Source organism: Salvelinus namaycush, chromosome 11, assembly GCF_016432855.1.
Source record: "Salvelinus namaycush isolate Seneca chromosome 11, SaNama_1.0, whole genome shotgun sequence".
Classification (NCBI taxonomy): domain Eukaryota; kingdom Metazoa; phylum Chordata; class Actinopteri; order Salmoniformes; family Salmonidae; genus Salvelinus; species Salvelinus namaycush.
In genome coordinates, this window is record NC_052317.1 from 27,317,792 (window position 1) to 27,584,240 (window position 266,449).

Here is a 266,449-nt window from a genome sequence, read left to right on the forward strand (position 1 = left end):
ATGATCTTGAGTTGGTGGAGCTTTGTTGAGTCTCTAATATGTTCAACCATGTTTCATCAGTTATTTCAATGTTAAGTTCCTCCTCCCATTTCTGTTTAACATAGTTTGTAGAATGTTTCTTTGAGGATTGAATACCCAAGTAGAGATTTGAAATAGTTTTTTTGTTACTCCAAGTTGTATGCGTTAGTGAATACTTGGATTAATTTTGGAGGTGCTTGAAGGTCAGTCACTTATATCTCCCTTAAGAAATAGTGTCGAACTTGTAGGTATCTGTAAAAATCCTGTTTATCCAAGCCATGTTTTTTTACTTAGGTCCTGGAAGTTATCTAGGTCCCCATTCCTTATAATTGTACTGAATGATGTGATGCCTTTCTGCGTCCATTGTTTAAATCTGCTGTCCTGAGTTGCAGGGATGAAGCTGGGGTCGTATGCGGGCCAACTCAGCAGTTTGATCTCTGTAAATTATTTTGCTTAACTACCCTAAACCATGTCTTCAGAGAGAAATTAATCCACAGATTTTGTCTATTGTATATTTCTATGACCATGTCCTTATTTCCCAAAACTGACTGTATGGGTATCTCTGTATGGGTGTCTCTGTCAAAGTAGTATCGATGTCTTTCCATTTGGATTCGTATTCTGAATTGCACCAACACACCAGAGGTCTCATTGGGCTGACACATAATAATATTTTAGGTTTGGTAAGGCCATACCCCCCCCTGTTGTTTGGTAATTGTAATGTTGTATATGTAATTCTTGGTCTCTTACTGTTCCAGATAAACCTTGATATCCGTTTATCTCTAAACTGTTTAGGTGGGATTTCTATGGGCAGTGATTGGAACAAATACAGTAACCTTGGCAGGATGTACATTTTGATTGTTTAAATTCTACTACTAAGATCTAAGGGAAGTGAATTCTACCTGTCTAGGTCATCATATATTTTCTTGTTGATGTGATCGTAATTCATGCAATAAAGTTTGGGTGTATCTTTTGGTAGATATACTCCAAGATATTTAATGGATGAAGAGGTTCAGTGGAAGTTATACCTACTCTTCAGCTCTTCCTGTGGGGTATAATTATATACTAGGGCTTGGGTCTTGTGTACGGTTTGCCATTCTGGAATTCGACCGCTTTGCCTCCCCGGAGCTGGCGATGAGGTTCTCCGTGTTCAGCTTAGTATGGACCCCAGCAAAGCTGGAGAGTTTCGGCTAGCACTGAGGCATAGTAGCGGAAGCGGCCGTAGTGTGGTAAGACATACTGCACTGTAACGTCTAGCTACCTAGCTAGGTATCTTGACACATGTAATGCCATGCAAACAATTGTATGCGTTGACATAATAAATTTCACACACAACATTGTTCTGTTGGTTTGAGCAATGTCAGTTTAGAGACATTTTTTTGGACATAGCTACTGAATTGGAATCTTGTTTAATCAAATGACACAGTAATTCCATTGCTGGGAAACGATGTCGTGTGATTTTTTTTTACAATCATCTGTCCTGTGTCTATCTGAACAAGGGAAGAACCGTACTAAATAGGAGACAGTATGTTCTCTCTCCCTCTCTCTATAGTCAAAAGTTTGGACACACCTATTCATTCCAGGGTTTTTGTTTATTTATATTATTTTCTAAATTATAGAATAAGTGAATACATCAAAACTATGAAATAACACATATGGAATCATGTAGTAACCCAAAAAGTTTTCAAAAAATTAAATATTTTATATTTGAGATTCTTCAAAGTACCCACCCTTTGCACACTCTCAACCAGCTTTGAGGTAGTCACCTGGAATGCATTTCAATTAACAGCTGCGCCTTGTTAAAAGTTAATTTGTGGAATTTCTTTCCTTCTTAATGCATTTGAGCCAATCAGTTGTGTTGTGACAAGATATGGGTGATATACAAAAGATTGCTCTATTTGGTAAAAGACCAAGTCCATAATATGGCAAGAACAGCTCAAACAAGCAAAGAGAAATGACAGTCCATCATTACTTCAAGACCTGAAGGTCAGTCAATCCGCAAGAACTTTGAAAGTTTCTTCAAGTGCAGTCGCAAAAACCATCAAGCGCTGTAATGAAACTGGCTCTCATGAGGACCGCCACAGGAAAGGAAGAGCCAGGATTACCTCTGCTACAGAGGATAAGTTCATTAGAGTTACCAGCCTCAGAAATTGCAGCCCAAATAAATGCTTCAAGTAATAGACACATTTCAACATCAACTGTTCAGAGGAGTCTGCGTGAATCAGGCCTTCATGGTCCAATTGCTGCAAAGAAACCACTACTAAAGAACACCAATAATAAGAAGAGACTTGCTTGGGCCAAGAAACATGAGCAATGGACATTAGACCATGGAAATCTGTCCTTTGGTCTGATGAGTCCAAATTTGAGATTTTTGGTTGTAACCGCTGTGTATTTGTGAGACGCAGAGTAGGTGAACGGGTGATCTCTTCATACGTGGTTCCCACCGTGATGCATGGAGGAGGTGGTGTGATGACGTGGGGGTGCTTTGCTCATGACACTGTCAGTGATTTATTTAGAATTCAAGGTATACTTAACCAGCATGGCTACCACAGCATTCTGCAGCAATACGCCATCCCATCAGGTTTGTGCTTAGTGGGACTATCATTTGTTTTCCAACAGGACAATGACCCAACACACCTCCAGGCTATGTACGGGCTATTTGACCAAGAAGGAGAGTGGATGATGTGCTGCATCAGATGACCTGGCCTCCACAATCACCCTACCTCAACAGAGTGAAGGGAAAGCAGCTAACAAGTGCTCATCATACAGTTGAAGTCTGAAGTTTACATACACCTTAGCGAAATACATTTAAACTCAGTTTCACAATTCCTGACATTTAATCCTAGTAAAAATTCCCTGTCTTAGGTCAGTTAGGAACACCACTTCATTTTAATAATGTGAAATGTCAGAATAATAGTAGAGAGAATTATTTATTTCAGCTTTTATTGATTTCATCACATTTCCAGTGGGTCAGAAGTTTACATACACTCAATTAGTATTTGGTAGCATTGCCTTGAAGTTGTTTAACTTGGGTCAAACGTTTTGGGTAGCCTTCCACAAGCTTCCCACAATAAGTTAGGTGAATTTTGGCCCATTCCTCCTGACAGAGCTGGTGTAACTGAGTCAGGTTTGTAGGCGTCCTTGCTCGCACACGCTTTTTCAGTTCTGCCCACACATTTTCTATAGGATTGAGGTCAGGGCTTTGTAATGGACACTAATACCTTGACTTTGTTGTTCTTAAGCCATTTTGCCACAACTTTGGAAGTATGCTTGGGGTCATTGTCCATTTGGAAGACCCATTTGCTTCCAAGCTTTAACTTCCTGACTGATGTCTTGAGATGTTGCTTCAATATATCCACATAATTTTCCTACCTCAAGATGCCATCTATTTTGTGAAGTGCACCAGTCCCTCCTGCAGCAAAGCACCCCCACAACTTGATGCTGCCACCCCCGTGCTTCACAGTTGGGATGGTGTTTTCCGGCTTGCAAGTCTCCCCCTTTTTCCTCCAAACATAACAATGGTCATTATGGCCAAACAGTTCCATTTTTGTTTCATCAGACCAGAGGACATTTCTCCAAAAAGTACAATCTTTGTCCCCGTGTGCAGTTGCAAACCATAGTCTGGCTTTATGGCGGTTTTTGAGCAGTGGCTTCTTCCTTGTTGAGCGGCCTTTCAGGTTATGTCGATATAGGACTCGTTTTACAGTGGATAAAGATACTTTTGTACCCGTTTCCTCCAGCATCTTCACAAGGTCCTTTGCTGTTGTTCTGGGATTGTTTTGCACTTTTCGCACCAAAGTACGCTCATCTCTAGGAGGCAGAACGCGTCTTCTTCCTGAGCTGTATGACGGCTGCGTGGTCCCATGGTGTTTATACTTGCGTACTATTGTTTGTACAGATGAACATGGTATTTTCAGGCATTTGGAAATTGCTCCCAAGGATGAACTAGACTTGTGGAGGTCTACATTTTTTTCTGAGGTCTTGGGTTGATTTCATTTGATTTTCCCATGATGTCAAGCAAAGAGGCACTGAGTTTGAAGGTAGGCCTTGAAATACATCCACAGGTACACCTCCAATTGACTAAAATTATGTCAATTTGCCCATCAGAAGCTTCTAAAGCCATGACATAATTTTCTGGAATTTTCCAAGCTATTTAAAGGCACAGTCAACTTAGTGTATGTAAACTTCTGACCCACTGGATTTGTGATACAGTGAAATAATCTGTCTGTAAACAATTTTTGGAAAAATTACTTGTCATGCACAAAGTAGATGTCCTAACCGACTTGCCAAAACTATAGTTTATTAACAAGAAATTTGTGGAGTGGTTGAAAAACTAGTTTTAATCACTCCAACCTAAGCGTATGTAAACTTCCGACTTCAACTGTATGTGGGAACTCCTTCAAGACTGTTGGAAAAGCATTCCATGCTACTTTGAAGAATCAAAAATCAAAAATATATTTTGATTTGTTTAACACTTTTTAGATTACTTCATGATTCCATATGTGTTATTTCATAGTTTGTTTTCACTATTATTCTACAATGTAGAAAATAGTCTAATTAAAGAAAACCCCTTGAATGAGTAGGTGTGTCCAAACTATTTTTTTTTTTCACAGTTCATTGCAGAGTTTGACTTGCGCTCTGTGCAGTATGAGGTGAAGTCTCCACGCCTTCACGAGATTCATTTGGCAACGCCCCCTCACGACTGCATCCGCTTCAACTTCTGCTGCGATCTGGAGGCTGAGCAGTGGGCCACAGTGTTGATGTCATCCCTAAGAGAGGCACACAGAGGTCAGCGGGCATGGCAGTCTTTCTCTATTCTAGTTTGCTTGTTTAGCTGCATTCCTGTCTTGTTGTGTCTTAGAAGTCTCCTCCTAGAACCCCATACTGTGGCTAATACAATAGAATGCTCTCTCACAATTGACCGTTCTTTCTCTTTCACTGTAGTTGCTGCAAATAGTTCCCCACATCCTCTGGATGACCGACAGAAGCACACCGCTGCAGTAGCTCTAGAACAGCGCAGCACAGCCTCCTTACCACTCACTGGTAAGTGCACTCATGCTTCCTCCACTCTCTCTTTTTCTACCATACTTGCATGGCAACATACAGTACATTTATGCATTTTTGTATAGTATTAGTAATTTAACCTGTTCTCTCTCTGAAGAGGAGCTGCGCCTGGAGCTTGCCCGGGCAATCGAAGCAGGCGACAGCCAGGCTGCTGCTCAGCATGCGTCTGCTCTGGCTCACCAGAAGGCGGTGCTCACCATCCAACTGTCTGAGAAGAGTTACGCAGAAGGAGAGATACGGTGAGAAGAAGTAACAGGCAGTTTAGGGGGGAATTAAGATAAGTTGTCCAACAGAACAAGGAGCATTTGTGTTAACGGTGCCATGTCTGTATTGCAGTTTGTCTGTGGCAGTGGAGGACATTTCCTCTTCCTGTTGCGTCACAGTGAAAGTTTTCCCACACATGACCGTCGCAGCACTCAAGCAGCAGGTCAGAAAAACTTCTGTGGTCTTCTGTTTGCTTGAGTACTTGGGCTATATTGGCAAATGTAAATGTTCACAAATCTCTCTTCTCTGTCTGTGCATTTCTATCAGGTGTTTCTGGAGTATGGCTTCCACCCTCACGTGCAGCGCTGGGTGATAGGGCAGTGTTTGTGCACAGAGCCCAGGTCCCTGGCCTCGTATGGGGTCCAGAGGGATGGGGACATGGCCTACCTCTACCTGATCTCAGCCCGCCATGCCCACCTCAACCGTCAGCTGTTCCAGCAGGACCAGGAGGGCGCCCTCCTCACCCCACCGCCTACCAGCAACGGCTCTACGTCCCAGGACTGGAGGGGCTACAGCACCCTGCCCTCCAGGCTAAGCCACAACTCCCAGGGTAAGTTTGTGCACACACCCACAGAGACAGACGCACCCACACACACAGCAGTGCACATACTAATAGCCGCGAGAAGTAAATTGAAATAATTTTGCCAAAATTAGGCTATAAAAATGATATTACTCGTCTGAACAGACATAAATAAAATAATAATAAATACTACACCAGAGAGCATAATTTAGCTACAGAGGATAAATGGCTTAAAAAAAATAGCAGTGGATTAAGTTTTATTACACGTACTTACTCGGGAAGGCCACAATTTGGGCAGCACACGCACCAAATATAGAACAGCTTGTTGCATTGTGGCCATAGATATGATCCATAGAAGGATTTTGGAACCTCTTACCCTGGCACTTTGACTGTTAAACTCATGGGTACACTAGCAATGGCTGCCAGTCCTGATTTTAAATGGCAACTGGCATCTATGGATTATATTTATATGGTTGGTTGCGGTTTCTGTTAGGAAATATTTACAATTCAGACATTGGAGAAATGTGCCTGTCATCCCATATGCAATGGGTGAGTAACCTATTAAGGCTACTACCATTCCAGTGTTTAATTGCTATATTGTAATTACTTCGCCAGCATGGCCTATTTATTGCCTCTTATCCTACCTCATTTGCACATGCTGTTTATAGATTTTTCTACTGTATTATTGATTGTATGTTTGTTTATTCCATGTGTAACTGTGTTGTTGTATGTGTCGAACTGCTTTGCTTCATCTTGGCCAGGTCGCAGTTGCAAATGAGAACTTGTTCTCAACTAGCCTACCTGGTTAAATAAAATAAATAAAAAGGCATCCACCCATGCAGCCAGCGTACATCAATAAATTAGTGATATTGGCCAAATGAGCCACATTTAATGTCCTTAAAAGCAGCCTATAACAAATGACAAAAACACTATTCCTTATGTTTCGAATTGTAGCATATGCAACATTTTATATCCAATTTTTTTTTTTTTATTGGTTTTTACATTCCTAAAACAATAATTGTGTACCTTATGTTTCATCTGTCAGAGATTTGAGCACCAAATGCATCAGGGCATTTTATGCATAGACTACTGGATTATACAAAAATAAAATAAAAATACACTTCATGACCAAAAGTACAGTGCATTTGGAAAGTATTCAGACCTTGACTTTTTACACATTTTGTTACATTACAGCCTTACTGTAAAATTTCTTTTTCTTTTTTTCTTAATCAACACACAATACCCCATAATGACAAAGCAAAAAGAGGTTTAGAATTTCTTTCACATTTATTGTGGACCACTCAAGGACATTCAGAGACTTGTCCCGAAGCGTCTTGCGTTGTCTTGGCTGTGTGCTTGGGGTCGTTGTCCTAATGGAAGGTGAACCTTCGCCCCAGTCTGAGGCCCTGGAGCAGATTTTCATCAAGGATCTCTCTGTGCTTTGCTCCATTCATCTTTCCCTCGATCCTGACTAGTCTCCCAGTCCCTGCCACTGAAAAACATCCCCACAGCATGATGCTGCCACCACCCTGCTTCACCGTAGAGATGGTTCCAGGTTTCCTCCTGACGTGACGCTTGGCATGCAAGCCAAAGAGTTCAATCTTGGTTTCATCAGACCAGAGAATCTTGTTTCTCATGGTCTGAGAGTTTTGGCAGTGTCCTTTTGGCAAACTCCAAGTAGGCTGTCATGTGCCTTTTACTGAGGCGTGGCTTCCGTCTGGCCACTCCACCATCAAGGCCTGATTGGTGCAGTGCTGCTGGAAAGTTATCCCATCTTCACAGAGGCACTCTGGAGCTCTGTCAGAGTGACCATCGGGTTCTTGGTCACCTCCCTGACCAAGGCCCTTCTCCCCCGATTGCTCAGTTTGACTGGGCGGCCAGCTGTAGGAAGAGTCTTGGTGGTCTTGTGCGGTTGCCGTACCAGGTGATGATACAGCCCGACAGGATGCTCTCAATTGTGCATCTGTAAAAGTTTGTGGGTCTTAGGGGCCAAGTCGAATTTCTTCAGCCTCCTGATGTAGAAGAGACGCTGTTGCGCCTTCTTCACCACACTGTCTGGACCATTTCAGATTGATTGGACATGATTTGGAAAGGCACACACCTGTCTTTATAAGGTTCCACAGTTGACAGTGCATGTCAGAGCAAAAACCAACTCATGAGGTTGAAGGAATTGCCTGTAGAGCTCTGAGACAGGATTGTGGAAGGGAACCAAAACATTTCTGCAGCATTAAGGTCCCCAAGAACACAATGGCCTCCATCATTCTCAAATGGAAGAAGTTTGGAACGACCAAAAATCTTTCTAGAGCTGGCCGCCCGGCCAAACTGACCAATCGGGGGAGATGGTCCTTCTGACAGAGCGCCAGAGTTTGTCTGTGGAGATGGGAGAACCTTCCAGAAGGACAACCATCTCTGCAGCACTCCACCAATCAGGCCTTTATGGTGGCGTGACCAGACGGAAGCCACTCAGTAAAAGGCACCACACAGCCCGCTTGGAGTTTGCTAAAAACAACCTAAAGGACTCTCAGACCATGAGAAAAAAGATTGAACTCTTTGGCCTGAATACCAAGTGTCACACCTGGAGGAAACCTGGCACCATCCCTACGGTGAAGCATAGTCGTGGCAGCATCATTCTTTGACGATGTTTTTCAGCGCCAAGGGACTGGAAGACTAGTCAGGATCGAGGGAAAGATGAACGGAGCAAAGTACAGAGAGATCCTTGATGAAAACCTGCTCCAGAGCGCTCAGGACCTCAGACTGGAGCGAAGGTTCACCTTCCAACAGGACAACGGCCCTAAACACACAGCAAACACAACGCAAGAGTGGCTTTCGGACAAGTCTCTGAATGTCCTTGAGTGGCCCGGCCAGAGCCCGGACTTGAACTCGATCGAACATCTCTGGGGAGACCTGAAAATACATTGGCTTGCGAAAGTATTCACCCCCCTTGGCATGTTTCCTATTTTGTTGCCTTACAACCTGGAATTAAAATTGAGTTTTGGGGGGGGTATGTATGATTTGATTTACACAACATGCCTACCACTTTGAAGATGCAAAATATTATTTGTGAAACAAACAAGACGACAAAAAAACATAACTTGAGCGTGCATAACTATTCACCCCCAAAAGTCAATACTTTGTAGAGCCACCTTTTGCAGCAATTACAGCTGCATGTCTGTTGGGGTGTGTCTCTATAAGCTTGGCACATCTAGCCACTGGGATTTTTGCACATTCTTCAAGGCAAAACTGCTCCAGCTCCTTCAAGTTGGATGGGTTCCGCTGGTGTACAGCAATCTTTAAGTCATACCACAGATTCTCAATTGGATTGAGGTCTGGGCTTTGACTAGGCCATTACAAGACATTGGAATCCTAAATGTTTCCCCTTAAACCACTCGAGTGTTGCTTTAGCAGTATGCTTAGGGTCATTGTCCTGCTGGAAGGTGAACCTCCGTCCCAGTCTCAAATCTCTGGAAGATCTCATTCCTTCAATTCTGACCAGTTTCCCAGTCCCTGCCGATGGAAAAACATCCCCACAGCATGATGCTGCCACCACCATGCTTCACTGTGGGGATGGTGTTCTCGGGGTGAGGTGCTGGGTTTGCGCCAGACATAGCGGTTTCCTTGATGGCCAAAAAGCTCCATTTGTCTCATCTGACCAGAGTACCTTCTTCTATATGTTTGGGGAGTCTCCCACATGCCTTTTGGCGAACACCAAACGCGGTTGCTTATCTTTTTCTTTAAGCTTTTTTTTTGGCCACTCTTCCGTAAAGCCCAGCTCTGTGGAGAGTACGGCTTAAAGTGGTCCTATGGACAGATACTCCAATCTCCGCTGTGGAGCTTTGCAGCTCCTTCAGGGTTATCTTTGGTCTCTTTGTTGCCTCTTTGATTAATGCCCTCCTTGCCTGGTCCGTGAGTTTTGGTGGGCGGCCCTCTCTTGGCAGGTTTGTCGTGGTGCCATATTCTTTCCATTTTTTAAATAATGGATTTAAATGGTGCTCCGTGGGATGTTCAAAGTTTCAGATTTTTTTTATAACCCAACCCTGATCTGTACTTCTCCACAACTTTGTCCCTGACCTGTTTGGATGTCTTCATGGTGCCGCTAGCTTGGTGGTACCCCTTGCTTAGTGGTGTTGCAGACTCTGGGGCCTTTCAGAACAGGTGTATATATATACACTGAGATCATATGACAGATCTTGTGACATTTAGATTGCACACAGGTGGACTTTATTTAACTAATTATGTGACTTCTGAAGGTAATTGGTTGCACCAGATCTTATTTAGGGGCTTCATCATAGCAAAGGGGGTGAATACAAACACCACTTTACGTTTTTTCAATTTTTTTTTAGACATTTTTGAAATATTTTTTTTCTTCATATCACCACCAATTTGGACTATTTTTGTGTATGTCGATTTACATGAAATCTATTTAAGTTACAGGTTGTAACGCAACAAAATAGGAAAAACACCAAGGAGGATGAATACTTTTGCAAGGCACTGTAGCGACGCTCCCCATCCAACCTGACAGAGCTTGAGAGGATCTGCAGAGAAAAATTGGAGAAACTCCCCAAATACTGGTGTGCCAAGCTTGTAGCGTCATACCCAAGAAGACTCAAGGCTTTAACATTTTGCTTCATCTTGGCCAGGTCGCAGTTGTAAATGAGAACTTGTTCTTAACTGGCCTACCTGGTTAAATAAAGGTGAAATAAAAAATGTATTCAAAAGTGCCAAAAAAAGAGGTTAAATACTTGTCCAATAAAAATGATAGTTTCCTGATCTTAGATCTCTCAGATATAGGGCAGACACTTCAAAACAAACTTCCTTTTAGATTTTCTTTGGAACTGTTTTTCCATGTATGAATATGTTATTCAATGTATTTCTATGGGCTTATAGCAGTAAGGCCAAATTCAGTGTTTCATTAAATCATTTAAAAATATATTTCATACCTAAAGGGGTCCTAAAATTCTAAATCAAATATCTAAATTATCCTTGGTATGACCATCTTAAAACAATTCCATATGTTGGCTTAGTAGAACCCTCCTTTAGACTCTAGATCAGGGCTGTAGGCTTAGTTCATTTTTATTTTCTCCAACCCTAATCTAGCGCACCTGATTCTAATAATTAGCTGGTTGATAAGCTGAATCAGGTCAGTTACAACTGGGGTTGAAAAGAGAGCCTACAGGAGGGTAGCTCCCTAGAGGGTTAAAGAACTGGTTTAGATTAATAAATAACACTGATATACAATAATAATAAAACAAATTATAAATACGAAAGTATATATAAAGTTCCAAAATTGCATCCTACCAGAATAGCGAGTTGCACAGTAGGCGGCATTAGGCTATTTGTGTGGTATTTATTAAAAAATATTATGCTAATGTCTATCATGTAAAGGACATAGAATTGCATGAAATGTGTTTATAAAAGGCCCATTTATTTTTTCAGACCCTTGCATGTGTGGAAATCCTAAAAACGTGTCTGCTCAACTGTATGCCAGTATGCAAATATAGTTGCATGCGATGCTTTATTATAAAAGGGGACTGATCACTCATTTACCATTGTTGTGATTGACTGTAGGGAGCACCGGACGTACGGCTGACAGGCTGGGTATGAGCGAGATCAGAGAGGCCCTCAACTTGGGAGACTCTGCAGATCAACAATAAACCTGATCAACCCTGCAAAGCCAGTAAAACACAGGTACAAACCCAATGTTTTCATATTTTTGTGATCGGCTGTTGGCTTCAAACACCATTTCATTGTTTTACGCAAGATGATAGTTGAGGACATACTTTCTCTTTCCCTGATAGAAACCTAATATTCCATATAGCTAGTATACTGAACGTCACTGCTCTATACGTCTGACACGCAGACAGAATGGGTTTGTCCCTCCTGCACCTTTATCAACAATCCTTCCCGACCAGGCTGTGAGATCTGCAGTACAGCCAGACCTGACTCAGAGGAGCACCGCCTCATACAACAGGTACTGTATCTATGGCATAGAGTAGACAGAACACATCACCTGCATTCTAAACTACAATATTGTCTTTATTCCCTGTCTGTATTAAAGGAGAAAGGAAGAAGAGTGGAGCAGGGGGAGATTGGTGCATTGATCAGTTGACTGCCTCGCAACCTATACCATACAACTGACACCAACTTACTGATTCTTAGGTAAAAACCCACTACTGACAAACACTAGAGGTATATGGACGCTGTAGCACAGACATGGAGCTCCACTTGCAGTGGCTCACAAAAGGAACTACCTGTATAGTCAATGGGAGCTGGCTTTTGACTCTCCTCTGGACATGATGGCAGTCAGCAACCTTTGCCTTGTGGCAGACTATTTATTTAGTTTACATTTACACATTCCAGAGGGGTGGGTGGTGCTTCCCTTATCTCTCTACCTGATATCTCAGATGAGAGAATGTGGTATATTTTGAAGTTGGCCAACTGGGATACGTTTGAGTATTGAAAGTGCAGTTTAAAACCAGGGCCTGTATTCCAACTCAGAGTAGGTGTGCTGGTCTAGGATCAGATGTATTTTAGATCATAATTATATAGACATGGAGGACCTGATCCTAGATCAGTACTCCTGTTCTGAGATGCATTGTGAATACAGGCCCAGGTCTTGCTGGTCATTGGTTGGTGCCATTTGGTTTGATGGGATGAGAGGAATTAGTTGCTATGAGGCAAGTCTGTGGGAGTGACAGGGTTTTAAAGTGATTTTATTTTTATAAGAATGTTTGGTGATATTAATGTCGATGTGTTTCACCTATTTGTCATAAGTTTCTCTGTCTGAACTGTGTTAGTGACGGAATGTTATGTTTTGTCAAACATAACTGTATAAAATGGTGTTAGCTGAATAAACATACGTTGATCAAGTTTGAGTTAAGTTTTTATTTGAGCATTTATAAATGAGTGTCTGTACACATGGTTCAAATAAAGTATATAAAAATGTTTTATTTAAAGACAATTCTTAGTTCATATAGTAGATTATGGACATTTTCTGGAGGGCTTCAGTTGCCAAGAGGTTGGCTTAAGGATACTGCTTCTTTAACATTTTCTTTTGTTCAGTTTCATCCCTTAAAATATTCACTCAGGCCCAATAATATAACCAAAAAACAGTGCATTATTTATTCTTTCAGGTACCATAAACCAATCCCATGCACACAAGCCCTGAACCCAATACAACCTTTTAGTTGTAATTCCGCCAGACAAGCCCAACCCAATACACTTAACCACTCCCCCCGCCAACTTCCTATTCCTTCCAGGCAAGTCAGTCGGCCTACTCCTTGGGGAAACACCTTTATTCCATAAAGGCAGGTTTAGGAGCAGTTTCACCTCTCAGGATAGATAGTTCCCATATAAAGGCAGGTCTGGGACCAGTCTTCCCCCAGTTACCTGTTGTTTACTTCCAGAAGAGAATGTTCCAGAGCAGCAACCAACAGGGGTAGATCAGCAGAGCCAGGAGCGGATAGACCAATGAGCCGTAGAGGGCGTGGTCCAGGATGCCCTGGGAGATGACGGACAGGAAGAGCATCCAACCATCTTGCAGGGAGACGGGGGTCTCCTGCAGCTCCTGGAAGAGGAAGACGCAGTAGAGCAGAGTGCAGCCGGGGCTCAGGAGCACCATGATGGCTGCAGATAGAGCCCTGGGGAGAGAGGGTAAAGTCGTTATTACCGAGCCCTGGAAGAAGAAACATTAATACAGCACTCAAGACAGTGGACAAGAGGTTGAGGGAACCATTACACACACTATCCTCACACACAGGCTCACACACAGGGACAATGGAACTAACACTGCACTGTGCGCTCAGACATTAAACTAGAGAGTGCAACATCACATTGAGAATTATTACTTCTATAATAAATCACCCAACACCGGGAGAAAGTTGTGGGTGGGTGAGAGTGTTGAGAGTATTACTTGGGTGTATGTGGTGTGATGAAGGCAGCGATGGGCACCAGGGATAGAGCCAAGATGAAGCCCAGGGAGAAGTTGATAAGGGCAGTGCAGCCCAGTAACACAGCCAGGTAGAGGAGAGCCACCAGCTTCAGCACTCTCCAGCCCTCCTCTGTACCCTCTCCTTGCAGAAGCCTGGGGGAGAAAGAGAGATAAAAGCCCCATTTATTCCTGATGCTAACATGTGCCCTTTGTCCTGATCTTGTTCACATTTTGTGACCACATTTTCAGACAGGTGTAAACGATTAAAAGACATTTGATTGTGATCAGATCTTCCTGAGCACCTCCATCGGTTGTCAGGCATGCATTGTGTCTGGATATCATTGAAGTGTAAACATCTGGATGGTCAAGCCATTTAAAATTCATATCAACCTCTAAAATCATTGACAGGTATCACAATTTCATTTATAATAAATGTATTAATATTATTTTGAAAGAATATCTAAAATAAATTTGCATACAGGGAGGCACTAGATAATCTGGTCACAATGTGGACGGATAAGAGACATTTTACACAGACCTTTGTTACAAGGAGCATGTGAGCACACAGACATTTAGGAGCACAATTACAAATATTTGAGGTACCAAGCCGTTTTTCTTTGCTGAAATGGTGCAAGCATGACAGTCATGAATCTGCGCTCAGGGGCTGTTTTACAGTAAAGTAATCATTAATCAGCACTTGTGCGCCTAAATTACAATTCCAGGTCGCACACAGCAAAATATTTAGGCGCATATGCATGTAAAATGCTAGCACTGTAGAGCCCTGCCTTGATTAGATGATATTGATCAGATCATGAAACGCACGTTAGCGCAAGGCGTAAACAACACTAGTTACAGAGGGGGACATGGTGAAATAAAATAATTTACTGCAGCCACAGTATCGTCAAGGTGTGTGTGTGATCACGGGGCAAACCTGGCATATTGTATGCATATTTAGTGTGTGAGAACCTGCATCAGCCATCTTATGTTTTCTTTGAGTGTGTGTATATGTGAGAAAGATAAGAGGGTGTGTGTACCTGTGTGTGTTGTGTGGCAGGGCCAGCCCTGCGGTGTAGATAGCTATAGCAGTGAGGACCACAGCTTCCGTCTCAGACACAGGGAAGTGTTGCACAGCCATCTCCTGAGAGAGGATAGGGAGGGTGTACAGAGCCACCCCTGTCATGTGACTGATCACTACTGGAGTCAGGATAGACAGGACCCCTGGGCTGGAGGGCTGATGGAGGACAGAGGGAGACAGGAGGAAAAAGTCAATTATACTGACATAGACCAATAGGTTGTTGACCTCTAGAGATGTAAAAAGGTAGATACTATAGTTACACATTACATACCAGAGGTGCACACACACACACACACACACACATACACATAGCTTGTTTACTACTCCATGACTGACCTGCACTCCCCCAGCCACCCCATCCTCTGTTCCTGGTGGAGAAGCACCTAGCTGTACCCACAGGTCTAAGGCCTGTTACTGCCATTAAGGACAATACTGATATGCACCAGTGTATTAAACCATCATCGAGATATACACAGCCTCATTCAGAGCAATCTCATCACGACTTAAAGCTGGAATCCTTAACGGTGAAACTGCCACGTCCGTTTGCCCCATGGACATCATTGCACGTGCGCTAGAACAGCAGAATGTACTGCCATTTTTTTTTACCACATTGTGCAACACTCCTCACCCACGCTTCGTCAAAAAAAACGAAATCGATAACGGCATTAGGGCGGATAGTGGCACTGTTTCCCCTACTGCGGATTCCATCTTTAATGAAGTTGAACATTCAGCTTAACTACGCAAACATATCATTAACCCCCATTAGGCCTTTTGACTAACCTAATTCATTTACTAATATAGAATGGACCAAAATGAATATCCTTTCTGTCCATTTACAGTTGAAGTCGGAAGTTTACATACACCTTAGCCAAATACATTTAAACTCAGTTGACATCTCCTGACATTTAATCCTAGTAAAAATTCCCTGTTTTAGGTCAGTTAGGATCACCACTTTATTTTAAGAATGTGAAATGTCAGAATAATAGTAGAGAGAATTATTTATTTTTGGCCAAACAGTTCTACTTTTGTTTCATCAGACCAGAGAACATTTCTCCAAAAAGTATGATCTTTGTCCCTATGTGCAGTTGCAAACCATAGTCTGGCTTTTGTTCTGGGATTGATTTATTTTGATTTTCCCATGATGTCAAGCAAAGAGGCACGGAGTTTGAAGGTAGGCCTTGAAATACATCCACAGGTACACCTCCAATTGACTCAAATGATGTCAATTAGCCCATCAGAAGCTTCTAAAGCCATGACATTTTCTGGAATTTTCCAAGCTGTTTAAAGGCACAGTCAACTTAGTGTATGCTAACTTCTGACCCACTGGAATTGTGATACAGTGAGTTATAAGTGAAATAATCTGTCTGTAAACAATTGTTGGAAAAATTACTTGTGTCATGCACAAAGTAGATGTCCTAACCAACTTGCCAAAACTATAGTTTGTTAACAAGAAATTTGTGGAGTGGTTGAAAAACGAGTTTTAATGACTCCAACCTAAATGTATGTAAACTTCCGACTTCAACTGTAATTCCCACACAAGTGCATCTCAACCCTCCAGCTCTCTTGGACAGGTCTCCCTTGGGAAAAAGGTATTCTGACCTTAATGGGACTACCTGGTTAAAAAACGGTTAAATAAAAATAGAATCCCCTATTGTCCCAGAGGTGGAAGGATACGCGCAACAGCAGAATGACAGCCAACAGGCCGAAGGCGGGCATGTAGTAACCAATGGAGACGAAGCGAGAGAGCGAGGGCATGAGGTAGAAGAAGTAGGACTGGTGCAGACGCTCCAGGAGGTTGTTCAGCTTCCGGTACATCCCCTCCAGGAGCCTGAGGGACACACACAGGTTAATTTCCATGTAATTTTCACTGTGAAAATGTCTCCATAGAAACGACAAGAGTTGCATTTGAAGGCTTTCTGATCATCTAAATTGTAGCTTGAACATCAGCAGCTGACCTGCCGATGGTGGTGGTGTCTGTCTTGTACTGTCTGAAGCTGTTGATGCCCCTGATGGAGGCGGCCTCTATGTGGTATCTGAGGAACAGGCCGTGATCCCCCCAGGGTCGCCCACTGGCCTGCTTCAGCACCATCAACATCATGGTCTGGGCCGCGTGGCTGTAGCCCGATGTAGTGTCCCAGTCGTTCCTCTGGAGCTGGATGGAGAGAGGACAGTCAGCATGACAATCAGGCAATTAAACATGTTATTACATCATGTCATTACTGGCTTCTCCTTACCTGGCATAGAGGAATGCACATGACAAAACATCTATGGTGTTCTATTATTAGACCTCTCTGAAAGCATTACAAATTTACAGTATGTACTTTCTGCAACTACATCAAATAACTTCACCGCACGCGGAGGCTAAAACAGACTTTCCTCCGTCGAGACGTCCCTCTAAGGCCCTTCTGCTAGCTTGCTAGCCCCGGCCTGCTAGCTGTCTGAATCGCCGTGTCTCCAGCCAGCCCAACCACTCACTGGACCCCTATGATCACATGGCTATGCATGACTCTCCCTAATATCAATATGCCTTGTCCATTACTGTCCTGGTTAGTGAGTATTGTCTTATTTCACTGTAGAGCCTCTAGCCCTGCTCAATATGCTTTAACCAACCATTTAGTTCCACCTCCCACATATGCGGTGACATCACCTGGTTTAAACGTCTCTAGAGACAATATCTCTTTCACCATTACTCAATGCCTAGGTTTACCTCCAATGTACTCACATCCTACCATACCTTTGTCTGTACATTATGCCTTGAATCTATTCTATCGCACCCAGAAACCTGCTCCTTTTACTCTCTGTTCCGAACATACTAGACGACCAGTTCTGATAGCCTTTAGCTGTACCCTTATCCTACTCCTCCTCTGTTCCTCTGGTGAAGTAGAGGTTAATCCAGGTCCTGCAGTGCCTAGCTCCACCCCTACTCCCCAGGTGCTCTCATTTGTTGACTTCTGTAACCGTAAAAGCCTTGGTTTCATGCATGTTAACATTAGAAGCCTCCTCCCTAAGTTTATTTTATTCACTGCTTTAGCACACTCTGCCAACCCGGATGTCCTAGCCGTGTCTGAATCCTGGTTTAGGAAGACCACCAAAAACCCTGACATTTCCATCCCTAACTATAACATTTTCCGACAAGATAGAACTGCCAAAGGGGGCGGTGTTGCAATCTACTGCAGAGATAGCCTGCAGAGTTCTGTCTTACTATCCAGGTCTGTACCAAAACAATTCGAGCTTGTACTTTTAAAAATCCACCTTTCCAGAAACAAGTCTCTCACCGTTGCCGCTTGCTATAGACCACCCTCTGCCCCCAGCTGTGCCCTGGACACCATATGTGAATTGATTGCAACCCATCTATCTTCCGAGCTTGTGCTGCTAGGTGACCTAAACTGGGACATGCTTAACACTCCGGCCATCCTACAATCTAAGCTTGATGACCTCAATCGCACACAAATTATCAATGAACCAACTAGGTACAACCCCAAATCCGTAAACACGGGCATCCTCATAGACATCATCCTAACCAACTTGCCCTCCAAATACACCTCTGCTGTTTTCAACCAAGATCTCAGCGATCACTGCCTGTATCCGTAATGGGTCTGCGGTCAAACGACCACCCCTCATCACTGTCAAACGCTCCCTTCAACACTTCAGCGAGCAGGCCTTTCTAATCGACCTGGCCTGGGTATCCTGGAAGGATATTGACCTCATCCCGTCAGTAGAGGATGCCTGGTTATTCTTTAAAAGTGCTTTCCTCACCATCTTAAATAAGCATGCCCCATTCAATTTTTTTTTAACCAGGAACAGGAATAGCCCTTGGTTCTCTCCAGACCGGACTGCCCTTGACCAGCACAAAAACATCCTGTGGCGTTCTGCATTAGCATCGAACAGCCCCCGTGATATGCAACTTTTCAGGGAAGTTAGGAACCAATATACACAGGCAGTTAGGAAAGCTAAGGCTAGCTTTTTCAAGCAGAAATTTGCATCCAGTAGCACAAACTCAAAAAAGTTCTGGGACACTAAAGTCCATGGAGAAAAAGAGCACCTCCTCCCAGCTGCCCACTGCACTGAGGCTAGGAAACACTGTCACCACCGATAAATCAACTATAATTGAGAATTTCAATAAGCATTTTTCTACGGCTGGCCATGCTTTCCACCTGGCTACCCCTACCAACAGCCCTCCACAGCAACTCGCCCAAGCCTCCCCATTTCTCCTTCACCCAAATCCAGATAGCTGATGTTCTGAAAGAGCTGCAAAATCTGGACCCCTACAAATCAGCCGGGCTAAACAATCTGGACCCTCTCTTTCTAAAATTATCCGCCGCAATTGTTGCAACCCCTATTACTAGCCTGTTCAACCTCTCTTTCGTATCATCTGAAATTCCCAAAGATTGGAAAGATGCCGCGGTCATCCCCCTCTTCAAAGGGGGAGACACTCTAGACCCAAACTGCTACAGACCTATATCTATCCTACCCTGCCTTTCTAAGGTCTTTGAAAGCCAAGTTAACAAACAGATTACCGACCATTTCGAATCCCACCGTACCTTCTCCACTATGCATTCTGGTTTCAGAGCTGGTCATGGGTGCACCTCAGCCACGCTCAAAGTCCTAAACAATATCATAACCGCCATCAATAAGAGACATTACTGTGCAGCCGTATTCATCGACCTGGCCAAGGCTTTCGACTGTCAATCACCACATTCTTATCGGCAGACTCAACAGCCTTGGTTTCTCAAATGACTGCCTCGCCTGGTTTACCAACTTCTTCTCTGCTAGAGTTCATTGTGTCAAATCTCTATGGAGGTGCCACAGGGTTCAATTCTCGGGCCGACTCTCTTCTCTGTATACATCAATGATGTGGCTCTTGCTGCTGGTGATTCTCTGATCCACCTCTACACAGACGACACCATTCTGTATGCCTCTGGCCCTTCTTTGGACACTGTGTTAACTAACCTCCAGACGAGCTTCAATGCCATACAACTCTCCATCCGTGGCATCCAACTGCTCTTAAATGCAAGTAAAACTAAATGCATGCTCTTCAACCGATCGCTGCCCGCACCTGCCCGCCTGTCCAGCATCACTACTCTGGACGGTTCTGACTTGTGGACAACTACAAATACCTAGGTGTCTGGTTACACTGTAAACTCTCCTTCCAGACTCACATTAAGCATCGCCAATCCAAAAGCAAATCTAGAATCGTCTTCCTACTTCGCAAAAAAAGCATTCTTCACTCATGCTGCCAAACATTCTCTCGTAAAACTGACCATCCTACCGATCCTCAACGATGTCATTTACAAAATAGCCTCCAACACTCTACTCAACAAATTGGATGCAGTCTATCACAGTGCCATCCGTTTCGTCACCAAAGCCCCATATACTACGCACCACTGTGACCTGTACGCTCTCGTTGGCTGGCCCTCGCTTCGTACTCGTCGCCAAACCCACTGGCTCCAGGTCATCTACAAGTCTCTGCTAGGTAAAGCCCCGCCTTAGCTCACTGGTCACCATAGCAGCACCCACCCGTAGCATGCGCTCCAGCAGGTATATCTCACTGGTCATCCCCCAAAGCCAATTCTTCCTTTGGCCGCCTTTCCTTCCAGTTCACTGCTGCCAACGACTGGAACGAACTGCAAAAAACACTGAGGCTGGAAACTCATATCTCCCTCACTAGCTTTAAGCACCAGCTGTCGGAGTGATCTGTGAGCTGCTCTACCTGTAAATAGCCTATCCAACTACCTCGTCCCCATACTGTATTTATTCATCTTGCTCCTTTGCACCCCAGTATCTCTACTCGCACATTAATTTTCTGCACGTCTACCATTCCAGTGTTTAATTGCTATATTGTAATTACTTCGCCACCATGGCCTATTTATTGCCTTACCTCCCTTATCCTACCTCATTTTCACATACTGTAAATATACTTTTTCTACTGTATTATTGACTGTATGTTTGTTTATTCCATGTGTAACTGTGTTGTTGTATGTGTCGAACTGCTTTGCTTTATCTTGGCCAGGTCGCAGTTGCAAATGAGAACTTGTTCTCAACTAGACTACCTGGTTAAATAAAGGTGAAAATTTAAAAAAAAAATAATAATAATAATTACTTACTCAAGTAAGTGTTGGCATTTGGACTTCTTCCCTACCTTGCCCTGGATGGTACACAGGACCCCTATCTTCTGGCAGAAGGCGTAGAAGAGGTTGGCCAGGTCCAGGTTTGGCAGCTGTCCGTTGAGCCCCTCCAGAACCAGGTCCAGACTGGTGATGACATCACTGCTCAGCTCCAAAGACAGAGCTGCCTGGATGGAGCCACCTCTTCCCTGCAGTGGAGACCAGTCACCACCTGGGGGATCCAGCAGGAGGCACAGTGGTGGCAGGGTTGATGGTATAGAACAGGGCTTTCAAACCCTGTTCCTGGACAGCTGTAACTAACCTGATTCAGTTTATCAACCAGCTAATTATTAGAATCCGGTGTGCTAGATTAGAAATGGAGGGAAAACCTACAGGACAGTAGCTCTCCAGGAACAGGATTAAAGAGCCCTGGTATAGAGACATTGATAATACATACAGTCTATAATGGTGTCTCTAAAACTGGTGCATTAAAGGGTTACATTATTACAGAGATGCAGGTAAGGAGTACTGACCAGTGGTGTTGGTGTGGTGGTATCCCTCCAGCCAGGCCTGCATGCCGATCAGGTCATGTTCATTCACCAGGAAGATAATGTCCTTAGCCCAGTGGATCTGACCTAAGAAGAGACCAATCATTGACAGATGAATTTAACCTTTGGAAATGGTCTGTGTGTGAATGTTAGTAATAGTAGTATGCTTACTCCTGAAGTACTGGGCGAGGCCCAGCAGAAGGCCCACTGCCTGGTTGTTATTGTTTCCCTCACTACAGGGGGCACTCAGCACCAGGGCTTCAGTACGAGGGGCTCTGGGGGCCCGCAGGATCCCATACACGTTAGTGCCCCGCACCATCTGACCGAGACAAACCGTGATAAGGATCAGTGAGAGAAAGAGAAGAAATTAAAGCCTGTGTCAAGATACAGAGGAGGAATGTGTCTGAGAGTGTGTGTGCGCACCAAGATTAAATAGGAGCTTATGTTTAATATGTAGACATCTTTGTCTCAGCCCACACGCACATATCTCTCTTTGTTTTCATCTGGGAAGGGAAGCTTGCGGGTGAAGCTCTGAGTGAACACTTCCAGCCCTCGAGACTGCATGGTCTTCACCAGCCAATCCACCGGCATCCCACTACAGAGAGAAGTGAGGAAGGGAGAAGAAAAGAAGTGAAACACAGAAGGAATATTGTGGGAGTGGTTATCATTATTATAGCTGGATTTGTGATACGTAGGATAAGCACTGAATCCCAAAGTAGGGGTTAGTGATAGCTAGGGGCAAGTTTTTTTCCTGGTCACATGAACAAGAGAAGCTCCTGACACTAGTGATGGCTATAGGGGGAAGGCTTATTAGTTTGACTCACCCTACTTTCTTCTTGTGAGCAGCAAACTCCCTACCGGTGGCCAGAGCCCTCTCACCTGCTGGGAAGCGTTCCTCCACCATGGTGGAGCCCATGGCGTTCTCTGACATGTAGGTGCGCAGGGTGAACGGCTCAAAGGCCAAGCCCATGAACCATGCCACACCCGCCAGGTAGCACATAACACTGGGGAGACATCTTTATATCATTTTAAAGCATTTGGCTCATACACAGTTAGGAGGTAGGATGGGGAGGCAGGTAGCCTAGTGGTTAGAGCGTTGGACTATTAACTGGAAGGTTGCTAGGTCAAATCCCCGAGGTGACATGGTAAAAATCTGTTGTTCTGCCCCTGAACAAGGCAGTTAACCCACTGTTCCTAGGCTGTCATTGAAATAAGAATTTGTTCTTAACGGACTTGCCTAGTCAAATAAAAGGGTACAAGTAGTACAAGGTGCATCCCTGTCCCATTCCACTTCCCCAGCAAATTCTTCAATATTCTACCATTGATATTCTGCCAGGAAGGACTCACCAGATTGGTGCATTGAGACGGGTGAGAAGTTTGGTCAGGGCTCGCCTTCGGTTTGGGTCAGACAGCAGTCCCATGTTGTTGTTGCGTTGTTACCTCTCAGACTGGCTCAGCTGGACCATTGCAAACAAAGCCCCAGTCAATAATATTCAATATGAATGTAGCTTTTAGTCATCCCCTCGCGCCATTGTAGGCATCTATAGTGTTAATCTAGCTAGCTAACTGCTAACCTTTATAATAAATAAAAAAAACAGTGCTAAAGAATATGGTCCATTATTATCGATTAGCAGATGTTAGCTAGCTAGTTAGCTAGCTAACTAACGTTAGTTGCCTAACTAAGCAGCAGAGAACCAGCAACGTTGCACGCGCAAATATCCGCAACTGTTATTTTAAACTAACCAATGTATTTATCCAATACCTTTACAAAATGTGTAGTTAAAAAGAGCCTACCTTTCGGGCACAAGGGAAAGGCCCAAGATTTTACAGGTGTAGCTAGCCTGTACTTTACTGCTATAGATTTTCCACCGGTCTTTTTTCCTTGATTCTTATCGGACTATTGTGCGACGGACCAACTTCCGCTTTAGCCAAGAAATAATAAAAACAGAGATTACCTCATTGGATTTGTGACTGGCTCTCCCTGTTGGTTTGGAAAATGAATTACCTAAATACATTCAGAGAACTAATTCAGGGGTGTATTTATTAGTCAGATCCTGTTGGCAGACGTTTTGCACCAGAATTCGACTAATGAATACACCCCCATGTGACGCGACACTCAAACGGTTTTATTTTTGCTGATTGATTGATTTATCCAATCCCAGATTCCGATGTAGACATACATCTATAGCTCCCTCTGTCCACAAATCATCTCGGATTACTCAAGACACATCAATGGGTTTAAATGTCATTGTTTATAAGGCATTTCATACAAAAGCAGAGCACAAGTGTACAATAAAAAAAGACAACATTAATCCTCTATCTACTCCTCCCTCCACCTCCCCTGGCCATTCACTATAGGCCAATCTACCACAAAGTCCAAGCTACACCACATCACTCTCCGGTCAGTGCAGACACCTCTTGAAGATGCCATCTCACCACCTCATCCAACACTGCTGGCGCCCTTACAAGCCGTCATGGCCGCCTCCATCAGTGTCTCTAGGTGGTCCTGGTGGAGTCAGGCGTCCATCTGTAGCAGGGCGATGTGCTCACCACGGGGCAGCAATGCCAAGGCCAGTGATGTGCCCCTCCACTCTCGTCAGCATGGCACAGGTCTGCTAACGCCGTCTCGTCCACAAAGCCTGCAGTGCAGGCGCACACGTAGTCACGCATGGGGATACCCGCGTCGATCAGTGCCAGCGTTCACACACGCACTGTAGTTCCCACCGTCTGACTAAGATCTGAGAAGGAAGAGAGTGAAGTGTTTCAATTCAAGTCAGGTTGACTTTAAGCCCCATGTCTAAGTGTTCAATTTGACGAAGAAACCTCTACACCATTCATTAGTCGGATTCCGTTGCAAAAGTGAGTGTTTCTATTGGACACATTTAGGTTGGTCCCTTCCCGTTTTGTTCAGTTTGGTGTTAGTTTCCGTTGCAAAACATTTCGCAACAGAAGAAAAACTCCGAACTACTAATGAATACTCCCCTGAGAACATGAAACTGAGTAAAACTTAAAATTGGTTCCAAATCCCAAAGACTGGATATACAACCACTTTCATTCCCCATTTTAAGAATAGTGCAGATTCCACCACAACCCATTTCATAATTAATTCAGATCTGAAATAGCTGATACCTTGACATAAATGTCTATTTGAGAGCGTAGGTACAGATTAGTCAACACCGCTGCCTCAAACGTCTGCTTGAGGTGAAGGCTCATCTCTGTGGATTTGCGGTCCCCGTGGGGTCTCCTCTTCCTCTCAGCTGTGCTGAAGGTGGCCATACTGTACTGGCAGTTGATGACAGCGCGGTCATGGAGATATTATTTGTTATCTAACTAACGTTAGCTAGATATCTATCCATCTTGCTAGTTTAGCAATAAACTTACTTCATGAGGGCCATACACAACTGCCAGCGCTTTGGTATTTCCCTGTTCTATGTATGCAGACCCGTCAGCTTGGGAAAATAAACCGATACGAGCGTGTACTTTGCGCAGCTCAGTAGCTTTTCTTCCATCTAGACGATATCCTTGGTCGGACAATAATTCCAGGCCTGCCATCTTTGAATGTTTGAACTGGAGTACGACAACTACGCACGTGTGTTATAGACGACATTACCCACACGCCCATGAGTAGATATGGTGGTTTTAGGGATTCAAAACCAAAGACGATTTGGCGACCTCGCCAAGAGATTTAGGATTTAGGATGTATTCATTGCGCCGATTCTGTTGCAGAATGTTTTACAACGTTTAATCCAAACGGAAAACGAGAGTTTCTTTTGGACAAATTCGAGTTCGTTCATTTTGCTCTGTTTGCTTCAGTTTGACTCTTAAACAGTAAACGCTTCCGTTGCAAGAGGTAACGGAATAAACCGTTGGTATAATCTGTGTTGGAACTACAGTCACCGGGACTAGGGTTTGAGTCTGTCAGGGCACCCCCTAATTAACTACACTGGTGTCAGGAGTTGGATAGCACCATTGAAAGCATGTTCCAGCCTAGTTTTAGGCATATTTCATTGTTCATAGAATGCAGTTCAGACCCACCATACATACAGTACTATTCTTACTACTTCAGCTTCTATTCAGTTTGAATTCTACATGTAATACATCTCCTACTTCCATACAAATGCTTAGACAGCTGAAGCAAGCACACATTTTATTCAGGAAATGTAAACATTTGTGAATTGTAAACAGTAAAACAAAAGATTGACAGAATTTCCTTTGAATTACTTCCATTTATAGCCAAACTCTTTGAAATGATTGCTATTGTTATGCCAAATCTAATATTGCTGGAAAATTACAGTATGAAGTTATTAACTAAGTGGGCATATGCGTAAATGATCCAATACAGCTAGAATACTTCATATTTGGTAAATGTAGTAGTAATGAAAAAATACATGAACATTTCAGTCATGATGTGTGATGTAGCCTCTTGGATGTTGTCCTGATTTTTAAAGTTTGACAGAAATAAGACCCACATATGAGCACTCCTAGAGCAGTATGCCGTTATGTACACCACAAGATTACAAAAAACATTCCAAACTTTTGACACTTTTAAAAATAAAATTTATTAGCATCTCTAATGTGTATAAATAAAAACATATGAAACAATGCATATACTGTACGTATAATGTAATGAGCTGAACAATGACTGGATTATGTGATACAAAGGAGCAGTCTTGTTTTTAGTTTTTTTTTTGCCAGTATGTCTGTGAGAAAAAACATGTACCTTGAAATCAAGCATTTTAAACAATATGCATACCTATAAGTTGCAACTCTACATTCTGTCATAAGAATGAAACAAACAAGGAAAGGAGAGAGGTCAAGAACAGCAATAGGGGGAAAACATGGAAAACAAATTGTTTTGCGATCCCTTCTGAGAAGCTTTTAAAAACGTTTTAGCATCAATATATTGTTATGAAGTGTGTACTGGTTCCACTAACAATGTTGAGGCAAAAGCCACAACACTATACACACTGAACTGATCAATTTAAAGAGTACACCATATTTCACTAATGCATTTGGAGCTCCACAAATTAATTTTTAAAAGGGTCCTTTTTTATTAGCGGATCTTACATTTTAGGGACCAAAAAGCCTTCAGTTTTAATCCATTAATTAAAATATGGTAAATTAAAAGGAGAGATTATAAATTCAACAAATTCTAGAATTTCTCTGGCACAAACAGAAACAACAATCACTGTTTTGTTAATTTCTGTTTGTAATTGGGTTCGCCATTCTCTGTAATGACTTCCCTGTTACAGGGCCAGAATACCAATGGGCCAGAGAATGGGCACTTTGTGGGGTGTTGGAATTGGCTCTCTAAGGCAAAAGGCAAAGAAAGGAAGGGACCTCTCTTCCTCGGTCACCCAATTAGTTGTATTTTGGTCATGCTCTTAACACTCAAGGGTGTTTAAAATGTCTTAAGAGTGACAAACATTATACACAAAGGAAAAATACTATTTCTGAAAGATGGCCAAAACATTGTCCTAGTCCAAGGTGAGAATATGTTTTTCTTGAAAACCATCCCAGACTTGTAACAGACCAAGAATATAAACTTTTGACAACTAGAGGCAATGCCCTACAAAACCACACAATCATGTGCGATACTGCCACAGGCAAAATCGGTTTGAAGTTACACTGCGTGGACTTATAATATTCAATTGGCCTTTGTCTCATATAGTAACTCTGTTTCTGGTTTTCCTCCTAAATTGAAAAATATCACAGCTGTAAAGGGGAGCACAACATCCATGACAACAACAACTGCTACAAAGTTCAAAAACAGAGTGGGTAGAGTTTTTTTTTTTTTTTTTTTTTAAGGTGACGTGTCTGCTTTAATATGCAAGTGTGTGTGACAGTGAAGGTGTTATCATCGGCACCCAAGGATCATGGCGACCTCATTCAGCCTCGTGGAATGAAGGAACTACTTAGTAATAGTTGAACAATGGTCTCTGCTCCAACCCCAAGTCTTTAGAAGAGTGCAAAGATCCCCTTATTTTTCATGTGTGTTTTAGCCCTGATATATCCACGTTCACACGAGCTAAAACTCGGAAAACTCCTTTGCGCATTTTTCCGTTACGGAGACGCGGATCTCCTCCTCCTCGTAGTCGTCGAAGTTGCTTGTGTCTCCAGCGCCTCGACACTTTGGTATGAACGGGGCTTCCACCTAAATACACAGAGCAGCACAACCAGGAGAAGAGTGAGGGAGTTTGCCTTAGAGGAAACAAAGCCAGTACTTGATATTCTAGAGATGCCTAGGTAACACCTCCTTTCAGCAAACTACTTTATGAAGGTATTCTAGTGAGTCAAATAGAAAACATTATTATTACTCCATATAAAGACTATTGTTATTTCAAATTGTTACAAAAGCCACAAACAATCTCATTAAATCATTATTCAAAAATAGTGTTAGGCCTACTACTTTATCTAGTCTAGGCTACAGATTGAGTTTCAAATCTGTAGGGCTTGTTTCTCTTATCCATAAAAATACTCATCAGTTATATTAGCACATTTACGGCATTTTTTCTTCCATAAGGATCCTTCCGACCGTTTGTCTGTTTAAAAAAGTGACGGGATTTCACTTAGTAACTATAGCATAGCCTGCATTAAGCTAAATCAGAAAAAAACTATGGCTGATTTGGTGGGGGGACAAAGCACATCTTTGCCTGTTTGGCAGTTGTTCGGTTTCAAGGCGAATAATAAAGGTAAACCAGCAGACCGAAGTCACTTGCAGAATATGCAAAAAGATTATCAGGGCAAAGGATGTACAGAGTACAAACCTCAGTCAACATTTACAAGTCCATCATCCTGCTGAGTTTGCTACTCTGGTGCAGAAAAGGTGAACATGCAATCGTAAAAATCGCCCAACCCTACAATGCTCAAGAAAGTTCTACTGGACATCAATAAAATAGTGTTTCATAAAAGTTAGGTGCTATAAAGAGAAATTCAACTTTGCATTGTTCGTCCTCATCTTCCAGCATAGCCTTGAACGTACCTTCCTCTCGTATATGGCGATCCAGTCCGTTGTGGCGAACCACTTGTGTCCCTTGATGTCGTTTACACCGTTCTTCAGGTTGCCGTAGCGTTTGGTCAGGTCCACCTGCAGCAGGTTCCTCAGCAGGTCCTTCAGGTCAGAGCTGAAGTGGGATGGGAAGCGGACCTACAGGGGGACACATGTTGAGGTTTGTCTAAATGGTAATGTATTGAGAAACGTACATTTGCTCCTCGTTAGCCCTCTAAAGCAAGTGACTGATTTAAGACAGAAGAGGCTTTCACAACAAACATAAGCCAAAAGCCAGACAAGCCTTCATTTAACAGTTAACTCCCACTGAGTTTAGCTTACTTAATGAGAACAAGACAGGTGTTCAAAATGTGTTAAACTGCAGGTGAAATAGGTTGGCCAGGTTGTAAAATGGACTTGTCCTTACCTTTCCAGACACAATCTTCTCATAGATCTGAATGGGCTGGTCAGCGAAGAAGGGAGGGTATCCAGCAGCCATCTCATATATAAGGACCCCCAGGGCCCACCAATCCACTGCTTTGTTGTAGCCCTACACACAGCAAAATGACAATGTAGTTTACATTCACATATCTAATCCAGGGCAACAAACTGTTGCATCTCTTCAAATGGAGTCATTTCATGTACTGTGTGTCTGTCACGACTCCCACCTTGCTGAGGATGATCTCGGGCGCCAGGTACTCTGGAGTTCCACACAACGTCCAGGTTCTGCCTTTTACCCTCTTGGCGAATCCAAAGTCAGTCACCTGACCACCAAGAACACGTACAGTCAGTAAAGCAACATAGCAGAGAAAACACAACCCACCACTACAGTACAGTCCATAGGAAGTGATGTGTCCCGCAGTGCTCTAGTTGGGTCTGTGCTCACCGGTACACAGTACTGGCACCTCAAATGTTCTACTGCTCGAATACCAGCATCTCTGGTGAAATATTGGCTCTAAAATATGAACGGTGGTGCTGTAAAACGAAAATGATCCACTTCAAGCACTTCACATATACCTGGATGTAGCCGTGGTGATCGATTAGAAGGTTCTCAGGCTTCAGATCTCTGTAGATAAGGTCAAGTGAATGAAGGTACTCAAACGTCAGTACTATCTGGGCTGCGTAAAACCGTGCGTGCGGTTCACTGTGAAGGAAGAAAAGACAGAAGAATCCGTTAAACTGATGATATAAGGGCAGAAAATTAAACAGTTGTAATTAACTACATAAGCACTGAAATAAACAAAGTATAAGTTACAAAATTATCCAAAACAAATGTTCTATCAACAAATGGAAAATCTATAAACTATCTGTAATCAACCTTCTTTTGTGTTGAGGCGCAGAAAGTTCAGCAGACAGACACTCACCTGAACCTTCCGATTCGTCTTAGATGTGAGAACATCTCTCCCCCTGGAACGTACTCCATCACCATGTACAAATTGGAGTTGTCCTGTGGAGGGACACAAATCCATACAGATACTGAGATGACAATAATTGAATAGCCTAATAAATAGGCCAGATTGAAAAACACAATATTACTTTTTTAGTTTTGTGAACTGTACCTTGAAGGCATAGTCAAGTCTGACGAGGAAGGGAAAAGACACAGCCTGCAATATTCTCTTCTCGTTTAGCGTGTGTTCTATTTGCTTGAGTTTCACCACCTAATAGACAAAGAAGTGATCATCAGCCAACTGTATTGACCGACAAATCACATTTTTATTTACTGTTAGTGATGGCATGACAAAACAGTACAGAGGTTGTGGGAGGGGTCCGTTTTTAAATTGCATTCCATTTCAGTAATGAAAATGATATAATAATAATCCAGACACTCACAGGTCAGATCATATCTGTGCTAGTGATTGGAGGGGCCAGGCAGACATTACTGCCGCCCGTCCTAACACTACACAATGATACAGTACTTATGTTATGCTACAATCTAACAACTACAGTGTTTAATATCATTGTTGCCCCACCCCCCCCTTTCTTCTTCTTCTTAAAAAAAAAAAAAAAGGGGAGTGGAGGTGATAAATTGCCAAGTCTACTCAAATGTACATCAGTTACCCATCCTGCAATGTGTTACTAAAGGCCAGCTATTTTCCACTGGGCACCCACCTTTTGCTTGTCCAGTATTTTCATGGCGAAGAACTGCTCTGTTCCTTTATGTTTGACCAGCATGACTCTTCCGAACGAGCCTGTACCCAGGGTCTTTAGCCTGTCAAAGTCATCTAGGCCCGTCGTGCTCTGGAATGGGTAACACAAAACATAGAAAGTGTATTAGGCATACCTAATACAGCAGTCCAAGTCTTTTACTCAGTTAAACTTAGATATTCTTCACATCCACTCTCCTCGTCTCCTTTTCAAAACACATTGGTGAAGTACCTTGGACCTTCTCCCCCAATACGGTTGAGAAGGCCAAGAGATAGAATGTGAGGAATAGCAGAAAAAGTAAATGAGAAATAATCCCCAAACCCTGGATTTGTAGCTCCAGGCAAGGCCTCGGAGCATTGAAAACATCTCACCTGTGGTGGACATTCCCATTTCCGTAAGAAGTCTTCTTTGGCTTTGGCTAGAAACTCTTTCACTGTATGGAAGGTAGAAACACAGGCACATTTAGCCCAAAGGAAGGAATTGTCGGTCAACGCATAATGATTGATTCCTATTCAATGACTTTCGATTGCATGGAGCGGGCAACAAAGTACAAAGGAAATCTTAAAATGGAACCTTATGTGGGATTTCTAGAAAGGTGCTGGGGATCAATAGTGACAAAATCAGTATGAAGTGGAACTTAATGGAGACAAAGACAGGTAAGGTGTAACTAACCAAACGCCCATCTGCATTGAACATCCACAAAATACATGTACGGAGTAAAGGGAAACAAAACAGTTCTGTTTCTAATGATACAAAACACACCAACCAAGACAGGCAGTCTAAGTAAGAAGTGATGCCAAGAGCCCTATGTCATGTTTGTCTTTTTTAAATGGAGAGGGGGGTGTAAGAATTCACTAAGACAGGAGGAGAGACTGGTCCCTCATGAAGCATGAAGAGCTCTAAAGCATCACTTTCTTTCTGCACTGACTGTGCATTAGAGCCTAATACTGTTGAGGGAAAGGCTACGACACTCACAGCATTGTTTTTGACGAGCAAGGACAAACCAACATACATGGAAAAACATAGCAGACAGCAGATATCCAGAATGACAGAATGCAGATGACAAAAACAGAGGTTTAGGTAATGGTTTTGGCAGAATATAGATTGAAGCATATAGTGAACCTCTACTACAAGCCAAGCTTGGGTTCATTTACAATAGAATCTTCTGTCATTTTGGGCATCTAGTGGAAGAATGGGCATACCAAAAGTCTCTATAGATCACCCAAGGATTTGCAGGAACAATCACCCACATGGATGGGATGATGTGGAAGAAAGAGACAGAGATAGATTTATGTACTAACAACAAGTATATCAGATCAACAAACATGGACAATATGCAGTGAAGAACAACAGAAGTTGACAGCGAAGGAAAGAAACAGTAAGAGAGAGAGTAAGTTGTCATTCTAATCCTGTGATTTAGTTTGACACAGAAAAACACAAGACTGTAATAAGAAAGGTTATTAAACGGACTCATGTGAGTATGAAAAAGTCACAACATGCATGACAGAATTACGTGACTAGGATCGTATGAAATGCTGTACAAATACAAAGATCTACTGTAGTAAACCGAATGCTTCAATCAATGTGCAGTTCTTTTTTTATATAGGCTACTCTGTATGTTGAACCCCTAAATATCCTACATTACCCTGGACTGACAAGTAGACTACTGTATTGTAGGGCCTGAACAATACCAGTATCGCAATATTTTTTTACATGGCAAAAATAAAAACACAAAGCAGACCAAACTCTTTGGTACAAACCTGCTGTATGTAAAATATTGTGTGCTACAGCTTGGGAAAATAAATACATGTGATTCTGGATGACAACACAATGATGTATGTTTCCAACATTAGGGTTGTTTCCCTAAAGAAGTAAATATGCTTCATGTTTTGTTTCCTTGCCACGATGCTAAGGAGTATCGTCCCTGCTCTACTGTATGACATTCAAGAAGGCAATATATACGACCACATAGCTAATGTAAATGTTTACATTTTTGACAAGGCACCAGAGCTGGTCATGGTTTACTGTACTGAATGTGAATCGAACCTAGGCTAATGTAACAGGGTTAGTTATGTTTACACTTACAACTGCAGAAATGTGTAATGTTTATGTATTATAATTGGTTGGTTCAAGTCAGATGTCAATAAGGTGTAATGTCATTGGCTAGGCTTGCAGATAGGAGATCGCGAACGTAAATTCTTCCCAGTCTGATAATTCATGGAAGAGGTAAGTCACGTTGTGAAATAATGTATTCTATTTACAATGTGTGCAAGTTAGTTCACTATGTACATTTCCTGATGTATTTATACACACACGTGTACAGAACCCATTAGATATTGGGGGCTTCCAGTGATGTGCTTTTGTATGCATGTTATTGCTGTACGAGTGATTTAGCTAGTATGTCCTAAAATGTAATGGTAGCATTAGCTCCCTGCTAATACACTCATGCTAAAATCTGCAGCCATCAACATCAAGCTAAGCACATCTGATGTGCTGTCCTTTGTCTATCATCACAGGAATAAACAACAATCAACTGGGATCTGTCTAGAAATTCTTTATTACACAACGCAAGAATTAGGAAGTACGATCAGATCTGTTACACCAAGTGTCCAGTATTGTATAGTAGAATGTACACCTGAGTAGAGTAGTACAAAACAGTTTTTAGAGATGAGCACCACTAAGCTAATATTTCTAGAACATGGTTGGCTAATGTAATGTAATGGTTTTCCATTGAAACTGTGAGGCTAACATGTTTATAAACATGGAAGGCTGTGACATTGCCTCAGAATTCAGTGTCAGAATTAGTCTATTAAGCATGATTTAGTTATTGTGTCCACTCCCTCCCTCCCTCCCTGCCAAACTGGGAGTGTTTTGACATCTCCCAAGAGCCAAGACAATGAGTCAAAGGTGCTGAGGAGGTTAGCAGGCTAGCGCAACACACACATGGGCTATTATCAGGAACCAGGTTGCTGGCTCTGAACAGCAACAGGCCACACAAATCTGTAGCAGCAGCAGCTCAGGGAACTGTATCAGCTTAGACAGGTTTAACACTAGAAGCTTGGGAGACTGGGGCTCATGTCAAAACTAGCAGGAAAACAGTGCAGGCTTTTGGTTGCACTGATCAGATCAAAGAACATTGCTTGCTTCCTGAAGCACAGGAAGATACCGGAGGCTGGCCAGGTTCCTGTGCCTCTGCCTGGTCTCTTCCAACACTTCAATAAATCTCATATGAACAGATTAGCAGCATCATAAAGTAACAAAGCTTTTAAACAACCCAGATGCATTTAAGTACTACCTACCATAAATATGTTTCATGTTAAGATATGACCATACATTTTAGTCTACAAAAAGTGAAGTGGATGGAACAGCATATGCAAACTCACAAGTCAGTGGCATTTCCTGGACTCACTTGCGTGAGATTACTTTGCTGCATGCAGTTCACACAAATGTAGATCTGGGCACAAACCAATGTCTCCATGGCTGTATAGGCCTTCATGGGGAAACATTTTAAGTTTTATCACAGCATGCTGTGCATTGATTATCAGCATACGTACGTCAAAGTGTACCATTGCCAATTAATACAACCCCAGTGCTAGTTGCGTCAAAGCTTGTAATACCGCTTATCCTCTGACGAAGGTCTGATGACAAGCCCTTCCAGTCAATGACAAACTGTGCTGTGTGTATCTGTGTCTGAGTGGACCTTCACATCACTAAGATTAAACAAAGACTCTAAACAAAAAAGACTTGTGAGATAAGTCACTTGGGGAGGTTGTATTACGGGCCTGGTTTTATGAATGAGAAGAGGGCATTTGTCATTTCTTCACCATATTTGGTCACTGTTTAGCAGTGCGCAAGGTGGTAGAGGGAAAGCTGTATATATGCAGCATCTCAAGATGTGGAGGTAAAGGCAGAGTCTGATAATAGAAAACAACTATTCAAACTACTTATCCTTAGTGTGGTTAACCTAACATGTCATTTAAAAATATATATCTACAGTTTATATTTGCAGCATTGGAGTGGAGTGAACTTCTGTTTTTTAACAAATAATCTATTTACTTTAGCTAATAAGATTACAAGTTAGCTAAAACATATCTCTGGAACCTACAAATGAAATATCAAAGCAGGCCTTCATAACTACTCAATAAGACCACCACACGTCAGATGGTCAAGACTTTAGCTGACTGGCTATAAAGCTAACGTTACTGCTAGTAGCTGGCACTGCACATTACTCTGGCTTGGTGATGTCTCACGGGCCTGGTGATGGCTAACGTTAGCTAACGCTGACATAAAACTAGCTCTCATTGACGTTACCTAGGTAGCTACTGACAGCAAAATGGCATTCAATACAACTCGATAGCTAGCTAGCTATCTACCTAGCATCCTATTCGGTCTGGATACGATAACAAGAGAGGCCCTTTCCCCAGCTAATCCCCCCGGTATCGTTAGGTAGGTACAGTAACGTAAACCGTTAGGTTAACGAATATCTTGCTTGAGAATTGCGTTTTGGTTGCCCGATAATAACTATATAGAAACATTGTTGTTACATAGTTCACATTACCAATCTCTAGCTAACGTTAGAGAACTAGTTGGTTGCTAACTAAAAGTAGCCATCCAAGTGAGTCCCAGCCCCGAATAAGGTTGCCAATGACAACAACAGTGAACGGGCTAAAAACGTCCCACACTAGCTAACTTAATAACTAACGTTAGCTATAATATTAGCAGCTAGATAGGCATCTGGATCAGGTTGTAACAATTTAGCCACATAGTTACAAAACCATCTTTGATTATGCTACATATTCATTTGTCGCTAACTAGCTACCTAGGATTAATTCACAAACCATTTACTATACCCTGCCTCGCAACATGTTTATGGTGAGTGTGTCATTAATGTAAATGTGCACAACATCAGGGATAAGGGAGCTTGAGCACACTCCCGATTGTCAAAAAACTGTTGTCCATAAAATGCTTCAAATGTCAACATTACATTAGCAAATGTTAGCATGCTAACTGGCTAGCTAACGTTAGCAGTATAGATAATGCTCAGCGAGCATCCCAACTCACCGCTCTCAAGCTCGTTGCCTTTCTTGGCGGTAGCAGTGTTTCCCATCGTATGGAAGACACAGTGATCGCTTAGACTGCGGGAGATGGTGGTAACGCTAGCTAGCTACAATGCTGTTGAGTGGTGTTCCCCTCGTATTCGTCGTAGCTAGCTACAATCGTTATTTTGGATCTATATAGCAAGATATGTTACAGCCAAATATGAAAAGAGCCCAAATCCCCGTTCACTACCCCCCTTTAGATATTACCCTTCCTATCTCTATCTCGCTGACATGCAGCTAGCGGTCACTGATATCACTTCTCCCCAAAGCATTCGTTGTTGATGGCTTGGTCAAAGACGTTCTGTGTGAAGAGATATCGCACCAACCTTCTTCTTCTTCGGTGAGGTATAAAGGCGGTTGGAATACAATATTAATGGTGCATTACTGCCACCAACTGGACTGGAGTATAAATCCGTTAACCGGTGTTATACAAAAAAAAATACAAAAAAATGACTCTGCCAACTAAACCTAAACCCACCACCTCATTCCACTATTTAGACCCTATCTGATCCTACACCAGGCCAAAGGCCTTGGAGGACGGAACACTACAATTCAACACACCCTGTAACTTTTCTGCAGTAAAATCTCGTAAACCTAAGTACTTCTATGCAGCTCCCACCACAACACCTATTTTCTGTGATTTGCGTTCCATTCCTGTGATACAGTTGATAACCATGGAAATGAATGCTAAAAAGCCAACCTTACTGAAGCACATTTAATTCGTAGGCCTATTACTATGTACTTGCAAAATTCTACTACTCATTAGTAGCCTCATAGGATCAAATCAAATCACATTTTATGAGTCACATGCATCGAATACAACAGACCTTACCGTGAAATGCTTACTTACAAGTCCTTAACCAAAAATGCTGTTCAAGAAAGTTAAGAAAATATTTACTAAATAAACGAAAGTAAAAAATAATAAAAAGTAACAATAACGAAGCAATATACAGGGGGTACCGATAACGAGTCAATGTGCAGGGGTACAGGCTAGTCGAGGTCATTTGTACATGTAGGTATGCGTAAAGTGACCATGCATAGATAATAGACAGCGCATAGCAGCAGTGTAAAAACAAATGGCGGGGGGGGGGGGGGGGGGGGGGGGGGGGGGTCAATGTAAATAGTCCGGGTGGCCATTTGATTAATTGTTCAGCAGTCTTATGGCTTGGGGGTAGAAGCTCTTAAGAAGCCTTTTAGTCCTAGACTTGGCACTCTGGTACCTCTTGCCGTGCGGAAGCAGAGAGAACAGTCTATAACTTGGGTAACAATTTTTTGTGTCTTCCTCTGACACCGACTAGTGAAAAGGTCCTGGATGGCAGGAAGCTTGCCCCCAGTGATGTACTGGGCTGTACGCACTACCCTCTGTAGCGCCTTACGGTCAGATGCCGAGCCATTAGGGTTGCACATTTTGGGGAAAATTCAGAGGTGGAAACTTTCCGGGGGAATTAACAGGAATATATGGGAATTAACGGGAATATCTGCAAATTATATTAATATCATTTAAATGTAAATGTTTTTTTGCATTGGATATATTTACCATATCATATGGAGACAGAAACATAAACCTTTTACCATATCATAAGTAGATATATTGCAAATGATTCAATCCTTCCAATATACATTTTAAAAAACTATTTAGTTATGAATTAAACTTTAATTAAATGAGTTGACTCTTCACATGGGATGATTTCACTGAACAACAAAAGAAAGGGAATATTGAATGATCCCCAATAATGCATCGCATCTCCCAAAAACGTTAACAACATACATCTGTAAAATGATAGTCTAGGAACTAAAGCTTTGGTTGTCTTCCTCTCAGGCTTCCATGTCTTCTTCCTGGACCTCCTCAAAATCCACCTCTTGAACATCAGACTCTGAGGCCTCATCTTCACTGTCACTTTCTGACTTTGTTGAGGATGGTTCGTAGTCAGGCTCAAAAAGCCTCAAATTTGCCCGGATGGCCACCAATTTTTCAACCCTTGTATTGGTCAGCCTGTTGCATGCTTGGATGTGTGTGTGTTCCCAAACAAGGACAAGTTGCGCTCTGAGGCAGCTGATGTTGGTGGGATTCGGAGGATGACAGAGACAACAGGGGAAAGAGCCTCAAATCCACAAAGTCCCTTCAACCAGGTGGCTGATGAGATACTTTGTGGGCTATACTTGGCCTTGTCTCAGGATGGTAAGTTGGTGGTTGAAGATATCCCTCTAGTGGTGTGGGGGCTGTGCTTTGGCAAAGTGGGTGGGGTTATATCCTTCCTGTTTGTCCCTGTCCTTGGGTATCATCGGATGGGGCCACAGTGTCTCCTGACCCCTCCTGTCTCAGCCTCCAGTATTTATGCTGCAGTAGTTTATGTGTCGGGGGGCTAGGGTCAGTTTGTTATATCTGGAGTACTTCTCCTGTCTTATCCGGTGTCCTGTGTGAATTTAAGTATGCTCTCTCTAATTCACTCTCTCTCTTTCTTTCTCTCTCTCGGAGGACCTGAGCCCTAGGACCATGCCTCAGGACTACCTGGCATGATGACTCCTTGCTGTCCCCAGTCCACCTGGCCGTGCTGCTGCTCCAGTTTCAACTGTTCTGCCTGAGGCTATGGAACCCTGACCTGTTCACCGGACGTGCTACCTGTCCCAGACCTGCTGTTTTCAACTCTCTAGAGACAGCAGGAGCGGTAGAGATACTCTTAATGATCGGCTATGAAAAGCCAACTGACATTTACTCCTGAGGTGCTGACTTGCTGCACCCTCGACAACTACTGTGATTATTATTATTTGACCATGCTGGTCATTTATGAACATTTGAACATCTTGGCCATGTTCTGTTATAATCTCCACCCGGCACAGCCAGAAGAGGACTGGCCACCTCTCATAGCCTGGTTCCTCTCTAGGTTTCTTCCTAGGTTTTGGCCTTTCTAGGGAGTTTTCCCTAGCCACCGTGCTTCTACACCTGCATTGCTTGCTGTTTGGGGTTTTAGGCTGGGTTTCTGTACAGCACTTTGAGATATCAGCTGATGTAAGAAGGGCTATATAAATAAATTTGATTTGATTTTATACAGTGGCTTGTGAAAGTATTCACCCCCCCTTGGCATTTTTCCTATTTTGTTGCCTTACAACCTGGATTAAAATTGAGTTTTGGGGGGTTTGTATCATTTGATTTACACAACATGCCTACCACTTTGAAAATGCAAAATATTTTTTTGTGTGAAACAAACAAGAAATAAGACAAAAAAACAGTGTGCATAACTATTCACCCTCCCAAAGTCAATGGATGGGTTCCGCTGGTGTACAGCAATCTTTAAGTCATACCACAGATACTCAATTGGATTGAGGTCTGGGCTTTGACTAAGCCATTCCAAGACATTTAAATGTTTCCCCTTAAACCACCCGAGTGTTGCTTTAGCAGTATGCTTAGGGTCATTGTCCTGCTGGAAGGTGAACCTCCGTCCCAGTCTAAAATCTCTGGAAGACTGAAACAGGTTTCCCTCAAGAATTTCCCTGTATTTAGCAACATCCATAAATCCTTCAATTCTGACCAGTTTCCCAGTCCCTGCCGATGGAAAAACATTCCAACAGCATGATGCTGCCACCATGCCGCCATCACTGCGGGGATGGTGTTCACGGGGTGATGAGAGGTGTTGGGTTTGCGCCAGACATAGAGGTTTCCTTGATTGCCAAAAAGCTCAATTTTAGTCTCATCTGACCAGAATACCTTCTTCCATACGTTTGGGGAGTCTCCCACATGCATTTTCTTTCTTTCTTTAACCTTTCTGAACCACCCATCCCGGATCCGGGATAATTGTCATCAGCAACCCTGAATAGCATAGCGTAGCATAGCGCCACAGGTAAATAATATTACTAGAAAATATTCATATTCATGAAATCCCAAGTGCAATATTGCAAAACACAGCTTAGCCTTTTGTTAATCCACCTGTCGTCTCAGATTTTGAAATTATGCTTTACAGCGAAAGCAATACAAGCGTCTGTGTAAGTTTATCGATCGCTCGACAAAACAATAAGTACACTTAGCATCAGGTAACTTGGTCACAAAAATCAGAAAAGCAATCAAATGAATCGTTTACCTTTGATGATCTTCGGATGTTTTCACTCACGAGACTCCCAGTTAGACAACAAATGTTCCTTTTGTTCCATAAAGATATTTTTTATATCCAAATACCTCCGTTAGTTTGGTGCATTATGCCCAGGAATCCACCGGAAAGAGCGGACACGACAACGCAGACAAAAATTCCAAATTATATCCATAATGTCCACAGAAACATGTCAAACGTTTTTTATAATCCATCCTCAGGGTGTTTTTCAAATATCTATTCGATAATATATCAACCGGGACAGTTGGCTTTTCACTAGGACCGGGAGTAACAATGGCTGCCTTTCTCTTTTGTGCACAACTCACTCTGAGAGCCCCCACCTATCCACTTACGCAATGTGGTCGTTCACGCTCATTCTTCAAAATAAAAGCCTGAAACTATGTCTAAAGGCTGTTGACACCTTAGGGAAGCCATAGAAAAAGGAGTCTGGTTGATATCCCTTTAAATGGGCAATAGGGATGCATAGGAACAGAGAGGTTTCAAAAACAGGGGCACTTCCTGATTGGATTTTCCTCAGGTTTTAGCCTGCAATATCAGTTCTGTTTAACTCACAGACAAAATGTTGACAGTTTTGGAAACTTCAGAGTGTTTTCTATCATAATCTGACAATTATATGCATATTCTAGTTTTGGGGGCTGAGAAATAGGCAGTTTCAAATGGGTATGTTTTTTTGCCAAAAACGAAAATACTGCCCCCTAGCCTTAAGAAGTTTTAAGCAATGGCTTTTTTCTGGCCACTCTTCCGTAAAGCCCAGCTCTGTGGAGTATACGGCTTAAAGTGGTCCAATGGACAGATACTCCAATCTCCGCTGTGGAGCTTTGCAGCTCCTTCAGGGTTATCTTTGGTCTCTTTGTTGCCTCTCTGATTAATGCCCTCCTTGCCTGGTCCGTGAGGTTTGGTGGGCGGCCCTCTCTTGGCAGGTGTCTTGTGGTGCCATATTCTTTCCATTTTTTTAATAATGGATTTAATGGTGCTCCGTGGGATGTTCAAAGTTTCAGATATTTTTTTATAACCCAACCCTGATCTGTACTTCCCCACAACTTTGTCCCTGACCTGTTTGGAGAGCTCCTTGGTCTTCATGGTGCCGATTGCTTGGTGGTGCCCCTTGCTGAGTGGTGTTGCAGACTCTGGGGTCTTTCAGAACAGGTGTATATATACTGAGATCATGTGACAGATCATGTGACACTTAGATTGCATATAGGTAGACTTTATTTAACTAATTATGTGACTTCTGAAGGTAATTGGTTGCACCAGATCTTATTTAGGGGCTTAATAGCAAAGGGGGTGAATATATATGCACGCACCACTTTACCATCCCCCCCCCCCCCCACAGAATTTTTTAAAAATAAGTCTTTCTTTTTTTATTCCACTACACCAGTTTGGACTATTTTGTGTATGTCCATTACATGAAATCCAAATAAAAATATATTTAAATTACAGGTTGTAATGCAACAAAATAGGAAAAACGCCAAGGGGGATGAATACTTTTGCAAGGCACTGTATGTTGGCATGACTGACATATTGCATCTCCATCCCAAAGCCCTTGCTTGGAAGTGTACTTCGCCAGACTGCCAAGAACCTTGCCCTCATCCAGGCCAAGGTGGCGAGACACGGTAGTGATGACACCATAGGCCTTGTTGATCTCTGCACCAGACAGGATGCTCTTGCCAGCATACTCGGGGTCCAACATGTACGCTGCGGCATGTATGGGCTTGAGGCAGAAGTCTTCACGCTTTTTGATGTATTTCAGAACTGCAGTTTCCTCTGCTTGGAGGAACAGTGAAGTGGGCAGGGCTGTACGGATTTCTTCTCTATGATTTGCTTGACCTACACTTGAACTCTGTTGAACTCTGCATTCAGCAAATGAGTCGATAAAGCATGTCTGGCTGGAGGGGTGTATGCTGGGCGAAGATCATTCAAAAATCTCTTCCAATACACATTGCCTGTGAGCATCAGAGGTGAACCAGTTGCATACACAGCTCAAGCAAGACATTCATCCACATTTCTCTGACTACGTTCCTCCATTGAGTCAAAACTTCTGATTCCAGGAGGACCATGAGCTGTTGCTATCGATAAGGTGTCTGATTCATCATTTTCACCTTGAATAGAAGTAGAGGGACTTTTGTCAGAGGTTGCTTGTTGTGAGTGCTGAGAGAACTTTATGCACTTGTCCAGATGATGCTGCATCTTTGTTGCATTCTTCACATATTTGGCACAGTATTTGCAAATGTACACAGCTTTTCATTCTACATTAGCTGCAGTGAAATGTTTCCACACATCAGATAGTGCCAGTGGTATTTTCCTGCAAAGATTTTTTTTAAATGAGTAAAAAAATAATATATACAATTCCATATAGTTAAATAGTTAAGCAGTTAGATTAAACAACTCCTTTGTAAGATAAATGTTTTAAAATGAAACATGTATGGAAACAGGTGAATTAACACTCCTCAGTTAGCAGGCTCAAGCACGGTAGAAAAAACTAACTAGCAGAAATTGTTAACAAGTTAGAAATTATTTAAACACACTTTGTTGTAGGCTACTATTTACTAGTTAACAAAAAATAATGTATGTAATATAAAATATATTCACCCCACCCAGTATTATAATAAAAACCTACCAGAAAGCATATAGTCCTTGGCTCAGACAGTGTAGTAGTGTTGGCTCAATAGCATCTCATTAGTGTGCAAGATCTTGAGAATCAGTTGTACATGTGATGTAAGAGTGCACTGCACATGTGATGGAAGAATGCACTGTGCATGCAGAGGGTTACAATTCCATTAAATGGGGATAGTTTAACCAAAATATGCAGAGGGAGGTGTTTAGTCCCAGGGTCCTTAGCTTAGTGATGAGCTTTGTGGGCACTATGGTGTTGAACGCTGAGCTGTAGTCAATGAACAGCATTCTCACATAGGTGTTCCTTTTGTCCAGGTGGGAAAGAGCAGTGTGGAGTGCGATTGAGACTGTGTCGTCTGTGGATCTGTTGGGGCGGTATGCGAATTGGAGTGGGTCTAGGGTTTCCGGGATGATGGTGCTGATGTGAGCCATGACCAGCCTTTCAAAGCACTTCATGGCTACCGACATGAGTGCTACAGGGCAGTAATCATTTAGGCAGGTTACCTTCGCTTCCTTGGGCACAGGGACTATGGTGGTCTGCTTGAAACATGTAGGTATTACCGACTCGGTCAGACACTTGCCAGTTGGTCCGCGCATGCTTTGAATACACGTCCTGGTAATCCGTCTGGACTGCGGCCTTGTGAATGTTGACCTGTTTAAAGGTCTAGCTCACATCGGCTATGGAGAGCGTGAAAACACAGTCGTCCGGAACAGCTGGTGCTCTCATGCATGCTTCAGTGTTGCTTACCTCAAAGCAAGCATAAAAGGAATTTAGCTCGTCTGGTAGGCTAGCGTCAATGAGGAGCTCGCACCTGGGTTTCCCTTTGCAGTCAGTAATAGTTTTCAAGCCCTGGCACATCTAACGAGTGTCAGAGCCGGTGTAGTAGGATTCAATCTTAATCCTGTATTGACGCTATGCCTGTTTGATGGTTCGTCTTGAGGGCACAGCAGAATTTCTTATAAGAGTCCGGATTGGTGTCAGTGTCCTTGAAGGCGGCAGCTCTAGCCTTTAGCTCGATGCGGATGTTGCCTGTAATCCATAGCTTCTGGTTGGGATATTTATGTACGGTCACCGTGGGGACGACATCGTTGATGCACTTATTGATGAAGCCGGTGACTGAGGTGGTATACTACTCAATGCCATTGGATGAATCCCGGAACATATTCCATTCTGTGCTAGCAAAACAGTCCTGTAGCATAGCATCCGCGTCATCTGACCACTTCTGTATTGAGCGAGTCACTGGTACTTCCTGCTTTAGTTTTTGCTTATAAGCATGTATCAGGAGGATATAATTATGGTCAGATTTGCCAAATGGAGGACGAGGGAGAGCTTTGTATGAGTCTCTGTGTGTGGAGTAAAGGTGGTCTAGAGTTTTTTTCTTCTGGTTGCACATGTGACATGCTGGTAGAAATGAGGTAAAACAGATGTAGGTTTGCCTGCATTACATTCCCCGGACACTACTGGCGTCGCTTCTGGATTAGCATTTTCGTGTTTGCTTATGGCCATATACACCTCATTGAGTGCGGTCTTAGTGCCAGCATTGGTTTGTGGGGGTAAATAGACAGCTATGAATAATATAGATGAGAGCTCTCTTGGTAGATAGTGTGGTCTACAGCTTATCATGAGGTACTCTACCTCAGGCGAGCAATACCTCGAGACTTAATATTAGACATTGCGCATCAGCTGTTATTGACGAATAGACACACCCCCCCGCCCCTTGTCTTACCAGACGTAGCTTCTCTGTTCTGGCAATGCACAGTAAACCCAGTCAGCTCTATATTATCTGTGTAGTCGTTCAGCCACGACTCGGTGAAACATCATATATTACAGTTTTTAAAGTCCCTTTGTTAGAATAGTCTTAATCGTAGATCATCCATTTTATTTTCCAATTTTCCAATGCACTTTGGCCAATAGAACAAATGGTAGTGGAGGTTTACTTACTCGCCTACGAATTCTATCTCTTGATCTATCTTCCTCTACTTTATTCATTGTCTCTGCATACGACACCTTCTGTACAGCTCTGACCCTGGCAACTTCAACCTGCCTCTCTCGCACCAGACACTTCTGATCCCCAGCACCATGGGCACCCATACCCCCCAACACATACCGCGTCTTTCACCGATACTACACATTCCTTTCTCCCATGCCCTCCTGCACACTTTTCACATCTCCCTCCTACACAGCATGGCCATCAGGCTCCCTCTTGAGTCATGTGTGTCGTAATTATTTCAGCGCTTAAAGCATCAGACAAGCTCAGTGCATATAGTTGATTTTATTCAAACACATAGGGTGTATGGAAGAATGGGCGTTTTAAAATGTAGACCAATTGATTGGCCGAAAGAACAGACGACTCTCGGTCGACCAAGATTTATTTAAGTCGGCGACAACCCTAATTAGACTATAGTAGTAGTAGTAGTAGTAGTAGTAGTTGTAGTAGTAGTAGTAAAGCACAAAACAATTTAGGCAACAGGGATCTTGATCCAGGAGGGGATTGAATGTCTCTGCTGTAACCAAGAAGCTTGATCTTGACATCTAGCCACTTAGCAAGCAAATTAGCAAACCAAATGCATAGCTTGAGCCATGAGCTGGATATAATTTATTGTACACATCTTAGATTTCTAATATTTATACTTAACTTAGCTATAAGCAGTGGAAGGGGTGCCCCCGTTGAATTACATTTTTTACTGAAAATCATACAATCTCTATTTCGAAATAGCTTGGTATACGGTATAAAACCGCCCAAGCCTACTCAGTATGACAGAACGGTGTTCAACGTTTAATTCAAATGAAATGGTACTGTAATGAATGACCAGTTGAAGAATGGCGTGATTATGGTGGCACAGAGGGCAATTGTGTGTATGGTGTGCTGCACAAATTTTTTGATTTTATATGGTAGATCACTGCACCTGTACGTAGCCCATCTGTAATTAGCCCATCCAACTACCTCATCCCCATACTGTTATCTATTTTATTTATTTTGCTACTTTGCACCCCAGTATCTCTACTTGTACACTCATCTTCTGCACATCTATCACTCCAGTGTTTAATTTCTATATTGTAATTATTTCGCCACTTTGGCCTATTTATTGCCTTACCTCCGTTATCCTACCTCATCTGCACACTGTATATAGACTTTTTCTATTGTATTATTGACTGTATGTTTGTTTATTCCATGTGTAACTCTGTGTTGTTGTTTGTGTTGCACTGCTTTGCTTTATCTTGGCCAGGTCGCCGTTGTAAATGAGAACTTGTTCTCAACTAGCCTACCTGGTTAAAAAAAGGTGAAAAAAAGAAAATGGTCACACCCATATTCATCAGGCCACACCTAGTCACACCCATCGAACGGGAGCCAACATACCTCAAATGCTGTTGAAGAACGGTGCAGACCATTTTGGGGAAACATGTTGTTCAATACAACTCGTCACGCAACATAACAAACATTGAATCAAACTGAACGCACCCATTCAGGAGTGTAGGCCTATCAAACCTGGGTCCCTACCAACTGTCAGTCCAACATGTTATTACATCAAGAGTCTCAAACATTTTGACAATGTTGGTAGCTAGCTATGTGTTGTACTAAAATCGTTACATCATGCTTAGCCTCAGAGGTTGTTTTAGAGTTCAGATATCTGCATTTTCAAATCGCACACCATATAAAAATCTGCATTTTAAACCATATTACCTGTGTTTTATATTAAAAGTCAACAGTGTTTTTTTGCTTCAATAGAGTGATCAGGGGCATGCAACTATAGTTTTGCTACACAGAAAATACATTAGTGCAACACATTCGGCAGAAAATAGCTTCATTTTCATCCGATGACAACAGAAGTGCAACGCTATTTGGCTAGTAGCCACACAAGTAAATGAAATTACAATGAAAAAGCAAGATCTTTCTTGAAACAATGATGCATGGCCATCATATTTCTAATGTTAATCATAGAAAGAATGTAGCAAGCTACATGTCCTACTGTTTTGTTTGAAGTTCATCTTTCTTGCATTTTACAGAAAAAAGTACAGAGAAAGGTACCAGAGATACGTAGCTACACATCAGTCCGAGCGCTGTCTGCTGATAGAATGTCCATTCCTAAATTCTCATCTGAGTGGAGAGGTGCAACTGAATTACAAAATGTGTCTTATGCAGAGCAGAAATTACAATAAGAAGCATTTTAGATCTGCGTTTACAAAATGCAGCAAGATATTTCTTCTGTGTTTTATATTTTTTTCTGCGCAGAAGTCAAGACAGTACCAGCAAACATCTTCAAGGCAGTAAGTTACCTATGTTACAGGACTGCATTCCGGTGGCTTCAGTCGCCATCCCACTTCTGACACCTGTGTAGCGAATGGCAGGGCAGGGAAGCAAACCTGGGTTGCTGGCATGAAAAGCAAACACCCTATGCATCCTGCCAAAAGGGCTAACCAACTTAATGGTAATTGTAACATGAGTATTGTCAAAAATAGCTAGCTAACGTTATTTATCTTCGGTATGATGCTCCTGGGACATCAGCTAACGTTAGCTAGGATTCAAGGTATATGCCAGGACAACATAGCTAGGTAAAATTCCCCTGTATAAAACAATCAAGATAGTTGGCTATCTACATCCCATGTATAAACATTTTAATTTCACTCCCTATCCCATGTTACAGTAGCTGAAGTAAGGTTGGATAGCCACAGCTGGCTCTTAGCTATAATGACCGTTAGCTACATGTAGCTAGCTAACAAAACCTAGCAAGCTAATCACTAACGTTAGCCCTAGCAACATTTTGAATGAAATAGCTAACGTTACATATCTGTTTCCTTGCTACTTGATATTTCTCAGTCAAGATGTTAATCAATAAGCACATCCCTACCGTTCATAATGAGAGATGCTTGCCTCCTGCTTTTGCTACTAGCTAGCTAGCTAGCTAGCCGCAAGAAGAAAGTTCTGTGTTGTTGTTCGGATCGTTCGTCTGCTGCATACACAGTCATTGGTCTGCTGTTTGGCGCCGAATGGCTCGTGTCTTTTGGCTAGTAGTAGAACACATCCATGCGGCTCAGTTAGGAACGACAGCCAGCTCTCCACAGCGTCAGGGTGACACAATCCACAGATGACCATACTCAAAGGGATGTTAAGTGTTTTGGAAGTCTGTTCTAACCTACGGTGATCTGTGCCTGTCTAAAATGTATCCAATTTAGGAGCCTTACAGAGACCGGGGAAGTTATAGTTTTGCAAACAGGTGGACCCCATTCAATGAATTCTGTGATTTTTAAAAATTGAAATACAGCCTACCAGGAAACAGTGGGTTAACTGCCTTGTTCAGGGGCAGAACAACAGATGTGTACCTTGTCAGCTCTGGGATTATTTACTGGCCCAACAGTTTTACCACTAGGCTACCTGCTGCCCCTAAAGACAGTACAGTATGGTTTAGAAGATCTGTGATAATACAGTCCTCAAAGCCCACAAGGTACTGATGGACCCCATTGCTTGAGTTGATACGTTTTCATACCCCTTGCTGTGGCACATTTAAACAAGTTCAGGAGAAAATACCCGTATTTCAATTTTTAAAAATCACAGAATTCATTGAATGGGGTCCACCTGTTTGCAAAACTATAACTTCCCCGGTCTCTGTAAGGCTAGGTACACATCTGTTGTTCTGCCCCTGAACAAGGCAGTTAACCCACTGTTTCCTGGTAGGCTGTCATTGTAAATAAGAATGTGTTATTAGCTGACTTGCCATTGGCATTTCCATAGGACTAATTAAGACACTTTCAATGAATGACTTGTAAAACAATGACCATAAAACATGATCAACATGAAGACTTTCATTAGGTACTATTAAGCAGTTGTTGGGTTGGCTTTCTTCTCAATTTGGTTCAGGACAGTGTTCTCTAACAAATAATCACAGAGGCTGTCGTCTGCCTCATCTTGATGGCCAACTCCCCCTGCTGCCAATTCTGCATCTGGAGTTGTTCACCGTGCAGCTCTTGATGCTGAATGAGACCAACAGGATACATTAGGTCCAGCTGTGTGTGCGTGCATGGTGCGTGCTTCCGTGCATGCTTACACGTGTGCGTACCTGCATGTGTGTGTGCGTATGTGTGGCAATTATGGACAATGACTACAAAGTTGTAAAAAGCATACCAGAATGCGGTCCAACTTGTCCATCTTTATCCGCTTGAGGCTGATTGTGAAAATCTGGCCAAACTTCAAAGCTGAGTTTGCACTTGTAGGTGTGATGTCTGACCTCTGGCTTCTCCCATGGCAGCCTCTTAACTTTTCCTTCTGGGAAGATGTTATTCAGGATCTCCCAGCTGAGGTCAAAAACAGCCTTTAGGATAATTAGAGACATAGGAAGGTCACTCAAAACCACACAAACAATGAGCAATACCACTTAGATTACAATAATCTTGTAAAAAATAATATGTTCGGGATCAGGAATTCCATTCCCTTGCCTTGCCGAAAAACCACATGAATTTCACATGTAAACACATGATCTTATGTGAAGTTAATGTGATAACATGAAACTACATGTGAAAAAGTGATCATATGTGAAATGTTCCTAAACACGTTTTCACATGAGAAATCATGTTTTTTTTCTGTAAGGGTTATGTTCCATATCACCATGTTAACTAATTCACGCTACTGAGTGGCATAGCTGATTGTGTGAATCAATGAGTGAATAGTGTGAATCCATGCTTTTAAACAAAGGCTTACCATCCTGTAGCTACATTTGTTGCGGGTCTCCAGATCATCTCCTATGCACCACCATGTTTTACCGTAGGTATGAGGTACTTTTCTGCATATGCTTCCGTTTTTCAATGCCAAACTCACCACTGGTGTGTGCAGCCAAAGAGCTTTATTTTCATTTTCCATTAACCATAGCACCGGTTCCAATCTAAGTGCCAATGACGTTCATCAAGAAAAAGTAACTCATATCTACGATAAAATATGGTGGTAGATCTTTAATGTCATGGGGCTATTTTGCTTCCAATGGTCCTGGGCCCTTTGTTAAAGTCAATGGCAACATGAACTTTACCAAGTACCAAGACATCTGCCAGGACACTTGGCTGCAAGTGGATCTTCCAGCAAGACAATAACACCAAGCACTTGTTAATTGACCACAAAATCAACATTTTGAAATAGCCATCCTCCCTGATGAAGGCCATGCAGCCGAAACGCGTCGGATTATTAAAACTTTGTTTCTATTGAACATGCCATACTAATAAAGGCATTTTAATTAATTATATGAAGAGTGCCTTGGTCCTCCTTTCTTTTTGATAGCCATCTCAGTCACTGGATTTGAACCCCATTGAAAACCTGTGATTTGAATTGAAGAGGGCAGTCCAGACGAAGGATATCAAGGATCTGGAAAGATTCTATATGCAGGAATGATCTAAGATCCCTCCCAACATGTTCTCCAATCTCATTAAAACATTTTAGAAAAAGGCTCAGTGTCAGTATCCTCGCAAGGGGAGGGTGCTAGAGTATTGAAAACAGGGTTGTCATTAATTTTGAACACTATTTTTTAAGATGTTTTTTTATTACTTGTTAAACAAAATCTCTTGTTCTGAGCAATTGTATTAGTATAATTAGTAGTATAATTTTTTTGGAGCATACAATATAGTTCAGTATTTTTTAAATATTTTTTGCTCATCTTTATCAAGGGTACCAATAATTATGGACCTCACTGTAAATCCATATCTGATGACAAAGTGACAGAACACATAGGATGAAGAATTACATTTGTAAATTCTAGAGCAGGCAACATGGTACAATGTGTGATGGAATATGTTTTTCATCCATGAAATCCTTGAATTGAAGTTGATATTTCTCACTCGTATATCACTTTTTGTGATCAGCTATCACCATCTCATATTTCAATATTCCGAGTTCCTGTCCTTGTGACCCTTGACAACTTGATTTCAACATAAACATTGATGCCGTTCATCAGCCCATCTCCGACAGTCATGTTTTGTGATAAATGTAAGACTAGGACACTATCTAGTGGAAATGTGTGGTATACTGTATATTTATTTCACCGCCATAGTTTCAAATACAATCTCTTTCAAAAATTGCATTGATATTTAGTGTGTGTAATGTTCTTACTCAATTCCTTGCACCAGTTTTGACGCATTCTAACTGTCAAAGTTCATGTAATGAAATGATGTATACTTGGCCGAATAAATCATTTATTTCCAATTCTGTGATCATGTAAACATTGGCTATATCTCACTTTTTAAAAGCACAAAGTATTTGAGGCTGGTAAAAGGGTATTTCTCCCAGATTGTTTCAAGCACATAATGGTTTCAAATTGACATGACAGTACATACAATATGCAGCAGGGGGAAGCATTACTCTGTGAAGGAAATTGTTGATTCAACTTCAGAAGATGAAGCCTTTTTGTATACTAACTTGTGAGTCTGCGCTTAAGGACCCCATTTACAAGCCTCAAATATGCAGGAAAAGATTTAAGGGAGAGACTCTAGCTTTTAAGGACTCATTTTACTAGCATCAAATATGCAGGAAACTATTTAAGGGAGAGACTCCAGCTTGTTCTAGTGAGAAGTAGATGGTCACTGTAGCACGAGATGTGTGTACAGCTAGATCCTTCTGATAACAAGAGAATGCATTTAAAGGTCAGGCTGACTCAGTCTTAAACTCATGAAAATGTGTGCAAAGACTGTGAAGAGAAATTGATATTAAATGAGAGAGTCTGTTTTCACTCTTTCATTCACTCGTCCCTCCTTTCTTTCCCCATTCCTCTCATAAACAAACAGCATGTCATGTTCATCCCAAATAACCAGCTGCTCTCCATATTGCCTTTGTTTCTTTCTTTCTTTCTTTTCTTCGTATGTTCCTTGCAAAGCAGGATCGGCCCTTGCTTCAAAGGGAATGATGATTGATGTTCTCAAATGATTGAATGAAAGGCCACATATTTCCCCGGTTGCTGTTATGACAAATGTGCAGTAACCCTGTCGCATACTTTTGCATTATTTATCTTGTACATGTTCACTGACCTCCAAAAATAATTGAGTTGGAGAGACTTCCCTTCCATGGGATATCAATTCCCTGCCTGCCTATCGTTTCATTGTCGTGGTTGTACGCAGGCAGCTCATGTACTGTAGGCTAAGGCCAAACACCTACAGTATGTTTGTGCTTCACCAATGTGTAGTGACTGTGCTCAACTCATGTAAAAAAAAATAATAATAATCCTCTCGTGTTTTTTTATCATGGGAAAGTTAACACTATTCTGTGAGTTAATACGCCCAACTTTCTGGTGCAGGGTACAAAAAGTAACATTATGAAACAAATAATGAGACAGAGTGAGACTGAGGCAACAATTTGCCCGTGTGGGGACTGATTCACCTTCTCACAGTCTGTTATCACTCCCAGTCCCCCCTCCTGCTTTTCTTTCAGGCCCTAAAAGAGTCTCATCAGAGGCTGAAACAGCTGGAGCAATGGCAACAGCCTGCAAAGAGAAACCATGTTGGGAGACTGTTGCTAAAAAAAGATTGTGGGACTTCATAAAAGAAAAACACAAAGAGACAAGTATTAGCAAATACCTGCACTAATCCAAGGTTATGAGACAGTTAGGTATAGAAGATGAGAGAAGAGATAGGGCGGAGGACAGAGGAGAGAGAGAGAGGGAGAGTTGATCTGGCAATCTCTTTATTATCAATCACCAGTTCCTATTAGGATGTTGCATGTGGTTCCAGGACATTACCCATTTCCTCCCCTGTATATCAAAGCATGCATCCCCCATCCTCTCCTCCCTCCCTCCTCCACCCTAATTCACTCCAGATGAGCACAATGGGACATTTGATTTAGTGTGCAAAGACACATGTATACAGCTGTGTCTGCCTGTTTAAAACAGCTGGTGCCGAGTCTGAAATACAACGGCAAGCAAGCCCCAATCACGCATTTGTTTATGTAATTAAGACAGAGAAAATCTGAGCCAAAGAAAGATCTTTCTCTTTTTCTCTCTCTCTCTCTGTTCTCATCAGTTGAGGACTGATCTGATATTTCAATGTGGTATAGTTCTTGGCTTTGTTAGCAACCTATAAAGCGAGCGCTGGCAGGTAGAGTATCACGGTCTAATGCTATGCAGGTGATATAAGCCATGTGCTGCCATCAGAAGACAAACCGATAGCAACAGTGCAGTCATGAGCACTGACCCCTTCGTTCTGCTGAATATGTACTCTGGTCCCTGACAAGCTCAAATAACCTGTATACACTACCGTTTAAAAGTTTGTGGTCACTTAGAAATGTCCTTGTTTTTGTCCATTAAAATAACATAAAATTGATTAGAAATACAGTGTAGACATTATTAATGTTGTAAATGACTATTGTAGCTGGAAACGGCTGCTTTTTAATAGATATGTGTACAGACGCCCATTATCAGCAACCATCACTCCGTGTTCCAATGGCACATTGTGTTAGCTAATCCAAGTTTATTATTTTAAAAGGTTAATTGATCATTAGAAAACCCCTTTGCAATCATGTTAGCACAGCTGAAAACTGTTGTTCTGATTAAAAAAGCAATAAAGCTGGCCTTCTTTAGACTTGTTGAATATCTGGAGCATCAGCATTTGTGGGTTCGATTACAGGCTCAAAATGGCCAGAAACAAAGAACTTTCTTCTGAAACTCGTCAGTCTATTCTTGCTCTGAGAAATGAAGGCTATTCCATGCAAGAAATTGCCGAGAAACTGAAGATCTCATACAACGCTGTGTACTACTCCCTTCACAGAACAGCGCAGACTAGCTCTAACCAGAATACAAAGAGGAGTGGGAGGCCCCGGTGCACAACTTGTCGTACATTAGAGTGTCTAGTTTGAGAAACAGACACCTCACAAGTCCTCAACTGGCAGCTTCATTAAATAGTACCCGCAAACACCAGTCTCAACGTCAACAGTGAAGAGGCAACTCCGGGATGCTGGCCTTCTAGGCAGTTTTCCTCTGTCCAGTGTCTGTGTTCATTTGTCTGACTTAATCATTTATTTTTATTGGCCAGTCTGAGATATGTATTTTTCTTTGCATCTCTGCCTAGAAGGCCAGCATCCCAGAGTCGCCTCTTCACTGTTCACTTTTGTGGTATGTGCATTGTTGTTTGGTAGCCAAATTGATAAAAGTTTTACCCAGAGAGGAGAAAATTACTTGGGAGTAAATGAAATCATATTTTCCTCTTAACAACCGAATCTAAATATACTGAACAACAATAGAAACGCAATATAAAGTGTTGGTCCCATGTTTCATGAGCTGAAATAAAAGATCCCAGAAATGTTTCCATATGCACAAAAAGCTTATTTCGCTCAAATTTTGTGCACAAATTTGTTTACATCCCTGTTAGTGAGCATTTCTCCTTTGCCAAGATAATCCATCCACCTGACAGGTGTAGCATATCAAGAAGCTGATCGAACAGCATGATCATTACACAGGTGCATCTTGTGCTGGGGACAATAAAATGCCACTCTACAATTTGCAGTTTTGTCACACAACACAATAACACAAATGTCTCAAGTTTTGAGGGAGCGTGCAATTGGCATGCTGACAGCAGGAATGTCCACCAGAGCTGTTGCCAGAGAATTTAATGTTAATTTCTCCATCATAAGCTGCCTCCAACATAATTTTAGAGAATTTGGCAGTACATCCAACCGGCCTCACAACCGAAGACCACATGTAACCACGCCAGCCCAGGACCTCCACATCCGGCTTCTTCACCTGCTGGATCATCTGAGACAAGCCACCCGGAGAGCTGATGAAACTGAGGAGTGTTTGTCTGTAATAAAGCCCTTTTGTGGGGAAAAACTCATTCTGATTGGCTGGGCCTGGCTCCCCAGTAGGTGGGCCTATGCCCACCCAAGCTCACCCATGGCTGTGCCCCTGCCCAATCATGTGAAATCCATTAGTTAGCGCCTAATGAATTTATTTAAATTGACCGATTTTTTAAAATGAACTGTATCTCAATAAAATTGTTGCATGTTGCGTTCGTATTTGTGTTCAGTATAGTTACTGTTTACTGGAGGACATTCAAGCTTGACATTAGTGCTGAATGAACTGAATGTGGAAATGCAGAGAGACCCAGTCTCATCTATATAGGCTAGTAGGCTAGTGCCGCATTTTGAAGACAGAGCAAAGATTATGGGAGGATAACACTGCACGCATACAACTTGGCTGTCTGATCCAGATCAAAGTGGAGACAAATAAAGCCAGAATGAGAGCTCCAGCCCCAGTAAGTTCCTTTAAATGTCTGCCTCCCCTACCCCAACCATACTGATTGTTACATCACTCTCTTCAACTGTTTCCATACCCAAATGTACCACTTCTTGGAGAGAGGCTCACACACTCTTGGAGGCCCCGTTTGTATGAAGACTGGATATTGGACAGTGAGTGGCTCGGACGTAAATCCTTCAAAGGAATGCAAACACCCCAGTAAATGGTCTGTAGTTAATATTAAACCCAAACGCCTGTGTCATAAAGCCTACGTAATGCTATTATATATATGACATGACACCGGTCATAACCATTTATGATGGGATATATATTATGACAAATGGCTTGTCATTACTCATGCAGAGGGTTGCGATAAAAACTAAGCGAGGAAGTCGGCTCACGGGGCGGCTCTGACAAGAAGTTCAGCAGAAGAAGTGTTACCCTGAGACCCATCAGAAGCTGGCAAATGACTCACTCACCTCCTGTTGTCCATTGACTCATCCATAATTCTATTCTCTAGTTTTAGGCCAAGTGGTGTCAATGTAATCTAGCAGAAGGGGCCATCTGAGGCCAAATTAAGGCAAATATCTTACACATCTGTGTAGATATAGGCTCATAGTGAAGCAATTTATTTTCCTAAACAACATTGACTGCCAATCGCCTGTTATGTGAATTATTTCCCTCCAAACATATGTTTCCTACTAAACTAAGGCTGGTGTTGAGATGTGTTGTGTGGGCGAGATTGGATCAGATTGTGGGCCTGAGGCTGTTATGACTAACAGGCCAAATGTTCGACACCACTGTGTCAGGTTTTTCACCTCATTGACCATAATGTGAAGGGCAGGTACAGTAGCATAACTAGTCCCTAGGTGTGGTCACAACCTCCTCCTTCTTCCTGAGAGGACCAGATCAAAGCAGGACTGTCCATGACACAGTCACTGTGTTGCCTCCCTGCCTGGACCTTTGGACATACTGCAGCAGAACAAATCTGTGTGTTTTCTCTTGGCGAGGGAGTCAGTAACGCTAATGATTGGGATCAAACCCTCCGTGACCCGTCAGTGCTTGTCACTTCCCCCCTACAGACAGCCACTCTCCGAGCACTTATGTCTGTGGAGAGAGTGAAGATGAGCTTCCTCAGGGAAGGAATCCTCACTTTGATGATTCTACATTTCATCAAACCTTTTGAAGCTTTTTTCTCTCTCTCGATCCCCCCTCCTTTCTCTTTCGGAGTGGGATCTTGCTTGGTTTGCTAAAGCAGCGGTTTTGGTATGAGTCATAGCAGTTATATTAGGTCCTCAGTAGTCCCTATGGATGATTACACACATGAATATAAACCAGCGCCTTCTTATGAAGCAACTGTACAGTCCTCTCTATCTATGCTTACTTGCTTGCCTTGCCTTGCTCGTGAGCAAGCATTTCACGGTAAAGTCTACACCCGTTGTATTGATTTTGGATTAGAAGATGTATGGTTTGTTGCTGGTTTTATAATTTAGCATTTATATACGAAGCTGGTGTGAAAAGGGTGGTCTTTGTGCACTACATACAGTAAATGCTTCACAAATAATTGCTAAACAAAGTCATACCACTACTACTACTACTGTGCTAAGGCGAGAGGAAATGGCAGCTAGGATATGATGTCCTTGAGCAATGTGGGCTCAGCGCCGGTTCCAGGCATAAGCGACATAAGTGGTCGCTTAGGGGCCTCGACCATTGATTTTGTTAGTCACTCTTACTCAGATATATTAACATGGCAAAAGTCATTATAAGACGTGTAGAATAGCAGGAAATTAGCTTTAAAACTGCAAAAATGTCTATCCACCCCATTGCAAAATGAGTAGAACTGCATGACATTTTTATAAAATTGAAACGTTTTCTCTCCGCCCTATGACAAAATGTGTAGAAATGCAGAAAACGTGCTTCAACGGTCCAATGCAGTCGTTTTTACCTCAATATCAAATAATTTCTGGGTAACAATTAAGTACCTTACTATGATTTTTTAAAATTTGATTTTATTGTCAAAAAGAAACCAAAATAGCTTTTTAGCAAAGAGAAATCTTTAAAGCAAGAATCCAGCTAGGACTGTCTGGGAGGGGTCTGAGTGGGGAGACTAAAACTGAAAATTAGAGGTTTGGACCTCTTTCTTATTGGTCTATCACTCCAGTGTTAATGCTAAATTGTAATTATTTCACCTCTATAGCCTATTTATTGCCTTACCTACCTACTATTCTACATTTGCACACACTGTACATATATTTTTCTATTGTGTTATTGACTGTACGTTTGTTTATGTGTAACTCTGTGTTGTTGTTTTTGTCGCACTGCTTTGCTTTATCTTGGCCAGGTCGCAGTTGTAAATGAGAACTTGTTCTCAACTGGAAAACCTAGTTAAATAAAGGTGAAATAAAAAAACTTTACTGTATGGTGATGTCAACATGGAAGGCCAAAATAGGCAGAATTTTCACACGGTCTTGTCAAACTTTTCAATCATCATGTTCACAATTTCACAGTATTATTCCAACCTCAGTGTGGAAATATAAAAAACACAGGAAAATCAAGTTGACTGCACTGGCCGTTAAAACTGCAACATGTTCTCTACTCCCCATGGCAAAATGTGTAGAATTGCAGGAATTGAACTTTACATTTCTCTCCAACGTCAACAGGGGGACCACTAAAATGTTTTGCCGTGAGTTGGGGGTCCCCCCAACTAAATCTTGCTTAGGGCCCCAAAAGGCTAGAGCCGGCCCTGCGTGGGCTTACCTTTAACAGCTGTCAACATGAATTGGAATGCTTTTGCTTTCACTTTCTCTCTCTCTGGGTTATTTTTTCCTCCAATCTGTCAATGCCATTGTTCCAATCATGGTCACCTCACATGTAGTTAGTCACTTCATAATCTTTTACAGCTGTAATTGTCATTTGACCGTACTGCTGTTCCACTGTTCGTGTCTCCTCAGCATATCTAGATCTCTGCTAACATACTACATTGGCGCCAGTGCTGCTGAGTGTGTTGGTGTACTCGAAGCAAACAAAACGAGCACTGCCCCCGGCTCTACTCTTAATATCTGTCCATTGTGATCATCTCACATTCCCCTGCCTAATGTCTCACTAAACAAGATGTGACTGTGGACTGAACATTCAAGCCACTCATATGATCAGTTTTAAACGGTTAGAATGTTTTACTGTGTACATTCATTTAAAAAATCCCAAGTTTTGTCGAGATCACAAAATAGTTATTGTGATCATATGATAAAAGTTGCCGAGATCAACTCTATGAAGAGGAGGATGTATTGATAATAGATTGACAGTATGGCTGAGGCGGCAGAGCCCATGGTTGATCAGCGCATCTGTTTTTATTTTGATTAGGGATTGACCTAGGCAGAAATGGCATTGTCTGTCACACCCTGATCTGTTTCACCTGTCCTTGTGCTAGTCTCCACCCCCTCCAGGTGTCACCCATCTTCCCCATTATCCCCTGGGTATTTCTACCTGTGTTTTCTGTCTGTCTGTCTGTGCCAGTTGGTCTAGTTTTGTTAAGTCAACCAGCGTGTTACGCCGTGCGCCTGCTTTCCCTTTTCTCTGTTTTTGCTAGTCCATCCGGTTTTGACCCTTGCCTGCCTTGACTCTGAACCCACCTGCCTGACCATACTGCCTGCCCTGACCTCGAGCCTGCCTGCCACTCGGTACCTCCTGAACTCTGACCTTGTTATGATCTTTTTGCCTGTCCACGACCATTCTCCTGCCTGCCCCTTGGATACTAAAAAATATCAGAGACTCAAACAATCTGCCTCCCGTGTCTGCATCTGGGTCTCGCACTGTGCCCTTATAATTGTCTGTCAGTTATAGATGGCTTCCAGTTTTGGCTCCAATCCAATTTTAAAGACATGTAAAAGTGTGGTTGCACTACTATTTTAAGTGGATTGAATGAGGAACGTTCTGTGCAAGAAAAGTTAACATTGAGGTCTGTGGTTGCAGACTACCAATAAAAGTTTATTTTAAATCTCTTTAATAGTTAAGAGAGTTTGGCCTGTTAATAGCAGCAAAAACAGTCAAACAATTAAGTAGTACAGAAAAACAGGTGAAGTGAATCATATCTTGTGGGTTTCTAAATACTCCAACAGTTCATGAAGGCTACAGTCTATTTGTCATTTCAGCCACAAATGGTTGGCAAAATGTTTTGGTGGTGAAGGACCAATCAGCCATTCATCCAGTGATAAAAATTGTCTCACTGACTAGACCTACTGTAACATGTACAGTTTGTTTGGAATTCCTCAGTTAGCCCTTGTTTGCCCTTTATTGATGGGGCTTTGGTAAGAAGGCCCAGGCCTGTATGTCAAAAACTACAGTTCTTTCAATCCCAATAACACAGGCAGGAGGCAGACAGTCTCCACAGATCTTTACGGCTCTCTTTTCTTAGTAAACAAAAAGTAATAAAAGGGTTTACAGGATAAAAGCAACACAGAACAAAACACAAGTACAGGCCCGAGCACACACTCATACACTCTAGAGTCCATAGCATGGAGCGTTCGTCGCTTAGGCGTTGGCATCATGGGGTTCCAATGCGGTAGACGTGGCCTCGGCCATCTCGTCATAGCAGGCCACATCTGGAGAGGGAGGAGAAAGCGGCATCAGTAATATCATCATTGGTACGCACTCACACGTCATTCGGCTCTTCAGCGCAAGCAGGGTCACACTCATCCGGTCTTCTATCCCCAGACGCTGTACTGTGGTGTGTGTGTGGCCGAGGACAGCCTGTGGCACTTGTCCTCTCCCATTGCTGACTTGAATGTCTTGAATAATGTCTGAGAGCTGTCTTCTTGTTCTTCTTCTTCTATAGTATATTGGTGGTCACATAGTTTAATGTGCATCCCGCCACCTACTATGCAGGATGGAAACAGGATTCCCCCCAAAAAACTGAACTACCAAAAAACAACGCAAGTTTTGTTTTGTTTTCATAAAGTAAATCAAACAACTTTCCAGTAAAAAAAAAAAGTATATATATACAATACCAATCAAAAGTTTGGACACACCTACTCATACAAGGGTTTTTCTTATTTTTACTATTTTCTACATTGTAGAATAATGGTGAAGACATCAAAACTATGAAATAACACATTTGGAATCATGTAGTAACCAAAAAAGTGTTAAACAAATCAAAATATATTCAATGAGATTCTTCAAAGTAGCCACCCTTTGCCTTGACAGTTTTGCACACTCTTGGCATTCTCTCAACCAGCTTCATGAGGTAGTCACCTGGAATGCATTTCAATTAATAGGTATGCCTTGTTAAAAGTTAATTTGTGGAATTTCTTTCCTTCTTAATGTGTTTGAGCCAATCAGTTGTGTTGTGACAAGGTAGGGATGGTATACAAAAGATAGCCCTATTTGGTAAAAGACCAAGTCCATATTATGGCAAGAACAGCTCAAATAAGCAAAGAGAAATGACAGTCCATCATTACTTCAAGACATGAAGTTCAGTCAATCCGCAAAAACTTTGAAAGTTTCTTCAAGTGCAGCCGCAAAAACCATCAAGCGCTGTGATGAAACTGGCTCTCATGAGGACTGCCACAGGAAAGGAAGACCCAGAGTTACCTCTGCTGCAGAGGATAAGTTCATTAGAGTTATCAGCCTCAGAAATTGCAGCCCAAATAAATGCTTCAAGTAACAGACATATCACAACATCAACTGTTCAGAGGAGACTGTGTGAATCAGGCCTTCATGGTCCAATTGATGCAAAGAAACCACTACTAAAGGACACCAACAAGAAGAAGAGACTGATGAGTCCCAATTTGATATTCTTGGTTCCAACCGCTGTGTCTTTGTGAGAGTAGGTGAACGGATGATCTCCGCATGTGTGGTTCCCACCATGAAGCAGGAGGTGTGATAGTGTGGGTGTGCTTTGACGGTGACACTGTAGCGGTATTAATTAGAGAAAGGTAAAGAAGATTTTGTTCGGGCGCCAGGCAGGTATTAACCCTGCCGAAAGGAAAATAGTAGAACCGCGAGAGTACCACTACCAGACCCACACACATCAACAGAAGAGACTGCCTAGAGTGTAGCCTGTTGACCAGATAGCCAGCGAAGAGAAAAAAAGAATACACACCCTATAGATCCCACATCACATCAGTCCTTCCACAATTCTTGGTAACCCCACCAAACATACCTCATATAACAATAATGGCAGAGCAAATAAACAGCAACTTCATACAATAATGAATGAACCCAGTCATCCCACAGAGGATTTGCAATAGTTTGTATTTTCTTCCTGGGAAGGAGTGCAGAGGGTATGAATGTGTGGTGTTCATATACACACTAGTCCAGCTCCAATGAAACTTCAATGTACTTAGGAAATAGAGTCGGTTGCAGTGTAAAGCACTGGAACATAGCGTGAAGAGAAAGAGAGAAAGAGAACAAGAGAGGGCTTAGCTGTGGTCTTGAGGGTGCAGGTATCCGGTGGTGACTGTCCGATGGTATGTTGGGTTGTAGTTGAATGCTTCGCAACAATGTTGCTACTAATCCATTTGATCCATAACCGTCGCGGTCCCAAATGAGAACAACCACGTCGTCGAGCGATCACACCGAGGATTGTTCCAAACACTGCACAACCACATACGGGGAAGACAAACAAAAAAAACCTCTGCAGCATAGCACACACAAACCAAACTGTCGTGCCAACAAGAGCTCTCCCCAATAGAGCTTAACGAGCTCTTTTATCTCCTCCTTCCTACTGCTCATGCGCTCTTAAAGTGGCAGCGCACTTAAGTGCAGGATTTCGCCACAACACCGTCTGTGATTTATTTAGAATTCAAGGCACACTTAACCAGCATGGCTACCACAGCATTCTGCAGCGATACGCTATCCATTTGCGCTTAGTGGGACTATAATTTGTTTTTCAACAGGACAATGACCCAACACAACTCCAGGCTGTGTAAGGGCTATTTGACCAAGAAGGAGAGTGATGGAGTGCTACATCAGATGACCTGGCCTCCACAATCACCCAACCTCAACCCAATTGAGATGGTTTGGGATGAGTTGGACCGCAGAGTGAAGGAAAAGCAGCCAACAAGTGCTCAGCATATGTGGGAACTCCTTCAAGACTGTTGGAAAAGCATTCCAAGTGAAGCTGGTTGAGAGAATGCCAAGAGTGTGCAAAGGTGTCATCAAGGCAAAGGGTGGCTACTTGAAAATCTTAAATATAAAATATATTTAGATTTGTTTAACACTTTCTTGGTTGCTATATGATTCCATGTGTTATTTCATCGTTTTGATGTCTTCACTATTATTGTCTTCACTGAAATGACTGCTTTGATGGGTTCAAAACACAAAACTTCTGTTGTCCAGATTCTTTTGAGGTCCACTGCAATCTTCCTCTGCTCTTCAGAAATACAATGAATCAAAATAAGACCACTCCTGGTCACTCTGACACTTTTCCAAGTGCATACTTCACCATTTTCGACACCTCAAACGGGTTTCCCACATATGCATTCTTACTCAATCACATCCCAGCAAGATACATTCTCATTTACACACATCTCCTCCACTCCAATTTTAGACAATTTTATTTTTGTTCCAGTTTTCAACTGTTGACTGTTGTCCAGTCAGAACATTTGTCTTCACCAAATTTTCTTGATGCGCTGCTAAATTTGAACTCAGCATCCACGTCCGGCAACCTGAGAGCTGTCTTTGTGCAGGGACAGCTTGTTAGCCCAATGCTCCGCAGGTGTGTGTGTGTGTGTGGGGGGGGGGGCCTCAGGTCCCTGATTAACACACTCATTCCCACAACGAGACAATGGTCGTGTTTGAGTTGTAAGGCTCAAGCAACCGACTGTAGAAGAAAGTCAAGGATTGAGGTCGAGGGGTTAAGCAAAAAAAGCAGTGCATCAAGCAAATCTGTGACAGCCAAAAGACAGACACTAATGTGGTTGGCAGTGTTGCCATTTTTTTATAAAAGTTTTTATTTATAATATCAAAATAAACATATCACACACTCACAAACTGAAATCCTATATGTTCACTGTCAATCAATTTGTGAGAATGAGCATCAAATATCATATTCATTTGTATATATCCACTGTATATGAATCAGGTTTCAGTCATGTCTTTGGTCCCGTTTGCGTGGGTCAAACAAAAATACCTTAATGATTAGTTGAAAATTAGCGTCCCACATTGCAGACGATGGCTGCAGGATGAAGCAGAAACTTGCACCTGACTGCAGTCAAAATTCCTTACCTTCAATCACATGACTTTTGTAAAGTTCATGCAGTCGAGATGTAGGCGCAAGTCGGAAATGTTTTATCCCCATAATTTCTTATTCACACTTTGAAAGGACCAACGAAGGTCACCGACTTGATAAAAGGGATCCACTCAAACGTGCCCAAACACTCAAAAGGAGGCTAACCAAGTTAAAGTAAAGCCACTCAAATAAGTAAATAAGAAATAAACCAAACACAACACATGATATGATAAAATGTAAAGCACTTCTAGATTAATACATTTGAGGGAATAAAGAAAAATGACTATCAGTGTTTCCCAAAGGGATGCACGTTTTGGTTGTGCCCTAGCACTACACAGCTGATTCAAATAATCAAAGCTTGATGATGAGTTCACTATTTTAATCAGCTGTGTAGTGCTAGGGCAACAACCAAAACGTGCACCCCTTGAACCGAGTTTGGGAAACACTGGACTAAATAGAGCCATAGGCACAAGTGACAAATACACTACCAAGGCTCTCCAACCCTGTTCCTGGAGAGCTACCATCCTGTAGGTTTTCATTTCAACCCCAGTTGTAACTAACCTGATTCAGTTTATCAACCGGCTAATTATTAGAATCAAGTGTGCTAGATTAGGGTTGGAGAGAAAACCTACAGGATGATAGCTCTCCAGGAATAGGGTTGGAGAGTCCTGTACTAGACTAGCACATAGCTACTTACAACAGATGTGCTCAGTATAATCAAAGGTCTTAGATCAGTGTTTCCCAATATTGGTCCTGGGGACCCCAAGGGGTGAACATTTTGATTGTTGCTCTAGCACTACACAGCTGATTCAAATAAACAAAGCTTGATGATGAGTTCATTATTTGAATCAACTGTGTAGTGCTAGAGCAACAACCAAAATGAGTTTGGGAAACGCTGTCTTAGATCTTTTTAGAGTCTTACTGCCTTTGGTCCAATATGACACTGCTGTCAATTTATCATCAATATGTCCACTCCTATTTATAGAGTTGATCTCAACAAAACTTTTGTTGCTGGGATCACTTGAAAATGATCTTGCGATCTCAACAAAGCAACTTTTGTTATGATGTGATCAATAGATAAATAAGTTATGATCTCGACATAATATTCTATTTTTTATTGATATGTCCTCTTTGGACTTTGGAACAAAACTTTATTTGTGTAGCTGTGTTTGACAGAGAAAACACTGGTGACATGATAGTGTATGCAAAAGTTTACATAATGGCTGACTGGCTGTCTCCCTTGTACATTCATTATTTTAGTCTCAGCACATTCCAGGAGTGTTTTCAATCCCTCTCTTTCTCTCTGAAAAGTCTTAAGATCCGTCTCCAATGGACACCAGAGACCATGACAGTGAGTGCCGACTGTCTCCGGCTTTTTGTTTTATTGAACCTCTGCCTCCTGTGTCCCAATTTATCTTTTTTTGTCCACATGGCTCTGCCTTTACCCATTGTAATTAAGAGAAAGTATTCAGAGACAAGAATCAGATGAAAGAGCCAGAACGACGGCACCGCTGAGACCAGCCGAGGCAGAGCTCAGTTACACCCTTAATTCATATTCCTTTTGTTCCCTTTCAGGCACACTGAGGGGTTTTAAGTAGCCTCGAGGAATGATGGGCCTAATGACAACCGAATAGGTATCAGAAATGATTATTACCAACTGGTTATACAGAGCTAACTTCAAAGACCCCAACCAAGGTTTTTATGTGAAATGAAACAGGTATCATTCTATAGAGGTTATATCATATCTCCTCCTGTTCCGATTGTGCCTTGAATAAGTAATGCTTGGTTTCAGTAGTGCCTTGGGTTATGAAAGACAGAACAAAATAGCATCCCACTGCTCCCTATAGAGCATCCCCATTAGCTTGGCCCACAGAACCACCTGTGGCCTTAAAAGAACAGATGAACCGATATTATACTGTGCTGCATTAAATAATAGTGTACAGGTTATGTGTGAAGTTGTAAAGACCAACTGTAGGGATTGATAGTGATGGAAGAAGCGAATTTTAATGGGAATACTGTATCTACAGTATATTCAGCAGTTGATATTTGTCCTTCCTTCCTTTTCCCCAGTGCCCTGGAGTTGAATTGGTAATCCAGGCAATGACACTAGTACGAAACCCTGTGTTGGAACTTTCTACTCTCTCACTCAGGTTGTGTTGTGTTGGTCTTTTTAAATCTCTGTTTTAGCAGTAAATTAGAAGTAGGTGTAATCCTAGAATAAACCATGTGGTGGCGCTCGTTACACTCTCGCAATGACACATTACCCTTTGCGATCTAGTTACCCTATCACTTGTTAGCTCATTAAAATGAGTGATGATAATAAGTCCCAAAGAGCCCATGATCGTGCAATGAAGTCGTATCGAGTTACAGATGCACATGCATCAGCTGCATATACATCCTATCAAACCGCATAGGCCTTATCTCTCCTCTGAAACGACTGCACTCGATGTAGTTACGTATTCGCATGTGCTCACGCACACACACCCGCATGCATGCACGCACAGTCACATGGGCAAACATATACACACACACACACACACACACACACTCTCATCAGAACTGACATATCAATATTTTCTAAGCCGTATTTTACTGTTCTTTTTTATACCTCTCATGTGAACCACCATATCGTTGGCCTATTTCCATTTTATTTTATTCATAGGTATGTGAATTTGATTAATTTATTACGGTTTTCAAATAATGATAAATTGCTTAGTCATTTAAAAACCTTGTTTTTACAGTCCAGCACCCTTACTGTATGTGCTCAGTAGATACACACTGTACACCCCACACGGCAGACAATAAGAAAAGCATGTTTAATTAACGAAGGTTAGAACATAGAACTCTACCCTCCCCATACACTGATAGGTCACACTCCTTCCCATATTTGAGCCCACCGCTCTCTTTATTAATGTTTTTGTTTAGTCTGATGTTTTGTTTTACTCCTTTTTTTTCTACAATTCTAAAGCGACTTTTGGTCACTGAAAATCGCTATATAAGTCCCATGTATTATTATTATTATTAGGCTATTGAAATAGACGGGTTACAGAGCGTTGCCTTGTTATGTTGTTCGAGTAGGCTTAGCGACACTCCTATGTATTCTCCTCGGATGGTTTGTATTAGTAGGATCAGGCAGATATGGGGCTTTTTCCCCTAGAATTAAAACCCAGATGTCATGCTAACGGACACACATCCCCTCACAGCTATAAAATATTATTTATGATTCCGCAGTCAGCATGACTAATGCTTCACGCGCAGTACTGCACTCGGTCCCATGAACAATGCAAAAAATATATTTATTTTGGAATTTGATGTCAGTAATCAATTCCACCATATAGCCTACCAATCGAACTCTCCACCACCAGCCCGAATCTAGTGCTATGCATGTATAGATTTATAGCAGAAGGCCCCATCTTGTTGAACTCATGTCTTGTATGTGGGAGGCCACTGAAGTGTGCTAAAGTATGCATTGTGATAATTATTTAAATGTCTAGATGTAGTCTAATGTAGGCGAATCAATATGTTGTCTAATAAAAACCCATGCCAAGACTTGCTGCTCAACACAGATACTTTTATGTAACATGCCACCTTCAGAATTAGTTTAACAGATTCAAAAAATAATGTTTAGGCCTGACATTTTTTCCAGTGTAAACTGACAGGCTTTTCTATTTGTAAATGTTGGAAGCAGATGTGGAAAATGTCACAAATGTGCTTAATACAATTTAGAAAAAAGAAGAATGCTCTGATATCTATTCACAGACATATTCATAAGAGTGAGTGCAAATACAATATCAAGTGCACTCAACACAAATACTGTGATTGCTTACACGTGTAGGATCTGAATTTGACCAGTTTCGTCACAGGAGTAAAATAATCATGCAGCAGAAGGATTTGATTATAAAAAATAAAGAAGTTACAATTTCTAAAGGGAAATTAGTTTTTATAGGCTAAATTAGGCTATAGTTTATGGCTGCATTTCGGATACACTTGTACTGTATATCGTAGTGGAGACCAATATCTATCTTGTGTTATTTAGCTACATTAAACTATGGTTGTTGATATGTATGGCTGCATTTTAGATACATTTTGCACACTTGAATGTTGCAGTTGTAGGACTAAGAGTACTAGGGCATTTATTCTGTCTGGTGCTTTAGCGTTTGAGGGAGAAAGAGAACTGTGGGTTTTCAGTGAATATATGTAAATCATGGAGCTCATTTGAATTTCCTGTGGCGCAGGAAAATTCTCAGACACTACAGCTGTAATGCAGCATGGTTGATTCTCAGGAATCTAATTTGACAAAATAGTATGAAATGACAGGAAATGTAAACATGCCACGTACAGATGTAGTATCTTAATTTGATCAGTCTTTTGTTGCTGAGAATTTTCATGTGCTGCAGGAAATGTAGATGAGCTTTGTGATTTACATAAATTCACTGAAAACCCACAGAGTTATATGACCAGTTTTACACTTTTCATGTAGCCAACTTTTGGCCAGCTAATAGCCTAACCAACAATCACACAACATTATGGACTAAATGTTCATATCCTGCTATTGCAGGATTATTTTCATGTGACAATATAGGTCAAATTAAGATCTTCAATCTGTAACAAAGAAAAATCTTCAACTCCCCTCCCTTGTCATTACATATCTAAGCTATGTTACTGGGAGAAGACAATATTCTTAAAAATAGATGTTTCTATATTACCACTATTAGCATTTTTTGAAAAGCAAGTTTACCACACAGTAAAGATGGAATAATAATGTATACTTAATTGAAACACAGTATGTAAATATAATGAAATCAACATATTTCAATTTCATCACACTATGAAACACATTTTTACATTGCGCTTTATCAAGATGTATTGAGGCAATAAAAAATAAATATTTACACACGTTCCCTTGGCGTAGAGACCTTCATAATAGCCATGTGTTAAAATGAATGTATGCACAACCTCATAGAGAATGCACTGTATATTTGTTGATGCATTGACAACATGAATTCTCCATGCAGTGCAGGCTAGGGGCATATTACCTGTATCTATCCTGAAGTGCCAATTGACAGTTGGATATGTAGGTGCTACGAAGAGAGGGACATTGCTGTTTTACATAGAGAACAAAAAGCTTTTCATGTCCCCCAATTAATTATGCCGCACAATAACAGTGCCTCAACAGAGGTGATAACATTACACATGGCAAGAATACATAACAGCTATATGACGTTTGTATTTCAAACATAAATGTTTAATAATGCTAATAAGACAAACAAAGAAGGAGGCCTGTAGAGGAAGCCAGGAAGCAACAATAAAGCATAGTCCATGTCTTTGTGGTGGCACAGTTCTTCTGGAGACAAAAGATTGGTAACCATGAAAACATGGCAACAGAAATATATATTCTACTCTTGAACAAGGTGATGAAATTGCAAAGCTGGGTTTACAGAGCCTTGTGATAATGTCAACAAATATCAGACCTGGGTTCAAATAGTATTTGTTTTCTTTTCAAATACTTAAGGTGTGCTTGATTGAGCTTGTCTGGTGCAATGGGACCAATTAAATTGTCCCAAAAATTCAAACCCTCCCATCTGGCACTCCAGGCAGGCTCAATCAAATGCCCAAAGTGTATGGAAAAATAATAATATTTGAACCTAGGTCTGACTAATACTGACAACATTTTAACTGGAACTTGTATAGGTTGAAATAGTGGGATCATTGTATATCCTCACAGGCTACAGTATAAGAAGGCATGACCCACCCAGTTATAGTCTCCAGCACATGGACACCCTTGTTGACAGTGTTTGTCATGGCACAGTTTTTGCCAAAAACACACAATGTTTCTGAGAACTAGCTAAGGGAAATCTCTTTTTTTCACCTTTCCTTATTATTACATCCCTGGTGCTGTCTGTCTTTATGATTACTCACAGCGGGAAAGCATTCTGACTCCATGCCAGCCCACTATACTTAGAACGGAAGACAGAGTTAAATGGAGACATACCTGAAGTGACATAAACTTGGCAGGGCTGAAATAGTTTCCAGATAGTTAATTAACCTTAGTGACTGGCACAGCAGTCCAGGTCGGCCCAGTCAGTCGCAATGAGCAGCGGGATAAATACTACCATTCATGTTGACATGTCACAGCCCATACATGTCATCTGTGTACTGGCCCCGTTAGTTTGCACTTTGTTTAGAGGTGAACTCACAGGGTATTTTCATCAAGATAAAAAACTAGTACTATGTAGGTGAAATTGGTGTGTTGCCATAATGTTACGCAAACATACCAAAAGCCATTTGTATAATTAGCTAGGTAAAAAAATTGCTGTATTGTATGGCATAAGTTTTCTCAACAATATTCGAGCAGGATGTTGATGGTATGCCATAAATGTGTTTGTGACATATTATATTATTTAATCTATTTGAAAGCGCTACAATGTAATGCCATGTATTCACTCTTAAACACTCATCTCATTCTTTTCTATTGAAAAGTTTAACTAGTGTTGTCTTTTGTACTGTAAATTCTTCATAGGGATTATCAGTTCAGTTATGTTGGCATGGAGACTTGTAGAGAAGGAGGAGGCAGAGGTGAGGGAGGAAGAGAAGGAGTTGGGATACACAGCACATACTATTACTAATGTTTTCTTTTGAACACTAAATCAAGACCCAGGAGGTGGAAGAAAATGCCACCCATGTTGGTGTATTACAGTGGCTTGTAATCTGGTTACAGTACAAAACAGTTGCAGTTCTAGCTATAGTTACAGATGTAGAAGCAGCCATATTGTAGCAAGACTGAAAGGCAGTAAGGCAGTGACAACTCTGGTAGTCAGCCTCCCTAGCGCCACTTTAACATTTATGTGGAACGTTTTCCTGGCTCTGAACACTTCCACATTTCCCCCAACATCATTTTACATTGTTACACTCTGACAAGATCATTAGAAGCTACATCTCAAAATCTCATAACCAAAACGGCGATGTGAAAGGAGTGAAACATCTGGTGGATAACACCTCATAGCTCCTCCTGGGGAAAAAAGTAATCACGTTGGAAAGAAAGAGATTGCATGTGTCAGAAAATTGGATTTAAGGAATGGTGGAATTGAGCCCAAACTGAAAACAGGGTGGAATGATGACACTTGGAGGGGTGTGATTACACAAATAAATAGAAAACAGGTGGAGTCATCTTGCCACTGGGAGACGATACATGTCAGCAACATTAATTCCTTACGGGCATTTTCATAGCCATCTTACAGTACAGCAAATAAAGTTTCATTTTGGGATTGGCAAAGAAAAGAATCCGTCTTAGCTGGAATTTACATTCACCTTCTCAGCCAACAACTTTCTACACTGGGTTCCCAGCTAGTTGTGGTCTGTGGCAGTGGTCCATGCAGGCACGACCATAGAACCCATGCTGCGAAGCATTAAACCCTATTTATCAAGTCTACTGGCTAGGGTCCAGTATGTGTGACAGTGAAGAATCGAGGTGGAAAGTTCAACACCACAGCACTGTCCAAACCCATAAATGGAAGTCTGAGGATTTTGCTAAAAGACAAACAAAACGACTACGATATTTTGTTAACAATTTGTTAGGAAAACTCAGACAGTTTGGAAAGTTATATTAACATGACACTCGATGCCAAAGCCAATCAAAGCTTGACTGGTTAGTCCCCACCCTCCTGTGGACGTCATCCTACAAGCCCATTGTCTGCCTTGTACCCGTCAGAACAGACTCTGATATTTTGTTTTAACGGTGCTGAGGTGATTTAAGGAACCCTAACAGAAAAAGACATGCGGTTCGTATTCTCATGGCTGTCTCGGCTTAAACGCATCCAGATTTTACAGGGGGTGATTCGCTGACGTTATTTACATGGGGAAAGTTTTGTAGCCTCCCTGTCGGCCAGCACATCAGGATTCAGGATTTTTTTTGGCAGTGACCTCCATCTGGATTTGTGTGCTGTGCTAGCGGGTGCCCCACCCCCCACCCCCTCGTGAAAGGAGACCCATACAGAGCCTAAGTCTGAAACTCTTTCAGAAGCAGCACTCTTGCTCAGTCAGTAACACCAACACCCCCAACCCACAATATTCTAAATGTATCCCCTTTTGCTATCAGGTCTATCTTTGGAGGAGTACTCTGCAGACGCTTCCTGTATCCCATATTAGAAGAGTGTGCAACGGTGAAGAGCCGGCCGCCCAACAGATTGGGTTCTCTCTCCAGAAGCCATATGGAACCACAGAGAGCTCAGTCTGGTTTTCATCTTCAGGGAAGTCAGTCAGCTGCCCCACCCTGGCCCTATACACAATGGATTGGGAGCAGGCCTGTGACTTTGACTTTTAACTCAGTCTGCAGATTCCAGGCTCTGCCGCCAGTCTGGCCCAATATGCTACGCAGAACCTCCCTTGATGTGTCAGCCAAAGCAGCTTTGAATCCAATCATAAGGTCATAGGTTCCCCCGTAATAGTCCATCCATGTTCCTGGAGAGGGGACACCAGGGAATTGTGCTTATGGTCAGCAATGTGGGAAAATACATAGATTTTTTTGCCACAAATGTCAGATCCTTCAGTGATGTATTTCAGCAAAACAGATAAATAGTCCAGTAAATATATACCGTAGTTAATCTGGGGAGATAACAATTTACTCCTTTTAATTGAACACTATGGCTGACGGTCATTTATCAAAACCTCTGTGAATTTTTCTTATCAGTTGAAAAGCACAGAATCTAATTTGGTGATGGAATAATACCATTATCATCTATTCTGGCCAAGTATACAGTATATCTTCCAGTTGAACACTCAAGCTCATGCTACTTGTAATACTGCCAGTCATAGGAAAGAAGAGGGTCCATTTTGTGCATTTTCTTATCAGTTAAAAAGCACTAAATCTAACGTGGTGATTGAATAACTATTGCTGTAAAATAGAGCCAAGTATACACTGAATCTTCAAGAATTCACCATCAAACTCATTCTACTTCTCACACTACTTCCCCAGACAGTTAGACCCATAGGGAATCAAGAGATTCCATGCAAACTTTATTATCAAAAAGCAATGGATCTAACATGATGATAGAATGATGCCAAACCATGTTTTGTTGTATAGTAATGCCAACTGTTTTCCAGAATCAAACTCATGTTACTACTCAAGCTACTGAACAGGCTGTTATAACTAAGGAATTGAGATAGTCCATGTTGTGCTCCTCGTTGGGAATATGAATGAACAAGTTAATGAAAGAAAATCTGAACTGAATTGAATGAGTCTGTCTGTCTGCCTGTCCAGCAGGTTGTCAGTCTGTCAAGGTTTTCAAACACCATTCAGCAGGCTGAGGGTCTCAGAGATCTGTTTTGAGTGGTTTCCCCCAGCCGTTGTATCCGTCACGCAAACAGAGGCAGGCCCCAGGTCTAGTCTATCCTTCATCCCCCTCTCCCATATTGGGCTCGGAGCGAAGGAGAGAGAGGGCTTTCAGGCTATAATTAAATTTCAATCCCAGCTCTCAGTTCTCCACTGGCCGTCCCCGGCTCTCTCGGTGGGAGGTTGAGATGTTGGGTTGCCGCCTGTTGTGGTTTGTTTGAAAGCTCGAGAGTTCTCTGCCATAACGTTGGAATACATGGTGCAGCAGCAGTGGGCCCCTCTGTGCTTAGTCAGTACAGGCAGAATCATAGATTCATAGAATAGAATCATGTCTGGTGTAGCCTGTCCTGCTTATTCTAGTGGGCCAAGTCAAGATTCTCACTGCTTATTGTTTGTGACTCATGTACCCCTGTCTCTCTCTGAGAAGAATGGGGTTTGTGTACACCGTCACGTCATCTGTCATCGTCTGTTATGAAAAGCTGTGATAAGCTCCATATGATATCACGGTTCTGAAAGCTTGCAGTCACATACGCATTATGACATATACCTCGAGTGCCGCATCAGTTTGAGGTCCACTTTCCTCCATTCTCCACTCACTTCCACTTTTTTTTCCTACTACTGCAGTGCACTCTCTGCTCACTGCCACACTGCCACAGACAATGCCAGATCATTGGCATCGATCCATGGGTAGGCCTACAAACTGGACTCAGCTGCGGCAGCAGGGAGTCAGGCATTTCCTCCTGACAGTGATATGAGTCCGGTCGGGGAGGCAGGGACCAGCGCTGTGGGAGAGACAGGCTGAGTTCTGCACCACTGATCCACAATGACAGTGATGGACAGGTTCTGAGAGGAGAGCTGATGGCCAGGCTTTTTCGCCGCTCTGGACAGTGTTTTTTTTAAAGGATGGACAAGACGGTCACAAGGCTTCAATGTCAGTGGGGCGTTGTGTCTGTGTGTGTGTGTGTGTGTGTGTGTGTGTGTGTGTGTGTGTGTGTGTGTGTGTGTGTGTGTGTGTAATGCCAAACGGTCAAGCAGAGCAATACATGTGGAGAGGAGAAACACTTGAATTATTGATTTTGTTGAATTTGTACCCTGTTACAAGTGTCCATACAAGACATAGACGATTCCATTAGCCTAATGATACTATGATGATTTGGTGACAAAACATCCTTAACATGATGAATGAATACTAGCTTCACACTTTTACATTTTAAGTTTACACGTCAACATTTAAAATTTAAGTTTAAACAGTCAGGAACAAGTCCTATCATGCTATGAGCATGAGTTATATGTCACAGAAGATGTTCCTCTCCTCCACCCAGCTTATGAAGTGTTGAGGTTCTCTGCTAACTCATTAATTCAAGAACAAACGTCGCCAAGCGCAGCAATTATTGCTAAACTTATTAGACACTATGTTGCCCCTGGGACCACACTCTAATCTGGACGTTAGGCCCTGGGTTGTGCCACTTACCAAGCTGTCAGCTTTGATGACTCGCACGCACGCACGCACGCACGCACGCACGCACGCACGCACGCACGCACGCACGCACGCACGCACGCACGCACGCACGCACGCACGCACGCACGCACGCACGCACGCACGCACGCACGCACGCACGCACGCACACACACACACACACACACACACACACACACACACACACACACACACAGTGTTAGTTCTGTGTGTCCGTGCATTTGTGTTGTTTACTGAGCGTGTGTGGGGGAGAGGAAGGATGAGAAGGATGTACATGTGTCTAGTATGTAGTATTTACAGAATGTGTGTGTGTGTGTGTGTGTGTCTGTCTATCTCAACGACAAGTAGGACAACCTCCTCACCAGACACAAATTTTACAGACAGGCACATCTGTGGAGAGCAGACTGGGAAAGGATAGCTGTATGTCCTCTTTATGACCAAATTAATCTCCTCAGACTACATATGACTACTCCTTTAAAATTTGCTCATTCTGTGGAATATATTTAGGCCTATGCCCAAAATGTGTAGGACAATGTGAAGTAAAAATTTTTTGTGTCTTCATCTGCCAGCTCTCAGTCTCACGTCAAAATTAGACCTTCATCCATGTTTCTAAAACGTCAAATGTTGGTTTAATTTTAAGTTAGGCATTAGCTCGACATTTTGAAGGTTAGGGTTAAGTTTAGACATTAACTCAGAATTTCTCAAGGGTAGGCATTAACTCCGAATGGTTAAGGTTATGGTTTGGGATACGCTTACAACAAAATATATCAGAAAAATCTTCCTATCGCTGGAATCGAACGTGCAACCGTTGCAATCAGTAGCAGATGCAGATGCTTATGGGCTCCCGAGTGGCGCAGTGGTCTAAGGCACTGCATCTCAGTGCAAAAGGTGTCACTGCAGTCCCTGGTTCAAATCCAGGCTGTATCACATCCAGCTGTGATTGGGAGTCCCATAGGGTGGCCCACAATTGGCCCAGCCTCGTCCAGGTTAAGCCGGGGTAGGCCGTCATTGTAAATAAGAGTTTGTTCTTAACTGACTTGCCTAGTTAAATAAAGGTGAAATGCCCTAGCTCACTGTTGCCCCTAGTGGCCAGTTTCCATGTCACCTCCTGATGTTCTCAGACATGGATGGACATCGAATTCTGACTTGTGACCTGCCTTGTCATCATTGGAAATACTGTAGAAAGGGCCACATCCTGGCCTACCCATTTCTGTCCATAACTACTGGACACTTCTGGCTGGTGCTACTTTTCACTGAGTAGTCCCCTGACTCAAGCCCTTCTGTTATGATCTAATTTTAGTTTTTAGATGTTCCCTCGATCAATAATTAATCAGACACGATAAATGAAGAATAAACGACTAGCCTTCTGGTAAGCACTGCCTGTGAGAATAGGATAGATGTACAGTAATAAGAATATTCAGGGGGTTGAGAAGGATGGAGTCCCCTCGACTTCTTCCAGCACTATGTTTGATAGACATACTGTACTGACCTGGGGATCTTCAGGGGGTTAGGAATAAGGATGTGTGTGTGTGTGTGCGTGCGTGCGTGCGTGCGTGCGTGCGTGCGTGCGTGCATGCGGTGGCCAGAGACTCAGAGACAGACCTAGCTTTAGGGGCTTTTGTGAGGTTGTTAAACATGTTCCTGTTCACTTTTCCAGCTGCGCCTCCTAAATGGTGCATTAAACTCTGGTAAACCCCAAAAGTCACCTGGGAAAACATGAAATGCTCTGAGCATCAAGTGGGTTCAAGGACAATCCTCTTGCTCTATTCTCTTCTTTCATGTGTGTCATTTTTAGGGATACAAAGACAATAGACTCTTATAGATCACCAATAGCCATATATCACTTAAAAAGCATTTTTAAATAGCTTTTTAAACAAAGGGTGTGAATGGTTCGCGCTCAAAATGATGTTGCATAAAGCTTACTTATTTTTTAAAGATTTTTTAGATTATTTTCACTGCATCAGGGATAGCATACACAGACTTTTCGGCTTTGCAGCCCTCTTCAGTGTGTACTGTAGGTACAATTAAAAAAAAATTCAAAACAGCATTTGTAGGGAACACAGGTGAGTGACCGATGAGCAGCAGGTGCTTCTAACCTGGGTTGTCACTCATCTGCCAATCAGGGATGTGGCTTCTCTGGTCTACCTTTAATCCACTTACGCAAAATAGTTATAGAATAGAACAAATTGGTCCTATAATTAAGGAAATGTTGGCCATAAAGCCCCATTTTACAATTTTACGTATCACTAATAGCATATTGCACAATGTTAAATGCTGAATTACAGTACATAATAAATTGATTTTTCTAAACATATGTACTATAATTTTCCCTGGCCCAGAAAGATTACCCACTGTGAACTAGATGGATAAAGATAACCCAGCAATGGTTTTAGTGCTAATGTTACATCTGGTCACACTGTGTTTGGTAGCCTATAATGACAGGTACAGGACAGATAAAGCCTATTCCTCTGAGAGCACATGAACCCAGCTAGTCTACATTTGCACTATCAAGTCCACAGTATCACAGCTTGCTATTAAATTGATTAAGAACCCTGACTACTTATTGAATGTAGGCTACAGCTTGGAATGATGCACTTAAAGATGCAGCTATGCATTTAAAATAAGAATGAACAACATAAGGGGCTATTCAGACATGTTTTTCAATACATAATGCAAAGTTAATACCACGCACAGCCTTGAATCAAGACCCTTCTGCCCTATAGAAGACATTGACTAACACCAAGAACACGGAAGAGCAAGATGTGAAAACACGCATTGTGGGGATAATAATGTAACATTGAAAGAGGACACTTATTCTGTAAGGTGAAGGTGACTGTATTATGGAAAAAGCGCACTCAAATGCATTTAACATTCCTAACGCAAAGTGTGAGGCAGTCAAAGGTGACAATCCACTGGGCACACACTTCAATTCTATTCCATGTTGGTTCAACGTAATTTCATTGAAACGATATGGAAACAACGTTATTTCAACCAGTGTGTGCCCAGTGGGAAACCGTTTTATCAAAGCATAGTCTGGTTGTTTGGTGATAAAGAGATATAGGTTGAGGAAAGATTGTAGATTGTACAGTGGGAAGAACAGAGTGATAACTGTTTCTTTGTAGATGACGAGTTCACACGGACTGTATGAGACTAGACAGCAGAATCTGTTAAAACATACATTATCACATAATGCATCCTTCTTATTGGTTGCTGTAACCATCTTAATTGGCAGGACCTCATTGGATGATGGCCCGTGGTATATCTCTGCTACCCTTTGAGCAGACGCAGATGGAGTGATCTATGTAGCCATGTCGTCTCCTCTGTCATGCAAATAAACCGTCTTTATCCTGTTCACTGTTGTGCTCCTTATTCAAGAGCAAAAGAACCCTGCTCCCAGGGATGCAACACGGACTCTCCTCTTAAAGAGAAGGTCACGTCTTTTCACCTACCCTGCTGTTCACTGCCTCTGTTTTTTCTTCCCTTCTTTTTTTTTCATGGCAGGAGGTAGTTGCCACGGAAATATGACTTTGACCGATACCCTGCACAAAGGCAGTGAGACATCAATGCTTCACGATGCAAAATTCAAGATGTTTTTCTCTCTGTTCTGTGCATTAGACATGGGACATTGTCATGGTAACAGCTGCCATTTTAAATGTTAAGGATTTCTTCACATTATGCTAGGTATGAATTGCACATAAATATTTCCCATAAGGGAAAAAAATATAGATGTTCAATCAAACACTTGGTTTCATAAAGTTTCATTAAATTGATGAGGTTTTGAAGTGCCAAAACACTGTAATTGATGTTATTTTTTTCACTAAAGCTCTCTGCATTGGTGCTATTCTAAATTTAACAGTTGAAATCATCTCAAATATGCTTACATTTCTATCACTAAACACGGAGTCTAAAAACACTACATCATTGGCTGCTGTAGAGCTTTCTAAACTATGATTGTTACCAGGGCTACAGCAATATTTTCACAGCCTATTATTTTAACAATAACCACCTAAAGGCCAGTGAGAACTATTTCTCTCTAACAGAGTCTGGTAAATAAAACTTGAATTGACTATTGGCCTTGACGACAGCCTTACACTGACTGACTCTATGCCATGACTGTTAATCTGCCATCACCTGTTGCCAGGTAACGTAACAACGAATGAACGAACACAGTGCCATCACCATCCATTCTTTATGAAGAGATGAGCAATCTGTTTCTCCCTCCTCTCTCCCTTGCTCTCTGGCTCATGGGGGAGTTTTCACTCAAGGTCAGAGACAAACCTCTTAGCTATCCAGCAGCTATATTCAAAACAAAGTGTATTGTGTAGGCTGACATGCACATGTTCCATGTCTATATGTGGATGTACATCAATGTACTGTATCTGTTAGTGTATAGAACAGATATAGCAGCATGTAAAACATACTGTACCATACAAAAGCTATTCCTCATAAGTGCATATCATGAATGTTTGTTGTTGTGCTACAGCAAAGTATAATACAGTCCAGTTGTTACAGTAAGTGGCACCCATTTGGATTTAAAATGACACCATAGCACACTATGGAGCAACAGAGCTCAACAAATTATAGTGGCAAATCCTACTACCTTAACAGTGATTGCCCTTGTTGCCTGTCACTGTGATTTCGAAAACCCCTGTGATTCAATAAGGGAACATGGTTTGGATTCGACCTAGGCTTGGAATGCAATAGTACCTCACAATAACATTTATTTCCCAAGCTTGGCGATTATCTCCACATGGTTCTGTCTGTACCATACTGTCATTTCAAAAAGTTGCAGAGCACAATCTCAGTAAGTTGCTGAAACTATTAGCTGAATTAGCTGTGAATAAGACCCTCTGAAAAGTGGAGCATGAGTCAAAGGTATCCCGCTGCCATGGGGCTGTGAACTCTTTTCAGAGTCAAAGAAAATAAATGACAATGCACAAGACGTCTGCCAAATATCTACTGGAAAACATGTAATTTCATATCACATTTTAAACAATTTATTTAGATTTTATTAGATAGGATAATTTTGCAAAAGTTATTGTTGATTACAAAAGATAAACAGAATGAATGTGCGCCTTTTGATATGCTTATTAAATTAATGGAAACAAGCGGAACCAGGTGTGTGGAATGGCCACACACACACACACACACACACACACACACACACACACACACACACACACACACAACACTTTATTTCTGAGCTCCGTAACATGAGGGATCATGTTTGTTTTGATAAACTTTTACAGCTACAAAGCCAGACATTATTGTGAGATTCCTCTTCTGATCCACTCATTTCCCTAGGAATGCAAACCCTGAAAAATTCAGTCAGGTTGGTAAAATTCATGTCAGCTTATATTCAGAAATGGAGCCATACAGGCCATAAAATCTAAGACTATTTGATACAAAAAGAGAGAATATACTATACAACAGAATCACAAGTTGCCTCAAAATCAATCCTAACCTTAAACAATTACTGCATCATAAATATGAACTAATCCATTTTAATTGGCTTAAATTTAAAACCTATGAAACTTGGTGGACATGGCAGGTACTATAAGCTGAAATTGAAAAATGCCTACCTTGTATATTAAATAACATTTTACTCCTCTGTGATATGTTTTACAACCACATCTTCAGAGATGTCTTTTACTAAAAACAGGTGTTTTGACGTGAGAATAAAATGTGTCATATTTTATCTTCAAATGTATTTTTCATATACAGTATGTCACTCCACGTCTTCAAATTTAAAAATAATCTGCAATTTTTCAGGTATGAAAGCAGCATATTTTTGCCAGTGTTTGCAAAAATGGAGTTCACTATATTTTTTACAACATTTGATAATATGATAGCAGTAATACAAAAATGTTGTAAATATTTCGTTCTCCATTTCAAACTAAAATAAAAACATTTTTCTCAATTTTCACAGTTGCATAAAATACCTGTATACTTGCATAAAATACCTGGCCAATTTCTCACATTTCAGAAACCAAATATCTCACAGTTGACCTTGTCTGTAGCAGGGCTGCTGGTGTTGCTGTATTAGCTTTGGTCTAATAGGTGTAATGTGCTGTCACGTCTTTGGCTCAGGGGGAATGCATTCCCTTTATCACACAGCATGGAAAAAGCCCAACACGCAGGCACACGCACACAGGCGCACGCACGCACGCACGCACGCACGCACGCACGCACGCACGCACGCACGCACGCACGCACACACACACACACACACACATACACACCAAGGGGAGAGCCCAACAAAAACCCCAGTGCAGTGGTTTACAGAGTAATGCGTGTGACAGGTAACTGTAGACCTGTTTCTAAGTCAGTGGAAGTGTTTCATATGAGAACTGACAGTTTTCCAATTGTATTGTGCTCAAACTGGGATGGTTTTTGACAGATGACACAATGGACAAACAGGCTCACGCATACACATAGGCCTATGCACATGTACACACACACACACACACACACACACACACACACACACACACACACACACACACACACACACACACACACACACACACACACACACACAGCTTCAATGGTCCTTGGCATAGATTCTACAAGTGTCTGGAACTCTATGGGAGGGATGCGACACCATTCCTCCATGAGAAATTCCATAATTTGGTGTTTTGTTGATGGTGGTGGAAAATGCTGTCTCAGGAATCGCTCCAGAATCTCCCATAAAAGTTAAATTGGGTTGAGACCTGGTAACAGACGGCCGTGGCATATTATTTACATCGTTTTCATGCTCATCAAAGCGTTCAGTGACCACTCGTGCCCTGTGGATGGGGGAATTGTCATCCTATGGAGGCATAACCACGTTACTCAAAATAATGGCCTGCTCAGCATTTTTATACATGACCCTAAGCATGATGGGATGTTAATTGCTTAATTAACTCAAGAACCACACCTGTGTGGAAGCACCTGCTTTCAATATACCTAGCATTCCTCATTTACTCAAATGTTTCCATTATTTTGGCAGTTACACACTCACTCAAAATGATATCACGCCTTTTCAGATGTGGATTTGATGAGGCCTCTTGTGTACTTTGTCCTAAACCATAACAGCCATAATCTCCTATAATAGGCTTCAGTGTAGAAGTCTAAGATCCTGTTCTGTCTACCCTCTCCCTCTCCTTCTCTCTCACTCTCTCTGTATCCCTCTCTTTCTCTCACTCTCAAGTTTCTCTCTCTCTCCCTCTCTCTCGGTCTCATGTTTCTCTCTCTGAATCTTTCTCCCTGTCTCTCTGTCTCTCTGTCTCTCTGTCTGTCTGTCTCTCTCTCTCTCTCTCTCTCTGTTTCTCTCTCTCTCTTTCTCCCTGTCTCACATGTTTCTCTCTATTAGAGGGTCTCTAGCCTTGGTCACAGTATTGTTGAAGCAGCAATATACAATTCCAATGAACAAAAGCTACTTCATAAAAGCTGTGCATGAGCGGAGGATGAAATAACACCAAGACACATAACATTCACATAACTCAACAGTGTTCTTAGGTTCCCGGGCATAGAAACAGAATGGGTATGATTCAATAAGGTTATAATTACTTAATGATGTTTACTTTAATCAGTAGGACAGAGCGTGGGAGCTGGATTTTGTCCAGACCATGGATTTTTTTTGTTCAATCAGATAAAAAATAATAATGCAATAGCCCCAATACCACCAATCCAATCCAATCCAATAGCCCCAATCCAATCCAATAGCCCCAATCCAATCCAATACCCCCAATACAATCCAATAGCCCCAATACAATCCAATACCCCCAATCCAATCCAATACCCCCAATCCAATCCAATACCCCCAATCCAATCCAATAGCCCCAATCCAATCCAATACCCCCAATACAATCCAATACCCCCAATACAATCCAATACCCCCAATACAATCCAATACCCCCAATACAATCCAATAGCCCCAATCCAATCCAATACCACCAATCCAATCCAATACCCCCAATACAATCCAATAGCCCCAATCCAATCCAATACCCCAATCCAATCCAATACCCCCAATCCAATCCAATACCCCCAATACAATCCAATAGCCCCAATACAATCCAATACCACCAATACAATCCAATACCCCCAATCGAATCCAATCCAATACCCCCAATCGAATCCAATACCCCCAGTACAATCCAATACCCCCAATACAATCCAATACCCCCAATCCAATCCAATACCCCCAATACAATCCAATACCCCCAGTACAATCCAATACCCCCAGTACAATCCAATACCCCCAATACAATACAATAGCCCCAATCCAATCCAATACCCCCAATCCAATCCAATACCCCCAATCCAATCCAATCCAATACCCCCAATACAATCCAATAGCCCCAATACAATCCAATAGCCCCAATCCAATCCAATACCCCCAATCCAATCCAATACCCCCAATCCAATCCAATACCCCCAATACAATCCAATACCCCCAATACAATCCAATAGCCCCAATACAATCCAATAGCCGCAATACAATCCAATAGCCCCAATACAATCCAATACCCCCAGTACAATCCAATAGCCCCAATACAATCCAATACCCCCAATCGAATCCAATACAATCCAATACCCCCAATCGAATCCAATACCCCCAATACAATCCAATAGCCCCAATACAATCCAATACCCCCAATCAAATCCAATACCCCCAATCGAATCCAATACCCCCAGTACATATGCAAGTTTTATAAATGCAGAATACGCCACAAGCAGATGCAGAATGCCGTGGCAGTGTGGTGGCAGGGTGGGAATGATGCACAGCCACATTCAGATGCTCTTTATCTTTCTGCTGCAGAGTGAAATGTAGAGGAATATAAGCTGTGCATTTACAGGGGCCCTGAGGAAATATAATACTCCTGCTTTGTGCATGTACTAATGTAATTATGCATAGTTCCCGCTTTGGTTAAAGATTGCTATCCCCCACTAACATAAACATTTGTCCGCAAGAACACCTTTTCATTCTAATGACCGTTTTATCTGTGTGTCCCCCCAGTAAAACCAGGGTGAAATGGTAAAATCAGACCACATTTTGGAATACAGGGTCTGTGATCTGAGTTTCAATGAAACATCTTGTTTGATGTATTTGGAAGATGGACATGAAATAATGTCCAAATCACCAGTGGGTGCAAAATCAAACAGAAACAAATGAAAACACTGTAATGTCTGCTCGGACTCTGGCTTGTTGTGCCTTCATTTGCGACCGGGCCCTGTGGACACAGCTACATTATAGATTAAAGATGGGTTGATGAGTCAAGTTCTTTCATCTCTACCAAACTTCGACAACTTCTCATTTGCTACACGAATAGTGTCATCATTGACATGCTGTATCATAGTCTAACCCAAAGTAATGCCCAGTTGGAAAGCTTGATGGCTAGGAAGGTGCATGGTTACATTGAGGGTGCGTGTTCTTTTATCAATAGCATGTGACTGTGTTCCAATAGGGAATGGAGCTGCTCCCTAACCCCTCCCCCTCCTCAGAGTATATTACAGGATCATCCCGCCTCCCACTCATCATGGGGAAAGAACATGATCCCCAGTGTATTGGACGGTATTACAATGCACTTCTCTTGAAGATGATAAGGCAAGAAAGCTAATATAACAGACAGATTACTTAGCGATAATGAACCAATATATATGCATCATGCAACAACAACAAAAAAACTAAAGTCTTGGGAGAGAAGGGAGGCCCATATTTTTCATTCATCATTATTTTTGCCTGAGCTACAAACACATATAGAGGATTCTGACACAAATTTGACACCGTCACATCTTGTAGCCTGTCGTGTTGTTACTGGTGTTAGAAAGGGGGATTTGATTGTGTGCCACTGATTTAACAGTTTATGATAAAGCTACCTCTTAAAGGGATACTTCAGGATTTTGGCAATGAAGCCCTTTATCTACTTCCCCAGAGTCAGATGAACTTATGGATACCATTTCTGGTTTTGTAAATAGTATGAAGGAAGTTTGAGGCAGTTTCGCAAGCCAACTAGCTAGCATTAGCACAATGACTGGACGTCTATGGGTATCTGCTAGCATGTTAGCAGATACCCATAGACTTTCAGTCATTGCTCTAACGGTAGTTACCAATTGCGCTAGTAAGCAACTTCAAACTGCACGCAGAGAAATAAAAATGGTATCCACGAGTTCATCTGACTCTGGGGAAGAACATAAAGGGCTTCATTGCCAAAATCCTGAAGTATTCCTTTAAGAGGTAGCTTTATCGTAAACAGTTAAACCAGTGGCACACAATCAAATCCCCCTTTCTAACACCAGTAACAACACGACAGGCTACAAGATGTGACGGTGTCAATTTTGTGTCAAAATTGTCTATCAATGTTTTCGTAGCTCAGGCAAAAATAATGATGAATGAAAAATATGGGCCTCCCTTCTCTCCCAAGACTTTAGGGGTTGTTTTTTGCGAAATCCTGAAGTATCCTTTTAAGACAACAAGAAAAGGTCCACTCTTTTCCAAATTAACTGCGAGTCCGAGAAAGCCTGCTTGTACTGTATGCATGGTCCTGGTCCCTGGTCATCAGCTTTGCATTTAATCTGATTTTCATTACATCTGAAGTGAACGCAAAGCCAAGTTTCCAAATAATGTAACAGACCGGTTCAGTGTCTCCCGGCCGGGGCCTGTTGGATCTGGATAGCTCTGTGTAAATGGAGAGGCTGACATTCAAACACCGCGGCAGGGAGCCATGGTGGACTTAGCAGCTCTGCTCCTCTGCCCTGCCTTGGCCACGGCCCCCGCTCCTCTCTCTCACTCCAACGTCTGACAGAGAATTGGCATCTCACATGGTCTAATGAAGTGTATGTCACAGTTAAATGCAGAACTGAGCAGACGTACGTTGTCTACTAAGAACAGCTGGGTGGTCAGCTTGAAGCAGGACCTACGGGCTGGAAGACCTTACTAGGCAATAATATTTGAATGAAAGTTATTGAGCAGGATCAATCAGATAACTCTCCCTTTGCCATTTCTTTCCATGACTACAGGTCTAAACAGAAGCTTAGCTCTCATCTTGCTCCATATCTGGACATGAAAGAAAAGTAACAGTGAGCCATTGCAAACAAGAAAAAATCTCACATTTATTTGATATCAAACAAGAGTTGAATTTTTATATCAGCTGACAATGGGCCCTTACAAAATAAATGAACTTAATCTAAACCGTGCTGAAAGTCACACTACCCAACCTTTTTTATTTTTAAGATTTTCAATAATTCTGTTAATAAATTAATGTCAAAGGCAGAAATATGCTCGTAATATGCTTGAAATATCGCATTGACACAAATGTTTTTATTTTCTTTCAAGTAAAATAAATTACACAATGATCCAATTCACTCCAAATCTGTGCATGGCATGGTGTTAACAACAAATATTACTGCCAAAACTCTTAATTCATGAAAGCAAAAAGCACTTCACAAGTGGAGATGTGAGTATTGTTTCTTATGAGATTTTCAAAAAAGTATATATATTTTATGTTCAAACATACTACAACGTGTCAAGTGAGAGGAAAAAAGACATTTGCACCGTTTGAGCAACCTGTTTTGAGGACAATCTCCTCAACATTGAAAGGTTGTATAATTGGTTGCCACAACATTTGTATTCTTCTTTTTTTTTTTTACACTGTGGTACAGCAAAATATATTTTATTTAGCTGTTACTCTGACAACAGTTAAATGTGCAATAGAGAAAATATAATGCCTGAGTCTGAATTAGTGGTTCTTCATTTGACATTCCTCAATGTGGAGTGAAATGACTCTAGGTTCTGGAGTGGAATGACTCAACAGATCCTTATTCTGGAAACCCCTCCAGGAAAACTTCACCAGTGTTCCTAAAGTTCTAAACCTGGAGTTTGAAACCATATTTTTTTTCTTCTTCAATATAATACAAATGCAAGCTGGACAGGGACAGCGCCAGACAGACTACTCTCTGACACATTGAGTGGTCTGTGCATTTCCTTCTCTGTAGTCCCACAGCAGAGCAGAGCAGGTCAAGTCCAAAGGACATTTGTATGTGACCGAGTGTATGTGTGAATAAGACATCCATCTCCTGCCTACCACCCACAAACATTTCACTTCCTGCTCTGATGGGTCATTGGGAGTGCAGAGGAGGACCAGGAGGAGGACCGGTGAGGGCTGGCAATAGTCTTGACATCAACCAAAGCCCACACACATACATATGTTCAAACCTGTGCAAAAACATCAGAGAGATGCTTCCTCTCCTTCCTCCATCCACCTGCTCAGAGGCTGGTAATGAGCTGCATCTGTCCATCCTGGGGGCCCTCTCCCTCAGGTTCACAGTCCTCAGCGCTGGGGGGCACAATGCACCCATCGCTGGTGCCCCGGTGTATGTGGTAGTAAGACAGGGGCTGGGGCCCATCGACCAGCTCAGGCATGCTCTTATGGTACAGGTCCTCCCCCTCACTCCTGGGGGAAGAGGACAGGTCATCGGCTTCATCGGGGGGGTAGGGTGAGGCCGAGGGGGAGTCTCTCAGGTTGGGCATGCTGGTGTACAGGGAGTCCCTGTTATTGTTGGGTGACTGGGAGTCCCCGTCCTCCATTGCCCCCACTGTCTTTGAGCCGTGGCCCCCAGGCCCCTCAACAGCCCTCCTGGGGGCCTTGTGGGCGCTGTAGAGCAGGGAGTGAGTCCTCTGGGGCAGGAGGGGGGCCTCTAACGCCTCCTTGTGGTGGGGGTGCAGCAGCAACTCCAGGGTAGGGTGACCTCCTCCAATTACCCCGACAATACTACCTCTCTGGGGGGACGAAGCCTCAGCATGGTCCGCCACTATGGCATCATCCTCGCTGCCGCTTCCACCCCCACAATCCCTATCCCTGTCCCCAGTCACCCTGGTCTGGGGAGGGGCCCGGTTCCTGTCCCTCTCCCTGCTATCACGGTGGGGGTTGTGGCCCTTAGGGGGCCCGCGGGGCCTCAGGTTGTTGTGAACCAGCTCAGAGATGATCATCTTCTCGAAGGCAGCGTCGTCCAGGCTGAGGCCCCCCAGGTCCCCTGGGCCGCAGACCACACCCCCGACCACACCCCCACCCACAACGTCCTCATAGTCATCGTCATGGTCACGCAGGGAGTAGCAGTTGTTAAAGTTTCCGTTGAGGGGGAGGGTGTCCATGGCACTGATGTCCCTGCTGTGGGTCAGAGAGTGCTGCCCTGCAACGAGAGGTACGACACCTGGATTAGATACCACTGGCTGTTAATAAATCAATATTGAATTACAAATCAATACAATACAGTTTGATACTGCTCAGGACACTTCACTGTTAAGTGTTTGCAGTAGTTGCTAACTCGATTTTTATGTTTAAATGTTCATATTTATACATAATATACAGTTCAAGAGGTTCAAATTTGAAATAATTTTCTATCATGTCTGTTTCCATTTTGCATCATCATGTCTGACATTATCATAGCCAATACTGAAGTTATCCTGAACAATATTCAACAAATGAGAAAGGAAAAAAAAGAAACATTACACATCCAGCAACAACACACTGATAATGTAGCTAGCCAGGTAGCAACAACACACTGATAATGTAGCTAGCCAGGTTGCAACAACATAGCAAGATCAACATATCATAGCACAGGTTATGTGAGAAAAAAATACTGTGGGGGAGGTGGAGGTAGAAAAGAGACAATGAATAAAACATTCATTCCAGTCTTTAAAAAAAGAAAAAAGAAAGAAGGAGTAATGTGGAACACAGACGCAGGGCCACCTTGTTCACCCACTGGGGCCACACAAGCACAGCCCCCCCCCCCCCCCCCCACACACACACACACGACACAGGCACGGTGCAATGACTCACTTTGCCACCACTCACATCAAGTGTGTCTGCTCAGGCTATCTGGCCTAAGAACTGCTGATATGCAACAAAACAAAAAGTAAAACATATGCTTTTTATTGCGGCATAAAAAACAGGAAAATCACTGAAATAAGACAAAAGAGGAAGGAGGCCTGGATTCAGTCGGCCCCGCTCAGATTTGGGTCCCCTTAAAAAGTTAACGTTTTAACTCGTATTTACAGATTCATCTGATTTTTAAAAAAAAACATTTGAGAAAGCTCTAGAGAAATAATCCTGAGAACAACTGAATCCAGGACTTGGCAGGTGGAGGGGTTTCAGCAGCAAGCAATCACAGCCTCTTACAGTCTAACATGGCAAGTACACTATCATATCATTACTCTCTCTCTCTGCTTAGAATGTGATTGAGGGATGATTTGATTTAACAGGTTTCTATCTATCTACTTCTCCCAGATGGGAAGGAAATACTTTGTACACAATAGATCACATTGATAACCTCTTGTGAAGCTCAAAGATTGGCTAGAAGAATGTCGGCAGAAGATGAAGAAGATGGGGAATAGGAGGATCAGTCTAAATGAGTAAGGGAAGAGGATGAAAAAAAGAGCCGTATTTTGGCAGTTAGTGACTGCCTCGCTTCAAGCTCCGCGAAAGGGGGGAGATTGAAGTTTTAGATTTCAGTTAAATGAGTCTGAATAGACCTGACTGTGAGATGGAGAAATAAAATTGGAGCTGGGCTGTGACACACACTGCCGTGGAGATAAGGACCGTCTCTTTCTCTCTTTGGTAGGGAGAAAAGAGTGTAAAAACAGACATCAAAGATTTTTTTAAAGAGTGAAAGGAGGGAACAGGGAGGGAGGGATGGGGGAGGAGTGTGAGGGCAAAGAAAGGGGTTTAGAAAAAAAGACAGAAATAGCGTGAAAACAGCCCCACTGCAGGATTTGCATTTGTTTATGCATGGGCAGTCATTTTAACGCAGACAGATATTGTCTACAGGGAGGGGGGTAAGTGATGTGAACAGAATTTAACTGGACACCGCCAGAGCCAGACATCTGCATTCTGGGAAAGATTCCAACGGAGATTCGCCCAAGACGTTCTCTTTACCGTTACTGCATCAAATTAACATCTGCACTGTATTACCTTTGTATTAATACACTTCAAAGAAGCCATGTTGATCCTTCAGGATGGGGAGGATCATCTATAACGACTACAGCAGAAGACAATAGAAATAAGCTAACATTTTCAACTTGAGCCTCTTCAATACTTGACACTTTTTTATTTCACCTTTATTTAACCAGGTAGACCAGTTGAGAACAAGTTCTCATTTACAACTGCGACCTGGCCAAGATAAAGCAAAGCAGTGCGACAAAAACAACACAGAGTTACACATGGAATAAACAAACGTACAGTCAATAACACAATAGAAATATCTGTATACTGTGTGTGCAAATGAAGTAAGGAGGTAAGGCAATAAATAGGCCATAGTGGCAAAGTAATTACAATGTAGCAATTAACACTGGCGTGATAGATGTGCAGATGAGGATGTGCAAGTAGAAATGCTGGTAGAAATGCTGGTGTGCAAAAGAGCAGAAAAACCTTCACCCAAATCCAGACAGCTGATGTTCTGATAGAGCTGCAAAATCTGGACCTCTACAAATCAGCCGGGCTAGACAATCTGGACCCTCTCTTCCTAAAATTATCTGCCGCTATTGTTGCAACCCCTATTACTAGCCTGTTCAACCTCTCTTTCGTATCGTCTGAGATTCCTAAAGATTGGAAAACCGCTGCGGTCATCCCCCTCTTCAAAGGGGGAGACACTCTAGACCCAAACTGTTACAGACCTATATCTATCCTACCCTGCCTTTCTAAGGTCTTCGAAAGCCAAGTTAACAAACAGATCACCGACCATTTCGAATCCCACCGTACCTTCTTCGCTATGCAATCCGGTTTCCGAGCTGGTCACAGGTGCACCTCAGAAACGCTCAAGGTCCTAAACGATATCATAACAGCCATCAATAAAAGACAGTACTGTGCAGCCGTCTTCATCGACCTGGCCAAGTCTTTCGACTCGGTCAATCACCGCATTCTTATCGGCAGACTTAACAGCCTTGGTTTCTCTAATGACTGCCTCGCCTGGTTCACTAACTACTTCTCAGATAGAGTTCAGTGTGTCAAATCGGAGGGCCTGTTGTCCGGACCTCTGGCAGTCTATGGGGGTGCCACAGGGTTCAATTCTCGGGCCGACTCTTTTCTCTGTATATATCAATGATGTCGCTCTTGCTGCTGGTGATTCTTTGATCCACCCCTACGCAGACGACACCATTCTGTATACCTCTGGCCCTTCTTTGGACACTGTGTTATCTAACCTCCAGACAAGCTTCAATGCCATACAACACTCCTTCTGTGGCCTCCAACTGTTCTTAAATGCTAGTAAAACTAAATGCATGCTCTTCAACCGATTGCCGCCCGCCTAGCATCACTACTCTGGACGGTTCTGACCTAGAATATGTGGACAACTATAAAAACCTAGGTGTCTGGCTAGACTAAACTCTCCTTCCAGACTCATATTAAGCATCTCCAATCCAAAATTAAATCTAGAATCGGCTTCCTATTTCGCAACAAAGCATCCTTCACTCATGCTGCCAAACATACCCTTGTAAAACTGACTATCCTACCGATCCTTGACTTCAGCAATGTAATTTTCAAAAAAGGCTCCAACACTCTACTCAGCAAATTGGATGCAGTCTATCACAGTGCCATCCGTTTTGTCACCAAAGCCCCATATACTACCCACCACTGCGACCTGTATGCTCTCGTTGGCTGGCCCTCGCTACATATTCGTCGCCAAACCCACTGGCTCCAGGTCATCTATAAGTCTTTGCTAGGTAAAGCTCCGCCTTATCTCAGCTCACTGGTCACCATAGCAACACCCACCCGTAGCACGAGCTCCAGCAGGTATATTTCACTGGTCATCCCCAAAGCCAACACCTACTTTGGCCGCCTTTCCTTCCAGTTCCCTGCTGCCAATGACTGGAACGAATAGCAAAAATCACTGAAGTTGGAGACTTATATCTCCCTCTCTAACTTTAAGCGTCAGCTGTCAGAGCAGCTTACCGATCGCTGGGTGATTCATCATTATATACCTAGGCCAGGGACTTCACGTTACGATATTATCACGATACTTACGATACGATATATATTGCGATTCTATATGTATTGCAATTTCATACTGCGATTTCATTGCGAATCGATATTCCAAACATATTCCTCCCCATATGTCTGCTGCAGAGGGACAAGAGAGAGCCATGAGAAAACACGTTCTGATCAGTTCTGCTGCAGGTACAGCCAAGTAGCACAAAAATAATACTGCGATATCGTCAAAAATAATATCATAATACATTTCCCCCCCATCACCACATATAACACTACTTGACATCTGTATGTTAGGAAGTTACACCCAAACCAGTCAAAATCTATTTAGGTAAATTCCTAAGTGTTTCATGTCTTTCAACTGTTAGTCATTAATAATGTTTGAGTGCTTTCATTTTCTTTAACTGTGAGTCATTAATGATAGTATCTGTAGTGTTTGAGGATGCAGGTATGTGGACTATTTCCCTTATGATTGTCTGTGTCTTTCATGTATTTCCATGATTCATCTGCCTGTAGAGAGGACTGGCTGATGATGTGCTTTGGCAGGTCATGGGATGATCACACTGACGCATACAATAACCTGTTAATTAGACTCCGTCACTGTTCATTTATTACTACCGCTCAACTAGAATAAGTTATCTTATACTGTAATTACCTATGATGACTCTGCATTTTAATGTCTCAAAAGCATTGTTTGCTTGTACGTGGCGTGGGGGTATTTGTAGATTCTAGATACATTTGTGGTGTTTTGATAATGGTCATTGGTATATTGATTGTAATGAAATAGCAGCGATATCATGAAATGTCTGATTTCTGTGACAATCTGTTCATGTTAGGTTCCGAACTCTTTCCAACCTCCAGAAAAAAAGGCAGATGATTTGCCTTAAGTGTTCTCAGTGTGAAGCGAGCGAAATTGGAGACCTGCCAAATCCGAGCGAACAACTACAGTTTCTGTATGTTCTCCTGTATCCTTCTCTTCCCTTCTCCCCCCCTTCCCTCCCTCCACACATTCATCCTGGCGCTGCTTCCTTTCCTTCCATCCTCTCCTCTTTCATCATCAAATGCCTCTGCATATCTGAGGGGTATAATTCTGCCTGCACTGCGTCTTGTACTCCTGTGTTTTTTATTCCTCTATTCGGCTTCCTCCTTTAGTCTGATTAGAGAGCGTATCTGGTTCACGCTACAGAGACACTGACAAAATTAAAATCAAACTGGGATCCGGGTTTGTAGTCAAGACTTTTTTTTTTATAATGCCATTGAACCTGCTGTAAATGTAGCATCAACAGGTGTAGGAGGAGAATGGTAAATAATAAGATATAATATATAAACGGAATAAATGACTGTTGGAGTAGTCTTGATAAGATAGCACTGACCTTTCTCAACCGCCTCTGGTTGGGTGTTACAAAGCACAGCTTGTATACTAGATAACAATGAAATAAAGATCCGTGGTAATGAGAGGAGAGAGGAGAGAAAGGGCAACCCTACAATCGACAGCAAGACTTCTCAACACATGCTGTGTAGGGGCCACAACCCCACAAACAACTGCTATTACAATTCGTTTCAAACACACACTAAAACAAAACAAAGTGTGTCCACAAGGCACCCTATTCCCTATATAGTGCACTCATTTTGACTAGAGTCAAACTTATCAAGGTAACACAACACATAGGGAATATGGTTCCATTCCAGACACAGAGGAAGACAGATCAACATAGGGAGAAAGGTTAGAGGTCACCATGCACCTGGTGGGTGAAATGCCGGAGGGGAGGGGGCGTTGCACACCACCGTCTCAGCCAGCAGGTTGTTATAGGGGTTGTTAGGGTCGTGGGCTCGGAGCAGAGGGTTAGTTAGGAGGTAGTTGCCAGTCATTCCTGTAAGAAGGAAGGAAAGAGTGAGGGAGGGAGGAAAGAAAGACAAGGCAGGATAGTGAGAAAGAGAGGAGAAAAGGGGAGAGAGGGTATGTTAAGAGGTAGTTGTCAGTCAACCCTGTAAGAACGGCAGGAGAGAAAGAGAAACAGAGTGAGAGAGGGAGACAGTGAGAGAGAGAGAGAGAGAGAGTGACAGAGGGAGACAGTGAGTGACAGAGGGAGACAGTGAGTGACAGAGGGAGACAGTGAGTGACAGAGGGAGACAGTGAGTGACAGAGGGAGACAGTGAGTGACAGAGGGAGACAGAGGGAGACAGTGAGTGACAGAGGGAGACAGTGAGTGACAGAGGGAGACAGTGAGTGACAGAGGGAGACAGTGAGTGACAGAGGGAGACAGTGAGTGACAGAGGGAGACAGTGAGTGACAGAGGGAGACAGAGTGAGAGTGAGAGACAGAGTGAGAGTGAGAGACAGAGTGAGAGTGAGAGACAGAGTGAGAGTGAGAGACAGAGTGAGAGCGGGAGACAGAGTGAGAGCGGGAGAGAGGATGCGAGTGAGGGAGTAGAAACACTAGTATCTGATTATATTTTATTATATTAAAAAGACAAGGCAGGAGAGTAAATAAGGGAAGAGAAGATGAAGAGAAAGAGGCCAGAGGAAAAAGTACCATCAGTATAGGTTTGCAGCAGTGTGCTTCTTCAGTAAATACAACAGGCTGGGTAGTTGATGTTTAAATCATGTCTACACATCGTATTCTCCAGATTTCATTTCACAGAACAGCAAGCAATATTGTCCGCAACAAGTGAGTCGCTATAAACAAAGCCACATTCTGTACCACCAGAAAGTACCAAGCAAACATGTACTAACAACATTGTCAAGTACTTTCTCTGTTAAACAAATATTTGACTAATAAATAAATACTACTGTAGGGACTACATTCTAAAGTGGGAGTCAAAATATTCAGTATGATTACAGTAATGATAAGAGGCCATCTGCACTCTTTGAATATCTTTACTACTGAATAGTGTCTGTTCCAGGTGCCTAGGAATCAAAAGAAGTATACTGGAATAGATTATTTTCTGTTTTTATAAACATATATATTTTGCATTCAAGCCTCAGTTTTGGATTATTCCTTCTTTGTTTTGTTTTTCACAGTGTGCGGGTCTCCATCTCTTCCGGTATGATTACAGTAGTCATATAAAACAAGTCATTGTAAGCAGCCACTTTACAGTCTAGAGTCAGTGGACTGTATAGACTATACAATCAAACTGATAATGTGGGGACTACACACCGGTATCTATTGACATCACTGTGCTCCCTCATAATGGAAGTGTACATAATGCATCTATAAGTATAATGTATAATAGCAATATCCAGTCATTGAAAACAATATCTCATTTCTTATCAGTGGTGATTAAGAGAGCTGAATGCTGACACTGATAATGGGGATAGAAGTTAAAATCTATTTTACAGTGCAAGTCTGAGCTGTATCATGTTAAATCTCTGTGACCTCTCCCTCACTCTCTTCCTCTGTCCTCTGTCTCTCTTTCCCCTCTCTCTCTACCTCTCCTCCTTCTTATTCTCTGTCAGTCTCTCTCCATCTCCCCCCTCTGTCTGTTTGTCTTTCTCTCTCAAGTCTCTGTCTGTCTCTCTCTCGCTCTCTCTCTCGCGCTCTCTCGCGCGCTCTCTCTCTCTCTCTCTCGCGCTCTCTCTCTCTCGCTCTCTCTCTCTCTCTCGCGCTCTCTCTCTCTCTCGCGCTCTCTCTCTCTCGCGCTCTCTCTCTCGCGCTCTCTCTCTCTCTCTTGCTCTCTCTCTCTCTCTTGCTCTCTCTCTCTCTCTTGCTCTCTCTCTCTCTCTTGCTCTCTCTCTCTCTCTCTCGCTCTCCGTCTCATGGCTGAAAATCATCAGGAGACCAGGCCAGGGTGAGGATGAGTCAGTGCACAGCCAGCAAAGCCCCTGTAGCCAGCCAGTCAGGGTCGCCCAGAGTTGAACACACACACGACACCAGCTTCTCATCACTACCACTTGAAGCCAGACTAAGTAGCTATGTAACACTTCTCTCATCCAACAAGTAGCAGCTGTGCAGATCGACCACCAAAAGACACATTGACGTGAACTTTGAGTCGTCGTAAAACATTTGTTTAGCGTGTATTTGTTAACTTGCTGCTGAATAACATGTATTTTATTTGTTGTTTATGGTTTTTTGTAATAAGGACAGACACTAGCAATATTGAGTAAACATTTATCATTTTACCAAAAAGCTGCCTCCTTGAATGAAGAGCATCATCATTGACTTGTTAAATAAAAGGTTAAATAGATAAAAATAAAATCTGCATCTGCCATATTTATTCAGGCACTTGTTGTCTATTCAAGGGCCCATAACAGAGAGAACATAACATGTGTAGATAGAGACAAAGGGGCCATAGTCTTACCCTGGTGGTTGAGGGTGGAGGTGCTGTTGATGTCTCCGGAGATGAAGGAGGATTCTGACTGCTTCCTCACTGTGTCGTTCCACATCCTCCTGATACGACTCTGTCGAAGGTAAACAACAACACACATATTAGAATAACCTTAAACACTGATGTCACTTCCCTTTACATGCTATCATGCAACAGAAAAAGACCACAAGAAAAATGCTCTGTGAAGGCAGCAAGCAAACACAATGGATTACAAGAACTACCTCCAAAACAAAATGGATGCATGCCAAATGACACCCTATTCCCTATATAGTACACTACTTTTGACCAGGGCCCATAGAACTCTGGTCAAAAGTAGTACACAAAATAGGGAATAGGGTGCCATTTCGGACGCAACTTCAATATTCAACGCTGGTATCCTTCCCTGTTCCCTCTACATGCTAGCATGCAGCAGGAGAACAAGGCGTAGGCTCTCCCTTTCACCCTCAGTGGAAAGAGAGAAGGCAATTTCACACAAGAGGATCAGAACGACCACCTTTAACTCAATAGTGACTCTTCCCTCTATGTGTTAGCATGCAACAGGAGAGAAAGACCACAACTGGCCTTTCCCTCCTATGCCGCAAAACAATTTCTCTCTGGGCAAATACAGTTACTGAAGTGTACTACAGTACTGCTCTCAATGAAAAAGGGTTGAGAGAAGGTATATTCAAGTGTTCATGCTGGTCCTTGGCGTGCTAGCATGCAACAGGAGAAAGACTAGAAAAAGAAACCTCGTTTCCCTCTCCATAGAAAGAAAGGATAGAAAAAAAGGTATATATAATCCAACTTCCCGCTGCTGTACCGTACCTAGTATGTACTGTACCTGTGTGGCGGAGGAGTAGCGTGCGGTGGATCGAGATGTGGCTGTCTTGGCCGAGCTATGGGACCCTTCAGAAGGCAGACCTCCGCAGCACTGGGCATGACGGAAGCATTTGCTGTACTCTTTACGGACCTGCAGCGGGCACAAGATCAGGGCAGAGCGACAGAGACACAGTGAGCTCAGAGACACCACAACAGTGACAGTCTACTCCAGAGAGAGATAGAGAGAGGAAAGCTTTCCTACAAAGCCACAAAATCCATATCTTTATCAAATGCCACCAAGCCGACAGCAGCAGTTGAAATGGCGTGTCTCTGGAGATAGGCCTATCGCGTCCGCCATGATGACACATTCAAATCTCATACAGAGGGGGATTTTTCAGGGGGGCAAATATGACATAGAAGCGTTGCTAATATCAGAGATAGTCTTAAATGTCAAGAGACAGCAGACATTGAAATGAAAAGCATATATTTTGCCTTGGACTTAAGTACACATAGATACATTCAGTTATCTTATTTCTTTGGGAAACTAGTCATTAAAAAGGTTATTTCCCACGTCTGGTAAGGAAAGCTTGTCTTATATTCAAACTTTGACGTACAAAATGCAGTGCTTATTAGAGTCTGCAGCATTATCTTTATATAGGCCATATGTATTAAATCCTTACCTTCTTCTGGAGGAGGCAGTGGAAGATCAAGATGAACATCCCTTGCAGAGTGTTGAAGATGGTGAAGAGGTACGCCATGACAACGGAGGACTCGTTGAGGAAGAACAGACCAAAGGACCAGGTCAGGCCCAGGAGAAAGAGCAGGGCGAAAGCTCCAAGCACCCAGGATCTGAAACACACAAACAATATTGATCACAATCATTAATAATAACTGAAGCAACTGCCTTGATTTCATCTTTCATTCATTTGAAGTTGCTCTCTGTTCGGTTCCTAAGGATTTGTTCTGTGGGGAGAGAAGGAGGCCGTGTTAGTATTCCTCCTTCTGGACATGTTTATACACTGAACAAAAATATAAACGCAACATGCAACAATTTCAAACATTTTACTGAGTTACAGTTCACATAAGGAAATCAGTCAATTTAAATAAATAAATTAGGCCCTAATCTATTGATTTCACATGAATGGGAATACAGATATGCATCTGTTGGTCACAGATTTAAAAAAAAAAATCTTTAAGTAGGGGCGTGGATCAGAAAACCGACCACTATTTGCTTTATGCAGCGCGACACATCTCCTTCGCATAGAGTTCTTCAGGTTGTTGATTTTGGCCTGTGGAATGTTGTCCCACTCCTCTTCAATGGCTGTGTGAAGTTGCTGTATATTGGTGGGAACTGGAACAGGCTGTTGTACACGTCGATCCAGAGTATCCCAAACATGCTCAATATGTGACATGTCTGGTGAGTATGCAGGCCATGGAAGAACTGGGACATTTTCAGCTTCCAGGAATTGTGTACAGATCCTTGTGACATCGGGCCATGCATTATCATGCTGAAACATGATGTGATGGCGGCTGATGATTGACACCACAATGGGCCTCAGGATCTTGTCACGGTATCTCTGTGCATTCAAATTGCCATCGATAAAATGCAATTGTGTTCCTTGTCTGTAGCTTATACCTGCCCATACCATAACTCCACCATGGGGCACTCTGTTCACAACATTGACATCAGCAAACCGCTCGCCCACACGTCGCTATATACAAGTGGTCTGCGGTTGTGAGGCCGGGCGGATGTACTGCCCAATTCTCTAAAACGATGTTGGAGGCGGCTTCTGGTAGAGAAATTAACATTCAATTCTCTGGCAACAGCTCTGGTGGATATTCCTGCAGTCAGCATGCCAATTGCACACTTCCTCAAAACTTGAGACATCTCTGGCGTTGTGTTGTGTGACAAAACGGCACATTTTCGAGTTGGCTTTTATTGTCCCCAGCACAAGGTGCACCTGTTTAATGATCATGCTGTTTAATCATCTTCTTGATATGCCACACCTGTCAGGTGGATGGATTATCTTGGCAAAGGAGAAATGCTCACTATCAGGGATGTAAACAAATTTGTGCACAACATTTTAGAGAAATAAGCTTTTTGTGCGTATGGAACAATTCGGGGATCTTTTATTTCAGCTCATGAAACCAACACTTTACATGTTGCGTTCATATTTTTGTTCAGTGTACATAGAGTACAACCCATAAATGCTGATACGTAGATTTGGAATGAACCGAGGTCCTCTGACACAGTCTAACTATGTTTCCCTGTTTCTTCTCAGGGTTGGTTGGCTAAACAGAAACAGCAAACACAGCATGTTTCTCACATGAGGTTCCAGGAAAGCCCAAAGAGAATCAGATAGCCAACGGTAAGTTCCAATGGCGACGGCTGGCAAAGGGAGCCATCGATACACAGCAGAAAAGGACTGAGCTACCATGGGAGAGAGAAAAAGAGAGAAAAGGAAACTAGTGAAAACCAGACACCACGTCTTTGACTTTCAGAGAGACAAAAGACAATACAAACCCGAAATAGAGAGAGATGCTACAGATTAGTTGCGCTTTTGTGTCACTGTGTACATTGTTCATTATTTGATGGTATTTTGGGCGTGGGTATGCTGGCTCTTTATGCTTTTCAAAACTCAAATGACTTATTATTTCAAAGTGGAAAGTTACAAATCTAACTTTGCAGGAGTAAATAATTGGTCGATTAGAGGTGGACTCCAATTAATGACAGTTTAATGAGTTTTGCATCCTTTGAATGATTTGTTTGAATGAGCCTGCTATCTTTGAAAGCAGACCCTCTTTAAACTACATTCTTAACCAGGACAGCTTGATAGAGGTCAATTCAACGATTTCTCTGCTTTTAAAAGCTTAGACTCTTCTTTTATCCAATTCCCTGGAATGACAGGCTGTTTGAATAAAGATGTGGGTACAACTCCAGTTCAGTTCCTCCACCCCACCCATTAATCTAAGAGCCACATGTTTAAGCCAGTGTTCCAGGGGAACCTGTAAACGACCACAGGAGCAACTGATACAAGAGTTCAGGGATGCAGTTATGAAGAAATGAAAGAGGCAATGTAACCCCCGCATAGCGCAAACACTGCCCTCATAAACACTAGCCCCCAAAAAATAACACCTGAGGATAGAAATACAATCTGAAAGGAAAATATTTGTCCACTCCAGTTATGGGTTATTGAGATGTAATTCTAAGGTCAAATACACCAAATAAACCATTCAATATCACACAAGCAAGGCCATGGCTGGGAACAGGACAGCACGCAACACATTGGTTTCTCACTTAAAACTGAGCTGACACAAAACTAGTAGTATCAGCCTTCACATCATCTCCAGAGTGACCTCAGAACCCCCTCTCACCTGATACCGCCCAGCCGGGTCGAGTCGGGTTTCATAGAAGTGGAGTGCTTCACCATCTTGTACATGGTCACCACCAGGAAGATGAGATTGAGCTGTCAAAACAGAGGCACAGCGAGGTTAACACACCACACTGGAGCACGGCATTCATTTCCTGGTATGAGCAGCAATGCACGTCGTCTACATTTCATGGTAACTTAGACCAAACCAGGGTGGTTCGTACACAAATAGGCAAATAAATGTAACTTCTTTATGATAGGGGGCAGCATTTTCACTTTTGGATGAATTGCGTGCCCATAGTGAACTGCCTCCTACTCTGTCCCAGATGCTAATATATGCATATTATTATTGGATATAAAACACTCTGAAGTTTCTAAAACTGTTTGAATGATGTCTGTGAGTATAACAGAACTCATATGGCAGGCAAAAACCTGAGAAAAAATCCAAACAGGAAGTGAGAATTCTGAGACTGGTCAATGTTCAACTCATCGCTGATTAAATTCCCTGTAAGATATGGATCTGTTTGCACTTCCTACACCTTCCACTAGATGTCAACAGTCTGTAGAACGTGGAATGAAGCCTCTAGTGTGATGTGGGGCCGGATGGGAGGTGTTTCAGTCATTGGTCTGGCAGAATGCCAGTTCCTGGTCACGCGCGTTCCTCATGATATCGCCTTGCGTTCCATAACTTCTACAGACATGAAGGAATGCTCCGGTTGGAACGTTATTGGATATATATGATAACAACATCCTGAAGATTGATTCTCTACTTAGTTTGACCAGTTTATTCGACCTGTTATATAACTTTTTGAAGTTTTCGTCTGAGTTTGCCTGCATCTGCGCGAGCGTTTGGACATGTGCACTAAACATGCTAGCAAAAGTAGCTACTTAGACATAAGTAATGGACATTATCAAACAAAACAACGATTTATTGTGGAACTAGGATTCTTGGGAGTGCATTCTGATGAAGATGATCAAAGTGAATATTTATGATGTAATTTCGTATTTCTGTTGACTCCAACATGGCGGAGAAATTTTGTTTTTATCTGAGCGCCGTCTCAGATTATTGCATGGTGTGCTTTTTACGTAAAGTTTTTTTGAAATCTGACACAGCGGTTGCATTAAGAACAAGTGTATCTTTAATTATATGTAAAACATGTATCTTTCATCAAAGTTTATGATGAGTATTTCTGTTATTTGACGTGGCTCTCTGCAATTTCTCCGGATATTTTGGAGGCATTTCTGAACATGGCGCCAATGTAAACCGAGATTTGTGGATATAAATATGCACATTATCGAACAAAACATAAATGTATTGTGTAACATGATGTCCTATGAGTGTCGTCTGATGAAGATCAAAGGTTAGTGATTAATTTTATCTCTATTTCTGCTTTTTGTGACTACTATCTTTTGCTGGGAAAATGGCTGTGTTTTTCTGTGGCTATGTACTGAGCTAACATAATTGTTTGGTGTGCTTTCCCCGTAAATCCTTTTTGAAATCAGACATGTTGGCTGGATTCACAACATGTGTAGCTTTAATTTGGTGTCTTTCATGTGTGATTTCATGAAAGATTGATTTTTATAGTAATATATTTGAATTTGGCGCGCTACATTTTTTCTGGCTTTTGGCCAAGTGGGACGCTACCGTCCCACATATCCCAGAGGAGTTAACAAGCAGCATGTCGCCTACATGTTTAGTGACTCACTGAGATCATAAAATAATAACACATCAACATTATTGTGTTATACCAAGAGGGATATGAAACTTTCAATCTTTAAAACAGACTCCCAAAAGTGAGAATAGAGAGGTTGTAGCTTAGCTTTGGTCTCCAGCTCCACTAACACTGGCCATGATAAAGTGCCTCGAATGCCCCTTCCCACTCCTATGGCTGACATAACGCACAACACCTCAGGCCTTGGCCAAGCAGACTGGTGCCAAACACGTGTTATTACTCATCACAGCACGGGAATGTTAATCTAATACAGCCTAAACAGAACAGAGAACGAGAGAGAGAGACCAGAACGCCATATTTTAGAAACAAAGGTCTGGAGCCAGGAAAAACAGCTCCATATTCTAAGCTATACATTCAGAAAGGTTTCCATGACTTCAGGATGTTTGTCTGTAAGCACAGGGAGGCCCACCGCCACCAGGGGAAGGGAGGGGATATGGGACATTAAAACCTCACTGAAAACAATTGTTCAGTAAATATTCTATCTTTTTATACTTCTATATATTTAGCATTTTCAGTTATTACAACATTCTCTATGAAAGAAAATGTTCAATGAAAGAAAATAAATGACAAAAACTGCCTGGGTTGGAAGGAACACAAAGCAATTCTGATCTATCAGAGATACTGTCCCAAGATGATCAAATACAATATACTTGTGGGCTGAATTTTATGAAAGCTGTTCAGTATATAATCTCACTCTAAAACATGAATACACCAGACCAATATAGCTATATACATCCTTTTCAAATAGAAACCAATAACGTGGGTGAAAGAGGGAGAGGGCAGAGTTAGAGAGAGGGATAGAGGGAGAGACATAGAGAGGGAGAGAGGGATAGAGGGAGAGACAGAGAGAGCGGGATAGAGACAGAGAGAGCGGGATAGAGACAGAGAGAGCGAGAGAGAGGGCAGAGACAGAGAGAGGGATAGAGGGAGAGACAGAGAGAGGGATAGAGGGTGAGACAGAGAGAGGGATAGAGGGTGAGACAGAGAGAGGGATAGAGGGTGAGACAGAAAGAGGGAGCGACAGAGAGAGGGAGAGAGAGGGATAGAGGGCAGAAACAGATAGAGGCATAGAGGGAGAGAGAGAGAGGGATAGAGGGAGAGACAGAGAGAGGGATAGAGGTAGAGAGAGAGAGGGATCGAGGGAGAGAGAGCGAGAGAGAGGGCAGAGACAGAGAAAGGGATAGAGGGAGAGACAGAGAGAGGGATAGAGGTAGAGACAGAGAGAGGGATAGAGGTAGAGACAGAGAGAGGGATAGAGGTAGAGACAGAGAGAGGGATAGAGGTAGAGAGAGAGAGGGATAGAGGGAGAGACAGAGAGAGGGATAGAGGTAGAGAGAGAGAGAGGGATAGAGGGAGAGACAGAGAGAGATAGAGGTAGAGAGAGATAGAGGTAGAGACAGAGAGAGAGATAGAGGTAGAGACAGAGAGAGAGGTAGACAGAGAAAGGGAGAGATGGAGAGAGGGATAGAGGTAGAGACAGAGAGAGGGATAGAGGTAGAGACAGAGAGAGAGATAGAGGTAGAGACAGAGAGAGAGATAGAGGTAGAGACAGAGAGAGGGATAGAGGGAGAGACAGAGAGAGGGATAGAGGTAGAGAGAGATAGAGGTAGAGACAGAGAGAGAGACAGAGAGAGAGGTAGACAGAGAAAGGGAGAGATGGAGAGAGGGATAGAGGTAGAGACAGAGAGAGGGATAGAGGTAGAGACAGAGAGAGAGATAGAGGTAGAGACAGAGAGAGAGATAGAGGTAGAGACAGAGAGAGGGATAGAGGGAGAGACAGAGAGAGAGATAGAGGTAGAAGTAGAGACAGAGAGAGGGATAGAGGGAGAGAGAGAGGGATAGAGGTAGAGAGAGAGAGAGGGATAGAGGGAGAGAGAGAGAGAGAGAGAGAGACAGAGAGAGAGATAGAGGTAGAGAGAGAGAGAGGGATAGAGGTAGAGAGAGAGAGAGGGATAGAGGTAGAGCGAGAGAGAGATAGAGGTAGAGAGAGGGATAGAGGTAGAGAGAGAGAGAGGGATAGAGGTAGAGAGAGAGAGAGGGATAGAGGTAGAGAGAGAGAGAGGGATAGAGGGAGAGAGAGAGAGAGAGATAGAGGTAGAGAGAGAGAGGGATAGAGGGAGAGAGAGAGAGAGGGATAGAGGGAGAGACAGAGAGAGGGAGAGATGGAGAGAGATAGAGGTAGACAGAGAGAGGGAGAGATGGAGAGAGGGATAGAGGTAGAGAGAGAGAGGGAGAGATGGAGAGAGATATAGGTAGACAGAGAGAGGGAGAGAGGGATAGAGGTAGAGAGACAGAGAGAGAGAGATAGAGGTAGAGAGACAGAGAGAGAGAGATAGAGGTAGACAGAGATGGAGAGACAGAGAGAGAGAGATAGAGGTAGACAGAGAGAGGGAGAGATGGAGAGACAGAGAGAGAGAGAGAGATAGAGGTAGAGACGGAGAGAGAGATAGAGACAGAGACAGAGAGAGAGAGATAGAGGTAGAGAGAGAGAGAGGTAGACAGAGAGAGGGAGAGATGGAGAGAGGGATAGAGGTAGAGAGACAGAGAGAGAGAGATAGAGGTAGACAGAGAGAGGGAGAGATGGAGAGACAGAGAGAGGGAGATAGAGGTAGACAGAGAGAGGGAGAGATGGAGAGACAGAGGGAGAGAGGGATTTTAGATCAAAGTGATGTTTTGTCTCCTAGCCACCAGGGCTGATTTAGGTCTGCATGAGTCTAGTGGTTGGAGATGCATTTAACACAGCCGCCAGTGATGACACAGATCTGATGAGACAGGCAGTCAGGCAGAGAAGCAGGCAGAGGCAGCTTAGGGCTGGGCTCAACTACCGTATAACCGACTGTTATGGATGAAGAGCGTCAGGAAAATAATAACTGTCATAATCGTTTAAAAAATATATATTTTTACATGGCATTTTTTGTAATGTCAGTTGAGTTGAATCAACAAATCACAGCACACATTTTAGCATATAATTTACTAGCTGCCAGTCCACCCATTACTCCATCATTGACTTGAAAGGGGACGCCCATTCTATTCATTCAATTTCTATGGCAGCAAATGCAATCAGGAGCAGAGAGCAGAAAATGTGCGTTAAAAAAATTATAAACGGTTATTGAGGTCACCACGGTCATTTGGCTGGCCAATTACCGTCAAATAAAGTTCCATGACCGCCACAGCCCTAAGGCAGGCAGGCAGAGAGGCAGGCAGAGAGGCAGGCAGAGAGGCAGGCAGAGAGGCAGGCAGAGAGGCAGGCAGAGAGGCAGGCAGAGAGGCAGGCAGAGAGGCAGGCAGAGAGGCAGGCAGAGAGGCAGGCAGAGAGGCAGGCAGAGAGGCAGGCAGAGAGGCAGGCAGAGAGGCAGGCAGGCACTGAACTGTACATGTCCTTGCTTCTCCCCGCACCCCACCCTCTACGGACTCTCTGCTCTGCACTACCCATTACCTCCTCACAAAACACACCACCAAAACCACAACACCCTTTCCCTTATGTATCTATGCACAGTATGTGAGTGTGTATGTGCTGTATAAACACAGTATGTACACATGTTTTCTGTGTGAATAATACAAATGTACGGTACCAGTCAAAAGTTTGGACACACCTACTGATTCCAGGGTTTTTCTTTATTTTCACCATTTACTACATTGTAGAATAATAGTGAAGACATCAAAACAATGAAATAACACATATGGAATTATGTAGTAACCAAAAAAGCGTTAAACAAATCAAAATATATTGTATATTTGAGATTCTTCCAAGCAGCTTTGCACACTCTTGGCATTCTCTCAACCAGCTTCATGAGGTGGTCACCTGGAATGCATTCTAATTAACAGCCTTGTTAAAAGTTAATTTGTGGAATTTCCATCCTTCTCAATGCGTTTGAGCCAATCAGTTGTGTTGTGACAAGATAGGGGTGATATACAGAATATAGCCCTATTTGGTAAAAGACCAAGTCCATAATATGGCAAGAACAGCTTAAATAGGCAAAGAGAAACGACAGCACATCATTACTTTAAGACATGAAGGTCAGTCAATCTGGAAAATGTAAAGAACTTTCTTCAAGTGCAGTCGCAAAAACCATCAAGCGTTATGATGAAACTGGCTCTCATGAGGACCGTCACAGGAAAGGAAGACCCAGAGTTACCTCTGCTGCAGAGGATAAGTTCATTAGAGTTACCAGCTTCAGAAATTGCAGCCCAAATAAATGCTTCACAGAGTTCAGGTAACAGACACATCTCAACATCAACTGTTCAGAGGAGACTGCGTGAATCAGGACTTCAAGGTCGAATTGCTGCAAAGAAACCACTACTAAAGTACACCAATAAGAAGAAGAGACTTGCTTGGGACAAGAAACACCAGCAATGGACATTAGACCAGTAGAAATCTGTTGTTTGGTCTGATGAGTCCAAATTTGACATTTTTGGTTCCAACCCCTGTGTCTATGTGAGATGCAAAGTAGGTGAATGGATGATCTCTGGATGTGTGGTTCCCACGTGAAGCATGGAGGAGGAGGTGTGATGGAGTGGGGGTGCTTTGCTGGTGACACTGTCAGTGATTTATTTAGAATTTAAGGCACACTTAACCAGCATGGCTACCACAGATTCTGCAGCAATACACCATCCTATCTGGTTTGCTCTTAGTGGGACTATAAGTAGTTTTTCTACAGGACAACGACCCAACACATCTTCAGACTGTTTATGGGCAATTTGACCAAGAAGGAGAGTGATGGAGTGCTGTATCAGATGACCTGGCCTCCACAATAACCCAACCTCAACCCAATTGAGATGGTTTGGGATGTGTTGGACCGCAGAGTGAAGGAAAAGCAGCCAACAAGTGCTCAGCATATGTGGGAACTCCTTCAAGACTGTTGGAAAAGCATTTCAGGTGAAGCTGGTTAAGAGAATGCCAAGAGTGTTCAAATCTGTCATAATGGCAAAGGGTGGCTACTTTGAAGAATCTAAAATACATTTTGATTTGTTTAACACTTTTTTGGTTACTACACGATTCCATGTGTGTTATTTCATAGTTATGATGTCTTCACTATTATTCTACAATGTAGAAAATAGTAAAAATAAAGAAAAACGCCTGAATGAGTAGGTGTCCAAACTTTTGACTGGTACTGTATGTGCATGCATGGGTGTGTGTACACGTGTGTGAACTCCATGCAGCCTGCATACATTTTTTAGAGGTGAGGATGGAGATGTCCATACGACGGGATTGGCTGGGGACGTGTCATGATCCTCGGGAGGGCCAGGGGGTTATGGGTAATGGCTGTCTGGCCCACCCACTCATTATTTCCATGTTCAACCCTGAGCAAATGACCTTCATGCCTGAGATTGTCTCTCCTCCTCCTCAGACAACTGACAGTGTATGAAGGCGAGAACCTCAACTATTTCCACCAAACAAACAGCTAAGCTGATGAATGCTGCTGCTCACTAGACTAGACACATTTCATAGGATTTTACAGCTGAATGACTGCTGATGTCCTCATGTCAGCTATAATGGACCACTTTCCTTTCAAGCAACTTGATCAGCAAAAGCAATAGCTAAGTGACCAGGCGAGACAGAAAAACAAAAAAATCCATTAACTTTTCCCCCATTCACATTACTTTGTGGAAAACACAAATAAATGTAACAGACTATACCAACATAGTAACAGACGTAGGCAGAGACACAGACACAGATACCAACATAGTAACAGACGTAGGCAGAGACACAGACACCAACATAGTAACAGACGTAGGCAGAGACACAGACACCAACATAGTAACAGACGTAGGCAGAGACACAGACACCAACATAGTAACAGACGTAGGCAGAGACACAGACACCAACATAGTAACAGACGTAGGCAGAGACACAGACACAGATACCAACATAGTAACAGACGTAGGCAGAGACACAGACACAGATACCAACATAGTAACAGACGTAGGCAGAGACACACAGACAGATACCAACATAGTAACAGACGTAGGCAGAGACACAGACACAGATACCAACATAGTAACAGACGCAGGCAGAGACACAGACACCAACATAGTAACAGACGTAGGCAGAGACACAGACACCAACATAGTAACAGACGTAGGCAGTGACAGACACAGACACCAACATAGTAACAGACGTAGGCAGAGAGACAGACACAGACACCAACATAGTAACAGACGTAGGCAGAGACACAGACACAGACACCAACATAGTAACAGACGTAGGCAGAGACACAGACACAGACACCAACATAGTAACAGATGTAGGCAGACACACACACACACAGATACCAACATAGTAACAGACATAGGCAGAGACACAGTCACAGATACCAACATAGTAACAGACATAGGCAGAGACACAGACACAGACACCAACATAGTAACAGACGTAGGCAGACACACACACACAGATACCAACATAGTAACAGACCTAGGCAGAGACACAGTCCCAGATACCAACATAGTAACAGACATAGGCAGAGACACAGTCACAGATACCAACATAGTAACAGACTTAGTCAGAGACACAGACACTCAAGCCCATACTGTATGGATAATGCACATATACCTGATTTTCATGCCATCATAGCCACACACACATCCCATAAAGTATAATGTTGCTTACCATGATAATGAAGGTGACAGGTCCTATGAAGCTCCAAATGAAGTTGTTATCCACCCTCAGCCAGCAGCTGCAATGGAACACATCATGTGATCAGGTGATCGACATCCCTCAAGAGCAAATTATCTATTCTGTCTCCCCCACTGTGACTGTAACATCTCTGCATTTTCTACACTCTAAAAACACAGCAGCATTTGTCACAATGTATCCTACTGATCAGTAGCCAGCCTGGCTTCTAGACTAGATAGATGACATGATGATATAGTTACTACAGCAATAGAATAGTGATTGTCCTTCTGGACCACAGAGAGAACCTGACCTTGAACACATTCTGGCTGTGAGCCATACAACAGCACTGGTATTGCATTCATGACTTCAGAGTCTGCCAATGTCTACAATTGAGAGAGCAGTCTGGCTATACTTTTGACTCTAAACACAGTCAAAACGTACGCACAAATAGTTCCAACAAGATTTGTGCTGAAGCTACTGTATGTATTATCAGATAATATGTTCATTCAAATGCAGGGAGCGCTGCACTACAGCCCCAAATGTAAAAAGAATACCCAATTTACATAACTCCCTCTGGAAAAAGAAAAGCCCACGACAAATCATATGGCTTGTTTCTTGGATAAAGGCCACTGGAGAAGAAAAGTTTAAAGAATTAAGGTCAAGAGAGAAAAAATAGCTAATGTGCACACAGAGAACACACCAGAGCAGAGCAACCAACCAACCAGCCAGACAACTCATTAATGTAGTGGTTTTGCTCACAGCTTTCCTCTATGACAGGGTGTACATTTGCCAGGAGGCAGAGGGAGAGGCAGTGGGAGACTGGGGTCTGTGATGTAGCTCTCATTAGCAATATATCTATCTATGTGCGAAGAAAGGGAGTCTTGATCTGGAGCTGGCTGGCCTGGGAGACCTGATGCTCTCTGCACCAAGAAAGGAAGATGGATACTGTTGAATGATCCCGCAGTTTTATTGTGCAACGTTTCCACCCCAAGGTCAACATCTGAAGAGGGTATCTATCCTTATTTCTATCTTTCTTGACATTACTTTTCGTACCCTGCACCTGACGGTTACTGGACGCACGGACACTACTTCTTAACTACTGCATTTTGCACCAAGAACACAAAGAAAAGGTCTACAGATGAGATAAGATGTTACTTACGCTCTCGGTGTCCCGTAGCTGCGGTAGTCGATGGCGGCCGAGATTCCCACCACCACGGCGGGAAAGAGGTATCCTGAGGCGTAATAGTACTTCCTGCGGGAGAACTCACTCTCAAACACCTCAACCAGCATGAGGTAGAGCTGCACGCCCTCCAGGCACATCCAGGCAAACGCCGCGAGGAAGAAGAAATGAAGAACGACCGCAATGATGGAACACACCAGCTGGGATGGGGACACATTTAAAGGTTACACATACAGCGGTAAAGGGACAGTGGCATTGAAGCTGCATTGAGACAAGGGAAGTTAAAGTAGGCATAGATAACTGGAACATATTCCCTGGGAACACAATGATAGTTAGCCAAAATAACTGTGCATCGAAGCCCACTCCGATCCATGTGTACACTCTGGGGGCATCCGCACTCCTTACCTTGGGTTCAGTCATATTGATGCCCACAAGAAAGACCAGCTCAGCAATGAAAAGGTTGAGGCAGAGGTTCTTGTGGATGGTGTTGCGGTCGCTCTGAAGGCCCCTGAAGAAGCAGAAGGTGAAGAGGCTGATGGCCAGACACACCAGCGACACAGCGATTCCCATCCGGGTTATCACCGTCAGCAGCAGCTCATGGACACTCCCCTCTGCCTGGAGGACAAAACAGAGAGACACAAACCGCCGGAGTTAGAACCAATAACTTGGCGGATCTAAGACCTAACATGACATTGGGATTAGAACCAACAACCTGCCGGATGTACCTAAACACAAGGGGTGGTTAGACCTAATAAGCTTTTGTGTTGTTGTGAAGACTTTTTTATCTTATTCAAATGTTTAGGGAAGTGGCCTGAGTAGGAAGACAGAGACAACGCTATCTAATACAGTACCACCGCCACCTTCCTTTCTCAGACCACTTTAAACAAATGCCGTTCCCAACATTTATCAGTATATGCTATATTTTTTTATTTATTTTACCTTTATTTAACTAGGCAAGTCAGTTAAGAACAAATTCTTATTTTCAATGTCGGCCTAGGAACAGTGGGTTAACTGCCTTGTTCAGGGGCAGAACGACAGATATGTACCTTGTCAGCTCGGGGATTCGATCTTGCAACCTTTCGGTTACTAGTCCAACGCTCTAACCACTAGGCTACGCTTCCGCCCCATATAATCTTAAGTAAACCCAATAACCTGGTAAAATGTACCATGACATAATGTACCATGTAAGATCATGGAGCTAATATGATTTCATGACATATACAGATATTTATAAAAGGATTTAACTCAACATCTAGCTGAACCAATCAGAAACACGAGGGAACACAGGAGAGAGGGTTTAGACCCAATAGCCTGCCGGAAAACATAAAACATGACAGACTTCATGTCCCCATCAATGAACCTTGACATAATATGAATGTCCTGGCTCACTGAGGGTTTGAAAACTCAACATCTACTGTAGGAAACAGATGACATGCCCTGCCAATGTAAAGTCCTTAGTAAGCGGTCACAAAGGCGCGACATGTTATAACATATATTGGGGGATCGCTCTGTGAAGGGATGATTAAAGTGTGTGTCACAACCCATGAAAATGAACACATTACAACGTAGTCTACAACCATATGCAAAAAAATAGAAGGCTTCACCATACAGAATATCACTCAGGGACAGTGGTCTGAACATGAGGTAATGCGTTCCGTGATATGAGTCATTTTATTGAGGGCAGGCCAGGAGGAGTTGTAGTTGAGGTGTAGGGCTGGTGTGACGGGAAGACCTAGCTCAGGGACTCTGGTTTCTCCTTGTGGTGAAGGGTTGTAAGGTTGGGGGTTTGCGAAGGGAAGAGTTCATGAGTCGGGACATGTTATTATATAAACCACAAACTTATGTTCCACGTTTATTACTGGGTAGATGCTTGCAGCACATTATATTTATCATAAATTGGATTGTAATTGCATTTTGCATGCAAATGGATCTCACCTACTTCATGTCGTTGAGTGGAAATGCAAATGAAAGAAGCTTGATGCAGGGCCGCCGTGTACGTTTCCCTGTGTATGATTCCAGCAGAAGTGCATGTGCGTGAAGGCTATTAGTCACGGACCATAGGTAAAATGTGATTTATTTCCAATAATGTTTCAGCTAGCTCTCACTACAGTATCTTATGCCTGCGATCTCTTGCTTTTTTGCTCACGGCAAAGTAAGTGACAGCCTCCTTCCATTTCTCTCCACATACATTAACTAACCACATTCCTCACCTCAACTCCCATCCCTCCAACAACCCCCCCCCCACATACATACTGTACAGTACATACAATGAGGGGGATGGGGCAGATTCACTAGTGTCCTTAAATCCCAAATCAACCCCTAGCCCCTACCCCCTAGAGAAGGGATGGGCTCCTTTGATGGGGGTGGGGGCCATAAAAAATCAACTCATCATGAGGGGCCACAGTGGCTCTCGGGTCTGGGTACCCACATCCATACCCACACTTGCAGTCAGAGGCGGTCCTAGCCTTTTGGGGGCCTTAAGAAACATTTTGCTGGCAATTCTACACATTTTGTCATTTGGCGGATAAGGGTTTGCAATTTTATAACAAATTTCCTGCAATTCTACTCATTTTGCCATGGGGCGGAGACAAAAATGTGCAGTTTTACAGCTAATTTCCTGCATTTCTACACACTTTGCCATAGGGTTGAGAGAAATGTTTGCAGCTCTTAATATAGAAAAAGAAAAACTTAGACGCGCTACCAAATTACAAAATCGCACCTGTATTCTACTATTCTAACTCTCAACAGTAATTTGAGACCCCGACTGAATTAAATAGTTTTTTGTATTGACTGGCGGGCCTACAATGGTCGTCAGTTGCCCATCCCTGCCCTAGAGACTTATGTATTTCTAATAGGATTGGATGGGTATCCACAATATGGTTACAATTCCACAGAGGACCAGAATGGTGGACATTCCACCATATTTGTTACACATACAGTTTCAGTCAAAAGTTTAGACACACCTACTCATTCAATGGTTTTCTTTCTTTTTACAATTTTCTACATTGTAGAATAATAGTGAAGACATCAAAACTATTAAATAACACATATGGAATCATGTAGTAACCAAAAAAGTGTTCAAACAAATCAAAATATATTTTATATTTAGATTATTCAAAGTGGCCACGCTTTGCCATAATGACAGCTTTGCACACTCTTGGTATTCTCTCAACCAGCTTCATGAGGTAGTCACCTGGAATGCATTTCAATTAACAGGTGTGCCTTGTTTAAAGTTAATTTGTGGAATTTCTTTCCTTCTTTATGTGTTTGAGCCAATCAGTTGTGTTGTGACAAGGTAGTGGTGGTGAGAGAACGTCAAGACTGTGCAAAACTGTCATCAAGGCAAAGGGTGGCTACTTTGAAGAATATAAAATGTATATTGATTTGCTTAACACTTTTTTGGTTACTACATGATTCCATATGTGTTATTTCATAGTGTTGATGTCTTCACTATTATTCTACAATGTAGAAAATCATACAAATAAAGAAAAACCCTTGAATGTGTCGGTGTGTCTAAACTTTTGACGAACTGTATACAATCCTCTCTGATCTACACAAGTGTCTAGGGGGTTAGTGGCTAGCTAGGGGATGGTTTGAACCAGCCCCTCACCATGTTCCCTAGATGGGAACATGCATACATATTACATCCATCAGTGGAGTCCAACCCCGGAATGATAGAACCCATTGAGGGCCACTCACCACGTTCCCTCTATGGGCCATTAGGATGGCGAAGTTGGTCAGGTGACTACAGGAACAGGTGGTGTGGCTCTTGTTGGTGTCCAGGAGCTTACAGCCCTGAGTGGACCAGTAGCCTATCATACTCCTCTCAGAGTAGTTCCAGAACGAGCAGTTGGGGTTGTAGTAGTGCTCCTTCTACAGAGCAGGACATTAAGAAATAAGAACATTGTTTCAAACAACTAGTTAACAGTTGGGGTTGTAGAAGTTCTCAATAAGCAACACATGAGGAAACCTTTTAAATACCACAAACAACAACATTCTAAGCATTGTTTAAAACAAACTAACACATTACTTTAGAGTACATATGCTTCCTACCTATATATAGATACTGTCATTTTCCATCAAAAGGCAATTAACAGCAGGCTAAAGAGGAACTGTAACTCAGAAAAATCTTTGGAATTGTTGCATGTTGCGTTTAGATTTGAGTTCAGTATATATATATATATATATAGTCTAGTGAGTGTGTGTAGGAACAGTGCAGATCTACTAATCTGGGTAAGAGACAAATAAAACTTGATTTGATTTTGATTTATTTGTCCGTCATGCCAAGTGCAATTATAAACAATTTCAGTATATTATAAACAATTGCAGAATACCATGGCATAAACATGGTAGCATTTTCTATGTAAACTAACAAACGTATAACCGTGGGTGTTCCAGATGTACACAAGTATTGATATTTTACAGCCGTGCTCACAGTGCAGCTGGATCTTATGACATTGGCTTTGATCCTCCAACTACTAAAGACCACACTGCCCTTTCCTTTCCCACTATTTCCCCCTGCACTGAACAACACCGCAGAATGACACTAGTGCTCCAGAGCTTTCTCAGGGGAAGGGGAACTCACGTCGAGGTGCTCCAGGGTGAAGATGACGGGGTCAGACACGAACACACGGCTGGACTCCTTGGTGATGGAGGCGGCCAGGATGTGCGAGTTGACAGTCAGGTCTGAGAGGTTACGTCCTCCTCCTCGGAGCGTGGCGTTCTCTGTACTGAGGAACTGGCCCAGGTGCTTGTAGAGGACAAACACCAGCTTGGCCACACCTGGGAAAAAAACAGAATAAGATTTACGGTGGCATTGTAAACGTATAAAATTGCTACTCATTTCTATCCTTCAGCCACTTTCTCAGTGAAGGACAATTCTCCTTCAGCATGATCACATTCATTCATTCATTCCCCCCTAGTTACCGTTTTTACTGTTGACTTTGACTGTGTTTGCAGACAGCTGAATGGAGGCTCCACCCTTGCTGGTCTGGGGGAACCTGAAGTCCTGCACCTGGCCGTCTGTACTGAGCACATACACATCCAGCACTGGAGAAGGACAAGAAGAGGGGGAGGTAGAGGGGGAGGAGGGAAAAGGATTCGGGAATGTTGGTGGTATACATTACTAAAAGATCACGTTTCAATCAGTGATTTATAGATACACTAGATGACTGATAGGGGGCGCTGTGTTGAAGCCACCGTACCTCCATCTTGGCACTCCCCACCATTGTAAAAAATATTTTGGAAGCTATAGAAATGCATTCATTAATGTCTACATTCGTTTTTTGCCATGCTTATTCTTTTACAGACATCTTAATGCATACTTTTAATTACATAAAAATACACAGTACCAGTCAAAAGTTGCGACACACCTACTCATTCCAGAGTTTTTCTTTATTTTTTTACTATTTTCTACATTGTAGAATAATAGTGATGACATCAAAACTATGAAATAACACATATGGAATCAAGTAATAACCAAAAAAGTGTTAAACAAATCAAAATATAGTTTACATTTGAGATTCTTCAAAGTAGCCACCATTTGCCTTAGTGACAGCTTTGCACACTCCTGGCATTCTCTCAACCAGCTTCATGAGGTAGTCCCCTGGAATTCATCTCAGTTAACAGGTGTGCCTTGTTAAAAGTTAATTTGTGGAATTTCTTTCTCTCTTAATGTGTTTGAGCCAATCAGCTGTGTTGTGACAAGGTAAGGGTGGTATACAGAAAAAAGCCCTATTTGGTAAAAGACCAAGTCCATATTATGTCAAGAACAGCAAAAAAAAACAAAGAAAAAATGACAGTGCATCATTACTTTAAGACATGCGGGTCAGTCAATACCGAGAATGTCAAGAACTTTGAAAGTCTCTTCAAGTGCAGTCGCTAAAACCATCAAGCGTTATGATGAAACTGGCTCTCATGAGGACCGCCACAGGAAAGGAAGACCCAGAGTTCCCTCTGATGCAGAGGATAAGTTCATTAGAGTTACCAGCCTCAGAAATTGCAGCCCAAATAAATGCTTCACAGAGTTCAAGTAACAGACACCAACATCAACTGTTCAGAGGAGACTGCGTGAAATCAGGCCTTCAAGGTCAAATTGCTGCAAAGAAACCGCTACCAAAGGACACCAATAATAAGAAGAGACTTGCTTGGGCCAAGAATCATCAGCAATGGACATTAGACTGGTGGAAATCTGTCCTTTGGTCTGATAAGTCCACTGTGTCTTTGTGAGATGCAGATTAGGTGAACGGATGTGGTTCCCACCGTGAAGTATGGAGGAGTAGGTGTGATGGTGCTTTGCTGGTGACAATGTCTGTGATTTATTTAGAATTCCCACTTAAACAGCATGACTACCACAGCATTCTGCAGTGATACGCCATCCCATCTGGAAAAGCAGACAACAAGTGCTTAGCATATGTGGGAACTCCTTCAAGACTGTAGGAAAAGCATTCCAGGTGAAGCTGGTTGAGAGAATGCCAAGTGTGCAAAGCTGTCACCAAGGCAAATGGTGGCTACTTTGAAGAATCTCAAATATAAAATATATTTTGATTTGTTTAACACTTTTTTGGTTACTACATGATTCCATATGTGTTATTTCAGTTTTGTTGTCTTCACTATTATTCTACAATGTAGAAAATAGTAAAAATAAAGAGAAACCCTTGAATGAGTAGGTGTGTCCAAACTTTTGACTGGTACTGTATATACATAAAAAAAATCTTAAAGTATATATATTTTTTTACATTACTAATGTTAATGTCCCCACTACAACAACAAAAATACTTAAATACATGTAATTTTGTCCTTGAAACATTTAATTTAAATATTGTAGAATTCCATTCATTCCTATGGCGACCGGTGGCTTTAAAGCATCTCAATAGCCAATACATAGAATCAGCAATTAAGTGTTTATATACATCATTGGTTTCAATAGCAACACACAGTGTTTAATAGAGCTCTGATATAAAGGTTGGGAAGGGTGAAACAAGAGAGCAGCCATGTCCAGTGTTCCTGCTACAGAATCCAATCAATATCCCATCCAGCGCTATTTACTATAAAACAAAAAATGCACTAAGCTGCTCCCTGTAACCCCGGTCTACAGAGCTCCTCAGGGAGAAAGAGAGAGATCACACCACCATACAACCTGCTGCAGATAAAATGTTTTACCATTTCTTTCCCCTTTGGTCTCACACACACACACACACACACACACACACACACACACACACACACACACACACACACACAGGCGCTTGGAGAAATCTGTTGAGGCCTTGTGTGCTAAAAGCACATAAACTATGCAAGTATCCATGGTGGGTATAGACAAAAATGATAATTTTGCATTAGCATGGTGCAGTGTATAAGCTTTTCCTTATCTGCTTCTATTTACCATTTACTGAGAAAGGGTTAAGGCAGGGTTAGAGGATATAGCTACCATATAGAATATGAAATTATTCAATTGATTTCTTAGATTTTCCATGAGGAGACTGGACAGCTCATCTTGCAAGGCGAGCGGGGAACTCATAACCATGGAACAAAGAGGCTTGTGTGGGAAAATGACAGTTCACTGCACAAAGCTGACTTAAATGAATGAGATCACATTGCTAATAAACTGCCTGTGAGAACATATTAGCTTGCCTGGCGCTGAGCGAGACATCAAACCTCCTACTGTGACTTCAACTAAATGTGGTCTTTTTAAAAACCACTTTGCCTTTCTCCTGGAGGAATAGCTGTCCAGGTTCTTTTTCTGTCTAGAATGAGAAGCCCACGGAAACTAACATCAGTATCTTTCTACAGAATGGTTGTGAATGTTAACTTCCACTTCCTTGGACATAACAAACTGTTGTAAAAAAGCACATTTTACTACTGAGGTCAAAGTCATTTTCTTCCAAGACAGAGCCACAGTTCAATTAAAATAATAATTAAACTGTGGATTGTAACTGGCAGACGTGTCTGTCTCGTTTTTCCTTTTTATGAGTGACGGGCAGGGAGGGTAGAGAGAAGAAAATAAACATACTGATATTGTCTGCAGGCACTTTGACTACAGCGGGTTCAATCAGGTTGTCGGCAAGGACGAAGGCTCCTTCCTCCAGGGTATCCAGTAACATGGTGGCGGCGTGCGTTTGCTCCGTGGAATTCATGTCTTCCCAGGACTTCAGGGCTTCCGGCCTCAGGAGGTTGTCAACCGTATCCACAATGGCCTGTATCCGTGGAAACAAATGTCAGAGTTTGTTGCTTTTTTATACCTCATAAATTCTACAACTGTCTGCAGCAGAAAGGGGGCAAGGAAGGCATATTATGCAGATGGAAAGCAAGGACAAGCAAATCAACATCAACAACTAAACAATTTAATAAATAAGGTCACTGGCATTATAGGATGATATGAAGATACATTTAAATTAAAACATCACTTAAAGATGGCATGGCGGTCACAGAATATAAACTAAAGGAAGTTGTCTCCCCACTTTCCTGGTTTAGACCCATATATTTTCTTTTGAATAACAAAACTGTGCCAGAGGGGAAGTTGGAACACAAACCAAATGTTTTTCAAATGAATGGAGCAGTTCTTTCTCAATACTGCTCTCTTAGTTCCTGTTCTAAAACATCTTACTTTTCCCAAAGAACAATTATCTTCCTCTTCCCTAACAATGAATATATTCCATAACAGGATCTGATGATAATGGCCTTGAAATGTGCAGTTTTCCCTTCCTTGAGGCGAAAATGGTATCAAAAAACGGAATGCATTTGTTTCTTGGGTAGCAGTCGAAGTAAAGAAGGGGATAATTCTGCTTGTTTTCAATGGCAATCTTTTCATTTCCTGCTTGGCTGATAAGCAGTAAGTAAGCAAAACATTCCAAACCTTCTAGAAAAAGTATCATATTTTGATCAAACTGGAGGTCCCTGTGACCCTGTGCAGGAGAGTTCATGACTCCCATGTAGTTTAGCATATCTATATCCACACAGCAGCACTAACGCTAGCCCCACTGATGACTCCCATGTAGTTTAGCATATCTATATCCACACAGCAGCACTAACGCAAGCCCCACTGATGACTCCCATGTAGTTTAGCATATCTATATCCACACAGCAGCACTAACGCTAGCCCCACTGATGACTCCCATGTAGTTTAGCATATCTATATCCACACAGCATCGCTAACGCTAGCCCCACTGATGACTCCCATGTAGTTTAGTATATCTATATCCACACATCATCGCTAACGCAAGCCCCAATGACGACTCCCATGTAGTTTAGCATATCTATATCCACACAGCAGCACTAACGCTAGCCCCACTGATGACTCCCATGTAGTTTAGCATATCTATATCCACACAGCAGCACTAACGCTAGCCCCAATGACGACTCTTATGTAGCTTAGCATATCCATAGCCACACAGAAACGCTTGGCTAACCCCACAGATAAACATAGCCATTGGCATAATTACCCCACAAATCCATATCAACCCATGGCCCAATAAACCAGAGACAATTTAACCACAGGTGCCATTAACCACAGCAGAGGTCCAGGCTACACTATAGTGGTAATTAGGAAATAAAAAAGTCACTCACTGTACCAATTAGTGCAAAGCTGTGATTATCATCCACACACACACACACACACACACACACACACACACACACACACACACACACACACACACACACACACATACATACACACACACTAATTGACCATAGGCACAATTACACTGTTGCCTGGATTAACCATTGGGGGGATTAAACACAATGATTTATACATACACTAGATGACTGATGCGGGCGCTGTGTTGAAGCCCCGTGCCTCCATCTTACCACTCCCCCAGCATTGTAAAAAAATATATTGGAAGCTATAGAAATGCATTTACTAATATCTATATTTGTTTTTGCCACATTTATTTTATTACAGACACCTTAATGCATACTTCTAAATTGTTTTATGTGAGCTAAACATTTTTTTTTAAGTATAATTTTTTTCATTACTAATGTTGCTGTCCCCAGTATAACAACAAAAAATACTTAAATACATGTAATTTTGTCCTTGAAACATTTAATTGAAATATCGTAGAATTCCATTCATTCCTATGGAGGACTGCTCCTACTGGGGAGTACCAATACATTGCATCAGCAATCCAGGGTTTATATACATCATTGATTAAACCCTGTAGTCCCTCGCTATCAAACCAGACTGATGATTAACCAATGACCACAACATGTAAACAGACCACACAGCATGGCTACCATTATTACCTAGAGCTATGATAAGCTTACAGTCCAGCTCTGAATCGGATACCTATAGTGTCTGTCTGTGTCTCTCTATGGGGGAGTGCTGACCCTTCAGATGGGATAGATAGAGCCTCTGTTAAGGACCACACACACAACATCTAACGTTGATCTGCCGTTCGTTCGGGTGCGCTGTGCTTTAGGGACCACCCGCTGCTGGATGTCTGACTGCGCAAATTACGGCAGGCACTGTTCAGAGGTGATAATTACTCTCGGCTGGCAAACGCTATTGGTGTGTCCTTTATTGGACTGTGATGGGGGAGTCAGAGAGGGGATAGGGAGGATAGGAGAGAGGAGAGAGGAAGAGAGTCAAGAGAGGAGAGGGGTGTCAGAGAGAGGAGAGGGTAGCGTCAGAGTAGCAGTAGTGATTACAGGCCTAGGACCATTACACCCAGACAAACAGAGAAACACTCAACGGTCCTCCCTCCTGGCGAGAACCCCCCTTCCCTTGTAGGCGTGAAGGAGGAACAAAAAATGAAACAAATTCATGTCTTTAATTTGTGACAGTGTTAAAATAAAATAAAAACTGTTCTGATTGAGTCCTCTTTTATTCTCGCCTGGGTGGAGGTCGCACAACGCAACAATCACAAGGGTGTTACCCAAGATGCCCCACAGCGAACAGGACATTCTTGGGTGGTGGTGGTGCTGCTGACTTCACTAACATTGTCTATTGATGGATGGTGATGCATAAAGAAGACAGCCTTAAATCAAGTTGACAGAGACATATCCCAATTTTTCACAGTAAAAGAAACCTCAGTAAAAACAGCCCTAACTCATCATGGTGAAGATTGCGCCGACCAGTCAAACAGAGACTGATGCGAGAGACATAAGAGATCTGAGAAGGCTGGTTTGTGCCATGTAAGACAGGCCCACTTTGTGTTTACGCCAGAGCCGCTTCTTTCAACAGGACCTGCTCTCACATTATAAACTCGGAGCAAAGGAAAATGACATGGAGAGAGAAAGGAATTAAAAGACCCAACATCCGATATGAACATAAACACATTAATGGGACTGAACATGAATCCATCAGACAAACACAAAAATGTCAGCGAGAGGAAGAACATGGAGACGCTGAGAATGGTAAAGTGTAAGCAAGTGAAAAACTGGGTACACTGCCACTTTGATCACACTTACGGGTGACAGGGAGGTACAATTACGGCCGTGGGAAGGCAATTACTCATACAACGCACAAGGAGCAGACAGGAGATGGAGGGAGGGATGGAGAGAGGGATTGAGAGAGAGGGGGATGGAGAGAGAGATAAGTGATAGAAGGAGAGATATTAAAGATAAGGCAAGACATATTGACTGACAGACAGGCAGGCAGGCAGATAGACAAACAGACAGGTGAGTTGAGAGGTAGAGAGATGGATGGGTATACCGACAGGCTAATAGACACACAGGCAGATAGACAGGCTGGCAGATGGACAAGCAGAGAGACAGGTGGACACGTTGTGCATACAGACAAGCCAACAGATCATCACAGACGGACAGACAGCCATAGGCATAGCAACACCAATGCTACTGAGCATATTGTGGATACTTTAAGAGGTAAAGGTGTCTATGTGGAACCAGCAGGTATACAGTACCTTCATATATGCCCTGCAAGTCCTCTCTCTCTTTTGAAGCTTTTTAACACAAAGAGAAGATCAAGAACAAGAGAAACACCATTAGGAAGCAAAAAGCTTAGGGGAAAGAAAGAGGATAGTCTGTGTCTTCAGAAAACACATATCCTAAAATACACCACTTACCCAACTCGAATCAGGAAGGAAATTATAATATATAAACCTTATGTTAGGTAGATGAAATAAGAAGCTCACAATATATTATGTAGCACATTGTAAATGTGTTTCGGAAGCTGTATCTGAATATGCATCTAGCTTACATAACTACAAGGTCTTGGCTGGCAGAGACAAAGCTGCACAGCATAGCGTTGTAGAGGGGGAATTGCTGAGATTAAATTCCTATGCTTTGCATTAACGATGCTTTATAAAGCATTGAGACAATAAACAAAGCCAGAGGGGGTCATTTGGATTCCATGGCACTGAGGTTATAACAGTCTGCCAGCTCTGGGTTTTATTTAGAGCCTTTGTCGGTCTGTCTCGGTCTCAGTCAAAAGAGACGGATTCATTATTCCCACAGCTAGCTAAGTCGTTGCTGAAGGAGTGTAGCATTGTGCTGTTGTAAGACAGTACAGTCAGAACATAGACAGAAAGGTTCAGTCTATGACTAGCTACAAAGGTAACAAAAGAAAACACTACGCATGTGCATTTTGGTCCAAATCCACTTTGCTTTCACCTTTGCGTTCTGAATAGCACTGTAAAACTGTCATTCATTTCTATGACTGTGGCAGTTAGGCCTTAAGATTCCTGCTTGGGCCTTTCACTCAGAGAGACATGGTAAGTGCTCTGGAGGAGGGAAGGCAGCTCTGTTCTTGCCTGTCTGGTGGTAGAGAGGAGAGTTATTCTTTGTGTTGGCTAGCAGGGGGCTGCTATCCATTAGCTCTTAGAGCTGCCAGGTGAGAAAGCTGCATTTCAGAACCCAGTAATTTCTAGGAAAAGGTGGGGCTAGGGCTGGAAGAATATGCTCCCTCCCTACCCTCAGCCACAGCTCCCCCTAAGGGCTGGGGCTGCCTTTCCTCACTGCCTCCTCCACCTTTTGTTACGTTACAGCCTTATTCTAAAATGGATTAAATAAAATAAAATCTCATCAATCTACAAACAATACCCTATAATGACAAAGCCAAAATTCAGACCCTTTGCTATGAGACTTGAAATTGAGCTCAGGTGCATCCTGTTCAATTGATCACCCTTGAGATGTTTCTACAATTTGATTGGAGTCCATCTGTGGTAGATTCATTTGATCTTATATCTATCCTACTTTGCCTTTCTAAGGTCTTCGAAAGCCAAGTTAAATAGATCACTGACCATTTCGAATCCCACCGTACCATCTCCGCTATGCAATCTGGTTTCAGAGCTGGTCATGGGTGCACCTCAGCCACGCTCAAGGTCCTAAACGATATCATAACCGCCATCGATAAGAGACATTACTGTGCAGCCGTATTCATCGACATGGCCAAGGCTTTTGACACTGTCAATCACCACATTCTTAACGGCAGACTCAACAGCCTTGGTTTCTTAAATGATTGCCTCGCCTGGTTCACCAACTACCTCTCTGATAGAGTTCAGTGTGTCAAATCGGAGGGACCTCTGGCAGTCTCTATGGGGGTACCACAGGGTTCAATTCTCAGGCCGACTCTTTTCTCTGTATATATCAATGATGTCACTCTTGCTGCTGGGGATTCTCTGATCCACCCCTACGCAGACGACACCATTCTGTATACCTCTGGCCCTTCTTTGGACACTGTGTTAACTAACCTCCAGACGAGCTTCAATGCCATACAACACTTCTTCCATGGCCTCCAACTGCTCTTAAATGCAAGTAAAACTAAATGCATGCTCTTTAACCGATCGCTGCCCGTCCGTCCAGCATCACTACTGACTTAGAATATGTGGACAACTACAAATACCTAGGTGTCTGGTTAGACTGTAAACTCTCCTTCCAGACTCACATTAAGCATCTCTAATCCAAAATTAAATCTAGAATCGGCTTCCTACTTCGCGAAAAAAAGCATCCTTCACTCATGCTGCCAAACATACCCTCGTAAAACTGACTATCCTACCGATCCTTGACTTCGGCGATGTCATTTACAAAATAGCCTCCAACACCCTACTCAACAAATTGGATGCAGTCTATCACAGTGCCATCCGTTTTGTCACCAAACCCCATATACTACCCACCACTGCGACCTGTACGCTCTCGTTGGCTGGCCCTCGCTTCATACTCGTCGCCAAACCCACTGGCTCCAGGTCATCTACAAGTCTCTGCTAGGTAAAGCCCCACCTTATCTCAGCTCACTGGTCACCATAGCAGCACCCACCCGTAGCATGCGCTCCAGCAGGTATATCTCACTGGTCACCCCCAAAGCAAATTTCCTTCCAGTTCTCTGCTGCCAATGACTGGAAAGAACTGCAAAAATCACAAGAAGCTGGAGACTCATATCTCCCTCACTAGCTTTAAGCACCAGCTGTCAGAGCAGCTCACAGATCAGTGCATCTGTAAATAGCCCATCCAACTACCTCATCCCCATACTGTATTTATTTATTTATCTTGCTCCTTTGCACCCCAGTATCTCTACTTGCACATTCACCTTCTGCACATCTACCATTCCAGTGTTTAATTGCTATATTGTAATTACTTCGCCACCATGGCCTGTTTATTGCCTTACCTCCCTTATCCTACCTCATTTGCACATGCTGTATATAGATTTTTCTACTGTATTATTGACTGTATGTTTGTTTATTCCATGTGTAACTCTTTGTTGTTGTATGTGTTGAACTGCTTTGCTTTATCTTGGCCAGGTCGCAGTTGCAAATGAGAACTTGTTCTCAACTAGCCTACCCGATTAAATTTAGTTTTAATCGGGGGGGGGGGGGGGGGGGCCTTGGGTCAGGGGGATGACCAAGAACCCGATGGTCACTATAACATAGCTCCAGAGTTCCTCTGTGGAGAATCTTCCAGAAGGACAACCATCTCTGCAGCACTCCACCAATCAGGCCTTTATGGTAGAGTGGCCAGACGCAAGCCACTCCTAAGTAAAAGGCACATGACAGCCCACTTGGAGTTGGCCAAAACGCACCTAAAGGACACTCAGACCAGACAACAAGATTGCCTGGTCTGATGAAACCAAGATTGAACTGATGAAACCAAGATTGGCCTAATTGACAAGCGTCACGTCTGGAGGAAACCTGGCACCATCCCTACAGTGAAGCATGGTGGTGGCAGCATCATGCTGTGGGGATGTTTTCAGTGGCACTTACAGGGAGACTAGTCAGGATCAAGGGAATGATGAACAGAGCAAAGTACAGAGAGATCCTTGATGAAAACACCTTCTCCAGAGCGCTCAGGACCTCAGATTGGGGCGAAGGTTCACCTTCAAACAGGACAACGACCCTAAGCACACAGCCAAGACAACGCAGGTGTGGCTTCGGGACAAGAATGTCGGAGACCTGAATAGCTGTGCAGTGACGCTCCCCATCCAACCTAACAGAGCTTGAGAGGATATGCATAGAAGAATGGGAGAAACTCCCCAAATACAGATGTGCCAAGCTTGTAGCATCATATCCAAGAAGACTCGATGCTGTAATTGCTGGCAAAGGTGCTTCAACAAAGTACTGAGTAAAGGGCCTGAATACTTATGTAAATGTATATTGAAGTTTTTTTTTGTATAAATAACATTTCAAAAACTGTGTATGGAGTATTGTGTGTAGATTGATGGGGGGAAAACAATTTAATACATTTTAGAATAAGGCTGTAACATAACAAAATGTGGAAAAAGTCAAGGGGTCTGAATACTTTCCGAAGACACTGTATTGTTTTATATTACCTTGTTGAAGCTCCGCCCAGCCGAGTCCTTTTCGCTAGGCCGTAGCTCCTGGAGCTGAGCATCCAGGATGTCAACTAGCTGCTCCATGAGACGCACTGATGAGCTGACGTCACCGGCGAACACCGGGCCCTGAGTGTGGTGGGCCAGCTCATTGGCTAGGTTAGCCGCGTTCTCCCCACTACGGATCTAGAGTTGGAGAAAAAACGTAAATATTAATGGACTGTTTAAGCTTTTAATTACTTGTTTCTTACTAAATACAGATGTAAGATCTGGATTTGATCACTCTTTTGTTGCTGCAGCTTTTCCTGCGCCGGAGGAAATGCAGATGAGCTTCTTGACTGCATAAATTCACTGAAAACCCGCACTAACACATAGTTATATTAACAGTATTACACTTTCCATGTAGCCTCATTTTGACCAGATAATAGCCTAACCACCAATCATGCAACACTTTGGACTAAACGTTAAAATCCTGTTTCTGCAGGATTATTTAGCTGCGACAATACAGGTCAAATGAAGATCCTACATCTGTACCTGGAATGTGGTATGTTAACTATGTGATAACAATGGATACTGCTGATTTAATGTGGAGAAAGGAAGAAAACAGCACAGCAGGAAAAGGCTCAGGGTCATTGGTGCAACGTCTCTGGATGATAGGCATCACAGTGTCAGACCAGTATACAAGTAATGTATCACATACTGATTAAAACTCAAATCAATATTAAATGCTGCAAGCTATAGGCTACAGAGAGCAATTCAAAGTGGCAGAGAATTTTTTTACAGAGAAAAGTGCATTGAATGTGTATTTTTGTTCACATCTAGAAGTCATTCAGCGGAATACAGAATGTATGGGCAAACCACGTCTTTAGTGTTGCAACCAACAAGATGCTAATACAAATAGACTTTTCCCTTTCAGATAAAGAAGTAGAGAAACGTTGGTGTTTTGTTCCTTCCTCGCTGCCACCCAGGAGCCATGGGAGGACACTGCTGACCAACCTTTTGTGCCACTTGAGCGACCCAGTGGGAGGTACAGTTGCTGAGGTCGGGTCCCTTTGGGTTCCAGGTTCCCCCTGCTACCGTGCAGAGGTAGGAGGCGATGCCTGGAGAAACACACAACAAACAACAGTTACACAACCCTCTATTGTCTGTTTGTATTGTGTATTGAACAGTATGTGTGCATTTATTTGCGTAACTTTTTGTGATGTTGCTGAACACTGCCATCTTGAATACACGGTTATATCCCCTGCAAATGAGATTGTATGACAACGAGAAAAGCCTGTTTAAATAAAGGTTAAATAGAAATAAATGAAACAGAGTCAGGACATCTCTTTGTCCTGCTACTGCTCCTGTCCTCTTACTTACCTGGCAAACAAATGACTGAGGAAAGCCATGGTAAAAAAAAAAAAAGGTATGATGTGAAACATGGTTGACCAGTAGGAACTAGGAAGATTGCCAGCTTTGTAATGTCTAACTGAGTGGACACTACACAGTGAGAGATTCTCATACATTTCAGCTGTATTCTGTAGGAATCACTGTCTGTGTCCTTATAGTCTAACTGCGGGTTGTCAATTAATAAAATGCTATATATATATATATATATATATATACATATATACACTGCTCAAAAAAATAAAGGGAACACTTAAACAACACAATGTAACTCCAAGTCAATCACACTTCTGTGAAATCAAACTGTCCACTTTGGAAGCAACACTGATTGACAATAAATTTCACATGCTGTTGTGCAAATGGAATAGACAAAAGGTGGAAATTATAGGCAATTAGCAAGACACCCCCAATAAAGGAGTGATTCTGCAGGTGGTGACCACAGACCACTTCTCAGTTCCTATGCTTCCTGGCTGATGTTTTGGTCACTTTTGAATGCTGGCGGTGCTTTCACTCTAGTGGTAGCATGAGACGGAGTCTACAACCCACACAAGTGGCTCAGGTAGTGCAGTTCATCCAGGATGGCACATCAATGCGAGCTGTGGCAAAAAGGTTTGCTGTGTCTGTCAGCGTAGTGTCCAGAGCATGGAGGCGCTACCAGGAGACAGGCCAGTACATCAGGAGACGGGGAGGAGGCCGTAGGAGGGCAACAACCCAGCAGCAGGACCGCTACCTCCGCCTTTGTGCAAGGAGGTGCACTGCCAGAGCCCTGCAAAATGACCTCCAGCAGGCCACAAATGTGCATGTGTCAGCATATGGTCTCACAAGGGGTCTGAGGATCTCATCTCGGTACCTAATGGCAGTCAGGCTACCTCTGGCGAGCACATGGAGGGCTGTGCGGCGCTACAAAGAAATGCCACCCCACACCATGACTGACCCACCGCCAAACCGGTCATGCTGGAGGATGTTGCAGGCAGCAGAACGTTCTCCACGGCGTCTCCAGACTCTGTCACGTCTGTCACATGTGCTCATGTGCTCAGTGTGAACCTGCTTTCATCTGTGAAGAGCACAGGGCGCCAGTGGCGAATTTGCCAATCTTGGTGTTCTCTGGCAAATGCCAAACGTCCTGCACGGTGTTGGGCTGTAAGCACAACCCCCACCTGTGGACGTCGGGCCCTCATACCACCCTCATGGAGTCTGTTTCTGACCGTTTGAGCAGACACATGCACATTTGTGGCCTGCTGGAGGTCATTTTGCAGGGCTCTGGCAGTGCTCCACCTGCTCCTCCTTGCACAAAGGCGGAGGTAGCGGTCCTGCTGCTGGGTTGTTGCCCTCCTACGGCCTCCTCCACGTCTCCTGATGTACTGGCCTGTCTCCTGGTAGCGCCTCCATGCTCTGGACACTACGCTGACAGACACAGCAAACCTTTTTGCCACAGCTCGCATTGATGTGCCATCCTGGATGAACTGCACTACCTGAGCCACTTGTGTGGGTTGTAGACTCCGTCTCATGCTACCACTAGAGTGAAAGCACCGCCAGCATTCAAAAGTGACCAAAACATCAGCCAGGAAGCATAGGAACTGAGAAGTGGTCTGTGGTCACCACCTGCAGAACCATTCCTTTATAGGGGGTGTCTTGCTAATTGCCTATAATTTCCACCTGTTGTCTATTCCATTTGCACAACAGCATGTGAAATTTATTGTCAATCAGTGTTGCTTCCTAAGTGGACAGTTTGATTTCACAGAAGTGTGATTGACTTGGAGTTACATTGTGTTGTTTAAGTGTTCCCTTTATTTTTTTGAGCAGTGTATATTACTGCATTCTTGTCAACAATGAACAGTGTTGCCATAGTCTTACTACCTATTGGTACGCCTTCATGTCCGACATGTCTGCATTCCATACATTCCATTTCCATATTATTGAAATAACAATGATAACTCATCCCCCTCAGGCCACCTACTGTTTTTTTATCTTCCTATATTGTCTGTTTTGACAGTTCATTCATGGAATTATTTACTATTTGGCACTATTAGCATATTGTAGGTAATGAACATTACATCTTGGCACCTGTCTAATGTATGGAAAGCTATATGAAAGACAATGTGTAAACATACTAACATGTTCATACAGAGGAACACACACACTCCCTCCCTCCCTCCCTCCCTCCCTCCCTCCCTCCCTCCCTCCCGGTTCCTGATAGTACCTCTGGTTCCTTTGGGGCAGGGTCTTTCCACTGTGGCTCCAGTGTGTGTCTGGGGCCAGGAGATACCCCTCCTCATCGCTCCCTCACAGAAGCGCCTGGGGGTGGGAGGGATCTCTGGGGTGGTGGGGTCAGCTGTACCATGGGGGTCCTCCGCTGGTTTACCCGCCTCTCTCTCTCTCCCATCCCTGGGGTCTGCTGGAACTGTGGTGTTAACTGGGACCTTGACTATGACCATGGTGGTGGTGATGATAGTGGTTGTCTCAGGCAGGGCCGAGGAGAGGGAGACTTCTTCTATAGTTGGCACTAGGAGAAGAAGAGAGCAAAGAGAAAGTGGAGGTTATAGCTTTAATAAAACCCAGCCTTACCTTGAACTCCCTTTATACCTTTCAGACATACATCAGATATAACAGTCAGCAGGGAAAGTTCAAGGTAGTTTCAGTGTTTTAGTTCCACACCGCTTGGAGGGATGGCTGCTCTATGCTCTACTGAGTCACGTCTACTGGAGAGTCTACAGCAGCACTCAGGTATTACTCCACACTACTCCTCCTCTCTGTTCTGTTCTGTTAGGAGGAAACCTGTAAACACTACCTCAGCTATTTTCACCTTTACCCAATCTTGAAAATAACAGGAGGACAGGTAGTGTAGCAGCATCTGCCTGGCCTGGCTCTGCTTGGCAGTGATGTCCTTCTTGAGGGAGAGTCAGTAGGCTGATTAATATCAACAAGGAAGACAAAGCCTGCCTGCATTTGACTATTTTCTCCTCCCTTTCATCTCTCCCCTTGATAAAGCCGACGTAAGAAAACTAAACTGGAATGCTCTGGGCAAAAACCATACATCAGCTATAATGCTCAGCTGCTGTATTCAATGCACAGCTATAAAGAACATCTCTGTGTGTGTGCGTGTGTGTGTGTGTGTGTGTGTGTGTGTGTGCTGTGGTCACCAAGAAGGTGTGGTCTCTAGGCCTTTTCTACAGTGTCTACCCATTTGTGTGGTCACAGCACTGTGAATGTACAGTAGAATGAATGAAAGAAAATAAGAAAATAGATCAATAAAAACAGTATATGCGTACAGCCTGCGTATGAGCATGATGACTACACTGGCTGCCTCTTGCCTGACTGATTATATATCACAGCCACACGATTGCTAGCGCTGATAAGAGGTGGCTTCCCACAAGGAGGTCTGCTACTCTGAGAGTCCTGCAGTGCTGTCTTCAGAGGCCTAGGGAACTGGCAATATCTTGCTATCTGACGCTCCATCATCAGACACATATCTCCATTTCCTCCCCACCTGAATGGTGACAATGCCCACATTTAGCATCTGGGCTCTGGAGAGACTCGTCGTCTTTGTTTAGTGTTTCTGTTTCAGTGGAATATTGAAGTTCATAACAATGTCCTGTCTGTGGCTGTCTGTGTTAAGGAAAAAAGAGCTGAAAGTGCATAACCAACAATACATTAAATCTAGCATGACGTGGTTCTCAGAAAAAGAGGGTAAAAAAGGGTCCCAGGCAGCGACACATTTCTATTTAGAAATGTCAGGCAGGATCAGTCAGCCGTGTTGCAGTGTTGTTGTGTTATGACATTTCACTCAATGACCTTTTCTCCCATGGCAGAAGCAGTGTTTAATTGGCCCGTACTCATTCCTTCATTGTGCGTCCGTCTGTCTGTCAGCCACACACTCAATTGCTCGTTCACACATTTCTGAGCACTAAGTAACTATGCAAATGGAACTGACATATGTCCAGTTTATTGTTGTGAGAACAGATGTTGAGAGGATCTTATAATCTGAACAAAAATATATAGGCAAGTGGCAACAATTTCATCGATTTTACTGAGTTACAGTTGATATGAGGAAATCAGTCACTTAAAATAAATTAATTAGGCCCTAATCTATGGATTTCACATAACTAGGCAGAGGTGCAGCTAAGGGTGGGCCTCAGAAGGCATAGGCCCATCCACTTGGCATCAGGCCCACCCACTGGGGAGCCGGGCTAAGCCAATCAGAATTAGTTTCCCCCCAAAAAAGGGCTTTATTAAAGACAGAAATACTGGGCTGGCATGGTTATACGTTGTCTGCGGTTGTGAGGCCGGTTGGACGTACTGTCAAATTCTCTAAAACTACGTTGAAGGCAGCTTATGGTAGAGAAATTAACATTAAATTATTTGGCAACAGCTCTGGCGGACATTCCTGCAATCAGCATGCCAATTGCATGCTCCCTCAAAACTGTGGCATTGTGTTGTGTTACAAAACTGCACATTTTTAAGTGGCCTTTTATTGTCCCCAGCACAAGCTGCACCTGTGTAATGATCATGCTGTTTAACTTCTTTGGGCTGCAGGGGCAGTATTGAGTAGCTTGGATGAAAGGTGCCCATTTCAAACGGCCTCGTACTCAATTCTTGCTCGTACAATATGCATATTATTATTACTATTGGATAGAAAACACTCTCTAGTTTCTAAAACCGTTTGAATTATATCTGTGAGTAAAACAGAACTCATTTTGCAGCAAACTTCCTGACAAGAAGTGGAAAATCTGAAATCGATGCTCTGTTCCAGGGCATCCCTATTAATTTGCTTGATATGTATTAGTATACATGCACTTCATACGCCTTCCACTAGATGTCAATAGGCAGTGAGAGAAGAAATGGAGTGTATATCTTGATCTGAGGTCGAATAAGAGCTCTTGGCATGACGTAACACCAATTTCCTGTTTTCTGGAAGGAGCGAGAAGGAACCGGGTATTGCCTTCTGAAAAGTTGTCGTTATAGACGGCTACTATCTCCGGCTTTGATTTTATTTGATAAATGTAACAATATCATCGTAAAGTATGTTTTTTCAATATAGTTTAATCAGATTATTGAAATTTTTTCGGGAGTTTTGGCGTGTTCCGTTCTCTGAGTTTGTTGACGATGGAGAGCTTCGCGCCACTTCGCTAGTGTGCTTGCTAATTCAAGAGGGAAAAATGCCATTCTAAAACCAAACAACGATTGTTCCCGACAAAGGACCCCTTGTACAACATTCTGATGGAAGATCATCAAAAGTAGGACCCATTTATGATGTTATTTCATATATCTGTCGAACATGTGTACTATTAGTTTGCGCCCAGATTTTGGGCGCTCTCTCGCCATAACGTAAGCTGCATGTCGTAATGAAGTTATTTTTAGAATTCTAACATGGCGATTGCATTAAGAACTATCTTTAATTTGCTTTAATTTGCTTTAATTTGCTGTCCAACATGTATTTTTTAGTAAAGTCTATGAATAGTTATTTGATTAGAATAGGTGAGTGTCAGAAATATATCCGGACATTCTGGGAAAAAGATGCTAAGTTTTCCCAATGTATAACCACGATTTGTGCCGCTAAATATGCACATTTTCGAACAACCATATATGTATTGTGTAATATGATGTTATAGGACTGTCATCTGATGAATTTTGAGAAGGTTAGTGAAAGAATTAATATCTTTTGCTGGTTTATTCGTTATCGCTATTGTTGGCTTGAATCAATGCTGTTGTGTGGTTGGCTATTGTAGTAAGCTAATATAATGCTATATTGTGTTTTCGCTGTAAAACACTTAAAGAATCGGAAATATTGGCTGGATTCACAAGATGTTTGTCTTTAATTTGCTGTACACCATGTATTTTTCATAAATGTTTTATGATGATGAGTATTTAGGTATTTCAATTTGGTCTCTGTAATTGTTCTAGCTGCTTCGGTGCTATTTCCGATTGTAGCTGCAATGTAAAACTATGATTTATACCTCAAATATGCACATTTTTTGAACAAAACATAGATTTATTGTATAACTTGTTATAAGACTGTCATCTGATGAAGTTGTTTCTTGGTTAGTTTGGTTGGTTCTTGGTTAGTTAGGTTGGTTTTGTGCAAGCTACCTGTGCTGTGAAAAATGTCTGTGCTTTTTTGTATTTGGTGGTGAGCTAACATAAATATACGTGGTGTTTTCACTGTAAAACATTTTAAAAATCGGACATGTTGGCTGGATTCACAAGATGTGTATCTTTCATTTGCTGTATTGGACTTGTTAATGTGTGAAAGTTAAATATTTCTAAAAAATATATTTTGAATTTCGCGCCCTGCACTTGGATGGGCTGTTGTCATAAGTGTACCGGCACCGCCCTGCAGCCATAAGAAGTTAATCAACTTCTTGATATGTTACACCTGTCAGGTGGAGGGATTATTTTAGCAAAGGAGAAATGCTCACTAACAGGGATGTAAAACTAATTTGTGCACAAAATTTGAGAGGAATACGTTTTTTTGTGTGTATGGAACATTTTGGAGATTTTTTATTTCCGCTTATGACACATGGGACCAACACTTTACATGTTGCGTTTATAATTTTGTTCAGTGTAACTTCCGGTCTCTCTGTCGGTGTCCCTCTCTCTCTCTACCACTCTTTCGGTCCCTATCCCAAGTGGCTGTGAGAAACTAAATGCTTACGGAAACTGCAAAATACCAGCATACTGAGAAAAACACTCCCACCGCAGTGTCACTATTCTCTGTGCACCAGTCTAATGTCCGCTCTAGAGACTATTATAGCTATTGATGTGCACTGGAATTCTGGTTTAGTTGTAATTTGGAAGTGCCTGAGTGTGAACCCCTGACTACCTCCTTTCTACAGCGATAGACAGATGAAGGGATTTTTTTTATAGAAAAAAAACAACAACTAAAGAAATAGAATCTAAACCACTTGTCAAAGAGGCCCATTTTCCTGTTACATTTCTCTTGATGTCTCCATCCACCGCCCGGCCACACACTACAATTTTCTTTTGATTATGATGAGCCATTTCACCAATGGCGGTTGAAAGCCGTGTGTCCTCTGCTAGCACTCAGCCCAAAGAGGGGCCATCTCAATTAGCTGTCATTTCACTCAAAAGCCTAAAGGTTCAATGCAGCTCTTTTTATCTCAATATCAAATAATTTCTGGGTAACAATTAAGTACCTTACTGTGATTATTTTTGACCGTTTTAATTCAAAACAAACAAAAATATCTTCTTAGCAAATAGCAATATCTCAAGCAAGAATTTAGCTAGGAGTGTCTGGGAGTGGTCTGAGTGGGGAGGGGAAAACTGAAAACTAGCTGTTACTGGAAGAGAACTGGTTTGGAACTCCTTATATTAACTAATTTACCGCCTGCTGATGTCAACAGGCAGGCCAAAACTCCCTCCCAAACAGCTCTTACACTAAAAGGGCATTATCATAATTTTCACAATTTCACAGTATAATTCCAACCTCATAAGCCCAATTCATATGGGATTCATTTTACTGGGGGAGATAGAGTTATGTAATTATGTGCACAAGCACAAATCACCAGATCAGTATTTTTTAAGTCAAGTTCTTCCACACGATCTCAACAAACCATTTCTGTATGGAGCTTGCTTTGTGCACGGGGGCATTGTTATGCTGAAACAGGAAAGGGCCTTCTCCAAACTGTTGCCACAACAGTTCTTGTGCTGACGTTGTTTCCAGAGGCAGTTTGGAACTCGATAGTGAGTGTTGCAACCAAGGAAAGACCATTTTTACGATCTACGCGCTTCAGCACTCGGTGGTCTGAGCTTGTTTGGCCTTCCACTTTGCGGCTGAGCCGTTGTTGCTCCGATACATTTCCAGTTCACAATAACAGCATTTACGGGGCAGCTCTAGCAGGGCAGAAATTTGACAAACTGACTTGTTGGAAAGGTGGCATCCTATGACAGTGACACGTTGAAAGTCACTGAGGTCTTCAGTAAGGCCATTCTACTGACAATGTTTGTCTATGGAGACTGCATGGCTGTGTCATCGATTTTATACACCCGTCAACAACGGGTGCAGGTGAAATAGCCGAATCCACTAATTTGAAGGTGTGTCCACAAATGTTTGTATATATAGTGTATGAAGGGGATACATGTTTTAACTTTCACAGTGAATGCTTTCGTTTCTAAGTTTTGTGCCAATGAATTGAACATGCGGCAGTAAAAAACATTGAGCCTATTTAATGTAACCCTTGCGGTTAATAGATTGTTAAGCAGCATTTACAACTGAGCTTCATTTGGGGAAATTACAAGTTCACTTTCTCATCCATAGCCTAAAAACACATCTCAAGTACAAGTGCGCTGTTTAGTTCACATCTGCAGGCTGGGGGAATTAAGGACGTCTTCTACCGCGGATCGCAAAAATATGATCACATTTCTTCAATTCAAATATTATGGCGACAGTATACCAAAGATGATTTGGTATGGTTTAGAAACTTGGGAGCCAAGCTGGAGTTATCAGTGTATCCTGTTATCACCTAGACACGTTGAAATATCTCCAGGCCTAGAATAAAAACCTCCAGGCTTCTGTAATAACTGTCAATTTATTTTTAAAAACTGTCAGTTTGTAAAGAATTTATCCCATCCGAATCGTCCTCTGAAATAACAGACATTCTGGGGTAATAATGACATAAAAGTTCTCTAGTAATACCATAGAGATAGAGGACTAATCGTTGTATCTGTGCCATTATAGCGTCAGCGCCACTGAGGCAATCTCCATTTTGAAGTAGTACAATTTGTTCTTCACGATTGGCTTATCCCTCCTGATAACACGCTTGGACATGCCTCCAAACAGTGTCACCAGGAGGGATCAACCAATGAATTTGGAAGTCCCACCCAGTTGACTACATTAAAATGGTGGAAGCCCTCAATGGAGCCTCCTTGCTAATATGGCCTTTTGGCCACTAGAGGCCTCGATCATTCTCTATGACTAATACTAGTCCCGTGCGAATAGGGCTATAGTGTGAAAAATATAAAAACACAGGAAATCACATTTTTGACTGCACTGGGCCTTTAAAGTCTATCTTGGTGGGAGGCAGAAGCCTAGGACACTCTGGGTGGCATATGTTTAATCTGTTATAAATAACACGAGGTGCTCAGAGGCTGAGCAGCACTAGATTTTTTTTTAGGAAGTTCTGAAAACTGAATAGAAGTAACTAGATAGAATGGAATCGAGTGCAGGACACTGGGAAAGCAAAGGAAATACTGTCCACTGAAAAACGTGTCAAAACTAGATACAACTAAATAGAATGAACTAGACAGAATACATCGCAAATAGAAAGGACCTTTGAGGATGGAGGAAAGGGTTAATTAAGCATAAGCAATACTCTTCACTAAAATTCAAGATTATAAATGTAGATAAAGTTCCATATTTTAACATCTTTCGAAAAATGAAATAATAATGAAATAAACCATGATAAGATGAGCATAGCTATGCTGTTTGTCTAAGATAGCTATTTCTGTTAAAGGCCTAGTCCCCCCCCCTCATAAAAGCCAGATTTCCCATGGCTCTGGAGTCTGGACATGTTTGCCATTATCTCTGAAGAATTGGGAAAACGCCGTGAAGGTTATCTAAGAAAGTTTGACAGGGAAACAACATAATAATGGGCTATCACCATCAGTGTGTCTGTGGTCTGCAAGAATCAGACATCTTCTGACTTCTGCAGAAACAAGTTATTCCAGTCTTTACCACAATTTAAGGTTTGTTTTGAAATCAATGATTGGTGAAATGAAAGGGTTGATTAAATAGTCAACCGACTGATTGAAAATGTAAAATACTGGAGTGCCACTATATCAGCGTAACAATATTTCCAAATAATTAAGCTAAGTCTCAGTGAACTTCCAAAACTCAGAATCCTCCTAACTTCAAACTTGAGGGCGTTATGACATTATCTTAATTCACACAGTATTTGTCTAAGTGTGAATGTGGCCACCTACGTGGACTGCAATAAGAAGACAAAACAGCCTGTACCAAACTGTTGGACGTCACGCCAACGCACCACCATCCTACACTGCAACCCCATGAATAAGGAATGGTGTGAGGGTGAGTGTGTCTGAATATCTTAAACTTAAAGGAAGTAAACAGCAGTACTTGTGAGCCACAGTTTTGGTGTTGCTTTTTTGAAGATCCCTACGCCAGTAGCTAATGATAGAGAAACAACACCCAGAAGACATGAATATTACATTAGTTTGTTTTTAGGCAGTCTCACCCTGCTCTGCTCGAGCCTATGTGAGGCGCTTATGTGAACATCAGTCCTGTGTAGCTAGTAGCTTCGGTAATGGGTCTAAGTGAACCACCTGGTCACATACTGTAGCCCTTTTATACTGCCCTGGGAAGACAGGTTTTTCCAGACTTTGCCTTTAGTACAATTTGTAATAAATGATGGGTCTTCCTGGCAGAAATGACTGCCATCACACAGTGGATGAAGTAAATAAGTGAAAGGTGTTGGTTGTTTTCTTCCTAGTGTGTGCTCATTACCTGTATTTATTGGACTAGAGCAAATACCACGTCCAGCATTGGAGTTGCATTGCTGTGTGCGTTCTTGACACTTGTTCTTAAAGATCAAGAGACAGAAAAAGCCCTGCCACTGCCAACCAGACAGGTTCTGGAGCTATGTGTTCGGATTTACAAGAGTTGAAAATGAATGACACCTCATACCTCCGGCAGGGACACCAGCCCATGGACCCACTTTGAGATAGAAAAAAGGAGGTGGCTAGCGGCACAAGCAAAAAACATACTGTATTATTTCATGTTCACTTCAGCTATCAACAGCATCTCTTCCAGTTCTTTAAATGTCCACTTGAACAAGTAAAAATATTACAATCCACTAATCATGAAGTCAGACTCATGAAGACTTGTGCCATGTCAACAAGAGGAACAAATGGAGTTGTTCCAACCATACGCTTGGCACCTTGATCCAGGACACACACACACACAAACACCTTGACCCTGGTCAGCATGAATCTCCTTGCTGATGTGTTAATTCCTCCTGATCCACCAAGTGGCATGGACCAACCCATGAGATCTGCGTAAATATTCCCTTTGTTTCTGGGCTTCTAAGAGTATAAAGCTCAATCCCCAAAGCCTCACTGTGTGTCTGTCACACTACAATGTATTAATGAGCCCAGCAAGTGCTTCATCATGCCACACTTCAATGTTTAAAAAACATCAAAATCAATATGCATAACTGAGTTTTATAAGCAGCCATATAGAATGAGCCGAATGTCGATTTGATATTAGCAAGCTTTGTAAGGCAGAATAAGATTTAAGCCATTAGAATCTCACTTACTAGCTTTTTCCAAGTCCATGTACAGATGTAGGATCTTCATTTGATTACCATGTTGCAGGAGAACTTTCCTGCAATGCAGGAAATGTAAAACTAGTGTACTTGAGGTTTAAAAAGGCTTCTGAACCCCTACAAAAATGTAAATCAATTATAATCCACATAATAAACATTTCCTGTTGCTGCAGGATTATTTTCCAGCTGTAGAAAACTGGCTCAAATTAAGATCCTACATCTGTATGCAGCGGCATGGCCTTCCTTCTGCCTGTGTTGTCGGATCTCTCCATGTGGCTTAACCCTACATTTCTCCAGCGGCACTGCTCCTTTCATTGAAGCCATGCATTTAACGCTCAAATTTAATGCTTCTCAGATCAATGCTACCTCAAAAGCAAATGAATGTTCTCCCTTCGTTACTTTGAAATGCTCCTGGCAATTATAGTCTCCCCTGATTAGTCTTTTGAATTCACTGGACCGAGACCCAAGTCGATGTCTTTGAGGCATCTCAGACAATACCTTCTAAGTGTCAATACAAATGTTGTAATGGGCGACACTAAGGGATGCATTCTATTGGCACGTCGGAGCAAAACAATCTCTTAAATAGTGAGTCTTCTTCTTAGGAGTTGGAACCATCAAAATATTGATCACTGGTGTGGTGTCTGTGTGTTGAGAACCTTAGTGTTTTAACACTCAGAACCCTGTAGTGAATTCAAATGAATCCTTGGCGTTTTCAATATATCTTTGAGGAATTAGACAGGTATCAAATACATAACATGTTTTTTTTTTTTTTTTTTTTTACATAGTAATACAAAAAAAGTATCAAAACTATATATAAAAATACTACATAAACATTTTTAAACATTATACAATTATACACACACACACACACACACACACACACACACACACACACACACACACACACACACACACACAGTTGAAGTCGAAAGTTTACATACACCTTAGCCAAGTACATTTAAAACTCAGTATTTCACAATTCCTGACATTTAATTCTCATAAAAATTACCTGTCTTATGTCAGTTAGGATCACCACTTTATTTTAAGAATGTGAAATGTCAGAATAATAGTAGAGAGAATGATTTATTTCAGCTTTTATTTCTTTCATCACATTCACAGTGGGTCAGAAGTTTACATACACTCAATTAGTATTTGGTAGCATTGCCTTTAAATTGTTTAACTTTGGTCAAACGTTTTGGGTAGCCTTCCACAAGCTCCCCACAATAAGTTGGTTGAATTTCAGACCATTCCTCCTGACAGAGCTGGTGTAACTGAGTCAGGTTTGTAGGCCTCCTTGCGCACACATGCTTTTTCAGTTCTGCCCACAAATGTTCTATGGGATTGAGGTCAGGGCTTTGTGATGGCCACTCCAATACCTTGACTTTGTTGTCCTTAAGCCATTTGCCACGAATTTGGAAGTATGCTTGGGGTCATTGTCCATTTGGAAGACCCATTTGCGACCAAGCTTTAACTTCCTGACTGATGTCTTGAGAAGTTGCTTCAATATATCCACATAATTGTCCTCCTCATGATGCCATCTATTTTGTGAAGTGCACCAGTCCCTCCTGTAGAAAAGCACCCCCACAACATGATGCTGCCACCCCCGTGCTTCACGGTTGGGATGGTGTCGGCTTGCAAGCCTCCCCGTTTTCCTCCAAACATAACGATGGTCATTATGGCCAAACAGTTCTATTTTTGTTTCATCAGACCAGAGACATTTCTCCAAAAAGTACAATCTTTGTCCCCATGTGCAGTTGCAAACCGTAGTCAGGCTTTTTTATGGCGGTTTTGGAGCAGTGGCTTCTTCTTTGCTGAGCAGCCTTTCAGGTTATGTCGATATATGACTCGTTTCACTGTGGATATAGATACTTCTGTACCAGTTTCCTCCAGCATCTTCACAAGGTCCATTGCTGTTGTTCTGGGATTGATTTGCACTTTTTGCACCAAAGTACATTCATCTCTAGGAGACAGAACACGTCTCCTTCCTGAGCGGTATGACAGCTGCGTGGTCCCATGGTGTTAATACTTGCATACTATTGTTTGTACATATGAACATGGTACCTTCAGGCATTTGGAAATTGCTCCCAAGGATGAACCAGACTTGTGGAGATCTACAATTTTTTTCTCTGAGGTCTTGGCTGATTTCTTTTGATTTTCCCATGATGTCAAGCAAAGAGGCACTGAGTTTGAAGGTAGGCCTTGAAATGTATCCACAGGCACACCTCCAATTGACTCAAATTATGTCAATTAGCCTATCAGAAGCTTCTAAAGCTATGACATAATTTTCTGGAATTTTCCAAGGCTGTTTAAAGGCAGTGTCAACTTAGTGTATGTAAACTTCTGACCAACTGGATTTGTGATACAGTGAATTATAAGTGAAATAATCTGTCTGTAAACAATTGTTGTACTAATTACTTGTGTCATGCACAAAGTAGACGTCCTAAACGACTTGCCAAAACTATAGTTTGTTAACAATTAATTTGTGGAGTGGTTGAAAAACGAGATTTAATGACTCCAACCTAAGTGTATGTAAACTTCCGACTTCAACTGTATGTATGTATGTATGTATGTATGTATGTATGTATGTATGCATGTATACATACACACACACACATACAGTGCCAATCAAAAGTTGACACACCTACTCAATCAAGGGTTTTTCTATATTTTTCGACATTGTAGAATAATGAACATCGAAATCAAATCAAATTTTATTTGTCACATACACAGATGTTAATGCGAAATGCTTGTGCTTCTAGTTCCGACCATGCAGTAATATCTAACAAGTAATCTAACAACAACAACTACCTTATACACACACGTGTAAAGGAATGAATAAGAATATGTACATACAAATATATGGATGACCGATGGCCGAACGGCATAGGCAAGATGCAGTAGATGGTATAGAGTACAGTATATACATATGAGATGAGTAATGTAGGGTAAACATATAACGTAAACATTATATAAAGTGGCATTGTTTAAAGTGACTAGTGATACATTTATTACATCCAATTTTTAATTATTAAAGTGGCTATAGATTTGAGTCAGTATGTTGGCAGCAGCCACTCAATGTTAGTGGTGGCTGTTTAACAGTCTGATGGCCTTGAGATAGAAGCTGTTTTTCAGTCTCTCGTCCCCAGCTTTGATGCACCTGTACTGACCTCGCCTTCTGGATGATAGCGGGATGAACAGGGAGTGGCTCGGGTGGTTGTTGTCCTTGATGATCTTTTTGGCCTTCCTGTGACATTGGGGGGTGTAGGTGTCCTGGAGGGCAGGTAGTTTGCCCCCGGTGATGCGTTGTGCAGAACTCACTACCCTCTGGAAAGCCTTACGGTTGTGGGCGGAGCAGGTGCCGTACCAGGCGGTGATACAGCCCGACAGGATGCTCTCGATTGTGCATCTGTAAAAGTTTGTGAGTGTTTTTGGTGACAAGCCGAATTTCTTCAGCCTCCTGAGGTTGAAGTGTCGCTGCTGCGCCTTCTTCACCACGCTGTCTGTGTGGGTGGACCAATTCAGTTTGTCCGTGATGTGTACGCCGAGGAACTTGAAACTTTCCACCTTCTCCACTACTGTCCCGTCGATATGGATAGGGGGGTTCTCCCTCTGCTGTTTCCTGAAGTCCACGATCATCTCCTTTGTTTTGTTGACGTTGAGTGTGAGGTTATTTTCCTGACACCACACTTCGAGGGCCCTCACCTCCTCCCTGTAGGCCGCCTCGTCGTAGTTGGTAATCAAGCCTACCACTGTAGTGTCATCTGCAAACTTGATGATTGAGTTGGAGGCGTGCATGGCCACGCAGTCATGGGTGAACAGGGAGTACAGGAGAGGGCTGAGAACGCACCCTTGTGGGGCCCCAGTGTTGAGGATCAGCGGGGTGGAGATGTTTCCTACCCTCACCACCTGGGGGCGGCCCGTCAGGAAGTCCAGGACCCAGTTGCACAGGGCGGGGTTGAGACCCAGGGTCTTGGAGCTTAATGACGAGTTTGGAGGGTACTATGGTGTTAAATGCTGAGCTGTAGTCGATGAACAGTATTCTCACATAGGTATTCCTCTTGTCCAGATGGTTAGGTCAGTGTGATTGCGATTGCTTCGTCTGTGGACCGATTGGGGTGGTAAGCAAATTGGAGTGGGTCTAGGGTGTCAGGTAGGGTGGAGGTGATATGGTCCTTGACTAGTCTATCAAAGCACATGATGATGACGGAAGTGAGTGCTACGGGGCGATAGTCATTTAGCTCAGTTACCTTAGCGAAGTGAAGACATCAACACTATGAAATAACACATATGGAATCATGTACTAACCAAAAAAAGTGTTAAACAAATCAAATATATTTTATATTTGATATAATTCCAAGAAGCCACCCTTTGCCTTGATGACAGCTTCGAACACTCTTGGCATTCTCTCACCCATCTTCATGAGGTTTGTCACCTGGAATGCATTTCAATTAACAGGTGTGCCTTGTTAAAAGCTAATTTGTGGAATTTCTTTCCTTCTTAATACGTTTGAGCCAATCAGTTGTGTTGTGACAAGGTAGGGGTGGAAGACGGTCTTTTACCAATAAGGCTAATTCCATATTATGGCAAGAACAGCTCAAATAAGCATAGAAAACACTCTCAAGTTTCTAAAACTGTTAAAATTATGTCTGTGAGTATAACAGAACTGATATGGTAGGCAAAACCCCAAGGACAAACCACCCCCCTCCAAAATAATTCAGCCTACCACTATTTTCAATGGCTATCACTTTTATTATAAGGCGAAGTCCTCCCAGATTGCAGTTCCTAAGGCTTCCACTAGATGTCATCAGCCTTTAGAAAGAGTTTCAGGCTGGTTTTTGGAAAAATTAGCCAGAAACTGTCGTTTTTCTAGGTGGCTCCCATTTTGGCTGTAGTGTTTCCAAGCGCGTGGAAGAGAGCGCGTTCGTTGGTATTTTTCTCTCTCGGTAAAGACAATAACGATTCTCCGTCTTAAATTTTATCGTTTATTTACGTATTAGGGTACCTAAGGTTTGATTATAACAAGTTGTTTGACTTGTTTGGAAAAGTTTATTAGTAACGTTTGGGATTCATTTTGTATGCATTTTGATGGAGGGAAACTGGGTGGATTATTGACTGAAGCGCGCCAGCTAAACTGAGTTTTATGGATATAAAGACGGACAGTATCGAACAAAAGGACCATTTGTGATGTAACTGGGACCTTTTGTAATTCCAACAGAAGAAGATCAAAGATAAGGCATTTATTATATCGCTATTTCTGACTTCCGTGTCGCACCTGCCTGGTTGAAATACGTTTTTCATGTGTTTGTATGCGGGGCACTGTCCTCAGATAATCTCATGGTTTTCTTTCGCCGTAAAGCCTTTTGAAATCTGACACAGCGGTAGGATTAACAAGAAGTTAAGCTTTATTTTAATGTATTACACTTGTGATTTTATGAAAGGTAAATATTTATAATGCTGTAGTTTGAATTTCACGCTCTGCAATTTCACCGAATTTCAGCGACACGCCTTTCACAAAGAGGTTAACATTTTTTTGGTTACTATATGATTCCATATGTGTTATTTCATAGTTGTGATGTCTTCATTATTATTCTACAATGTAGAAAATAGTAAAAATAAAGAAAAACCCTTGAATGAGTAGATGTGTCCAAACTTTTGACTGGTATTGTATATATACTTTTTTCTGACTGCACTGCACTGCACACACACACACACACACACACACACGTTTGGGGTCACTTAGAAATGTCCTTGTTTTTGAAAGAAAAGCAAACTTATTTGTGGCAGCTTCATTAAATAGTATCCACAAAACACCAGTCTCAACGTCAACAGTGAAGAGACGACTGCGGGATGCTGGCCTTCTAGGCAGAGTCGCAGGGAAAAAGCAGAATCTCAGACTGGCCAATAAAAATAAAAGATTAAGATGATCAAAATAACACACACTGGACAGAGGAACTCTGCCTAGAAAGCCAGCATCCCGGAGTTGCCTCTTCACTGTTGACGTTGAGACTGGTGTTTTGCGGGTACAATTTAATAAGCTGCCAGTTGAGGATTTGTGGGGCGTCTGTTTCTCAAACAAGACACTAATGTACTTGTCCTCTTGCTCAGTTGTACACCGGGGCCTCCCACTCCTCTTTCTATTCTGGTTAGAGCCAGTTTGCGCTGTTCTGTGAAGGGAGTAGTACACAGCTTTGTACAAGATTAGATGTCGACCGATTATGATTTTTCAACGCCGATACCGATACCGATTATTGGAGGACCAAAAATAGCAGATACCGATTAATCGGTCATTTTTTTTTAAATGTATTTGTAATAATGACAATTACAACAATACTGAATTAACACTTATTTTAACTTAATATAATACATCAAAATCAATTTAGCCTCAAATAAATAATGAAACATGTTCAATTTGGTTTAAATAATGCAAAAACAAAGTGTTGGAGAAGAAAGTAAAAGTGCAATATGTGCCATGTAAGAAAGCTAACGTTTAAGTTCCTTGCTCAGAACATGAGAACATATGAAAGCTGGTGGTTCCTTTTAACATGAGTCTTCAATATTCCCAGTTAAGAAGTTTTAGGTTGTAGTTCTTATAGGAATTATATTACTATTTCTCTCTATACCATTTGTATTTCATATACCTTTGACTATTGGATGTTCTTATAGGCACTTTAGTATTGCCAGTGTAACAGTATAGCTTCCATCCCTCTCCTCGCTCCTACCTGGGCTCGAACCAGGAACACATCGACAACAGCCACCCTCGAAGCAGCATTAACCATGCAGAGCAAGGGGAACAACTACTCCAAGTCTCAGAGCGAGTGACGTTTGAAACGCTATTAGCGCACACCCCGCCAACTAGCTAGCCATTTCACATCGGTTACACCAGTCTAATCTCGGGAGATGATAGGCTTGAAGTCATAAACAGCACAATGCTTGAAGCATTGCGAAGAGCTGCTGGCAAAACGCACTAAAGTTCTGTTTGAATGAATGCTTACGAGCCTGCTGGTGCCTACCATCGCTCAGTCAGACTGCTCTATCAAATCATAGACTTAATTATAACATAATAACACACAGAAATACGAGCCGTAGGTCATTAATATGGTCGAATCCGGAAACTATCATCTCGAAAACAAAACGTTTATTCTTTCAGTGAAATACGGAACCGTTCCGTATTTTATCTAACGGGTGGCATCCATAAGTCTAAATATTCCTGTTACATTGCACAACCTTCAATGTTATGTCATAATTACGTAAAATTCTGGCAAATTAGTTCGCAATGAGCCAGGCGGCCCAAACTGTTGCATATACCCTGACTCTGTTGCAAGAGAAGTGACACCATTTCACCTGGTTAATATTGCCTGCTAACCTGGATTTCTTTTAGCTAAATATGCAGGTTTAAAAATATATACTTCTGTGTATTGATTTTAAGAAAGGCATTGATGTTTATGGTTAGGTACAGTCGTGCAACGATTGGCAATTTTTCGCAAATGCGCTTTTGTTAAATCATCCCCCGTTTGGCGAAGTTGGCTGTCTTTGTTAGGAAGAAATAATCTTCACACAGTTTGCAATGAGCTAGGCAGCCCAAACTGCTGCATATACCCTGACTCTGTTGCAAGAGAAGTGACACCATTTTTCCTAGTTAAAAGAAATTCATGTTAGCAGGCAATATTAACTAAATATGCAGGTTTAAAAATATATACTTGTGTATTGATTTTAAGAAAGGCATTGATGTTTATGGCTAGGTACACATTGGAGCAACAACAGTCCTTTCTCGCGAATGCCACCGCATCGATTATATGCAACGCAGGACACACTAGATAAACTAGTAATATCATCAACCATGTGTAGTTAACTAGTGATTATGATTGATTGTTTTTTATAAGATAAGTTTAATGCTAGCTAGCAACTTACCTTGGCTTCTTACTGCATTCGCGTAACAGGCAGGCTCCTCGTGGAGTGCAATGTAATCAGGTGGTTAGAGCGTTGGACTAGTTAACCTTAAGGTTGCAAGATTGAATCCCTGAGCTGACAAGGTAAAAATCTGTCGTTCTGCCCCTGAACAAGGCAGTTAACCCACCATTCCTAGGCCGTCATTGAAAATAAGAATCTGACTTGCCTATTTAAATAAAGGTGGTAAAAAAAAAAAAAATACAGATTTCCGATTGTTATGAAAACTTGAAATCGGCCCAAATTAATCGTCCATTCCGATTAATCGGTCGACCTCTATACAAGATCTTCAGTGTCATGGCAATTTCTCGCATGGAATAGCCTTCATTTCTCAGAACAAGAATAGACAATGAGTTTCAGAAGAAAGTTCTTTGTTTCTGGCCATTTTGAGCCTGTAATCGAACTGCTGATGCTGATGCTCCAGATACTCAACCAGTCTAAAGAATGCCAGTTTTATTGCTTCTATAACCAGAACAACAGTTTTCAGCTGTGCTAACATAATTGCAAAAGGGTTTTCTAATGATCAATTAGCCTTTTAAAATGACCAATTGGATTAGCTAACACAACGTGCCACTGGAACACAGGAGTGATGGTTGCTGATAATGGGCCTCTGTACGCCTATGTAGATATTCCATCTTTTTTTTTTTAAATAAGCTGTTTCCAGCTACAATAGTCATTTACAACATTAACAATGTCTACACCGTAATTCTGATAAATGGTATGTTATTTTAATGTACAAAAAATAAGTTAATTTCTAAATGACCCCAAACTTTTGAACGGTAGTGTACACAGTGCCTTCAGAAAGTGTATTTAGACTTTTCCCACATTTTGTTGTGTTACAGCCTGAATTTAAAATGGATGAAATGTAGATTTTGCATCACTGATCTACACAGAATACCCCATAATGTCAAAGTGGAATTATGTTTTCAGAAATCTTTACTAATAAATAAAAAAATGTAAAGCTGAAATGTCTTGAGTCAAGAAGTATTCAACCCCTTTGTTAGGCAAGCTTAAATAACTTCAGGAGAAGAAATGTGTCTAACAAATCAGAAAATAAGTTGCATAAACTCACTCGGTGTATAATAATGGTGTTTAACATGATTTATTTAATGACTACCTCATCTCTGTACCCCACACATGCAATTTTCTGTAAGGTCCCTCAGTCGAGCAGGGAATTTTAAGCAAAGATTCAACGACAAAGACCAGGGAGGTTTTCCAATGCCTTGCAAAGAAGAGCACATACTGGTAGATGGTATAAAAAATAAAGACATTGAATATCCCTTTGAGCATGGTGAAGTTATTAATTACACTTTGGATGGTTTATCAATAAACCCAGCAACTACAAAGATACAGGCGTCCTTCCTAACTCAGTTGCCGGAGAGGAAGAAAACCCCTCAGGGATTTCACCATGGGGCCAATGGTGACTTTAAAACAGTTACAGAGTGTAATGGCTGAGATAGGAGACAACTGAGAATGGATCAACAACATTGTTGTTATTCCACAATACTAACCTAAATGACAGAGTGAAAAGAAGGAAGCCTGTACAGAATAAAACGTATTCCAAAACCTGTTTGCAATAAGGCACTCAAGTAATACTGCAAAAAAAAAAAGTGGCAAATAAATACAGCGTTATGTTTGGGGCAAATCCAACACAACAGAGTACCAATCGTCATATTTTCCAGCATAGTGGTGGCTGCATCATGTTATGAGTATACTTGTCACCGGCAAGGACTAGGGAGTTTTTTATAAAAAGAAAAGGAATAGAGCTAAGCATAGTCCTAGAGAAAAACCTGGTTCAGTCTGCTTTCCACCAGACACTGGGAGACAAATCCACCTTCCAGCAGGACAATAATCTAAAACGCAACACCAAATATATACTGTTACTTACCAAGACAACATTGAATGTTTCTGAGTGGCCTAGTCACAGTTTTGACTTAAATCAGCTTGAAAATCTAATGCAAGACTTGAAAATGGCTAACAACCAACTTGATATAGCTTGAAGAATTTAAATTGAATAATGGGCAAATATTGTACAAACCAGGTTTGCAAAGCTCTTAGAGACATACCTAGAAAGACCCCCAGCTGTAATCACTGCCAAAGGTGATTCTAACATGTTGAATACTTATCTTATCAAAATTAATTAGTGGTTTATTTTCCATTAATAAAAAAAAAAATGGTTTTCTTCCACTTTGACATTAGAGTATTTTGTGTAGATCATTGACAAAAAAAATACAATTAAAACCATTTGAATTCCACTGATTAACACAACAAAATGTAGAACAAGTCCAGGGGTATGAGTACTTTCTGAAGGCCCTGTAGGCTGTTGGCATAGTAGGAGAAGACACATAGGTGGTATTGTACTGATTACTGTTCTCTGTAAAAAGCAGAGAATTGTAGCAATTCGGTTCTTCAAGGAACTTTAACTGTGGGGCCCCATGAATCTTAATGGACTAAATTAATTTTCTCTCTGCGCCTCAAGTGCTTCTCAGTATCAGTGAGAGATGTTCTTTTAGCACCATTAGATCACCCTGCAGAACAGGTTGTTTAATCCCCATCTATGCTCTCTCTGAGAGACGCAATAAATCCTAATAGCTGTATAGTCAGGGCAGTTAAAGGTGTAGATCTGAGCAACCTAATAAACATGAACCAATTTCTTTCATGTGCCTGCCTGTGCCATTCACAAAAGACCAGTGGAATCTCGCTGCTGGCATAGCCATGCTTCTCTATTTCCCTCCCTCTATGAGCAGCTACGGGCTTTTGTTCTCATAAAACTTAACGATCTGCAGAAGGCAGTTATGAATGCAAATACATTGTAGCTCTATGCATTCAAGTTTCAATTCCAGTAGCAGAACCGTAGCAAGGGTTCTTAAACTAATGTGTAAAATCAACAACTATGTAGGCTAGTGTGTGGCTTTCATCATTACATCTTTCGCACGCAGTTAAGCCAGTGAGAGTTTGTGTGTCTGTTAGGGCTGACCCCAATTATTCGGCAGAGAGTTTGTTGTTGAGGAGTATAATTTTTTATTTTTTAGAACAGGTGTCTCCTGTGCCAGAATTTTTTCAAAGAATTGTATTTATATATATATATATATATTTTTTTTTAATAGCACAGGAGACACCTGTTTTATTCGCGCCCATCTCAGTGAACTAATCCATTGCGGAAGCCGAGACTAATCCATTGCGGAGGTACAGTCCAAGAAGAGGGGGAGTGTGGCTGCACAATGCACGTCTCTCTCCAGAATGGGCTCTCTCCCGACAATTTGTGTACATTCATTGTTCCATAACTTCATTGTGTGAATTGTTAGTGTCTATCAATTCCCCATTACATGTATCACTAGTAGTACATTTACCGTTAATTCCTATAATTTCTAATCTACCATTTGGGGATCTGATAGTATTCCGGATTGGCGTAATGCAGCACCATTAATGAGCTGTGGAACTTCTCAATGTAATGTTTTCTTTACCTCAAACAGCAAGCAAATCTATTTTTACATCCATTGAGAATGACAATACCTCAATGTATTTGAAAATCTTTCCAGCTCTCTCCCTTTCCATAACCACTCATCGTGAATGGGGAAAATGTAATGCTTTGATCCAGTGGAAACGTCATAAAATAGGCCTACCTGAATATTTCTTATTCCTTGCGCAAATTGCCTACAGGGATGTCTGTCCTGAGCTCACTGGCGCAGGAAACTGTATGTTGCAACCGGATGGACCCAAGTTAATATTTGATACAATGTTTCAAGTTGGTTGCAGACAGGCCATGTGTAGCCAATGTGATTTATAGGATATATATATATATTTTTTAATAAAATCGGGATATTTTCTACATGCAGGCTGCATTGTTTTTATTTGTTGGCTTTATGTCAGCTATTTTTACATAGTTGGCAATGGCAATAGAACTTACTTTTTTGGTTTGTATCATTTTCATTTAGATTTGAATAGAATTTTGATTAATCACTTGACAAGATATATGAGATATGAAGACGTTATTATAAATGAAATGAAACTGTTCCACAAAAATGTTCATATGAAAACCATTACTGGGATGCAGATCGGTAGAAATGGTAAGATAAATTGGCATTCCACATGAGAAAGTTTGCCGACTCCTAGTGTAGCCTATTACCGGCAACTTCAGGAGAGTAATGGCAGAATCTGCAAAAGCCAGTAGGAGTGGGAGGAGGATGGTCGGGACAAGTTAAGGTTTGAATCTTCTGGTCTTGATCTCCCTCTCGAGTCATTTGTGTCTTGTTTCATCAAATAGTGAGCTTAAAGCATCAGACAAGCTCAATGCATATACAGTTGATTTGATCAAAACACATAGAGCGTGTCTATAGAGGGAAAAATACACATTTTAACATTTTGACCAATTGATTGGTCGAAAGAACAGACGACTTTCAGTTGACAAATATTTATATTAGGTCGGGGACAGCCCTAGTGTCTGTCTCTGGCATTTGCGTTTGCTGAAGCATTAGCTGAGAGCAGAACAGAGTAAATCCCCTTGATTGGAAATGCACTGCCATGCTGACTTCTCTCCTCTCTGTGTGGCTGTTATTAGGCATGAAGGGGAATTATGATAATTCACTTGTTAATTACATTTACATACATCTTATCCTGAGCAGCCAGAAGAGGCAGTTTGCATGCAAATACATGCCAATTCGGCAATGGAGAAAGAACTTAAAATTCTAGTATCTGGTGTCTATCTATTCTACATGGTCTTAATTGAATGCTTTGGTTGGGTTGGGCACATAGAGACTGAACCTCTAAGACCGTCACGAGCTCAAGGCTTCTGTCTGCCTGCCTGTCTGTCTGCCTGCCTGTCTGTCGCGTTGACACGTGATCAGAGTGCAGGAACATATGGTGTTCATGGCGAAATTGCCCTTGCACACACAGGTCAGGGATCACATTTCCTTTGGGGAAAATCCTTAACATTAACCTAGCTATACACTGGAATGCCAACTAACTGGATATCGCTTTATTTTCAATATTCATTTTCTTTAAATCAGCGAAAATGTGAGAACTCAGTCAGAACTTACTCTTGTGCAGGGAGCAGCACTGTGGAACAACTTGAAACCCCAATGGCAGCGTGTTAGCATGTTCCCCCAAAGTGACTAAGCAGGGAGTTAGCCTAGCTCGTAGCGATAAGGAGGAGGCTGCACCCCAACACGTCATGGTAGCCTATAGTTGATAGTTACTTGTCGTCTTTCCCCACAGCAAGTGTTAGTAGGTACGTTAGTTAGCAGGGAATTAGCCTAGCTTTTAGGGATAAGGAGGAGGCTACACCCCAACACATTACAGCATCATGGTATAGAGTTGATAGTTCCTTGTTGTGCTGAGCGTTAGCAGGGACTTAGCCTAGCTCTCAGGGATAAGGAGGCTACAGGCAGGTAATTACACCCATTATCAGACACTGTGATGTAAGGGCCCTGACTGATGACATACACGTCCGTCTCCCCTCAGACACTTCACAGATTAATTTAAAACCCTACAGCGTTTGACAGGACCATCAGCCGTTATTGATATCTTGATCGTTTTCCCCCCTTTTCAACAGCGCTCAAGTCATTCTTCTAACCGTGTCATCCAGCTATGATTCACCGGTGTTACCGCCATCTAGCCACATGGTACTTTGACTCTGCGTTTTAACGCCGACCGCCAGGCCATAATATTATGGAGATTGTCTCAATCTAGGGTAAATGAGGGGCCGTCAACGAACGGTTGATGGGGTAGCCATGGCAACAGATGTCCGAAACGGCTCCAAAGGCAAGGAAAGTAAAGTGGGATAACCTTCTGTCATACTGTATGCAATATTTCAGAATCCCATTCCGGGGCATTAAAAGGGAAGTTCACAAGGCCACTGTTCATAAAGGACTGGGATAAGACCTGAGATTAGAACATTTGATAGGGTCCAAGCTTCAAGTGGAGAGGTAGTTCTTGAGCTCGCCTTATGGTAATAAAGGAAGCAAGTCTTTATGGCTGATGCCTTGTGCCAGAGCACGAAGGCTCCTGAGGGAGTTATACCTCGTTCCAAGGTGAATCTGTAATTTTCTATTTACAAATTAGGTCTTTCCCCAGGACAAACACAATCTCCTATTCTCTGAATCACACTTGAATTGTGTTCAAAATTAAAAATCAGTCATCTGTGACTTCCCATGCAGCAACACACACACACACACACACACACACACACACACACAGAGGAATATATTCAGCACCTGACGCAAATACAACACAAAGGGCTGAATCCCAACCTGAAATATGTGTTTGTAACTCAGTCCTTTTACAGAAATCCTGTTTTGATCTCAATGAGAGGTTAGTGTGAAAACTCAATGTACACATACAGATCTCAGATCAGGATTCATCTGAAACAGGCCATACTGTGACTGAGGCTTACCGTCAGCAGGGTCTTTCTCAGCGTCAAACTCCAGGTCGTAGCGCAGGATGTAAAAGTTATTCCACACGTACAGCTGGTTATCTCTGGGGTTGTAATCCACAGCAGCGATGTACTGGTACTGGTTGGGGAACAGGATGTCCGTGTACTCTCCCTGGCTTAGCTTGGTGTTGTAGATGTAGTCTATGTGGCTCTTGGCCGTCTCGCTCTCGTTCTCCTCGTAGGTGGACCGCACCACGTTCAGCACGCCACACACCATGAAGGCATTGGAGGCGGATCTCTTGTCGTACGCCGTCTCCCAGGTGGCCTCGAAGCGGAGCGTGTAAGGGTTGAGCTGTGAGACCACGATTCGTCCGTTGTTTTGCTCCGTTGCGTAGATCACCCACAACCCCCGCTCGTCGACGGCGAGGTCTATGTCCGTCTTGCCGCCCCAGCGGTATGGCGAGGTGTCATGATAGTTGGCGTTGGCCACAATGGCCTCACCACTCTTGATGCGCGTGCGGAGATCAAATTTCACAATGTTACGCGTGCGCTCCTTGTTGAAGAAGATGGCCCCGTCGTAGGCCACGAAGCCCGTGCCGTCGACACGATGTGGGAGTTTATAGGTCGTGGTCTGGCGGCCATTTTTTAAGTCCTCCAGGGAGGCATACTCAATAAGGGTGTCAGTGCGGTACGGCGTCCAGGGCATGAAGAAGACCTTGTCTCCTGCCTGCAGGGGGTCTTTAGACCAAGCCCCAGCCTGTTGCTCCACCTCAAACACAAACGTGGGCTCCCCCACCTCCTTCAGGGTCCCGGGACAAATGAAAACTAGTGAGTGAGGGACAGAGAAACAGAAAGATGGGTTTAAGTAAAAAATATGCAGAGTATAAACAGATATTTCCTCACGGTATGTAGTGTGTATATTGTATAGTTTTTCGCTGCTGTCCAAGTAGAGTGTGGGACAAAGATGTGTGACAGTTATTTAACTAGTGTTTAGTGCTATTGCTTGTGAATAGAATGAAAAATCAAAGGTGAAGGCAAGAGAATGATGTGCAAGAGTGAGTAAAGGACTTGCTTCTTTATAGAGTTTGTCTGCCGTACACGTTAACTGTGTGGGACCAAACAAATCCAAAAAGTCAAACCAAAGGAGGATAAACCCTGTAAATGCAAGACATGTAAGGGATGGGAGAGGTAGGGATGAAGTGTATACTGGAACCCTTGTTTTAATTGCAACTTCTACCTGGCATCAGTGACACCGACAATTGTGTAAATGGCAAAACTGCACATGCTTACTGAAAAAGCACACAGAAGACAAAATGATAAGGGATAAGACTTGTGGAGAGAACCAAAACAACATTCTGGATGGAGGTGGCAGTGAAGCTGGGGTAAGATGAGGGTAGGGTTTGGAGAGAAGACAGGACAACAACAGCAGAGGTCTCAGTGAACCTGGAGCAATTAGGTTTAAGTGCCTTGCTCAAGGGCACAGACAGATTTTTAACCTTGTCGGCTTAGAGATTTGAACAAGTGACCTTTCGGCCACTGGCCCAATGCTCTCACTGCTAGGCTACCTGATGCATAGCATTATTTGTTTAGCTTGCTACCGAGCTCTGTACAATGCATATGATACTGTATGATAACATTTATGCACTTCTGTATTTGAGAGCTCTAGCTAATAGTTTTTTATAGTTAGGCTTGGTGGTAGCCTAGTTATGTTGTTGTGTCAGACTCATTCTGTAATTTGAATTTAAATGGGAAAATAACCCTCTTAAAATGTCTTCACATGCTTGTGAATTGGTCTATCTGTATCATGTTGTATTATTGAAATGTATAATGGTTTAGATGAGAAACTGCCTTCATAGCATTCTTCCAAACTGTCTACTGCGAGATTTACGGTACTAGAGGTGCGCAGGGAGATGTAATATCTGGTGACGTACGAGACCAGCACTGGTAACAGGTCTAGTGAATCTGAACGGGCCCCATCTTTCAAACCTCAAGACTGCTTTTATAAATCGGCTTTGAAATTCAAATTGTCTCCCAGAGTTGCAATCAACACCCTATGGGGGTTTGGGGCAGGCGTTTTGACAAGAGGCAATCAGGAGGGAGGAGACAAGAGGGAGGGTTGTATTGAACACCACATTACAGGGAGCTGGGGAAGGGTGGGGCTGGGACGGAGGGAGGACTGGACCACTCATTTACCTTTTTGTTCCACTTCTATTTTAGGCATTGAAAAAGAAAGAAAGCAAACAAGAAAGAGTGCAAGAGGGAGAGAAAGGTTATCGTGAGTCAACTACCAGGTAGGCTACATGAGTAGAGAAGGTTACAGGATATGATCGATAGAGGACCAAGAGATGGCTGTTTTGGGGGAACAAGAAAAAACAGAAAAAAATAGGGAGATTATCAGGCCCTATAATATGAAAGCATACAGGTTAGGGCTGGAGACAAACTACACAAATTGTTCAACCGATCACGATTCCATGCTTTTCTAGCCATCAAAATAATATTTGTTTTGCCTAGCCACTGATTGCATCAGTAATAAACAGGCCGAATTACTGTCCAAGTGAATTGTTTGACATAAAGAAACATTGTACTGTTTCTGAAATCCCTATTCAGTTTAAAATCAGATAACATTCTTAGAGAAACAGCAAAAGGGTTATTTTTGGCAGTATTGTCTGGGGCGGTATTTACTCAAAAACTTTATAGACACAAATCTAAATTCCGTAGTCTGCTTCGCCCACACACAGAACATTACTTGCTAATGTTACATGCACAATTTCCCTAATGAGCCAAAAAATACAATTGCAAGTGAACAATGGCTGATGACGAGCAACCCAATATTGAGTTCCTTCATTAAAGCAGTGAAGCAACAAACGGAAGAGGGAAAAGATCCTAGCGAGACAACTAAGGAACAAGAAAGACTGAAACTTAGAAGGAGAGAGAGCATAGAGGTTAATACAGAAAAGATACAAGAGGGGAAGGAAAGTTAGATGAGAAATGAAGAAGAGGTAAAAACCAAAATATTATTTCATGAAAATAAACCTTCAGTGAATTACATACCGTAACAGCAACAAGAGTCAGATTTAAAATTTAAAAAAATACATTTACTATTTCATTTAAAAGATCAGCTTTTCATTGTTTTATAATGACAGAAAACAAACTTTTACACACAGATAGCACATATCCCCCCTCCTACAGGACCCCACTTAATAAGTAAAGGATCTAATAAACCTAACTACACATTCAAGAAAAAACATAGAGTTGCACAGCATCATTAAATGCTGAATACTTACTATATGGGACACATTCATACTGGACCTCTAGGTACTTGTAAGTGCCAGGACAAGGATCAGGGAAGACATCAGAGCCAGTCACAACCACACACTGAGTACGGTTGTTGCACCTGGGAAAAGATGGATCACAAACATTTCAGCAATGACACAAACTACTATAACATCCCCAGAGTGGTATTAGAATGAGAGAAACATGAATAATACATAGGCACTTCCCTCTTCTATCCACACACTCATTCAAATCCAGTGTGCAGTATTGCTGTGGTGAAGGATATGAAAATCCTATTAATCCGAGCAGGGCAGTAAATATACTGTACTGTTGATGCTATTAACAAGTTGAGGGAGGAAGAAGAATAAATAGAGGGAGATAAATAAAAGAGAGAAACAGTAAATAGATATAAAGAGAAACACATATACACACACAGTAGATAGATATAAAGAGGAATACAGACACAGCGTGGAAGAATTATGAAGAGTTGAGCTGAACACAGGTAGGGAGTATATTATGGGATGTTCATGTATATGAGATGAGAATATCAACCTTATCAGTTCCAGCCACTAAGCACCACTCACCCACACAAAGAGCAATTAAAATGTGCACAACAGGCGGCTGCAGAGGGTAATTGGCTGAAATGACTGTTTCTAGTGGGTCACTGGAAACACATAAGTCTCATCAAGTGAAAACCATGTACTGTTTATCAAGTGTTGCCCGTGTATTTGTTATGGGAGACTCCCTAGTCTTTGCTATGGGAGTTAGTTATTTGCCTCATAACTTGAAATGACCTTGGCTATGAAGTTTTATGTACTACTCTTAAAACTGTTACAACTGTGTGTGTTTGTGTTTTGTGAGTGAAAGATGGAGGGGGAGAGAGAGGGGAATAGAATAACTGATTTTGTGTAAATATAGGATGAAATTGGCCTCACTTCAATCAAGCTCTCTTGAGGCTGAGGGATTGAGAAGGCATAGCATCAACAGCAGCCGCAGAGGCATCCCAGCTAGCACTTTTGGTTCCTAGGAAGTTGTGAGAACGTATGTTTTTGGTTTCACATTGGATGTGGAAACGAAGCCATACGTTTCATGACCAGTAAAACGGAACGTTTTTTGAGGTTCTAAGAATAGAAGTGAAAATGTCTCATTTATTTTTATTAACCCTCTATGAACAGAAATGATCGGTTATTTGGAGGTTTTGAATAACTTCCTTAAAACTAACTGAATGTTTCAATAAGACTTAACTTTTTTTAAACTCCAAGCACAGATTGGACACTTCCATAGGCATTAATCATGCAAAAATGTATTTTCAGTGAGATTCTAACCTATAGTCTTTTGTTCTCCATCTATGGAATTAGTCCACTGCGTCACCAGGATGGAGCTAGCATGCCATGTTTTTTTACGCATACAAAGATCATTACAAAGATCAAGGTCATTTTAGTCTATTTAAACAGATACCATTTCAAAAGAAACAAGCACTCATTAAGATCAGGTGTGGTCAATTATTGGGGGCGGCTAACACACCTGAACACACTTAGAGAGGATAGAGAGATAGAGTATTGTTGTTGGTTCACTCTACTGTATCTCTACTAGAGGTCGACCGATTAATCAGAATGGACGATTAATTAGGGCCGATTTCATAAGTTTTCATAACAATCGGTAAATTAATTTTTTATTTGTTTATTTATTTATCCCACCTTTATTTAACTAGGCAAGTCAGTTAAGAACACATTCTTATTTTCAATGACGGCCTAGGAACGGTGGGTTAACTGCCTTGTTCAGGGGCAGAACGACAGATTTTTACCTTGTCAGCTCAGGGATTCAATCTTGCAACCTTACGGTTAACTAGTCCAACGCTCTAACCACCTGCCTCACGAGGAGCCCGCCTGTTATGCGAATGCAGTAAGAAGCCAAGGTAAGTTGCTAGCTAGCATTAAACTTATCTTATAAAAAAACAATCAATCATAATCACTAGTTATAACTACACATGGTTGATGATATTACTAGTTTATCTAGCGTGTCCTGCGTTGCATATAATCGATGCAGTGCGCATTCGCGAAAAAGGACTGTCGTTGCTCCATCGTGTATCTAACCATAAACATCAATGCCTTTCTTAAAATCAATACACAGAAGTATATATTTTTAAACCTGCATATTTAGCTAAAAGAAATCCAGGTTAGCAGGCAATATTAACCAGGTGAAATTGTGTCACTTCTCTTGCGTTCATTGCACGCAGAGTCAGGGTATATGCAACAGTTTGGGCCGCCTGGCTCATTGCGAACTAATTTGCCAGAATTTTACGTAATTATGACATAACATTGAAGGTTGTGCAATGTAACAGGAATATTTAGACTTATGGATGCCACCCATTAGATAAAATACGGAACGGTTCCATATTTCACTGAAAGAATAAACGTTTTGTTTTCGAGATGATAGTTTCCGGATTCGACCATATTAATGACCTACGGCTCGTATTTCTGTGTGTTATTATGTTATAATTAAGTCTATGATTTGATAGAGCAGTCTGACTGAGCGATGGTAGGCACCAGCAGGCTCGTAAGCATTCATTCAAACAGCACTTTCGTGCGTTTTGCCAGCAGCTCTTCGCAATGCTTCAAGCATTGTGCTGTTTATGACTTCAAGCCTATCATCTCCCGAGATTAGGCTGGTGTAACCGATGTGAAATGGCTAGCTAGTTAGCGGGGTGCGCGCTAATAGCGTTTCAAACGTCACTCGCTCTGAGACTTGGAGTAGTTGTTCCCCTTGCTCTGCATGGGTAATGCTGCTTCGAGGGTGGCTGTTGTCGATGTGTTCCTGGTTCGAGCCCAGGTAGCGGCGAGGAGAGGGATGGAAGCTATACTGTTACACTGGCAATACTAAAGTGCCTATAAGAACATCCAATAGTCAAAGGTATATGAAATACAAATGGTATAGAGAGAAATAGTCCTATAATTCCTATAATAACTACAACCTAAAACTTCTTACCTGGGAATATTGAAGACTCATGTTAAAAGGAACCACCAGCTTTCATATGTTCTCATGTTATGAGCAAGGAACTTAAACGTTAGCTTTCTTACATGCACATATTGGACTTTTACTTTCTTCTCCAACACTTTACTTTTGCAATATTTAAATCAAACTGAACATGTTTCATTATTTATTTGAGGCTAAATTGATTTTTATTGATGTATTATATTAAGTTAAAATAAGTGTTCATTCTGTATTGTTGTAATTGTCATTATTACAAATAAATTTAAAAACAAAATCGGCCAATTAATCGGTATCAGATTTTTTGGTCGTCCAATAATCGGTATCGGCGTTGAAAAATCATAATCGGTCGACCTCTAATCTCTATTTGCACATCATCATCTGCTCATTTATCACTCCGGTGTTAATCTGCTAAATTGTAATTCTTCGCTACTATGGCCTATTTATTGCCTACTTCCTCATGCCTTTTGCACACACTGTATATAGACTTTCTTTTTTTCTACTGTGTCATTGACTTGTTTATTGTGCTATTGGCTTGTTTATTGTTTATTCCATGTTATTCCATGTGTAACTCTGTGCTGTTGTCTGTCACACTGCTTTGCTTTATCTTGGCCAGGTCGCAGTTGTAAATGAGAACTTGTTCTCAACTAGCCTACCTGGTTAAATAAAGGTGAAATTTAAAAAAAAATAACTCCAGACCTGACTGACCTTGACCAGCACAAAAACATCCTGTTCTGTACTGCATGAGCATCGAATAGCCCCTGCGATATGCAACTTTTCAGGGACGTTAGGAACCAATATATACAGGCAGTTTGAAAAAGCTAGCCTTTGCTTTACTAACAGAAATTTGCATCCTGTAGCACAAACTCCAAAAAGTTATGGGACACTAAAGTTCATGGAGAATAAGAGCACCACCTCCCAGCTACCCACTGCACTGAGGCAAGGAAACAGTCACCACCGATAAATCTACGATAATCGAGAGATTCAACAAGTATTTTTCTACGGCTGGCCATGCTTTCCACCTGGCTACCCCTTTCCTGGTCAACAGCTCTGCACCCCCCACAGCAACTTGCCCAAGCCTCCCTCATTTCTCCTTCACCCAAATCCAGACAGCTGATGTTCTGAAAGAGCTGCAAAATCTGGACCCCTACAAATCAGCTGAGCTAGACAATCTGGACCCTCTCTAAAATGATCTGCCGCAATTGTTGCAACCCCTATTACTAGCCTGTTCAACCTCTCTTTTGTATCATCTGAGATCCCCAAAGTTTGGAAAGCTGCCACGGTCATCCCCCTCTTCAAAGAGGGAGACACTAGACCCAAACTGTTACAGACCTATATCTATCCTACCCTGCCTTTCTAAGGTCTTCGAACACCAAGTTAACAAACAGATCACCGACCATTTCGAATCCCACCGTACCTTCTCCACTATGCAATCTGGTTTCCGAGCAAGTCATGGGTGCACCTAAGCCACGCTCAAGGTCCAAAACGATATCATAACCGGCATCGGCATGTGTATTCATTGACCTAGCCAAGGCTTTCGACTGTCAATCACTGCATTCTTATCGGCAAGTTTCTCAAATAACTGCCTCGCCTGGTTCACCAACTACTTCTTAGATAGAGTTCAGTGTGTCAAATCGGATGTCCTGTTGTCCGGACCTCAGGCAGTCTCTATGGGGGTGCCACAGGGTTCAATTCTCGAGCCGACTCTCTTCTCTGTATACATCAATGATGTCGCTCTTGCACTGGTGATTCTCTGATCCACCTCTACGCAGACGACACCATTCTGTATACCTCTGGCCCTTCTTTGGACAGTGTGTTAACTAACCTCCAGACGAGCTTCAATGACATAAAACACTCCTTCCGTGGCCTCCAACTGCTCTTAAATGCAAGTAAAACTAAATGCATGCTCTTAAACCGATCGCTGCCCGAAACCGCCCGCCCCTCTAGCATCACTACTCTGGACGGTTCTGACTTAGAATATGTGGACAACTACAAATACCTAGGTGTCTGGTTAGACTGTAAACTCTTCTTCCAGACTCACATTAAGCATCTCCAATCCAAAATTAACCAAACCCACTGGCTCCAGGTCATCTATAAGCCTTTGCTAGGTAAAGCTCCACCTTATCTCAGCTCACTGGTCACCATAGCAGCACCCACCCGTAGCACGTGCTCCAGCAGGTATATTTCACTGGTCACCCCCAAAGCCAAATCCTCCTTTGGCCGCCTTTCCTTCCAGTTCTCTGCTACCAATGACTGGAATGAATTGCAAAAATCACTGAGGCTGGAGACTCATATCTCCCTCACTAACTTTAAGCATCAGCTATTTTTTTTCCCCTTTATTTAACTAGGCAAGTCAGTTAAGAACAAATTCTTATTTTCAATGACGGCCTAGAAACAGTGGGTTAACTGCCTTGTTCAGGGGCAGAGCAGCTTCCTGATCATTGCACCTGTACATAGCCCATCTGTAAATTACCCATCCAACTACCTCATCCCCATATTGATATTTATTTTATTTATATATTTTTTGCTTCTTTGCTCCCCAGTATCTCTACTTGCACATTCATCTTCTGCACATCTATCACTCCAGTGTTTATTTGCTAAATTGTAATTATTTTGCCCCTACGGCCCATTTACCTTACCTCCCTAATCTTACTTCATTTGCACACACTGTAAATAGACTTTTCTACTGTGATGACTGTACGTTTGTTTATTCCATATGTAACTCTGTGTTGTTGTTTGTGTCACACTGCTTTGCTTTATCTTGGCCAGGTCTCAGTTGTAAATGAGAACTTGTTCTCAACTGGCTTACCTGGTTAAATAAAGGTGACATAAAATGTATAAAAATAACAATTGTTGATGCTAAGAATGGAATGTATACGTTCTTATATACCATTCTGATTGTTAGTAATAAAAAATGTATGGAAAGTTTTCTTAACGTTCTCAGAATAATTTGAGAACATGACTTTAAATAGAACCATTGAACTTTTAGGAAACGTTATGTTAAAGTAATGAAATATCAAGAAAATTAAGTTAATTTCAAGCAAATCAAATTTTATTTCACATGCTTCGTAAACACCATGTGTAGACTTAGTCAAATGCTGCAAAAATATAATAACAAATATAAAAAGTGACAGGAGTAACAAAGTATGCATGTGTGCATGTTATGTGTGTGTGTGTTGGTGTATGTAGTGTGTGTGTATGTAGTGTGTGTGTGTGTGTTGGTGTGTGTGTGTGTATGTAGTGTGTGTGTATGTAATGTGTGTGTGTGTGTGTGTGTGTGTGTGTGTGTGTGTATGTAGTGTGTGTGTGTATGTAGTGTGTGTGTTAGGGGTGTCAGTCTAAGTATGTGTGAGTGTGTGGGTAGAGTCGGTGCAAGAGAGTTATTTAAAAAAAGGGGTCAATGCAGGTAGTCTGGGTAGCCATTTGATTAGCTATTTAGCAGTCTTGTTTAGCAGTCGTATGGCTTGGGGGTAGAAGCTTTCCAGGGTCCTGTTGGTTCCAGACTTGGTGGACTGGTACCGCTTGCCGTGCGGTAGCAGAGAGAAGAGTCTATGGCTTGGGTGGCTGGAGTCTGACCATTTTTTTCTTACTTCCTCTGACACCGCCTGGTATAGAGGTCCTAGATGGCAGGGAGCTCAGCCCCAGCGATGTACTAGGCCATAATCACCACCCTCTGTAGCACCTTGCAGTCGGGGGCCTTGCCAGTTGCCGTACCAAGCGGTGATGCAGCCAGTCAAGATGCTCTCAAATGGTGCAGCTGTAGAACGTTTTGAGGTTCTGAGGGCCCATGCAAAACCTTTTCAGCCTCCTGAGGGGAAGAGGCCCTGTCGTGCCCTGTTCTAAACTGTTTAGGTGTGTGTGGACCATGTGAATTCCTTAGTGATGTGGACACAGAGGAACTTGAAGCTCTCGACCCGCTCCACTACAGCCCCATCGATGTGGATGCTCGCCCCTCAGTTTCCTGTGGTCCACGATCAGCTCCTTTGTCTTACTGATGTTGAGGGAGAGGTTGTTGTCCTGGCACCACACTGCCACGTATCTGAACTCCTACTCCTATCGTCGTCGGTGATCAGTCCTGCCATGTGCTGAGAATGTTCCAAAGCCAAGCAACTATTCTGCACCATTCCCAGAAGGTTGTGGGATGGTTGTATGCAAAATAACCAGAGGACAACCACGCTCTCACCAAGCTCTAAGAAGTATGTGGCTCTCATAACGTTATGTGCTAGCTGGAAACAGTTATCCATTACAAAAAAAAGCTGAAAGAATTGCACACCGCTTAGTGATAAATATTTGAGAAGGTCAAATGCAAAGTCGTGCAAGTTGGACAGATCTCTCACAGAATCACAGCTGAAGCAGAAAGCCTAGCTGTCCCTCAAAAGCCAAAAAGGAGAGCTTTCAGTGTGACAGCCAAAGTAGAAATTAGGTTGTTATCAGACCTGCCATAAAACTTCCCTGCAGTGAACCAGTAACCTTGTAGGAAATCCATGTGTAGTTATAATTACGTACAGATAAGAAACACATACGTAAAATGCTAAGAGTTTATTAACCAGCCACTCGCTGCCTATTACTGCCTGCTTATAAGTATGTGATTAGCATTGAAATATTGGACAATTACGTCCAACTTATGTACGGTCGGTAGGCTAATAATTTTTTTTCTCCCATTACGTCTCCCTTGAATCATCTATTCTACAATAGCAGCCGGCAGATCATCCTCATCATCATCACCACCACAATGACATTACAGGAGATTTTTGGGGATGCAGACAAGACAGTGGCGTCTGATATGTGAGCTAGTCATCCAATCCCCTCCATCAGAAAATATTAATTATGAAAAATGTCATTATCCCCCGCCCAGGGCTATTACCCTGTCCTACTCTGAAGGGAGAAATAGCGATGACAGGGAAAGGGTGTGAAAACCCCTACAGACCTTTCCTTGCAATTAATCTGTAAACTAGCTTGCTACCGTTTTATGTTTTTCTCCTCCAATGACACCAGAAATTATGAAACCAAAGAAGTTAATTTATAGACATGACTCATGTGTTAACACTAATTTCTCTACTTTGAAACAGTGATTATTTTCACGTATCATATTTGTGTGGTTTTTGTTTATGACCAATTGGCTGATGAGTTCTTGTTAATTTTTCAAATACTTAGTAAACCCATAGTGGCATCCATGGTCACAGACAAATCCCCACCATCATTTTTCTCTTCTTATGAGGTGTATTTATCTCCATTGTTTCAGCCAGCATGCGTCATAGGCAATCACAACTGTTTCCAGGAGTTTCACTCCATTGTCATAATCAGTGGTTTAAAGTTTGTATCTGTACATTTTTTGACAAGCTGAACATATCGAAAAAGAAAATACTTCTGCATTTCCTGCTGTGTAAACACTTTGCAAATAGGCTCACGATAACTCCTGGTAAAGTTGGGCAGCGATATTCAGAGCTTAAATAGCCAAATTGATTAGTTACAGGTATCAGGACTAATAAAGCCAATGCAACAGCCTGCTTTACAAATGGTGGGCCTACCACATGGATGGGCATTCATACAATTCCATTGTGGGCCAACATGGTAGGCTACACCCCAGTACATTTACATTTACATTTAAGTCATTTAGCAGACGCTCTTATCCAGAGCGACTTACAAGTTGGTGCATTCACCTTATGATATCCAGTGGAACAACCACTTTACAATAGTGCATCTAACTCTTTTAAGGGGGGGGGGGGGTTAGAAGGATTACTTTATCCTATCCTAGGTATTCCTTAAAGAGGTGGTGTTCTCTACTTTGTACGCATGAGCCGACGTCTTTTGGACGTCTTTTTTTTTGTCCTGGCAGACCGGACATATTTTTTGGGTGTTTTACAAACGGTAGGCTTACCACATAGATGGCTATTCATAAAATAAAATTTCAGGCAACACTGTAGGCTACACCTCTGTAAGCATGGGCCGATGCTTTTTGGACGTCTTTTTTTGGTGCAGTCCGGACCGGCCTTGATTTCCACATCCACGGACATTGGTTTTTGGTCCGGACCAAATCTGAAACAATCAGACATCTATGTTTGGTTCAGATTTTGTCCGGTCTGGACCGGCCTTGATTTTGGACAAATATAGACATTTATAAATTACGTCTTTTCAACTTTCATTCAAACTAAATACAAGCCTGATTTCAACATCTGGAAAATACAATTTTCAACTTTGATTCAAAACTGAAAATGAACCTGATTTCAACGTCTGGAAAAAATTCCTTTTCAACATCCTGGAAAAAATGTATTTTAAACCTACAGAAAATGCTTATTTTCACCTTTCATTCAGAACCTAAATTGAACATAACTTAAACACCAGAAAAATACGTCTTTTCAATGTCATTTTGCTTACTGGGACTATTCTAGTTTTGTGGAGGCAGCATTTTTTTTGTCTCACCTAGGGTGGCAGAACGGGAAGAACCGGTCCTGTCCGTGTGTAATGGACAGTATAGTAATACTGTATAGTAATACTTTTTGCCGCCTGTTGGCCTGCAGAACTATTGTTATGAAAATGTGTATTCATTAATGGAAAGTAAACCTGCTTTGAGGATAAGCCAGGAATGTTTAAGATGTTTATTTAGACGGAATATGCAAATGTGGATACAATGAAGATGTCTGTTACGTGATTTAATATGCCATATTTGGGTAAAGAGCTCCATGGTTAATGGTATGGTCCATAGTGAGGGGCTATAGGCATAAAGGTACCTGTGCAACCGGTGTAATGTTCTAGCTCTAGTATGTAAGCTGTGTGGGGAGGCCGTCCATAGCCTGGTATACCCCAACCTGCTACAGTATAGATGGTTTGACAGGGTAGGCCTGACTTCATTTAGATTCCAACCGGTATTTTGAGTCTGTTCATTTTGTAAATACCTTTGTAGATTATGTAAATATTAATTGAATTTCGTCATTCAACTGGAACCACCTTTCACTGTTAATAAACTGGACACTATTGTGCACCTGATCCTGCTGCCTCCTGCTACTTATTGACCTTAAGGCTGCTCCAACATCCGGTCCGTACGACATGGGGTCCTTAAATACACACCGCCGGGCTGGGGCCGGCACAACAGCAGAGTTAAAGTGATGAATGCAGCCTAGTGACTGTACTGTAGCTAAATGCCCTGGGAAAGTGTTACTAATATAAATGGTATTATAAGGGGGAAGGGTTATTGCTCAGGGCGTTGGGCTGGGCCGTGTCAATGTTGGAAAAAAGAAGCCAAATGTTCATGTGACTCTTTGGGTCCTTTTGAGACAGACCGGCTGGCTGGCTGACTGATTGTGCAGCTGCAGTGGTACTGGTGCAGGAATGCATAGACCATATGGTCTAGGGTTGCTACTAATGACCCCCTGTCCAGTTTTTAAAGTCTAGAGTTTCACAACAATACCCCCCAAAAACCATCTGATTACTGAAAGACAGGGAGGTGTGGGTAAACTGTCTGTTTTTTTGTCCGCAAGTTGAGAAGGTGACAAAAACGCTAGTTTATTAGGGTTACCACCCAAACCAAAACCACTTGTTTTCATTTGCAAGTTGTGGATCCAGAATTACTAGACTGGACTCTAGAATATCGTGCCACCACACATCCATAACTAACTCCAGGTTGTATTTGTGTAACGAGACCTCTCTGTTCTATAACCTTTGAAATACAATATTCTAGGCCTTGGGTGAGGTAACAGTTGACTCTTACCTTTGTGATATGATCTTGTAGGCATCGGGGAGGTAGCAGTTGATGTTCTCCATCTGGAACGGGTCGGCGTCGCAGATCTTGTCGTCCGTGCGGCCGTAGTTGGCCGTCTCGATCATGATGACATCAGCACCGGGGCAGCGGAGATCAATGGCGTAGCCCTCGCAAGAGAGCTCTCTTCTGACCAAGCCAAACGGCAGAGCGGCACGACTGAATCCTGTGAGAGAGGAAGGATGGAGGGAGAGAGAGGGGGAGAGAGAAAGAAAAATTAAGACATTAGTACAAAACTATAATTACCAATTTCTCTACGGTCTCGTTTTCTGGCAAAGATATCACATCAAAGTCGAAGCATATCTGAAGTTATATAGTCATCGTATAAAAGTCAAATGTAACAACCTAGGGAACAAATTCAAATACACCAAAACACAAAACTATAAATACACAGGACCATAGTTCAACTAAGTTTGAATGGTTTGTTTCGACAATGGGGCACAAGCTCCCTCATTAGATTTTTGGTTTATGTGTTCTGTTTTTCTATCAGTAGAGCAACAGGCAGAAAAGAGCCTGAATCTACCAGCAGCAGCATGGTGTAATTTAATCAATTTTACAGTGCCAACGATCGAAGACGGGACTGTTTGGAGTCCACAGAGGAGAAAGAATCTATACATGGAGCTCAGCAGATGTGAACACCAGCCAAATAGTGGTGCTTTGGGGAAAATGTACTATTTAGCTAAATGTTTGCACCCCCATCAACAAATCACATTGAAAAGGATTTTCACCCTTGCTTTTTTACCTAAAAACAATAAAACCTCAAGCCAAAATACATTGAAAGTACAAATAGATATATTTTGAAAAAGAAAAAGGTCATCAACAATGAAATCTAGGGATGCGCGATATATCGGTAAGCATATCGGAATCGGCCGATATTAGCTAAACATGCCAACATCGGCCTGATGTTGAGTTTAACGCCAAAAGCTGATGTCAAAGCTGACGTGCATACCTATATAACGTAGGTAGATGACGTAATGATGCCACAAAAAAATATTGCGCTACACGTGCAACACAGCATTCCTAACCGAAGTACAATGTCTGCTGTGTGGATCGAGCAGTCATTTGAAAGAGTAAGAACATTTCAGCGAGACAACTCAAAGGCGAAATCCATTAACCTCAAGATAATAGAATGCATTGCTCTTGACAATCAACCGTTCTCTGTCGTGGTCGAGCCCCGGTACATACTACCGGAGTTACAGTATTGTTGTAACTCACATCCATGAGCTACTTGCTATGAGCGTCACTGCTATTAGCTTCACGACTGACATTTGGACCAGCGATGTCAGCCCCATGACCATTATGAGTCTGACAGCACAGTGGGTCCACGAGGATTTCCTACTGAGGAAAGATGAATTACATGCTTAAGAATGTGCTTGTTCTCATCCCGCTGCTGCCATTTCAATAGCATTTGAGAACATGTTTGAAACTTGTAAACATGAACACTCCTAGCTCCATTCAAGCAACTGACTCGAGAAAAAAGCTCAACTATGTCTGCAGCAGACGTGATACCCTGTCATGTCATTGAAACGCCTGCTCAACAAAAATGCCAACACAGAACGGCAGGTTAACTTGGAAAAGTACTCTACTAGAGGCTGTGAACAAGCGATTCGGTGGCATTCTCTCCGAACCTCTACTGTGTTGCCCCCATGCTCAATACTAGGTACAAGGACCACTACTTCGATGCAGACAAGAAACAGGGTTAACGTGAAATGTTAGACACAGCTGGACAAGATGGAAATGAACACAGTGACAGTGCACACCGAGGAAGAGAGGCCACAGACAGACAGAGGTGAAACTTCACCGCTTGACATGTATGATGAAATCCTGGATGAGACTGAACAAATGAACAACGAAACAGCACAGCAAGTGAAAGAAATAGGTTTTGATTATGTTTTACTGGTAATGGGGACATACAGTTGAAGTCAGAAGTTTACATACACTGAGTTTGGAGTGATTAAAACTCGTTTATCAACCACTCCACAAACTTCTTGTTAACAAACTATAGTTTTGACAAGTCGGTTAGGACATATACTTCGTGCATGACACAAGTAATTTTTACAACAACTGTTTATAGACAGATTATTTCACTTATAATTCACTGTATCACAATTCCAGTGGGTGAGAAGATTACATACATTATGTTGACTGTGCCTTTAAACAGCTTGGAAAATTCCAGAAAATTATGTCATGGCTTTAGAAGCTTCTGATAGGCTAATTGACATCATTTGAGTCAATTGGAGGTGTACCCGTGGATGTATTTCAAGGCCTACCTTCAAACTCAGTGCCTCTTTGCTTGACATCATGGGAAAATCAAAAGAAATCAGCCAAGACCAATTGCAGACCTCCACAAGTCTGGTTCATCCTTGGGAGCAATTTCCAAATGCCTGAAGGTACCACGTTCATCGGTACAAACAAAAGTACCCAAGTATAAACACCATGGGACCACGCAGCCGTCATACCGCTCAGGAAGGAGACGCGTTCTGTCTCCTAGAGATGAACGTACTTTGGTGCAAAAAGTGCAAATCAATCCCAGAACAACAGCAAAGGACCTTGTGAAGATGCTGGAGGAAACGGGTACAAAAGTATCTATATCCACAGTAAAACGAGTCCTATATCGACATAACCTGAAAGGCCGCTCAGCAAGGAAGAAGCCACTGCTCCAAAACCTCCATAAAAAAGCCAGACTACGGTTTGCAACTGCACATGGGACAAAGATTGTACTTTTTGGAGAAATGTCCTCTGGTCTGATGAAACAAAAATAGAACTGTTTGGCCATAATGACCATCGTGAAGCACGGGGGTGGCAGCATCATGTTGTGGGGGTGCTTTGCTGCAGGAGGGACTGGTGCACTTCACAAAATAAATGGCATCATGAGGAGGAAAATTATGTGGATATATTGAAGCAACATCTCAAGACATCAGTCAGGAAGTTAAAGCTTGGTCGCAAATGGGTCTTCCAAATGGACAATGACCCCAAACATACTTCCAAAGTTGTGGCAAAATGGCTTAAGGACAACAAAGTCAAGGTATTGGTGTGGGCATCACAAAGCCCTGACCTCAAAATGTGTGGGCAGAACTGAAAAAGCAAGGAGGCCTACAAACCTGACTCAGTTACACCAGCTCTGTCAGGAGGAATGGGCCAAAATTCACCCAACTTATTTTGGGAAGCTTGTGGAAGGCTACCCAAAACGTTTGACCCAAGTTAAACAATTTAAAGGCAATACTACCAAATACTAATTGAGTGTATATAAACTTGAAGAATTAAATAAAAGCTGAAATAAATAAATCTCTATTATTCTGACATTTCACATTCTTAAAATAAAGTGGTGATCCTAACTGACCTAAAACTAGGATTAAACGTCAGTAATTGTGAAAAACTGAGTTTACATGTATTTGGCTAACGTGTATGTAAACTTCCGACTTCAACTGTACGCAAATGCCAACAAAATAATTTTTTGATCTGTGTGTGTGTTTCAACTATTTAACTGCACTAGAATGCTTAAAAAGGCTGCTAAGATTTTAAATATCGGTTATCGGTATCGTTTTGGTTTTTTGGCAAGGAAAATATCGGATAGTCTCATATCGGTGCATCACTAATGAAACCCATTAATTATGTATTCAAACTTTGAAGCACATACAAGTTGCAGTTTATTTTGAGGCAATCAAAGAAAAGTCTTCAATTTCCAGAAATGCAACTGGTGTTCCACTAAAGAACTAAGTTTGAGGCAGTAGCACTGCGTGAACTGTCAATAATCACTGTTGTCCGTGGCAACAGTGTGCCTCCCCAAGTGGCCAGCTGCCATTTGTGTTTTCTGCCACTGCACTACTCTCCTAATTAGTCTCTCCATTCAGCATGTTACCTTCTCAGCACTCTCATTGGCTCCTTGGCATTGTCATGTAATAACACAAACCACCCCAGGTTCGCTTGCACACGCCTGCTAATTGCACCGACACCGACACCGACACACACACACACACACACACACACACACACTTTTGACACCCAGGGCCTGACGCAATTAGCAATTGTTTGAACGGATGGCTCAAAGTTGAAGGGATTTCGGCTTGAAATTCTTACTGCCCTGAGACACCGACCTTGGCTCAAACGTCTGTCTGTCTGCTTGTCATAATCTAGCCTGTAGTGGTGCCTGCCTTGTTCTATTATAATGCTATTCTGTGTCGGTCCACAAATGTCACAGACAAACACTGACGAGTGTCGAGCAAGGTTTGAATACAAACATGGATATAAAGCACCTGTAAGCCACAAAATGAGAAATTCTGAGGACTTGGAGGCACCAACCAGCTCTCAATAAGAAAATGCCTTATGTATTAACCACTTTACAAAATAATGCTATGGATTTTCATACAAGACTACTTCAGAGATACACACACACACACACACACACACATCCGTTCAAAAGTTTGATGTAACTTAGAAAGTGTAGACATTGTTAATGTTGTAAATGACTATTATAGCTGGAAAGGGCTGATTTTTCATGGAATACCTACATAGGCGCACATAGGCCCATTATCAGCAACCATCACTCCCAATGGCACGTTGTGTTAGCTAATCCAAGTTGATCATTTTAAAAGGCTAATTGATCATTAGAAAACCCTTTTGCAATTACGTTAGATTACAGCTGAAAACTGTGGAGCTGATTAAAGAAGCAATAAAACTGGCCTTCTTTAGACTAGTTGAGTATCTGGAGCATCAGCATTTGTTTGATTACAGGCTCAAAATGGCCAGAAACAAAGACCTTTCTTCTGAAACTCGTCAGTCTATTCTTGTTCTGAGAAATGAAGGCTATTCCATGCGAGAAATTTAAAAGAAACTGAAGATCTCGTACAACGCTGTGTACTACTCTCTTCACAGAACAGCGCAAACTGGCTCTAACCAGAATAGAAAGAGTGGGAAGCCCCGGTGCACAACTGAGCAGGAGGAAAAGTACGTTAGTGTCTAGTTTGAGAAACAGACGCCTCACAAGTCCTCAACTGGCAGCTTCATTAAATAGTACCCGCAAAACACCAGTCTCAACGTCAACAGTGAAGAGGCGACCCCCGGGATGCTGGCCTTCTAGGCAGAGTTGCAAAGAAAAAGACATGGGGTATTCTTTGTAGATCGATGAGGAAAGCTTTTAAATTTAATAAATTTTAGAATCAGGCTGTAACGTAACAAAATGTGGAAAAAGTCAAAGGGTCTGAATACTTTACGAATGCACTGTATATCAGTGCCTTCAAAAAGTATTGAAATCCCTTGACTTACAACATTTTGTTGTGTTCCAGCCGGAATTCAAAATTAATTAAATATATACAGTACCAGTCCAAAGTTTGGACACACCGACTCATTCAAGGGTTTTTATTTTTTACTCTTTTCTACATTGTAGAATAATAGCGAAGACATCAAAACTATGAAATAACACATATGGAATCATGTTCAAATCAAATATATTTTATATCTGATATTCTTCCAAGAAGCCATCCTGTGCCTTGATGACAGCTTCGCACACTCGTGGCATTCTCTCAACCAGCTTCATGAGGTAGTCACCTGGAATGCATTTCAATTAACAGGTGTGCAGTGTTAAAAGCTAATTTGTGGAATTTCTTTCCTTTATGTGTTTGAGCCAATCAGTTGTGTTGTGACAAGGTAGGGGTGGAAGATGGTATTTTACCAATAAGGCTAAGTCCATATTATGGCAAGAACAGCTCAAATAAGCACAGAGAATCGATAGTCCATTTCTTTAAGACACGAAGGTCAGTCAATACGGAAGATTTCAAGAACTTTGAAAGTTTCAAGTCAAGTGCTATGATGAAACTGGCTCTCATGAGGACCGCCACAGGAAACAAAGACCCAGTGTTACCTCTGCTGCAGAGGATAAGTTCATTAGAGTTACCAGCCTTAGAAATTGTAGCCCAAATAAATGCTTCGCAGAGTTCAAGTAACAGACACACCTCAACATCAACTGTTCAAAGTAGACTGTAAGAATCAGGCCTTTATGGTCCAATTGATGCAAAGAAACCACTACTGAAGGACACCAATAAGAAGAAGAGACTTGCTTGGGCCAAGAAACATGAGCAATGGACATTAGACTGGTGGAAATCTGTTTTTTGGTCTGATGAGTCCAAATTTGAGATTTTTGGTTCCAACCGCCGTGTCTTTGTGAGACGCAGAGTAGGTGAACGGATGATCTCCACATGTGTGGTTCCCACCGTGAAGCATGCAGGAGGAGGTGTGATGGTGGTTTGCTGGTGACACTGTCAGTGATGTATTTAGAATTCAAGGCACACCTAACCAGCATGGCTACCACAGCATTCTGTCATCCCATCTGGTTTGCGCTTAGTGGGACTCTCATTTGTTTTTCTACAGGACAATGACCCAACACACCTTCAGGCGGTGTAAGGGATATTTAACCAAGAAGGAGAGTGATGGAGTGCTGCATCAGATGACCTGGCCTCCACAATCACCCGACCTCAACCCAATTGAGATGGTTTGGGATGAGTTGAACCGCAGAGTGAAGGAAAAGCAGCCAACAAGGGCTCAGCATATGTCGGAACACCTTCAAGACTGTTGGAAAAGCATTCCAGGGAAGCTGTTTGAGAGAATGCCAAGAGTGTGCAAAACTGTCATCAAGGCAAAGGGTGGCTACTTTGAAGAATCTCAAATATAAAACATATTTTGATTTGTTCAACCCTTTTTTGTTACTACATGATTCCATGTGTGTTATATCCTCGTTTGAGGTCTTCACAATTTTTCTACAATGTGCAAAATAGTAAAAAATAAACAAAAACCCTTACGTAGGTGTGTCCAAACTTTTGACTGGTACTGTACGTACCATTGAGGGTTGTATGTTCATTCCATCTAGTCCAACTAACTGAAACAACCACTGTAATTATCCATATACCCTTTATTTCATGAGAAGCCTGTCCAGAATAGTGAATGATGAAACACAGAGCGTGCGGCTTCAACTTTACCACAAAGACTAATGAACAGGTTCCGCGGCCATTCCTCATGGAGGGAGTGACAGCTTTATCACACTGGCTACAGAAAGCAGACATAAATAATGCATTTCATGGGTTTTTAGAGTTTCTCAATGGAGAAACCCTCCTTTGAGCAGACTGTAGCTAGCTTTCCCCTTCACTGTATTTCCCCTCCCTTCCCTTCTGTCCACCAGCTTGCTATAGGCTATCTATCAGGGCACTATATGGTCTGATCACACACAGCTGCTATCAATTGAGGCCTAGCAATTGATTAAGCCTGGGGCTCGCTTGCCTCCTCCCCGGTACTGTATAGATACATCTGGTCATAGGGCAACAATATATCAATTAAGGGGGAGTATCTTGACTGTCAGGGAGCCCACAAGGACAAATTGTTGTGTCCCCTGGCTCTCTTCAGATAGCATGGATCTCATTAATGACCGTCTTACTTCCTGGTAATTGGACACATACGACAAATCTTTCCCAAAATATAATAATTTGAGAAAATAATTTTGTTTTCCTTTAGGGGACAATAATGGAATAAAAACATTATTTGCTTCTGTTTGAGAACTGCACATCATGTTCCTTCAATAAATCATTAGATCCAAGCGTTCGCAATACAATGAAGTGAACAGTTAGGGAACAGTTGTACTTTACAACGTAGCCATTTTTAGGAACATCAATCTTATTCAAAGTAAAAATGAGACAGAGGTTTGCACAGGGGGATGAAAAAAATGGTGTGCATGATGTGTTGAGGAAGTGTGAAAGGCTTTTTATCTCATGGCTCCATGTAGCTTTGTTTGACTGCTCTGCTACAACTTTGCAGTGGTAGGAAAATAACTGCCACAGGACACAAGCACGTTGGGCAGCCAGCTGCAGTTCAGAAGACGGGAGGGAAAATCGATAGCACATTTTCTGTGTGTAAAAAAGAACGAAGCAAGTCTACCTCCCTCTTTATTGGTCCTTCAGACTAACATTAAATCCTCCTACGGCTGCATCTAGCAGGCCAGTAAATCCAGTCAATAATATATTTTATACAACGGGTGGGTCTAATCCTGGATGCTGATTGGTTAAAACCGCATTCCAGCCAGTGTCTATTCCACAAGTTACCACCGGCTAAATCTATGACGTTAAAATGCCTATTTACTGTTCCATCTCACTGCGCAATCCACTGTCTCATCAACCCAGCCAGGCAATTTATAAACTTGATCTCCACTATAAAAAGCATCTAGACATTCTCACATTTATTTTAGACTAGCATTTGATTTTCAACAGCGGAAATTTGTATGAACCTTGCTGTCTGTCTCTGACATTTGTAAAATTGCTTCAGTGTTGAAATTTGATCCCCAGCTGTCCCATAGTATTTTCTCCCCAATTTCACAGTATCCAATTGGTAGTTACAGTCTTGTCTCATTGCTGCAACGCCCATACGGACTCGGGATAGGCAAAGGTCGAGAGCCGTGCGTCTTCTGAAACACAACCCAACCAAGCCGCACTGCTTCTTGACACAATGCCCACTTAACCTGGAAGCCAGCCGCACCAACGTGTCGGAGGAAACACCGTACACCTGGCGACCGTGTCAGCGTGCACTGCGCCCAGCCCGCCACAGGAGTCGCTAGTGCGTGATGGGAAAAGGACATCCCTGCCGGCCAAACCCTCCCCCAAGTCGGACGATGCTGGGCCAATTGTGAGCCGCCCCATGGGTCTCCCGGTCGCGGCCGGCTGCTAGAGAGCCTGGACTCGAACCCAGAATCTCTAGTGGCACAGCTAGCACTGACGCAGTGCTATAGACACTCGGGAGGCCGTCCCATAGTAATGAACGTGTCGAGACAGACAGACAGGCAGCTTTTCTCAGCCAGTCGAAATCATGAATCAGCTGGCATAATGTTTTTGGATATATACAAAGAAATGTCAATAGAAAACAAGCCAAACTAAATGAAATGCAGCAAGTTTGCTGTCTTCAGTTTGAAGTGATTGTGTTACCTGTGTTGTTGGCTAGCTCCTCTAAACAGCAGTGTCATGACAAGAGAGCACATTTTCTATGCCAGGCCAAATCATGGATCATTAGCTCATTACTATGGATGTATCCAAATAAATGTCACTAGAAAACAGCTTAAACAAACTCAAATGCAGATACTTTGCTGTTATTCTTGCAGCAATGTTTGACCTGATGAAGTTCGCTGTACTTGGCTAGCTAGCAAGCAAGGAATAAGAACGTTGCCAGCCAGTACGGCAATGGAACATTTAGAACGAACGACTGGGTCACATACATAGATACAGAACACAAAGACTTAGCAGACTTAGTGACTGGGTCGCGTCCATGGTAACCAAACCGATAGAACGAACAACCAGCCGGCTTGGGTAGCAACCTTAGACTTGTGTCGGAACTATATCTCGTGGAAGGATGAAACAGTATGAATAAATGAATCAAAAAAAATTGGGGGGTGAAAATATGTCAATCATTATTTGAATATGTTGGTAACATATTGTATAGACTTGCACAGTGGTTGCCATGGAGATGCCATTGAGCATTCTATATTTAAGTGATAATGGCCTAGAGCCGGTGTTTGGAGGACATATTGCCACGGTTTACCGGCCCTCGACGAACAACACCCATGCCATTATATACTCCAAACACCGGCTTCTCTGGCATTATCACTTAAATATAGAATGCTCAATCGAATCGCCATGGCAACCATTGTGCAAGTCTACTCTGTCCCATAATTGACTGTGATCCCTTACTCCTGGCCCTGTTGACACAACGCCTTATCAAGCATTCTGGTCAGTGACTGACTGACTGACTTGGGGGGGGGTAGGCTTTTCAGATTCCTCCCCCTGACCAGCCAACGGTAAGCCTGCTATTGAGCTGCTGAGCAGCCAGGCGGGGCCAATACTGGCTCACAATGTGTTGCATTCTGAGAGTGTGGAGTCCCTCTTCTCTTCTTTTCGGTCCGCACCCTATAATTCAATGGCAACAATCCCTTCCATAATACATATTTTGTTTTCTATCAACACCCTTGAAATTGTAAGTGGCACTGAGGCTCAGATGGGTGCAGAATACAGGCCCAGTCTGTGGCGCGCTGCCATCGTCTTCATGCTTTTAAAACCCAGAGAATAAAAGAGAGAGAAAAAAAAAATCTACAGAATTGGGGTTTTGGCCAACTGGGGAGCAGTTTAGAGCAGCAGACATGACACACAGTACACAGTCACAGTCATGTTTAGCCCCTTATCCTAACCCCTTCATTTCTTAGCATTGTTTTGTCCTTTAAAAGGCCTATCCAATACAACCTTAGAACCTCTGAAGTTAAGTCCCCTATTTAGAGGACTTTAAGCGATTCTGGACTTGTTACGACTGACATTTCAGTTTACAAAGCGCTGTGAACTTCGCAGGATCCAGTGCCTTAATGCCGATTTATGCTTGATACGGCAATGCTGTCTGGAGGTTCCGTATGGAAGGTGTGATGCAATGCAGAGCCTCCGGAGGCTTGCGGAGGCCAAATCAACCTCTGTACAGTAATACCGTGTGCCTCCCAAACTCTTTAACAATGCGGAGGGCTCCATATACAGTTGAAGACGGAAGTTTACATACACCTTAGCCAAATACATTTAAACTCAGTTTCACAATTCCTGACATTTAATCCTAGTAAAAATTCCCTGTCTTAGGTCAGTTAGGAGCGACACTTTATTTTAAGAATATGAAATGTCAGAATAATAGTAGAGAGAACGATTTATTTCAACTTTTATTTCTTTCATCACATTCCCAGTGGGTCAGAAGTTTACATACACTCAATTAGTATTTGGTAGCATTGCCTTTAAACTGTTTAACTTGGGTCAAACGTTTTGGGTAGCCTTCCACAATAAGTTGGATGAATTTTGGCCCATTCGTCCTGACAGAGCCGGTGTAACTGAGTCAGGTTTGTAAGGCCTCCTTACTCGCACACGCTTTTTCAGTTCTGCCCACAAATGTTCTATGGGATTGAGGTCAGGGCTTTGTGATGGCCACTCCAATACCTTGACTTTGTTGTCCTTAAGCCATTTTGCCACAACTTTGGCAGTATGCTTGGGGTCATTGTCCATTTGGAAGACCCATTTGCGACCAAGCTTTAACTTCCTGACTGATGTCTTGAGATGTTGCTTCAATATAGCCACACAATTTTCCTCCTCATGATGCCAATATTTTGTGAAGTGCACCAGTCCCTCCTGCAGCACCCCCACAACATGACGCTGCCACCCCCATGCTTCACGGTTGGGATGGTGTTCTTCGGCTTGCAAGCCTCCCTCTTTTTCCTCCAAGCATAACGATGGTCATTATGGCCAAACAGTTCTATTTTTGTTTCATCAGACCAGAGGACATTTCTCCAAAAGGTACGATCTTTGTCCCCATGTGCAGTTGCAAACCGTAGTCTGGCTTTTTTATGGCGGTTTTGGAGCAGTGGCTTCTTCTTTGCTGAGCAGCCTTTCAGGTTATGTCGATATATGACTCGTTTTACTGTGGATATAGATACTTTTGTACCTGTTTCCTCCAGCATCTTCACAAGGTCCTTTGCTGTTGTTCTGGGATTGATTTGCACTTTTCGCACCAAAGTGCGTTCATCTCTTGGAGATAGAATGCGTCTCCTTCCTGAGCGGTATGACGGCTGCGTGGTCCCATGATGTTTATACTTGCGTACTATTGTTTGTACAGATGAACGTGGTACCTTCAGGCATTTGGAAATTGCTCCCAAGGATGAACCAGACTTGTGGAGGTCTACAATTTTTTTCTGAGGTCTTGGCTGATTTCCCCATGATGTCAAGCAAAGAGGCACTGAGTTTGACGGTAGGCCTTGAAATACATCCACAGGTACACCTCCAATTGACTCAAATTATGTCAATTATTCTATCAGAAGCTTCTAAAGCCATGACATCATTTTCTGGAATTTTCCAAGCTGTTTAAAGGCACAGTCAACATAGTGTACGTGAACTTCTGACCCACTGGAATTGTGATACAGTGAATTATAAGTGAAATAATCTGTCTGTAAACAATTGTTGAAAAATTACTTGTGTCATGCACAAAGTAGATGTCCTAACCGACTTGCCAAAACTATCATTTGTTAACAAGAAATTTGTGGAGTGGTTGAAAAATGTGTTTATTAACTCCAACCTCAGTGTATGTAAACTTCCGACTTCAACTGTAGCTCCACATTGACATGATTGGTTGACGGTAGGTGGGGCGGTACATCCTGTATAAACACAAATTCACTTCCTTGATAACTTCCTTCACAACTGCTTTGCTAAGTGCAAGAAGTATGAATGCCCTGACTTCTGCAGAGGCCGCATCGCCGTATATACTGTACGGCCAATGGAGACGCCGCATTGACCATCAAATCATTTTGTTTATAGTGCCAGTAAGCCCCATCTGTCTGCTTCCCGCTACCACTGTCAGCGGAGCTGACTTGAAGTGTCAGGTTGCACACTCAACATTTGCATAGAGAGTGACACGTCACATTTTCTGGCCTATCCAGACAAAGAATCGAATTGCTCTCCCTCTGAGCAACTGAGCCCAGACACGGCATATTAAAAAGGGCCAGTCCAGCGATTTCAGCAATCATGGTCTGATCTCACTGTGATATTCTCTGCCAAAATTAGTGCTCTCAACATGAAAACACAAAATTCTAAAATCAATGTGTGCATAAAGCTAAAGTTATAACGAGTCTAAAGACATTTGAATGGTGTCTCTGCGTCGCTCAGAGGAGGCTTGGCAGATAATGCTCTGTCGTCAGTTATATAAAATGGGGCCAAATTTGTTCTGTCACTAAATCATAAATCATATCAGATCATATTTATTTTACAGTTAAGGTGAAATCTTACAGTAAGACATTTATAATTTTATTGTTACTATATTTATAAAGTTTTTCACTCAATTCAAGCCCTATTCTTGCACTTTTGTTGAATAGGATTTTTATATTTTCATAATATTTGTACTACTTCAGAAAGTATTCATATGCATTGACTTATTCCACATTGTATTGTTACAGCCTGAATTCAAAATTGATTATAGATTTTTTTTCTCACCCATCTACACAAAAGACCCCATAATGACAGTGAAAACATGTTTTTAGAAATATTAGCAAATTTATTGAAAACGAAATACAGAAATATATAAATTTTACTTTTTAGAAGCACCTTTGGCAGCGAGTATAGCTGTGAGTCTTTTTCGGTATGTCTAAGAGCTTTGCACACATGGATTGTACAGTATTTGCACATTATTCTTTTTTTAATTCTTCAAGCTCTGTCAAGTTGTTTGTTGATCATTGCTTAACAGCCATTTAAGTCTTGACATTTTCAAACTGATTTTAGTCCAAACTAACTAGGCCACTCAGGAACATTCAATGTCACCTTGGTAAGCAACTCCAGTGTATTTTTGTCCTTGTTATTGTCCTGCTGAAAGGTGCATTTGTCTCCCAGTGTCCTCTAGGATTTTGCCTGTGCTTAGATCTATTCGTTTCTTTTAATCTTTAAAAAAAACTCCATAGTCCTTGCCGATGACAAGCATACCCATAACATGGTGCAGCCACCACCATTCTTGAAAATATGAAGAATGGTACTAAGTGATGTGTTGTGTTGGATTTGCCCCAAAAATAACACTTTGTATTCAGGACAAAGTTAATTTCATCAAATGTTTTTCAGTTTTACTTTAGTGCCTTATTGCAAACAGGATGCATGTTTTGAAATATTATTTATTCTGTACAGGCTTCCTTCTTTTCACTCTATCATTTAGGTTAGTATTGTGGAGTAACTACAATGTTGTTTATCCATCCTCAGTTTTCTCCTATCACAGCCATTAAACTCTGTAACTATTTTAAAGCCACCATAGGCCTCATGGTGACATCCCTGAGCGGTTTTCTTCCTCTCTGGCAACTGATGATGCCTTCCTCCCCAGCAACTGAGGACACTTGTATCTTTGTCGTGACTGGGTGTATTGATATACCATCCAAATTGTAATTAATAACTTCACCATGCTCAAAGGGATACTCAATGTCTGCTTTTTTATTTTATTTAATCCATTTGAAAACGTAGGCTGTAACACAAAATGTGGAAAAAGTCGAGGGGTGTGAATACTTTCTGCACTGTATGTTGGCACTGTATGTACTTGAGCTTTTGTCTTTAAAAAGTGAGTACACCTCAGCAATTTATAACTATTTTTACCAAAAAGGTGAGTTCCAAACCTTTCTAGAACTATGCAGCATTACTAGTTATTATTAACGGCCATCTCATGACAAATAATTACTTTTGGGTATGTCTTTTTAGGCAGAAATAGAAATTTAGGTTTTACTCCCCAAACTCCCTTCCTCTCCTTTTCTGTCAGAGAGAGGAGCCGCAAGAAAAAGGGGGGGGAATACCAGAATGTTTGATCAGTCTGGAAGAAAAAAAATAGGCCAGTTTTTTGGGGGTGGGCGATACAGACGAACGGCGAGGGCTTTCAGAAACAGACAGAGAACACAGCTAGGAGTTGGTTGACACTTGTCATCCTCCATTAAGGCCTCTTTGATTAGTCTTTGTTGTCGTGGAAACGGCAAACAGCTACATGCAAATGGACTGTTCCCGCCCCAGGCTGGCCCCCATTGTTCTGGGCCCAGGCTTGACAGGGACACTTTCTCCACATGATAAAGGCGGGAGTAGCCCTTTAGGAATAAGAGTGGCCCCACCGCGGACACAGCGTGAGTCCTTCAAAATTGCCTGTCTTTTTTGTCGTTTTATTCTTCAATATTACTGGTAGCCACATCTCTGGAAAAAAGAGGGGATCTTCCAAAGCCAAGCATTCCTCCCCAACTGAGCTGGATGCCTCCATAATCCAATATCCGGAATTAAGAAAGGGGGGGCATCTAAAGCATATTTGAATACTTAACATGCGAGAACAAAGCGTTAACAAGGTTTTGCCAATTTTTCCCCTTTGTTCTCCGCAGTATTTCCAATCTGCGCAATTGCTCAATGGAACTTATTGATTGCAGGCCAAGGAAATAATTTAAAAACAATAGACTAGAATAATTTCGAAATAAATATACATTGAAGAAAATAACGGTGACTTCAAAAAGGCAATTGCATTTATTAAATAGGACATAACTAGTCTCAAATTGTAAATATGTCCACGACATTCTAAAGCTCAAGCCGAAAAGTATTATATTTTGTTAAGAGATCATACAAGTCTCTCTGTTTAAAACCCTCTGCATCACAAAATAAATGAAATCTACTGCAACTGTCTGCTGTTTAACATGTTTGATACAATCTCACAAATACTATATAACATGAAGACACACATTAAAACACATGGGAGTGAGGTGGGAGATGAGGAAGGAGACTTGGGGAGTTGCAAAAAAAATGAAAATCTGCTTGAAAAACAGGCGGTTTAGACTTGACCACTTTACGACAGGCCCGCATTTCATTACAACCACCAAAACTGCCATAATACAATCGACAAAAACATGGTACCATCTCCATGACACTCAACCCCCCCTCTGTCTCACCTTGCTGGGAATCGTTTCTAAAGACAATGTCAGACAAGACCACAGAGCAAACCCCAAAGGCTAAACGCTACTTCCCAGACAGACAACTGCTATCAAACACCCCCAGGTTCCGATAGACTGTACCATAAGCATTCTAAAATAGAAGTGTATAAGCCAGTCAGTTCATTTGCGGTGAGAGCCATGCTCTTAGTAATGCTTTTTTCTCTCCCTTTAATATGGATCAAATACAATGGTGTTGGCCGTTCTCTCCAGTTCATCTCCTAGACCAGCGGTAGGCAACTAGATTCAGCCATGGGATGCATTTTGTTGTGGAGGATAGTTTGGGGGCTGGAACAAAATCATAATAATTAGTATACTGCACATTTACCACAAATAAGCCCAAAAAGAGATTGTATTTGAAACTAACAATAATTTCATACCTGAATTACATTGAGAACAAGATCACGTCTCTTTTTATTCGTGGGAATACTGGGGAACAGACTTCTTAAACGAAACAACAAACAATTCTGAATTCCTGGTGATTTGTCTTTTTTGACATAGGGGCCAAAATAAATCACCTGCGGATCAGTTGGCAGCAGGCCACCTGTTGCTGACCCCTATCCTAGACTGGGTTTTCTGTTAAAAAAAAATCTCTGAAAACAGTACAGGAGGAGAGCATTACATGGATAGCATTTTGATGCGTGTCTCCATCTGGAGAACTAAAGGGGAAGGATTTGTCATATCACGGGACTAAAGCGTGATAGAGTCAGACGTCTCTTACGCACTCAGGTGGGCCCATTCAGCAGGAGATACTGTGTGTGTGTGTGTGTGTGTGTGTGTGTGTGTGTGTGGTAGATCCTGTCACGACAGACACTCAGGTGCCATCCCTCTTTTCTCTATCCTGCTCACAGCCATGGTGCAAGCCTCCTTTAAACCCCAACCTAAAATGTGATGCAATAGTGACTGATGTTCCTATTGTCCTCATTTTTACAACAAGCGCCATTTAGTAACCTGCATAACCTGTTTTGTTGTCTTCAAGTTAGCAATGAAAAAACATGACAGTTCATGACCAGTTTTAAGATGGTCATACCATGGAACATTTTGCTATTCAATTTAGAATTTTAGGACCCCTGTATGTATAAAAAACATACAGTGCATTCAGAAAGTATTCAGACCCCTTGAATCTTTCCACATGTCAGAGCAAAAACCAAGCCATGAGGTTGGAGGAATTGTCCGTAGAGCTCTGAGACAGGATTGTGTCGAGGCACAGATCTGGGGGAAGATACCAAAACATTTATGCAGCATTGAAGATCCCCAAGAACATAGTGGCCTCCATCATTCTTAAATGGAAGAAGTTTGGAACCACCTAGACTCTTCCTAGAGCTGGCTGCCCGGCCAAACTGAGCAATCGTGGGAGAAGGGCCTTGGTCAGGGAGGTGACCAAGAACCCAATGGTCACTCTGACAGAGCTGGAGAGAATGGAGAGAACCTTCCAGAAGGACAACTATCTCTGAAGCACTCCACCAATCAGGCCTTTTTGGTAGAGTGGCCAGACGGAAGCCACTCCTCAGTAAAAGTCACATGACAACCCACTTGGAATTTGCCAAAAGGCACCTAAAGGACTCTCAGACCATGAGAAACAAGATTCTCTGATCTGATGAAAACAAGATTGAACTCTTTGGCCTGAATGCCAAGCATCACATCTGGAGGAAACCTGGCACCATCCCTACAGTGAAGCGGTGGGGGTAGCATCATTCTGTGGGGATGTTTTTCAGCAGCAGGGACTGGGAGACTAGTCAGGATCGAGGGAAAGATGAGCGGAGCAAAGTACAGGGAGATCCTTGATGAAAATCTGCTCCAGGGTGCTCAGGACCTCAGAATGGGGAGAAGGTTCATCTTCCAACAGGACAACGACTTTAAGCACACAGCCAAGACAACGAAGGCGTGGCTTCAGGACAAGTCTCTGAATGTCCTTGAGTGGCCCAGCCAGAGCCCGGATTCAAACCCGATCGAACATCTCTGGAGAGACCTGAAAATAGCTGTGCAGCGACACAGATCTTGAGTGGATCTGCAGAGAATAATGGGAGAAACACCCCAAGCCTGTAGCATCATACCCAAGAAGACTCCAGGCTGTAATTAATGCCAAAGGTGCTTCAACAAAGTACTGAATAAAGGGTTTGAATACTTATGTAAATTTGATTGAAGTTTATTTATTTTTAATACATTTGCAAAAATGACTAAAACCCAGTTTTTGCTTTGCATTAACGGGTTATTGTGTGTAGATGAGAGAGAAAAATGCATCAATTTTAGAATAAGGCTGTAATGTAACAAAATGTGGACAAAGTCAAGTAGTCTGAATATGAATATGTAATTTAACCATACTGCTAATAGCCATAGAAAAGCATTGAATAACATATTCATACAAAACAGATAGTCCAAAAATAAAATCTAAACGAAGTTTGTTTTGAAGTGTCAATCCTATTTCTAAGCGATAGAAGATCGGGAAATTATTTCATTACATTTTCTTTTACACCTATTTAACCCCTTTTTTGGACACTGAACTACTTCCATACATTTTTTTGAACTGGTACCGGGCTACCTTTGAATGAGAATTGTGAGGCTTGTGGGCATCCAAAACATCCGTCATGTACGTGTTGGTGAGCTTTTCGGACGCTACAGACAGAAGTTGGCAGATCAGCGGGACCGACTTCAGAAGAGTCCCGTGACGCTTGTCGTAGAGCAAAACGGAGAACACCACCGTGTTCATGAGAGTCATCTTTCCATAGAGGGATTTGTAGCCCAAATGGTTTGGACTCTACAGACGTTTCGTGAAAAGACTGATTTTCAGGATGTCTCCTGGTCTGACAAACACTGCTGTAGCTCTACCACTTTCAACCACTGATGCGGTGGATTATCTCTAGTTCAAAGAGACATTTTGATGGGGCTTTTTTATTATGGCAATTAGATTTACACACAGGCGCAAAAAAACGACTCTAGGGGGTTAAATTAAGACACGTTAAAAGAAAGCCATCTAAGAACGAAGAGCAACAACCTTACATAGCTAATGCATATAATCCTCTCAAGGTCACCCATTAATATAGCTCATACTGACAGGGATGACACCATGTTAAAAAGATGTCTTAGAAAAACATCTGCTTCTGTCCATCTGTATCCAGACCAAACACCTGTTGGATTATTAGTTTTGGTAAAGAAAAAGGAAATGGCTCCCTTTGCAAAGATAAGTGTCACAAAGTTTAAATCACAGACTGTAGGGTTAAACATTAAACATCACTCAAGGCTGTACTTCAGAGTTCAGATGAAAAACCTACACACACACACAGGAGATCATCACGTTGACAGAATTAGTTCACTGTTGCAAGACGCCAAGAATATTGTTGCATGTTTTTTTTGTTGCACAGGAGTTGATGAAACACACAGAAAGAGGAGAATATGGAAGGAAAATCTCCCCTGTGTAGCAAGCTTGGCACTTCATCTCCCCTGAATGATTGTGCTGCATGCTTAAATGTTCTCAAAGCCCTATTCCTAACCCCTCACACTTAAACCCCAGCTGGGCTTTCTGCTTCAAGTCCCGGAACCAGTCAGGTGCTTCCCTAAGGGGGGTCCCCTCCTCATCACATGGCCCTGCATGTGTGTATGTGTGTTTTGAGCCTGGCCCAGGAGGCTCCCTCAGTGCGGCACAGACAGAGTGTCAGGAGAAGTGGTGACTGGAACAGGGATTAAAGCGGTTCTGAATAATGAGGCTGAAACAGTAGGGCTGACTGGTAACTAACCAGCACCAGGAGGCTACAGGGCTAGGAGAAGACACAGATGATAGGGGAACACACACACACACATTACACAAACAAAAACACAGCCGTGAAAGCCGTACATAATATATTCATGATAACAGATACTCTAGCATGTGTTAACTTATCATTACAGTGAAGGTTCCATTCACCTCCTGACATACAGTACAACCATGTTCCATTCACCTCCTGACATACAGTACAACCATGTTCCATTCACCTCCTGACATACAGTACAACCATGTTCCATTCACCTCCTGACATACAGTACAACCATGTTCCATTCACCTCCTGACATACAGTACAACCATGTTCCATTCACCTCCTGACATACAGTACAACCATGTTCCATTCACCTCCTGACATACAGTACAACCATGTTCCATTCACCTCAGTACAACCATGTTCCATTCACCTCCTGACATACAGTACAACCATGTTCCATTCACCTCAGTACAACCATGTTCCATTCACCTCCTGACATACAGTACAACCATGTTTCATTCACCTCCTGACATACAGTACAACCATGTTCCATTCACCTCAGTACAACCATGTTCCATTCACCTCCTGACATACAGTACAACCATGTTCCATTCACCTCAGTACAACCATGTTCCATTCAACTCCTGACATACAGTACAACCATGTTCCATTCAACTCCTGACATACAGTACAACCATGTTCCATTCAACTCCTGACATACAGTACAACCATGTTCCATTCACCTCCTGACATACAGTACAACCATGTTCCATTCACCTCAGTACAACCATGTTCCATTCACCTCCTGACATACAGTACAACCATGTTCCATTCAACTCCTGACATACAGTACAACCATGTTCCATTCAACTCCTGACATACAGTACAACCATGTTCCATTCACCTCCTGACATACAGTACAACCATGTTCCATTCACCTCCTGACATACAGTACAACCATGTTCCATTCACCTCCTGACATACAGTACAACCATGTTCCATTCACCTCCTGACATACAGTACAACCATGTTCCATTCACCTCCTGACATACAGTACAACCATGTTCCATTCACCTCCTGACATACAGTACAACCATGTTTCATTCACCTCCTGACATACAGTACAACCATGTTTCATTCACCTCCTGACATACAGTACAACCATGTTCCATTCACCTCCTGACATACAGTACAACCATGTTCCATTCACCTCCTGACATACAGTACAACCATGTTCCATTCACCTCCTGACATACAGTACAACCATGTTCCATTCAACTCCTGACATACAGTACAACCATGTTAGACATATAAGGATCCCATATACAGTCATATTAAGTGTCCCTTATAGAGCTTGGTCAAGGAAGTGAATGACAGAATCCAGATAGTGTTCCAATGCTACTGCATTGGAATGTAACTGACCACTGATTGACTATTGTGATGACTGGGATGACCTTGCCCCCTCCACCGGTCAATACGAGCAACAAGCAGCCTGGCCACTGATAAGAGATTGGCCAGATGGGGAGACCGTGGTGACAGACAGCTTCCTGGTTCCGTGCTTTCCTCCTCCTCTTGGATGAGGAGCCATTGTGGGCTGGCAGCCCTGCACACTCAACGGGGGAGTATGCTACAAGAACAGGTCAATACTGATAACGTACCAGGCAAACAAAAACGCTCTTTGTGCCTCGCTCTCGGTCTCTCTATTTCTCGGTCCCCTGATTCGCGGGACTTTTCCCCCTCCTACCACACATAATACATTTCCTGCACAGCAGAAGGGTTTCTTATCTTGGCCTGTTTATTCCTGCAAATCGTCCAACTGCCCGTTTGTTTGCAGGTGACCCACACCGAGGTTACATTTCATTCCTGGACAGAAAAGTGTGGTCATGCTTCACGGCACAGCCTCCCTAGGCTTGGGGGACTACTAATACAATGCTGCTACAAGCAGAGTGGTGCTCATTCACCATCAATAGTAGACAGACCTAGCAGACGGACAGAAGCACAATAAAAAATTCGCTACTGCTGCTAAAACATGAATGGAAACAGCCCACTGACAAATGAATAGTAAATCGGTATGTATACTTACCTATCCTACACTGGTTAGAACAGATAAATGCACAACTGATAGAAATTCAGCCCACAAACATATGATCATAATTCACTTTAATGACTTCACACCTTTTTTATTTTTCCTTTGCCCATATCATATTTGGAATAATCAACATCTGGGGGTGTAAATCATATTCAACGCTGCCCAAAAAAATAATCAACTCCTTTCAAAAACGACTGCAGCGTAAAAATGTGAATGTCAACAACAAATTCCTCTAAATAGGGATAATTTCTGGACAATTTTCGGTCTCTATGGATACAATATAATTATAGTCTACTTTTCCTTTGATACCAGCAAGATCCTTTCTTCCTATAACAAGAGAATCTTCTTTTAGAAACAGGATGTTTTTCTGAACTAAACTCCCCCGGACACATTAAAGCTCAGAATCTATGTCACGATGAAGGAGGAAATGTCTGTCAATGCCCATTTAAAATATTAAATAGCACAGGTAGAAATAGTCATGGCGCAATAGGACTTTTATTGCATTGATCATTGCTATTCTTTGGTCTCACCTGTAATAACTCATTTTTTCTTATTTGTTGTCTAGTATTTGCTATATTTTGTGTATATTGTTGATTCACTGTGACATACTCTTGGCTTGAATTCATCTCTATGTAAATATTACCATATGAACTGGAAATTATACTGTAATAAAATCTGACATTGCCATTACCTTCAATCGTCTTATTCTCAAGTCTCAACGCTGTTTAGCGAATATATAAAGACAACCTACGTGTTGTTACAGGCATACTCTGATCGTTTGATTTCACTTAAAAGCCTTATGTTTCCCCTCTGGATTAAATGCATTACTTTGTCATGACATCTGTAAGCCCTAGGAAGAAGTGACTTGTGAAAACCGACTCCAAGAGTTTACATTCAATTCAACTGAAACTCCTCTACTGTAGGGAACAATATTAGTTGGCCACCTCCATTATTTGAGTTGGGTTGTTTGAGTCTGAGGAACTTCCGTTGACTCTAACTGTAGATCTCACGTCTGGAGTGGAAAAAGTGAGGCAGGGATCTGGTCCCGTGTGTTAATATCCACCTGAGACGGTGAGGCTGTGAAGTGAGCTGGGTTGTGTTGCTGCCAGCAAACAAGATTTAGGGGCATGCTAAGCAAATTAAATCAAGCTGTCAGGCGCCTTACCTCCGACCCTATTAGATGGAGTGTCTGTTCATCATCGGGGCATATAACAGGGAGGTTTACAATCACATCTAAATACACAATAAAAGCAGACTAGGCTTCTCCTCTCCCAAAGGCCTGCGCTCTTAAATCCTCGCTGTACATACGGACAGCTGGGAACATTCTTGTTGCTGCTTTTGATTTACCAAAGACCCAGGAAGACCCAAGAAATCACTCCTGCTCTTAACTTAGGGTTACCCTATTAAGGGTGATATTCTTGAATGAAATACAGATCCTATTCGATGTAGCTTCGTCTCATTTTAATTCTATGTTTTGGTGAAATAGTAGCTAGGTTTCCCCGGACTCTGTCGTTTGAATCTTTGGTTATTATTAAAATGGCAAATTCTTATTCATGAAAAATTCTAAGAGGTTACATTTCATAAATAGCCACATTTCATAAATATGAACATGGTGAGAAAGCATTGTGAGGTAAAGGATTGTTATCTACTGTATGATGTTGCCAATATTGACTGAATTACAAATGATGACTGTAGTTTAATAAACATATTAAGAATGTGATGGTTAAGAGTGTCTCTCAGCGACACCCCCATGCCTCCCCAATGCCTCTGTCACGGCCAGATGAAAAGTCCAAACAATAACACCAGACTTCCATTTGGGCCAGAATGCACCATGAGAAAGCGATAAATCAGAGGGCGTTCTGTGTGGATGTTCACAACACTGAGAACGCAGTCTCATCAGTCATCTGTGAATCTAACAGGGCTCGACTGATAATTCATGATAGCCCTGTCATAGACCCGTACCGTTCAGATATGAATTATAAAAACACCAAACCAAGCATATCAGTCAGATGACAGACTGGACGTTTATAGCTGGAGGCCAGTGTGGAGAAACGAGACACGATGCTTTCTCTCCATTCATTCTGCTGACGACTGGAAATACCAGTGTGACACATGGGAGACCATTCCATCAATACACAGCCAAGCTTACTTATGGCTTGTGACCAATCATTTTGGTGAGTTGGGACTTATAGTTGACCTTTATAACCATCTGGATTGAATAAAATGACTCGAGTATGGGAGTTGATAGAATAATATCATCACTTTCAGGCAAGATCTGCTATTGAAAGCAATAGTCTAATGCATGGGACATTGCAAATGATGTGCAAATAGTTTGTTAGAGATACTTCAGGATTTTGGCAGAGGCCCTTTATGTTCTTCCCCAGAGTCAGATGAACTCGTGGATACCATTTTTATGTCTCTGTGTGAAGTTTGAAGGAAGTTGCTAACTAGCACAATTGCTAGCAGATAGCATAGACTTCCAGTCATTGCATGAACGCTAGTTAGCATTGGCTCACGAAACCACCTCTAACTTCCTTCATACTGGACGCAGAGGCGGTACCCACGAGTTCATCTGACTCTGGGGAAGTAGATAAAGGGCCTCAATGCCAAAATCCCGAAGTATCCCTTTAAGAGTGACTACATTTTGGCCATTTTCACTGACTGAAAAAGTTGGTATATAATTCAAACTATGAATAAGTGTCAGATGAGTAAACCATGTCAAAAATAATTAGACGACTGTCTGCTTTAGTCCTCAGAAACCTTTCTTAAAGGCTGGTATTTAAATAGACAAAATATTGACACCTTTCATCTAGAGCATTTTAATATGCTTGACAAGTACACATAACCTGGTGTAGAAACAACATCTGAAATGTATCGCCTGCAACATCCAAACACTTGTTGGGAACAAAGCAAAACAGTGTTTCCTAAGTTATACTTGATCTCCGTCTACACAGAGAGATGACACAGATAAAGAAGATCAATTACTTCATCTGATTCATCTTCCTGTTTTATACATGTTTGGATGTTTCGGTTGAGGGACCTATTCTACTCCTGGAATTAACAACACAACATGGTCTACAACATTTCTACACAAAATAAACCGCAGGATATAATCCCCCGAAATCTCGGCTTCTTTTCTTTTGAAGTTCATTATAACTACCATTGTGAGAGGAAGTTGGCATGCAGGAGCATGTGCGCCCTGGCCCTACCTTTCTAGGGTTGGCTGCTTGTCTTGCTCTGAATCTAGTTGTCAACTTCTATCTTCATATCTACAGGCTGGGCGGTCTAAAACCACCCTTGACTAACATGATACCCTCCCAGTTTGCTGCTCCGGGAATGATATGCACTACATGACCAAAAACTATGTGGACACCTGCTCGTCGAACATCTCATTACAAAATCATGGGCATTAATATGGAGTTGGTCCCACCTTCGCTTCTATAACAGCCTCCACTTTTCTGGGAAGGCTTTCCACTAGATTTTGGAACATTGCTGCATAGACTTTCTTCCATTCAGCTACAAGAGCATTGTGAAGTCGGGCATTGATGTTGGGTGATTAGGCCTGGCTCGCAGTCAGGTTTCCAATTCATCCCAAAGGTGTTCGATGGGGTTGAGGTCAGGGCTCTGTGCAGGCCAGTCAAGTTCTTCCAAACTGATCTCAGCAAACCACTTCTGTATGGACCTCCCTTTGCGCACAGGGGCATCGTCATGCTGAAACAGGAAAGGGCCTTCCCCAAAATGTTGCCACAAAGTCAGAGGCACAGAATCGTCTAGAATGTCACTGTATGCTGTAGCGTTAAGATTTCCCTTCACTGGAACTAAGAGGCCGAGCCCGAACCACAAAAAAACAGTCCCAGACACCTATTTCTCCTCCACCAAACTTTACAGTTGTCACTATGCATTGGGGCATGTAGCGTTCTCCTGGCATCTGCCAAACAAAGATTTGTCCGTCAGACTGCCAATTCATGAAGCGCGATTCATCACTCCAGAGAACGAGTTTCCACTACTCCAGAGTCCAATGGCGGCGAGCTTCACACCACTCCAGCCAACGCTTGGCATTGCGCATGGTGATCTTTGGCTTGTGTGCAGCTGCTCGGCCATGGAAACCCATTTCATGAAGCTCCCGCCAAACAGCTGTTGTGGTGACGTTGCTTCCAGAGGCAGTCTGGAACTCGGTAGTGAGCGTTGCAACCAAGGACAGACCATTTTTAAGCACTGCGCGCTTAAGCACTCGGCATCCTGTTCTGTGAGCTTGTGTGGCCTACCACTTTGCAGCTGAGCTGTTGTTGCTCCTAGACGTTTTCACTTCACAATAACAGCACTTACAGTTGACCGGGGCAGCTCTAGCAGGTCAGAAATTTGCCGAACTGATGGTGCCACGTTGAAAGTCACAGAGCTCTTCAGTAAGGCAATTCTACTGCCAATGTTTGTCTATGGAAGATTGCATGCCTGTGTGCTTGATTTTACACACCGGTCAGCAACGGGTGTGACTGAAATAGCCGAATCCACTAATTTGAAGGGGTGTCCATATACTTTTTATATACAGTAGTGTACTTAGTCAGTATATAGCCAGACCAGATAACTTGAAAAAGCAGTGCAAATACAGAACGGAAAACACATTAATAAAATATTTTTAAAATAATTGTGGATAAATAGAGGGAAACAGAGATACATTTTAATATAAATATCATATGCGCTGAACCATCATTTTCGATGATCTGATTATCTCTGCATCCAATTATATCCCTATTATGCTAATACGAATGGGACCGCCATTCATAATATATTTTCTCCCTTAACACTAAAACATCATTTTTATTCATAACTACTTGCCATATTAAGGTCCAAAATATGTTGGGTGGTTTTAAGAAGACCCACCAAATTGCATTTTTTGCAAACGTTAATCAACACCGATGGAATGAGGAGACAGTGTTTGTGCTGACTCCATTTCTCTTGTAACAAAAACCCAGCATGAGCATTCAATAACCCAGAGACGAGAGAGAAAAAAAATCATTTTCTGCTCAAGTATGTCATTAAGGATTTTCAAAGCAAGAGGAATGTTCATGGGTGTACATGATCACATCATGATACTAGGAAGTCATTATTAAGAGGGGGGCCTTTTTGTGGGACGGACATTCATGGAAATGAGGTTCATGATTCAAAATGTCATACACACACGGGGGGTGGGGGGGTGTAATGGTGAGTGGCATGTGGATGGATCTGACATTGGCGTTCGCTCTGAAAACAGACACATTCCTTCTTTGATGAATGGGCAAATATGTATTCATAGGCCTGAGAGCCCACGCCTTTGTCAAGTGAAACCCCACACCTTGACTTTCTTTCTGCATACCAAAGCAGGAACTCCTCCCCCGAAAAGAGAATCACCAGGACCGTTCAGCACAGACCATCTCCAAGCTCAAATCAGAGGCCCATTCTTCAAACGTTTCTGGGAGGTACTTTTTTCATTTTTTCTGGGAAAAAGACCCTGTGACTTATTTCGTATGGTCTACAATTGCTATAAATCTACAAAGTGAGTGTATCTCTTTCTGAATGTTACGCCTGGCTCGACTGTTCCATATCCATCTCTTTTTAGTTAATCACCTCACAGTCAGATTTAAATATAAAACCAAAAGACAAGTGAAATCTATGCAAGTGTGAAATAAAAACATGAGAAAAGAGAGAAATGTAATTTAAAAGAAACCCCGAGTTGATATTCTTTGACGTTTGGCTGTAATCAATGTTTGGCACGCTAGCATGTGACTTGAGTACAATGAGAGTGAAACAGAGCAGACATGTAATGATTTCCATTAAGCAGACATACTAACCAACCGACATCAATGCCTCTGATGGGTATAAGAGAGGGAGTAGTTTGGTGACAGAACTTGTAATTACAGCCAAACGTACTAATCTAAAGTAAGACAATGAAATGAAACTAAAAAACTAATGAGATGGCTTTGGGTAGCATAAAGAAAATCAAACACTGGTAGTTCCTTCCAAGTCTTCTGTTTGGCAAAATGCCAGCTCCTTCAATTGAAGGTTCAAGATGCAGGTACTTAACAGAATCAGCCAATCAATATAAAAAAACAAGCTTTTCTGAAGCACAAAGGCCTGGGTGCACTGCACTCAAATATTCAGCTATAAAACACAGTTCCAGTGCTATTGTGAACTTTTAAAGAGAAAACAAATCTTGAAGTGAATTCACTATATAACAACTCTTCGCTCCCATTAGAAGACGGAAAAATGAGCGAAATCAACACTTTCATGAACCACATTCGAAAAATACATAGTATTCGACACAAGCGCAGACACACGTAAGGACTTACCTTCTGAACAATGGAGATGAATAAGGGTGAGCAGTAGACCATGGAGAACTAGACACCTCCATGCTGCAGGAGCCATCGTTGCTGAGTACTGAAGCCGCTCCAGATGCCTGCTAGCAAACGACTGTGGCTTTAGGATATAGAATAGAAAAAGAGGAGTCTGGGAGTAGTCAGCGATCCGTGGTACTAGGAGAAGCCTCTCCAGTCATCTTGTCATCTGAAAATACAGAGAGAGGAAGAGCAGGGTGAGGAGGAGGAAAACTGTGTACTACTGCTACAAGTCGAAACGTCGTCATCATCACAAAGGCTTTGTCATCACAGCTGCCATCTTTAAAGATGGGATTGAAAAGATTGAGAGATACATTAACAGAAATATTAAAACAGTGCAAATGGTGAATAATCATGGTGAGACATAAGTATACTGAAAATGTGTGATAACTGTAAGTCTCTTTGGATATATTGGGTCTGCCAAAACAAACACAAAAATACATCAAACCAGTGAGATATTCAGCAGGCAAAAGGATGGGTATGACAAAATAAGTGTACAAAACAATAAGAACACCTGCTCTTTCACAGACATAGACTGACCAGGTGAATCCAGGTGAAAGCTATGACCCCTTATTGATGGCACTTGTTAAATCTACCTCAAATCAGTGTAGATGAAGGGGAGGAGACAGGTTAAACAAGGATTTTTAAGCCTTGAGAGAATTAAGACATGGGTTATGTATGTGTGCCATTCAGAGGGTAAACGGACAAGAAAATATGTAAGTGCCTTTGAACTGGGTATGGTAGTAGGTGCCAGGCACAACGGCTTGTGTCAAGAACTGCAACGCTGCTGCTTTTTTGACACTCAACTGTTTCACGTGTATCAAGAATGGTCCACAACCCAAAGGACATCCAGCCAACTTTACACAACTGTAGGACGCATTGGAGTCAACATGGGCCAGCATCCCTGGGGAACGACACCTTGTAGAGTCCATGCTCCGACAAATTGAACCTGTTCTGAGGGCTCAATATTAGGAAGGTGTTCCTAGGGCTGTGGCGGTCACGAAATTTCGCCAGCCGGTGATTGTCAAGCAAATAACTGTCAGTCTCAATGTAATTGACCGTTAATTAACATAAGCACATTTAGCATCTCTTGGCTTCCACACAGCCTACAAGCCATTTAAAAAAATTATAATAACTCCATGTAATATAGCCTACACCTTCACAACAAATCTATTATTTATTTTAGACAGGTCTAAAGAAGCATGATATGAAGAAAATGTACTCTATTTCAGAAGAAAAGAATAGCATACTCTGAGTTGTCCTTATGTTAGGTCCTGATGTGGCTATGCCAAATGGCTATGGGCTACACTAGTCCATTTAGCAGACAAGATTTGCTTATAATTCCACTGCATTCTTTTATATTTTATAGTATGAAGAATACAATTGAACAAAGCTTTATAAAATATAAATATTTTCTCCAAATGATTTGAGGGAGTTTTCTGTGTTCTGTGTTGAGCGGTTAAAAAAGAAATAGGTTCTCCTACAGTGGGGCAAAAAAGTATTTAGTCAGCCACCAATTGTGCAAGTTCTCCCACTTAAAAAGATGAGAGGCCTGTCATTTTCATCATAGGTACACTTCAACTATGACAGACAAAATGAGAAAAAAAATCCAGAAAATCACATTGTAGGATTTTTAATTAATTTATTTGCAAATTAGGTGGAAAACAAGTATTTGGTCACCTACAAGCACCTACAAGCAAGATTTCTGGCTCTCACAGACCTGTAACTTCTTCTTTAAGAGGCTCCTCTGTCCTCCACTCGTTACCTGTATTAATGGCACCTGTTTGAACTTGTTATCAGTATAAAAGACACCTGTCCACAACCTCAAACAGTCACACTCCAAACTCCACTATGGCCAAGACCAAAGAGCTGTCAAAGGACACCATAAACAAAATTGTAGGCCTGCACCAGGCTGGGAAGACTGAATCTGCAATAGGTAAGCAGCTTGTTTTGAAGAAATCAACTGTGGGAGCAATTATTAGGAAATGGAAGACATACAAGACCACTGATAATCTCCCTCGATCTGGGGCTCCACGCAAGATCTCACCCCGTGGGGTCAAAATGATCACAAGAACGGTGAGCAAAAATCCCAGAACCACACGGGGGGACCTAGTGAATGACCTGCAGAGAGCTGGGACCAACGTAACAAAGCCTACCATCAGTAACACACTACGCCGCCAGGGACTCAAATCCTGCAGTGCCAGACGTGTCCCCCTGCTTAAGCCAGTACATGTCCAGGCCCGTCTGAAGTTTGCTAGAGAGCATTTGGATGATCCAGAAGAAGATTGGGAGAATGTCATATGGTCAGATGAAACCAAAATAGAACTTTTTGGTAAAAACTCAACTCGTCGTATTTGGAGGACAAAGAATGCTGAGTTGCATCCAAAGAACACCATACCTACTGTGAAGCATGGGGGTGGAAACATCATGCTTTGGGGCTGTTTTCTGCAAAGGGACCAGGACGACTGATCCGTGTAAAGGACAGAATGAATGGGGCCATGTATCGTGAGATTTTGAGTGAAAACCTCCTTCCATCAGCAAGGGCATTGAAGATGAAACGTGGCTGGGTCTTTCGGCATGACAATGATCCAAAACACACCGCCCGGGCAACGAAGGAGTGGCTTCGTAAGAAGCATTTCAAGGTCCTGGAGTGGCCTAGCCAGTCTCCAGATCTCAACCCCATAGAAAATCTTGAGGGAGTTGAAAGTCCGTGTTGCCCAGCAACAGCCCCAAAACATCACTGCTCTAGAGGAGATCTGCATGGAGGAATGGGCCAAAATACCAGCAACAGTGTGTGAAAACCTTGTGAAGACTTACAGAAAACATTTGACCTCTGTCATTGCCAACAAAGGGTATATAACAAAGTATTGAGATAAACTTTTGTTATTGACCAAATACTTATTTTCCACCATAATTTGCAAATAAATTCATAAAAAATCCTACAATGTGATTTTCTGGAATTTTTTTTCTCATTTTGTCTGTCATAGTTGAAGTGTACCTACGATGAAAATGACAGGCCTCTCTCATCTTTTTAAGTGGGAGAACTTGCACAATTGGTGGCTGACTAAATACTTTTTTTGCCCCACTGTATATGCTTAATTTAGAGGTATTAATGTCATTTTAGTTGTTCTACAAACACTGGGCTATATGTTTTGATTTTTAATACATTGTAAGGTTGCATGATGCGACTAATGATGATTTGAAAAAAGTTGCTTGAAAGGCATGAGCTCTGCTTTGTTTTTTGCACCGGCTGTACACACTTCAATAGTCTCTCTATATAATTCACAATGATAGGCTAATATTGTCACCCATCAGACTATTCTTGATTCAATCTTGTCTTTACATATACTAAATAATATGTGACATTTGTTATGATTTAGAATGGACCATTATCATGCACCTGTATCGAAACAGGGGCAGCAGGAAAAAAATACGTAACCTATGCACTTAAATAGCGAATGGAGGACGCTTTCCAGTGTTTAATTTTCATGCAGTCAGGAAGGCTTTACTCCTGTGGTAAAGATAAGCAATGTGCTTAATATTAGGAAAGTTGAGATATAAATATAGTAGGCTTAGCCTATAGAAAGCTGATAGGATCCTCCTCTTTTTAGTAGTGGCCATCACTCTGTTTTCTCACGCAATTGCAGAGCCTATAGAAATGTTGCGCAACATGAGCTCATGGGTTCTCATGAAGCGATGGATTTGATTTCAAATACATTTGCATTGATGTCAGAGTGATTAGAGGGATAATAGAGTGGTGAGTACCAGGCAGTTAAAAATGTCGGTAGGCTACTAATGACCATCAGCAGCATCAGAACTTGGAGAAGACTAATTACCGTGACGAAACGGTCATGCGGAATTTGACTGTCTTCATAACTCATGACCGCCGGTGTGGCGGTAATACAGTCACAGCAACAGCCCTAGGTGTTCCTAATGTTTGGTATACTCAGTGTACTCAGTCTATCAAGTCTGAATATGTGTTTATTTTTCACTTCTGACAGGAAATACTCTTGGGTAAAGGAGAGCATGACGGAGCACTCATCCCTGGGCTACAGGCTACATGTTTACACTGACTGCCTTCACACCGCATTCCTCCCTTAACTCACTACTACCCCCTTCCCTCCCTCCCCAGAGTTCTACTGCCTTATCCCCACAGGAGAGGACCCTGTTGCTCAGGCAACGCGCTCACACAGACTCACACAGCAAACCATTAGAGACACAGCTCCTTTGTGAGGTACTTTTGTCTGCTTCCTCCTTATCTTGAGGGCAGCCACAAACTAGCGGGAAGAAGGCAGCCACAAACAGTCCACACAGCTTTGTCTGCCTCAGCTCAGGTTAGGCTCCACTCCCTAAAATGCCCTCAATGCACCAGAAGGAGAGACTTGTTAGAACACAAGTCAAATACTCCGGATCGATGACATGTCAAATATACACGTTAGTACACACACACACCTTGACCTGCACATAAACAAAACCAGCAAGAAGACATCCATCTAGTACAGATGACTTAACCTAAGCCATGATGTACCTATCTACACTATATATACAAAAGTATGTGAACACCCCATCAAATTCGTGAATCCGGCTATTTCAGCCACACCCGTTGCTGACAGGTGTATAAAATCGAGCACACAGCCATGCAATCTCCATCCACAAACATTGGCAGTAGAATGGCTTTGCTGAAGAGCTCAGTGACACCATCATAGGATGCCACCTTCCCAACAAGTCAGTTCGTCAAATGTGTGCCCTGCTAGAGCTGCCCCGGTCAACTGTAAGTGCTGTTATTGTGAAGTGGGAACGTCTAGGGGCAACAACGACTCAGCTGCAAAGTGGTAGGCCACACAAGCTAAAAATCGTCTGTCCTCGTCTGTCCCAGTTCCAAACTGCCTCTGGAAGCATCGTCAGCACAACAACTGTTCGGCGGGAGCTTCATGAAATGGGTTTCCATCGCCGAGCAACCGCACACATGCCTAAGATCACCATGCGGAATGCCAAGCGTCGGCTGGAGTGATGTAAAGCTCATCGCCATTGGACTCTGGAGCAGTGGAAGCACGTTCTCTGGAGTGATGAATCATGCTTCACCATCAGGCAGTCCGACGGATTAATCTAGGTTTGGCGGATGCCAGGAGAACGCTACCTACCCCAATGCATAGTGCCAAATTTTCAGTTTGGTGGAGGAGGAATAATGGTCTGGGGCTGTTTTTTATGGTTTGTTCTATTCTTCTTAGTTCTAGTGAAGGGAAATCTTAAAGCTACAGCATAAAATTACATTCTAGACTATTCTGTGCTTCTAACTTTGTGGCAACAGTTTGGGGGTCCATACAGAAGTGGTTTGTTGAGATCAGTGTGGAAGAACTTGACTGGCCTGCACAGAGCCCTGACCTCAACCCCATCGAACACCTTTGGGATGAATTGGAAAGCCGACTGCGAGCCAGGCCTAATCGCCCAACATCAGTGCTCGACCTCACTAATAGTCTTGAGGCTGAATGGAAGCAAGTCCCCGCAGCAATGTTCCAACATCTAGTGGAAAGCCTTCCCAGAAGAGTAGAGGCTGTTATAGCAGCAGAGGGGACCAACTCCAACTTTGGAATGAGATGTTCGACGAGCAGGTGTCCACATACTTTTGGTCATATAGTGTATGTTTAACATCCAAAATGTGACCATGTCCATATAAACACCATGTCACCATCCACACAGTACACTGCATTTCACACTTTAAAGAGTGGAGGACACCAAAAGAGGATAATTCGCTTTTCTGTGTGTACGCCTCCTCTCCAGAGCCACTCGTCAACTTCCCTGATTATTTTATAATGAACCTAAATTTGAGCAGCGGAGCACTCTGCTCTGATCGCTCTCTGGGCCCCACTAATGCCCAGCTAAGATATTTCTGGGAACGTGAAGGCACACAAGCACAAAACATTGTTTTGGGAGCTTCTATCTGCATTGGCTTACAGAGTCATAAGTTAAATCTCCATATTAGATTCATTCTTTAAAATGGCTCTATAGGTGGCTGGAGACTCCTGTTTAAAACAGGCTAACTGAATGCAACTGCAGGTCCTCGCGGAGCAGAGTGCACAGTCTACACCCAAAGGTCATTTATCTTGCTTTGAGGTCAAATTTACCACTAACTGTTATACTGTGTGGCGCCAAGCTAACACACACAAGGTATGATAATTTATCAGTTAGAAGTTAGGTGGTGCATTCAGACTCAGATTGAAAGAGAATCATTTGATTGTATTTATCGGGAAATTACTTATCTAGCCGCAGTAGACCACTAGATCAGACAAGAGCATAGCAGAGCAGCGGTAAAGCGCTACTTCGTCTCACAGCGGCCCAAAACAGAGTGAGCCTTGCTAACAATCCCTGATTCCCAGGTGTCTGAGGGCTGTGAGGCCTGGCCTGTCACCCTGGTTTTCCATTCAAATCCCCCCCCAGGCCACACTCTAGCGTTACACACATTCATCTTCCCCAAATATGAGTCGTGGGGGCAGGGGTGGGAGGGAGTGAGCCTGTAATGCCCTGCCCCATACCCCCTACCCACTAACCTCTCTGCCCTGCTCGGCTGGCTCAGCCGCTGATCCCCACCAGACACCAGGGGGCGAGGGGCCTGGGGTTCCTTTCTCCTCCTCAGTACTACCCAGAGCCACCCGCACCGTCGCCCCGCTGAGTAACATGTTCCCTTTCTCCTTTAAGCTGGCAGAGGAGCCGGCCGCTGCGCTCATCTCACCCCTCATCCCCCCATCCCTAAACAGCCGTTTTGTTTGCGGGGGTTTCTGGACTGGATTTGGTCAGACTTGAGATAAAAGGATTAGCCGATTAACATGAAGACGCGTTTCACGAGTTCTGACAGACGTATCATAATTTTACATCAGAGAAGGGGAGATTGTGGTGGGTGGTGGGGCGGAGGCCTCCTCTAGCAGAAAATAGGTAAGTGAGGCATAGTTAACCCATCAGAGACTGTGTGTTTGTGGAGAAATTCTCTACAGCACAGCTCCTCAGAACAGCAAGGAACTCCAGAGATTGGGACTAAACTAAATCATCTTCAAAAAGATGATTCTGAAAATTGTCTTTAAAATTTGAATGGTGTCAGCAATTTTATATTGTAATCTTTTGAGCTTAACAACATGAATTGGGTTATTCAGAGTACTATATAGAAAATAGTATAGAAAACAGAACAACTATTTTTCTATCATTTTTTATTATTAGATAGACCCTTATAGTCCTAAACTCTCAAATTATTCAGGTTACTCAACCAGGAAGGAATATTCAAAATCGGGCTCCAATACCACCATCGCCATGGCAGCGGTTATAGTAATAATAGTGTACAGAACAAAGTTATGACTTACTGTCACCAGCTACATTAAATCTTATGGCTTGACGGTTTAATAATCCTGAAATCTTCTAGAATCATTTCAAGTTATTAACTCATCATCTGTACTTTAAGTGCTAAACTTTCCCTTATAAGGAACAATGGATATGAATCTTCCCTCTCCCTGCTTTCACTCTTTCTATTAACAGTATATCATCCCAGACACCAAGAATCCGTCACAGGGGATGAAAAATGACATGTAAACATTAGGAACATCTGTTTCTGTTTCTCCACACATAGACAGAGAGAAAAGCCAGGAGACAAATGTATCATCAGTCCGGAGGATTGAAAAAAAACACCACATTGCAAACAAATTTTTCATATTTCAGAGGAATGACAGAAAAAATAAACAAACATTTAAAAGTAGAAGGCAAGCAATTAAAATAATATTACAATAAATGGATGGAAAGAAACAGGCCACATGTCCTAACATGAAATACGAGGCTAATTGGTGCAGCAGCAGGCTGAAGGAATGTAAAGAGACAAAGCTTGTGGCTGCCTCTCTCAAGCTGGAGAGGCGACCGGAGAAAGAATAGACTAGAGAGAGAGAATGGGAGTCCAGGCTTTTGTAAGAAGGGAGGAACTGAATGGATGGGAGAGAGAGAGAGAGAGACAGGAGAGGGAGAGAAGAATGGGAAGGGAGGAGAAAGAAAGGGGTGGGAGGGTCACTGGGAAGGATTGACAGCTTGTGAGTATGGCTTGACCTGCTGGGTTCACCCTCCAGTATTTTCAACAGGCTTAACGAAGGACTAAATAAAGCCCCAGGAATGTTAATTTATTTTCAATTGTCAGTGCCAGGGACGCAGAGAGAAATAAAGAGTGCATATATACATATCAAGTGAGATTGGGACACAACTAGAGCAAGTAAGTAGTCCTGGACTGGTGTAAGCTCAACGCTCCAAGTTGAAATAAAGATGTGGGCCTAGCTGTGTGTTTTGTCTGTGTTCCAGTCTGAACCTCGCAGGCATAATGCTTTAGTTCTTCAGCCCTCTCTGACTAACTCATTTGGGGAATGGTTCACCCCACCCACCTACCCCCACACATGGCCTACATTCGGAACAAAAAGACCAACACGTGAGGGGGAATATCAAACATGAGAAGATGGTAAGAGGGGAGCAGGGGGTCTGGGTGTAGTTGGAATCTACAGGAACTGAGAAAACAAGTCCCCCAGATCCATTGCACCCCAACACCTCAATGCTCCTCAGTAACATTTTGTCATGACAGACCCTGTCTGTCAGGGCTCTCCTCTCCAACTCCTCTCTTAAGGGACATGATGTCACTTCCTTGGCTCTGTCAGTGGTGCAGACAGAGCACATGCCATGGCTGCCAGTGATGGAGACAGGCGCAAGTCAGGCATGGCAGTCAGGTGGGAGGAGGGTTCAGCACCGTGAAGCTGATAATATATTTTGGGATGGGGCATGAAGGAGGGAATGGGGCAAGCAAGAACCGGTAGCAAGCTGCATGGTATTCATAGGCTCAACGATGGTTGGTTGGTGCGTTTCAAGACTCTCTGCCAACAGAGATTGAAATTATAGATAGAGTGTCAACGGACACACACACACACACACACAGAAAGAGAGAGAGAGAATGTATTGTGAAATTGAGAGGACGGAGTGAGGTAGCCTTCAGAAGATCGACTACAAAAGAGAAAACAACTAGGTCTGTCATTGAGGTTAGCAGAAAGCGGAAGAATGGAAATGAATAGGCAGAAATAGGAGTGAGAAATTGATGCAAGAAAGGCAGAGAGAAGTATGAACTGTATTGAATGAGCAGAAACAAGTGTGGGAAGGGTTAAGTAAAAAGTCAGTCAACACTATCCTCATCATTTCAACCATCACTACTGTGTTTATATTATCCATCACAATTATAGTTCAGAACCGGTTTTGACATTACATTGTCTTATGTTATAGTGAACATTTCCTGTTCAAAACATTCCCCATCTTTAGCCTATAGCTTCTCAACAAGACCGATTTATAAAAGGTTACCTGGGCTAAATGAACCCAAATGTATTCTGAGAAATCTGTGAATTTGAAGAAGAAAAACAACAGAATCAAAAGAATCAGAATCAGTTTCAAATGAACCAATACACCCCTCTCTTTCCGAAGAAGACTCAGAATCAGTTTCAAATGAACCAATACACCCCTCTCTTTCCGAAGAAGACTCAGAATCAAACTTGGATGAATCAGAGTCAAAATAATCAGAAGGGGGAGAAGCTTTAAAATGTCAGTTTCATCAAGCAATACTACACCCTTCGCTCTCCCACTCCTCCCAGCTCAGTAACACTGCAGAGCTTGCAGTGAAATGAATAGGCTGACCTTTACACAGTGAGTTAAACAGTAAGGGTCAGTTAGAGAACAGCACCCAGCATCTCATCCTCTGACATGTCACACAGAGCTCCTCTTTTCAATCAGTCAGTCCTTCATATCTTCACACTGAAAGACACACTCCTCCTCTCCTCCTCCACGTCTTGTTCTGGTTCTCTCTCACTCCACGCTCTTTATCTAACACACACACACACACACACAGATGCAGGCATTAACGAACATGCACAAACACATGCATGCGGGCGCACGCACACACAGACACATACCCCCACCCTCAACCTCACCTACCCACCCTCGGCTCACTCAAACACTCAATAACCATTTACAAGGGAAATTGTGGTTGGCTTGGCAACCTCACTCACACTCATATTCACAGCAAGTAAAAAATAAGCACCATAAAATGTTTGTGATCATTCCCTGAATGTTAAAATGTTAAAACAGGGTGGGAATCTTGGCTGAAGGACAGGAACAGCTAGATTCCCCTGCAGGTAATGTGGTAGGAACTTCACAACTACCAATGTGAAACATATTACATGCTGCTGTGGACATACATGCTCTGCAGCGGAACACCTGAGCCTCTACCTCTCAATCTACACTCTCAGTGAGGCAGAATGTGATGTAAGAGAGGAGTGCAAATGTACACAGTTACAAATAGGAAGGAGGTCGCACAGACACACAAGGCTAGACAGACAACATCCACACACAAGGCTAGACAGACAACATCCACACACAAGGCTAGACAGACAACATCCACACACAAGGCTAGACAGACAACATCCACACACAAGGCTAGACAGACAACATCCACACACAAGGCTACACAGACAACATCCACACACAAGGCTAGACAGACAACATCCACACACAAGGCTAGACAGAGAACATCCACACACAAGGCTAGACAGAGAACATCCACACACAAGGCTAGACAGAGAACATCCACACACAAGGCTAGACAGAGAACATCCACACACAAGGCTAGACAGAGAACATCCACACACAAGGCTAGACAGAGAACATCCACACACAAGGCTAGACAGAGAACATCCACACACAAGGCTAGACAGAGAACATCCACACACAAGGCTAGACAGAGAACATCCACACACAAGGCTAGACAGAGAACATCCACACACAAGGCTAGACAGAGAACATCCACACACAAGGCTAGACAGAGAACATCCACACACAAGGCTAGACAGAGAACATCCACACACAAGGCTAGACAGAGAACATCCACACACAAGGCTAGACAGAGAACATCCACACACAAGGCTAGACAGAGAACATCCACACACAAGGCTAGACAGAGAACATCCACACACAAGGCTAGACAGAGAACATCCACACACAAGGCTAGACAGAGAACATCCACACACAAGGCTAGACAGAGAACATCCACACACAAGGCTAGACAGAGAACATCCACACACAAGGCTAGACAGACAACATCCACACACAAGGCTAGACAGACAACATCCACACACAAGGCTAGACAGAGAACATCCACACACAAGGCTAGACAGAGAACATCCACACACAAGGCTAGACAGAGAACATCCACACACAAGGCTAGACAGAGAACATCCACACACAAGGCTAGACAGAGAACATCCACACACAAGGCTAGACAGACAACATCCACACACAAGGCTAGACAGACAACATCCACACACAAGGCTAGACAGACAACATCCACACACAAGGCTAGACAGAGAACATCCACACACAAGGCTAGACAGAGAACATCCACACACACTCACAAATCGGTTCAACACAAGCACACACACACACACACACACACACAAACCGGTTCAACACACGCACAATGTATGGTAAACACAATATGGCAAGCAAACAAAAGGAGTATGTTACTGCAAAACCTGCAAATCCATCTATTGAATACCAAGCAGTTTCACTGGAGCTAGCTAGTTGACTGGGGGAGGGGATAGTTAGAAGTACTGCATTTCATTGCCAACCCTGAACCCTTCTGGATAAAACATTTGCATTTCCTAGGGGGAAAAGAAACTGGTTTGACCCGTTTACCCTGTTGTCTGTTGGCTAATCATTTGCTTATCGCTTTCACCGAGATTCCTACAAGAGAGGGCTAGGTCATACTTAAACCAGACCTGTTTCTTATGGATATTTTGAAGAGTAGGTTGAGGTTCAAACACACACACACACTTTTCAACATTTAAATATTCTGACAGATGTTAAAAAAAAAAAAGAAAAAAAAAAAAGAAGCAGAACCAGTTCTCTGTCCTCCAATCAGACCACTGACAAAACCAAGAAATAAGAATCAAACAAACAGCCATTCTTCTCAATGCTTCAAACAAAGCAAGAGAGATACAGCGGCGTTTCCCTTATTCTGAAGCAGAGCCCTAGCCCAGTACTACAGTAGAAGACTGAAGCAGAGCCCTAGCCCAGTACTACAGTAGAAGACTGAAGCAGAGCCCTAGCCCAGTACTACAGTAGAAGACTGAAGCAGAGCCCTAGCCCAGTACTAGAGTAGAAGACTGAAGCAGAGCCCTAGCCCAGTACTAGAGTAGAAGACTGAAGCAGAGCCCTAGCCCAGTACTAGAGTAGAAGACTGAAGCAGAGCCCTAGCCCAGTACTGGAGTAGAAGACTGAAGCAGAGCCCTAGCCCAGTACTGGAGTAGAAGACTGAAGCAGAGCCCTAGCCCAGTACTGGAGTAGAAGACTGAAGCAGAGCCCTAGCCCAGTACTGGAGTAAGAGACTGAAGCGGAAGACGCCCTACCCTCTTTTCATTCTCAGGGCACCTCCTCAGGTTTCTCATTTTTTCTCCTCCTCCTTCTCCAGCAGGCCTACATCATTCCTTTGGGTATTTGTGTAGTGTCCCGTAGTTACCTCTGAAGAGACCTGGACAGGTCAGCAGCGGCAGAAAGGCAGCTCAGAGAGTTAAAAGCCTGCCCTGTCCTACTCATAGGTACAAGGCCATCAATAATTCACCGTCATCGGGAAGCATTATCTAACAGCCTGATAAAATATTTAAAATGGTGGGTGACAACACAGAAACAGTGAAGAAGTGCTCCATAAGAGGACGAAAGAGAAGGACACTGCAGGTGGCGACAGAGGGAGGGAGTTCGCAACAGATGTGACGTTGCTGCGGCAACTGAAGTGGGAGAAGTAGTCTCCCTTCCAAAGGTATTCTGATGTGTTAGCTTAGCTAGCTAGCCTACTCCTCTGAGGCCAATTTAACCATTACACATCAAGTACAGAATCTGCCTTGCTTAATATAGGCACAGACAGTGAAGGTACTCCAACGTGTCAGCTAGCTATAGCCTGGTTTAAACAGATGGAATGCTACACAGAATTCCGTCTGATTTAACCAGGCTAAGCTAGCTACCCCTCGGAGGTGTAAATAAATTATACTAAATAAACGGCACAGTAAGTGAATGAACAATCAACCCACTGCATTGCTGTCTCTTTCATTTTGCACCATAACAGTGGAAGCACAGGCTCTATGTAACAGTGGAAGTACAGGCTCTATGTAACAGTGAAAGTACAGGCTCTATGTAACAGTGAAAGTACAGGCTCTATGTAACAGTGAAAGTACAGGCTCTATGTAACAGTGAAAGTACAGGCTCTATGTAACAGTGAAAGTACAGGCTCTATGTAACAGTGAAAGTACAGGCTCTATGTAACAGTGAAAGTACAGGCTCTATGTAACAGTGGAAGTATAGGCTCTATGTAACAGTGGAAGTATAGGCTCTATGTAACAGTGGAAGTATGTAACAGTGGAAGTATAGGCTCTATGTAACAGTGGAAGTACAGGCTCTATGTAACAGTGGAAGTATGTAAGAGTGGAAGTACAGGCTCTATGTAACAGTGGAAGTATGTAACAGTGGAAGTATGTAACAGTGGAAGTATGTAACAGTGGAAGTATGTAACAGTGGAAATACAGGCTCTATGTAACAGTGGAAGTACAGGCTCTATGTAACAGTGGAAGTACAGGCTCTATGTAACAGTGGAAATACAGGCTCTATGTACCAGTGGAAGTATGTAAGAGTGGAAGTACAGGCTCTATGTAACAGTGGAAGTATGTAACAGTGGAAGTATGTAACAGTGGAAGTATGTAACAGTGGAAGTATAGGCTCTATGTAACAGTGGAAGTATAGGCTCTATGTAACAGTGGAAGTATGTAACAGTGGAAGTACAGGCTCTATGTAACAGTGGAAGTATAGGCTCTATGTAACAGTGGAAGTATAGGCTCTATGTAACAGTAGAAGTATGTAACAGTGGAAGTATGTAACAGTGGAAGTATGTAACAGTGAAAGTATGTAACAGTGGAAGTATGTAACAGTGGAAGTATGTAACAGTGGAAGTACAGGCTCTATGTAACAGTGGAAGTACAGGCTCTATGTAACAGTGGAAGTACAGGCTCTATGTAACAGTGGAAGTACAGGCTCTATGTAACAGTGGAAGTACAGGCTCTATGTAACAGTGGAAGTACAGGCTCTATGTAACAGTGGAAGTACAGGCTCTATGGAACAGTGGAAGTACAGGCTCTATGGAACAGTGGAAGTACAGGCTCTATGGAACAGTGGAAGTACAGGCTCTATGGAACAGTGGAAGTACAGGCTCTATGTAACAGTGGAAGTACAGGCTCTATGTAACAGTGGAAGTACAGGCTCTATGTAACAGTGGAAGTACAGGCTCTATGTAACAGTGGAAGTACAGGCTCTATGTAACAGTGGAAGTACAGGCTCTATGTAACAGTGGAAGTACAGGCTCTATGTAACAGTGGAAGTACAGGCTCTATGTAACAGTGGAAGTACAGGCTCTATGTAACAGTAGAAGTACAGGCTCTATGTAAGCGCAGGTGGAAGCATTCACTGGCCTGTACTAACAAATAGGCCTTTCTCAATGACAGAGAAATCTCTCCAAGCCTAGATCAATTACACCGAAGCTCGGCTGTAATTAAAATGTCCTAACAAAAGGTCCTGGAACGCAGGACACAAACCTGCACGCTGAAAATAAGCCCTGTTCAATCTACAGCACTATCTACAAGCATTTGAAAGGGTCTGAGTTTTAGATTCAGCTCAGGTTTCCTGTAGGCACATTGAATGGTATGCTAAACTTCAAAGACATTTTTTCATGTTTCTTCATGTACACAAACAGTTACATATCAGGATATTATTTTTGACAACATATCGTATCTTTTTGACAATATCGCAATATTATTTTGTCGCTAGTTGGCTGTACCTGCACCAAAACTCCTTCATACTGCTTGTTCTCCATCTTCTTTTTAAATAGGGAGCCCATTTGTTTTCATCACTTTTATTTCCATGACTGATCAAAACCCATTCTCTGTCTTGTCCCTCTGTAGCAAACATATGGTGAGCAATATGTTTGTAACACCAAATCGCAATAAAAATCACAGTATTTAATCGCAATACATATAGAATCGTAAGAATCACAAAACATATCGTATCAGCACCTAAGTATCATGACAATATGCTATTGTGAGGTCCCTGGCAAATGGGTTAGACATGGCACATCATATGCAGCAAGTCCATGAGCCAAATATGATATACATCAAGTATATTATCTACTCCACAAAGTCTGTTTACAATCACATGAAATGCAATATTTAAATTAGGCCTATTGCCCCAAAAACATTTGTACTTCTTTTTCCCCCCTTCTCATTACTCTAGCTATCAACAAAGTACTTATTTGTTTCCTTTAACATGTTGGATAGTAGTTGTGTTTAGCAGAGAAGACAGGCTGCTTATGACTCTCTAATTAAAATCCTTCTCTCTCTCTTTTTGAAGGGGGGGGGGGGGGGGGGGGGGTGGATGCTGTCTCTCTGAAAGCATTGTTTTTGGGTGGAAAACAGTCTCTTTGAAAATTGTCACTAACAGTCTTCTGATGAAAAAACGAATCACGCCAAATGCCAGCAATATCGTGGGAGGTGACATTTATGTTTGGGACTTAGACAATGCACACACAAAGTAAATAAGCTTCCACTCAACCTACAGAGAATACAAATGTGGTTTCTACTATTATGCAATGTGTGAGCAAAGCACAACAATTAAAATAGCATAAAAAAACTCTTAATTCTCAACAAACTAACCCCAAATATCATTCTAGCTGAATTTGGATTAAGGTGGTGTGTCGTTGAACAGAAAGCCCCTGGCGCCTGTTAAAATATTCTCGTCCGACAGCTATTTGCTTAAGTCCTTCTCTGAAATCATTTTACAGATGAATTCAGTCTATCACGAGTACAGGCCCCAGAGATGAATTCAATGGCACAACATTGGTTTGATTGATGGAGTGTGAATGGCTATCTGAGATAAGTAGATTCTTTGTCTTACTCGCCAATGCAAATATTAAAATAACAAACCTTGATGTGATGGGAGAAGTGATTGATTTAGACATACATTTTCATATTTAAAAAAAAAAGAGACTGAAACAGACTAATCTACAGTTATGAGACTCGTTAAAGCCTGAGAGGATGTACGGTAGTCCTTGGAGAAGACACATTCATTTTCAGTCCACTCAAATGAACAATCTTTCAAAAAGGAAAGAGAAACATGACTCAATAGTGTGGAACCTGTATATTCCAAACTTGCCATTTCTAGAAATCATGGATGGCAAAAAACTAAATTCATAGCAAGCCTCAGATCTGCCTCAGCGTGATCCACCCTACCAAGACAAAAGCATAGCACCTGAGCGCTATAAGCTCCACACTTCCTGTGACCTGAAGGTATAGAAGACCACCAAATAAAGCACATAATCGGTCTACTCCCCTGAGACAGTCCCAGAGCAGTGTCCTCTTACGCTAATGCCCTCCAGTCCAGTGGTGGTAGAGCATCACAGAGCATATCTGAGGGCGGTCCAGACAACTCACAGGTCATTGCTAATCTCCTGATAGATGAAGCCTAAGGACCCCCGGCCATCCATCACACCCCAGCGACACGTCTCCCACTGGGCCAGCTTTACACACTCCAAAGAGTTAAACACAGACCCAAAAGACCCAGAGATCATCCATCACTCAAAAAACTAGCAGCCCCTCCGCTCCCTTCCAGACGATGTGGGCTTTAACAACACCGAGGGGGCTTGCTTTCTTAACAGAAGGAAAAGCGTTCTGTGTTGTAGGGGCTATGGAGGGTAGGTAGGGAGGGAGATGTTTGGTGAGAACATATCTAGGGCTGCTCTGCTCTATAGCTCAGCTCCAGGGCCTCTGTTGATCATTAAACATCCATTTGAGAAGCAGTGGGGGAAAGTTAACTGTCATTTAAAGCACAGAGGGTGGTGAGGGAGATTTTTACCCCTTAGAAATACCAAAGGCATACATTAATCGAGCGGGTCAGCTAACACAACCTAACACAATGTCATTTGTTCCAGTCTCCATCCATTTATCTCAGTTGCTATAAAAAGGAGGAAGACGGATGATGAAAAAGCTACGATGAACATTTGCAATTAACTACCAAATCAAACAAACCCATCACCCTCCTCTTCCTCCTTACGTATCCCTCTTTCCTTCTCTTCCTCCCATTCTCTCCTTCTCCATCTGTTTGTTCCTAACTTTTGACAGTGAGTGTGTCAGAAAACAGAAAAAGACAGCTGTCAAACCGGCCCCTTGTGATTGAGGATGGCAGGTGAGCTTCTCTCTCTCCCTCTGTGTCCTCTCTCTCTCTTTCTCTGATGTGATTGTGCGTGAGCACAGGAAGCAGGCATCTCTTTTCATTATGTGTCATCTGGGTTGTGGCGGGCCGTAGCGGGCAGATGAGAGCTGCGTTCACTTTATTACCAAGAGGCAGGATGATCAGGGCCACTAACCCTTGGGAGAACACTACCCCTGGCATTTACATCCACCACCTCTGGGGCTTTTGTCCCAAATGGCTCCCTATTCCCTATATAGTGCACTACATCTGACCAGAGCCCTTGTCAAAAGCAGTACACTATATAAGGAATCGGGTGCCAACAGACCATCAGAGAGCATCACCATTGACCTGTCCTGTAGGCCGGCCCCCTGCGTTACAGCAACCTGGGCTTCTACTAATGGATGTGAGCAATGTACATTTCAGAAGAAATATAAATAAAATGAAAAGAATGAGGGAGGGAGGAAGGGAAGAGGCTTTTCCTTTTTCTTGACATAAATTGTCATCCGTTTGTAAGGAAGGAATGGTTTGTGTGTGTGTCCATCTGTTTGATTCCTCACGATTTCATTGTGTTCGACATCCCTATTAGGCGATGTTTGACAAGACATTAAAGGAAATAAATCTAAATAAACTCAGCAAGGCTACACTCAGCAAGGCATTCTTTCACAGCAGAGCAACAGCTGCATTGCATGGAAAATAAACATCTTTATGACAGAAAAACAAGCGGCCATTGGTTGCTCAAAACAGTGCTTCACACAAAGCTTTCGAAGAGGCCTCCAGAAATCTATTTCGATTTTGTAAATAACCAATAACTCAAATAGAAGTTCAAGAAAATGGCTTAATCCATTGATCTTTTTGCTTATTATTTTACTATAATTACACAAGATGCTACTTGAAGCATGTAGGTCTATTGTGTAGTTTCTTCCCGAGTTATCTTTCTAAAAGAGCTGGTTTTGATCATGTTTTGTGGTCATCCCAAGTATAGGCCTACTGTATACTTTTAATGTGAGAGACAATAGCAAACAAAAAGTGCGCTGTAAAGATTTTAATCTTAGATCCTATAATATTTTTTTTAAATGTAAAAAAAAAAAATACAAGTCAGCGTATTTAAATAAGCTCCCACCAAAACCCCCAAGTGGACACTACTCACACAAGCAGTTTTCACATTTCTCTACTTACACACCTTTCAAACCAAGACGTTTTTCCGCGAACTTCAGCATCCAGACAACCTTTTGACAACTTTTCCTTATATATGAAAAGGTATTGCCGGCGACAAAGCCTCTACGCTGCTTTTAGACAAGCGTGGAGACTCGTCTTGATAAATCAATACATGTCAGATTTGTATTTTCCCTGAATCTCCGTTTAGATATTAGTTAGCTAACATTTCCATAGCCTAATTGTAGCCTAAGTTGAGATGAATGCTGCTCATGATCATCTTGTCCATTTGGCTCATTAAAAAAAATATATATATATTGCCAGCATGTTATGTAGCTTAACAAGTGGATTAATTTGCTCTTCACTTGCAAGTGACTTAATAGTCTAGGCCTAGTCCCTACCAAAAGCCTGAGATGGGTCTGAATCAATCAATGGGATTTTGTTTCACTGAATCTCCCTCTGTACATTTGGTTAATTCTCTGGCTGGGCAAATAAGTGGAGGTAGTATAGCTCATTAGTCATTTGTTCATCTATCACTGAATAAGAAACATTTAGCATGCAATAATGTAGCCTAAATAGAGTGTAGGCTTCATTTTCTGCTGGATCGCGTTCAGGGCAACTCAAATAGCCTGCGGAGGTTGTGAAATATGAACACGACACTCACATGCTTTTGAAAATATAGATTGCTATTATTTTCTATTGGTATCATGATGAAGATACCCTCAATGTAAGACCCTACTCCTGCTCCCTAACAAAGCGGAGTGAGGGTAGGAAAGAGATGAAACCTGGATCTAAAAAGCATAGGCTTGCCTTGGGCTCTTTTTTAAAATATTACATCAGTTCCACACGTTGCCAAGTGTGCAAAATATTATTCAAATGTATTTGTATTTTTTTCATTATATTCTTAGCCTACTAGAAAATATGTCTTGACTGTGATCAGGGTAGCCGAAGAGTCGTCTGTTTAATTAACAAAATTACTTTTGATATCATGTACATGGCGCTACCATGTAGCATATATGCTGCACAGACCAGTAACATAATTAAACTCAAAATATGCCCTTCTATTCTTTTGAAAATAGATTTTATTAGTCTTACAATGTTTCTTACGACCTGTCCAAAACAAATGAATAATGGATTTCTTTGTGATGGTGTATATTCAATGGATTTTTTCAAATAGACGTCCACCCACATCAGCCCACGTCTGCTCCCACTCCAAAATGTGCCGGCATGTGCACTGGAGATAGAAACCACTTATCCCGGCAAGAATGTGTTAAAATTGGACTGTATGAATTGGACTCTAAAAAAACATTGCCTACATTTTTTTTTTTTTTACAGGCAACATACTGTAAAGTCTGTCTGTAAAGGGTATTACTTTGGGAATTTTGGTTTGAATTATGGCAGCCTACCAACCCTGTCAATCCCAACTAAATCTGCATTTGCAATCCAACATGAGCACTCTCTCACACAAACACATACGCACAGAATATTGATGCTGCATTAAATAACTGGCAAAAAAACATTTACAGTGGTCTGCAATGAACAACAGCATTCCTATTCTATAGCCCAGCAGCACCCTTCCCCTCTCAGGACAAAACTGGTTGGGGGATGGGGGCTGGTAGCTCAAGTTCTCTCCATTGAAATGCAGCCACTTTGATATGTAAATCGTCAGTTACAACAACAAAAAAATGCTAGAAATCACACTAGCATAGGCCTACATTGAAGCCATTTGCACCCGAGCTGTTGTGAGATGAGATGGCACTTCCCCTGGAGACACCGGGCTTCAACAAATGGACCAACCCACAGAGAGAGCATCCGGGGCAGGGGAGTGGAGGAGTAGGGGGGTGGGCATGGGAGGGACAACAGAACATTTGTCCCAATGAATTCCCCAAATCCATCCCAACACTGACATGAAATGAATGAAAGTTACTCCTCCGGTTCCTAGACAGGTATTTAAAACAAATGAGTTATGATTTAGATTTTACCATCACTTGTAAAAAAATTTTTTAACACCTTTATTCAACTAGGCAAGTCAGTTAAGAACAAAATCTTATTTACAATGATGGCCTACCCCGGCCAAACCCTAACCCGGACTACGCTGGGCCAATTGTGCGCCACCCTATGGGACTGGTTGTGTAATACAGCCTGGAATCAAACCAGGGTCTGTAGTCTGTAGCCTTAGACCGCTGCGCCACTTGGGAGCCTATAGGCCCTACCAGTAGCCTATTTTCTCCAATAACCCTGTTAAAAATGCTTGCATTTTCTCAACTGCATTTCCAATTCTGATTTGACCTAGTTAAATAGACTACATCACCAGCGTAGAAAATGTCATGGGCCAACACACAACACTACCCTCCTGTAGTGAGTTGAGTGGTGTGTCTACAGGTAAGGTATACTGCCTCACCTCTGTGATATATAGGCTAGCTAGAGCTAGACTAATCACTAATAAACTAATGAACTTATAATGACTGGTCAAGCTCTTTGCCAGATGTATGCTCCGCTTGGAATCCTATGCTATTTGCTTATTGCTTCCCATAGAGCCCAATATGCTTGTTAGGGTGCTTGCTTTGGCTTTGGCCTTGTTTATGTTGACTTATGATGATGATTCATAAACGGAATCCTCCATGAACGATAATGAGGACTTTATATTCTCCCTTCTCTTATTAGATCGCCTGCCCAGCTCTAAACGACGAGCTAATCTATGGAATTCGTGCACGGTAACTGTGTGAGGACTGATTTAATACAATTCTACACATTTTGTCATGAGGCTAGGACAAAATGATGCAGTTTTAAAGTTTATTTCCTGCTATTCTACACTTTTGCCATGGGGCAGAGAAAGAAAATGTGCTGTTTTATAGCTTGTCTCATGCTTTTGTTCACAATTTGCCATGAGGCTGAGATAGAATTTTGCAGTTTTAATGCTAATTTCCTGCAATTCTACACATTTTGCTACCATATGCTATCTGGGGGTTTTGTTGTGTGTGTGTGTCCCAACACACATGGCTGGCTTAGATATCTGTGAATTATACATGTTCAGTGAAATGATCTCATTTTACAGCCGCAGAATGGAGAGGAAGACGAAGACAGCAACTGACTTGCAGCTACTTAGGTCGTTGTGTCCTCGGGACTAGGCTATGTCTAATGGGGTAATGGGAGATGTTACATTTATTTGACAGTCTATCGCCCCACTTCTGTACTTGACAGCGTGTTACCTAGACAAAGAATTTGCCAAACCACCCCACTACACATACATTTCTATTTTCTTCCTAATCCAAGATGACTATGCTACTTGTCTCTTTTACAGTGCTAACCCAAAACCTCATCTACACAGGTGACATCTAGACTAATTACCAAAGCCAGGACAACAACGCCTCATTCAGAGACCAACAGAATAAAACCTATAATAATCTATTTCAGGTAGTAGGCCTAGCCCTCAATACATCCATTCATTCATTATAGCCTAACTAGATTTTTAAAAGCACAGTAGTTTGAATAAACCAAATTCACTGAATTCAGAGCGATGGCCGCCGAAGTCCACATCTGGATAAACCTCATGCAACTTTTCCAATATCCCAAGGCCCAGAGTCGCTTAATGTAAGAACCACTGATGTCTGTTAAAATGCAATTATTTCAGATTGTAAAATCTTTAGGCTGGTATACCAAGCAGTAGCAGATAGACCTAATTTTCACAGATTGCTTGGCATTGACATCACAACTATAGACCAATCTGTAAGTGTTCTTAAAATGGAGTGAAATTCGGTAAAATGTCCGTTAGTGACCGCAACGATATCGTTAGGATTGAAGTGTATTTTCTCAACTCAGCCTTAAAAAAAACAACCGACACCCTCATCGTAAGTAACCTAACTAGCGCCCAGACGGCAGGACGGCGTGTTAGACCAATGTTGGAATACTTACATTTGGGGGCGAATAGTCCTAAATGGTGATTGACAAAAATTGCTGTTCGGCACCGAAGTAACACAGAGAGAGTGGTTACCCCTTCAGCAGGCTATAGGCCACCCTCAAACTCGGTATACGCAGCGGGCAACACAAAGACGTCCGTGGTTCCGATGCATGCTCCCCTTACGAGGGACAGATCGTGTTGTTTCTTGTGGCAGGTATCTCTCTCTCTCCAAGTCCATGCGCCCCCAAGGACCTGACGAACTCTTCCATAGCGAGGTGATGTTCGGAACTATTTGGCCTAATCAATAGGTTTCTTCCATATCCCTCTCTCACGCATCCACATTTTCCTTTCGAGGGGACGCAATTAATTCAACAACTGCACGTCTGTAATTTTAGGCTATAGTAAACGATGCGAATGAGAAGCAAATCAGCTCATATCCTAAAAAAAATGCAGGCAGTCGTCTTCCACGATGATGTCAATGTATTCTGAAAGTCGCATAAAACAATGCTGAAACATTCTAGAATGAGACTTCAGTTCGGGGGTCTCAGGTCTGTCTGTGCGTCGGGCTTGTGCTCCAGTCAATCTCTTCGCTGCTCTATCTACACACCGCTGAGCTAGAGCCAGTCGAACTCCCCATACAAACAAGAGAAGAAACCGTGAGCCGGTTCTCTGCTCTGCAGCAGCTGGCTTTCAATGGGCCAGCCTAAAACCTGGCGTGGATCTGGCAGAAGGCAGGGACTGGTGTCTGGTGCTCTTAGCAGTTCTGTATAGGACCTGCCTGTACAGTATAAGGAATATGGCCCCTAAAGGATGGGATGGACCTGGTACCTGGATATTGATAGTGATAATATTATTTAAAAAATATATATATTTCACCTTTATTTAACCAGGTAGGCCAGTTGAGAACACGTTCTCATTTACAACTGCGACCTGGCCAAGATAAAGCAAAGCAGTGCGACAAAAACAACAACACAGAGTTACACATGGGATAATCAAACGTACAGTCAATAACACAATATAAAAAATCTGTATACAGTGTGTGCAAATAATAGGCACAGTCAAATACATATTTCTAAATTCCTCTAAACACAGTGTTTCATATAGGGCTCTGTTAAATATGTAATTCATTGCAAAGTGGGCTATTATGGCACTTAGTATCAGCTAATAGCTTATATGGGATAAATAGTTCACACTCATTCTCACAACAGAAGTTGTCACTACTAAAGACAAAAAATAAAAGGGAAAATGCAGCTATGTTATTACATGATTAATTCCAGCTGGCCCTGATGAATAATCTGGACAGAGGGGGAAAAGCCACACCGGGAAGGTAATAAGATTATATGGGGCCACTGCTGATGGAAAAACATAAGCAATCCACCCAGCACATGAAGCCATAACATCTAAACACATCCAATTTAAACACAAACCAAACAGCATCCCTCTAGTAATCCCCGGGCCAATAGGAACTGTTTGTCTACCTGTTTATATAGTTTTCCCAGCTGTGTCTGTATACCCTGTCAACATGACCACAATGTCACTGCTGTGCATAACTCCCAAAGCAAGTCCTCTGATGACAACATGTCATATTGGATTACAGGCAAGAAATTGTAATTTCCTGTTGTTTTATTATAGCCTTGTTATGTGGGAACATCAAATGTGAACTGTATATGTCTTGTCGTCGTTATAGACAACAATGGATGCACTGGAGGGCAAAATTATATCCGTCAACTGGATTGAGCTCAACAGGTTTATGGTAATTTTTCTCAGTTTCCCAGAATTCCCAGGCTGTGTCCCTTTGAACATAATATCACACTATTATTAATACCAGTGTCAGTTTCTGGACCATTACTTTCCACTATTTATAGAAATAATCTTTGTTTAAACACTGTGAAATTAAATAACAGAATTACAGACTCTGTTACTAGTGCATGTTGACACAGAATACATTATTACCCCTCAAAAAATGGAGTCTACTTTCAAACAAAAAAAACACAAAAAAACACAACAGCAAAGTTTGAAGCAAAGTTATTGTCCTGAATGAAGATGAATTTCCTCTCTTTTCTTCCCCTAGCCAAAGTACATTGCCAGGTCAGTGGGCTCTGTTACACGTGGCTTCAATAAAAAGCTGGTCTCCTGGCCGCACAGGGGAAATGCGAATTTGGGTCAAATTCACCAGGTGGAAAGTGAGAGGATTAGTGAGGAGCTCTCATGTTTTCCACAGCATAATTTTACATAATAAAGAATAGCGCAGTAAGACAAAACAGATGTAGGCTAATGATGGTAATCCGCTGGCACATATTCCTATTTAGAGAAATAATGTTTATGTATAGAGTACTATTGAAAGTATAAACACAATACTTTATTTGAACTGACCTGCGAAGTGCCTGAAATATTTCTGTGTTTTATTATTCAGGGGCTTGTGATCAATGCCATACTGTATATGTCCAAAAGACACACAAGTAGCCACTTCCTGTATTTTCAGAACACTTATGGTGCTCGCAGAAAAGGCTTATTCTTGCTGTTACACTGTAGCCGCATGTTGTTGCCCTTACTCAACACCACGTTTCACTATAATTGTTTCTTTATTTGGTGCAAGCTTGTGAAGAATAGCTCAGCTCTCACCCATACATATGCATCAACTCACCCTGGAGTCTTTCTCACGATTGTCAGATTTCCCTGTTTTCCTCAGTAATGAAGCCACAGAATGAGTGAAGGGAAGAAACCAACAGTAACAGAATACTGTATCATGTTGAAGCACTAAGACAGTCTTTCCCTTCCCACTGCTTGTGTTGCACAGTATGATAATCTCGGAGATCCGTTATCATGTGTGTTTGTCCTAAAGTGTAGAACAAACAGAGCACATTGAGAGGAGTTTGATGATTTGATTTGAACTTTCAACACTCATGTAGCCTATAAGAAGAGGGGGACTACATATACAACATTTCATATTTCATCTGAGAAATAATCTGATGATGAATCATCAGATGCTATGCTCAAGTCTTTTGACTTTTTGTGTGACTGTCTGAAAAAAATACCCCCCAAAAGTCCCATGTCTCACTGTCTCCCATTCCTCCACCCCTACATATTGTCTTTGATTTCACTTCCCTTGGATGTGTGTGTCCCCCTCCCCCAATGCGTTGTTCACATTATGGACAAAACCTCATGCAGGATTGTGGACTGTTTCAACCAACCGTAACACAGTTAATAAGGGAGTACTGCAGAGTGTTGTGGTAAATATGTCTTGAGTCATTGTTCTGTGCTTTTACTCATTATGATCAAAAGCCCGACAATTCTAAGGCAATCTGAAGTGAGAGGGAAAAATACCTAAATTGAGTCTAAAAGTAAGTTTGAGGGATTTGCCCTGGCATTCGATAAATGCTTGTTCCATTCAGACAACAAACACTGAGATGAAGCCAGTTCCATGTGCCCCTCGGATTCACAACATATTTCCTTTTCAGTCTATTATGTGTGCTTCTCTTTTAGTTGAATTATTGTCATGCGGTACCAAACACGTTGCCATAGAGCTCCAGGATTAACCACCTGAATGGCAATCCCATGTTGGACCTAAAGGAGAAGTCTTTCAAGATTGATGGAAAGCTATGTCAGGGAAGATGTTATTGTATCACTAGATTGTGTGGTGATTATATTCATCTTCTTGTTTGTGATAGTCATTCTTATTCACGATACAGGGCAAAAAGTTCCTCATTCAAAATCAAACGTTCAATCGTAGATCTGACTCAATTTAAATCATCAACTGAATTGCGGTACTTGCAAGGAAGTGACTCTACAACACCCTCTTTTGTGTTTCAAAAGCGCACAGCTATACTGCCATACTCTCCTTTTCTGAAACCCATTTCTATTTGTCCTTCACATCTATCCCCACAGGACTTCCTCTGACTGCAGCCAGCCAGGCAGCCCCAGATGACAGAAGTTAGATCAAGCATAGAAGAATAATCCAGGCCTTGAGTCCACATCGGATGAAATCTGACAAGCAACATGGATCCAGACTTGTCCACTCTCAAGATCTTCTTCCTTGGCTCACAGAACTTTTCCTTCCCTCTATCATCCAAGATAGTTTTGGACCTACGTGAAATATTCTGAAGACTGACATAATAAATAAAGCCATGCAAATAAACTGGGGGATAACATTTTATCTTTCAAACTTTTGGGCTGTACTTCAATCATTTAACATTATAGTCCCTGATCATTGAATATGTCCCTGATCTTTATTAATATAATAACCTGTGCCATAATTTTGGACTTTGAATATAAAAAGTGGTTATTTATCCAGTCTATCAACATGTCATTTTTCTTTAAGCTAAGACGGAGTAAACAAATAAAATGTTGATAATAGTTTCAAGTTTCAGTTTATTCGCCGCGTGCACAGGATACAACATGTGTAAAACAGTACAGTTGTAACGGCTGTCGTAGTCGTTCTCCTCCTCAGACGAGGAGGAGCATGGATCGGACCAAGATGCGGATTGGTAAGTATTCATTATTTAATGGAAAAACAACAAACACTACAAAATACAAAAACCAACAAACGTGACTAACCCGAAACAGTCCTGTGTGGCCCAAACACTGACACAGGAACACACTATATAATTACAAAATAACAAACGCACGTAGACAGACCTGAACTAACGAACTTACATATACACGAAGAACGCATGAACAGGAACAGACTACATAAAATGAACGCACAAACCGAAACAGTCCCGTGTGGTGCATAGACACAGACACGGAAGACAACCACCCACAACAAACAATGTGAAACAACCTACCTTAATATGGCTCTCAATCAGAGGAAACGTAAACCACCTGCCTCTAATTGAGAACCATATCAGGTAACCCATTAACCAACATAGATACACATAACATAGAATGCCCACCCCAACTCACGCCCTGACCGACTAAACACATACAAAACAACAGAAAACAGGTCAGGAACGTGACAACAGTGAAATTCATACCTTGAGAACTCTTTCAAACAATGCAGTGATAATGATAATAATAATATAGATAACAATAGAACATAGAATAACAAATAAAAACCAAGAACTATGATATGAGTTAGAAACACGAGAATGCAAGTTTATACAGTACAGGTCAGTGCCAGTACCTTATTCAATGTGCTGGAGTGGTTGAGGTGGGTTTATACATAAAAAGTGACTAGTAGTAGGATATGCATATAAACAGAGCTGAAAAGTGACTGGTAGCAAGAATATATAAATACGTATGGTAATATACTAATGGTAATATATACTTTACATGTAAACAGGAGTAATGGTGACCAGTAGCAGGATAAATAGATAAATACTAATGGCAATCAATAATCAATGGACAGCAGTGTAATGGAGTAATACATCTAATCAATAATGATTTTAGCAGCAGCATTGGTTGTGTCTGAGTGGGTAGAGACCTGTGGATGGACATAGAGTCAGTGTGGATAGTCTGTGGGAGAGGGAGAGCAGTAGTTGTTAGCCATTTAACAGTCTTATGGCCAGGGGATAGAGAAGCTGTTTCGGAGTCTATTTGTCTGAGCCTTGATGTACCCGTACTGACTGCCGGACGAAAGCATAGAGAACAGTCCACGTATTGGGTGGCTGGAGTCTCTGGCAATTTTTTGGGCCCCCAGTGATGTGCTGGGACATCCGCAGCACCCTCTGTAGGGCCTTCCGGTCGCGGGCGGTGCTGTTGCCATACCAGATGGTGATACAAACAGTCAGGATGCTTTCAATGGTTCAGCTGTAAATGTTCCTGAGGATCTGAGGAGCCATGTCAAATTGTTTCAGCCTCCTGAGGGAGAAGAGGCGTTGCTGTGCCTTCGTCACGACTGTTCTGCTGTAAGAGGACCATGTTAAGTCCTCAGTGATGTGGACACAGAGGAACTTTAAGCTCTTGACCCTGGGACTACAGGAGGGGGCTAAGCACACACCCCTGGGGGGCCACCGTGTTGAGGATCAGTGTGGCGGAGGTGTTGTTGCCTACTCTCACCACGGTGCGTCAGGAAGTCCAGGATCCAGTTGCAGAGGGAGGTGTTCAGTCGCAGGGTCCTGAGCTTGGTGACAAGCTTGAAGGGCACTATGGTGTTGAACACTGAGCTGTAGTCGATGTGCAGCATTCTTACACAGGTACTCCTCTTGTCCAGGTGAGAGAGGACAGTGTGGAGTGCAGATGAGATTGCATCGTCTGTAGATCAGTTGGGATGATATGCAAATTGGAGTGGTTCGAAGTTGTCTGGGAGGATGGAGGTGATATGTGGCATGACAAGCCTTTAAAAGCATTTCATTATTATCTTAATGCTACAGGGCGGAAGTCATTGTGGCAAGTAGTCTTACTGTCCTTCGGAACAGAAATGATGGTGGTCAGGAATGTAGGGATTACAGACTGGGACAAGGAGAGGTTGAAAATGACCGTGAAGATGCCTGCCTTCTGGTCTGCACATGCTCTGAGAACACGCCCTGCTGAGAACACCGTCCGGCCCTGCTGCTTTGCGAGTGTTGACCAGAATTAAAACCTTACTCACGTCAGCCTCGGAAAGCGAGACCACCCAGTCCTCTTGGAGGTTGGGGCCCTCATGCACGGCTTGGTGTTGTTTTTGTCAAAACGTGCATAAAATGCATTGGGTTTGTCTGAAAGAGAGGCATTGTTAGATACATCACAGCTAGGTCTACCTTTGTACTCCGTAATGGACTGTAGCCCCTGCCACATGCGTCAAGCGTCGGAGCCAGTGTAATAGGATTCGACCTTGTTCCCATATTGTACTTTTGCCTGTTTGATGGCTCTGCGGAGGTCATCAAATCAAATCAAATTTTATTGAATGCATAAACATACAGTATTCAGCAGATTTGATTGCAGGTGAAGTAAAATGCTTGTGCTCCTAGGTCCAACAGTGCAGTAATATCTAACAATATGCAACAATACACACAAATCTAAAAGTAAATGAATGGAATTAAGAAATATAGAAATATTAGGACAAGCAATGTTAGAGTCTGGAGTATAAATATAAATATATATATATATATATATATATATATATATATGTGATGGGATGTACAGACATTATGGACAGTATGTGGATAGAATATATAGTATATCTGAAGAATATGTGGATAGAATAGTATACTGTATGTACAGCAATAGTTGAATAGGATGCAATGGAGAATGCTGACGGGAGGAAGGCTCATAATAATGGCTGGAACAGAGCAAATGGAATGGCATCAAACCATGTATTTGATGTATTTGATACCATTCCACTCGTTCTGCTCCAGCCATTAACATTAGCCCGTACTCCCCAATTAAGTTGCCACCAACCTCCTGTGATAGGATGGCCTTGACTAGAATACAGTATATACAGTGCAATCGGGAAGTATTCAGACCCCTTGACTTTTTCAATATTTTTTTAAGTTACAGCCTTATTATAAAATTGATTAAATAGTTTTTTCCCCCTTTACACACAATACCTCATAATGACAAAGCAAAGAAAGGTTTTTAGAAATGTTTGCAAATTTATACAAAAAATACAAAAAACAGAAATATCACATTTAAATAAGTATTCAGACCCTTTACTCAGTACTTTGTTGAATCACCTTTGGTATCGATTACAGCCTTGAGTCTTCTTGGGTATGACGCTATAAGCTTGGCACACCTGTATTTGGGGAGTTTCTCCCATTCTTCACTGCAAATCCTCTCAAGCGCTGTCAGGTTGGATGGGGAGCGTCGCTGCACAGCTATTTTCAGGTCTCTCCAGAGATGTTTGATCGTGTTCAAGTCTCTGGCTGGGCCACTCAAGGACATTCAGAGACTTGTCCCGAAGCCACTCCTGCGTTGTCTTGGCTGTGTGCTTAGGGTCGTTGTCTTGTAGGAAGGTGAACCTTAGCCCCAGTCTGAGGTCCTGAGTACTCTGGAGCAGGTTTTCGTGAAGGATCTCTCTGTACTTTGCTCCATTCATCTTTCCCTCGATCCTGATTGGTCTTTCAGTCCCTTCACTGAAAAACATCCCCACAGCATGATGCTGCTACCACCATGCTTCACTGTAGGGATGGTGCCAGGTTTCCTCCAGATGTGACGCTTGGCATTCAATCTTAGCTTCATCAAAACAGAGTCCTTTAGGTGACTTTGGCAAACTCCAAGCGGGCTGTCATGTGCTTTTTCCTGAGGAGTGGCTTCCGTCTGGCCACTCTACCATAAAGGCCTGATTGGTGCAGTGCTGCAGAGATAGTTGTCATTCTGGAAGGTTCTCCCATCTCCACAGAGGAACTCTGGAGCTCTGTCAGAATGACCATTGGGTTCTTGGTCACCTCCCCGACCAAGGCCCTTCTCTCCCGATTGCTCAGTTTGGCCAGGGGGCCAGCTCTAGGAAGAGTGTTGGTGGTTCCAAACTTCTTCCATTTAAGAATGATGGAGGCCATTGTGTTCTTGGGGACCTTCAATTCTGCAGAAAAGTTTTGATACCCTTCCCCAGATCTGTGCCTTGACACAATCCTGTCTCAGAGCTCTACGGACAGTTCCTTCGACCTCATGGCTTGGTTTTTGCTCTGACATGCACTGAGGGACTTTATATAGACAGGTATGTGCCTTTCCAAATCATGTCCAATCAATTGAATTTACCACAGGTGGACTCCAATCAAGTTTTAGAAACATCTCAAGGACGATCAATGGAAACAGGATGCACTTGAGCTCAATTTTGAGTGCCATAGCAAAGGGAATACTTAAGTAAATCAGGTATTTCTGTTTTTTTAATATACATTTGATAACATTTCTAAAAACCTGTTTTTGCTTTGTCATTACGGGGTATTGAGTATAGATTGATGAGGAAAAACATTTAATCCATTTTAGAATAAGGCTGTATGTAATGTGTTGTTACAGACCTAACAACACATTACATACTGTTACAGACCTATATCTATCCAACCCTGCCTTTCTGAAGTCTTCGAAAGCCAAGTTAACAAACAGATCACCGACCATTTCGAATCCCACCATACCTTCTCCGCTATGCAATCTGGTTTCCGAGCTGGTCATGGGTGCACCTCAGCCACGCTCAAGGTCCTAAACGATATCATAACCTCCATCGATAAAAGACAAAACCGTGCAGCCGTATTCATTGACCTGGCCAAGACTTCTGTCCCTTCTTTGGACACTGTGTTAACAAACCTCCAGAGGAGCTTCAATGCCATACAACACTCCTTCAGTGGCCTCCAACTGCTCTTAAATGCAAGTAAAACTAAATGCATGCTTTTCAACCGATCGCTGCCCGAAACAGCCCGCCCGTCTAGCATCACTACTCTTTACGGTTCTGACTTAAAATATGTGGACAACTACAAATACCTGGTGTCAAGTTAGACTGTAAACTCTCATTCCAGACTCACATTAAGCATCTCCAATCCAAAATTATATCTAGAATCAGCTTCCTATTTCGCAACAAAGCATCCTTCACTCATGCTGCCAAACATACCCTCATAAAACTGACTATCCTACCGATCCTTGACTTCGGCGATGTCATTTACAAAATAGCCTCCAACACTCTAATCAGTAAATTGGATGCAGTCTGTCACAGTGCCATCCGTTTTATCACCAATGCCACATATACTACCCAGCACTGCGACCTGTATGCTCTCGTTGGCTGGCCCTCGCTTCATATTTGTCGCCAAACCCATTGGCTCCAGGTCATCTATAAGTCTTTGCTAGGTAAAGCCCCACCTTATCTCAGCTCACTGGTCACCATAGCAGCACCCAACCGTAGCACGCGCTCCAGCAGGTATATTTCACTGGTCACCCCCAAAATCCAACTTCTCCTTTGGCCGCATTCTCCTTCCAGTTCTCAGCTGCCAATGACTTGAACGAATTGCAAAAATCACTGAAGCTGGAGACTTATATCTCCCTCACTAACTTTAAGCATCAGCTGTCAGAGCAGCTTACCGATCATTGAACCTGTACATAGCCCATCTGGAAATAGCCCACCCAACTACCTCATCCCCATATTGTTATTTTTTTTTTTGCTCCTTTGCACCCCAGTATCTCTACTTGCACATTCATCTTCTGCACATCTATCATTCCTGGGTTTAATTGCTAAATGTTAATTATTTCGCCACTATGGCCTATTTTTTGCCTTACCTCCCTAATCTTACTACATTTGCACACACTGTATATAGACTTTTCTATTGTGTCTATTGACTGTACGTTTGTTTATCTAAAGTGTAACTCTGTGTTGTTTGTGTCGCACTGCTTTGGATGATATTCTGTGGTAAAAACTTGGCTTGCAGACATTGCGATGTTACTGTCATTGCTAGGTGTTTTTTATGGGTTTCTTTACACTACAGTACTTTGACAACACAAACTTGGTCCGGGGGAGATACTTGTGTAATGTAAAGAGAGAGATCTAAATTCAAATCTCTCTTTAAAAAATATCTCCCACACTACTTCTGAAGGTAGTGTGGGAGACATCTACACCATATACCCACCTCTGAGAGGTACAGTGTAGACAACAGCTCTCCCACACCACGTCCCTACAATAATTATCTTAATTACTTTAATACCAGTAGACATCATTTTTGCTCTCTTAGCCAAATTGAAAATTGAAAGCTTTTAAAATATCCACACATTTGTGAATCATTGCATTAATCAAGTGTGTAGAACACTATGTGCAACATGGTTTAGATGAGAAGCTCCTGTACAGTTTGAATTGCTATCCTTATTTTGTTTGTCTATATATTATGATATTTACGGTATGCTAATAGCAGCACATCCTATGCTAGTGTAAATGGAAAACTTGCAAATCTGATATTGAAGAGAAATAGATCTCACTAGACATATTTTACTAATGTAAATCCACTCTGTTCGTGTGCTGTTATGTGACTTGGTTCAGGAGAGTGTGATGTGTCAGAGGGGGTTAAGGTTATGTTGTTTTGAGTCTGATCTCTCTTTTTTTCTTTCTCCCCAAGAAAATGCAGAGACACAGTCAAATGGAAACAGATGCTCCTCCTGCCACTGAAAGAAAGAAAAATAGAATGAAAGGAAGAAAAAAAAGAGATTTACAGTGTCTAATTATTCCATTCAAAAGTGACTGACCCCCCAGTTCGCCCCACTCTGTTGAGATGTGCATTAGCCTGTACTGATATGAGCTTCCACAAAATAAGCGTCTCTCACTCTCTCTCTGTCTCTCTCTCTCTCTGTCTCTCTCTGTCTCTGTCTGTCTGTCTCTCTCTCTCTCTCTGTCTGTCTGTCTGTCTGTCTGTCTGTCTGTCTGTCTGTCTGTCTGTCTGTCTGTCTGTCTGTCTGTCTGTCTGTCTGTCTGTCTGTCTGTCTGTCTGTCTGTCTGTCTGTCTGTCTGTCTGTCTGTCTGTCTGTCTCGCTCTGTCTCTCTCTTTCTTTTTCTCTTGCACGCACGCACGCACGCACGCACGCACGCACGCACGCACGCACGCACGCACGCACGCACGCACGCACGCACGCACACACACACACACACGCACAAAGTCAAAGTAGGTACCCTTTTCTTCATGTCTTACTGTTCATAGTTAATTGTCAGAACATTGCTATTAGTCATCAGAAAGAAGTAGCAGAATTCCAAGGCAGCTCAAGGCGGAGCTCTGGAGTCTGGGACTGTCTCTAATTTTAGCACCTGGAGTTGAGAAGCATACCATACAGTTTAGCCATGACACGCTCAGACACAATAAATCATAAAACCAACCACCGAACATGGAGACGTACAATATGTTTCTCATGACTTAAAAGGATTCAGTCATTTGAAATGCTAATAAGCTCCTTTTATGAAAATAGAGTAAGAAAATGACTAAAGAGAAATTCAGAAAAATTGCTGACTGAAGTATACAAGGCTGGTAAAATATGGATTTATGTATCTCTATCATTTTATACTTTTCTTATAGAATGTAATGAAACCTAAAACATTTAATATGGACAAAAATTGCTTAAATAGCCCACAAATCCATCCTGCACCTCCCTTGTATTTGCCGGAGACTGTCCTGAGACCCCTTATAACACTTGCAAATGTTTATGAGGAAATGAATACAAAATTGTATTCTTAAAAAAATATTGGTTCAATCATTCTGCAGAGACTTTTTAAATATAAATCTGTATGCTCTAGGACCACAAATATTTGATAATTTGACAATTTATGGGCATCTGATTTTATTCATATCCTTGTTTCTCTATTGGTTTTCTTGACTTACTCTATATTTCACTTGACTTACTCTATCTACAAGGTCTCTAATAGTTTAATCAATAACAACGCCAACAACTTCAATGTCCTCCACTGACTGACCACCTTTTATGCTGGCTTATGACTCTCATCTCCCGCTCATTCTCACGTGAGCACAAGGCACAGCTTTGAGCCCTGTCTGTTACTCAGCCTTTCATAGGAGCTGTACATTTTGCTTTTGTGTGGTTGCTCTGCTTCTGTAAAGGACATGCATTACATTTCTCAACATTAAGTATAGGAGCACAAATAGAACTGTACAATGGGGGCTGTCAAAGGAGTTTAGGTTCCAGTGAGTCACCTACTGTATGTGCAGGCTCTCATCTCAACTGCTAGGAATCAATATGTTATTTCCCCTACCTGTTAGAAGTGTGCAGAGACCCAGATAGTTGTTTTTTAGTTGAACACATTTCAGGGTATGTGTGCTGGGTTGTTCCATGAAGTGAGTGCCTTTTGCGTCCCTTCGATATTTGAAGTAGAAATTGTGCAGAAATATAGAATATAAAACCCAATTATATTCCATGAAGGGCCCTTTAATATAGACCACATGAAAAATGCTATAAATGTTATTATGAATAAAGACTTGCTAAAGTGGAAAAATTCAGCATTTTGACATGTCCCTCTGTGCACCTTCTGTGACTTCTAGGAAGATTTTAACCCACTAATCTCCAACATTTCCCCAAGTTTTCACCATCATTGTAAAGTCTTAGTTATTATCAAATCAAATCAAAGTTTATTGGTCATTTACACAGTTTGGCAGATGTTATAGCGGGTGCAGCTAAATACTTGTCTCACTAGCTCCTTACAGTGCAGCAAGAATGTTAAACAAGTACACAAATAATAATCAAAAACTAGAAACAAAAATGTTTCTTCTGTGTTGCTTTGACAAAGTAATTTCTGGTGATGATTATTTATTTAAAATGATTAGTGATTCATTTTAAGAAAAAAAAAACTGTCCTTCATTTTAAGGTCAACCCTGTTACTTGAACTGAACTCTCATTTTAATACGGTAAAACTATTCCCTTTTTAAATATATTTTTTTAAAGAAACATTAAACATCTTATAGTCAAACCTTGTGCAGGTTAGCTGGTTCTACCCCTTTTTGGCCATTTTCTGGTGTTATGTGGTGGAAAGCTGAGTTTGTTGAGTATAACACGTCAACCCTGTTACCCATAGATAGACAGCCTAGAAATGTATTAACAATGTAAAGATTCATGGCTGATTTAAGATGGAATCGTCAACCCTGTTACAGTCACACTGTTACTTTACTTCTCACTTAATAGCCAGTTACTATAGTCATTTTTTATTTAACCTCTTGAGATGGGGAAACAAGTGGAACATCTGCTCTTTATGACAGAATGTCATATGACAGAAACAAAACGTTTTTTTCACCAAGTTACACTACTCAAAAGTCAACCAATTGGTGGAGCGACCCCCGCTTTAGAGTCTGTCATCGAATTTATTTTAACAAATGCCTCATTGGTACCAGTAGACTAGTCTGTTGTAATGTAATGCTCTCTTCTTCAGCAAATGCCAGTGTTTATGTCGCTGGTTTTCTCAGCTCCACGATATGTACATCTTGGTGGAGTTGGTTTGCGACGACTGTGGGCACAGTTTACCTACGACTACATCGAGTCACTGTCAGTCGGTACTAGTAAACAGTTAGTGGTTGTATTTGACAAATGTTTTATTAAAAAGTATTGATTTCAGCATGCAAAAAAATGTTACGTAGCTACAGTGGGCAAACATAGGCACACGACAAGGGTTTAATAACTACATTTTTTACAAGTTTCGACTGACAGTGACTCGATGCCGTCGGAAGTACAGTCCGATCACAGTCGTCTCCGCTTAACTCCATTGATGTACATTGTGGAGTTGAGATGAACTTGGCTAATGTTTAGGGAACACTTTCAATTTCCCTTGTACCTGCATAATAACACTCAGTACTATAGTAAGACTATTGTATTAACATATTATTACATGGTAATTTAGTAATTATTTGTAGTTCTTTTGTGGAATAAGACCATATTTTTGTTAGAACTGCAGAAGCGTCATTTGGTGTAATGTAATTTCCTTTCTTTTCCTATGTGTGAAGCTCCATATCAAGTGACAGACAAATTAATAACATGAGTGGATATAAACAGCTCACTGTAGGCATGTATTGCATGTAGGTCTATATGATTGCATATTGTATACCGGTAGCAGATGAGGTGATTCTCCCTTGACGACGTGAAGCACTTTTAGCTCATTGGAAAAGCCTGTATAAATCCAATCCAGATATATGGCGTTCAAAAATGCCAGATGGCAAATGTGATAGCTTCAAATCAACCTGAGTGCATTTTTATTGTCATTTATGAAAGCTGCAATAGTATTTACCAAGGTGTCCATGGGGTTTCACTGGTCAGCCCAGTTATTTCCCTATTTGTTTAGTGCTGGCTGTTTTCTCCATTTCATTTGACTTTATTTGTGAAGATATAAAAACGGAACAAATATGGCTTGTGTCAACAACAAAAGACATGTCATGACATCTCTCTCGGGGCAACATTGACAGTTAGAAAATGAGTTGAATAAATATGCCACTCACTATATCCCTTCTGTCAAAACCTCATTGTGCTTGACTATTGTGTGTCTTGTGCCTTCAAACGGATATATATATCGCTTAGCATATCAATATTTCTCCACTGTTGTATTTCAGTCTTCCCTTTCATATGCATACCATGTGTGGACTGGAGGCAGGGATGCAAGCAGGGCTGTTTGACTTGGTGTTAGTGCGGTAGTTCTCAGGCGTAAGGCCTCATGACAGATACTTTACACATGCCAGACTCTTAGACAATGGAAGACTGTGAGACAACGATAAAATGTTCATATCAAAAGCATTTACCCCTCTCCAGGCGCCAGACTGTCTAACACTGGCTGAAATTGATTCTTAATTGGGTTTGTATGGACCCTCGGTCTACTGTTGAGGAGCGGCACACAGAGCTGTGCTGAGGAGGACTGAGACTTGCTCTGTTTCTGCCGACCAACCAGGAAATGTGATAACACCAAATGCCCGACCCCACTGGAAGAAAGAAAATACATCACATTGTTTTCTTTTTTTATCTTGCAGGAAGAAATTATTAAATGGATTATATAGCGCATCATGAAAAATAATTCAAAGGAGTGTTCCATCATTTGGACACGCAAGAACAAAGTCTCTAATTCAAAGAGATGTCATTACTCATCAGCAGTCACAACCAGTTGGTGTTAACCAGCTGTGGTTGCTAAATGTCTTTTCTGGAAGACCTGTCCTTTTTTGTTGCAATAAATCACTCCGGGTTGCTGTGGAATGTGAATGCTGGACCAGTGCTCCAGAACAGCTTGGTCTTGGTAAAGGTGATGTTTTTTTTTCTAGGCTGACTTCCTCATTATCTATTTTGGCTTGCCATGCGTGCACACTGAGTTGTGCTGCAGAGGCCTGCCTGGTTAAAAAGTGAACTATAGGAGAAGGGGCCATTTTGCTTCCCAGCGTTTTTTGACCCTGGTCCTCCAGTGAAGCTCAGCATGCCAGTGCCTCTCCCGGAGTGGGAGGGAGGGAATAAGGGAGGGAGGTTACCCCCACCTTGTTTGAGCTGATGAATTATTTTTCCCCCAGTCACAGAAGGAGCTTGTTAACAGTACAGGTGGAGGGGCTGCAGGGAGACTGAAGAGCCGCTCCACAATACCTTATTCATTGAGAGGGAGAATCTGCTGTGGATTATGTCTCATCTTTGGCGTCGTCTGGTCTCAATTTCATTTATTTTATTCAGACTGAGGGGTGCTTCTTGTTAGTTTCCCATTTTTGATGGCCCAACGCAATGTCATATAATTCAGAAACATGACCTGGAGCATGTTATAATAATGATAATTATTATTATTCTGATTATATAACAACATGCTCCAGGTCAGATATGACTTTTTAAGCAGCTTAAGAAATCATAATAATAATAATAATAATAAATATTGTTATTATAATAATAATAATAATAATAATAACAATTATGATTATGATTATTATGATGATTATTATTATTATTATTATTATACTTTATCTAGCGTCTTATCTAGAGTTTTTCCTAGTCAGGTCAAAGTCTACCGGCCCTAATTATCACTATTGTTACTGTTGTCATTGTTGTCATTGTTGTTAATATTTTATCATTTGCCATCCCGCTGTGATCCCCTTGATACCAGCAGGGTGGGTATTGTTGAACATACCCCTGCTGTACAGCACAAAGTTTTGTACATTGCATTGCCAGACACCTGCAGAGAGCAGGTGAGCAGGGTGACATTGGCTCACACCCTCCCTGTGTCTGTCACCCTCACTCCCGCCACCTCCTGCTGCCCTGCAATCAGCTGGTGGGGGTGAGACTGTTGCTGTAACCGTAAATTGGGCCAGTCACCCAGGGTGGTCTTCCTCACCCATCCCAGCCAGGGTGGGCCTGCCTGGGCTTGGAGCCCTCTCCCTCTCCCTCCCCACCACAGGCCCAGTGGCCTCATCAATGTCACTTTGGCCCTTCTATTCTATTTTAGTCCACAAGTCAAAACGAATGGGGATAGGAAAATAACCTGCTTTAAGTAAAGGTATGTGCTGTATGTCTTGTCTTAAGCACATGGTGGTCCCTGCTTCCTGTCCCCTTTTAGACCACCAGAACACTGTGGAGCATGTAAAATGGGAGGGAAGAATTTACAAGGCAACACTGGAAAGCACCTCTTAAATTTAGCTCTTAAAATTTCTATTGAGAATTAGGAGCCACAGACCGACTATGGAATAGGAAACTCTTGTTTAGGTCTGTGCTAGGTTCGGTAGGTGGCTCAATATCACAGTTGTTCCCTCCTGGATCATGATCATGAGGCAGTTGGATGAAACTCAAACTAAGGCCAGTTTTGACTTCTTAAGCAGCTTATCTGCTCTCCAGCCAAGATAGTGAATACTTCCACTATTGTCATTGCTGGACTTTTTACCTCCCGGTTTTCAAACTGGTCTCCATGTCCATAAGCCCTCCCTCATTCCCTCTCTCTGATCCATGGAAAAATAATAAAGTATCTCTCTTTCTTTGTTTTAGAACACAGTTGTCATTAATCCTAAAAAAAGACTTCAATAATATAAAAAAAGGGATTGTTGCCAAGAGAGTATGGGTTGGGCGTTTTCCCAGCTACGGTGTTTTTCTTCTGTAGTGGTCTTCTCTTCACTATTTGAAGGGCTATTTCTCATACTGCGTAGAACAAAGACAGAATGTGGTGCCAAGTCAGATTCAAGTGTTCCTGTTTAACAGGCTTAAATACATGATTGTCTATTCAACTGTTGTCTTTTTGTTAATGGGAAAATAGAGTATGGAGAGGGGATACATACCATTATGTTCTGTTAGTAGGTAATAAGCAGATTAATAATTAGTCATTATTTGTAAATAAATGGCAATTAATTTAAGGGCGTTAGTACTCAATGCACGATTAATTAATGAACAAGAATTAAATGTTATTTCAGAAATCTCTTAAATTTTTCTAGAACAATCCAATGGTTGGCAAGAAAGTCATTGTTTGTTTGCAATTGAATTGTGTATGTGAATCACAATAAATAGTTTATATTTTTCACAACTGCAATAATTCATTTTAAGGTTTTCTGTTTTAAAGAAAATGTTTCTATGATTATGGGATCATGCACAACCTTCTAACAGGATAGATCTGTCAGCTATTGTTTCTTCATATCCATAAATAAACACTTCCTCTTACCCAGTTGTTCCTATATATCTGTTTTTAGGTTCTTAGATGTTCTGAGGCTCTTTGCGTAAATTCAAATTTGACTTTTTAAAACTTTATTGCATTCCATTCTTAACCAGATTGCTCTTGTATTTTAACGGGTAGAGTGCTCCTCTGTAGTTGTGCTGAGGCAGCAACCGATGCCAGATTTGTGACCAGTTGTGGTCCAAAAGAACAGCACCACAGGGAACTTCACTCAGATTTCAGTTTCTGAAATACAGTCCCTGCCTGGGGGAACAGACCCTTTCTCTGTCCAACATTTCAAATCAGAGATGGGGTAGGGCTGTATATAGGCTCCACTGGAGAAGACCAAAAGGAAAAGGAAGAGATCTACATGTAGAAAGAATCAAAAAATCATTAGAGAAGTAAGGGGAAACCAAACAAAGCTAGACAGACAGTATGAGATCAGTTGAATAGACTACGTGTTGCTTGGTGCCCATAGCTACAGCACCACACATGAATGACCCCTGGACAGGTGCAGAGGTCTTACGAGTCTGGAGGGAAGCTTAAGAGCTCTCTGCACTTTTACAAGGCCAGCCTGGATTTTATGCTAGATTCACCCATGTCTGTATTTAACAGTGCTCTGGCACGTGGTATATGAGATGTGTCTCAAACTCTCAGCTTCATTATGCACTTGTGTCCATACAATGGATGAATGGTGTCATTGTGTCACACAGAACCCATTCCATTTGTAAAATGGATGTTGCGCAATATGACATGTATTTTTGTTCTCTGGGGCCTTAATTCCAAGTCAGTGCTCTGCAACTGAACATTATTGGAGACCAAATGAAAAATGAACTGGAAGGAATAGCTCTCTGTATGTCTGTATATCTTGAATTACAAATATATTCATACATGAGACAGTCTAGAATGTTCCTCACCGGGCCTTCTTCCTTTACTTCCTGTGAAGTGGAAATGAAACATCCCGTTGGTGAAGCAGCCAGCTGCATTGTGTGTATACAGCATACATTGATTTGTTCCAGTGTGGAATATTTCTTTTCACTTCTTTAAAAGTCCCTCATTGTGAATATGCTAATAGGATCCGTCACGATCGTTGATTCCCTTTGAACTTTTTTATTTAGTCGCGGGCGGAGCATATCACAGAGGTAGAGAGCAGGAGGTTTCTGCCACAAGCCCACGGCCCCTCTCTCACCATCTGCCGGACCTCATTTAATTCGAATGATAAATTATTGATTTTTCTTTCTCCTCCAACTCGGAGGTACTTGTTTTGGTTCACTAACATGTTTTTGCAGTTCAAGGCAACAGCCACCAACCATCAGTGAGGATTGTTGTTTCATTTTCTCAGTCAGAGGCTCCTTACCCAGGGTCTAAGGCCACAGCATAGCATACAGGCTTCCATAAACCCAGCAGCAACCGGCAGCATTTTAAAATGGGATTCAAACCTGAAGATATGCTGAGCCTTGCTGTGAAAGCATTGTGTTTTTCTTTAATTGGAGTAACTGCGGATGAATGGAAAAAGGAATAGGCATCCTGTTTGTCTTTGGAACAGAGAGAACTGGAAAAGTATTTCATGCTGAGTTAATTCATTCAGAAAGAAAATACTATTTCAAGACAATAACATAAGCACTAACCAGAAATAGAATATGTAGCTGGATCTACTAGGTATGGGCTTACCTATATGAACAGGGGACTATCCAATCATAACCATCCTCATTCATGATGATTGTCCTGGGTATAAGTGGAGGATGTTGGTAGCAGCACTACCAGTAGCAGAACCAGTAGAAGCAGTTAGAGAGGGACTATAAACTTCAGCCTTGCACATATAAAGGTGGCTCATTGATTTAAAATAGGCCTAGTCCCCAGCTGGAGGTGTACTGAGGCAAATAGGATTCAGACTCTTCCTCAAAGACACACAGCAGTGCCCCACATAGCCACAGAGCTCCTAGCCTCTGCCCTCGAGCATGTATCCCAATCTCCACACTCCACAGCCCTGTTTCCTATATAAAGCTTCTAAAGGCCCGGCACAGTGAAAATTCAGTTTTCCAATTATTTGTATCATATTGTACAACAGCTGATGAAACTAACACTCTAAAAGTGTGAACATGTTTTATTTGTATTTTTTTTCTGATAGTTGCTAGTTTAAAATACAATCTACACAGGATCTTCTAATCAGCAGGTTTGCATGGGTGCGAGTTTTGGCTTTGGCTTTGGTTAATAGACCAATATCAAAGAGAGTTCCAAACCTCTCTGTCCATAGCAGCTAGTTTTCAGTTTTCCCCTCGACACTCCCAGAAAGTCCTAGTAACATTCTTGCTTGATAAATAGCTTTTTGCTAAAAAGCAGTTTTTGCCCATTTTAATGGAAATCTATTACAGTAAGGTACTTAATTGTTACCCAGAAATGATTTGATATTGATATAAAAACAGTTGCATTGGGCCTTTAACATGCGCTTACAAATGGATTCAAATCCAGTCATCGAGAGCCTCGTCCCCTGACAGAGAGGAGAACAGCATGTGGCTTCTCAAATAACCGCTGCAGTGTGTATCTTGCAATGGTTAATATTCAAATACTTGGCCATGATTCAGTCAACTATAATTTACAGCTCATTCGTGCAAAATATATCTGAATATAAATGACATCTTGGTTAATCCCCTTTCCCTGGAAGGAATACAAAAACCAATCAACTGACAGCAGAATTTGGAACACTCTCAGAATCCCATATTCTAGTATGCAGTATTGTAGAGGGAGAAGAGTAGGACTCAACACCGTATCCACTACTTCATTGCCAGAGTTTCTGGGAGTTTGACCTCTTTTAGTTTTTTGGATAGAGTACCTGGAAAGGGGAATGCCCCTGATACACTGGTCATGATGGAAAGAAAAACGAGCGGAAGCCCCTGGGATCAGTGTGGGCAGTGAACCAGACCGTTCCATTTCCCTCTCCTATAAAAGCACTCCCTGGCCCTCTGCACACTAGGACCCACAGGCCCTGGACAGAACAATAGGATTCAGCTTGCCATAATTAAACAATTATCAGTAATGCATAAAAATTAAGCAATTTCCCAAATGATTATGCAGTCTCCTGTTGCTCCACAGAATATGTTGGAGTGAAACATACATAGGTGCCATAATGGAACAACACTGAATGTTAGACTCCGGGGCCCCCAAGGACAGAGCAATGGGCCCTCCTGTTTCACCTTCCCATCTACACCATTAGGGGTGATAATGGCTAAGCATACATACCAGCTGCTACCTTGAAACAGCATCATAAGGAGCTGGGTGTTTAAGTCTCCCATTATCATACCTAAAGTGTTGATCTCCCTAATATACTATCTGAGATCCAAGCAGCACTCCTAGCGGCAATATGGCGCTAATCATGGGATAAGCTGGAGTGTCACACTGTGAAAACATATCACATTGTCACCTTTGATTCCCTACCACCCAGCTACATGAGAGGCAGGCAACGCTGGTGGCACTGAGCTGAAATAGCAGGGTGGCAGTTTGTTGCAGCGTTGTGAATTTGTTTCAAAAGCCTGTTCTGATCCCAAGAGGGATTTTCAATATGAACTGACAATGTTGCTGCAACACCTTGGGGTAGCTATTACGTCTAGTTTCATGGTGAGTGGAGTGGAGCGCATTAGTCATAGTGGACACTGAGCCTTCTAAGGCTCTATGGTAGAAGTCTAAAGCCGGGGAAATTCTCAATTGGGCAGAAGTCCCGTCCTCTCCTCGTTAGTAGGCGAACCAAGGAGTATGCTCCCTTCCTCATTTACCTACTTCTGCAGAGGATGCACAAGAGTATCCTTTCGATAGCTACCGCGGAAGTGTTTTAAAATCCGCCACACCCCATTTGAATCAGCTGTTGTTTTCTGGAAGGAGAAAAGCATGCACACAGTTAGAAACCATACACTACTTATCCTTTTATCTATAAAATGTCTTGCACAACTAGCTAAATTGGTTTTCATCACTTAACACATTTTGGGATTCCACCCTTGCAAACATAATTTGCCTGATGAGTGGATAAGGAGAGTCTCATTTCATACAAGCGCATTTGTTTTCACGTTTCCTCTCCTCGCCTCCACTCCTCGATTACCTTTAACCTTTTTCAAAGTGGCGAGGAGAAGACGAAGGAGAGGAGGCGAGCAAAACCAATTGAGATTCTCCCATAGACTGCCATTTTAGAGTAGACAGCCTTTATTGTAACACAGTTGACATAACTGCTCCCAGAGTGTTGCTGGTAAAAAGGAGCAACATAATAATACCACAGAAACAGTGGAGGCTGCTGAAGGGAGGACGGATCATAGCAATGGTTAAGGGGGAGGACTGGTCATAATAAATGGAATGGCATGGAATGGCATCAAACACATGGAAACCATGGGTTTGATGTACTTGATCCCATTCCACTAATTCCGCTCCAGCCATTGTCACAAGTCCATCCTCCCCAATTAAGGTGCCACCAAACTCCTGTGCACAGAAATAACTCAAGGACACAGTATTCCTGCTGCCACTGAGAATGTACTCACTGTCCAATTTGCCTAGTCAGATGTGGAGAATAAGAATATCCTTCCAGTAAATGTGAGATGTGAAGATGTGAGATATCTGCCTTGCTACCCAAATTCATTGCTCTGGCCAAACGCCACACCCACAAACGTTTCTTCTCCAAAATGAGTCTGGATTTGAGTCCCTCTCAGAGGATTTCTAGAACGCAAACGCATTCGAACCTTTCTGACTGCTCCCAGAAAACGATGGGTTGGCCAGAGCCAGAACACACGTGGGTAAAGCGGCGGTTTGAAAATGTGTCATTGGCTTTGATACTCTAATTGGTTAGAGACGATCCAATCGCTGATACGTTTTCTTTTTGTACAACACCCCTCATTTTGACGTCACCGCAAACAACTTCAATGGTGACAGTCTCAGACTGAAGTATGTAGCGAACATAAAGCAGCTTAAGAATTCAGTTTGAGTCATCAGGCAAGTGAGAAATACCAAGTGTCCAACTTCATCATGTAGAGTCTTCCTTAAAACATTTTTTATGATTTAAACTTTTCCATTACTACAGAAATAAATATATTTTCTGTCATGCATGGATGGGATACCACCTAAAGGAAGTGTATGGGGTCACAACTATGGTAAAAGATGATTAATAAACAGACACATGAGCATTGTATTTAAATGCATATTAAAAAAGCACCAACACCTGCTCTGGAAGATGAGTTTTAACCATATTCTCTTTGGACAGACATGTTCACTTTCCTTTTCATCCTGTTTTTGAAACTGTATTCAAGGCATTTGTATTTGTTTGTTTAACTGCCAAGTTTGCGGTCTTGTGTACAAGTACAAACAGAATGGAAGGACTTGTGGAGGGAGCACCGGGCAGTGTTGCGTTTTGTCTGACAGTACGGAATTATAGGGGCAGACTGGATCCGGACCGGGAGGAGGGAGGGAGGGGGAGAGAGAGAGAGCCAGGCAAGCTGCCCTGGCTTTGTTTACAACAAAAAGCCATTGTTTGATGTGGCCGCGCAGCCCGCTCCAAAGCTCCCGCTCCCACAGGATGTGCTCTGGGTAACATGCCAGACGGAGGCCACTGCTGTATGACTTCCACCCAGGCCAGTTCTACTGCTACATGGGACTAACAGTCCAGGCCTGCTGGGGCCTTCCTGAGACTTCTCTCTCTCCATCAACCCAACTTATAGAACAATAGCAGAGTATGTCTACTCAACCGACCAGAAATATGTGGGTAATATTTTTCATTTGTTGATCGGCAATTGTATTGGAGCTTCCTTATTTTGCCCGCCTGTGCTATGAATGCATCAGTGGAAAGTGGAAAATGAAGACAAAAACATCCATGCCTGACCTGAGCATGTTCCCGAGACAACATTGATTACAGTATCATTTTACAACAACAAAAAAGTAACTTGTTGTGTTTGTCTGTTGATACAAAGATTTGACTCCTTCAATCGGTTTGTTTGTATTCTTTGTTCAAGTGTTCCATACTGCTGTGTCGCTTTTCAAAGGACCGAACAGAAGTAATGAATTCATAAGTGGTGCAGTTTTCACACTGCGACGAGTCAAGTGTAATTAATTTCAATACAGACTTTAGTTTTTGTGCCGTCTGTCTAAGGTTTCTCTCCCCCTGCATTCTACAGGAAACATGAGTGGATTTCATTTTTCATTCAATGGAACATTTCTCTCTCAGCCTGAGCCTAGCCTACATCTGCCTGCCTGTGTTTCCACAGAACCAAATCATTAACAGAATCAGGCTACATGCTCCTACCCAGCAACCTCACTGGCCCAGCCACTGGGAGACCAGAGCAGACCAGACCAGAGCAGAGCAGACCAGAGCAGACCAGACCAGTGTCTCGTTTATGCCATGATTGTTTAATTTAAACAGTAACGGTCTGATGTATAGGTGGCCTGCTAAGCGATCAAATTATGTGCATTTAGAAACAAAAAACATATCCTGGTTATTTTTTATCTTTTATCACTGCAGGACCTTAGAAGAGGTTATCGGCCTTATGTCTGCCGCCCGCCCGCCCACCTGCATTGCCACTAAATCTTGCTATAAGTAAGTTGCTCTTTTTTAATCCCCTCCCCCATTAATGTATTTATTGGACAATAAGGAGGAAAGGCAGCAGTTACATAAATATGCAAGTCAACATAGGATAGATATAGTATAGGCGAGGCGTCCAATCAGCGTGTTAGCAAGGAGCTGCTGTGCCACAAAGACACAAAGGTTTGCTGTAACAGTAGCTAGTGTGGGGGGATAATCTGTGCCTTAAAGCAAGACTGGGCTAGTAGAGACACACGTGGTGGTAAGCCAAGCTTAAATCCCGTCTGACCTTACCCCATTCCCTTCCTTCCCTTCCCTTCCAGCAGCCAGGAGAGGAGATGAAAGGGGGTGGCGATGTCTCTACTGCCCCCCAGAGGATGGTTCACAGACTGGTAGGGGAAAACAACATCTTCAAGGCAACTCTTCTTCAAACGCATCTCTTGTGATTATGCACAAGCCAGTATCATGATATGCTATGGAAATTTGCTCATACTGAGAAAAGTGCATGTGTTAATTTGGGTTTTATAGGTATTGAATATAGGTTTATCATTAGTGATCTAAAAAGCTCTGAATGGAAAATAATTTAACAAAGCTCCATTTCATAAAAACAAAAGCAATTAATTTAGGGACTGTTCTGTTCCTAACAACATTATTACTACAGTAATTACAGTGTTACTACACATATTGGATTCAGTGCGAATTTTAGAACGCCTGAAATGTGTTCCTTTATTCGTTTTTGATAACACCAGCAGTGCGCCAAACATTTTGGCTGATTTTGCAGTCTCCTCTCCTCTGGCATAGATCAACCTGTAATGTCCTTCCTAGATCTCAGTCAAGGGAATCATCATTCTGAACATAAAATATCCTCATACCCTTTGCCATAAATTGTGGTGTAGAAAGAGAAGTGGTGGTAGTGAAGGGATGTAATGCAGCTAGATAGAGGAAATAAAATCACTGAAACAAAAGACGGGACTAACGACGGTCAACCGGCTCCTTTTCATTTCACGTTGTACAAGTTTGTCACTATGGTTTATGGACAGCCGTTTCACCTCTCAGCAGCCATAGTTTGGGATTATTAAATAGCTTCTTAAAGGCTCACAGCTGTGAATGCGCTATGGCTTGTGGCAGACTATCGCCGTTGGTATTTTGATATGAAGAGACATCCTCTAATATATGGCATAGGTGCCGTGTTTCATCTTGCCTATAGCCCCCCGCCATACGACACGATCGACCACCAAGCGCAACAAAATGATTTATATTTTCCTGAGCTGTCTCTGACGAAAGCTTTCCATCTTATTGTATTACAGCTTAACATAGTTATTATCGAAGACAGACCAAGTGTACATCTAAGCCTCACATGAATATCTTGTCAGTATAACTATTTTGATGAATGGAATCCAAACACTAAGAACATTTATTTTATTGTATTTATTTAACCTTTATTTTAACAGTGAGACATGCTGAGACCAAGGTCTCTTTTACAGATGAGCCCTGTATACACTTCAATACTCTGCTACAGAGGATAAGTTCATTAGAGTTAACTGCACCTCAGATTGCAGCCCAAATAATGCTTCACAGAATTCAAGTAACAGACACATCTCAACATCAACTGTTCAGAGGAGACTGCGTGAATCAGGCCTTCATGGTCAAATTGCTTCAAAGAAACCACTACCAAAGGACACCAATACTAAGAAGAGACTTGCTTGGGCCAAGAAACACGAGCAATGCCATTAGACTGGTGGAAATCTGTCCTTTTGTCTGATGAGTCCAAATTTGAGATTTGTGGTTCCAACAGCCGTGTCTTTATGAGACGCAGAGTAGGTGAACGGATGATCTCTGCATGTGTGGTTCCCACCGTGATGCATGGAGGAGGTGTGATGGTGTTGGGGTGCTTTGCTGGTGACACTGTCTATGATTTATTTTGAATTCAAGGAACACTTAACCAGCATGGCCACCACAGCATTCTGCAGCAATACACCTTCCCATCTGGTTTGCGCTTAGTGGGACTATAATTTGTTTTTCAACAGGACAATGACCCAAAACACACCTCCAGGCTGTGTAAGGGCTATTTGACCAAGAAGAAGAGTGATGGAGTGCTGCATCAGATGACCTGTCCTCCACAATCACCCAACCTCAACCCAATTGAGATGGTTTGGGATGAGTTGGACCACAGAGTGAAGGAAAAGCAGCCAACACGTGCTCAAAATATGTGGGAACTCCTTCAAGACTGTTGGCAAAGCATTCCTCATGAAGCTGGTTGAGAGAATGACAAGAGAGTGCAAAGCTGTCATCAAGGCAAAGGGTGGCTACATTGAAGAATCTAAAATCTGAAATATATTTTGATTTATTTAACTCTTTTTTGGTTACATGATTCCATGATTCCATGTGTTATTTCATAGTTTTGATGTCTTCACTATTATTCTACAATGTAGAAAATAGTAAAATAAAGACCAACCCTTGAATGAGTAGGTGTGTCGAAACTTTTGAACGGTACTTTACATACACCTCAATATTCATGTCAATACATGGAAAAGCAAAACCCAATCAAAGAAAACAAAACACATTCTTCAGTAAAAATGTCCTCAATCAGCTTTTTGAATTGAGCAGCCTGGCCTCAAAGACATAGTAAATGTAAATCTGTGACACTCAAATTAGTATTTTGCTGTATGTTGCGTTTGATATGGTTACATAACACAGAAGGTTACTCAAAGGTTGCGTGTTCCATCACATCACATACCTAACCTTAACCTTAACCTTAACCCCTAAACCTAACCTTAACTCTAACCCCTAACCCTAACCCCTAGCCAATGTTAGCCACCTAGCTAACATTAGCCACAACAAATTGAAATTCATAACATATCATACGTTTTGCAAATTTGTAATATATTTTATGATTGGAAATTTGTAACCTATCATATGAATTGTAATTCATAACATATCATATGAAATGGATGATGGACATCCACAAATGAATACATACCAAACCATATGAAACGTAACATATCATACTAAACGGAAGGAGACATATTTACATTTACTATGTTACGTCTACCTCTGAGTCCAGGTTGCCATGAGTGATGTGGAGAGCCTCATTGCAAAACACACAAAAGCTTCACACCTAAGAATATAATACATTGACACAAACAGTCAAAGTCAACTGACCAATAAACATGACTGATATGAAACAGTTTGAAAGTAAATGAAAGCCGGCGATGACGTCCCTGAGCAATGATGCTCTTTTCATGTCAAACCTAGCTCACACAGTCCTTGTCTATCCTTGTTTTTGTGTAGCCTACCTTGGAGAAACCCATCAATTGAATATGGTGGGTATTGCTGATGCTGACAGCATAATTGCAGTCTGAATGTTTTTATTTATTCCCGATTCAGATGACACCAAAATGAGTGTGGGTGCAGCTGCACTGTATCATTCTTTTGAGCTCTTAACTACAACTTGTATTAGGAAGGTGATTTAATAAGTATCATCACATGTACTCTCAGAGGGCACCTTGCTCGGGGAGGGGGGGGGGGGGCATGCCTGTCAAGATGTTCACTTCAGGGCATCAGACAGAGTTGCTCTCTTCAACCAATATTCTTGGGGAATATTTGACAGCCCTATTGCTTTTTAAAGTGTGGTTACAGTAATTACATAGAGCTGCTTTTCAGGAGAAACCGAGGACAGCTTTGAATGAACCGCTGGAATTTCAATCAGACCCATAACATTACCCACCAAGGATATCTTTCTATTTCTTCCCCTCAGCTCTTTCTCAGAAGCTACCACTTCAATAGATACATTTACATGTTAGTCATTTAGCAGACACTCTTATCCAGAGCTACCTACAGTAGTGACTGCATCCATTTTCATACTGGTCTCCCATGGGAATCGAACCCACAACCCTTGCATTACAAGTGTCATGCTCTACCAACTGATACACACTTTTCCTATGAAGTTAATGGAATTGAATATGGACAATCTCTATGGCATCGAATTTGTATCAAAGCAAATTAATTGTACAGTAAGTGTTGACTTGAAAAATAAAATTCTCGCCTTGCTGAAAAAAGCAGCTGGCTTGGAGGAGATGAAAGAACAATTTCATACATGTGCAATATGTAATGATCATTCATTCGTTCACTGTGCAATTTGAAAAGGTATGGAAGCAGAGGAGCAGAGAGATTGCTAGCCTAGTCACACCTGCTGCAGTGAGACTTCTTCACACACATCCAAACCCCTATAATACAGTTTGATGCACAAAAATCACTTACACTGTCACGACTTCCGCCGAAGTTGACTCCCCTGCCTGTTCGGGTGGTGCTCGGCGGTCGTCGTCACCGTCCTACTAGCCGCCACCGATCCCTTTTTCGTTTGTCTGTTTGTTTTGTCTTATTAGTTGCACCTGTGTTTTTTGGTTTCGTAATGAGCTTCCCTATATTTAGGAGTTTGACCCGCCCTTGTTTTGTGCGGGATTGTTTTTTGTTACGTGTGTGTGTGTTTTGGGTTGTTGGCAAGTGTTTCTCTGCGCCCTGGATGTTCGGGCTTATCATTTTTGTGAAAGAGTAAAAAGGAATATTTTTTCCAAGCGGCTCTCTCTCTGCGTCTGATTCTTTCACCCACCTAGTCCCGCGTGACAGAATCCCGCACCACCAAATGGAATCAGCAGGAGCAGCCGCGTCTCCTCTCCCATCGATGGAGGAAAGGGTCCTCCATCACACCAGTGTTCTCCACAGAATTGGGTCAGCTATGGACCAAATGATGGAGAGGATGGATCGATGGGAGAGGAGTGGCCTTCCCACCTCATCTCCAGCACCACCTCTTCCAGCACCTCCTGTTCCTGTTACCGCATCCGGCTCCGGGGCTCTTCGGCTGGCGCTCCCACGGGAGTATGATGGAATGGCAGCCGGGTGTCAGGGGTTTCTTCTCCAGCTGGAGCTTTACCTGGCGACCGTTCGTCCAACTCCCTCCGGAGAGGAGAGCGTGAGCGCCCTCGTCTCCTGTTTGACTGGACAAGCTCTCGAATGGGCCAACGCAGTGTGGAATGGCCCAGACTCGGCGAGGGATCATTACCCTGAGTTCACCCGCCGATTCCGAGCTGTGTTTGACCACCCACCAGAGGGTCGTGCGGCGGATGAACGGCTGTTCCACCTGCGTCAGGAGACGAGGAACGTACAGGACTTTGCCCTGGAGTTCAGGACCTTGGCTGCAGGAGCAGGGTGGAACGACAGAGCCTTAATAGACCATTTCCGATGTAGCCTTAGGGAGGACGTCCGCAGGGAGCTAGTGTGTCGGGACACCACACTCACGCTGGATGAACTCATTGACATGGCCATCCGTCTCGACAACCTGCTGGCTGCCCGCGGACGTTCGGAACAGGTCCTGTCGTTTCCACCTCCCAGCCCTCCTGCTCCTATCCCTATGGAGTTAGGGGGGGCAGCGTCAAGGGGGACCGAAGGAGGAGTGTCCTCCTGCACCAGTTGTGGTCGGCGAGGGCACACGGCCGACCGGTGCTGGAGGAACTCTTCTGGGAGTCGGGAGGGCAGGCGGAACACTACTCGATCACCCCAGGTGAGTCAGCACCAGACTTACCCAGAGCTTCCTGTCAGTCATATGTATGTGTTAACCTATTTCCCCGGGTTTTCTCCCTCTCTACAGCATAAGGCGCTAGTCGATTCAGGGGCAGCTGGGAATTTCATAGATCGGGGGCTCGCATTAAGGCTAGGGATTCCCCTTGTGTCGTTAGACCTACCTTTCCCCGTGCACTCCTTAGATAGCCGACCATTAGGGTCAGGAATGGTCAGGGAGGCCACGGTACCACTGGACATGGTAACGCAGGGTAGTCATAAGGAGCAGATTAGTCTGTTCCTTATCGACTCACCTGCGTTTCCAGTGGTGCTGGGAATTCCCTGGCTAGCTCAGCACAACCCGGTGATTTCCTGGCAACAGGGGGCTCTTAAGGGGTGGTCAGAGGAGTGTTCAGGCAGGTGTATAGGAGTTGCCGTTGGTGCGACTACGGTGGAGAGTCCAGACCAGGTTTCCACCGTGCGCATTCCCTCTGAATATGCCGATTTGGCTATCGCCTTCAGTAAAAAGAAGGCGACCCAATTACCACCCCATCGTAGAGGGGACTGCGCGATAAACCTCCTGGAGAACGCTGCACTTCCTAGGAGTCACGTGTATCCTTTATCTCAGGAGGAGACAGCGGCTATGGAGACATATGTTACTGAATCACTGGGACAGGGATACATTCGGCCCTCCGCATCACCTGTCTCCTCGAGCTTCTTTTTTGTGAAGAAGAAGGATGGCGGTTTACGCCCGTGCATTGATTATCGAGGTCTAAATTCCATCACAGTGGGGTTTAGATACCCACTACCTCTCATCGCTACGGCGGTGGAATCATTTCACGGGGCACGCTTCTTCACAAAATTGGACCTGAGGAGTGCGTATAATCTGGTGCGTATCCGGGGAGGAGATGAGTGGAAAACCGCATTTAGTACTACATCTGGCCATTATGAGTACCGCGTCATGCCATATGGGTTGAAAAATGCTCCAGCTGTCTTTCAATCCTTCGTAGATGAGATTCTCCGAGACCTGCTCGGGCAGGGAGTGGTAGTGTACTTTGATGACATCTTGATCTACTCTGCCACACGCGCGGCGCATGTGTCTCTGGTGCGTAAGGTACTTGGGCGACTGCTGGAGCATGACCTGTATTGCAAGGTGGAGAAATGTGAGTTCTTCAAACAGGCCGTTTCCTTCCTGGGTTATCGTATTTCCACCTACGGGGTGGTGATGGAGGATGACCGCGTTACAGCCGTGCGTAATTGGCCGACTCCGACCACGGTGAAAGAGGTGCAGCGGTTTTTAGGGTTTGCCAATTACTACCGGAGGTTTATCCGGGGTTTTGGTCAGGTGGCTGCTCCCATTACCTCACTGCTGAAGGGAGGACCGGTGCGCTTGCGTTGGTCAGCAGAGGCGGACAGAGCTTTCAGTCGTCTGAAGGAGCTGTTCACCAATGCGCCCGTGTTGGCGCATCCGGACCCCTCTTTAGCGTTCATAGTGGAGGTGGACGCGTCCGAGGCGGGGGTCGGGGCCGTGCTGTCCCAGCGCTTGGGCGTACCACCCAAGCTCCGCCCTTGTGCCTTCTTTTCGAGGAAGCTCGGTCCGGCGGAGCGAAACTATGATGTGGGGGACCGGGAGTTGTTAGCTGTAGTCAAGGCTCTGAAGGTGTGGAGACATTGGCTTGAGGGGGCGAAACACCCTTTTCTCATCTGGACTGACCATCGTAATCTCGAGTACATCCGGGAAGCGAGGAGACTAAATCCGCGTCAGGCTAGATGGGCCATGTTTTTCACCCGGTTTCAGTTCCCCATCTCGTACCGACCAGGCTCCCAAAACACCAAAGCCGACGAGCTGTCCCGTCTCTATGACACCGAGGAGCGGTCCCATCATTCCACTCCCATCATTCCACCTTCATGTCTCGTGGCACCGGTGGTATGGGAGGTGGACGCGGAGATATAGAGAGAGCCTCACGGTTAGAGCAGACCCCCCCTAACTGTCCAACGGGGGTTCAGTACGTGCCGGGAGGGGTCCGGGATAAGCTAATGCGTTGGGCTCATACTCTCCCCTCCTCGGGTCATCCTGGCATCGAGAGGACAGTGCGGAGTCTTAGAGGGAGATACTGGTGGCCCACGTTGGCTAAGGACGTGAGATTTTATGTCTCCTCCTGCTCGGTGTGCGCTCAGAGCAAGGCTCCTCGGCACTTGCCTAGAGGGAAGTTACAGCCCCTCCCCGTTCCACAACGGCCGTGGACACACTTATCGGTGGACTTTCTTACCGATCTTCCCCCGTCCCAGGGAAGTACTACGATTTTGGTCGTTGTGGATCGGTTTTCTAAGTCCTGCCGTCTCATCCCGTTGCCCGGTCTCCCTACGGCCCTGCAGACTGCGGAGGCCTTGTTTACCCATGTCTTCCGGCACTATGGGGTGCCTGAGGACATCGTTTCTGATCGGGGCCCCCAATTCACGTCCAGAGTTTGGAGGGCGTTTATGGAAAGACTGGGGGTCTCGGTCAGCTTGACCTCGGGTTTTCACCCCGAGAGTAATGGGCAGGTGGAGCGCGTAAACCAGGATGTGGGCAGGTTTCTGCGGTCATATTGCCGGGACCGGCCTGGTGAGTGGGCGAGGTATGTTCCTTGGGCTGAGCTCGCTCAGAACTCCCTCCGCCACTCCTCAACGAACATGTCCCCGTTTGAGTGTGTGTTAGGTTACCAGCCAGTCCTGGCCCCATGGCATCAGAGTCAGACCGAGGCTCCTGCGGTAGAGGAATGGGTACAGCGCTCCAAGGACACCTGGAAAGCCGTCCAGGAATCGCTAAAGTTAGCAGGACAACGGCAGAAGAGGAGCGCTGACCAGCACCGCAGTGAGGCCCCCGTGTTCACACCGGGGGACAGGGTCTGGCTCTCGACCCGAAACCTGCCTCTCCGCCTGCCCTGTCGGAAGCTGGGGCCGCAGTGTGTGGGGCCGTTTAAAGTCCTGAGGAGAATAAACGAGGTGTGTTATAGGTTACAACTCCCTAGGTATTACCGGATTAACCCCTCGTTTCATGTGTCTCTCCTCAGGCCGGTGGTGGCTGGTCCCCTGCAAGAAGGTGAGGTGCCTGAGGTCCCTCCACCCCCTCTGGAGATCGAGGGGTCCCCGGCGTACACAGTACGTGCCATTCTGGACTCGAGACGCCGGGTGAGGGGCCTACAGTACCTCGTGGACTGGGAAGGGTACGGTCCGGAGGAGAGATGCTGGGTTCCGGTGGGGGACATTTTAGATCCTTCTCTACTGAGAGACTTCCACCGCCTCCACCCGGATCGCCCGGCACCTCGCCCTCCGGGTCGTCCTCGAGGCCGGTGGCGGCGCGCTGCGGGAGCCGCGCGTCAGGAGGGGGGTACTGTCACGACTTCCGCCGAAGTTGACTCCCCTGCCTGTTCGGGCGGTGCTCGGCGGTCGTCGTCACCGTCCTACTAGCCGCCACCGATCCCTTTTTCGTTTGTCTGTTTGTTTTGTCTTATTAGTTGCACCTGTGTTTTTTGGTTTCGTAATGAGCTTCCCTATATTTAGGAGTTTGACCCGCCCTTGTTTTGTGCGGGATTGTTTTTTGTTACGTGTGTGTGTTTTGGGTTGTTGGCAAGTGTTTCTCTGCGCCCTGGATGTTCGGGCTTATCATTTTTGTGAAAGAGTAAAAAGGAATATTTTTTCCAAGCGGCTCTCTCTCTGCGTCTGATTCTTTCACCCACCTAGACCCGCGTGACATACACAAACATCTATTAGTAAACAAATATGTGGTTGGAATCATCATTCGGTATTAGTTGTGGTAGTAATAGAGGTATCAGATATAGTAGTGGTAATTATAATAGATGTAATTGTGTAGCAGTGGTATAAGATAATGTTATTGAAAGTCATTGAATGTGAAATGAATGACTGAAATAAGAGTTGCTGATGCTAGCCTGTCTCTCAGCCCAAGAGAGTGGCCCAGGGATTAGCCTGAAGCAATGCTGCAGTGGGAAACAATGGATGGCCTGGGGCTAACACAATACAACTGGGATCTCTAGGCAGCCATCACACTGCAGTAGCAGAGTACACCCGATAATGTGTCACACAGCGGTATGTAGGTTTCACAAAGTCTGTTCTGCGCACTGTCAAGAAAGCCTTCACATAGAAGAATGAAAGACAGCCGGGAGAGAAAGAGTGAGGGGGAGAGAGAAAGAAATTCTATTTTTTAGCAGCTCTTGAGAGAAGGTTAGAAAAGGTGAAAAACTTGCTGGGGTAGAGAATAGAGTTTTGTGGTCCTTTTTGTCAGAATTTGAAATGGTTGGAGGGATAATATAATTGGTTCCACGATTGTGAGAGGAGGAGGAGGAGGAGGGGGGCACGTATACATACCCGCAAAAAACAGATAGAACATACTGGGGGAAAAAAGAAAAGGAAAGCAAAATAAACGCAAGTTGACAAGCAAAATGGGGGACAGTGAGGCTTAGTGTTATTACCATGACAAAGAGTAAAACAGTGATGTGTCTACTCTCTGCATGGAGGGTGAAGGGGTTTAAGGACAGAGCAGCAGGAGATGAGGAAGTGGCATGCCGGGATGCCTGTGTGTGTGTGTGTGTGTGTGTGTGTGTGTGTGTGTGTGTGTGTGTGTGTGTGTGTGTGTGTGTGTGTGTGTGTGTGTGTGTGTGTGTGTGTGTGTGTGTGTGTGTGTGTGTGTGTGTGTGTGTGTGTGTGTGTGTGTGTGTGTGTGTGTGCGTGCGTGCGTGTGTGCGTGCGTGCGTCTATGTGTCTGAGCTTCTCTCGTATCTAGGCCTACATAGTTAAACTTTTTAGATGTAGCAGTTTGTCCCTTTCAATATCACATATCATGTCTGCAACTTTAACACCAACTTAGAAAACCTCCTGGTGTGCACTGGTTTTTAGATGAAATGGTTAAGTATGTTACTTATTACTACATAGGAGACTTGAAGTGGTGTTAGAGTCAGCTGGAAAAGAGCATATATCAAAGCCTGGTCCCACCTAAGGGGCCCTTCAGGCAAAACAGGAGACATAACTCCTCTGCCACGCAAGAAGTGCCCTCATTGTTGGCTGGGAAATGTTATGAGGAGAGTTTGCAATAGCGCATGCCTCACATGACATACGTAGACCGCATACATTAGTATGTAGACTGGTGTGTCATGTGCGTGTGTGTGGGTTTGTGTGACGCACACACACACTCACTGCAAGCTGGTGTGCGTGGCCAAAGAGCTCTATTTTCAAGTCATCCAACAAACGTAAACGCTTGGATTCGAACTGGTGCTATTGTCTGATGACATGAAAACAGAGCTCTTTGGCCACTCACACCGGTGGTGTGTTTGTTGTCGATATGCATAAATAGAAAAGAACCCCATACCTACTGTAAAATATGGTGGTGGATCTAACTTTACCCAGTACCAGGATATTTTAGCCGAAAACCTGGTTGCTTCTGCCAGGAGGCTGAAACTTGGCTGCAAGTGGATCTTCCGCCAGACAATTATTATAATTTAAAAAAAATGTAACCTTTATTTAACTAGACAATAACTCCATGCACACGTCAACATCCACAAAGAAGTGGTTAATTGACCACAAAATCAACATTTTGCAATGGCCATCAGTCTCCGTACTTGAACCCCATTAAAAACCTGTGGTTTGAATTGAAGAGGGCAGTCCATAAGCAGAGACAAAGGATATTAAGGATCTGGAAAGATTCTGTATGGAGGAATGGTCTAAGATCCTTCCCAATGTGTTGTCCGAAGTCATAAAACATTTTAGAAAAAGGCTCAATGCCATTATCCTCGCAAGTTGAGGTATTGAAAGGTATTGAAAACAGGGGTTCCATTCATTTTAACACCTATAATTTTTTTTAGCATACACTATAGCTCAGTATTATTAGTATTAGTATTATATATTTTATACTTTTTTGCTCATATATATCAAGAGTGCCAATCATTTTGGACCTGACTGTGTTTGTCAATGAAGCTAGCTAGTAGCTTGCAGGCACATACAGGCTGGCCACGTTAGCTAAATCAGCTTATCAAGTCACTGGCGAGTGGCAAAGTGCTTCAGTGCCATTTTGTTTTTCAATCTTTCTCACTATCTATTAGGGGAGTGTGCATCTGTCTGGCAGTGTTAAATTAATCATGTTACAAAACAGGTCACAGCAGGACACAAGATGCTCACAAATGGGTTTTGAATTGTGTTGGGATGTAAGTGCGCATTGTCTTAATTGTAATTTTGTGAGTGATCCCTATCAAACACATCACCAAGTGGCCCCTCCATAAAGGGCTTAGGGCCAAGTGTTCTTTTTACATAACATTGGCGACGTGTTGTCTAATGTAATAATGTAAACAAGTTTGTAATGGGCAGGTGTGTGTCTCTGTCTGTAGGCTTTGCCCTACGATTGGATAGAGCGCAATCAGCTATGGTGTTTTTCCGTGCATGACAATTTACCCTTGGCGTTATCATCCCGTGTTAGTGGGCAAGTGGGCATGATCTAAATCAAAACCCAACCTTCAATTAACCAATGGAACTAGGAAAGTAACAGCTTCCCTGAATCTTTCAAATCTCTATTTTGAAGATACTGACTTATGGACAAAAATATGCTATTTACACTTTGTTGTACATTTTTACAGTAGAATCAATGTTTCTGACTAATATTGATGCAAAATAGGCTGTTTTCAAACATACTCTTTTTAGTTCAGCTGCCCTTTAAAACTGTTTTAAAGAATGGACGTGCTCTAGGAGAATAAACTTTACTCCTGACATTGGGATGACATTAACAAGGCCCTGATAGACAACTTTAGGAATGTTCCTGGGAATGGAAACATATCTGATATCGTCCAATAATGTTTTAAATCAACAAATATATCCATTACTAGACCCTATCTGAGAGTGACCACTCTACGAAATATGTTGCCTTGGTTATCTCTTGTGGTTGGTAATATGCTGTTCATTCTGGAATGCACTGCATGCCAACATTTACTTAGGATAGATATATTCCCCATATCTGATTGAAGGTTAAGCCTGGACCAGACCCTCCTGAAATGTTATTATGTCCTTAAATCGAAATTACACTGTTATCATTTTTCTGTGACATAAACAAGCAGGGCATTTATTCTCTCTATTTCAGGACTCAATTCTCAATTATCTGATTAGGTGTTGTGTTTTCTTGTCTGACTGTACAGTACATTATAGAATGAGGCCTTACAGCGTTTCTTATTACTATATTTTCTCTCACTAGTCGACTCCCCACCCCCTTTTCCCACAGACTTTTTCGTATTACTTTGGATTTAATGTGCTAAGGATTATCAGCTAGTTTGTTCCTCATGCCACCTTTCTGTTATGTCGTATTCCCCAAGACAGCAGCTCGGTAGTTGGTCATGTTTCTAAACTCACATTGTCCTGTTGTCACAAGCAAGACCGTTGACAATGATGTTGATGTTGTTGATGGCCTGTCTCTTTCTATTGGCATAGTGTATACACATATGATGACATGATAACTCGGGTTGCATAGTGTATACACATATGATGACATGATAACTCGGGTTGCATAGTGTATACACATATGATGACATGATAACTCGGGTTGCATAGTGTATACACATATGATGACATGATAACTCGGGTTGCATAGTGTATACACATATGATGACATGATAACTTGGGTTGCATAGTGTATACACATATGATGACATGATAACTCGGGTTGCATAGTGTATACACATATGATGACATGATAACTCGGGTTGCATAGTGTATACACATATGATGACATGATAACTTGGGTTGCATAGTGTATACACATATGATGACATGATAACTCGGGTTGCATAGTGTATACACATATGATGACATGATAACTTGGGTTGCATAGTGTATACACATATGATGACATGATAACTCGGGTTGCGTAGTGTATACACATATGATGACATGATAACTTGGGTTGCATAGTGTATACACATATGATGACATGATAACTCGGGTTGCATAGTGTATACACATATGATGACATGATAACTTGGGTTGCATAGTGTATACACATATGATGACATGATAACTCGGGTGGCATAGTGTATACACATATGATGACATGATAACTCGGGTTGCGTAGTGTATACACATATGATGACATGATAACTCGGGTGGCATAGTGTATACACATATGATGACATGATAACTCGGGTTGCATAGTGTATACACATATGATGACATGATAACTCGGGTTGCGTAGTGTATACACATATGATGACATGATAACTCGGGTTGCATAGTGTATACACATATGATGACATGATAACTCGGGTTGCATAGTGTATACACATATGATGACATGATAACTCGGGTTGCATAGTGTGGCTTTATTCCAATATTTTGTGATTCAGAATAATTGATCCTTCAGTCAACATGGATTTGATAGAATTACAAATGAACCATCATAACTCCATTAAAAGTGTTGACATAAGGAACAGTCAGAGTCAGAGGACCAGTCTCTCAGAACTAGCAGCCATTATACAAATTCTGCTGCTGTGTACTGGACATGTCCTGGCACCATTGAAAGTAGTGTGCACTTTGTGGCATTTCTGCAACTGTGTGCCCAACAGCCGTCACATACGCCCTGACACTAATGTCAATCAATTGGATATCTTGTTATGACATCCTCCCTTCGTTTTACTGTCCAATTTCCCAGTGGTAACAGTTTATCTCTACCGGCTTGGCGAACGTTCTGTTTTGAACGGTGTTACCATTGTGTAAACCGCTGTTGTGCTCAGAGAAATTAAATTGTGTCTATTGACAGCTGTATTTCCATGTGCCTGGCCACTCTGAATGTTTACCCAAACACTGGCTGATGGATTGAGGAAACGAGATGGAGAGTGTAGACTGACATATGTGTTGTGTCATGATGAGCATGTCACATAACATTGTGCTGGCACAGAGTGTAGGGGGAATTATATTTCCAAGGAACATGACTGTCAAAAAGGAATTAAGTCACATTATTGTAGTTTGGTTACAGTTGCAATAGCTCAATGATTTCTTATTACCTTTCTGTATATGCACATGAATGGTAGAGTTCAATCAAAAGATTGATTCCACAGATTTTAAGAATTTCAATTGAAAAAAGTTTATGGGAGAGACACCACCAGATAATGCAACGGTTTGGTTTGCCCACCACCCAAATCATTGAAAAGCATGACAAAGTATGTCCTCAACTTCTCCCTGAAAAAAACATTAATATACAGTACCAGTCAAAAGTTTGGATACACACTATGCGCAAACCAGATGGGATGGCTTATCGCTGCAGAATGCTGTCGTAGCCATGCTGGTCAAGTGTGCCTTGAATTCTAAATAAATCACAGGCAGTGTCACCAGCAAAGCACCCCCACACCATCACACCTCCTGCTTCACGGTGGGAACCACACATGCGGAGATCATCCATTCACCTACTCTGCGTCTCACAAAGACACGGCAGTTGGAACCAAAAATCTCAAATTTGGACTCATCAGAGCAAAGGACAGAGTTCCACCTGTCTAATGTCACTGCTCGTGTTTCTTGGCACAAGCAAGTCTCTTCTTCTTTTTGGTGTCCTTTAGTAGTGATTTATTTGCGTCAATTGGACCAAGAAGGCCTGATTCACGTATTCTCCTCTGAACATTTGATGTTGAGATGTGTCTGTTACTTGAACTCTGTGAAGCATTTATTTGGGCTGCAACTTCTGAGGCTGGTAACTCTAATGACCTTATCCTCTGCAGCAGAGGTAACTCTGGGTCTTCCTTTCCTGTGGCGGTCCTCATGAGAGCCAGTTTCATCATAGTGCTTGATGGTTTTTGCGACTGCACTTGAAGAGACGCTCAAAGTTCTTGAAATGTTCCGTATTGACTGACCTTCATTTCTTAAAGCAATGATGGACTGTCGTTTCTCTTTGCTTATTTGAGCTGTTCGTGCCATAATATGGACTTGGTCTTTTACCAAATAGGGCTATCTTCTGTATACCACCCCTACCTTGTCACAACACAACTGATTGGCTCAAACGAATTAACAAGGAAATAAATTCCACAAATGAACCTATAACAAGGCATAGCTGTTAATTGAAATGCATTCCAGGTGACCACCTCATGAAGCTGGTTGAGAGAATCACAAGAGTGTGCAAAGCTCTCATCAAGGCAAAGGGTGGCTACTTTGAAGAATTTCAAATATACAATATATTTTGATTTGTTTAACACTTTTTTGGTTGCTACATGATTCCATATGTGCTATTTCATCGTTTTTGATGTCTTCACTATTATTCTACAATATAGAAAATAGTAAAAATAAAGGAAAACCCCTGAATGAGTAAGTGTGTCTAAACTTTTGACTGGTACTGTACATTTCCCAGCTTGATCATGAAATCATCCAACTTCTTACAGGTTGTATACATAAATCTCATTGTGTGTTCCTTAAAATATACACATTGTTTCCAAAATCCACCTAAATGTAAAAACTCACAGTGACAGTAGGATCTAGTCCTCACTCCTCATGTAAATTCAGAGGATTAGAAAAAAATGTAATTAAAAAGTCTGTCAGGAGGGCTGAAAAATGAAGACAGGAAAAGTAGGCCATCCTGATTAGCCCCGTGTGTTTTATCCGCCTGGGTTTGAATGAAGGTTTCTTCATTTTTTCAGAGATCTCTTAGATGGAAGGATTTGAATAAAACATCTGAGAGCAGCAGCATTTTGATGGTAAAACGTCAAAACTGACATTAAGTGAGCAAGAAAAGACTAAAAGAACACCGTCAGAAAAAGCAGAACATCTATAGCATTCTTTCTTTTTCCATCTAACCGAGGTGCTAACCTTCTAGATAGGAATACATGCAGATGGCACTTATTGGGCCTGAAATACCGTATTTTGTTTCATGGCAGGTAATTGCTAGAGGGACATTGTCAGAGAAAGCGAAATAAAGTCATGATGTCTATCAAATCAAGTTTCAAGTTTATTTTATATAGCCCTTTGTGCATCAGCTAATATCTCAAAGTGCTGTACAGAAACCCAGCCTAAAACCCCAAACAGCAAGCAATGCAGGTGTAGAAGCACTGTGGCTAGGAAAAACTCCATAGAAAGGCCAAAACCTAGGAAGAAACCTAGAGAGGAACCAGGCTATGAGGGGTGGCCAGTCCTCTTCTGGCTGTGCCGGGTGGAGATTATAACAGAACATGGCCAAGATGTTCAAATGTTCATAAATGACCAGCATGGTCAAATAATAATAATCACAGTAGTTATCGAGGGTGTAGCAAGTCAGCACCTCAGGAGTAAATGTCAGTTGGCTTTTTTCAGCATGTCTATGTCTATGCATAGCAAGAATTTTAATCCATGGCATGTTTTTCCTGATACAGTACATGATAGCATAATTGCTTTATATAAATGTCATACATGACCTCCAATAAAAACACATTTTCAGCCATGATGATATATGTCAAGAAGATTAGAGCAAGAGCATGTTGAGAGTTTCAAAACCATCTGCTTTTGAAAATGGTCTCGATATTACTTTATATTCCCAATGGTGTTCTGTCTGAAAATAATTGTTTTCAATTGTCTCTAGTGTATCACTTTCAGACATACAGTATAGTGTGTTCCTTACTTTGGCTGGGTTACCAGTGTTGTGTCTTCTTTTCTCCTGCCTCATAAGAGTTCAACTGTGCAATACATTACTACAACCTTCTACGCTTACGGGGAATCAGAGCAGAGTGCATTATACAATGACTTCAGAAAGTATTCACACCCCTTGACTTTATCCAAATTCTATTGTGTTACAGCCTGAATTTAATATTGATCAAATCGAAATTTTGTGTCACAGGCCTACACTCAAAACCCCATAATGTCTAAGTGGAATTATGTTTTTAGAATTTTTTACAATTTAATTAAAAATGAAAATGCTGAAATGTCTTGAGTTAACAAGTATTCAACCCCTTTGTTATGGCAAACATAAATACGTTCAGGAGTAAAATGTTGCTTAACAAGTCACATAATAAGTTGCATGGACTCACTCTGTGTACAATAAAAGTGCTTAACATTATTTTTGAATCACCTCATCTCTGTACCCCACACATGCAATTATCTGTAAGGTCTCTTAAGTCAAGCAGTGAATTTCAAGCGCAGATTCAACCACAAAGACCGGGGAGGTTTTCGCCTCGCAAAGAAGGCCACCTATTGGTAGATGAGTCAACATTTTAAAAGCAGACATTGAATATTTCTTTGAGTATGGTGAAGTGATTAATTACACTTTAGATGGTGTATCAATGCACCCAGTCACTACAAAGATACAGGTGTCCTTCTTAACTCAGTTGCACGAGAGGAAGGATACATCTCAGGGATTTCACCATGAGGCCAACGGTGGCATTGAAACAGTTACAGAGTTTAATGCTGTGATAGGAGAAAACTGAGGATGGATCAACAACATTGCAGTAACTCCACAATACTAACCTAATTGACAAAATGAAAAGAAGAAATCCTGTACAGGATAAAAACATTCCAAAACATCCATCCTGTTTGCAAGAAGGCCCTAAAGTAAAACTGCAAAACATTTGGCTAAGAAAATTAACTTTATGTCCTGGATACAAAGCTTTATGTTTGGGCAAATCCAACACAACACATCACTGAGTACCACTCTTAATATTTTCAAGCATGGTAGTGGCTGCATCATGTTATGCGTATGCTTGTCATCGGCAAGGACTATGGAGTTTTTTAGGATAAAAAAAGTAGACTAAAGTTAAACACAGGCAAAATCCTAGAGAAAAACCTGGTGCAGTCAGCTTTCCAGCATACACTGGTAGACAAATTCCCCTTTCAGCAGGACAATAACCTAAAACACAAGGCCAAATATACACTGGAGTTGCTTACCAAGACAACATTGAATGTTCCTGAGTGGCCTATTTACAGTTTTGACTTAAATCAGTTTGAAAATCTATGGCAAGACTTGAAAATGGCCGACAACCAAATATTGTACAATCTAGGTGTGCAAAGTTCCTAGAGACTTACCCAGAATTCACAGCTGTAATCACTACCAACAATGATTTTAACCTGTATTGACTCAGAGTTCTGAATAATTATGTAAATTATATATTTCTGTATTTCATTTTCAACAAATGTTTTGCTTTGTCCTTATGGGTTATTGTGGGTAGATGGGTGAGGGAAAACAAATATTTCATCCATTTTGAATTCAGGCTGTAACATAAAATGTGGAATAAGTCAAGGGGTATGAATACATTCTGAAGGCACTGTATATCATATGTTGGCCTCTATAGAGGAGACAACTGTATGGGAATTGAAAAGTAATTAACCCTGACTCCTACCATTGAGGGTTTTCTCCTGAGAAGGATACACATTTATTCAGAGAGTGGATGCTGAAGGAAGCCGCTGACCTTCAACCTTTCAATATGAATATGAATTTCATATGAGATATACAATAAGAAACATTCCAGCACTTCAACTAACTCAATGGGTAAAATGAAATGCTTGTTGTTTGTTCTTGGTCCAAGTTCAACTATGTTAAGCTGAGTAATTGCAGTTGAATAACCTTTGTAATGATACTGTAACAAGCTATTACATAAAGTTGTATGTACTCAGCTACCACCTTTGATCTCATATGTTTGGATTTACTTAGAAATTAGACATCTATGCTACAGACTATTATTAGATACCTTGTGCATTGTGATTACATAAATAATTCCCTTTATAGTTACCCTGAAATAATGCCTCTATAGCTACATGGATTTCCCAAATTAAATTGAGTGTTTGTGTTATCATTACTGAAATAATATTTATCAATGTATTTATTTATTAATACTATTATTATTGTGTGCTTCAACAGTGCATAGCAATTGGACAAAAATCAATTCTGACTTTCCTTTCATACTATACAGTGTAGTTCACAGGAGGAACCACAGAATGAGTCTCTGGTGTAGCCTATCTATGTGCACCAAGGGTGTTAGTTTGACTCCAGGACACAGAGTAGAGCTCCTTTCCGAAATGGAGGGAAATTGAGAAAATACAAACACATGTCAAATGAATGTCAGACCATGACCCCTGCTATGATTGACATGACACCTGTGAGACGGTCTTTCCATGCAGCCTTCCAGCAGAGTTAAACAATTCCCTCTGGGTATAGTCACTATCTTGTTAAAGGATGTGTAAGGGACCTCACATCCCTTGTATAACCCATGTTATGTTAGCAGGTTGGGCTCTCCATTCTAAAAGCATGGAGCTAAAGAGAATTTTCCCATGACTGTGAGAATAGCTCAATGACATTGGAAAGTCATTGACAAATTCAGTTAATTTCAATGCCAGCATCAATATAAACTTTAGCATGACATTTTATAATTGAATAACTTGCTTTAATATATGAATATTTTACAGTAGGTTATGATAAATCTGTTATTGTCTGTACATTTTAGGTAACATAAATTACTGGAATAATCAAGGGTATGAGGGAATATAACTGGAGTAAAATAATTCTTCATTAAATAATCCATCCACAGCTTTTAGATTTAAGACAATATTCATGACACTGTTCATTTCTTTGAATTTAATTTCAAAACTCATCTTAATGAGCAAAAAATATCATTATTTGAAATATAAACCTGCTAGGGTTTTACAATACCCAAACCCCCTCTGTGATAGTAGTTGAGCTACTGTGTCAGTACCGCAATACCAGTTGGATTTAATTGAGTTGAGGAGCCTGCTTACAGGCTGGGATTCAATCAAACTTGTGGGGCTTGGGCATCTAGAAACAAAACAAAATACATTTTGATGTTAACGCAAGTGAGTTTGATTGAGTTTGATTGAATATGGCCCAGAGTGGAAGCTTTTCAAAGTTTTCTAGTAATTCTTCTTACAGAATGTCAAACAAAGGCGAGCTGGGATCCTGCCTTGGAAGAGATTCTCTATTTCTGGAGGTATTATAGGAGAATTAGACATGCCGCAGGCCCGCTTTTCCCCCTGGAAATGACCCAAGAAGCGTAATTTAAGAAACATGCATTGGAAGGCATAAGCGTTCCTTTCCCTTGGTAATCTCGCTTAGTAACTGTGGAGACTGTACACACACTGAAACACACACAATGAATCCCACACACTGAAACACGCACACGCACACGCACACGCACGCACACACGGGGGATGAGTTTGTTGAATGGTGTGCCTGGTCCTACTTAGAACTTAATGTCAAGAAAACCAAGGATATGGCTATTGATTTCTGGAGGAGGTCACTGCCACCAAAGCAGACTCTGACAGATGGTGAGCCAGTGGAGACCAATGATCAATACAAATATCTTCCCAATATTAATATAATGAATTTGGCCTCCTATTTATAGGGCTAATGGTAACTACTTCTTAACTTCCAAAGGTCAAATCAACCATAGATGAATGAGAGTATATCTAGCTACATGTTGAAATGATGGTGTCCTTTCTTGGGCAAATCAGCCTGCATAAACCCAACCTCAATCCCAAATGTACTTTCACATACAGGTTGTGTAAGAAAAGTTTGAGGAGTTACTTTCAGCTATTACATTTTATTTAGGTAGTCCAAGTAAATGAGCATGGAAGCTGATCAACATCTAATTGTGTTTCCATGATAGCTCAGCTGAAATGAACAGAGGTTGTTTTCAAAGACAAGCAGGGTACATAGAGATACACATCTGGATGGTAGACTTGCTCTCACTGAAGTGTGTTACTCCTCATGTACCATTAAGAGTCACTGTTCAGGCAGCAGTTGATGGACTGTGGCTTCTCATTTTAGGATGATGGCATGACGTTAAAACTATGACTTTGATTCAAACATACCCTTTTACTATCAACATTGAAACAAGGTCAAATAAAATAATCTAAAATATAAATCTAAAATTCTACATAATTTTAACCATAGGATGAACATTTTTATTTACGTTTCTATGTGGATTTTTCAACACCATTTCAACATATACATAGTTCTGGTGATTATGTTGAAATTAGATTGATGTAAAGACTTGATAGTCAGGTTACGACAATGTATTTAAATTGAAGTTTTGCCCCAATTTCAATGTTTACAACGCTGGTTGAAATGAGATGAAAACAGTACTGGTTGATTACTTTTTGATTCCAATGTATTTTCCACATTGATTCCACATCACAATACGTTGACAATTTACATTGAAACAACATTGATTCAACCAGTTTGTGCCCGTGGGTTGGCACTTTCCTTCACAGCAAACTGAGTTTTGAGGCCAATGTGGATGTTATCTGTGGAAGGGAAAATCAGGGATCCATTCTGAGAGACACCCAGCATCCCTTGTTTGATGAATTTATGTTGCTTTCCTCACAACACAGATACAGGTTCCCCACGTTTAAAACTAACAGGTCTAAACCCTTCTTCATGCCAGCTGCTATCAGCTTTCTCAATAAGCTGTAGTAGTACTGGTAGTTATGTACATATTGCTGTATTTATTGTTTTGGTGTATATTTATTGTCATGTGTTCAATGTGTGTTTACTAGGTGCTGGAAAATGAATTGCCCCCTCCGGGGATAATAAAGACTCTACACACACACACACGCACGCACGCACCCACCCACGCACGCACGCACGCACGGGCACATCCTCCCCCTCCATCCTCAGTGTCTCTGTGTCACCATGGCGATTTGTTTCATTATCCAGCCAAACAGACTGTTTCAGGTGGTTTCGGTTCATTCAAAATTGCATTTTTTATTATGAGAAGTAATTGTGGAGCAGAGATTTTGTTTAATCAGAAGTGTGCTTTTTCATCTGCATACTCACTATACAGTATAACTATGCAGAATCAATCTGTTTCCTATTTTGATGTAATATCAGTCAAGTCCATTGCTTGATTGAATAGCTCTGACTATAAGTAGAATATGTATGTGTTGAAGACATTTTGCATACTTTTAACCTGGATGAGCCACTATCCTTTACTAACAACCACCAATGTCATGTGATTAGATTAAATACAGTCAGCTGATGATACTTTTTTGTAATGAAACAGTCAAGTGGAACAGTCAAGTAGAACAGTCAAGTGGAAGAGTCAAGTGGAGCATTCAAGTAAGACATGTCAGTAAAGAACCCATCATCGTACAGGTGTGGAATCTTAATTTGATTACTCTGTTGCAGTATAACTTTCCAGCAATGGAGAAAATCTAAAACGTATTGTTTATTTTAGGTTTAAAAAGGCTTCTGAAGTTTAACATTTCTACTTTGAAATTTCAGACTTGATTTCTCGCTGAAATAATGGATTCTCAGTCATTTTATTTATTTATCCACTTTACTATTTCCAGACAGCAGTACTGGCCGTGGTCAAAATCAGTAACTGTACTTTCAATGAGAAACTGTACTTTCTATTGCCTATTTTCCATATGAATAGGCAATATACAGTGTATCGCATACTATCATAATTTTCCCTAAAACTGTTAATATTTGCATTGCCAAAAAGGTTTTTCAGTCAAGCTTATTATTACCTTGATTTGATAATAAGGATATGGTTGGAACAATGTCCAGACCTCCTTACCCTCTTCTCTTGTCTATTCTTTAGGCAGGCCTCCCAAGGGGCACGTTCCTCTGCCCAGGCGTTGCTGATGCATGCCAGATCTTAAAATGCCTGGATAGGTATTTTAAGTATCAGCTAACCACATCATATGTTACAGCAATCTATCAGTCGATGACACAGTCGATGATGTCAGAGGTGTCATGCCCATAGGGGGCATACGGCCACGTGCCCCCTCAGATGATTTTTTAAAAACATTCCAATTAAAAGCGGTTAAATAAAAACGACATTTTTAAGCCCATGTTTTATCATAATTATTTATAACAATACATATTATCTGTATTTTGAGGAATCAGCAAACTGACTGGACCAGAGGTGGTCCCTTCCGAGGTGAACGGATTCCGTCAGTAGAGGAGAGTGTAGAGCAGAGACGGAATAGGAAGTGAGACCTCTGGCTTCCTCGTTTTTTTCTGTTTCAATGGTATTCAATGAGCTAAGTAGACCATACCCAGCAGCTATCACATTGGTGTCTATGGGGGAGCAACAGCCTTAAGTAGACCGGAATACATGAATTTGATCACCAAGAAGCCATTTCAAGGTATCAATCAAGTTTGAGTGGCTGGCTTGTCTAACAATCTTAACTGGCATGCCTGCTGGCAAGGTTGGTAGACTTTAGAAAAGTAAGCAATTACTAAATGTTCTGAATAATACTCACATTCCTTTCAATCTTTTACCCAGATTTTAGCAGAGATGCAGAGAAGCATATTTAGTTTCTTTAAAAAAAAGACAGACAACTCAAGAGGTAAGCTTAGATATGCAGAAAAAATTGACAGAATTTTACATAGAATTAAGCATAATGGATATGGTTCTAGACTGCAGGAACAAGCTGTTTTATAGCCCCCCTCCGGACCACCCCCCAGCCATCATCACGTACTTTACGCCCCTTCCAATTTTGGGTGTGATGACACCCCTGGATGACGTGGCACACAACCATTGGGAAAGGGAACGGGGGATACCTAGTCAGTCCTACAACTGAATCAATTGGTTGATGCATGCAACATCTCAGCAGGAGAATGTGACCATTGTCACGCGACAAGCAGTTGCCAGGACATGAGACTAGGGCCGCGTTCGAGAGGATCAAAACCGTAATGTATCATGGGTAAATTGTGACTGACTGACTGATCTACAAATAATAATGAGTAGTTATTTATGATGCAAGGTTCTTTGTAGATCAGTCAGTCGGTAGTCGACTGCACTGTCAGCTGCAATGTCGAAGAAGCCCAATGGCAGGCCTCCAGCAAGACAAGTTTTACATCTCCGGCGCTTTTTCAAAGCCAGCCAAAATGCTTTCCCTTGAGAGAGTTAGCAATACAAGCATTTCGCAGCACCTATGATAACATCTGCAAATCTGTGTACGTGACCAATAAACTTTGATTTGATATCAGCATACTAATTGCTCCAATTAGGAAAGTTTGACTGTTCAACTTTAGATTTAAACACCTGCTTGTTCAGGACCCTGAGCAAGGCAGTTAACCCACTGTTCCCCGGGCGCCCAAGACCTGGATGTTGATTAAGGCAGCCCCCCGCACCTATCTGATTCAGAGAGTTCCAAAAGGGTTCTTCGGCTGTCCCCATTAGATTCTACATGGAAGCAAAAGGGTTCTACCTGGAACCAACAAGGGTTCTTCAAAGGGTTTTCCTATGGGGACAGACTTTTTTTCTAAGAATGCAGGAAGAATGTTGGTTTGCACTGTAAGTTAACTGTTTATATATGTGTTTAGTCTTGGTACCCTAAGCCCAGCATGATCTGTAACGATTAACAGTTATAATAACAGAGACCTTTCAAATCGTAATTTAGACTAATGTTGATGGAAGTCAAAACCTTGCAATACACACTATTATTATCAGATTATATTTTCTTGATTTTTGAGATGTTGTTTTCCTATTCTTTATCCAATTAACCCCACTCAATTCCATGCTGGTCTTCAAGCAGAATAAGTACTTGCCATGCTTAGAATATATACTTGACATTATCACCAGACAACGCATTTGGACACTCCATATTAGAATAATGGAGGAATGTGCTGCATAGATTTGTCACAGTTTTAATCTAAAATATATTTTTCTGAGCAACACAGACTAATGCATATAGTTTCCCCAATAAAAGCACACCATCATTTTCCTTGTGCTTTGAGGATTCCATCTGGTGCCAAGCTGTTTTGGTTTCAGTTCCTGGTGCGATGTAATTTAGAAACCAATAACGATGGCCGCGGATATTTGTTTTGATTGTGATGACGTGTTTACCATCAACATCTCATGAATATGCATGATGCTGCTGCTAGGTTTCATTGCTGCAATTTCCCTTTAAGGGCAAAGTCTTAACTTCATAATCTCTTATTAGTGAGAGTTAAAAGAACCATCTGAACTGCCTTGAGTGTTATTCTGTTGAACATCAAAGACAATTGTTTTCCAAATATGGAGCCTCTCATAATAAATAATTTCCTGTGACACACAAACACAGGTTAAATAGAACACATGGTACACTTTCAGTAGTGTTAGCCTCCAGCAGCACAAAGCCAACCACTGAGACTATCATCATCCCCCTCACCCTCATCATCATCACTATCACCACCATCGCCATCATCACCATCCATCAACATCACTGTTGCCACAACAACAATAGTTGACATTTTGCATGTGTTCTCCCTACAGCTTTTTGTCTTTGCCTGTCTTTGCCTGTCAGTCACTTCCATTCTAAACAGCCTCATGTTAGACTAATCCCTCGCCCCCTGCCCTGCCATCCACAGGGAACTCCACAGCAGGGCATGCTTGTTTTAGTGGCAGGCTACATATAAATCCACTCTTAATCCGCTCTCTTCCTCTTTTTCCCCTGCAAATATGCCTTTCCCTTAGCTCTTGATCTCATTAGCAGTAGAGATATTCTGCTATTTAGATTCCTATTCAGGCTCTCTGCCGCAGTTTCACAGTCAATGTTGTTGAGAGTCACACTAGACCTTAGAGTACTAACAGACACAAAATACGATGACAAAACATGGCATATCACTTTCCCAATGCGCAGTGTGGCTGATTTCCATGCCTTTAGCTGGAGCATAAATGATCCAGTTCGCTGAGAATGCTTTGAAAAAGCTTGGTTATACCCGAATGTGCTGGTTTCCCTCTTCTGCACCTCATCAAGGGTTCTCTCTCTTCCTCTTTGTGTCTGGCCTGTTGAGCTGTGCGGGGAGAGAAGCCTGTACAAAGAGAATCACAGATCAACCTCAGTGTTTGACAGTACATGAATACAGTCAAACACAGTAAAGCCCAAACAGGGAAGCCTCTCTCTCTACCTCAACAATAGAATCACAAATCACATACAACAAGGCGTGAGCTATAAGAAAAAATAATCCTTGCACATAATAACAAGTATTAATACTCCTCTT

At 42.2% G+C, this 266,449-nt stretch overlaps 4 protein-coding genes and 1 pseudogene across 5 annotated transcripts; 1 reads left to right on the plus strand and 4 right to left on the minus strand.

Moving 5' to 3' along the window:
* The first annotated feature begins 4,563 nt into the window (after window positions 1-4,563).
* LOC120055955 (ranBP-type and C3HC4-type zinc finger-containing protein 1-like) lies at window positions 4,564-12,729 on the plus strand. Its single transcript, XM_039004031.1, has 8 exons — window positions 4,564-4,803; window positions 4,960-5,058; window positions 5,177-5,318; window positions 5,416-5,506; window positions 5,611-5,893; window positions 11,429-11,548; window positions 11,721-11,831; window positions 11,919-12,729. The coding sequence occupies exons 1-6, from the start codon at window positions 4,776-4,778 to the stop codon at window positions 11,512-11,514; spliced, it is 729 nt and encodes a 242-aa protein (XP_038859959.1). The 5' UTR covers window positions 4,564-4,775; the 3' UTR covers window positions 11,515-11,548; window positions 11,721-11,831; window positions 11,919-12,729.
* On the minus strand, window positions 12,726-23,424 carry gpaa1 (glycosylphosphatidylinositol anchor attachment 1). 2 transcript variants are annotated; one of them, XM_039004029.1, is made up of 13 exons: window positions 23,312-23,424; window positions 22,865-22,974; window positions 22,342-22,521; window positions 22,001-22,112; window positions 21,689-21,836; window positions 21,503-21,604; window positions 21,005-21,201; window positions 16,821-17,017; window positions 16,540-16,693; window positions 15,202-15,273; window positions 14,825-15,021; window positions 13,773-13,943; window positions 12,726-13,500 (listed from the first exon to the last, which is right to left on the minus strand). In XM_039004029.1, exons 2-13 carry the CDS (start codon window positions 22,936-22,938, stop codon window positions 13,257-13,259), a joined length of 1,848 nt encoding a protein of 615 aa, XP_038859957.1. In that variant the 5' UTR covers window positions 22,939-22,974; window positions 23,312-23,424; the 3' UTR covers window positions 12,726-13,256. The 2 variants fall into 2 exon arrangements, with proteins under 2 accessions (XP_038859957.1, XP_038859958.1); XM_039004030.1 differs by lacking the exons at window positions 22,342-22,521; window positions 22,865-22,974; window positions 23,312-23,424 and having other exon boundaries at window positions 21,941-22,014.
* Window positions 23,425-23,849: 425 nt separating this feature from the next.
* On the minus strand, window positions 23,850-25,069 carry LOC120055581 (annotated as a pseudogene).
* A 990-nt stretch (window positions 25,070-26,059) lies between these two features.
* Window positions 26,060-36,054, minus strand: LOC120055956 (cAMP-dependent protein kinase catalytic subunit beta). Its single transcript, XM_039004032.1, has 10 exons — window positions 35,712-36,054; window positions 31,022-31,083; window positions 30,615-30,743; window positions 30,065-30,163; window positions 29,870-29,952; window positions 29,523-29,649; window positions 29,174-29,269; window positions 28,933-29,055; window positions 28,500-28,664; window positions 26,060-27,671 (listed from the first exon to the last, which is right to left on the minus strand). Exons 1-10 carry the CDS (start codon window positions 35,755-35,757, stop codon window positions 27,546-27,548), a joined length of 1,056 nt encoding a protein of 351 aa, XP_038859960.1. The 5' UTR covers window positions 35,758-36,054; the 3' UTR covers window positions 26,060-27,545.
* A 48,778-nt stretch (window positions 36,055-84,832) lies between these two features.
* Window positions 84,833-193,135, minus strand: LOC120055318 (adhesion G protein-coupled receptor L2-like). The gene is made up of 21 exons (XM_039003194.1): window positions 193,060-193,135; window positions 165,358-165,571; window positions 154,676-154,785; window positions 153,585-153,599; window positions 151,413-152,216; window positions 127,978-128,280; window positions 125,385-125,488; window positions 124,389-124,574; window positions 120,532-120,570; window positions 116,682-116,865; window positions 113,597-113,719; window positions 113,256-113,452; window positions 112,370-112,543; window positions 109,076-109,285; window positions 108,650-108,870; window positions 107,485-107,551; window positions 99,146-99,237; window positions 96,451-96,619; window positions 95,793-95,921; window positions 94,946-95,045; window positions 84,833-86,856 (listed from the first exon to the last, which is right to left on the minus strand). The coding sequence occupies exons 1-21, from the start codon at window positions 193,133-193,135 to the stop codon at window positions 85,934-85,936; spliced, it is 4,440 nt and encodes a 1,479-aa protein (XP_038859122.1). The 3' UTR covers window positions 84,833-85,933.
* Window positions 193,136-266,449: the final 73,314 nt, after the last annotated feature.

What these genes read in the sequence shown, in the direction of transcription:
- LOC120055955 (XM_039004031.1), top strand. Translation starts at nt 4,776, where the DNA reads ATGTCATCCCTAAGAGAGGCACACAGAG. An exon ending in AGCCTCCTTACCACTCACTG is followed by an intron (nt 5,059 to 5,176) that starts GTAAGTGCACTC and finishes CTCTCTCTGAAG; the next exon opens with AGGAGCTGCGCCTGGAGCTT. An exon ending in TACGCAGAAGGAGAGATACG is followed by an intron (nt 5,319 to 5,415) that starts GTGAGAAGAAGT and finishes TCTGTATTGCAG; the next exon opens with TTTGTCTGTGGCAGTGGAGG.
- gpaa1 (XM_039004029.1), bottom strand. Translation starts at nt 22,938, where the DNA reads ATGGGACTGCTGTCTGACCCAAACCGAAGGCGAGCCCTGACCAAACTT. An exon ending in CGTCTCAATGCACCAATCTG is followed by an intron (nt 22,522 to 22,864) that starts GTGAGTCCTTCC and finishes ATGTCTCCCCAG; the next exon opens with TGTTATGTGCTACCTGGCGG. An exon ending in CTGTCATTCTGCTGTTGCGC is followed by an intron (nt 15,274 to 16,539) that starts GTATCCTTCCAC and finishes TGGCAGTAACAG; the next exon opens with GCCTTAGACCTGTGGGTACA.
- LOC120055956 (XM_039004032.1), bottom strand. Translation starts at nt 35,757, where the DNA reads ATGGGAAACACTGCTACCGCCAAGAAAGGCAACGAGCTTGAGAGCG. An exon ending in AGACGAATCGGAAGGTTCAG is followed by an intron (nt 29,650 to 29,869) that starts GTGAGTGTCTGT and finishes CTTCCTTCACAG; the next exon opens with TGAACCGCACGCACGGTTTT. An exon ending in ATCACCACGGCTACATCCAG is followed by an intron (nt 29,270 to 29,522) that starts GTATATGTGAAG and finishes CTTGGTGGTCAG; the next exon opens with GTGACTGACTTTGGATTCGC.
- LOC120055318 (XM_039003194.1), bottom strand. Translation starts at nt 193,135, where the DNA reads ATGGCTCCTGCAGCATGGAGGTGTCTAGTTCTCCATGGTCTACTGCTC. An exon ending in ACCCGGCTGGGCGGTATCAG is followed by an intron (nt 96,620 to 99,145) that starts GTGAGAGGGGGT and finishes TGTGTGTTTCAG; the next exon opens with ATCCTGGGTGCTTGGAGCTT. An exon ending in GCTACTCCTCCGCCACACAG is followed by an intron (nt 95,046 to 95,792) that starts GTACAGTACATA and finishes TACCTTCGACAG; the next exon opens with AGTCGTATCAGGAGGATGTG.